The following is a 259,133-nucleotide window of genomic DNA, read 5'->3' as shown; positions in this document are numbered from 1 at the left end:
GTAAAACAGGGTAAGGCTGCGTACAACCCATGAGTTAAACAAGTTAAGCACAAACTTTCCTATTTATTAAGAAATCATGTTCAAGCTTTTAGTTAGACCGACTTAAAGAAATGAGTCAACTCTCACACAAACAGAACTCAAATTTTAAGGAGTATTCCTTTATATAGCAAAAGAAAGCGATGGAATTTCTGAGGTTCTAATTCGCTATAAATAGCATTTTTCAATTTTAAGTGTCCATTGCATCGACTCTCTTATGCTTCTAGTTGTGACTACTCTCATTTATCTATGTATTGCATTACAATAGTTTTAATAAATAAGGATTATATTAAATGAAAAAAAGAAATTGTTTCGAACGAGGTCTAGGTCTAGGTCCAATATGGAGTGTGCTTACACAAAGGCAATGTGCAGGGTCTTGCTCAAAGGCCCCGTCTAGCATGCCCCAACTAGAAAACATTGGATGATATGATTTGCGCAAATCACACCAAAAATATCACTCTGATTTCCTCAAGAGGATTCTCCTAAGTAACCCTAATCCTCCTCACTTACAAAAGTAACCACATCCTAGGTACACTCATTCGTTCTAATAACCTCTAACTCTATTCAATCACAGACTTGAGCCTTTTAGTGCTTAGTACATAAAAGTACCCGCATCCTAAGCATAAGGTACCCACATCCAATTTGGATTTGAGTTCCTCTCGTGCAATTTGTTAAAGCGCCATGTGGATGGCGAAGATATATAATGGCCGAGTTCATGCAAAGATGCATGCTTTGAAACTAAAGTCATTCAAATCACGGTCCTTTGTCATAACACTACTTAACAAATTAAATCATATCCATGTAAATTCTACTTCAGGTCATATTTACCTCTTCTTGACAAAAAAAAAAAAAACAAAGTTCTTATTTACTTCTAATAAAAAGTATACAAAATCAAATATACCAAAAAGCACGTTTATTAAATGATTTTCCAAGCATAACAATTTTGTGTCGGCTAACAAATATGCATGAATGTATAGAGGATTGGTGATAAAACATGGAATAATGGCAAGGGTGGTACAAATGGACAAGACATTCAAATGAACATCTACCAATAGTACAAAGCTAACAGGGGACATTAATAAGTGGTTCACTAATGCAATGAGGTTTTGTTTTGTTGCAATTGATCAAATCTTATAGGTATAGGTTGTCCAAGCTGGGACTAAAGTTTTTATGTTTTGAGATCTAAATGTGCATGAAAGTATAGGTGCTTGATGAGGGATAATGGCACTGGAGTAGTGGTGGTCCAATGAACACATTAAAAGTGAATATCTACCAATAGTATACAAAGCATATAAAGGGGATCTACATAAATGGTTCATTAATGCATTCAGGTTTCTCTGTGCATATGATCAAGTCTGTCTTTACTCACAAATCGATATGCCAACTTCTTGATACAGAGTAAGACTTTAATATGGCATAGATTTTGCAGCCACCACCCTATATGCTAGCTTTCCAATTCCACCACCCTACTATTGACAATAAGGCCAACAAGCCACCATATTTGACATTTACTAGATTGTGTTTCCATTGATGTATTAATTATCAGCACTATTTCAACTACCATATGGCCTCTAGACAGGGGCGGATCTCTTCAGAGACCCCCAGGTGCCACTGCACCCCCCAACATTTATATAAATAACATATTATCCATAACATTACATCAAATTATTGTTGTTCCAGCGGTCTTGTGGTCTTTAAAGCCTGTAAATGTCGCGAGTTCGATCCCCCTAATGGGACCAGTTTGCAATATTGATTAATTTTGAAACGTTTTAGTATATATTCTAAAACTATTTGGCACCCCCAAGAAATAAACTCAAGATCCGCCACTGCCTCTAGGATTGCTATAAATAAGGCCACTTCCTTCATGTATTACCACAATTTGAAATATATAAAACTTGAGTTTCTCATTTGAGAGTTAGAGAGTGGATTCTCTCTTGGTTTCTTAGCCACTTCTTTTCACTAAGATAGATTTATCCAATTCTCAGCAATAATTTCCAGGCCTAATAGGAATAAGAAGCACGAAAAAGCATTTGAACCATGTCCATGTGGAGATGACACATGCAGTTTATTGAAAGCTATTTTTAGTGAAACATATATTAGTGGTTTTATGAAGGTCTGAAACATATTCATGTGTTACAACAAACAAGGTATATAGTTGGGCTTGATGTCGCATGCAAACTCAGAAGAATTTTGATGGATAACACACCTATATATCCCCACAAACCAGTTATGAGTGTAAGTTTATATTTTGTTGGGCTGAAAATTGGTGCGAAAGCCAAAAAAAAATACACATTCTGTATGGTAGATTGGGCAAGTCTTTCCCACCCGATTAGTCGTTCACTGATGAGTATAACATCTTCATAATTGTAACATTTCCATGGCATATATGCTGCTAATATGTTTTTTCTCAAAGCAAGTTCACCGCAAACAGTGGCAACGTCATCCGCTAAAATTTGTCCCATTTTACGCATTTACCTTTATAAACCTGCGATTTATTATGCATGTGCATGTATTTTTTTTTAAATGTTAATATAATTAATGGAATACTCAGAGCATTCCATTTTCAAATAAAATGATATTGTCAATATTGTTTGTTATAAACGATCTTTCCCTCATGTTTGACAATAAGGATTTAACTCCAACTGGCACTTAATTAATGTTTTTGGATGAACTCATTCATGTGAGTAAAGACAAGAATTCATTATGTGTGTTGAATTATGAACTACTCCTCTGATACTGTTCATATATATAAATGTAATGTAGCGTACTAGCATGTGCTTGAAACAGATTTTGGATTCAAATTATCACTTCTTAGGTGTTTTTCACCATGAAAGTAGAAGCTCCTACCTAGCTTCTGTCAAAACATAATTTTAATAAATAAATAAAAGTTAAATATCTTTTTCTTGAGCTCGGTTGATAGCTGTCTGACCAATATTATATAGTGGTTGAGTTTCGAACCCTGGACTCTCCACCTCTTTACAATTAAAATGTGTGAGTTCAATTACTAGACTACTTGACCGACCAACAAAAAAATTATCTTTATCTTAATTAGTACACTAACTCCTTAGCTTTCTTGTAGAATAAAACTACAATTAACTCTGTCTTTGTTATTTAAATATAAAATAATTGATAAAAGTAAGAATATAGTATAGGCATGTAAGACATGCTCACAATTGTCTTCGTAAGCTGAGCTCAATTGGTTTGGATAATGCATAATATATGCAAGATTCAGGGTTCAAACCCCGACCACCACAAAAAGAAAGACATGCTCACAATTAGGTTCATGCTCCTCACTCTCGACCTTCTATATGCCTATCCTCCTTTCTTCTTAGTTCATGTATCACCCATTTGAATTTCATAGATTATTTTCTTAGGAGAACTTTTCCTTTTTTCATTAGTTTTCTCATACAGTCTTATAAAATATATAACAGTGAATAAGGTCAAATAACTAATCCAATCAAACCCCCTTGTCTCTTTTGACGTAGCAGATCAAGGTCCAAATATGAGAGACCTGACTTATATTTAGTGTCTAACCGTGTCATTGCCTTCCATGAAATGAAAAAAAAATCTGGCCTATTAATGTTAAACAAAGATTAACTAAAAGTTTCAAAATTTTAAGAGTGAAACTTGTAATCATACTACGTAATTTTAGTTGAGCACAGCTACGTTACACGAAAAAAATTCACGGGAACCACGAAAAAGCTGAGTTGTGTGCATATTAGTTCAGGATAATTCAATAACTGCTTTTTTGGCGGAAATCAGGGAGGGAGTGGATTGAAATCAACGGTCGTTATTGATTCGTTTATCAACTTTTCGTGGTTGATCATTTCCCATTTTAGTTTGTGCAAGGGTGCTCTATTTGTGAAGGCAGTGCACCTAAAATATTTATGGGAAAGAGGAAAAGTTGGCAAGACAATCACATTTGACTCCAAAACCAGTGTGTGTGTGTGTGTGTGTGTTATATAAACAAGCACTAGAAGCCATTATAAACACTTCAAAACCCTAAAAAAAAACAATGTCATATCATATTACCAAACTTTTTCTATCATCATTCATTCTTTGCAGTTTCTTGCTAGAACACACTGATGCCCTTAGAAAGGTAAGCATGTGCTCAATCCCTTCTTATTAAACTCATTCATACAGTTACCTCTATAGTCTTAATATCCAAATTCTTAGAATTCACATTTTGCTTTTAAATATAAACAGTATATATTTCATAATTGTTTTCTCTTTGTAGACATATATTGTATACTTGGGAGGACATTCTCATGGTCCAAATCCCTCCCTTGATGATCTTGACTCAGCCACAAATTCACATTATGATTTACTTGCTTCAATCTTAGGAAGGTACATAGTCTATTAATTTTATATTACATATTCTAAGACACTAGAGAAGTTGAGTAGTGCTAAAATAGTTGTGTTTTTGTAACAGCCATGAGAAGGCAAAGGAAACAGTGATGTACTCTTACAATAAGCATATAAATGGATTTGCTGCACTGCTTGAAGATGAAGAGGCATCAAAGATTGCAAGTAAGCAATAATTACTTTTTTTACCATGGATTTGTTGAGTATTTTTTAAGACACAAATTGACACTATTTATATATGTTTCTATGTTGGTGCAGATAATTCAAATGTAGTTTCTGTTTTCTTGAGCAAGGAATATAAATTGCACACTACAAGGTCATGGGACTTTCTTGGACTGGAAAAAGATGGAGGAATTTCTCTTGATTCTGGTTGGTGGAAGGCAAGATTTGGTGAAGATACAATCATGGCTAATTTAGATTCAGGTTAGTTTTTATAGATGAAAAAAAAAATTAAGTAAATATTTCCTATTATATTACATATCTAGATGTAAAATAGAAGAACTTGGTGAGTAAAATAATTTCACGTGTGCATCGAATTCAATGATATGTTGCACATCATGAGTTAAAAACACATTATTTATCATACTCTATGGTTCCACATTCCAAAATTAATTATAAACGTGTAAAATTGATTTTGACATGTTTGTTATTGAAACAGGCGTTTGGCCGGAACATGAAAGTTTCAGTGGCATTGGATATGGTCCAGTGCCATCAAAGTGGCATGGAAATGGGGTCTGTGAGATTGATCATTTAATTACACCTTCAAATACAACATTCTGCAACAGGTCATTTTATTGAGTTATTTCATTCCAGCCTTTATTTCTTACGCTAAAGTATCCCAACTTATCTTCATAAATAAAACTTTCTTTCAAAAAAAAATCTTCATAAATAAAACTGTTGTCCTTTTCTAATTAAAACATGTTTTGTTATTTTAGTGTCACGTCCCTTTCTCATTATTTAATGAAAATCATGTGTACCAAATATCAGTACTTTATTTCACTATATTCCTTCTTAGTTCTTATCCATAGAATCAATTTCATTTTTTTAAAAAAGAAAACTTAATTTCCCTTTTGATTATAGATATCACTCTTGTGAAATATTGAATCTCATACTTCAACTTTGGGAATAGATCCCAACTATACAATAGCAATGCTCTACGCAATACACAAAGATCTTAATTGTTTCAAAATAACAAGAGATGAGTCTTAACGTGCAACATGTTTCCAATAACTATATGTGTTTGATATCTTTTTTTAGCACATCACCATGTGATAATAACTTTATTTATGGTGTGTTTGGTTTCGCGTTTGCAACACATAAAAGTATGTTTGTACGCTTTCTGATGTGATTTTGCCGTGATTTCCAGAGCTCCTAATACTCTACGCTAACGTGGTTTTTTGCCGTAATTTCCATCAAACTCTGCTTTGCAAACGCGGTACAAAACATGCGCTTAGTGTTAATTTAGACTCACATTGAACACATACCCAATTTGTGTTTAAGATGAACATGTTTAATGATAGAGTGACATAAAATGTAAGGACCTAGATATAATATACTTTAGAAACTCGATTCACACAATAAATGAAGAAAAAAATAATTTGACATAAAAATTTTGACGTCAAATAATGTATTCTTTGATTTTTTTTTTTTTATGTATATTTTTAAAATATGTATACGTTATAGAAGATAAAAAGTAAGAAAGTTGTCAATAAACATCTACAGTGTCATTTTTGGATCAAAATAACATAAAATGTAAACAAAGAGGTGTAAAGAATGCTTCAGCTTTGTATTATCCAAAGTGTTTTTACATGATATATATGCAACGCTACATAACACATTCCTATGTTATGTGACAAATTATAGAAAGCTAATTGGAGCAAGAATATTTAGCAAAAACTACGAATCACAATTTGGAAAACTCAATCCCTCAAACCTGACAGCACGTGACTTTATTGGCCATGGCACACACACATTATCAACAGCAGCAGGTAACTTTTCACCTGATGTAACAATATTTGGCAACGGTAACGGTACAGCAAAAGGTGGTTCCCCTAGAGCACGTGTAGCATCCTACAAAGTGTGTTGGTCAAAAACAGATGCTGGTGGATGTCATGAAGCTGATATTCTAGCAGCATTTGATCAAGCTATATATGATGGTGTTGATGTGATTTCAAATTCTTTGGGTGGTTCTAGTCCATACATTGAAGCTTTGTTTACTGATGGAATTTCAATTGGGTCATTTCATGCTTTTGCTAAGAATATTGTGGTTGTTTGTTCTGCTGGGAATGATGGACCTGCTCCTAGGAGTGTTACAAATGTTGCACCTTGGTCTTTCACTGTTGCAGCTAGTACAATTGATAGGGAATTTGTTAGCCATATTTCTATTGGTAACAAAAATTACATAAAGGTATGAATAGAAATAAAGAGAGTTTAAGAAGCATTTATGCACACTCTCTTCACATTAAATTTTACATGTATTTCAGGGTGCCAGTCTTAGTAAAGGCTTACCATCAGGACCATCAAAGAAAATATATCAAATGATTCATTCTATCGATGCTAGACTTCTTAATGCCACAATTCAAGATGCGTAAGTATTAATTAATTCTCTAAACTTGCTTAAAAAATTTATAGCATTTGATTTTACATATATGTATGTGTTATTGCAGTCGTTTTTGCAAGCCTAGAACACTTGATCCTACCAAAGTAAAGGGAAAGATATTAGTTTGTACTCGACTTGAGGGAACAACGTCCGTTGCTCAAGGCTTTGAAGCTGCTCTTGCAGGAGCAGTAGGAGTTTTTGTGATCAATGATGAGAAAAGTGGAAGTTTACTTCTAGCCGAGCCCCATCCTTTACCTGGTGCGAGTATGAATGCCAATGAGGACGAGGATATCGATGAGCGTGAGTGGTTTGGAAAAGGTGGTACTGACGAAAACATTACTAGGTAAACTCATACAAGTTTAATGACTATGCACTAACGGTGTAAACAAACTTATACTGTCTTACTTTGTTGGATTATTTCTTAAATCATCTCAATAATTAATGTTTATTAAATTGTTTATTTATATTATACTGCAGGAAAATGGTTGCTTACATGTCTGATGCAAGAACATATACAGGATTAAAGCCATCTCCAATTATGGCTGGGTTTTCATCTAGGGGTCCTAGTGCAGTGCAACCATTAATACTCAAGGTATACAGACATTTTGTTTCATAATGTAATGAAAAAATTTCTAGTCGCGTCAACAGTAAGGAATGATATTTGAAAATCGTTCAAAACCCTAATATTAACAACGACTCATGCTGCTCCACATAAGTAGAAGTATATAGTATTACTCATACTTGTGAATGAGACGATGTCCCAATCGGCATCAATTTGATAAAAAAACAAGGAAAATGAATATTAATGCCTCAAAACTCAACTTATATTTCGTTTTCTCTTGTTTTTGTTAAAACGACACTGATGGATCATTGTCTCAGCCCTAAGGACGTGGAGGAACTTTTATTGTGGCAACATTAATCATCTTTGATATTTTGGTTGATTTTCAAGTATCAATCTAAAGTAGACTATATGTGACACTTCAATTCTCCACCCTAGTGGTCGCCTATTTTTCAATCCTACATTCAATGTCTACTATCCTTCATTCATTTCGTGAATGTGCTTTTGTTTTCTGTTTCAGCCTGACATAACTGCTCCTGGAGTGAATATATTAGCTGCTTACTCACTAGCCACCAGTCCATCTAATCTACCATCAGATACACGCCGCGTTCCTTACAATCTGCAACAAGGAACTTCAATGTCTTGTCCTCATGTTGCTGGCATTGTCGGTCTTCTCAAGACACTTCATCCTAGTTGGAGTCCAGCTGCCATCAAATCTGCCATCATGACTACCGGTATGTTAGCAAATCAATGTTTCAATATCGATACATGAAAATAAATTTATCATATAGATTATCCTTAATAAAAAAATTATGTTCTTGTTGCAGCTACCACACTAGATAACACCAATCAACCAATCAGAGATGCATTCGATAAGATAGCGACTCCATTTGAATATGGTTCCGGACATATTCAGCCTAACCTCGCAATGGATCCAGGACTCGTTTATGATATAAGCACAACCGATTACTTGAACTTCATTTGTGTTTTTGGTCACAATCACAATTTACTAAAGTTCTTTAATTACAACTCTTACATTTGTCCTGAGTTTTACAACATTGAAAATCTCAATTATCCTTCAATTACTGTGTATAATCGAGGACCGAACCTTATAAATGTTACTCGTACCGTCACAAATGTTGGGTCTCCTAGCACATATGTTGTGGAAATTCAACAACTTGAAGAATTTAAGGTTCATGTTCAACCAAGTTCATTGACTTTTAAGGAAATTGGAGAAAAGAAAACCTTTCAAGTAATTCTAGAGGCAATAGGTATGCCTCCTCATGGTTTTCCAGTATTTGGGAAATTGACTTGGACAAATGGCAACCATAGAGTAACTAGTCCTATTGTAGTTCTGTAAGCTCATAAATCTCTAAAGAATACTATGTTAGGAGTATCATTTATCAATTATAAGTATGTGTGTAATTGTGCTTATGGTTATTTAGCTGACATTGTAGTTTGTGTTTTTTACTAATGGAATGTCAATTGTATTGAACAATTGTAGTTTGTGTTTGTAATAATGTATTGAACTTATTACACTCTTTAGTATCTACTCACAGGTGATTCACATAATCTCTCTCATATGTTTGGGATTCTTATGCTCAAAACATATAATCATCTCTAGACTCAATTAGGTGTATAATATTTTCACTTCTTAGAGAGACAACATCTAAGTTTTGGGAACCAGGGCGGAAATGGGCATCTTGTTCTAATATTTCCATCCTAAATGCATAACCTTTTTTTTATGTAAACTTCCAAGATTAGAACTTTAACTTGCAAGTGAATGAAAGTCAGTTAACTAAAAATACTACAACATTTCTTAATCTAATCATTCATAGAACATTAAAAAGATGAACGAATGAAATAATGAATTTTTCACAAAAAGATGGAGAGTCGTTAGATGAAGCTTGAAAGCATTTCAATAAAACGATTAGGTTTTTCCCTCCCCGTGGGTTTGAAAAATGATTAATTAATCATTCATACCTTCTATAATGCGCTGTTTTACACGAATAGGGTGACGTTGGATGCATCCAAGTGACCCCTTGATGAACAAAAGCATATAAGATGTCTTCTCGCTCCTTGAAGATTTGGCGCAACACCGTTACCAATAGTCATGTAAAATCTCTCCTGCTGAAAATGGGGGGTGTATTGGATTAGAATTTTAAAAGATTATTTTAATAAAAAAAAGTCTTTAAGATTTTAAAATACTGTGGGAGATTGTATCGATTCTGGGAGATTTTAAAAGATTTTTTATGTAAAAGATTTTATACACTCAAGATTTTAAAGGATTTATCACACTGACTTTTAAGGATTTTATGTGATTTTAAAATTTCAAATGATTCAATGAATTTTAGGGAAAAAGAACAAACTTACAAGCGTGAATGATAAAAATAATGAAGAAATAAATTCTAGCGTTTGAATAAAGAAAAATAAAACCAATAAAAAATTCTTTTACTATTGATTTTCAAAAAAAAATTAAAAAATTAAAAATTTTATGGATTTTATAAGATTTTAAGGGACTAAAAAACACTATAACACATTATTCTCAATACACATTTTTTATTTGTTAAAAATGTTATTCCCACAAAATTCAATTGTACATATTTAAAATTATGCCAGCACTTACAAATCTTTCAAAAAAAAATATTGTGTCAACCATTACAAATCGGTCGAGTTACACGAGTTTACCGAGTGTTAACTCGGTCAAACTCGTTAAACCTTTCAATTTTACCAGAAACCGATTTTACCTCAGAGTTAACACGATTTTTGTACCTAAAAATGTAAACTCGGTAATCTCGGAGAGTTAACACTCGATTTGCGAAACATTGATTACGACATACTCTCTATCATAATATTCTCAATACAATTTTTATTTTTTTATGAGATAGAGAGAGAGAGAGAGAGAGAGAGAGAGAGAATGGAGAGATAGATAAACGAAGAGAGAGAGAGAGAGAGAGAGAGGAAATGGATAGTAACTTTTAAAAGAAAAACAATCTCAAGAAATCTCATCTTTTTATGAAAGACTTTTTCTTGTTAAAATTATACTACAAAATCCAATTTATTAAACAACCCTTCGAAATTTGAATGATTTTGAATACCGCAAGACTTTTTTTAAGTGATGAAAAGTCTTGATTGAATACCTCAAGACTTTTTAAAAATGACAAAGAGTCTTGATTGAATACCACAAGACTTTTTTTAAGTTGCAAAAAGTCTTGATTGAATACCACAAGACTTTTTCATAATTAAAAAGTCTTTTAAAATCTCATAGAATCATAATCCAATACATCCCTCTAAGATTTAAGCTTTATCTCAAAAACTTTAGAATTTTGCAAATGTTTTCGGATTTGAAAATCCAGAATAATGTTTTACTAGAACTTTTGCAATTTTAAACTTTACAATTCGTAAAATAAAATGCGAATAAAAAAAAACAGAATTAAAAAGACACAAACATAAAAACAACTCATTTTATTAAGCTTTATAAGCTTATTACATAAGATCCTAAATCTATTTCTAATCTCCTAAGAGCCTAACCACCGGTATGTGATAGGACATACCAGTAGTTTGCCTATTGGAGGAAAACCGAAGGAGGAGGGAAGAGGAGGGCGGGAATAAGAAAACAATGCCCCTGAGGGAGGTGAAGCTAAGAAACACACTAGCCCACATGACCCCCAGATGAACCACGCTTCTTTGCAGCGCGGTTCCATCCTCATTGTCCGTTCATACAAACCCTGAAAGTTTTCAACGAGGTCGTTATCTATGAAAGACCAACGATGGAAAACCATGGTTGTAGAAGAAAGAAGAGGAAGAGAGGGTGGGAGAAGATGGTGTGAGAAATGGTGGAGTTTGGGAGGCTATTTATTGGGAGGGGTGGGTAAAAAACAGTTGGGAGGCCATAAATGCAGTCAAAAAACGCGTTTTACCAAGTTTTTTTAGACTTGACCACCGACAAAAACGTGTGGTGCAGACCACCAGCCATGACTGATGCATTCCGGAATATAAAATTCGGAATTCACATCTGTTTTCCGGAATATATTTTTCGGATTAACGCGATATTGGTGGTGAACGAGGGAAAAGTTGGCACTTCCTATAGGGCTAAGGACACTCCGAAATGTAAAATCCGAAAAGATTCAGAGCCATTAATGTGGGTTTGGACGGTTACAACCACTAACACGTTTTCATTGACTGTATGAATGACCTAGAACTTGTTTTAGGCTATAAATAGGCTTCCATCTTCAACAAATACTTTCATTCTTCACTTCACCTCTTTTCTTCCATTTTCTTCAAATGTTTTTTAGTTTATTAGGGGTGTCGATGGTGTCATGGTCATTGTTGACCGTTCATAGAAACCCTGCAATTGCAATGCATTGTAGCTTGTGTGGGTATAACGGTGAACAGAGACCTTTGAAATCAAAGAAAGACACAGAAAAGTACATAACATCTGGTCCGGATTATGCAATCCGGACCAGGGGTATTTTAATAAATTTTGCAGGGCGCGCGAAAAGGCAGCAAGGTGAGAAAAATAATAGTCTACTTTTTTATGTTTCACTAATGGGTTAACTTTGTATGTCGGGCTGGAGCAGATCAGTTTATAAATAAATGTTCGACCCAATAAAAAAATATATGGAGAGAAGCCTATTTGCACTCTATTTGGTAAATATACACCCTATCTCCCTTTTTTCCATTTTTTTATATTAATATACCAACTTACAAAATATTGATTTTATTATATAGAGAGTTTTAAGGACACATGTCATCATTGTAAGACAATTGATAAACTAATGTTTGATTAGTTTTATTTTTTGGCATTTTACCTCACTTGTGTATGTGTATTTTAAATTTTACTGTGTGAAGGGAACAAAATAGAGAGTTCTTTTTAATTGTCAGTGTGAAATATGTTTACATTGAATGAGCTCTACCTTTAACTCAATATGAAAATATACGAGAAATAAATTTTTAAATTATAAAAATGGGTGGCTTACAGCGTAGATAATCTAATATGTACCTTATGGGTGTACCACAAGTATTAGTTCTTAGGTTTATTATTAAAATGTTTGAAAAATTCAGTTTAAAATTACGCAACAATTCAACATATAAACTAAAAATAAAACATATTTTGTTGTCCATATCTCTTTAACGCCATCCCACCACTGCTAAGAATAAGAGGAGGAGGAGAAGAAGACGACGACTTATCTTGTGTGGCAGAGGAACTCTTCTTATATATGCATAAATATATTTGTTTTTTTTTTTTTTGAATCGGCATATATTAATAAGGGCAAGCACCAGGGGTGCAAAAAAGTCAAGCTGTTACAAAGAAGCATAACAGGTCCTGCCTACTAACATAACAGCAAGGAACCTAGCAGAAAAATAAGTTCAGCAACAGGGGTGGGGCGCACAACTCCAAACACTAAAAAACTATACAATGGCCCTCCCTTAAAACCAAACTAACAATACAAAACCTGCTTTAACAGCTAAAGGAGCCGAAACCAACAACAACTCCCACGGCAGATTCTGTAACGTTCCTATTTCTATTAAAGCAATTAAACATGCGAATAATACATTTATTCAAGAAATAGAGATTACGTCTTATTCAAAATTCAAAAACCGATAGACATGTATGTAAACCTCAACAGTTACAGCGGAATATAAATCAGAGTGATCAAATATATACATGCGAAGAGCAAATAAATCATATCCAAAAGATAAATCTCAAAACCCAAACATCGGGTAGTCATCAACAAAATAATAATCCCAACGAAAATATAAATAACCTAATCTAGACCGACACGACAAGCCTAGATCAGAGCCGACACGACACCGATATCGGAGGAAGCTCCCGATATCCCAAGCAAAGACTCACCGAGACTACTCCTGCACAACGTCTACTCACCCATACAGGCAAGTAGGCGGTTAAAACCACTGGGGGTAAGCATTACATTATCATAATCCAGATAATAATCAAATCAAATAATATCATGTACTTGAATAATAATAGTCATACATAAATACTTATATCACAACTTGATAGTTCATATCCACAGATATCAATCACATGAATAATTATCCAATCATAAATGTTCATTCACAACATCAATCACGAACAATCATTATCAACTTTCATTCTTCTCTATTCATCACCAATCACATATTTCACATAGGACTCATGCTATGATATGCACTTATTGACACATAAATGCATGTGGTACCAAATCTCAACAAGGTCGTCACCTCCGATGGACAAGTCAACATCGCATGTAAAGCTCACCTCTGCCTTACAATAATCTCGAAGTAAAAGATTCATCCCTTTTACAGCAACAACGACTATGATGCATGGACATGTGTAAGGACTCGATAATGCGACAACAAATCACAATCTCAACTCAATATATAGGACAACACCCAATTATATTGATTATCTCCACAACATTGCATTATCAAGAAAACATGCCCACACAAATAAATCATAGTATTCGTCATCACACATCAACATATTATCAATAATCAACAATGTCACTCAACATCAACTATATCATATAGTTTCACCAATTCAAGCATTCTCATATTCCAAGTAAGATAGCAAAATAAATCTCATGATCATTATCACATCTCAATTACATATTTACACTAGGTATATAACCCGTGCGTTGCACGGGTTTGATCAAAATACTGCTTGCAATTTGCCCAAGAACCATACCCAAACAATATTTTTAATTGGATCTACCAATTTTCCTACATTATCCATCCCACCTTAAAATATAATATTGTTTCTAATATTTTAAATGCACCATATTGTTGCCAATCAAACTAATTGCTTAAATTTCTTTATATGACTTTGTTATAACAAAGCTCTAAAATGTTCTCTCGTATTGTTATGTATAGAACCTAAAAACAAAATTAAAAGAAAAACAACGTCAATCTTGTTAAAAATAATAATGTGCTCTCTCTAAAAATAAAACACAGCAACAATCTTGTTAAGAAAATAATGTGCTCTTTCAATATATAATGATACAAAATTGAAGAATATAATCCAAAAGTTGGTTGAAGAAAGTGATAATGGTGATCCAAAACCAAAACAATACCACCAAAATTTATACACAGAAGGATATGACAATAGCCCCTAATTAAAATTATAACCAACCTGTCATACCCCAAATTTTGACCTAAGGTCCCACTAACACACGTCTCCGAACTCGGACCAGACTCGCATTTCAGTGAAAAATTCGGCAGGGAGGTATTTTGAAATACCTCATAAAAATTCCGAATCGGGCCCTCTTCTCTCAGTCTTTAATTATTTATTTCCATCTTTTAATTTAGAACTCTAATTTTAATTTTAGTCCAAGATTAGATTAAATTTCTTTTATTCATTTTTCTTTTTTAAACATTATCCTTTTATTTTTATTTAATTTTTTTTCCTTTTAATTAAAATCCCAAAATTGTCCAAAATAAGTCCAAAAATAGTCCGAGTTCATCTCAATCCTTATACACGTTCTGTTCCTTTTCCATCCCAATCCAAAATCCAGTTCATGCCTCATCTGAAACAAATCCAGTAAAAAAACAGACGCATTTCCTTTTTCTCCTCCACAAGCCACTGATTTTTTGCTCATCAGTAACAAATTCTAGCCTCAAACTCACTATATAAATAGAGACCTGCACAACAAAGAAAACACAACAAAAAAGCAGCAGAACAAGAAAAACAGAGAAGCCACACACAACAGAATACGAACAGAAAAGCCCCACACGCGGCACACAACAACGCAGAACCGCAAACAACAACAACGCAGAACCGCAACAACACAACGCATCGCACAACACCACACGGCATCACAAACACGCAGAACCGCAACAACAACAACGGCAGAACCGCAACACAAGCACGCACGCCACAACTCAACGTGAACACAGAACACGGCAACGCACACACAAAGGAAATCGCGAACCAACACCATAACAAACCGGAACCACAAAAAACAAAAGGTATAAATTCTTTCTTTTTTAGATCTAGACGTTTAGGTAACGGTTTTGGGAATTTGAGGGTTAGAAGTGAACAGAGGGAGAGAAGTAGAGAGAAAGAGCAAAAAAAATTAAAAAAAATAAAGCTGTTAGGGTTCCGGCGCGGTGGCGCCGCGCACTAGCCGGCCAACCACCGCCGGAACCCCCATCCCCTTCGCCGGAGAAGAAGAGAGCTAGAGAGAGAACAGAGAAGAAGAGAGAGACCGGTGAGGAAGAGAGAGAAGAAAAGGAAAAATGAAAGAAAAAGGGCCCAACAGCCCTTATATACCCCCAAACGGGTCAACCATGACCGCGACCCACGACCCGGTTCGTTTCCTTAAGCCCAATTCTTTTTTTCTGCTTTCTGCACACCCCTGTTTGCTACTGCACCCACCTTGTGTTTGGACCTTTTTTATTTTTTTCCTTATTCCTTTCCGCATTTATTTATTTTTCTTAGCATTTTAATTCTTATTGCAGATCTTAGAATGTAAATAGGCTTTTATGTAATAGTCATAGATTTTATATTTCTAACTTAGGGTAGCCGCGCTTTTATTCTTTATGCTCCGTTAGTTTATATATTTATTCAAAAATCAAAAAAACATGCAAATAACCAAAAATCACAAAAACATTTTCATAACAAACCTTGATCCAAATCAAGTGATCGTCTTTATTTTATTTCTTTCATAAATCAAAATTGCAATCAACTTTAAATCTACTTTAAGTCATTTTCTTTTAAAAAAATACAAACCAATTCTTATTTCGCCACTTGGCTTTTCCTTTTAAACCTTTTTTCAAAACTAATAAAAAACACAAAACCAATCAAACGTTGTTTTCTACCCCGAACTACGAGGTTTTGATCCTTCACGGGTACGTAGGCAGAGGACACTCGTCCTCCCAAACAATAAAAAATGATGTAGATATTTAGGTCTTTATCTTTTTCACTTTAATTCTTTCTTTTCAAAAGCAAGCAAGTTATAGCACATTGAATTAAATAAAATCAAGAGGTTCCCGTAGAGTACTATGGACATAAAGGGTGCTAACACCTTCCCTTTGTGTAACTAACCCCGAACCCTAAATCTTTTCAATATGGGGTGTTTTTTTGAACTTTTTTCCCCTTTTTCTTAAAAATTAAATGTTCAGTCGTGAAATAAATTAGTGAGTCAAAAGCTAATCAAATAGCCTTGACGTCCGAAAAATGACGCGACAGAAATGGCGACTTCACTGGGGACTGACTCCTAAAGAGGGTTGAGCCTAACTTGACTTTATTTAATCCTTTGTGCTATAACTTGCTTAAAAAAAAAAAAAAAATATAATAAAGATGGAAATAAATTGTATATATCTTTTATTTTCTTTTCTCTCTTTCTTCTTTTATTCTTAAATATGAGTGGTGAGATAAAGCCTACACCGGGCTTGAGAGAAACATAAGATAGGACGGTGGTATAACCAAAGTGCCTTTCCGAGAGTCAAGTCTCGTGTTTAGGTTCATGTGGTACAACCCCACTCAATGGAGGGATCTTGAAAGTAATTTATGTTGGCATGAATAGTCGTGTTGGCATTATATTTTCAAGTTACCGTCGAAATTGAGGACTTTAGTTACCCTTAACCATCTTAGCCTTTTAGGACGTAGTGCGGTGGCTAATCAAGAGTAGTCTTGAATTAGTTGATACGCGATACTACACTCAAATGAAACTTTCCTACGCATCTTATTGGATCAAGAGTAGTCTTGTAACCTGATAACATTCGGAGGTGGTTAATGACTTTGGGAACTTGGTAGAACCGTGATACAGGTACAAATGAAACCATAGTCCTTACCAAATGGGGGTTACTACCTTTAAACTCCAACATGATAAGCCTAACCTACGCATAATCATGCATACATGCATTCATTCATAATTTTATCTTTTTTTCATCAAAAGTATCGAAGGGCTTATACTTGTTTTTGTAAATATCATAGGCATGGAAAGAAGAATACTAGAAAGTTTACATTCAGGAAATTGGATCTAGAGAAATTAAAGAAGCTTGCATTTGAAGTAACTAGCTTGGAGAATTTTGTGATCGTCATGGGAAATTGCTTGGTATCCTCTGGACAAATATCGAGAAGGGGTGCTTGGAGACCTTGGTCCAGTTCTATGACCCTGCTTACCACTGTTTCACCTTTCCCGACTACCAGCTTATGCCTACCCTCGAAGAATACTCTCACTTAATTGGCCTACCCGTACTTGATAAGGTACCTTTTACCGGTTTAGAACCTTTTCCCAAAGCCGCCACTATTGCAAATGCCCTCCATCTCAAAACCTCCCTCATAAAAGAAAAACTTACCCTAAAAGGGAACCTCCCAAGCTTACCTACTAAATTTCTTTACCAACAAGCCTCCGAGTTTTCCAAAACAAACAATGTTGAGGCCTTTTACTCTATCCTAGCTTTACTCATCTATGGCCTAGTATTGTTCCCAAATATTGATAACTATGTTGACATCCATGCCATTCAAATTTTCCTCACAAAGAACCCAGTCCCCACATTATTAGCTGACATATATCATTCCATTCACGATCGAACCCAAGTAGGTCGTGGAGCTATCCTTGGTTGCGCACCCTTACTATACAAATGGTTTACCTCTCACTTACCTCAGACCCACTCCTTTCAAGCCAACCCAGAAAATCACTCCTGGCCCAAAAGAATCATGTCCCTTACCCATCCGACATAACCTGGTACCGTGCCACTTGTAACTTCACGAACATCATTGTCAGTTGTGGAGAATACTCAAATGTACCCCTTCTCGGTACGCAAGGAGGAATCAGCTATAATCCTATCCTGGCCAAACGTCAGTTCGGATGCCCAATGGAAGCTAAGCCAGATAACATCTACCTACAGGGTGAATTCTACTTCAACCATGAAGATCCCTCAAACAAAAGAGGGAGATTTGTCCAAGCATGGCATGCCATTCGCACACTCAATAGAAGCCAATTGGCGAGGAGATCAGACTCTTTACAGGGGTCTTACACTCAATGGGTCATCAATAGGGCTTCCAATCTGGTCTTACCATATCATTTGCCGAGGTACCTATCTTCAACAACCCCAGCTCCGGCTTTACCCTTGGCCCCGCAACTGTGGAGGAATGTCAAGAGAAGTTGGCCCAATCGGAATGCGTGGGTGCTACTTGGAAGAGGAAGTATGATGAAGCTATGCTCAAGATGGAAACTATGAGTGGTGAGATAGAGCAACGAGAGCATGAGGTTCACAAGTTGAGACGACAAATAGTAAAAAAGAATGTTCAGATCCGAGCTCAGAGCACAAGGTTATCACAATTTATCAGCGCGGGGGAGCGTTGGGAGTTCTTCAAAGACGCACATTCCGATTCTGATGAATAGTCTACTTCAAAGAGCTTGAGAGTTCCCAGTTTTTCTTTCATTTTTGTTTTTAGCTTTAAGATTAGATGTTTATATTATTTTATTTTTTGCAAAGTCTATCCTTGGCTTCGTTGTTTAGAAAGGGAATTATCTCGTAATATGTAAGTTATTCAAATGGAACTCTCAACTATGATATTTACAAAAATACTTTCATAAGTCCTTCGATAAAAAAATACATCTATATTTTTGCATAAACATCATGCATCATCCTGCATTTCATAGTCTCAAATCAAAGTCTCACACAAATTTCCTTTTCCAGAAAAAGGGTCGACTCGTTTCATAAAGTGGCCCACGTATCATCTACAAGTCAACCCGTACTCACTACACTCGAGCAAACGTAAAGAAGAAAATGGATTATCTTGAGCAGGAAAATCGGGTACTTCGTGAAGAAATGACAGCCATGCAGACTAGGATGGACGAGATGGCTGAATTAATAAAAACAATGGCGGAAGCTCAGACTCAAGCTCAAGCACAGATTCAAGCACAAGCGCAAGCATTGGCACAAGCTCAAACTCAAGCTCAGACCCTAACAGAGGCGCAAGCCCGATCACAAGCACCTCCACCCCCTCCTCCTGTCAGAACTCAGGCCGAGGCATCTTCTTCTTGGACACTATGTGCTGACACTCCAACGCAGTCCGCTCCGCAACGTTCCACGCCTTGGTTTCCACCTTTCACTGCTGGGGAGATATTTCGTCCTATCACTTGTGAAGCTCAGATGCCCACTCACCAGTACACGGCTCAAACACCCCTACCTGCCATGAGGGTCACTCCAGCCACCATGACCTACTCAGCACCTGTGATACATACAATTCCGCAAACTGAAGAGCCTATCTTTCATTCAGGGAATGCAGAGGCTTACGAAGAAGTAAGCGACCTACGAGCAAAGTATGATGAACTACGCCGAGACATGAAAGCTCTCCATGAAAAAGGGAAATTCGGGAAGACTGCGTACGATCTCTGTTTGGTACCAAGTGTGCAGGTACCTCACAAATTCAAAATTCCAGATTTCGAGAAATACAAAGGGAGTTCTTGTCCTGAGGAACATCTAAAAATGTATGTGAGAAGGATGCCTGCGTACGCCCAAGATGATCAGATTCTTATTTACTACTTCCAAGAAAGCTTGACCGGCCCTGCTTCAAAGTGGTACACAAACCTAGACAAAACAAGAGTTCAAACTTTCCGTGACCTTTGTGAAGCTTTTGTGGAACAGTACAGTTACAATGTAGACATGACTCCGGACCGAAGTGACCTCCAAGCCATGACTCAGGGGGATAAGGAAACGTTCAAAGAGTACGCCCAACGGTGGAGAGACACCGCTGCCCAAGTCAGCCCACGCATTGAGGAGAAAGAGATGACCAAGCTCTTCCTAAAAACTCTAAATCATTTTTACTACAAAAAGATGGTCGGGAGTACACCAAAGAGCTTCGCAGAGATGGTTGGTATGGGAGTACAGTTAGAAGAAGGAGTCCGAGAAGGACGCTTAGTAAAGAATACAACTCCTGCCAGTGGGACCAAGAAGACCGGGAACCATTTCCCGAGGAAGAAAGAACAAGAAGTCGGTATGGTGACTCATGGAGGGCCTCAACAAACTTATCCAGCCTACCAACACATTGCTGCCATCACACCCACCTCTCACCCTTTTCAACAAACAAATAACCATCCTCAAATACCACAATATCCCCAAATGCCACAATATCCTCAAATACCACAATATCCTCAAATACCACAATATCCTCAATTCCCACAAAACCCTTCACCACAAAATACCCAACAACAAAACATCCAACAACAAAATTTCCAACAACAACCATACCAACAATACCCATACCAACAATACCCACAACAAAATTTCCAACAACAACCTTATCAACAACGCCCACAACAACCTCGACCACCAAGAATGCCGATTAACCCAATACCAGTCACCTATGCAGAATTACTTCCCGGCTTACTCAAGAAAAACCTTGTCCAAACTAGAACAGCTCCTCCTATCCCAGAAAAACTACCATCTTGGTATAGACTTGACCAAACTTGTGACTTCCATGAAGGGGGCCGTGGCCATAACATTGAAACTTGTTATGCCTTTAAAAGCGCAGTACAGAGGTTGATCAATGATGGAAAAATAACTTTCACAGACTCGGCGCCAAATGTTCAAACAAACCCATTGCCGAATCATGGTGCCGCAACAGTCAACATGATCGAAAATTGTCAAAAGACTCGTCCCATTCTGAATGTGCAACATATCAGAACACCTTTGGTCCCATTACATGCCAAGTTATGCAAAGTCGACCTCTTTGAGCATGATCATGACCTCTGTGAAATATGCCTTATGAACTCCGGAGGATGTCAGAAAGTAAGAAATGATATTCAAGGGCTTCTAGACCGAGGAGAGCTTGTGGTCGAAAGGAAGAGTGATGATGTGTGTGTAATAACTCCCGAAGGACCTTTGGAGGTATTTTACGACAGTCGAAAGTCAACTATCACCCCTCTGGTGATCTGCTTACCGGGCCCACTGCCATATGCTTCTGAAAAAGCCATTCCATACAAATACAATGCCACCATGATTGAAGAGGGTCGTGAGGTTCCGATACCGCCTTTATCTAGTGTGGATAATATTGTTGAAGACAGTAGAGTTCTGAGAAACGGGCGCGTTGTTCCCATAGTGTTCCCAAAGAGGATTGATGCTACAACAAACAAGGAGCTTCGGACTAAAGATGCTGATGTCGCCAAAGAAGTGGATCAACCCAAGAGGCTGGTACAAGTGCAGAGTTTGATGAGATTCTCAAGTTAATAAAGAAGAGCGAGTACAAGGTTGTTGACCAACTGATGCAGACTCCATCCAAGATATCCATAATGTCTTTATTACTAAATTCTGAGGCCCATAAAGATGCATTAATGAAGGTTTTAGAACAAGCTTTTGTGGATTATGATGTAACGGTGGGTCAGTTTGGCGGAATAGTGGGGAATATCACTGCATGCAACAACTTGAGTTTCAGTGATGAAGAGCTCCCAGCAGAAGGAAGGAACCACAATCGGGCGCTGCATATATCTGTGAACTGTAAAACCGATGCTTTGTCAAATGTGCTGGTAGACACTGGATCATCTTTGAACGTATTGTCTAAAACAACTTATACCCAGCTCGCTTACCAAGGCGCACCCTTGAGACGAAGTGGGGTAATGGTGAAAGCTTTTGATGGCTCGAGAAAGGATGTCCTCGGAGAGGTGATTCTACCTATCACAGTTGGGCCACAGGTTTTCCAAGTTAATTTTCAAGTCATGGACATTCAAGCTTCGTATAGTTGCCTACTGGGTCGACCCTGGATCCACGAGGCAGGGGCTGTCACATCCACGCTGCATCAAAAGTTGAAGTTTGTGAAGAATGGGAAGCTAGTAACTGTAAACGGTGAAGAGGCTTTATTGGTGAGTCATTTGTCATCTTTCTCTTTCATTGGGGCAGACGATGTCGAAGGGACACCTTTTCAAGGGTTTACTATAGAAGATAAGAATGCCAAGAGGAATGAAGCCTCTATCTCATCCCTAAGAGATGCTCAGAAGGTCATACAAGCAGGGGGTCCACAAGCTGGGGAAAGCTGATAGAGCTTCCAGAAAACAAGCACCGAGAAGGTTTGGGTTTCTTCCCATCTACTGGTTTGTCCACAGCAAAGAAAGGCACTTTCCACAGTTCGGGCTTTATCCATGCAATCATTGAAGATGATCCTGAAAGTGTGCCACGAGGTTTTATAACGCCAGGAGTATCCAGCCACAATTGGGTTGCCGTAGATGTTCCTTTTGTTGCTCACTTGTCCAAGTAATGCATTTGTCTAGTTTATGCTTTTCCTTTCAAAAAAAAAAACAAACAAAAATCCTTTCGCCCCGCCCCAAGCGAAAGTGAACTTATCTAGGGCTTTTTATTTCAGAAAATTATCATCAATAAAATAAAAATGTCGTTTTTTTCCCGATGTTTTGTCTCATTTTCTTTTATGCTTTTCTGAAAAGTGGTAATACAAAAACCCAGCATGAATTTTCAAAAAATCTGCATGTATCTTCTTTCTAAAAATCATCCATCACATGTGCAGATTAGAAATCGACGAACCCGTTGAACAACATAACCCTATGATCTCTCCCAACTTTGAGTTCCCTGTGTATAAAGCGGAGGAAGAAGAGAATGAAGAGATCCCTGACGAAATCTCTCGACTACTCGAACAAGAGAGGAAGACCATTCAGCCTTATGGGGACGAACTAGAAGTGATTAACTTGGGCACCAAAGAAGACAAGAAAGAAATCAAGGTTGGGGCATCGCTCGAAACAAGTGTTAAAAAGCAAGTGATAGAGCTCCTCAAAGAATATGTTGATGTGTTTGCCTGGTCCTACCGAGATATGCCGGGTCTAGACACTGATATTGTGGTGCACCACCTACCGTTAAAGCCTGAGTGTCCGCCAGTCAAACAAAAATTGAGAAGAACACGTCCTGACATGGCTCTCAAAATCAAAGAAGAAGTACAGAAACAGATCGACGCTGGTTTCCTCGTCACATCCAATTACCCCCAATGGTTAGCTAACATAGTGCCTGTTCCAAAGAAAGATGGTAAGGTCAGAATGTGTGTTGACTACCGTGATTTAAACAAAGCTAGCCCGAAAGACGACTTTCCTTTACCTCATATTGACGTGTTGGTTGACAGTACTGCAAAGTCTAAAGTCTTCTCATTCATGGATGGATTCTCCGGTTATAATCAAATCAAGATGGCACCCGAAGATAGAGAGAAAACGTCATTTATTACACCTTGGGGCACTTTCTGTTACAAAGTAATGCCGTTCGGTTTAATCAATGCAGGAGCTACTTATCAGAGGGGTATGACTACTCTCTTCCACGATATGATACATAAAGAGATTGAGGTCTATGTGGATGACATGATAGTCAAGTCGATTACTGAAGAAGACCATGTCAAGTATCTACAGAAGATGTTCCAGCGCCTGAGGAAGTACAGACTTCGTCTAAATCCCAACAAATGCACTTTTGGTGTCAGATCCGGAAAGCTTCTAGGCTTCATTGTCAGCCAGAAAGGCATCGAAGTAGATCCCGACAAAGTCAAAGCCATCAGAGAGATGCCTGCTCCGAGAACAGAAAAAGAAGTAAGAGGTTTTCTTGGACGACTAAATTACATCTCCCGGTTCATTTCTCATATGACTGCAACTTGTGGGCCGATATTCAAACTACTCCGCAAAGAACAAGGTATTGTGTGGACCGAAGATTGCCAGAAGGCTTTTGACAACATAAAGAAGTACTTGCTAGAACCACCGATTCTCATCCCTCCAATTGAAGGAAGACCTTTGATCATGTACCTAACAGTGTTAGAAAATTCCATGGGTTGTGTGCTCGGACAACAAGATGAAACCGGAAGAAAAGAACACGCCATTTATTATTTAAGCAAAAAGTTTACTGAATGTGAATCTCGATACTCCATACTCGAGAAGACATGTTGTGCTCTAGCCTGGGCTGCCAAACGCCTCCGTCATTATATGATCAATCACACTACTTGGCTGGTATCTAAAATGGATCCAATCAAATACATATTTGAGAAGCCCGCTTTGACAGGAAGGATTGCACGGTGGCAGATGCTACTATCTGAATATGATATCGAGTACCGTTCCCAGAAGGCAATTAAAGGCAGTATTCTTGCTGATCACTTAGCTCACCAACCACTCGAAGACTATCGACCTATCAAGTTCGACTTTCCTGATGAAGAGATTATGTATCTAAAGATGAAAGATTGTGACGAGCCACTATTCGGAGAAGGTCCTGATCCAGATTCAGTGTGGGGTTTGATATTTGATGGGGCTGTCAATGTATACGGCAACGGCATAGGAGCAGTACTCCTTACTCCTAAGGGTACTCACATCCCTTTCACAGCAAGACTCCGGTTTGACTGCACAAACAACATCGCTGAATATGAAGCCTGCATCATGGGTATTGAAGAAGCCATTGATCTGAGAATCAAGAACATCGAAATATATGGAGATTCAGCTCTCGTAATCAACCAGATCAAAGGAAAATGGGAAACTCTTCACGCAGGACTAATACCTTATCGAGACTATGCAAGACGTTTATTGACCTTCTTCAACAAAGTGGAATTACATCATATCCCTCGGGATGAGAATCAGATGGCTGATGCCTTGGCTACTTTGTCTTCAATGATCAAGGTGAATCATCACAATGACGTGCCACTAATCAGCGTCAAATTCCTTGATAGACCCGCTTATGTGTTTGCCGCTGAAGCAGTTTTCGACGATAAACCTTGGTTTCATGATATTAAAGTGTTTCTACAAACTCGAGAGTATCCTCCTGGAGCATCCAACAAAGATAAGAAGACTCTCAGAAGATTATCTAGTAATTTCTTCTTGAATGGAGATATCTTGTACAAAAGAAACTTTGACACGGTCTTGCTCAGATGTGTAGACAAATATGAAGCTGATTTATTGATACATGAAATACACGAAGGATCCTTCGGAATTCATCCTAATGGGCACACAATGGCTAAAAAGATATTGCGAGCAGGCTACTACTGGATGACAATGGAATCAGATTGCTACAAGCATACCAGAAAGTGTCACAAGTGTCAGATATACGCCGACAAGATTCATATGCCGCCGACTACACTCAATTTACTTTCCTCTCCGTGGCCTTTCTCTATGTGGGGCATTGACATGATCGGAAGGATTGAGCCCAAAGCTTCTAATGGACACCGTTTCATCTTAGTGGCTATTGACTACTTCACTAAGTGGGTTGAGGCCGCATCATATGCCAATGTGACCAAGCAAGTAGTGGTCAAATTTATCAAGAATCATATCATTTGTCGCTATGGCATCCCCAACCGGATCATCACCGACAACGGAACAAATCTAAACAACAAGATGATGAAAGAACTATGTGATGATTTCAAAATCGAGCACCATAACTCTTCACCTTACAGACCTCAAATGAATGGTGCCGTCGAAGCTGCAAATAAGAATATAAAGAGGATTGTCCAGAAGATGGTGGTGACTTATAAAGATTGGCATGAAATGCTTCCCTTTGCATTACATGGATATCGTACTTCCGTACGCACGTCAACAGGGGCAACCCCTTTCTCCCTGGTATATGGCATGGAGGCAGTACTTCCTGTAGAAGTCGAAATTCCATCATTGAGAGTCCTAATGGAGGCTGACTTATCAGAAGCTGAATGGGTTCAGAATAGATACGACCAGTTGAATCTAATCGAAGAAAAGCGCATGACAGCCCTATGTCACGGACAGTTATATCAAAAAAGGATGAAACAGGCTTTTGACAAGAAAGTTCGTCCCCGTGAGTTCAAAGAAGGTGATCTTGTGCTCAAAAAGATTTTCTCTTTCCAACCAGACTCCCGAGGCAAGTGGGCTCCTAATTACGAAGGACCGTATGTTGTTAAAAGAGCCTTCTCAGGTGGTGCCATGACTTTACAAACCATGGACGGTGAAGAACTTCCACGACCTGTGAACATAGATGCAGTCAAGAAATACTTTGTCTAAAAATTTTTTAAAGAACAGCTCGGTAAGTCGAAAACCCGAAAAGGGCGACTTAGGCAAAAATGAGCGTCTCGGTGGACTGAAAACCCGAAAGGGCGGTCCAGGAAAAAATTAGAGACAATAAACAGAGATCATTATCCTGATAGAGTGAAAACCCGAAAGGGCAGTCTATGCAAAAAAAAAAAAAAAAAAAAAAAAAAAAAAAAAAAAGACAAAGTAACTGCATCCAGTCGAATACAGATACACTTGGGGCATACATGATATCAAAAGTATTCGAGCCGCAAGATAACGGGATTTCAAAGTTGTTAGAGAAGGATAGGGTTATGAAGTTCAACGTACCTTTCCCTTTTAAATTACCATTACTTTTCAAACTTTGTAAAGAACTCCATGAAGTCATGCCATTGGCATAGCGTCATTCGATCAATAAACTTTGAGCCTTTACCTCTCTTTTGATTCCCATTTGTTTTGTTTCATGAATTTTTCCTCTTTTATTGATGATAATATTTTGAAACAGATTTCTAAAACATTATATAATAAAAAGCATAAACAAAATAGATACAGCTTGGCACTCAGGAGTAAAAGAGGCATATACCAACTCAAGAGAGGTTAGATCCTGCTGAAAGCGTGGCTCGACACTAAGGAAAATCTCTGAATAAACAAAATACAAAAAGCTCGCTAAGTTGAAAACCTGAAAAGGCAACTTAGGCAACAGAGAGCGTCCCGGTGGACTGAAAACCCGAAAGGGCGGTCCAGGCAAAAATTAGGGGCAAAACAAAAAAATATTCCCGGTGGACTGAAAACCCGAAAGGGCGGTCCAGGCAAAAATTAGGGATTTTTCAATAAAACAAAAGGCATGACTGCTGAAACATACCAATGGAAGGACACTCTGTGCCGGTTTACAAATGGCGACTTCTTCCAGACTTCTTTCATCGACAATGGGCTCACCCCCCAGGAGGCATCGGTGGCTACCCAGTGCCAGGTTCTTACACCATCAACGGCTCGATTTGCTCACAATAATATCATCTCCAAGGAAGGTTGCCGAATGTTTGTAATGCAATGTCGGTCCGACTCCCATCTTACCTGTCTTGTCTCAGTTCATCGATTCACGTGTCATGTACATTCATATATCCATACATTCATACAATCATGCATTCATCAATATTTTCACATAATCATACGTTTACGCGTACACGACATATGCATAACATCAATTCACACATAATTGCATCAGTCAAAGCTTACCATTGTGTCAAGCCGCAAGTTTCTACGAATGAATGTCAATCTCAATTTCAAATTCAAAAGTGTCATCCCCGGCGTAAAGCCGTGCTAGTTATGTCACTAATCAATGTCAATTTCAATTTTAGTTTCGAAGTGACATCCCCGGCAGAAGGCCGTACTAGTCATGACGCTAGTTGATCTCGATGTCAACTTCAAACTCCAGGTATCATCCCCAGCATAGCTGTTCTAGAGATGTCACCTATCCAAACTTTTCAAGCAACCAAGTTCCAACCAACGAACAGCTTGTGTCTTTATTTTAAGTAACCAGTTCCAACCAACGAACAACTTGTGTTTCAAGCGACCGATTCCAACAAACGAATAGCCTATGCCAATGTTTCTTACCTTCCGAGCAACTAGTTCCAACAAACGAACAACTCATGTCAATCTTTTATCTTTATGTTCAGCGACCAGTTCCAACCAACGAACAGCCTGTAACAAGTGGCCAATTTCAACCAACAAATAGCTTGCATCCTTCTATTATTTCATTTTTCAAAACCAAGTCCACAAATGGACATTGAAGTCTGAACCTTTGCACTTTGTTTCGAGATGTCGAGACAATGAGGAACAACCATCTTCCCCAGTGAAACCAGATTCCCCAGTAAAGTCGGATCCCTTTCTTCGAAGAATTTGGGTATCCTAGTGTCTTTCCATTCCAGTCGAGCCGTCACTGTCATCATGCATTCATAATTAAATCATGAGCATTCATAAACCTCTTAGGTCAAAATTGGTGCACTTTCGTATTTAAGTCTCTTCGGCTCGTCGAGTCAAAGATTTTACCTTCGAATCTCTGAGCGAAGAAACTTAAATAGGGGCATCTGTCATACCCCAAATTTTGACCTAAGGTCCCACTAACACACGTCTCCGAACTCGGACCAGACTCGCATTTCAGTGAAAAATTCGGCAGGGAGGTATTTTGAAATACCTCATAAAAATTCCGAATCGGGCCCTCTTCTCTCAGTCTTTAATTATTTATTTCCATCTTTTAATTTAGAACTCTAATTTTAATTTTAGTCCAAGATTAGATTAAATTTCTTTTATTCATTTTTCTTTTTTAAACATTATCCTTTTATTTTTATTTAATTTTTTTTCCTTTTAATTAAAATCCCAAAATTGTCCAAAATAAGTCCAAAAATAGTCCGAGTTCATCTCAATCCTTATACACGTTCTGTTCCTTTTCCATCCCAATCCAAAATCCAGTTCATGCCTCATCTGAAACAAATCCAGTAAAAAAACAGACGCATTTCCTTTTTTCTCCTCCACAAGCCACTGATTTTGTGCTCATCAGTAACAAATTCTAGCCTCAAACTCACTCTATAAATAGAGACCTGCACAACAAAGAAAAACACAACAAAAACGCAGCAGAACAAGAAAAACAGAGAAGCCACACACAACAGAATACGGGAACAAGAGAAGCCCCACACGCGGCATCACAACAACGGCAGAACCGCAACAACAACAACGGCAGAACCGCAACAACAACAACGGCATCGCACAAACACCCACACGCGGCATCACAACACGGCAGAACCGCAACAACAACAACGGCAGAACCGCAACACAAGCACGCACGCACACAACTCAACGTGAACACAGAACACGGCAACGCACACACAAAAGGAAATCGCGAACCAACACCATAACAAAACCGGAACCACAAAAAACAAAAAGGTATAAATTTCTTTCTTTTTTAGATCTAGACGTTTAGGTAACGGTTTTGGGAATTTGAGGGTTAGAAGTGAACAGAGGGAGAGAAGTAGAAGAGAAAGAGCAAAAAAAATTAAAAAAAATAAAGCTGTTAGGGTTCCGGCGCGGTGGCGCCGCCGCACTAGCCGGCCAACCACCGCCGGAACCCCCATCCCCTTCGCCGGAGAAGAAGAGAGCTAGAGAGAGAACAGAGAAGAAGAGAGAGACCGGTGAGGAAGAGAGAGAAAGAAAAGGAAAAATGAAAGAAAAAGGGCCCAACAGCCCTTATATACCCCCCAAACGGGTCAACCCATGACCCGCGACCCACGACCCGGTTCGTTTCCTTAAGCCCAATTCTTTTTTTTCTGCTTTCTGCACACCCCTGTTTGCTACTGCACCCCACCTTGTGTTTGGACCTTTTTTATTTTTTTCCTTATTCCTTTCCGCATTTATTTATTTTTCTTAGCATTTTAATTCTTATTGCAGATCTTAGAATGTAAATAGGCTTTTATGTAATAGTCATAGATTTTATATTTCTAACTTAGGGTAGCCGCGCTTTTATTCTTTATGCTCCGTTAGTTTATATATTTATTCAAAAAATCACAAAAAACATGCAAATAACCAAAAATCACAAAAACATTTTCATAAACAAACCTTGATCCAAATCAAGTGATCGTCTTTATTTTATTTCTTTCATAAATCAAAATTGCAATCAACTTTAAATCTACTTTAAGTCATTTTCTTTTAAAAAAATACAAACCAATTCTTATTTCGCCACTTGGCTTTTCCTTTTAAAACCTTTTTTCAAAACTAATAAAAAACACAAAACCAATCAAACGTTGTTTTCTACCCCGAACTACGAGGTTTTGATCCTTCACGGGTACGTAGGCAGAGGACACTCGTCCTCCCAAACAATAAAAAATGATGTAGATATTTAGGTCTTTATCTTTTTCACTTTAATTCTTTCTTTTCAAAAGCAAGCAAGTTATAGCACATTGAATTAAATAAAATCAAGAGGTTCCCGTAGAGTACTATGGACATAAAGGGTGCTAACACCTTCCCTTTGTGTAACTAACCCCCGAACCCTAAATCTTTTCAATATGGGGTGTTTTTTTGAACTTTTTTCCCCTTTTTCTTAAAAATTAAATGTTCAGTCGTGAAATAAATTAGTGAGTCAAAAGCTAATCAAATAGCCTTGACGTCCGAAAAATGACGCGACACAACCAATTTTCAACAAAAGTGTAAAGAAGTATTTGTTGTGAAATTGATATCCATAGAAGGCATGATGGAAACATCCCGGGATTGACTGAAAATGAATGTGGCATAAGTTGTGGTTATAAACGGTGAGTGGGAATTATAAAAAAAATACACTTTAAATTTTTCCATTTTGTAGGTTATAATTGAAGGAATGTTAAGATACATCCAATGATGATGGTGTAAGAAATTGCAGAACATTTGAATAGGTTGTAGGTGCATAAACCGTTACTATTAGATTCTTAAAACATGGCTATAGAAAAACAATGATGTTTATGCTCATTAACGTAACATCTTTGTTATTTTTTGTCTAGAGTGAGATCATAACCCATTGTATTCTAATGCATTGTATAATTGAATTAGCATTATTGTGAAGAAAAAAAATGTGAGAGGTTACGTATTAGATTAGTTTATTAGATAGAATGATTAGAGAATAGAAATTAAACCTTTTTTAGAGGTGTCACATAGGCACAATCCTAGCATTAGAGATAGTCAAGTTTAGTTTACAAAGAGAAGAAGATATAGATAGATAGATGCTCCAAAGATGCGACACCCATCTTGTTCCTCAGCTCCTTAAACTTGTCATGCTTCACAAATTTTGCTGGAACGTCTGCTTCATATATAGCAGTAGGACAATGTAACGGTTGTAGTCTCCTTTTATTTACTTGATCTCGTGATTCCTTGTCTCAATGTGTTTACGGTAAAATGTCACAATATTTTTTTAGATAGGTAAAGTTTCATATTGTTTAATTTAAGTTTAACAATTAGATTGGAGAAAAATATGACAACTTATAATTTTTTTCTTGATTTACATTGTATTTCAAATGGTTCAAGTAAAAAATAATAATTTATTTATGGGTTAATATGTCTTTACCCCCTGTAATATAGGTCATTTCCGGTTTTTCCCCCTGTAAAATAATATTTTTGATTTACCCCCTGTAATTTTTTTTTTTATTTACCCCCCTAATAGGCCAAACAAAAACGAATTTTTTTATTCCAGAATTTTTCATTTTTGTTTGGCATATTAGGGGGATAAATCAAAACAAAAAAAAATTACAGGGGGGTAAATAAAAAAAAATATTTTACAGGGGGAAAAAAACCTATTAACCCTTTATTTAATATGGTTTCTAATCTTCACACATTCTTTTCCCATAACTTATAATATATTAAAATAGACCTCGAAATTATTTGTTTACAACTCATCAATTATACGCTACATGATTACCTCACATTCTCATTCTCTTTTTCTTTTCTTTTTTTAACTCTTTCTCGTATTTTCTACTCTCTATGCCTTTTTTAATGGAGGATAAATAATAACTACAAATATATTAAGAAAGGATGATAAGTTTTGTAACTTAAACTTAGATAGATTAGATAGAATAAGAAAGGGTGAGAAATTATTATACTATATGGGAGAATGATTTTTTAGAGGTGACGCATATGCATAATCATAGCTTAAGAATAATGAGTCATATTTAATTTATGGGAATATCTTTGAGGTACCATATCATCACAATGCTAGATTAAGAGTAACTCAAACTTACTTTACAATATAAATATAGAACACAAATATATAATTGATATAAACACTTATACATTCAACCTTAACCTCATACTTTCAAATATATAAAATCCATATAAACTTTCTTAAATTAAATCTAAAAATATTGCTAATAAATTTATTAAACCTTAATTAAAAGAAAACAACTAAATGGCAATAATGCCATTTAATTATCCTTAAAATAAAGTAATAATAAAACTTCCCCAAAAGAATGTGAGTATAGTTAGACAATTTCATAAGATGCACCCAAATTTACTCTTATGGTAGGAAACTCAATTGATGGAAAGTATGAAGGTCAGCCAATTCCATGATCAAAGGTTAAATTTCCATGTAAATCATCAAAACATGATTTTGACTCTCCAATTTCATGAAGATCAAGAACATTCCATTAAAATTTTGAATAGATGAGTGCTTCTACAATTATTTACCTAGACCTTGAATAGATGTGTGTTTCTACAATTAGTTACCTAGGATACGTGATCTTATAAGAACCTATTCAATTAAAATTATAATAAGAGTATTTTCACTTATTACAAAGACACGGATACTTGATCAAATTAAACTAACACCTATGGATAAATATTCTTACTTTCTCTTATTCGACCTTTAGGATTTTTGGTGTTGAGAGTTTTGAGTTTCTTGTAAGATCCAACCAAATCCTCCTCCTTCTTATGGCAATTAGTTGAGAAGGAAAAATCTCTAATAGTTATAGCAACAACCACATGTTGGCTTGGAATAAAAATGAATAAAAAAATATTCATTTTTTATGCATTTTTAATATGTTTCCTTCCACATGTTTAGTGAACTCTTGATCTCATAACAATGTTAAATAAAAAATAATAATGAAAAAATACTTTAATTTCAATGAAAAAAATACAATCACCATTTCATATATGAAGTGTCCTTTCAACAAAACTCTCTCTTTTCCAAAACCTGTGTATTTGAAATCAAAGAAAAAATATCTATTAGAGAATACAAAAAATTATAGAAATAGAAACACACACACACACACACAAAGCTTAAAGAGAAAATCAAAACTATCAAAAAATGAAATGGAAGAAGAAATGAAAAGGATAACATAAGCAACATATATATAAGCTTAGAAAAAAATGAGGAGCTTTATAGTAATAAACTTGTGTGTGTAAGAGGATTGATTAAGAATATGAATAATTTTAAAATGTAACCCCTCAATATTAATAAAATAGATTATAATGCATTCATTGTGTAACTTGCATGAAGTGAAGTAAATGGAGAGTTTTTGTAACTGATGGAAAATGAAAGATAGATAGTAAATAAAATTCATATGAAGAAATAAGAATTATTGGTGAGGTGACACATAAGCAAAGTGTAGCTTAGAATGAGAGAGAATGCATATAAAGAGATAGTTAGAAAAATAGTTAGAAAGGGGGATGTTTGTGAGGTGACACATAGGAAAAATGTAGGTTAGAATACATGTATATAATATATAGATACTCAATTATTCCCTCTAAATACTTCATTAAGCCCAATATCAAGTTTGGAAAAGTTTCACGACTCATAGAAAAAGTTATGCTAAGTTTTCACAAAAATTCACATGACCCATGTGTAGTAATTTGATCATAACTCGAGTTCTAAAAATCATTTGGACCTGAAACCAACGCCATTAGAAAGCTAACAAAATTATCTAAAACTTTCATGTTTACACCAAAGGCCAATTCGAAACAGAAATAGGTGAAAAAGACGCAAGAACGCGAAACAGGAGATGCTGGAACTGGCCTGCTTCTGAAGTGTGCTTCTGAAGTATGCTTCTGAAGTGTGCTTCTGAAGTGTGCTTCTGAAGTTTGCTTCTGAAGTTTGCTTCTGAAGTATGCTTCTGAAGTATGCTTCTGAAGTGTGCTTCTGAAGTGTTCGCTTACAGCTTTTCCAAAAAGTGCGTTTTTCACTATTTCGCGCGTAAAATGCAAACCGTTAATCGGATTTTGATGCCGTTTTCACCTACACGATCCTGACACTTGACTCTAACATAATCTATAAAAAATTTCATGTTTCAACCATCCCAAAAGTCATTTTCCAAAACCTCACATAATCACTTATTGGCGAAAACGCTTAAACATCGACATTTCACACGAAAAACCCGTTTTCTCCCAAACGACTCAACTAACATAACCACAACATGAAAACAGAAATTCTCATAGGTTCAATTCATCCAAAAATAACAAAATTTCAGTCAACAACCATATATATATCAAAAAGTTCATTTTGGTCCTTCACATGAACACTTAACTCAACTTCACTAATTTCACAAAACCATCAACAACAATTTATTTCTCATCATCAATCCACAATTAAGTATACCCAAATCATAATTCACTTACAATAGCATCAGTTAACAATAACCACATTAATGGAATATGAATCACATCTCTTTTCAATCAAAGCATATCAAATTTCATCAATTAAGCATAATTTCATAACTTAACATTTATACATACTTTGAAACATGTAATTTCACCCATAAACATACCATAATCATCAATTCAAGCACAAGAAAATAGCATCACAGCTAGAGCACGAATTTAACAACAATTGTTCACCAACCCATTTTCATACAACATGAGAAATTGCAAAGATTGTACATGATTATGATAATAACTAACCCCCTTACCTTTGAAGTTGATTATCTCTAACCCTTGCTTCAATTCAGCTCCTAGGTCACCCAAATTGATTCCCCAAGCTTTCCCTTCAACACTCTTGTTCTTCTCTTCACCTCTTTCTCTCTCTATCTCCCTCTCTCTCTAGGAAAGTGTTTTGTGAAGTGAATGAAAGATATTTTCCTATGACAACCCTAATGTTATCTCCCTTAATGGGCTCAATTCCAAATTCTAATGGGCCTAACTCATCCTAACATAATTCCAAAAAGTTTCTATCCACTCAACGGTAATTACTAACAACGGTAAAATATAACGAACGGTCACTAACGATAAAAACTAATCATTACACTAGTAACTTGGTAAAATAAGGGTTCTCATTAAATATTAAAATGATTCTCACCAAAATTACCATTTTACCCTTACCCGTCAAATGACTAAAATACTCTTCTAATACGGTAATCCACGTAAATGCACCCGACGACAATTAAATACACACAAGCACAATTAATCACACACAAACACAATTAAAAGTAATTAAAATAAATCTAGCTAAAAATTGGGCTGTTACAGATTCAACGAAGACAGCGCCATTCATCTCCTTGTTAGACACTCTCTAGGATTCCACGTCCACTTATAGAAGAGGAAAGAAGCTATCTTCAACCTACTCAACAACCAAACCCAAGAAACCGCTTTGATTTCGTTCACTATTTCCTCCACATTCTTCCTTAGATTATTAAAAATCCTCGCATTTCTTTCCTTCCAAATCAACCAAATAGTAGCATGCCAAATCAACCAAAACCCTTTATTAAGCCTCTTCGGCATCACTTCACTATTCCAACAATCAAAATGGACAAAAAGGTTATGTGGAGTGATAAAATTAATCTCCAACCAATTCAAAATCCGGCGCCAAATCAAAGAGGAAATATCACAATGTAAAAATAAATGTGTAGATGTCTCCGGCTGCCTTCCACACATAACACAAAGGGGAGACACATCCGAAGGTAAGATGTGGCGAATAGCGAGATTATCTTTTGTAGGGATTCGATCAAGGAGTAAGGACCACGAGAACGCCACCACTTTCGATGGAGCCGGACTCTTCCAAATTAAAGAGAAAATCCCCTCCTCTAGAGGCTTCACACCAGCCTCCACAAGAAAAATGCTTTCCAAAATGGAATATGCAGATTTTACCGTAAACATCCCATCCTCCTCCTCAAGCCACTCCCACCTATCCTCCTCACCTCCCAACACGACATCCTCCACAAGAGCCAACATATTATTAATAAGATTAAGTTCCCACGAAAACGGTTGTCTCCTCCAAATTAAATTCATAGATCGCCCCCTTCTTGCCACAAAATCACATCCCTAATCTTAGCTTCCTTTTGATTTGAGATGGAGAATAGACGAGGGAACAAATTCAAAAGCGGCCATTTCCAATCTTCCTCGTCACCCTATTTGTGAACCAATTTACACCACAACTCTCCTCCAAATTCACTAAATTTCTCCACCAAAGAGATGTAAATCTAGGCCACCTAACTCCCTCACCTGGAGCTAGGCCTCTAACATGATCGCCATATTTATCCACCAACACCCTCTTCCAAAGCGGTTGATCCTCTTGGAGTAAACGCCATTTCCATTTTACCAAGAGGCTAATGTTCACCATCTTGACATCCCTAACTCCTAGGCCTCCCTTATTTCTAGGTTGGCAAACCTTCCTCCATTTCACCCAACAAACTTTCCGGCCTCCTCTAACACCACCTCAAAGAAACTCTCTTTGGATGCGGGTAACCCTCTTAAGGACCTTAACCGGAATCTTCATAAATGAAAGATAAAAAATAGGTATTGCATTTAAAACGGAGTTTAAAAGCACAATTCTACCTCCAAGACTCACATATTTATTTCCCCATGAATTTAGTTTATTCTTCAATTGATCCAACATAAGCTCCCAAGTAGACAACTTCCTAGAATTAGCTCCAACCGGCAAACCCAAGTATTTGAAAGGCAAAGCACCCTCCCTACAATGAAGAAAGCTACAAGCCGCCTCCATGAAGTCTCTTTGAACATTAACTCCAATGAGCGAACTTTTGTGATAGTTAACTTTCAACCCCGATGCTATCTCAAATCCTCTTAGAACGGCTTTCAAGAACCAAAGGTTCTCAATTGTTGGTTCTCCAATATAAATATTGAGATTGTAAATTAATCTATTAAGATTCTTTGATCTCTCAAACTGACTTTGTGACATATACATCAATGTGTTTTATATAGATAATAACTCTATTTTATTTCAAACACACTTGTATTAGTTTGATGGTATTAACTTGTGAGATCTGGAAATGCTCTCTGATGTTAGTTTAAGTGAGCTAATTTAACTTCTTAAAAAATCCTCTATTTTATTAATATTTTGTCTCTTTATTATTTTTGTTTAATTAAAAAAAAAGAGAAAAGAAGGTTATCTTTTTATTTTTTTGAGGGAAGAAAAGAAGGTTATCTAGTTGATTGAAAAACTCACACAAAATGCATCACACATTCACACATGTTCAACCCACTCCACAAGATCATTGAGAAACATCACATAAAATACCAATTCCCAGCAATCAAGTTGCTCTCAAACCGAGTCTTTTACAACACGAGGTGTGGTCCTATTATTACTCGTCCTTCTGTTTTTTTGTTACACAGTGGGTCCCACTTACAGGTCTTACCACCACACCACCTCCTCGTTCTCCTCAATCCATTAATCACAGATAAAATACACACACTTCACTCCCACTTGCTCAACAAAACAAACCCACATTCTCTTCATAACACAAACATTATCATTTTCATTTCCAAACCCTAAAATCCTCTGTTTCTCTTCCCAGAAACAGAGCCATGCATTACTTCTTCACTCTCTTCACCTTCTTCATCTTCCTCACCTTCATTGCTCTAACAAATGCCGGCAACATAGGCATAAACTACGGTCGCATAGCAAACAACCTACCCTCAGCAACCAAAGTAGTTCAACTCCTCAAATCACAAGGTATAACCCATGTCAAAATCTACGACACAGACCCATCAGTTCTACGTGCATTATCCGGTTCCAAAATCAAACTCACTGTCGATCTACCCAACCAACAACTCTTTGCTGCAGCAAAGTCTCAATCTTTTGCACTCTCATGGGTCGAAAGAAACATCGTTGCTTACCAACCAAACACCATTATAGAAGCCATTGCTGTTGGAAATGAAGTTTTTGTTGATCCAAACAACTCAACGAAATACCTCGTACCCGCCATGAAAAACATTTACAGATCACTACAAAAACATAATCTTCATAATGATATCAAGGTTTCTTCACCCATTGCTCTTTCTGCTCTTGGTAACTCTTACCCTTCTTCTTCCGGGTCATTCCGACCCGAGTTGATACAACCCGTTTTCAAACCCATGCTTGATTTTCTTCGTGAAACCGGATCTTATCTCATGGTTAACGTTTACCCGTTTTTCGCTTACGAATCAAACGCTGATGTTATCTCATTAGACTATGCTCTTTTTCGTGAAAACCCGGGTCAGGTGGATGCGGGTAACGGGTTGAGATACTTGAACCTTTTCGACGCTCAAATCGACGCTGTTTTTGCAGCACTATCTCGTTTAAAATACGACGATATAAACGTCGTCGTTTCGGAAACGGGTTGGCCTTCAAAAGGTGATGGTAATGAAGTGGGTGCGAGTGTAGAGAATGCAGCTGCATACAACGCAAATCTCGTCCGTAAGATCTTGACATCAAAAGGGACCCCACTCAGGCCCAAAGCAGATCTCACCGTTTTTTTATTCGCACTTTTTAATGAAAATCAAAAGCCCGGGCCTACTTCAGAAAGAAACTTTGGGCTTTTTTACCCTGATGAGAAGAAAGTTTACAACGTTCCTTTAACCGTGGAGGCTTTGAAAAATTACCATGATGACCCATCACCGGCTTCACCGGTTTCTGGTGGCGGTGGTAGTGGTGGTGGTGGTGTGTCAAAGAGTACCACCGGGAACACGTGGTGTGTTGCAAATCCTTATGCGGATAAAAATAAACTACAAGATGCTTTAGATTTTGCTTGTGGTGAGGGTGGTGCTGATTGCCGTCCGATTCAAAACAATGCCACGTGTTTCGATCCTAATACATTGGTTGCCCATGCTTCATTTGCGTTCAATAGTTATTATCAGAAACAAGCACGTGCTGGTGGTAGTTGCTATTTTGGTGGTACGTCGTACGTGGTCACTCAAGAGCCTAGTAAGTATTCTATAATTACCTTTTCTCATTGTCATTGTTATTTGTTAGATTCTTGTAACAAAGCGTAGTTTAGATTTGTTGTGCTAAAATGAGCTTGTAGTATATGGTAAGCACGTGATTTTAGGGTTAATTTTACTGGTGGGAATCTTTTATGAAATTGACATGGCGTAACTTTATTGGGTAGAGTGTATTATTTTAGGAGCATGTTGTATAATGTAGGGTCCTATAGTGTGTACATTGATAGCTGGAAATTGCTTTTATTATTGTTACTATGGACAAGAGTAATTGAAAGTGTTGGACGTACTAGTTCTAAATTAGTCAAAGATTGGGTTTTGTGTTAACATTGGATTCTGTTTGTTTTCATATTTTAACTTTAGTAGTACTGTTTATTTTTTTATTGATTTAATTTTTTTAATTAATGTTTGTTAATTTTGTGCAGAGTATGGTAAATGTGAATTTCCAACTGGATACTAATAAAATCTGAAGAAAGGACTGTGTAAAGGGTTATAAGAAGGTGTTGTAGTGTGTTGAAGGATGAAAGCTTGAAAGAATATAGCTATAGGTCATTTGGTTGTTGATCAATTTGAAGATTTTTTTGGGTTGTAGATTGCATTAAGTTTTTAGTAGTAGTATTTATAAATAAAATTTGACTTGTTATCGAGTTGGTGGAAGGTGGGTTAGCTAAGTTTACTTTAGAGACTAAATTAAATTGCATCTAAGTTTTTTGCTTTGCCTTGGACTTACTAGTGTTTTGCTTAGACTAACTAAGTTTTACTTTGTAGATGGAATCAAGTTTCGTTATATTTGAATCCAAATTTAAGTAAATATAATACTTTTCTAAAAGTAGTGAAATTAAGTTCTCATCAAGTAATTGAGTTGTTACAACACTTCTATTTATAGAACTAATAGACATCATAAATAACTACTACCATACCTAACCTTGCTATTCTATTTAATATTTTGATTTTGATACCCCCTCGCCAGCTGCAATGAATAGATCTATGGTTTGGAAGTGTAATCACGGAATGAGATTTGTGTATGTGTCAATGTTACGTAATGAAGAGTGCCAGCAATTGAACGCTGATGCAGTTATGCAGTGTATTCATGACATGTTTACTTTGGCTTGCAATACATAGAAAAAGTAACAAATCCCAACGAAAAAAAGAGAGAAATAATAAAAACTGGCCAAGTGATTATATCATGGATTTAGGAATATGCCAAGTATTAGAGACATTTACATTAGAATTATTTGTTTCCTTTCTATGTATTTAGCCAATTTATTATTGCCAATTTATTATTGATGTTGTTGACCATATATATAGGTATATATAGGTCACGCTCCCTTAGTGTATCAATCACAGTTATAATTTCATCAATGTCAGATTTTTTTCTATCATCAGAACAAGTTCTGTAATATGGTATCAGACGAAACCTAGGGTTTCGGTTATCCCTTCCGCTGCCAAATTTCTTCTTCAACCTTTCTCCGATCATCAAACACGATGAGCGAATCAAATTCAGATTTTGATCGCGATGTTAATCTGACCGGATCCAAAACAATCAAAGATCCATCGCAGGATCCAAGAAGTCCGTTCTTCCTTCATCCTAGCGAAAATCCCGGTGCGGTGTTGGTTTCTACTCCTCTCACCGATCACAACTATCACAACTGGAGTAGAGCAATGAAACGTGCTCTATCTTCCAAGAACAAAATCAGGTTTATCAATGGTACTCTCCCTAAACCTTCTTATCTTGATTCCACATATGATCTTTGGGATAGATGCGACAACATGGTGCTTTCTTGGATCACCAGAACCTTATCTCCTCATATTTTTCAAAGTACAATTTGCATTGAGTCTGCATTTGAACTTTGGAAAGATCTTGAGGACCGATTCTCAAAAGGAAATTTTTTTAGGGTTTCTGATCTCCTTCGTGATCTTCATTCCACTCAACAAGGAGATCGATCCCTCTCAAAATATTTTACTAATATGAAAATCCTTTGGGATGAATTGGAAGACCTTCGACCTACCCCTTCTTGCTCCTATGTAAACCCTTGTACTTGCTCTCTTTCAAATTCTGTTCGCAATTACAAGAATATGGAATATATCATCTGTTTTTTGAAAGGTCTTAATACAATTTACAGCAATGTTCGCACACAAAATCTCTTAATGGATCCTTTGCCTTCGATTTCAAAAGTGTATTCGTTAGTGTCTCAACAAGACTTTAACCATTATGATGATTCCACCACTGTTTCCAAATCTTCTTCTGAAGCCGAGTACCGTGCCATGGCTACAACTGTGTGTGAAATACAATGGCTGACTTACTTACTTCAAGATTTTAATCTGCAATTTCATACACCAGCCCTGCTGTATTGCGACAGTCAATCTGCTCGTCATATCGCTGCCAACACTTCATTCCATGAGCGAACGAAGCATATTGAATTGGACTGTCATATTGTCCGTGAAAAGTTACAACAAAAGCTTTTTCATCTGCTGCCTGTTTCATCTTCTCAACAACTAGCCGATGTCCTAACCAAACCTCTTGACCCTCTTCCTTTTTCCAATTTCATTTCCAAGCTGGGATTGAAGGATATTTATACTCCAGCTTGAGAGGGGCTATTAGAGACATTTACATTAGAATTATTTGTTTCCTTTCTATGTATTTAGCCAATTTATTATTGCCAATTTATTATTGATGTTGTTGACCATATATATAGGTATATATAGGTCACGCTCCCTCAGTGTATCAATCACAATTATAATTTCATCAATGTCAGATTTTTTCCTATCATCAGAACAAGTTCTGTAATACCAAGAACCACTACTTTAGAGAGAGTGATTTGGTTGTGAATTTGGAATATGCAAATTAGAAACACCATTAAAGAAGTAAATGTACCATCTACAATCAGTTTTATGGTAGACAATTAGATTAAGAGGACAATTGGTGCACATGGTTTTTGGTTAAAATGTGAGCCAATTCAATACTCCCTCCGTCCCTGAATAAGTGACCTATTTGACCATTTCACACAGATTAAGAAAAGTGTAAAGATGAAAGAAAAAGAGTGATACTTTTACTGAGTTGCCCTTGTCATTATTTTGAAACTTTTTCACTTTTAAGTAATGATTATTTTATTTGTTCCACTACAAACTTTAACATGGGGACCACAAAAAGTATTTATAAGGGGTAAATCTGTCAAATTTTGCCTAGAAATATGAGAAGGTCAAGTATTGTGGGACAAATATTTTTTACAAATAGGTCACTTATTCAGGGACGGAGGGAGTAATGTGTTAGTATCTTTTGTCGTCATTAGCCGACCCTTTGACATGTTTTTAGAGGACTGCGATTCCCGTAAAAAAAGCACGTTGTTTTATATCTCAATCGTTAATTACAGTTTAAATTAACTTAGTGGTCAAATCATTCTAAACAATCTCGACCACAACGACTTAGATTGGATGGTCAGTCGTTTGGACAGGTCCTGAACTGTTACGACATTATGATATAACAGCAGGAAATCCAGATCCGTTTTTAGGAGAGGGTAGTTTCTTTCTTTATAGACCAATGTTAACAAGTTGGTGACGTTTAATTTGGGAATGGACTCTTTTTTTCCACCATGGGAAAGTTGGGTTCTTAACCATAGATATATTAGTATTTAAATTAAATGGCTGAGATCAAATACTGGCTACCTAAAAGCAACTTTTTGGTCTTAAAGACATAAAAAAAGATACCCCACAATATTGTTTACAATTTAATTTATTAATATTTTTTCAAAGAGGAAGATGGAGAATGGTGTTAAAAAATTTCAGACACGCTACAATCTCTGGAAAGTAAAGTTTGCCAAAGCCAAGGTGCATATGGGTTGTTGACAGGTTCTGAAAGTGAGAGTAGGGAGTGCTGCAACGTTGTCAATCAATTAATTAATTGCAGCAGCTTCTTGATCTTCCGAAAATTTGTTCATAGATGCAAATATAGTTTTTTTTTTCATCAATTCTTTGATATTATTATTGCTTTTTTGAATCCTATCAATCGGTGATAGTCAAATGAAACAAAAAGATATGGGTGTTAGTTTTAAAGCAAAAAGATTACAAAAGAGGAATGTGGAGTTGTCATAATAATAATCCATCGTTGTTATACAAAGAGACTGAGTTAAACTTGAGTTATGAGAAGAATGATGATAGAAACAAGCGTACAGGAGTAGTATTCTTTGTGTTGATGGGGAAAGGGTACAAGAGTAAAGAGACAAGCGTGCGAATCAATTTTTTATTCCAGCAAGGAGATGAAATAGTAAAAAACATAAAACGGAATAAAATAAGTAATAAGATTTTTTATTTATTTTTAACTAACAGATTGAAACCGCCATCTGTCATTAATGATCCCACTTTTCCATGGTGGAAAAAAAGAGTCCGTTCCCAAATTAAACGCCACCTAACAATTTAGTGACACTGACCACGTAAATGTACAAAGTTTGAGTCTTGGACCTCTTACTTAAATCTTTTTTGATATCTCTTAGTTCATCAACCAAACAACTTATACCTGCCATAGGAGAGAGTAGTTATTTCTTTGATTTTGATGTCTTGCCTTTCTCCTTTGTTACAAACAAAATATCACATTGAGAAAGAAAGTGTCAAACGAACTAGAATTGAGAAACTATAACATTGATCACCTAACAATGAATATGTAACGTAAGGGTAAATTTTATGATTCTGCGATATAAGAAAATTGCAATTATTTTCCATAATTATTTTTCTATATGAAGAAATTTTATTATGAAACACTAAAATTAATGACAAAATTTCAAAAAATAATCGGCCAAATAGAAGCATTTAAAATTGAATCAACCTAATAGAAAATTGCAAACCAAATGGATAACAAAAAAAATCGTGTTTAGTTCAGATATACTCATGCCATTTTTTTTATTCAAATGGACGATTCAATTTGATTTATAGTTTTTATTTTATTAATCGAACCAAATCAAATCGCAACATAAAAAAAATTAAACGTATGTCACCCAACTCAGTGCTCATAGAAATTCAATGAGAATTTTTGCAGACCTGTTTATGTTAGAAATTCAATGAAAACTTTTAAAAAATGATAAAATCTTAGTGTTTTATATTTATGAAAGATGATTATTTTTGGTCCATATTTTTAATTTAATCTAGTTAATAGAAACATTGTTGGATGAAATTTGAAACATTATTGAAAATATTGTTAAATTCCAACAATCAAATCAATACAAACCAAATTGATTGTTTGTTCTGGTTTAGTTTTTATTTTCAAATACAATCGAACCAAACTGTATGTTTTTACCGATCAAATGACGTTTAACTTCAAAATCAAATGAAATCGCACCGTAAACACCCGCACAACCAAATATCTCTATGTAAATGATTGCGTATGTTCATTTTCAACAAATGCTGCTGGTGGTGGATCTCGAGTGAATCAATTTATTTTTTATTGTTTGTACCATGAACAATAGAATATGTTACCACAATTCCGTCCTCCGATGCAATTGACTGGTTAATAGTTCCACCATTTTTTCTTTAAGAAAGTTTATTCTCATTCTCATGAGAAAACAGTTCTTAAGTGACACATTAGGTGGGGGCAGGAATCCGCATATGCGGCCCGTTGCAGTAAGCTAAGCTATAGCAACTAGTTTCAAAGACAAAGATGCACAAAAGATGCTCATAAATTAGTACATGACATTCTCTACATCACAAAGCCAATTTGATAACTTAAAAGGGCACCTTCTTTACTATTTTTTTTATATTATGTTACTATAATAATGTATAAAAAGAATGATGCTCTTGCCTCTCAATCGGATGTAAGAATGTTGCTAGGATAAAAGAATGAATAAGAGACTGAATGAAAAGAAAAAGAGAAAGATGTAGTAAAAAAGGAGAAAAATATACAAATATTACTAATTTTTTTCTTGAATAAAAACTAATACTAAGAGAGACAGAATATTAAAAAAAAATCAGAAGTACTTTGTATAAATGTCTTTTGCCCTTTCTATCTATGGCGGGGTCCTGAAAGTAGAACCCATGTGACTAAAGGTGCAAACGGATTTGATTTATATTTACATAGTACGTTTTTTTTTTTTTTAATGAGCAAAATATTATTAAAAGTCAGGTCTCTGCACAAGACGAACAGAGACCGGTGTTAAAGAAAATATAAACTAAGGTGTCGTATATATGCGGAACGCCCGGAAACAAACACACTCCTGTGATCAACATCCATAAGGACAACTCCCATCAAAATAAACATCCCCCCCCACACACAAACTGACTCTTATACTTACCAACCACTGAAAAAACAACATCCAAAACACTGGTCGCCACTACTCACCTAACACCTGTAAAAGAGAACCTAGTCCTTATTACCAACACCAAGCCACATCCAAAGAACTCATTCTTTAATGATCATTCAGCTTCTCCCACCACGTAACATCCGTCCACCGAAGGGACACAAAAAAAACTCAAATCCAAACTGACTCCCGATCCCGAATCAAAAGTGGTCTTTAGATAAAAGTGTGTTATACCGACCAAATGAAAAGTGTGTGAATTTATAAAAATTACTTATACAACCAAACTAGTCATATGGCATTTTCAGATTTTTTTTTACAAGAAGAAACTTATTGCATTTCATTCATAATAATAGTAGAGATACAAGATGGAATCCTAATATAAATATGAAAACTAGCATGACGCGAAACCACTTAATTAACAAAGCTATGAGCGACTTCGAAAGATTATGAATATTTTAAATTGTCAAGTTAGTTCTTATATTTAATGTCTTATTATTAATTAGGTTTTTATATTTGGATGACTTATTAACGATTTAATTTATTTATTATTTACAATCAATATGGTATCTATCTTTAAAAATAAAAAAATTAATTTAGTCTTATAATCAGAAGATTTTTTTGACAAAATGAGAAGAATTAATATGCATAAAATCTAACAGAGTCATAGACTTCTTATAATATATACGATGTGTTTGTTTCAAGTTTATTAAATTTATTTATAGGAATAACATTCTTTAGAATATAAATATGAGAATTTTATTTTAAGGTATTTAAAAAAAAAACATGTTTAGTTAGCATTATAATATTCACAGGAGCCTGAAAAAATAGGGATTATAAAAGGTAGTTACATGTGATTTTATTCCCACCATTTTCTTTTCCTTCAAATATTTTATTCTGGGAATAAAATTTTGTAAGTTTGTAACAAACATAGACATATATATTTCTATCATTTTATTTTCAGAAATATACGAATGTAATTTGAAACAAACACACCTATAATGTCACAAATTCATTTGTTAGCCCTCCGCAAACTCAATGAAGAATTTTGTGGTGTACTCCAAAAATTTTTTTTTTTGGTGAAGGTACTCCAAAGCTATTTGGTTAAAAAGGATTTCAACATAAAATTGTTCGTGTTTGAATACAATCTTTTTCTTATAAATATTTGAATACATTTATAACAACAATGATATTTATTAATTTATATTTGAAGAGTTTGAATCACAGTTGCTTTAGGTAAAATTGATTTTGAGGCTAGAATATATTTTGAGGTTGGAAGGTAAAATTGTCTACTATACAAATTTGTGGTCAGGTCATATTTGATAACCAAAAGCGACTTTGACTCTTTATTTGGAACCATATTTAGTTTGGCATGAACTCACGTCGATCTAGGGTTTGTTTTAGATTTTTAAAAAGTGGATTTTTCTTTGTATTTTAAAAAATGGATTTTTTTTGAAATTTATTCAAAAATAGTAAAAGTTATTTCAAACTCATTTAATATAGTTAAAAAAGAGATTTTGACATTCACTAACTTAAATATTCATTGTTCGAGATTTTACATAGTAAAAATCACATATTTTTTCAAAATGACATCTTTCAAAAATGATTTTTAAGAAAAACTATTTGAAATAGCTTTTTTGTTTTGAGATTTTTTTCAAAATTTTAGTATAAAAAAAATTATAGCCAAATGATGAAATACTTAAAATGACATTTTAAAATAAACTATTCAAACATATTTTTCATTTGAAGTTTTCCTTAAAAAATTTCTTTGTTAAAAAATTATTACAAAAACACATTACACTACCCAAATCTATTTTAAACAAAGATATAACAAACGAGCCCCTGATAGCTGGTCTTTGTAGCTTCTGAAATCTGAACGACGAAGTAACATGAGAGAAACTTTTTTTTTGTTGTTGAAGGAAACAAGAGAGAAACTTGAATCTAATAACTCATGAAGAGGTCTAAATGTGGAAACATGCTCATTGAATTAAGGGTTAACTATGTTTTAACTTTCTATAAATATGTCAAATTTTTTATTTTAATCTCTCTAAAAAATTTCTTCAACTTTGAATCTTCCAAAAAAAATTCATCTTCACTTTTGGTCTCTGCTTTAAAGTAAACTCATATGTAGAATACATATTTTTAAATACAATTTTACAGAAAAACTTATAATATTATAAGGATCTCTCCCAAAAAAAAATATAAATTTTTACCAAAACATGAATTAAATATGAATTTTTATATAATTTTTTGTAAACAATTCATATTTAATTTATGTTTTGTTAAAAAATTCTAATTTTTTTGGGCAATGATTTTTACAATATTCCATGCATACATTTATGCACAATTTCATTAAAAAAATACAAAAATTTACTTAAAAATAGGGACCTAAAGTATTGGTTGAAAAATTTATAGGGACTAAAAGTTGAAGGAAAATTTTAAAACGCTAAAATGAAAAGTTAGTATATTTATAGAGATCAAAAACATATTTAACCCTTAAATTAAAGGAATAATTATCTTTTTTCACAGCTTAATTTAATTTTGAGGTTTAAATTGATCACATAAATGGTGTTGGTGATAGATGTGACGCTTCACATGACCTTCTCTAAAAACTAGTAGTTAGAATGAATCATGGAAACCTTATTTTTCTCCCAATCCTAGGGTTTTTTAATTGTTTTTCTTTAAATTTAAATCACAAGGTTTAAAATATAGTTATTCTTCATGTTATCGACCACATCCATCATTAATTGAATGAACCTAAAAAATTAAATTTGCTTATAATTAGAAATGTAGGGAGTATTATATATCATATATTTAAAATGTTTTCGTGCCATGACAACTCCATGTTAGAGCCACATATGTAGTTATATAATTCAATAGGTGGGAGAGTCTTGTGACTTAAATATCACATCAAACACTTTGATCTACTCGATGTGAGACTCCTAACATTGTCATGCCGTTTAAGATTCGACCACGACGACTTTCACTATATCGACACGATCCAATGGTAGCCCTTTCCTTTTTTATGGCTTCACTCACCTATCACGTATTCAGTGGAACACCTTAATCCAGCTTATAAGTAGTCCTTTTCATGGTCCAACTTTCAATGAAAGCAAAAATTGTTAGGATTTAAGCCCATGAGGAGAGCCTAACCCAAAAGACTAGTCCAACAGGTGGGAGAGCCTTATGACTTAAATACCACATCAAACACTTTGATCTACTCGATGTGGGACTCCTAACACTGTTATGCTCTTTAAGAGCCGACGTCCACGACGGTTTTCACTCTTCGACTCTGATTCGATGATAGTCCTTTTATTTTTGACGGCTTCACTCACCTATCAGGTATTTAATGGAACACCTTGATCCAGCTTATAAGTAGCCTTTTCTGAGGTCCAACTTTCAATGAAAGCACAAATTGTAAGGATATAAGCCCATGAAGAGACTCATAACATTGTCACGCCCTTTAAGAGCCAACTTTCACTCTTCGACACTGATCCGATGACAACCCTTTTCTTTTTTATGGCTACACTCACCTATCAGGTATTCAGTGGAACCCCTTAATCCAGCTTATAAGTAGCCCTTTCCGTGGTCCAACTTTCAATGAAAGAACAAATTGTTAGGATTTAAGCCCATGAAGAGACTCCTAACATTGTCACACCTTTAAGAGCCGACTTTCACTCTTCGACACTGATCCGATGACTACCCTTTTTTTTTGATGGCTCCACTCACCTATCAGGTATTCCGTGGAACACCTTAATCTAGGTTATAAGTAGCCCTTTCTGTGGTCCAGCTTTCAATCAAAGCACAAATTGTTGGGATTAAGCCCATGAAGAGAGCCCAACCCAAAAGACTAGTTCAATAGATGGGAGAGCCTTATGACTTAAATACTACATCAAACACTTTAATCTACTCGATGTGGGACTCCTAACACAATGACCAATATGAGGTAATTAAAAATGTTAAGTTAAAGTACCAAATGACCAAATATGAACAAAACTGAAACTGAATAATTTGTTGATATTTAATTTTTTCTTTATAAATATGTAATATTTTATTTGAAGAAGCATAAAATTATTAAACTAGAAACAAACTATTAGATTTAGACATGATGACATAATCTCTTGACAGTCATTACTAGTTCTAAAATCCTCTGATTATGTAAGACTTAAGAGCATTAATCATGTCTCCTTCCCAATCAAACAAGATGAATTTTATCATTCTCTCATTGATTTCTTTTTCACTCATATGGTATTGAGATTCTTCTAAGAAAAAATCAAAGCAATAGTCAATAGGATTATGTCACCCACGTCATAGTTCCATAGTTATATATTTTCATCATCAACTATATGAGGCAATTTGAAAATAAAAAACTTAACAAAAATAGGAAAAGCCACGTTCAAAAGTAAGTGTACAAATAGAAAAGGTGGTGTTCCACTTGGTGTGTCGGGTTAGGTTGAAGCTTCAAGCACGAGATGTGTTATAATTTAGTTAGATTCTCTCTGTATCCCTGCAACCCCAAATTGTCATTTAGCACTAAGTCACATGCTATATTGTTTGTCACATATAGTGATTCCAAAGTTCAAACATTCATTTATGGTCATAAGGTGTCATGCCACAGTTGCTGTGAATGATGACACAATAAGAGTAAGTATTTTTCAACATTATCATATTTGGAATTATATACTGGTATCCAGGCTTGCATTATTTTTTGGACAGAAACAATTAGATCTTAGATATTTCATATTATGGTTTCATGTTTTGCGGTTGTAAAAGATATATTAGACCATTCTTAATGGTGAAGTCTTTGCCATTTAAGACGTGATAATTTTTTTTTGGGAGTCTCCTAAGATCCGATGTCTCACTTAAGACCCCATTCTTAAGTGATCCCACACCACTTTTTATTAAAATAATAATTGTTGAGTTGCTTTTGTTGAAATGTAAATGATAAAGAGTTATTGGTGGAACCCATTAAAACCTTTTGTTAGAAGGTCTTCGAACACTGGTTAAGAAAACAAATGTAGTAAATATTGCATTAGAACTTGTGTTGTCAACTCTTCAAAAACATAAAATGTGTTATTTTCATTTTAAAATTTCCTTTTTTAAGTTTCTTATCCAGTGCCTCGGAGGCACCGGTTAATACGATCCTTAACTTTAAAGTGTTGAAAATAAAATGTTTCTAACATTCTTATTCTCAATTTTTTTGTTTTACATTCAAATTTACTATTCAATTCGTTTTTTCAGATGTGAATCTAATCATAAACCATATTACATTCCGCTCACTTTTAACAAAAATCAATTTATAAAAAAAATAATTTTATCACCAAAGAACCAAACACACACTCATCTTCAAAACAATTACTAATTTTCTGCCATTTTAAAATAAAACTTAAAACACACACTCATATTCACAGTATTAAATTCGTTTTGGGATTCATTGAACCCTTTGAAATTGGTACGGCTAAAATATGGTTTTGGTCCCTGGAAATATGTCTCGTTTTGATTTTAGTCCCTGTAAAAAAAATTTGTTGTTTTTGGTCCCTGCAAAATATTTTGTTTTTGAAAATAGTCCCTTATTTTCAAAAACAAAATATTTTGCAGTGACCTTTTTCAAAATCAAAAGATTTTGCAGGGACTATTTCTCTAATAAATGGATTCAGTCATCATGTGTCACGTGTGCAAATCATCACAAAAGTGGAGCTAGGGACCAAAATCAAAATGAGGCATATTTGCAGGGACCAAAAACAACAAATATTTTTTACATGAACTAAAACCAAAACGAGACATATTTGGAGAGACCAAAACCATATTTTAGCCAATTGGTATTGATTCGAAGGTGGTGGAGGAAGAGGAAGAGGTGGAGGAGGAGGGTGTGAAGAAATAAGTGTGGTGGAAGACACCATTAATCACAATATTGCACATGGGCAGACTTAACACATATATTTTCTGTTTCATAAATGGTATTTATGGTTTTTCCAGAATCTTTTTTATCCTACCGGAAAAGTTTTATCTAGTTTTGCGAAAAATAAATTGAATACCGGAAAAGTTAACTGAAGTTTTTGGGAAAAATTTAATAAACTGGAATGGAAGTAACATGTGAGGGTGAATTAGCGAAAAGGGTAAAATATTTTTAATGATTTCTAGGGGTGAAGATATAGGTGTAGGGGGAATACATACCCCAAAAACTTTTGTTCAACAAAATTGTGGAAATGTAGGATGATTGAATATTTATGCAAATAAAAAATACTGGATTAAAGAATGCTAAATGATTGAATCAAATTAAGTGATTGAATTAATAACTTAATTTCAACTTATTACAAGATAAGCTAAAATATGATAATCACTTATTTAGATAAGCAATGAACTTGTTAAAACCTAGTTTAAAACTAATTAAGTTGAATTATTAACAAGTAAATGGTAAAAATAAGAATTGATTCAATTGGGTGAGAAGAAATATGGATTCTTCGAATCCCTTGTTTGATGCATTTGAATATTTGTTAAGATTAAACCCTCAAATTAGGTTTTTAGAAAAATAATTTTCAACCCAAAATTGAATTAATCAACAAGTGAAATTAAAAGAGTTAAGGAATAAATAGTTAAGAAATTAAAAGAGTTGAGAATTCCAAAAACACAATGCAATGATTGTATGCACATTTCCAAAACATGCAAGATAGAAATTTCAACAAGGGTTGCGATCTTGAGATCATTAGAGTCACCTAGTTACATATATGCTAAACTTCAACTTTTGATATGTAATCAAAACCAAAATCAAAGCTAAATACTAAATACCTAAGACAAGGGTCTGTACACTCACATTAATCACTTTCGAGACCACCAATACTTCACAAAAAATACATAAGACCATCCACAATGATGAGTGCTTCACCTATTTAACACCGAGTTAAATAAACACCCCTATTATGTAGTGATATTTATTAGTGCTTATAGAGAAGGGTGCTTATATAGGGACCCTCTCTCTTCATTTTTTTTGTGTGAATTTCATTTAATATTATGAAATAAATGAGTGTTTTAGAAATGTAATAATAAAGTTATTAGTTGGACCTATTAGTAAAGTAAATTTTGTTGTGATACTGGGTTGTAGGAATTGGATGCTTATTAAGTATTGACATTAAAAATTTATAAAATGAATGATGTGTATATGTGTGATCCACTTAAGCATTCAAATAAGGGAGCTCCATTGTAAATGGTTGTCAAAGAAATAATCCTTATTTAGATAAGATTAAAATACCGTTAATTCTCATTTCCTTTTTGGCCAGTGACCATGCGAGGAAGATATTGGTTCATAGGTGTAGATTGTTGCTAAGTAAACTATATTTGCATATGACTTCTCTGTGTTTATCAGTGTCAAGTGCTTGGTAATTTATGTAGGTGTGTTTGTTTTAATCTGTGGACGGGAGGGAATGCCCATACACAAATGATAATAGAACTAATGGAACACCAAAACATGCTGCTACTGATGCAGTGATTATAAGTGTTGAAACCAATATCAGTGTCTCTACCATGTCTTTATATGTGTGGTCGGAATTTACCGCAACAATTCTTGGTAAATTGTCGATGGGGACTTTTTCTGTTCTGTCCTTGTATCTATTCAAGCCTTTTTCTTTACTCTGTTGGTGTAATTCTTTTTCATTGCTCTGTTGGGATTCTTCATGTTCCTGTTTATTGTCTTTATCTTGTTCTCTTTTTTCTGGTGATTTTGAATCACTTTGTATAAATTCAAAATCAATCCAGAATGCATTTCTTGGACCATTATTTGCACCAGCAGATTCAAGTGCCATACTTGTAAGACGCTGCAAACATTGTTACAATATTACATCTATGTGTCATGAAAGAAAGAAGATAAGTTATGTTGGGTAGGGATGGGAACCTAATGATCATCTACATTGCGTCAACAACAAATTACTCAAATGAATGAATTGGACACTACACATTGGATCATCTTATTTATAAAACTAGATCTTTTACCCGTGCTACCGCCCGGGATATTAAAAATGGAGAAGTTAAAAAAGTTCCAAATTTATTCATTACATAAAAAATAAAATAAATAAATATAAAATCGTAGTCCCATCGTCTACACAATTGCTTGCTTTTTTCATTACTAAATACTAACATTATTTAGTAATTTTTTTTATATGTTCATAGAATGATTCAACAGTTTTGAATTACGTTCTTCAATTGACTTCTTATAAAATCATAGATGATTGTTGATTGTAAAAAAACAGTATTGCAAACAAAATTTATTTTAGTTTTGAGCATATTATTTTAGTTGGACTTTCCAACATTAAAAGGTAGAGGAATGTAAGATGATATTTACTTCATAAAGGTATGATAAAGATTTAAGCTGAGCAAATATTAAAATAACGATTTATTTGATTAGAATTAATATAGCAACTTCTATCCATTCCATTTCATAAGTTCAAAGTAATATAATTCTATTAGCAGCTTATTTGTAAAACAATCCATCAAATGAGTTTGGGAATGAATGTCAAAATTGATATACTTTGCAAAACAAACATAACCAACATGTCCAATTAATTATTTGAATCCTTTGTAATATCATTAAGTTTAAATTTTAGTCTAAATCATATTATGTTTACGTAAAGGAGTTTTCCATTATCATCGGTGTATTCTTTTGTTTTTTAACACAGATTTACCATTAAGAAATATAACTAAAAAGACTTTATATCAGTTTTATCTTGGTGTTCAAGGAATTTTAGTCTATACAAATTATACTTCAATTAAAATGAACAAACACTAAACAATAATAATGGAAACATAATTATCTTAAACCAAAAGGATAAACATACATCCTGTAGGATTGTAGGTTGGACTCAAAGCAACAATACATAATAATAAGGAAAAGTAAACAACAAAACACCGACGAAAGACATAAAGGAAACAAACATAAAAATTCAAAAGACAGACACGATTACGGCAACGCATTAACAACAGAATGAAAGACATAAATTTTGAGATAGCAACACTGAGCACGTCCATATCAGGCGAAAATTCCCAATTCTCCATGATTTCTCACCCTTTAGAACCCATCAATCATGAAGCCAATGAAGAGAAACTCACCTGAAAATACAGAAAACAAACATGATTGATGCAAGAGATATGATATATGATATGATCTTCAAGGTGCATATTGCATAGTCGTTAAATATTAATTCACACAAATAACAAAATTCTAGTTAAATAAATAAACTATGTTCAAAATTGCATATCTTAATGATCAAATAACAACAATATATTATAGAAGCCAAATTAAAAAAAGCAACAATATATTTATGTCCAATCAAGCGTGAATTTTCATGTTGATAGGAACAATTAGGAAACGAATGCAAACATTCCAAACACAATATTATAAAAGGATTATTTTGCTTTGTGACTTACACCGTAGAGTGCAGTATTTGTTAGAGGATTCATCTTTGAAAGAAGGTTCTAGAGTGAGATTGTAACACTTATCCGCCTTGAGTTCTTTAAATTTGTGTGTAACTATTGAAGAAAAGTCTAGGAACTTGACACGGCCTGTTTGGATGAATTTTTATTAAACTCATTAGATTCAAAAATAAATGAACAGATAAAGATAAACCAAATCAACAAAGTACATATTGTATCCTCATCTATCCTTCTATCACACTCTAAACTCTCTTAAAAACTCCATAATCAACATAATTATAATAGAACCTGATAAAGGAATTCTGACTATTTTATTTTTACTTCTTTCAGCACCACCAAAACAATTTTATTGACTACATTATCAGATTGTATTATTCATTGCAGAAACAAATAAAATGAATCTGAAAATTCGAAAATGGCCATGGATGAATCCTTACCTCCGTCGAGGAAGTGTGTGCTGCTTCCGTATTCTTCTAGTCACATATTACATAAAAAAAGTGGATGAAATAGAAACCTGAAAATTTAGATGGAGGGGAAGATAAAGAACAGTGAGTGAGAGATTGAAAGGAATTCTTCAAATATATAGCAAAAAAAATCACAGAAACGCACAAAAGAAGATCAACAACACGAATCACAGAAACCAGAACAGTTATTATTGATTATTTGCGGCAACGATCGAAATTGTTCTGGTATAATTTAAATTATTTTAAGAAAAAACAAATATAAAACCACCGAAACAATAAATTAGACCTTCCTTCAGAAAAATAAAAAACATAAATCGAACCTTACATCTCCAAACAAAAAATAACGAACCCTCTGCACCTCTCAACACAGAATCAAACCTCACCTCTCAGAAAATCGTTTCCCTCACCAAATCGGCCCCACCTCACCTACTAATCTCAAACCCTTACGTTCAATCGAACTTCACCCTCACCTCCCTGAAAATCACAATCTAAAAAAAACCCTGATTTCACAATTCAGTTTTCTAAACCCTTTGTCGCCGTTAACACCATCTCTTTGCAATCTATTAAAAGGGGCACCTCCTTGAGGTATCACAAAACTCTACCAATCCTCTATTTCAATTTAAATTGTCTTAATTTTTGTTTAATTTTGTATAAAAGAGTACCTGTTGTTTATATTATCAGATTTCATATGGGTTTGTTTAATTATTAGTTAATTGAATATAAATTTCGTATTATAATTCTTTTTATTGGTTGCTAAGTTGTGGTTTTCTTATTATGGCTGGTTGTATGTGGAAATCATGTAGGTGATACCATTGTTGTGTTTTTATTTTGTATATGTGATGGGTGTGTTTTGTTTATGTGTTGGTATTTTGTATATGAATTAGGTGTCTGTCTCGTAGTCTGTTATATTAATTTGTTATTCATTCTCAAATTCATTAGCTTAATTTTATTCCATTCCATGTAACTGATATTATATTCCCCACTTAGCGATATGGCTTGGTTGTTGTTGTTGTAGCTGCTATTATATTATATATTATACGATTTCAAAGTTCTCTATGTATATCTTAGATGGTATTTCGTTATTTGACAGGATCGTTATGGCAATGAAAAATGGAGATCTAGATAGCAAACATATTGGGTAATCCATTTTTGGTTGCTAACTTGGATTTTGGAATCCCTTGGCTACACGATGCTTCTAAAATGTGTTATAGAACTTCCAGGTATCTATTCACTTTTGATAGATTTTTTTTGTTACATATGGATAATGCACTCTGTGATCTTCCTGAAATTGATTGCTTACTCATTACTAAAAGCCTTGATGATCAATGTCATTTAAAGACCTTACACCCTTTGTCAATTTAGTTGTAACCTTCTCTTTTGGGTTATTTGAATTTTTAGTTTTAACTTGTCTTCCTGCCACATCGTTTGCCCATGGTATTGCTATTGTGATGTTGGGACTTTGTCAATTTAGTTTATAATTGCGTATTGTATAACTTTATAGCAAATTCAAAGACATCTTTTAGGAGGAGCCTTGCATTAACAACTTGAACGCAATCAACAATATTGTAAGTTTGGGGAATGTTTCTTTGTTTTTTGTGTAAAAATTTTAAAAAAAAAAAAAAAAAAGGAATGATGGAGTGAATAGGAGAGAGTGATCCGAGTGATAGGAGAAAGTAGTTATCATTAATTTTCTTTCCTAATGCTAGAAAACTAAGGGAATTCATGGGTTATAGATAATAGATAATTCATCATAATTTGCTAGGTGGTTATTAAATTGTAAAACTGATGTGTATCATAAATCTCTCCATTACTCTGTCTCATCACTTCTTTTTTTCTTTTTGTAATTTTTAAATTTCCGGCACAATGAATAACTAGAGTAAGAAAAATAAAATAATCCTTGTATACAATGCCAATTTTCGAAAATCAGTGTCAGAATAAATCAAGCGGTAATTAAAAATCAAACCTATTGATTTTTTCAAATCAGATGACTTGGTCATACTCTAGTTTAGATACCTCCTAAAGTTTACTCCTACTACTTACTAAATACTTATATAGATTAAAAGGGAAAAAAAATAATGTAGTATGCAGTTGTTAGTGATTACCCTCCGGTGATGTTAATCTAATCCTGTTTCGTAACTAGCTTTTTAAGAGTATCTTAGCCACGCCTAGAGTTGGCTACTTTTGTTATTGTAGGCTGATTATTGTAATTCAAATGTCAAAATTCCCGGTCGAACGATGTATATTTTTGTCGGCGTAGGTTGGCTAATCCTTGTAATTAGAAGATGCTCTTCTCTTTAAGTCTGCTATGCACTTCTGGTACCAGTTGGATTTATTTTAATAAATTGATTTCTTTATAAAAAATAATGTTTTATTTTTATTATCTTTCTTGATCTGAAACCGTGTTATACTTTTCGCAGTTGTGCCATCTTGTATCCTATAACTTTGTTGCTGGCTTATTTGTGATCTTTATATTATATCCTCTAAGTAGGAATTCCATCTAGTTTATGAGAGCCTAAGCAAGGGTACTCCTAACATGGTGAAGTACCTGTACCGGGTACTCGTGCTGTACATACCGAATAAAATCTAATAACATATTTATCCATTTTGATCAAGCCCTTCATGTATGTCTTCTTTTTGTTGATAATCATTTGTATGTTCTTTTACATAATAGTGTCAAGTTGTCTTATTATTATTTATTCATTTGAAATTGGAGGCATTCCGTTCTTATTTTTTGTCTACTAACTTAAATAACCTTGTAGTTCATATATTCTTATTATTTTGATGCGTTAGATAAGGTTTTATGCTCTCTTTAGCCGGTTGTGTACAAATAAATTATCGTGTTTTCGTGTATATATAGTTTTTTGGTACAATTTTGATAGTTTTGTGTTGATTTTTCTTGTTGATTTCGAATCCTGGTTTGTTGCCCCTTTGTTGTGATCTTTGTTGGCCTTGTTCTTGTTCGATTTCTAGCAGATATTCAGGTTGTTTATAGTTTTAAAAAAAACATTCAAAAAACCCTTTGCATTTTTTGCTAGCTCAAGTTTTGTGTTTTTCTGCTACCCGTCAATTTTGCATAAGTTGTGTGGCTGTTTTTGTCCTGTTTTAGCGGCTAACATGCTTCTTTTCTGCATATATTCTTTCCCATATTAGTTTTTTTTAATCATGTTTTAGCCTTTTTGTGGAGCTTTTGTTGTTGTGTTTTATTAGCAATTTTTACATGTGTGTGTGGGGGGGATTTTGGATTGCTTTTAGCTTAATTTGTTACCTTGTGTATCTATCACCATGCCTCTATTGTTGACTAGTGTCTGTTTCACATGATATATTTATGTGTTGACAGCGTAATTATTGTGTCACAGTCATTCACAGTTTCTATTACTTCAACTCCACCTCTCTTTCGACCACAATATTTGTTGTAATTTCAGAGAATGTACACCGTAAAGAAAGAAGTTTTTGTGATGCAATTATTTGACATCCTTTCATTATGTATTGGTAATTGCAGGAAAATAAAGAGAAGTAATGGATGTGTTTGATATCCAAGCCAAGTCTGACGATGAATTACTTCAAAAGATGCATAAAGGTAGACCATTAGAAGCAACCATTGGCAATTGGAAATGTGATTAAAACACCTCAAAAAGCAAGAGCAATTGAAGTTGTCATTGAATAATATATAGCTGCAACCCAACAAATGAAACCTGTCGAACCGGATAAAGGGTTTGTTGCAAACAATAGTATTAAGACGCAATTGGAAGTAGAAGCATTTAAGAAAATTGTTGAGTCGGGTAAAGGCTTTTGTGAGAACAATAATATTAAGAAGAAATTGAATGTGAGAACAATAATATTAAGAAGAAATTGAAGTATTCAGTGGATCATCAAGTTGATTGTTCAATTGAATCACATGTCTCAAAATTAAAGCATCTAAGAAACATTTTATTTTGAACAGTAATTTTGATTTCTATTTAACAAAATATTTGATTTTGTTATATAATTGTTCAATTTGAGTTTGATTATTTTTCTATCAATTTGGATTATAATGATTAAAGAAAAAAAAATTCACAACACATGTTTAATATTAAACAATTGGTCAAAAAAAAATATATTTAAAAATAAACTTTCTTATTTGCAACAGTGAGAAATGTTGTGGTAGCTTATGAACATTTGTTTATGGGAACGGTTTGATAGCCTATGAACATATGTCTATGAGAACGTTTTTCTTGACCTCTACGGTGCACAAGCGTTGAAATAGCCATTGACAAACCGTTTTGCAAAACAGGGAAATTGCTACGGTTTTTAAATGGAAACGACATGAAAGCGTTGTCTTATACAACATTAAAAACCGTCTTACAAAGGTTCTTAAGCCTACGGTTTAATATATGCCGTTGCCGTTTGTGAAGAAAAGCGTAGCGATATGCAAGCACAACGCCTCGGTCTGCCACGCCAGTAAAACCGTTCTGGTCTCCAACTACAACGCTTTTATGGAATTTTAGTACGGTTTTTTGGCGTAGCTATAGGGCCAATATGTTGTAGTGATGGCCACCAGAAGATGCTAAATGAATTGGAAAAGAGCCATATATGTCATCACTTTGAATTGTGCAGCATTTGCATATGCCAAGTAATAATTCAACACCTTCAAGGTAACCTATAGATACTGCGTAATGAAGAGGAAGTCTTCCATGTTTGTCCCTTAAATGGATCCAAGTTCGTTTGTTTTCTAGTATGGTGCTCAGCATTTCTGACAAACAAACATACATATATATTAGTAATTTTCTTAAAATGAAAATTTTCAAATTAATTCAATCTGTATTTAGACAATATTAAGTGAAAGTTTTAGATATAACCTTGGAGGCATAATATAATGACAGTTTGCATGATATATTATGATCAACTTACATACCTTGATTTTGCTTCATGATACTCCGTCCGTTTTTAAATATAAGTAAAATTGAATTTTTTGATTCATTCAATTAGTGATGTATGTGGTCTATAATATGAACCACATACATCATTAATTGAATGAACCTAAAAAGTCAATTTTACTTATATTTTGATAGAGAGGGAGTAGCTTCTACAACAGGCGATAATCCCTCCGGCTTAGCATCATTCTTAGGGCAATTCTCCAAGATTAGTTTGACTGCATCCTTGTCCTTATTTTCAACCGCAAGGTAAATTACAGATTTCCTTGCAAGATTAGCAATATCTAATGCAAATCCATAACAACAATCTGATAATGAATTCCCGAACCGATCTATAGTCTTGTAAAGTTCACAAACTTTGAAAATCTTGTCCCCGCCAATTCTCTTAATCTCACCACAAAACATTGCCTCATGTAACATAGTGTTTCCTTGAGCATTCTCCTTGTTCACAAAACATAATAGGTCCTCCATATTTAACACCTCATCATAGTCTTCTAAATCATTCCTACTGTTAGTACTGTATTCTAACCATGCCATTTTTATATCACGCCGTTCAATATTAGTATAACTTGCTAATAGTGTTTTAACGGTTGAGATGTGTCCACCTCTTGCAGCAACATGTAAGGGGCTATCATTGTTTTTGTTGAATGTGAACAAAAGTTTTGGAGCATGTTCAATTACAAGATTCACAATGTCATCTTTACCATACGAAGCTGCAATATGTAGCACTGTATTTTGCATAGGGGTCTCAATTTTTGTTAAATTAGAGAAATCCAACAAATTCGTTGAACCTCCATACACCAAGTGATATGCTTCACTGAGCAAATTAACTTGATTGTCAAATACGCTAGGAGTGATCTCAGTGACTTCTGAGGGTTCAAATATATTATATTCCCTGGTAAGACTCCATCTTGCTATAGTTGGTCTAATATTTTTTTTTCATCCAGACGGTCTAATATTTTTTTTTCATCCAGACGAGGAGCCATATTATAATCTCAATGGTTGATGAAGGTTGTATATATCTTGAATAAATTATTGTTACAATGACAAATAGAATATCCGGCAACAAATAATCCTGGTCCAGCAAAAATTCGAAATGTGCATGTTCAAATTTATATTGTATAAATAGAGCAATAATATGCTAATCAACTTCAATATTGTGATTGTACGATTTTGATCCACTATTTTTTTCATTATAATTTGATTGTCTATCTACAAAGTTCCCCAAAATTCATATTAAAGTGTTATCGTTTGTTGACGTTTGCCATCCTTTAGTTAGATTTTTCTTTAAAATTAAAAATATAGAATCTGAAAGTGACATTTCTTTAAAAACAAAGATGATAAAATCACATACATATGTTACACATTTTGTACTAGCTATGGGATCAATTATGCTTGATATTGAATCACAATTGTCTTTACTAGATTTTCCATGCTTCAGCTGTTTTTCTTCCCTCCTTGCTGTTTTAGGAGGGCTTGTTTCTTTTTGTTTTTGTTTTTGAGACTTTTTGTATGATGTTCTGATAACATTTATTGAATTTTTAACTTTATAAAAAAAATCACAATCCTCCCTCATAGATAAATATTAATAGAATATGTGATAAGAGAAATAACATGTGCGAAAGTGTAAAATAAGATTAAAAAATCACCACTATATAATATACATGGGAAAATATAAGGTTTTGGTGACGGCTCCCAAGAGAGAGAAGGGGAAAGAGAGAAGATGTTTTTTAGTCACAATAGAAATATATATCCTCCCTTTCTTGATTAGGACGATTTAACAAGTCGTGAAACTCGTGGAGAAGTAGTGTCCGAAAAGATTCAGGTCTCATAATTTCCCCCTTTAATTTGTTAACATAAGACAAGGATTTTTATACACATGTTTAGGAATTAAAACCAAATTTGTTTAGGAAATGCCAAGCTTAAGCAAACTCCCCTAAGCTTGGATAGCTCATTTTCCAATCAAAGTTCCTCTTCCCAAAGCAAAAATACGCCTGTTAGATGGAGCAAGCCAAGAGCTGGAAGGTATAAGTGCAATGTTGATGCATCCTTTCCAAGTGATTCCAACAAGGTCGGCCTGGGAATTTGCATCCGGGACTCAGAAGGGAACCATGTACGCTCCAAAATTATGAGTTTTTCTCCAGTTTGCTCGGTAGACGTAGGAGAAGCTTTGGGTTTATACCAAGCAATAAGGTGGATACAAGAACTTCAATTAACAAATGTTGATTTCGAGGTTGACTCTAAAAGAGTAGCTGATTATTTCAACAAAGGCCATGGAGATATCACCGAATTCGGCTCCATTATGGATAAGAGTATCCAATGGTGTCACAGTTACTTAACAAACTCTCATGTTGAGTTTATTAGGAGGCAAGCAAATGAGGTTGCTCACACTCTAGCCAAGGCAGCCGCATCTAGTACTAGCTTCCAGATTTTTGATGATATTCCTACATGTATCGGCGATCTAATTTTTAATGAAATGATATAATTTTCTTTCTCTCAAAAAAAAAAAAAAACCAAATTTGTTAATGATTAATACCTTCACATTTTTGTCGGGTATTGGATGAAAAATCCAAATATTTTAGTAAATTATGCATCTCACTTAGTAGAGTATTTTGGAATTAATTTAATAATTCCTCAATATAAGACATTCTCAAAATAAAGATTAAACATATAATCATATTTTAGTTCTGAAACCAACTACACATATCAACATGCATATAAATTTGGATTGATCAATTTTCCCATATACTATTACAAATACCGTATGTAGTTTTTCCGTGGTCGGTAATGCAAAAAAAAACTGATACGACGGATGATGATACATCAATTTTAACAATCTTGAACTTCCCTTGAATCTATACCACTATGTAAAAATGATACATCAATTTGGACTGGTTTTTTTTATTTCCTTCCATTTTTACCATCCATTTAGACTATTTTATCCTTTTTGTAATATTATTTACATTATTAATTAAAAAATAGTTAAATTTCATTAAAATAAGAATAATTCAACTACACTAAAAAATATATATATATTGTTCGTTTATTTTAATCTTATTTGGCAAATTTCTTTTGATGCATATATCAAATTTGATATATCTTCCAAGTATACCTTAATTTTATTTTATTTCTTCAAAGAAAGCTTTTATGTTTTTAATAATCAAATAAATGTAAACTTTAATTATTTTAATTGATAAAGGCTAAAAGACAGACACGTACCATATCATCATTCCTTCCAAAATAGAGAGTAGTGTCCGTCTTGAGATTAATCAAGAAATAAAGAAAGTTTATATTTTGTAATGGTTCCTTCCAAAATAGAGTGCTGACTGAGACCTTTCTTCTCTTTCTCAAGCTATGACTCCAAATCATTCATCAGATACGAAAAACTTGTTCGCAACGGTAATAGCGATATATTTCACCAATTATTCCAATCATATTGAGGTAGTGCATGTAGCAAGCCGAAAACTTACAAAGTCAAGAGTTGGCGGTAGAATAGGGCCAGATGATTCACTAAGCGACCCAATAGTGAGGTAGTGGCGAACAAGTTAGTTGTTTGGGAAATCTACAAGAGAAATTCGCAAAGTGGGTAACGTTTTGCTTAGGAATTTATGACGGTTTAGTGACCTTTGAAGAAACGTAAACTCGCTAAGTGAGCATCAATTGGTTTAGCGAATTTCCACTTTCAAGAAATTTATTAATAGAGCTAAAATCACATTTTTTTGGGACCTTTTGCCATTTTCTAGGTTCTGAACCAGAGAGAGCGACCATAGAAAAGAAGAATTACGTTTTGAGAAACTTGAGGAATCAACATCAATTATCATTTCATCTCTTATTGTTATGTATCATAAGACTATTATGTTTAGGTAATTATCTCTATTATTGGGAATTAGTGTAGTTTTTATGATTGTGATGTTGATATTTGATATGGTTGGTAATACACTATCTTTGTTTTGTATATCGATGAATTTATTTTCACACTTAATGATTTTCCGACATCAAACTTTGAAACTATAGGCTCTGTTTGGTAAAAAGAAGCCATAAGCTAGCTGATAGTTGATAGTTGAAAAGCTAGCTGATAGTTGAAAAATTTATTTATTAAAAATAATGTGTTTGGTAAAATTAGCTGTTATAAATATAAAATGACCTAAAAGTACATGACAATTTAATTTAAAAAAAATCAAAATTATGTCCCAAAAATTAAAATTATGTTTAAAATGGCCTTATATATTGCTAAAAAACCAATAGAACTCGTAACTTGCTGCTATCAAGCTTACTCTAGCATAACACGTTCAATTCATCCACACACACACATGTGTAAACAACTTTCTTATATTTTCACTAGTTGCTGGTAACTATTAAGGTATGTCACTTGTTTTAAAAACACAACAAATATATATATGAATCAAGACATTTATCAACAAATAAAAAAACTACCATCATTAACATATTTTCTTCTAGTTCTTGTTTATGAATTTTTGAGGAAGAAACCCAATTCTTTTCCAATAAACTCAATTGAAAACTTAATGAAAAAAAGTGAAAACCTTCAAACAATTTTAAGAATTTATAAAGTGCTAAAGAAATAGTGGATGAAGCAATGAAATAGTACCAGAGAAGAGGAAAACAAAACGTGAGTGAGTGGGACGGTTGCTTTGTTTACAGAAGGGTAAAAAAGTAATAAAAATAAAATAATAAGGTTATTATTGGAAGAAAATGTAAAAAGCTATCAGTTATAAACTAAAAAGTTACTTGAAATAGCTTCTCAAAATAAATTATAAGCTCGTGAAAAAAACTTGTTACCAAACACATCATGATTTTGTAACAAAAAAAAAACACATCATGTTTTCATCCAACAAGCTTGTAAACTAGTTTAACAAGCTATAAGCTAGCTTTTTTGTGTTACCAAACACAACCTAAACTTTTGATTAAGAGAGTGTCAGAAATATAAAATAAGTTCATTTGTAGATCATAATTGATTGAGATATCAAAAATTTATAGGTACAAAAGATTTCATGTTGGCTGAAAGACATTGAAGATGTATGATGAACAACAAATGGTGGTATAATTTAAGGGTAATGTTAACCCGTATCTTCGAGGTTTAGTTAAGAAGCAAATATAGTAATGTATTGTATTAAAAATTATGTTTTCAATCCCTTAAAAGTTTATAAAATGTCTTTTTTAAATTAAAACTTTTTCTGTATGATTTTCTTAACCAGTGCCTCGAGGGTATGGATTAACATGACCCATAATTTAAATATACTAGGAGTAGGATCCTTTTAAAAAGAATAGTTAATGAAATATAATCTCAACAATTTTATGTCTTTGTTATTATTTCTCATTTAATGTCTAGATTGCTTAATGTACAATGAATCCAAATTCGTTACTTAAAACTATATTAATTGTTGAAAGACATTGATATCGCACAAATACGATAACTTTAAATTCTTATATTTTGTCTTGTTAAAATTGAAGCATCATATTGCGGCCTGGTCATTCCTCTCTTACGGCACTACTTAAGAGATCTCATTTCAATTATTGGGGTTGTATGTGGGTGCGAATTCAAGGTGTGAAACATGGAAAACTATATTTGAGGAAATAAGGGTCAAATACTTTGTGGTTTTTAAGTTAGATATTTATAATAAATTAATTCTTTACTTTTTTTTAGTAACAAATTAGTCTTTTTTTTTTTCCTTTTTTTTTATCCAATTGATCTTTTAAGTCATTAAATATTTGTGTTGTTACCCATTTTTCATTCAACTTCTTGAAAAAAAGATTACTCAACCATTTAACTTTGTGGTGGCAAGTCCAAAAAATGTCTGACACCAAATATAATTTATTTACACATATTTTCTCATTCTTGCTTCCAAATTTAAACATAATTTTACTGATAAATGTTTCATGAACATCTTTATAAATTAAGTAATCAATTGATTTCATTTCAAACCAAAAATGAATAATACACTTATGAATCCTTGTTTTGAGACAGTGAATTTGGACCCTTCAACTCAGCAGTGAACGTGCACATAAACATTTTTTAACGGAATTTAATGAAAGTGGTGAAATTATTTTATAACTTAAACGATTAGATTGTTACCAAAAACAACTTAAAACTAATTTGTTACAAACATCTAATTTAGAGGACTATGGGAGATATTTGAACTAAGAAGAGACATAAATTAACCCACTTGGGTTGATATGGTGGGATTGGCTTGAGATTTGGGAGTGTGTTCCTCATCGAAGTCTCAGGTTCGATTCTCTCTAATACTAATTTGGGTGGGTTAATTTACCTTCTTAAAAAAAAAAAAAAAAAAAAAAAGAGACATAAATTATCTTGAAGGAGCGGTCAACATTTATCAATTTGAGGTAGAGTAACTTTGATTAATTCGGTGCTATACAGTCTGCCATAGTATTTCTTTATTTTTACAAAGCTCCGTTCAAAATTGTAAATGATATTGGTGCGTGGAGGGTTGAAGGAAAAAAGTGTTGAGTAGGATGGGAGATAGTGTGTCTTCTTAAAGACAAAGAAGGGTTGTGAGTTAAAAATTTGGATCTATTTAATCATGCTTTACTATGTAAGTCGAAATGAATATGGAAGCAATTTGGTAAATAATTTAAACATAACCCGCGTTTTCTGCTTCAATGAAATGGAAAATATACATCACCTATTCTTCTCATGCCCTTTTGCACAAAAAAAGCTTGCAGCAAAATTTTAATTGGCTGGGAATTGACTATTACTTTCAAGATTCATGTTGGATTCATTTTGAGGAATTCAGCAATATAGGTGTTATAGAACATGAGAATTAACTTTGTGTTAAAAGGTGAGATTGCTAATGAAGTGATTTTGGTGGATCATGTTAAATATGTATCATGGTTGTGGTTCATAGGAAGAACTTAGAAGGGGGAAGCACTCTTATTATGTATTTTCTGATTGGTGGAGCAAGGGTGTTTCCAAAGTATATTTGAGACTTTGTTGTAAGGGTGGACTACCTCTTGTACTCCTAATAGTATATTTTGTTAATAAAAATAAAAGTAATTGTTGCTTTACTATTTTATGTTTTCTATTTCTCTTTTGGTGTGTGGTTGTTTAGTTTAGATCGTGTCAAGTTTATTTTTATTGTGTTTGTTAAAAGAGCTTTGCTAAATACTGCGACTAACACGAACATAAAACTAACCAATAAAAATTGCACATGGCCGGATTACATGGGAAGTGTTGGTAAAAGGTGGCGGTAAAAAAGGAAAACAACTTGGTGGAATAAAATAAAGGTCGGGATAAATTCGCGTATATGCATTCGCGTTATATAGTATTTTCCTTGTTAAAATTCCCCAAAGGTATTTGACCTTCTGAAATTGCACCTGAGGATATTGCTAATGCGAGATGTCTCCAACTTTGGCTTCTGTATATGAGTTTGGATAATTAGTTCTCACTAGTAGATAACCCGTAAAACTAGCGGGAGAGGAATAAAGTAATATTATTTGTTACAACGAAGAGATAATATGATTTATATGCACATAGTAAGGTATGATAAATTATGTGATATGAAGTGTTAATTATGTGATATTATTAATTATTATTCAATGCGGATTTTAAACGCGTGCTTTCCCAATTTTACTAGATAAGCATTGAGAAACACAAAAATTAAACAAACTGTTTTTTTTTTTAACAAGTATTATTATTCATAAATTAATATTTGTTGGCATTTTATTAGTCACACGATAAGAGAAACATACATATTGGTCAAAATAGACACACAATTACATCTCACACTTACATACACACAAAAAGGGATACATAAAGATAATTAAGTGGGGCTAACTTATTCAATGATCTAATGAATAACATCTTGATCAGGTTTACTTTCAGTTTGTGATGCCAAGAAAAGAAAAGGGTAGTGAGAAATGTACCGCAATGGCTTGCTAGTTGATGATGATGGAAGGAAAAGAAGCATATATAAAAAAATCACAACCGCAACAAAAATCAGAGCCATAACCAGAAACACATTTGCCAACCAATTAAGTTCACTAATAACAGTGTAGAGACCAGCAATGAAAGCAAAAGATAATGAAATGAGAGCGATTCCAAGAAGCGGCACAACAATTTTGAGAGTAAAAGTTACCAATTCAGTTAATCCAAGTGTTGCCCAAAAGAGTATGATGGTAGCACTAATTGAACTGAACAATGATATTGTGATGAAGATAATGAAAACATGGAACATTGCATGACATAGATTGTGTGCTTTTCCTTCTGCTTCACCTGGAACAGCTAAACATGCTGCTACTGATGCTGTGATTATAAGTGTTGAAACAATTGTGAGGTTTTCTATTCTGTCTTTATATCTTTCAGATACTTTTTCTTTTTCTTTTCCTTTTTCATTGTTTTTTTGTTTCTGTTCTGTTGTGGTTGACTTTTCATTTCTCTATTTTGTTTCACTTTGTTGAGATGCTTCAACATTGTCTTCATTTTGGTCTATATCTGATTCTATTTTTGATGAATTTGAATCGCTTGGTTTGGATTCAATATGAAGTGCTAGTACTTTTCTAGAACTTCGCTTTGCACCAGCAGATTTAAGTGCAGTCCATGTGAGAAGCTGCAAACATTAATACATCTATGTGTCATTAAAACTTGTTTGATGGACTTCTTTTCAAAATTTGTTTCCGAAAACTGTTCCAGTTTTATTATTTTAAAAACTGAAATATGAAAACTGCCAAAAGCTGTTTTAGCTTTTGTTTTCAAGTTTTTTTTCTCAAAATTTAAAAAGACACTGAAAATTCACTCTTTTCATTGAGTTTGGGTACGCTCCATTTAGGCTAAGCTCTATTTACTCTATTTAGGGTTTGGTTGCAAGACATGTGGCAAAAAAATATCTAACGGTTGCGATTTTAAATTAAAAAACAAATATCTCATTAATAAAAATACATAATAATAACAAACAAATCATGTTCCCTTCTTCTTTCATATGACTTTTATTGTTTTTAATTTAAAATCTCAAATGTTAATTTTTTTTTGTCACATGTCTTGCATCCAAACCCTAAATGGAGTAAATGAAGCTTAGCCTAAATGGAGCCTACCCGAACTCCTTTTCATTAATGGCAGTTTAGTAAATATGTTACAAAATTAAAATGTTGGAAATTGTTTTAAAACTAGGATAACCAAACACGTTTTTTTTAACTTTGTTCTTAAATAGAGTTTTGTAAAACTGATTTATAACATTGAATTTAAAAACTAAAAACCAAAAGCCAATCAAACAGGCCCATCTTGCCTTTTAGCCATTGATTTAGAGACCAACACTTACGTCTCTAAAATTGATCACAAAATGAGTTTATGATCGATTTAGTGACCAAATTACAAAATTTCTTTTTTTTTTACGACTCGTATCCGATCCAAGAATCGACTAATATGAGGGGACTAATCCCACAGTCCACTTGCGGGGGGCCCATTTAAAGCCAAAGCAAACTCTGTATGGACTTAGCACGCCGAAATTAGAACCAGAGGGAATCGAACCTGAGACCTCTAGAGGAGCAAACTCCAAGATCCCAAGGCAACCACTAGGCCAACCCCAAATGGGTAAATTACAAAAATTTCTAAATCACGATTTGCTATAATTTGTGATCAATTTAATGCTTGATTTGATATTTATGGTATCTAAACCGCTTTGCATATAGTATATTATATTTTAGGTTAAAATACACTTTTTGTCCCTTAAGTTTCAAAATGTTGCGATATCTATTAAAAAAAATGAAAATTTTGTCCTCTGTATTTAATGAAATATGCTCTTTTGACCATCTAACTTTATACGAGAATATGTTCTTTTAACCCTATATCTTTAAGGAAATATGCTCATTTTACCCTTTATCTTTACAAAAAGTTGCAATTTTGGTCACTGTTTTGGGACACGTGACCTCTTCTCATTAGCTTTGCAATGTTTTGTAAATTAAGGGGCAATTTTTTTTTTTCATAAGTGGGCAAAATCGCAACACTTCAAATTTAGGGGGCGAAAAGTGCACTTTAGCCTATTTTTTAGTAGGGGTATATCTATATCTATACTATATACAAAGAAAACAACTCATTTCAACACTTTTGGGCTGACTTTTTGTTGCCAAAAATGTCCTCAATTTTCAATACAAATAACACATGTAACAAATAGATAAGAATAAATTTAAATATTAAAAAAAATGTAACAAACACGTTAAGAATACATATATGTCTGATTTTTTTCCCTTTATCATTTAAAAAGAGTAACAAACTAGATGAGTATATTTATACTTACTTTTTCATTATCCCAATTATACTCTTAAACAACTTTTTAGTTTTTACATTGCATGAGTACCAGTCTTTTCGCTAATATACGATAATAACTATGCAACATACTTGTAAATTTGCAAGGGGATAGAACAACTTGCCTGTCTCAAAGATGATTTATCAAGCTCGAAAAGTGCACTAACAATGTCAAGAGCTGTTTCATTGTTTTGGTTAACCAAATTAAGTTTCACTCTTTCTTTGCTTTGGTTAACTAAGTAGTACACAGTTCTAGGATGACATGATCTTGCTGCCAAATGCAAAGGGGTATCTCCTTTATTATCTTTTTGATTTATCATCTTATAACGTTCACTACTTTGACTTTGTAGAATGTATTGCACCACCTCATATTTTCCATAGTTTGATGCAATGTGAAGAATATTACGCTCATGAGAAGTGTCAAGCATCTCTGTGGGATCAGGACAATATTCCAACAACTTCTTCACTACTTCCACATGGCCACCATACGATGCTAGATGAATTGGGAAATAACCATATTTGTCCCTTTGAATGGTGCAACATTTACACATTTCAATTAATTGAACAACGCCTTCAAGGTAACCTATAGTCGATGCGTAATGAAGAGGAAGCATTTCATGTTTGTCCATTGAATGGATCTAAGTTGGCTTGTTTTTTAGTATGGTGTTAAGCATTTCTGACAAATAAACATAAATATTACTCAAATAATGTCTAATAATTTCAATTTGCCTCGTAAATTTTCACCTTTATTTCTCAATAAAAGTGAGTTGCATGATCATGTATCAAAATTAAATGGCAGTTTATACGATTTTCCTCTATTCAATATAGAACAGTGCTATACATCGCTAGATTTTTCTCGCGAATGTATCCCGATCCACAAAAGGCTTTGATAACAAACAAAAAGAAACTGGTCCCACTTACCATTCAGGTGGTTGGCAAACAATAAAGCACTGTCAAGTGCTTTCGGGATCCTCTCGGGATTTCATTTCTCGCTGGATTGAGCATTTCCCTTCAATATATCTCTTACTTTTACACTTACTAACTTACCTTTAACATTTTGATCAACATCTTATACCTCTAAAGTGATATTGGCTATATACTATATAGGTATCATTCAGTCATTCAATATCATTTCATATTTTTATATTAATTTATTTTAAAATGAATTCAAATATTTGATAAATTATGCCTAATTTTTTATTTCAAGGAATAAGTTTTGCCTACATGTACTTGTAATCAACTAAACTCCAAATTACGTAAAAAATGAATTACATACCTTGATTCCGCTTCAAGATTGCTGCTACAACAGGTGATAACCCCTTTGGCTTGGCTTCATTGCTGTTGAGGCAATTCTCCAAGATTAGCTGGACTACATCCTCTTCCCCATTCTCGACCGCAAGATAAAGTACCGATTTCTTTGCATGATTAACAATTTCTAACGCATATTCATAACAACACTTTGCCAATGAGTTCCCCAAACAATCTTCATTTTCGTAAAGTTCACAAACTTCAAAAATATTATCCCCACTAATATTATTGCTCTTGTTACATAACATTGCCTCATGTAACATAGTGTTACCTTGAACGTTCTTCATCTTCACAAATTCTAACAAGTCCTCCATATTTGACTTTTCATCATACTCTTTTGGGTCATCCAAATTGTTAGTGTATTCTAACCATGCCATTTTTATATCATGCCGTTCAATATTAGCATAACTTGCTAATAGCTTTTTAACGGTTTGGATGTGTCCACCTCTTGCAGCAACATGTAAGGCACTATCATTGTTTTTGTTAAATGTGAACAAAAGTTTTGGAGCATGTTCAACTACAAGATTCACAATGGCATTATTACCATTCCAAGCTGCAATATGTAGCACGGTATTTTTCACAGGTGTCTCAATTTTATTTAAATTAGTGGAACCCAACAAATTCGTTGAAACCCCATAAACCAAGTTGTATGCTTCACTAATCAAATTAATTTGATTATCAAATTCGCAACAGTTTGGAAGGATCTCAGTTACTTCTAAGGGTTCAATTTCATATCCAGGTTCCTTATAACTACTAACATTCCTTGATAAGGCTGCATCTTGCTTTGGTTGGGCGGCCAGGCCAGGTCGATGAGGGTTCAAACTGGAGGAAAATGGCATATTTAATCCAGACTATATTATAATCTCAATAGTTGATGAAGGGGTATATTTAATCAATGATTATTGCAGTGACAATTGGAATATCTGGCAACAAATAATCCTGCTTAAACCATAATTCAAAATGTTATTGTATATTTTGTTACAATTTCAACTTTATATATGTATATTTTGATAGAATTTCAACTTTATATTGTATGGTTACTATTATTTTTTTTAGGTATACTGTTTGGTTACTTGATTAGCGCAATCATCATCTTCAACACTTCTATCAGTAAAAAAAGATATTCACACACACACACACACACTCATAAATAGTTTATTTAGCCAAATAAAAACATCCAAAATAACCTAAAAAACTATACACCAGTAGGAGGGAGCGGTTACAATATTAAGTAGTTTTTAGGTTTAAGTTTAGACTTTAATAGTTAAATAAATTAATATTAAATTCACCAAAAATAAATAAATTTGGTATCATATTATATAAATATATATATGCAGGTTGTGGGGCCGGACAGTATAGTACTCTTATCCGCACCTATACCCTTTAAATCTGCGAGTAATTACCCCAATCCATGAAAGTGGGGGCTTACCCTACCCACTGCATGTACCCATCGGTCTGGATCCAATTGTCATTCCTAACTTTTTTTAACGACATAAATGACAAATTTAAAATCATAAATATTAAAAAGACCAATTTGATACAAACTTAAATTTAAAAAGACTCCAAAATTCATTGGCCTATTTTTTAAGGATGTGTTGTTCTACAGAGATTGAACCACAATCTTCCCTCTCAATAGCCGCTCAACGCTACTTGAATAAATATACTATAATGTGATGGGTGACAATTAAAGTACCCATTAAAAATGATATGTAATTTACTTCTAACCAATAAACATATTCAAATAATAAAATGCAGAAAGTATGGGGATGCTGCACAAATTGCAAAAAAAAATTAATTTAAAAAATGCAGAAGATATAGAGCAATGACGAAGTAATATTTATAGTACAAGTCAACTAACCAAATTTTTCTGAATTCTTTCAAGCTCTCCTTCAGATATGTTATTCCCTTGGATTATTGGGTGTCAGTGACCCTGGAACATTTATCTATCTATTTATAGTATACTGTTATTGATTCTTTAAGGTTCTTTACGTGTGAGAGACGAAAAGGTAAAGAGCTACACTCTGTCGGGCCTTTTGTTCTATTTAATTAAGTTTTTCCTCTGAAAATGGATCATTACAATTAAAGAATAATTCGTTTCCCTAATCACAATTAAAGCATATATATCCTCCCCTTCTTGATTAGGACCATTAATCAAGTTATGAAACTCGTATATATATTTATCTCACAACCGTACTCCGGATTGTGAGAGACTCATTCTTCTTAAATGAAAATTAACAACAACAAAAAAAGAAATTAGGATTCCATAGTCCCCTTTTCGTTTAGATGATGTATCGTATCACAAATATTTTATTTGTATGTTTTTCTTTACAACTAAAAATAATTATTGTTATAATTTTAGATAGACAAATTTCCCTCAACAAAATTTTCCACTTTTGTTAGTGTTTTGGTTCTCCATCGTCGTTTTGTTGGATTAATTATTTAATTAATCAATTATGGATTGACAATAATCAATTATTATAAGTTAATGTCATAATATAAATTATGGTTTATTGTGTTAAGCACTAATTAGTTGATGAATATGTGTGATTGAGCTATTCTTTATAAATGGACCGTGATGGGTTGGACCATTTAGCTAAGCCCAATGAGAGGTCCCTGCCCTCAGCCGTTTAGCTATTTAAACGTCATCCCTGTTAAATTATTCTGAACATTATTCTGAACATTCTGGTGCTAGACGAAATGAGGGTAGTCATCCCTCTCATCCTTCTGACAGCTATCCTTCATGAATGAATCACAATCTCTTATTTCTAGACGAAATCGGAATAGTATCCGCTATACAAAGGTTCAAGTTGTAGGCGACACCTTTGTTTACTAGCAAATCGTTTGGAGATGTCTTTTACGTTATTTCTCGAAATCATTTTTTAAATTCAAGTGGGGGATTGTTGAAACATGTGTGAAAATTGAGTAATTAACTAAACACAAATTCTCATAATAGGCGGAACTAGTGTAGTGTGAATTGAAAAAAGTGGAAGTCCCACATCGGATGGATCCCACACATTAGAGGTACCTAATTATGGGAACGAAATAAGCACTAGAAAAAATATATTTTGATATATATTTTATTATTTGGAAATGATAAATTAAATAATTAATTTAATCGTTATTAGAAAGTGCTTTCTTAGTTCCCAAATTTTGCTAAAATATTTCGGATGCAATTTAGAATATTTTGGAACACAATCTGAAATATTTTTTGGTACATAATATAATATATTTTTGTACTCAATAAAATATATTTTGGTACTCAATTAAGATATTTTTGTACTAGATCTAATATGTGAATTACTTGTTCCCAAAGTTTCTCACTTATTAGTTATGAATTTTTTCTATAAATAGAGAGCTCACACAGTGCATTCAACACACCGAAAATCACAATTGATGTTTCCTGTGCTTTAGCTCTCTTCTCCCCCCTTCGATTTGTGTTGACGAGTCCTTCTTCCTTTCTTCTACTCCTTTTGCCCATTTGATTTCGAGTGGTCTTCGTACCATATAGAGTGGTTTAATCAAAAGATTAAACCATATTTGAGGGTGTTATTTCTCGAACGATTATTTACGGTGTAGCACGTAATTGAACATGTGAATTGAGTTGTTTTATCTTAGAGGCGTGCGGTTGTTAGTCTACCTTGCACAAACAAACTCCGGTAGTGCGATGCGACCTGGTCGTGACTCAATCCGATAATATCTTCGGTGGTGATTTCGATTTTATTAAAAAGTACTTTTCTGAACTTGAAAAACAACAATTGCTACACAAGAATTTTGAATTTTCACACTTCACTCATGTTTCCCAAAAAATCACCCCTCACAAGTTCACTCGTGTTTCCCTGTATGTGAACCCAAAGCTCTAGATGTCAATTATTAGCGCATCAATTGATTTCTTATTTTGCAAGCAATCCTAGTTTTAGAGATTAATGGAGGAAGAATAAGGTGAAGTTGGTTAGAGGTTGTTAAAGAGAGAGAATAAAAATATTGGAAAGTTGTTATTTTCATTGATTGTTGAACAGAAAAGTTACAAGAGTATATATACACATGACTAGAGTGCAAGTCACTTGTAACTAACTAACAAACTTATCCAAATGGTAAAGCTAAACAAACTTAACTCTAGGAAACATAATTATGGATTAATCACAAACTAATACGAGGAAGATATTGGTGGATAATTTACCCACCAACCAATGAAAATGAGCAATTTATTGGTAGGGTAAGATAGTTCATGGATATGTGCTTATGTGGCTAATGTGTATTGGTAGGGTAAATTACCCACCATTCTTGCATGAGTACCCTAGCTGTCATACCGAAGATATGACCAAGGATTAACACCATGATCAATTTTTGTTCTCTGCAATATCCATGCTAGAAAAAGAAAGGGGTAGTAGGAAATGTACCGCAATGGTATGCTAGTTGATGATGATGGAAGGAAAAGGAGCATATATAAAAGAATCTCAACCACAACAAAAATCAATGTCATAACCAGAAACACATTTGCCAACCAAGTAAGTTCACTGATAACAGTGTAGAGGCCAGCAATGAAAGCCAAAGACAGTGAGATGAGAGCGATTCCAAGAATTGGCATAACAATTTTCAGAGAGAATTTCACCAATTCAGTTAATCCAAGTGTTGCCCAAAAGAGTATGATAATAGAACTAATGGAACTGAATAATGATATTGTGATGAAGATAATGAATGCTTGAAACATTGCATGACATAGGTTGTTTGCTTTTCCATCTGCTTCACCTGGAACAGCAAAACATGCTGCTACTGATGCAGTGATTATAAGGGTTGAAACCAATATCAGTGTCTCTACCATGTCTTTAAATGTGGGGTTGGGGACTTCTGCCGATAAATATTGTGGTACAATGTTGTTGGGGACTTTTTCTGCTCTGTCCCTATATCTATCCAAACCTTTTTCCTTTTCTTTTTCTTTTTCCTTTCTCTGTTGGTGCAATTCTTTTCTTTTTATTTTTTGTTCTGTTTTGGTTGAATTTGCATTGCTCCTTTGGGATTCTTCATGCTCTTGTTCAATATAGACTAGTGCTGCTGATCTTCTTGGACTTCGCTTTGCACCAGCAGATTTAAGTGCAATACTTGTAAGACGCTGCAAACATTGTTACAATATTACATCTATGAGTCATGAATAAATAAAAGAAAGAAAGAAGACATGTTATGTTATATTATACGCTTCATTGCACTTTTTAATTTTTCTATTCTAAAGATAAATATGATAATAACTATAAAACAAACATACCTTTTTGAAACGTGAATTATTTGTGAGTGGACCAACAGTGTCAAGAGCCGTTTCGTTATTCTGGTTAACAATATCTAGATGCACTTTTTCCTTATTTTGGTTAACTATGTAGTACACAGTTGCGGGATGACAAAATGTTGAAGCCAAATGCAAAGGGGTGTTTCCATTCCTATCTTCTTGATTTATCATCTGACGGTGTTCACCAACTTGATTTTCAAGTATGTAGCGTATCACGTCATGTTTTCCATTGCTTGCTGCAATGTGAAGAATATTTTGTTGAAGAAAAGTGTCGAGCATCTCTCTGGGATCAGGACAATATTCCAACAACTTCTTCACTACTTCCACATGGCCACCATAAGATGCTAGATGAATTGGGAAATAACCATTATTGTCCCTTTGAATTGTGCAGCATTTGCATGTGCCAAGTAATAAATAAACACCTTCAAGGTAACCTATAGATGCTGCGTAATGAAGAGGAAGCCTTCCATCTTTGTCCCTTAAATGGATCCAAATTGGCTTGTTTTCTAGTATGATGCTTAGTATTTCTGACACAAAAAATTAAGTATTACTACCTAAATTATATATAGGTCTAGATATAATATCATCACCTAGCTATATATACCTTGATTCTGTTTCATGATTGCTGCTACAATGGGCGATAATCCCTTCGGCTTAGCATCATTCTTAGGGCAATTCTCTAAGATTAGTTTGACTGCATCCTCGTCCCCATTTTCAACCGCAAGGTAAAGTACTGATTTCTTTGCATAATTAACCATTTCTAACGCAAATTCATAACAACAACTTGCCAATGAATTCTTTAACCAGTCTTCAGTTTTGTAAAGTTCACAAACATTGAAAATCTCATGCCCACCATTGCTCTTGCCACGTAACATTGCCTCATGTAACATAGTGTTTCCTTGAGCATTCTCCTTGTTCACAAAACATAATAGGTCCTCCATATTTAACACCTCATCATAGTCTTCTAAATCATTCCTACTGTTAGTACTGTATTCTAACCATGCCATTTTTATATCACGCCGTTCAATATTAGTATAACTTGCTAATAGTGTTTTAACGGTTGAGATGTGTCCACCTCTTGCAGCAACATGTAAGGGGCTATCATTGTTTTTGTTGAATGTGAACAAAAGTTTTGGAGAATGTTCAATTACAAGATTCACAATGTCATTATTACCATACGAAGCTGCAATATGTAACACTGTATTTTTCGTAGGGGTCTCAATTTCTAATAAATTAGAGGAACCCAACAAATTCGTTGAACCTCCATACACCAAGTGATATGCTTCACTAAGCAAATTAACTTGATTGTCAACTTCCCAAGGAATGATCTCAGTGACTTCTGAGGGTTCAATATCAAGTTTAAGTTCCATATAAATACTAGGAAAATTCCTGGTCCAGCAAAAAATAGAAATGTACATGTTCAAATTTATATTATATGGCTAGAGCAATATTATACTCATCAATTTCAACGATAAAAAAAAAGTTTTTAAATTGTTATAAAAAAAAAAATCTTCAATCCATTTTGACCCTCAAATATTGTGATCAACTATTTTTTTCATTTATAATTTGATTGTTTACCAACAAAGTTTCCCAAAATTCATATTAGTGTCATCATTTGTACATTTGTCATCCTTTAGTTCGACTTTTCTTTAAAATTACAAATATAGAACCAACTGAAAATGACATTTCTTTTAAAACAGGAAGAAGACATCACATACACAAGTTACTAATTTTGTACTATAGCTATGGGATCAAATTATGTTTGAGAGAAATGCAGCAACACACATTTTAAAACACTTTCTTTGATTGGTTAATATTCACATGAAATCCACCAAATTTATATGAGACCTATATGATTTGGTGTGACTTGTGTGAAATTCAACCGATCAAAAAGAGTGTGTTGGTAAATGTGGTTTAGAATGTGTGTATTGCTGCTGGCATTCCTCTTATGCTTGATATTCAATTACAATCCTCATTCATGGGTAAATATTAATAGAATACGTGATGAGAGAAATAACATGTGCAAAAGTGTAAAATAATATTAAAAAAAAAAGTGTAAAATAATATTTTACTCTATAATAAATATGGGAAAATATAAAATGCAGAAAATATGGAGGTAAAACTTACAAGAAATTGATTGACAATCCAAAATTGTTTGAACTGCTTCAAGCTTTCTCAGCAAATATGCTTGCTTCCCTTGGTGTATTTGGTGCCAGAGACCTTCAAACATCTATATCTATATAAATAGTATTGTAATTCATTCTTTAAAGTTAATTCTTTACGTGTGCAATGTTAATTATCTACTCTTTCTAGTACGCCCTTTAATTTATTCTATTTAAGCTTTTCCTCTTTAATAAATCGATTACTACAATTAAAGAACAATACTTTTCTCTTGACAATAAAAATATATATCCTCCATTTCTTGATTAGGACGATTAAACAAGTTATGTAACTCGTTGGTGTATATATATATATTGTTTGCTAAAAGATTCAGATTCCATGGATTTTTAAGGATTAATAGCTTCACATATAAGACATTCTCAAAATAAAGATTAAACATATAATCATATTTTAGTACTGAAACCAACTATGAACATGCATATAAATTAGGATTGATCAAAGATATTAAAAATACCGTAGGTAGTTTTTCGGTGGTCTGAAACGCAAAGAAACTAAGGTAGATGATACATCAATTTTAACAATGTTATTTTGAACAAGTCAATTTTAACAATCTTAAACTTCCCTTGAATCAATATGTAAAAATGATACATCAATTTGGACTGATTTTTTTCAGTGAATTTTTACCCTTCATTTAAACTATTTTATATTCTTTTTTTTTTTTATAATATTATTTACATTATTAAATTAAAAAATAGTTAAATTTTATTAAAATTAGAATAATTCAACTACAATAGGAAAAAACATATAGTTCATTTATTTTAATCTTATTTGCCAAATTTCTTTTGATGCGCATATATCAAATTTGATATATCTTCTTTTTTCTTCCAAGTATACCCTTAGTTTTATTTCATTTTCTAAAAAAAAACTTTGTTTTTTTCAATAATCAAATAGATTTATAACTTCAATTATTTTAATTGATAAAAGCGAAAAGACAGACACATAACATATCATCCAACATGTATACATGTTGCAGACACTCTCTTAACCAAAAGTTTAGGTTGTGTTTGGTAACATAAAAAAGCTAGCTTATAGCTTGTTAGACTAACTTATAAGCTTGTTGGATGAAAACATGATATGTTTTAAATTAAATTGTCATGTACTTTGAGGTCATTTTATATTTATAACAGCTAATTTTATCAAACACATTATTTTTAATAAGTGAGCTTTTCAGCTATCAGCTAACTTTTCAACTATCAGCTAGCTTATGACTTCTTTTTACCAAACAGAGCCTTAGTTTCAAAGTTTCGTGTTGGAAAATCATCAAGCGTGAAAATAAATTCATCGATATAACAAAACAAAGATAGTGTATTACCAACCATATCAAATATCAACATCACAATCATAAAAACTACATTAATTCCCCACAATAGAGATAATTACCTAAACATAATAGTCTTATGATACATAACAATAAGAGATGAAATGATAATTGATGTTGATCCCTCAAGTTTCTCAAAACGTACTTCTTCTTTTCTATGGTCGCTCTCTGGTTCAGAACCTAGAAAATGGCAAAAGATCCCAAAAAATATGATTTTAGCTCTATTAATAGATTTCTTGAAAGTGTATATTCGCTAAACCAATCGATGCTCACTTAGCGAGTTTACGTTTCTTCAAAGGTCACTAAACCGTCATAAATTCCTAAGCAAAACGTTTACCTCAATCCATGAAAGCGGGGGCTTACCCTACCCATTGCAGGTACCCATCGGTCTGGATCCAATTGTCATCCCTAACTTTTTTTACCGACATAAATGACAAATTTAAAATCATAAATATTAAAAAGACCAATTTGATACAAACGTTAAATTTAAAAAGACTCCAGAATTCATTGGCCTATTTTTTAAGGATGTGTTGTTCTACAGAGATTGAACCACAATCTTCCCTCTCAATAGCCGCTCAACGCTACTTGAATAAATATACTATAATGTGATGGGTGACAATTAAAGTACCCATTAAAAATGATATGTAATTTACTTCTAACCAATAAACATATTCAAATAATAAAATGCAGAAAGTATGGGGATGCTGCACAAATTGCAAAAAAAAATTAATTTAAAAAATGCAGAAGATATAGAGCAATGACGAAGTAATATTTATAGTACAAGTCAACTAACCAAATTTTTCTGAATTCTTTCAAGCTCTCCTTCAGATATGTTATTCCCTTGGATTATTGGGTGTCAGTGACCCTGGAACATTTATCTATCTATTTATAGTATACTGTTATTGATTCTTTAAGGTTCTTTACGTGTGAGAGACGAAAAGGTAAAGAGCTACACTCTGTCGGGCCTTTTGTTCTATTTAATTAAGTTTTTCCTCTGAAAATGGATCATTACAATTAAAGAATAATTCGTTTCCCTAATCACAATTAAAGCATATATATCCTCCCCTTCTTGATTAGGACCATTAATCAAGTTATGAAACTCATATATATATTTATCTCACAACCGTACTCCGGATTGTGAGAGACTCATTTTTCTTAAATGAAAATTAACAACAACAAAAAAAGAAATTAAGATTCTATAATCCCCTTTTCGTTTAGATGATGTATCGTATCACAAATATTTTATTTGTATGTTTTTCTTTACAACTAAAAATAATTATTGTTATAATTTTAGATAGACAAATTTCCCTCAACAAAATTTTCCACTTTTGTTAGTGTTTTGGTTCTCCATCGTCGTTTGTCTTTCTCCCTCCCTAGTGGAGCTCAATTCGACTCCCATCTGGTGGGTGTGATGCTATTCCCTCTCCTTCTCGACATTTCTTCAACCCACACTTCCAATGGTGCTCCGATCCCATGAGTCGTGTTTCGGAAGCCACAGATTAAACACCACAATGCCCAGCGATCGCCATCACAAACAACAACCTCTCAACCACATATCCTCATTGAAAACATCCCTCTCTCCATTATCAAAGCTACACTCATGGGTCATGTTGTTTTTGGATTTCCAAATTCTATTATCTACCGAAGTTGTTACTAGGTTGAGTCACGACCAGGTCGCTCTCTTTAAGACGTTTCATGGCACTGCCCAAAATTGTGCAAGGCAGACTATCAACCACGCCGCCTCCAGGATAAAACAAGCCCAGCTACAACTGTTCGATTAACTACTGCACTGTAGAAAACCGTTCGAGAATTACACCTTCAATATGGTACTAAGACCAATCTTTTAATACTGAAACCAATATGGTATTGTAACCACTCAATTATGATGTTGAGACCACTCAAATATGGTGTTACCACCATTCTAATTTTTAACTTCTCCAAATATCAATAGGCATTTCAACCACTCAAATATGGTGCTACGACCATTCTAACATCTAACTTCTCCATGAGTTGAAGAAGAATATATATGTTTAAGATCATTCTTATTATATCGAAAAGGGACTATGATCTTAAAACATTATTTATTCCGAAGAGAATGAATTATCGAAGGGACTATGCTGTTAAGACCATTCTTAATTCCGAAGGGACATTAAACCGAAAAGGGACTATGATCTTAAGAACACTCTTAATTCCGAAGGGACAGAAAGGAGTAGAAAAAGGAGAAGAACTTGTCAACACAAGTCGAAGGAGGGAGAAGAGAGGAAAAACACAGGAAGCATCAACTGTGAATTTCGGTGTATGGAATGCACTGTGTGAGCTCTCTATTTATAGAGAAAGTTCACAACTAATAAGTGAGAAACTTTGGGAGCAAGTAATTCTCATATTAGATCTAGTACAAAAATATCTCAAATTGAGTCTCAAAATATATCATATTGAGTACAAAAATATATTATTCAATACATAAATATATTACTGAGTATCAAAATATATTTTAGATCATGTACTAAAATATATTAGATTGCCTTCCCAAATATTTCAGATTGTGTTCCAAAATATTCTAGATTGCGTTCCAAATTATTTTAGCAAAACTTGGGGACTAAGAAAACACTTTCTAATAATGATTAAATTAATTATTTAATTTATCATTTCCAAATAATAAAATATATATCAGTATATATTTTTTTTCTCAGTGCTTACTTCGTTCACATAACTATGTACCTCTTAGAGGTACACCCCCACTATATAAACACTACTAATGTGTGTGTTCCATCCGATGTGGGACTTCCACTTTTTCAATTCACAGAACACTAGTTCTACCCAACATGGGAATTTGTGTTTAGTCTGTTTAACTCAATTTCCACACATGTTCCAACAATCCCCCACTTGAATTTAAAAAATGGTTTCAAAAATAACGTCAAAGACGTCTCCATAAGATTTGCTAGTAAACAAAGGTGTCGCCTACAACTTGAACCTCTGCATAGCGAGTAAAATTCTGATTAACAAGAGTTGCTTACAGCATTGAACTCTATCTCAGACATAGAACCCACACACAAACCTTTTCATAAGGTGTATTCTAAAAACCCGTGCTTTTTATGGCCTTGCACGTCTATCCCGGTTTTAATGAACGCTCTAGGTATTTTGCCCCGAATACCATAGGAATCGGCTTAAGTTCCACATTCGTATAGGTGAGTCTATCAAGAGTACTCCTGTAGCTAGGTACTCCACTCCACATAGAGTATAGATCTCATTAAGAGTTTCTATTATCTCATCCTTCTGTCACTGCAGGAATCATGCTTTCTTACTTTTCTCATAGCATGTTCTATCACTCATGACTTGTTATCACCCATTGAACCTATTTCTTGGGATCTCCAATCATGTAGGTCGGGTTACCATCACTTGTGACCTTTGGGCATTAGTCCCATCCTGTTGGATGGGTTTAGGACTTTCTTTCTAGTAATTCCTTTCGTCAAAGGATTGACTAATTCTTTATCAATACGTGCACGATATACTTTAACCGTTTCTTTTAGAGCTCTCTAATCATTCTGTGTTCGTGCCTTAATTATCGTCTCTCACCATTGTGGTAACGATTCTCAATTTTGTAATAGCTGCAGACTATCACAATAAATTAACACTTCGGACAACGGTTTCACCCACTGAGGGTTCTTAACTAGCAAGCATCTTATCAACTTGCTTCTTCACTAGTTTTCTCTAGTGTTCTCATCTCAGATTCATTCCATAATATCATTTGTTTCAACAAATAACTCCTCAAGTGATGCTCAATGGGCAGTCACTGGTCGCTTTGAGACTCATCTGAAGGATGTTCAATTTTTTATCTTGTACCACTCATGTACAATATGATACTTCTCATTTGTATCTTGTACCATTCAAGTACAATAGGATACTTCTCATAATGTAATCCTAGAGTCATAATCTTCTTAAGGCACCTCATGACTCTTTCAATAGCATGTCAATGCTTCTTATCCGTCTACTAATAAACTTGAACAAAAATCTCACGACGTGGCCAACGTCGAGTCTAATACATTCAATGGCGTACCATCTCAAGTGTTCTTGAAAGGTTTTATACTTGCAAGTTTATAGTCAAATAATTACATTCCTTAAGATATTCTCAACTTTGTGAGATTCATCAGAAAAATTCTCTTTTCTGATCTAGTAATCTTGAAATCAAGAATTACTTCAACTTTGTCTAGGTCTTTCTTATCAATGTTATTGATAAACAATGATTTCATATAATTCATAACATAAATTTTTAAACCAAATATGAGCAAGTTGTCTTCATAGAGACATATGATCGTGTAAATATTATTTGTCACTTTCATTCACTTTATACTCATTCGATAGCATTAGAATGTCAACTTTTTCATGTCATTCCTTAAGAGTTTATTTTAGACCTCACAAAGAATTATCTAACTTACAGAACTTGTTTTCTAGTCCATGAATCACAAAACCTTCAGGTTGTTTAATATAGACTTCTTCTTCTAGTTCACCATAAAGAAGGCAACTTTCACATCCATTTGGAGTATTATCGAGTTATGAATGGCGGCTAAAGGGACTAGTACTCTTATGGATATGATTCTAGTGACTGGTGAATAAGTGTCGAAGAAGACTATATTTTTCTCTGTCTAAAACCTTTGACTACAAGGATAGCCTTGTATTCATCAACCGTACCATCAGGTTTTAGTTCTTTTTCCTAAAATCCAAAAACAACCGATTAGTTTGCAACTATGAGACAAGTCAACCAACTGTCTTGTTTTGTTAGACTCTAGAAAATCCATTTCATCGTTTATTGCTTCTTGCCATAATTCAGCATCCAATAAGGATATAACTTCTTTAAGGCTTAATGGATATTCTTCCAATGTATAAACCGAGTTCATACTCTTTAGCTATTCTAGCTTTCCTACCTCCTCGAGGTTCTATAACATCTGGTACGATGTTTTCATAACTATTTCTGATTACACGAATGTGATCAGATATAGTGCCCCCACTAGTTCTTAATTTTTAGAAGGGAATTTATTTTGCCCCCACTAATGTCGTGCTCCCACTAGTGCCCCCACTATTCTTTAGTTTCGAGGGGTAAATATTTACATAGAAATCGGCGTCTTTTAATTCTATAATCACTTTAACATTTAGGTCATAAAGCCTATATGTTTTGCTATTTATAGCATACCCAATGAATATACATTCATAGGCTCTACTAGTGAGTTCAACTCTCTTGGGGTCCAGAATCTAAATATAGTCCAGACAATCCCAAGTTCAAAAAATAAGACAAGTTGGATTGTCTTTTCTTCAAAAATTTCTTAATTAGAATTTTTGTTCTTAGACTTGGGTACTCTATCCAACATAAATTTCAATTTATAGAAATTGAACATATCAAGCGCATCAATTTTATTTTCCAAAATTCACAGTCATCGATAAGTATGATAAAAGATTATTTTATCATTTCTAATTTATGTGCTATCAAGTATGCACATTCAAATTCTCTAAACACTTGTTTATATGAACATTTGGTTCATATATCTTGACTGCAAAATATAAAATTGTTTAATCATATAACGTTGGAATTAAATCCAAGTTACTCAAATTTAAAATTAAACATGAGTTCGTGATCAATTTTGATATGTCAAATATTAAAATCACACAACTAATAAAATAGAAGGAGAATTTTAATTTTGAACATGTCATCAAAGTGAAGTCCTTTTCCGACAAGAGTGTATGACACACAAGTCTCTCTTTAAGTCTGAGTCAACCCAGTTTTATTCAATAGAAATCTGAAATTCAGATTCTTTCTTATTTTTAGAGTAACTAATACTCCCTTCCGAACTAAAATCACGCTTGTTCCTTTAACCGATTAACCGTGGGCACATATTAAGGAATTTGCGCATTTTTTCCGATGGTTATTCCGAGAGCAATTCACTAAGGTAACAACCGAATCCATCCACACTAATTGCATAAGAAATCAATTATACATTACCATCCATAGTAACCAATAAAAAGTTCTCTGCAAATGTTGACTTTGCAATAGCAGGGATAAAGTCATATCCAACTTTGATTTCATACTTTTATGTAATTGCATAAAAGTTCTTTAACGACTTCAGAAGTCATGTTCTTACTTAATATCAAAGGAAACAAGCCATGCCGAATGAAATATAGCAAGCGTGGCTTCTCATGTTAAGTAAGATAAACATTGCTTCTTCGGTGAATATTAATGTTGTTGTTTTAAACAACAAGCACTTCATCAAAAGATGTAATTCTATAGCTTGATTTATTCTTAATTTGTTTAGGGACAATTCAACCTCAATAAGTAACTTCTTCGATAGACATAGCAGATCGAAACGTCTTAAAATTGTTGTTTTTGGATTTCCAAATTCTATTATCTACCGAAGTTGTTATTAGGTTGAGTCACGACCAGGTCGCTCTCTTTAAGACGTTTCATGGCACTGCCCAAAATTGTGCAAGGCAGACTATCAACCACGCCGCCTCCAGGATAAAACAAGCCCAGCTACAACTGTTCGATTAACTACTGCACTGTAGAAAACCGTTCGAGAATTACACCTTCAATATGGTACTAAGACCAATCTTTTAATACTGAAACCAATATGGTATTGTAACCACTCAATTATGATGTTGAGACCACTCAAATATGGTGTTACCACCATTCTAATTTTTAACTTCTCCAAATATCAATAGGCATTTCAACCACTCAAATATGGTGCTACGACCATTCTAACATCTAACTTCTCCATGAGTTGAAGAAGAATATATATGTTTAAGATCATTCTTATTATATCGAAAAGGGACTATGATCTTAAAACATTATTTATTCCGAAGAGAATGAATTATCGAAGGGACTATGCTGTTAAGACCATTCTTAATTCCGAAGGGACATTAAACCGAAAAGGGACTATGGTCTTAAGATTACTCTTAATTCCGAAGGGACAGAAAGGAGTAGAAAAAGGAGAAGAACTTGTCAACACAAGTCGAAGGAGGGAGAAGAGAGGAAAAACACAGGAAGCATCAACTGTGAATTTCGGTGTGTGGAATGCACTGTGTGAGCTCTCTATTTATAGAGAAAGTTCACAACTAATAAGTGAGAAACTTTGGGAGCAAGTAATTCTCATATTAGATCTAGTACAAAAATATCTCAAATTGAGTCTCAAAATATATCATATTGAGTACAAAAATATATTATTCAATACATAAATATATTACTGAGTATCAAAATATATTTTAGATCATGTACTAAAATATATTAGATTGCCTTCCCAAATATTTCAGATTGTGTTCCAAAATATTCTAGATTGCGTTCCAAATTATTTTAGCAAAACTTGGGGACTAAGAAAACACTTTCTAATAATGATTAAATTAATTATTTAATTTATCATTTCCAAATAATAAAATATATATCAGTATATTTTTTTTTTCTCAGTGCTTACTTCGTTCACATAACTATGTACCTCTTAGAGGTACACCCCTACTATATAAACACTACTAATGTGTGTGTTCCATTCGATGTGAGACTTCCACTGTTTCAATTCACACAACACTAGTTCTACCCAACATGGGAATTTGTGTTTAGTCTGTTTAACTCAATTTCCACACATGTTCCAACAGGTCAGAATCCCAAATGCCCAACTCCTAGGAAAGATATACTTCTCCAGTCTAAATCCGGGTAGAAATGTCCTATCATGTTTCAACCTGACACTTTACTATTTTATCTGTTTTATTTCTCTTTTGGTGGTCTTTAGTTTAGACTATGTCGAGTTTGTTGTTATTGTGTTCAATTTGTCGAAAAACCCTAAATATGTTTGACCTTTTGGAATTGCATCCTGAGGACATTGCTAATGTGAGATGTCTCCAACCTCGATCTCTTCTAAAACCATCTAATGGTCACTTTCGAGACTACCTGTAGTCAATCTGAGCATACAAAAACCAAAGAAATAATTCATAACCGAGCAAGAATGCAAGATTAAACACCATGAATAGGAGTAGTCTATATTTATGAATAACTTCGCCATGATTTATACATAGGAAGGGATGTGGTATATTTGTGCCCAAAAAACATCATAAAATGGTTATGCATCGAGAAACGCAGAAATTAAACAAACTAGTAAATAACATTATTATACATCATGTCTAAAACTGGCATTATCCATAAATTAATATTGATTGCCATTTTATTGGTCATACAACAAGAAGAACATACATATTTAGTCAAAATAGGCAGGCACACAATTTAGGGGGGTTAACTTATTCAATGACCTAATGAATCCCCACTTAGCCATAATACATCACTTACACTAAGACCAAGGATTAACACGACCTTGATCAGGTTTACTTTCAGTTCGTGATGCCAAAAAAAGATATGGATAATGAGAAATGTACCGCAAGGGGTTGCTAGTTGATGGTGATGGAAGGAAAAGAAGCACATATAACAAAATCACAACGGCGACAAAAATCAGTGCCATAACCAGAAACACATTGGACAACCGACGTAGTTCACTGATAACAGTGTAGAGACCAGCCATGAAAGCCAAAGATAATGCAATAAGAGCGATTCCAAGAAGCGGCATAACGATTTTGAGAGGTAAAGTCAGCAATTCAGTTAACCCAAATGTTGCCCAAAAGAGTATGATGGTAGCACTAATGGAACTGAACAATGATACTGTGATGAAGATAATGAAAGCATGAAACATTGTATGACATAGATTGTGTGCTTTTCCTTCTGCTTCACATGGAACGGCTAAACATGCTGCTACTGAAGCAGTGATTATAAGTGTTGAAACAATTGTAAGGTTGTTTTCTATTCTGTCTTTATATCTTTCAGATACTTTTTCTTTGTTACTTTGTTTCTCACCTGTTTTGGTTGACTTTTCATTGCTTTGTTTTGTTTCACTTTGTTTAGATGCTTCAACATTGTCTAGTGTTTAATTGTCTTCATCTGGTTTTGTTTTTGGTGAATTTGAATCACTTACTTGGGAGTCAATATGGTGTGCTACTCTTCTAGCACTTTGTTCACTTACTTGGGAGTCATTGTACTCTAACCATGCCATTTTTATCTCACTCCGTTCAATATTAGCATAACTTGCTAATAGCTTTTCAACGGTTGAGATGTGTCCATATCTAGCAGCAACATGTAAGGCACTATCATTGTTTTCGTTAAACTTGAACAAAAGTTTTGGAGCATGTTCAATTACAAGATTCACAATGTCATTATTACCATACCAAACTGCAATATGTAGCACTGTATTTTCCATAGGAGTCTCAATTTTTGTTAATTTAGAGAAATCCAACAAGTTCGTTGAAACTCCATATACCAAGAGATATGCTTTACTAAGCAAATCAATTTGATTGTCAAATTTGCAACATTCTGGAAGGATCTCAATGACCTCTGAGGGTTGAATTTCAAGTTCAGGCTCCTTATCACTACTAACATTCCTTGATAAGGCTTCATCTTGCAATGGTTCTGCGAAAAATAATTTTCCCTCCGGACAAGGAGGCATATTATAATCTCTATCGTTGATGAAGGTTGTATGTTGTATCTTGAATCAATGATTGTTGCAGTGACAATTGGAATATATGGCTACAAATAATATTCAACACTGTCATCAGTAGGAAAGAAAACTTGATTAGCGCAATCATCAACTTCAATGTATACAAAAAATTTAGAATGATCAGGTTATACAACCGAGCCCTTGAATTTAATCCGATTTAGTAATGCGGTTTAATCAATGACTCAATGATTTTCGATAACAGTTCAATTTTTAAAACTATGATTTTGATTGATGTCAATTCAGCTTATCCATCTTTTTATTGATGAATAATATTTGTCAATTCTTTTAGAATGTTATCTATAGAGATTGAATGGTACACTCCCTCCCTCGTTAGCCAGTCAACACTACTTAATCAACTGAGCTACACCACTAAATAAATATATTAATATAAATACGTGATGAGAGAAATAAAATGTGTAAAAGAAGTGTAAAATAATACACAAAAGAAATCACCACTCGGAAGATATGGGGATGTTGCACAAATAGGAAAACAAATATTAATTTAAAAAATGCACAAAATTGAGCAATGAATTATAATTTATAGTGACAAGTCCATACCAAAATTGTCTGAACTCTGAAATGCTTCAATTCAAGCTCCCTCAGCAAATATGTTTTGCCCTTGAGTATTAGGTGCAATTATGATCTATATATAGTATATTGTAATTGATTCTTTAAGGTTCGTTACGTGTGAAATGATGATTAATATCTATTTCTTAACAGATGAAAAGGTAAAGGAGCTACACGATCTGTCGCACCTTTTGTTATATTTAAGCTTTTTCCTCTGCAAATCTATTACTACAATTAAAGAACAATTCTTTTCCCTATTCGCAATAAAAATATATATCCTCCCTTTCTTGATTAGGACGATTAAACTAGGTATGAAACTCGTATATATATTTTGTTTACTAAAAGATTCAGATCCCATAATTTGCTTGCAGTTGGTTGACTTAACCATATATTTTGTTATTATATTTCTTATACACATGTTTAAGGAATAAAATAAAACCAATAGCACAATATTAAAAGAGTGAATAATAAATTGGGACAATAGAATGTATCCTATGTTTTAGACTCGGAGGAGATCTCGGGTTTAAGGCCGGCCCAATACATTTATAGGCCTAAATTGAGTTTTAAATTGAGGCATCTAAGTGGAATTCTGCTCATTATTCAAATGGTTTCGCTTATTCTCAAAGTAAAAGACCTTTTTACTCTTACGCAACTTAACATGCGCTAGTGCAAATTGGTACGCGGCTTAAGACAGATAGCATGACTTAAGTCACGCTAGTTCTGTCTCTCGTAGTGTGCATTTTTCAAACAACTATGTCTCTCTTTGTCAATGGAGCATAAAAAATACATTTTTATTGCTGTCTTTCTCCCTCCTAACCCCCAACTTCCACCGAACAAACAATCGTACAAACTCAAATTCTACTCCGGCCTCCGCCGTCGTTCCAATCCCTTTCACCTCCTCTGTACGACTCTTTCCATGGCATTTTCAATCTCCCACCACCTTACCCTAACCCTTACCCCCACAATGATTCCCTCACCCCGACCGTCCTCCTCGATCCGACCCCTCCGCCCTTCCTTCTCCTTATTACACTCATGGCTACTAAGCTTTTTTGGTATTGTTCTATTCTTTTCGCTTTTCTTCCTTTCTTTATTCAGGTCTTATTTATTCTATTTGATTTTGTTTTGTAGCTTGAAAATGGAAAATCTGTAGATTAATATGATTTCTGTGATGGGCCATAATAATTTAGACATTTAATGAATTTGGGTTATAATTTCAATTTTTCAAGGGACAGGGGTTCAATGGATTACATGTTGTGAATTCGGACAAACTCACACCAATGTAAACAAAGATGTGTGGAGCAAAAGGAAGAGGTAATCAATGTGTAAAGTGTCTCCAAGCAACAACAACAAAAAACAGACCTAGTCTAGTGTAGAGCAACACCACAAGCATAAACAAAGAACAAAGATAAGCAATGAAAAAAGGAACAAACACACCAAAAGATTGTTGACCCAGTTCGGTCCAATATGACCTAATCTGGGGGAGAGAGCAGCTCTCCAATCCACTATGATGAAAGTGTTACAAAGAGTTACAAGAAAAATAGCTTGCAAGTTTACATAAGAACAAGACTTAATTTCTACCCATTTGTGTTTCCCACTCTCTCAATAATGAACCCTAAAACAGAAGACACAAGAGGAAGCTTTTGATCCTTCCAATGGTGAAATCTCACTACCCAAGGTGTTTACAATGTTTCCCAACCCAAGAGATCATCACTATAAAGACACTCAACCCTAAAGTTCCCTCCTTTGCAATCCAAGTTTCTCTCTCTTCAGCTCTCCTCCAAAAACTGCACAAGAACACTTAAATACCAGTCTTCAGCTGATAAAATCGTGCCACGATTTTCAAATTGTGTCACGATTGATACGTACGACCCAAGGTACGACCAACCTTATCCTGAAAACTTAACAAGCAAGTTTGAAAATCGTGTCACGATTTGGCACCCTGCAAACCAGCTCACGACATCACAAAATCGTGCCACGATGCCAAATTCGTGTCACGATTTCTCTGTTCTTCCAAACCACAAATTTGAAGCGAAATCTCAACATTACATGTAAATGTCATCTTTTGTCTGTGTGTATGCTACTATGAAGCTACTTCTTCTAGGTGTTCTGCCATATCACCGTGAAGCTACTTCTTCTTTGTTCGATTCATTCTTCTCACCACATCGGTGTTCTGCCATTTTCTTACATGATTTAGGTGATTTATGCTTTAGGTTGTTTTTTCTTTAGATGACTTCTTATCGTTTTTTCTTTAGATGATTTAGGTGTTCTGCCATTCTTTACATGATTTCTGCAAATGAAAAGAGTAACGTTATTGTCTTTTGCTTTAAAAAAATATAATGAGGGATGTAATTGTTATAATATAATTCTTGCATTTAAGTGTGAGATCCTTTACAATACATACAGTGAGTGACTCATACAACAGATAAGGAAGGAAATTTTTGGGATTTGATTTTGTTATATTACCTAGCTGATTGCGTCCATTTGCCTTACTCTTGCTTTATTCTGCTACCAATTCTAGATACAACTATTCTTTTTAATGCTAGCAATAACAAAAATAAACGTGTGTGACGCTGTGTAGAGGGAAGTTCATTTCTCTATCATGATGAGAAATTCATCACTCACAGTTTTATCTAATTTGTTTTTGATATCTTGCTTCATAATCATCCATCACATTAATTTAATGGATCTTTGTCTAATTTATCTTTTGTACTCTCTTTGTATCTAAGTACAATTTTTCCTTCCTTTTAGGTGGGCTATAATGTTTATAGGAAAAAAATTGGTTTTTATTTAGTGATTGAGACTTGAGTATTTCAGAGAAAGATTTGAAAAAGAGAGGTTAGTTTACTGACTGATAAGTATTAGAACGTTGGAGAATGATTTGAAAAACATGTCAGTTCATCACTTTAGTATTGGAAGAATATGTCAATGAATTATATTTTCATGCCTTTCATGCTATCACTTTCCAAATATTTTTTACCATTTTGTGCAAAAAAGTGTCAAATGTAGAAAATTTGGTTGGTTTTACATAGTTTTTTCTGAGTTAATTATTATATTTCATCTACATAACTTTCTTCTAATTTTTTCTTTGTTATAAAAGGTATAACATTGTTTTCTGTCAAGCTTCATTGATTATATAACAATGATTTAAACTAACTTCAATTGGATCATGTAAGGTTCATTCCATATGAGAGAAACTGAAAAGAATGGCCGGAAAAGCCGGGTCATTGATCTAGCCCTTAAAGACACAGAGTAATGTAATTTTTCAATTATCTTCTTTAGCTCTATTGCCTGTTTTGGCTGATTTTCTTATGTTGATCGTTTTTTATTTTTTAACTGCTGTTATTATTATGATCTTCGTATTTAATAGTAACATATACCAGTTTATTTTCATCTTCTATGTTATGTCTGTTTTTAAAATTGGTTTGTCAAGTTGCTCTAATAATATAAATTTTGTTTATTGCCTAGCGTTCCCATCATCAGCCGTGGATTATGCTATTTGTGTTAATGATTTAATTCTAAAGTTGAGCCATGCTATTTATCCCGAAGGATTTTATCCCGATAGTGTCCCGAATTGATTTTCACCATTAATTCTGCAATTAATACAATAAATGGATGGACAGGATACAAGGTGATTTGGTGATGCAGTTACTTTTACACCATCGTGATAATGTCGGGAACACATCTCTTGGGACAAATAGCATTAATCTTTTTTACAAATGAGGTAACAGGCTACACAATTGTCTAAATTAATGATAGTGCAATTGCTTATTAACAAACACTTGATAGATGTTGTAGCAGCATGGTGGGCGAAGTCATCAGAAAAACAAGCTACCCCAGGCTGCTATAAATGCAAAACCGCCAAATGGAGCCAAGGTTGAATATTTCCTATCTTCGAGAAATGCAACAGTATAACACCTATAAGTTCAAACATTTCTTCAATATCGTCAAAGATAAATGTAGTTTTAATCAAATTCTGTTTTTCACAAATATTTCATGGCAAAAAGCAGATAGCAATAGAAGAGCTCAAATCCTTGTTCTAGACTTAGTCTTGATAAAGGGTATACGGCAATAGCAAGTTAAGGTCGACTATGACCTAAGTGAATCGTTGAATCATCGGACAAAGACACTAGAAAATCAACCTAAATGTTTAACATGAAAAACAATTCCGTTGCAGATCAAGGATCTCTTTTGTTTACTACAAAAAATTTAAGCATGAAGTATCTTCTGGTTAACTAATCAAAAGGTTATAGTCCATTATCCATCCAATATGTTTACCATCAAGTGATCAAGTAAGAACACAATTATTGGTAACAACTCATTAAAATCAACTAAATAAAACCATGGGAAGTAAATTCTAAAACTTATCACTCATTTGTAGCATAAAGGTGAAGAAGCAATTCCATTGCAGATCTCCAAAATGTTACAGGTAATTGGATTACCTACCAAGAAGATATTGAATGTCAGATTTGAGGCTACTCTGATAATATTTTCCAAACTCCACTTTATCATAAATCCACCTTTGTCACATTGATCTGTGCTTTTCTTAGATGGTAGGACCCTCTGACCACAAATAGTGAAATAAGGGGTATCAAGAATCTCCTACAATGGTACCAAACAGCTGAATTCCAGGGAATGGGCGTCAATCCCAAGTTGTTAGGTTGTTTCCCCATTAAAAACTGAACAATTATAAACCGTATTCACATCACCCTTCTACTACCTATATGGAGACCTCATCTTCATTGAGTACTGTAGATTTCTTTAATACGAAGCACCGAAACATGTAGGCACCGTTAATAATGAGAAAATAGTTTGTTCAAAAATAATGAGAAAATAGAATAATTGAATGTAACCACACATGTTCGTGTCATGTAAATGTCGGACACCAACATGTGTAAGATACGCCTTCAATTTAAAGTGTTGATTCTACATAGTCTTTAAGTATGTACTCGCGTTCGCAAAATCTTGTGACATATCTCACTCTCAGATCATTGTTACCCATTATGTCACATGAGCATCGCCGCGAGTATCCGGCAGAGACTCTATATTTACTGATTTCATTCTAATAATAATTTGGATCTGGAACCTTAATTCAGTAAGAGCAGTTATATCTAGTTCCATCATCAACACAAATAATTCCTATTCCTAAGCAGTAGTGACATCTTTCAAATCCCACAGCGGTAGTGACATCTTTCACTATGCCTACTTTTGATTTCTCACACCCCTTCACCCCAAATATTATAGAGATAAATAAAGCAACTTGACAAACAATTATTCAGAAATCAGATATCAAATAAGAATCACAAATAGCTAGAAGTAAATTTTAAGAGAACTTACGTCCCAGAGAAAGCCAAGATTCCAGCTGTTAAAAGCCCTCCAAACTGCACAAAGAAAATGAGGAGTGAAAAAACATGATGATTTTCATTTCCCAGTAACCATATATGAAGACTGTGTTTGATTCTAGGGTGATTAAATATTAAAAATTGATTTTGTAAAATTGATTCTGAACAAAATTAGTTGAATGTAAAATGGTTTACATTTGGATATATTTATGTAGAAAAGGGTTGAACAATGAATAGTAGGCTAAAAATTCCAAATTCTAGCTTCAAGTTAGAGTCCATTCTAGACAAAAACGTTCAAGCATGTCAAAATCAATTTCACACTTCCAGAATTAAACATATACATAGTGTGTGTTTGGTTATGCTGTGACCAAAATTGATTAATCCAGACTAAAAGTGAGCTAAAACTGAAGTGATTTTTGTTTGGATACACATGTAAAAGTGAGTTGAAGTAAAAATCAATTTTAGAATAAAAAGCTTCAAGTTAGAGTCAATTCTACTTCAGAGCAACCAAATATGTCAAAATCAATTTTAGAATCAAAAACTCCAAAATCAAGCTTTAAGTTAGAATCAGTTCTATTACAGAGCAATCAAATATGTCAAAATCAATCTAAGAATCAAAAGCTCCAAATTCTAGCTTCAATATATAATCAATTCTACTAAGGAGAAACTAAATATGTCAAAATCAATTCCTAGAATCAAAAGCTCCAAATTTTAGCTTCAAGTTATGATCAATTGTACTCGAAGAGCAACCAAATATGTCAAAATCAATTTTAGAATTAAAAGCTCTAAATTCTAGCTTCAAGTTAGAATCATATCAACATCTCAAAAATCGATTTTGAGTTTTTGACTCACTTTTACAGGAATGTATCCAAACATAAATCACTTTACCATCATCTCTAATTCAGTCAGAATCAATTCAGTCAAAATCAATTTTTCTCAATGCAAAACCAAACATACACAATAGTAATTAAGAAATGGGAACTTACAACATTGGGATTTTTTGTAATTGGAGCTGAAACCAACGCAGCAGTGTGAACCAAATGGTAGAGAGAAGCTGTATGCCAAACCTATTCACAAATAACATTCAAAATTAGAAATTAATTAAATAAAAATTGAAGCTTTATGATGAAATAGAAGTGAAAATGAATTGGGGTAAAAGGAAGATACATCTTTGTAAGTGGGGTTTTGGGGTTTGAAAGCGTGTGCGCCATAGGTTCCTAATCCAAGTGCTGCTACACCTGAAATTGCAGCGACTTTGTGCCAAATTAGAGGATTCATTTTCTTCTATTTGATTTTCACTGTTTCTTCCTTTCTTCTCTCAATGCAGTAACATATTAGACTCTGTTTGTTGGTTCTTCTTGACTCTTGAGAACTTGGAAGTAGTAATAACTTTTTTCAATTGAAAAATGTATATTTTATGTCAAATTTTTTTTTTTAGTTTTTTACAAAAATATTTTTTTTTTTTTTGTTGATTTTGAAAACGTTAACTTCTTTTAGACACCGTGAGTATAATTAGGGACATATAATATACGTAGGGGTTACTTGCATTTTTCAATTATTCAACTACGCGAAACCTTAAATCGTTAGGTTGTTTGATAGAAAGAAAATAATAATAATAATAATCTCTTTGGACCAATCACGAAGTAAATTTTTTTATTTGATAATAAAATAATAATAATAATTGTGAGAATTGGTTTTTCTTTTTTCTTTTTTTCTTCTAGTGTTTATTGTCTTGATATTTGGAGGATAGGTTCATTAGTTTTAGTTATTGACCATTCTATAGTGCACAAAACCACTAGTCAACTCAATTTACGGTCCATTGATACATGGTATGCCTAAGTCTCAAATTGAGTACCTCAAGGTGTAAGAACAAACCAACCAAGTGCCTTCTGAGAGAGATAAACATCTACAATCAATTGATCAGTATAACAAAACTCAACTTTAATTGTCTAGAAGAATTGAGGTAGCCCCCTCCTCTAGATTGTGTGTTGATGAGTCCCATATAAGTCATTCTGGTAGCTTTGTATGTGGTGGTCTAGTTAGAGATTCACATGGCAAATTCATTTCAGGGTTTGTTTCTATAACAAGGTGGGATCCTATAATGTTGTTTGAGCCGATGTTTAATACCTCAATCTCACTTGTGTGGAATTTGAGATGGGCTGCAAAGTAGTTGTTGATATGGTTAACTCGAAACTCACTCATGTTGCTTTTCTTCAACCTCTCTTACACGAGATTGCACTTCTTCACAGCCCTTCATCAGAACTTCTATTCGTCACATAGTAATGATATTGATTTTATTGTTAACCCACAATTGATATACAAGGGTATTGATATATTAATAGTGGCATTCCTTCAAAGAAAAAGCCTCATTGATCTTGAAATATTATCATCAATAGTTAGAACTCAGGAGGGTGGAGAGAACCAGCTGTTATATGCAATGTGATGAATAATAATGTAGGAATATAGAATAATTTGTGTCATTAATGTGGAATCTGAATATTGGGCCATAGAGTTGAGTTTCATTTGTTACATTTGAGTTTTGACCGTATTTTCTTCACTAATGCAAACTGCTTGATTACCATTGGTACATGCACAAGAGTTTTGATCTTCTTGATTTTTTGCAACGGCAATGCATATCAACAGAACTGTTTACATGCATTGATATAAACAAATTATAAAATCATAATAAAATATGAAAGCTTAGAATTACTAAATTTTAATTTTGTTTCAATCAATAGCATAAATTCCTATCTTATCTTATAAAGTGTATCTATTACATTTAGGATATTTAATATCTTTATTTAGTGAATTCATTTAGCCTCCAAAACTTAATAAATTTGGCCATTTAAAATGCAATAAATACGAAAAATCCTCAAGAAGGATTTCTTGCAATAATGTGGTTGTATTGAAACTGACTACGTAGAGCAGACCATTTATAATCGACCTCAAATATTTGTTGCCGAGCTTTCATTTGATCTTCCACAATTTGATTTTTGTCTTTCCTCAAATTCTCCAGCTCAGTTTTGTAGCCTATAGTTTCTTGAATGCATTTATCCTTCTCCTCTTGAAGATGTATTATTTCTTTCTCCAATTGAATGATCTGTTCCTTTAAAGCCGCTTCCCTCTGTTGAGCATCATCCAAGGAACTGTTTGCTTTGGAAATTTTGGAAGAAAGAGTAATGGCTGCCTCATCGTGTTGAGCTTCGGTCACAGAAAATTTGTCTATGGTAATAAAGGCATGCTTGAAAGAGCATAGGATGCTTGGGAATTCTGTGTGCATAGTGTCTATTATAGCTTGAAGTCCATCTGATAGAGCTGCATCTTGTAAAGAAAGGTGGGACAAGAAGTTAAGCGCCGTTAGAAGGCAAAGGCTGTTAGCCTCTGAGCTAGCTATGTCCTTCAGAGGCATCCTCAAAGACTCTTCCAGGTCAGAAAGGGCCTTTGCAACTAAGTTATCTGCAGTCACTTCAGAAACACAAAGTGTGGTTATTTGGCCTTCATCATACTCTTCCATAGGATTGAGATCATTGGCCCCCAAGTCTTCTCCTATATATATAGGGTGGACTTCGTTTTCTTTATTTGTGTAAGTCTCAGTTTGGCTGAAGCTGATTTCATACTGGGAAGAATAAAAACAGAAAAGGCTTTACCAGTTAGCCATAACAGTTTCTTGGATGAAGAGTAAGTTAAAATGAGTATGATCACTGTGATAGTAACAAATTTGTGAAAGTTATAGTTTATGTTCCAATATTTAGTACTTCAGTTTCTTGATCCTACTTCTTCCAAATAATAAATCAGCACTATTTTGTCGGAAATGCCATCTGCATACAGGAAACTTACATGTGAATGCAGTCTACATTGAGATGTAGCTAATGAGCATGAATGTGAACTATCGGATTCAGAAAGAATTGACGAAGCTACTGTCTCCGCATTCATTGATTCTGTTCCCTCTTCAGTAACCCTCTGCACAAGAACAAATGATTTGTAAACTGTAACGTTGTAGTAGTAACTTTCCGTATTCAAAATAGCAATAAGCGTATTACATTTTTTAAGGACTTTCAACAGTACTTACAGATTCTCCAAGTGGCTTTTGTTGGTTCAAACACGGTTCAGCCATTGAATGTTCCTTAACCAACTCCTACACAGTGCAATGGACAAATTTATAAAGAATAACCTTAAGACATCTGTTTCCACCAACGCTGAGAAAAGGGTTATAGCAGATGAATATTCAAGAAAGAATATTCCATCTACAAGTTCTTTATATTCCTATACCTCCACAACTTCATTGTGTGGTAAATAGGGAAAAGAAAAAGTTGCAGGTGTATGGTGTGAAAATATCATAGTAAATATAAAAATTACTAGGAAATGGCCTTTCAACCGGTTCTGAATTTGTTAATTTAACTTCAATAACAAACAAATTTGATCATGTGCAGTTGCTTGAATCAACTCTTCTCCATCTAATATATCTGGTTTCTTAAAAGAGGAAAAAGTAATATCGTACCTCTGTCAAGTTTGGTAAAGGAATAGGGGACAGTTTCTGCTCCTGTGATTCTAAATCTTGTATCTCTTTGTTTTTGTTCTTCGATGTAAGAAACACGTGTCCGTTTGTTGTACAACTTATGTCGTGTAAGTGGGGACGGAGATAGAAATCAAATTCCTTGTCTAAAATAACATAGTGTACTAAGTTATAATCTTTGAGAAAACAAAAGCACATAATGAAACAAAGGGAGTATTATAGAGCATACCCCGATCAAAGCTTTGTAGCATGTCCTCAACAGTAGTTGTTGAAGTTATTGAGAATTTTGGACAATTGTGCACCAAAAGATTGGTCAGAGTCTGAAACTCAACAATCCCTTGACATATATTATTAAAGTTTGGCAGTTGCATTAGCATTACATGTTTCAGTTTCGGAAGCGAAACTTCCACTCTCCCATCTCTCGCACCAAGACCAACTTTAAACAAATGAACTAGACTAGAGTCTTGATTGAGGGTCAGATATTCCAGTTCTGGAAACACATGGGATGTGCGGATATAAAACAAATGCTTCAATTTGTTACAGTGTGTGACAAGAAGAAACTTTAGCTGTGAGAAGCAAACTTGAGGACTCTGGACATTTTCATTTTCTTCAGCGTCATCTTCAATGATTTGATCCAATTCATCACACTGTTCTACCACTAGGATCTTCAACAGAGGCAGGACTCTCAAGACAGAAATGGAGAAGATAGACTTTAGTTTTGGACAATTGCAAATGTTTATTTTGTGAAGATGTTGAAGGCTCAAACTATGTTTGGCACCCATCCATATATACATTAGCTTTGGCAAATTGACACACTTAAGGTCTTCTAACCAAGATATCACTTGTTGTCCATTCTCACTTGGGAATCCCTTCATTTGAAATATGCCTTCAATTTCTGATCCGTTCTCAATAATAAAAGACATTAACTTCTTCTCAATACTCATACTTGTTTCTCCTTCGTCCTGTAATAGCATACTTAACATTAAGTCTGATAGGAATGTTAACAATTTCTGATAGACATGTGGGAACAGTATAAAACAGAATATAATAGACACAAATGCATGTTATAAGAAAGACAATGAGAGGGAGAAAAGGAGTTTTACTGTTTTATCAGAACTAAGATCGGAGTGTGTGGCTACAGAATCAACCATCAAATTATTCATTGATAGACTAACATCGTTCATGACAAGAAGTTGCAAAGACGAGCATGTTGCATGGTAGTTTTCTGGACAAATGGCAATCATATTTGGTATATCGTAGAGTGCAACTTTTCCCAAAACCGGAAGCTCAATTTGGTACTTGTTTGGATATTGATGGGAACAATGGCCAAATATATATTTCAACTCAGGAGTGTCTGTGATTTCTATAGCTTCCAATTTTACCAGTCCTCTTGCAAATGAAATGGGTAATATACACTTGAGCAGATGACATCTCATAACACTAATCTTTTTCAAACTTTGGAACATTGATGTAAAACTCTGAAAGTCATGATCATCCTGAACTATTTCTCCCCGTCTATTTTTCTGATCTCTTCCATAAGTTACTAATTGCTTTAAACCATGGCAATCTTGTATTGTCAATTCTTCCAATGAAGTCAAGGTTTTAGCAGTGGACGCTATGAACAATGAACCCAGCATCGGACATGATATTAGTGTTAACCTTATAAGGCTGGGAAGACCAAATGATCCTGAAAAGTAGTAACACAGTAGCAACATCATGACCTTGTATATTAGAAATGATCTATAATTATTGTTGCATCTACAATTTATGGTCATCAAGCAAATTTCAAATCAATGACTTTGTTTTTCTTACCAATTTCATAAAAACGGGAAAATCACCATGAATTTTATATAGACAGAATACACACTTTGGAGTGGAAAATACATATCAATTCTTGAGCTGTTTTTGATAACTTTTAGAAACTACTAATACTTCATTGAATAGCACCAATTTAACATAAGAGTTACATCAAGAGTAAGTGGATGTTTGTGTACCTGAGGGAAATGCAGTGCCAATATCCTCAACGATTTGATCGAGCTGATTGCACTTTTCTATCTTTAGCGCTTTCAATTGAGGTAGCCCTCCTGCCATACAGGATGAGAAGATACATTTTAATCTTCTACATCCACTTATCTCCATTTGTTGAAGATTTTGGAATAGGAGGTTTGTTGATTCTACGCTACTCTTGCATAAATACCTGAGCTGAGGTAGATTCTCCAAATACAACATTTCCAAACACGATGTCAGTGGATCTTTTTCTCCATCATTGGTTAGTCCTACTAGCTGAAAGATACCTTCTAACTCACAGTTATTGACTCGAACTTCTGTTATATTTTGCAAAGTTTGGTGTGAAGCTTCATTGATTCTCGGATTGTTGTGTAAAGCCATGCAAGTATTGATAGACACCATGAAAAACTCTCCACAATTTTGCAAATTGAATTGAAGCAGGGATGGCCACATTAGATAACAATCTTCTGGACAAATGCTATTGATATTTGGCAAGTTAACAAGAGTAAGCTCTTCCAGGGCTGAAAGCTCGATGATCTTGAGTTCATTTTGATTCTGACCATCATTGTGTGTGCTTTGACCAAATACGTATTTCAAATTCTCATTACATACAATTTCCAAACACTCCAATTGTACAAGGCCTTGAGCCAAAGTGATTGGGATTATGTATTCCAGCACACCACACTCTCTAACATGGAACTTTTTTAATTTTGGAAACAACAGTAGTCTGTAATCATATGCACTTATCTCATCTCTATCATCATCGATTAGTATATGCTGAAGTTCAGGACAAGATAATACTTGTAATTTTTCCAGTTGCGCCAGATTTTGAGCAACTGCAAGTGTGAAGAGACGTGTTAGCTTTGGACAATGACTTATATATAGGTCTTCTAGATTCTCAAAATGACCACTAAGAGGCATTTGACCATTGTATAAAGCTCCCAAATGCTTCATGTGCTCAATCCTTAGCCAATGCAACTTGCAGAAGAAAAGAGTTCCTACCTCGATCAGACAAGTGTCAACCAAACATTCTATCCCCTTAGAATCACGTATCAGAAGCTCTTTTAAATGATTCATACTTTGAAATACGTCAGGGATAATATTTTTAGCACCTCCCTCAATACCTGCTATACACAAGACCTCTGCCTTTTCGGCCAAATCCTTGATCGCGGCATTAGATGTATCCAAATAACTCAGAAACAAAGTTCTGTGATGATTGAGAAACTCGTCCTGGAAACCGGAAAACATGCTTCCTAATTGTATTTGATACCTCTGTAACACTTGGGGGACACTAAACTCTTTTAAGAATTCAACTTCCCATTTCGATCTACAGTCAGCAAAGAACAGTTCTTCCAGCTCTGTGTGTCTCGCAATCACTTCAAACGGATTCCTTTCCATGCCACATTCTGACAAATCCAACAATCTTAAGTTTGTCAATTGTGTAACCACATCAGGTAATTCAACGAAGGAACAATCACACAATGTAATACTTTCAAGTTTCTTCATATCTCCCACAAATGAGATATCAACTAAATCCCACTTACTGAAGAGTATGCAACGAAGATTCGTCAATGATTTTAATGATGTAGTCAACAATGGCCTTCTCTCCCGACCCTTGTTGTAAAGAAACAAAACTCTAAGCATTCTCATTCCCTTGAAAATTTCATCTGATACCTGTGTATATGTGTGAATCTGTAAAAAGTCAAGATTGGAACAATCCAAACTATTTGGAAATTTCTCACACCATAGATATCTTAATGAAGTATGTTCCAAAGTCATAATATCCTTTTCTGAGGCACACTTGATCTCATTCTCCGCAATCCAATGGGCTACATTGCGAACTAAGTCATGCATTTTGACACATTTTCCTTCATTAACATCTAGCAACAAACAAGAACTTATGAGCTTATTTTTAGCCACAGTTACTTCGTTCCTTGCCCCTTCATATGAGTGAACTTCTCCAACTATGCCAAGCCCGATTGCAGACCTAGTTAAAAACTCCACAGGAATTTCACAATCTTCAGGAAATACAGAACACAACAAGAAAAGTGACTTGGCCTCTTCAGTGTCCAAATTATCATAGCTTAGTTGCAAGCACTTGTACGGGTTTTGCAAACCTTTTTCAATATTAACAGGTTTTGAACTTCTCAATCTATCCAATGCCACCTTCCATTCCACCTCAGCCTTGCCTTTCAAGCTGCTAGCCACTGCTACAGTGGCGACAGGCAAGCCTTTACATTCATTTGAAATTTCTCTAGCCATATTCTTTATAGAAATCCAAGTTCCTTCAGATATCAGTGCTTGCTTTTGGAAAAGATCCCACGTTTCATCGTTGGTTAGTGTTGATAACTGAATTTTTTTCTGGCAATCCATCAAAGTACAAACTGCTTCAGATCTACTGGTAATGAGAATCTTGCAACCTTTATGATGTTCAATAGAAGGAATCCCTATGGCATCAAAATCTAGCATTTGCCACACGTCGTCCAGAATCACAAGAACCCTATCTTCTTGTGTTAACCTCATGCATAAGCGTTTTGATCTGTCCATTTCGTCTTTTTCTTGGAATTCAAATTCGAGAGAGCCTGCAATTTTTTCTTGGATCCTTTCCACTTCTACAGTACTAGATATAGGCACAAAAAGCACTTGATCAAAAAGATTACCACACCTCTTGCCTACTTCCATTGCAAGCATTGTTTTACCACAACCCCCCATCCCATACAATCCAATCATAGTAACATCGTCATCTTTCAAAGCACACATAAGTTCTTCATAAGCAGGTTTTCTACTATCAAACTCCCAACATCTTTCAGCAGAAAAATAGCCTGCTGAAAGTGAAGCAGGGCGTTCGATCTCTATATACTGTCTACCTTCTTCAATGTACAATTTAAGGTTCCTTTTTTTCTTTGATAACTTCCTGCCTACGCTGTATCGCCAAATCCAATTTGGACAGTGCCCGAAACATGAGTTCTTCTCTGATTTTGCCATTTGTAGTAACTGATCAACATTGTCCATGGCAATGTTAGCATCCTTTAACCACTTCTCAACAACCTCAGCAGTCTTTCTAGTTTGCTTCTTGGCTCGTGTGACGCGGTCTTGGACACTATCTCTTATTGCAGCCAAATTACTTTCTTCTTTTGCAAGGTCTTGAACAAAATTGTTGAAGCAGCACGGATAACTTAATTGACCTATCACACCGCACACCAAATCTCTCGAAATAGCAGATGCAAATCCATAAAGGTATTCCATTAGTTTAATGCGACTTCTTACTTGGCCTAATGAAAAGAGCGACAAGCATGTTATAATTATGGATTAGAAATGCTACTGCTCCATATGGTCCGTATTATATTTAAAGATATGATAACAAATAATCAAGGTATGGATTAATTCTCTTTTTCTTCTTTTGAAGTTAAGGGACCCACTTACATCTCAATAAAGTTAAGGAAACAATTGTTAAAAACTGTGTCAGATTAGCTTTTTCACTTCTTAAACCTATTGAATAGCTCAAACTGTGAAACAAATTAACTTTTTCATTTCCTCTTTTAGTAACAATGAAAAACAATGTTTTGTCATTTTCAAAATTTCTAAAAATGCATGATCTATTTTAAAAAATTGTAAAAGAGAATGATGTTAGAACTATATTCTAATTTGTTTATTATTCCAAGTAAAAATATAAACAAGAAACATAAGAAGTAAACAGAGCCGATTTTTAAAGAATTAGAAAATAAAAATCTGAGGTTTAACTAGTAATCTGATATATGAATCAAAAAATTTTAACTGAGTTAGAAGTATATTACATTATTTCTACTTTAATTGCATACAAAATAGAAAAATTTCCAAAAACAAACCAGACAAGAAACTAATTTGCAACTCAGAACATTGGTTACTAAGAAACATCATGATGAAAAGAAAAAAAGGTGTTACAATTACCTTGTTTTGTAGACTTTCAGCACAAGCTTGGTACTAATTTGAAGGGTGTTCCAATTTCCAACCTGAATTTCTATTACTACAACTAAGAAGCAACAAAGACTTAGAAAAGTATGAAGTATCCCACATGCTAACAAGTTGACCTGTGAACGTTGACCCTTCATTCAAAAGTCTTTCTAGAGTGAGGAAGTGCATGGTTAGTATCACGGTGAATTCACAAATACTTTCATAAAAATTACATGTTTACGTTAATAAAATTTAAATTTGAATGAATTGATTATATAAAATCGACTTCAACTAATAATGTGTTAAAAATTGATTTACGTTTGAATACATTCACTGAAAATTGTGTTCAACAAGAGATTTGAGTGTAAAATTCAGTTTTATAATTAAAATCTCCAATTTATAGCTTCAGATTAAAAATCAATTTTATAATCAAAATGGAGGTTTGATAGTTCAACCGGTTTGAAATAAAGGATTAAAAGAGTCTAGGAGTTAAAATCCAAATTCAAGTCTTGACAATTTTGACTTCTTAAAAAGTGAAAATTCCAGCAACTCAATAAGTCGATGTGATTTCAATGAAACCTTGTGATACCAAACATACACTAAATGTTTTACGTGGTCCACGATTAATCAATTTTTTCAACCATTCAATCATTCTAATTCTTAAGATCATGTTATGGCTTATGTGGACTGTAGCTGTGCATATGCTATCTAGTTTAATCTCTATTGCACACAAGGTGTTCGAGAAAATACCACAGTGAAGGACTAAGCAGTTTGAGTGATTAGTTTGGTCTGGGCTGTGGAGGGAATTTGGAAAATGATGATGTGTGGTACTCCCTCCGTTTCAAAATACAAGCAAAATTCACTTTTTAGATTCAATTAAATGAATGAACCTAAAAAGTGAATTTTGCTTATACTTTAAAACGGAGGGAGTAGCTCTTAGATACATGGTATCATTGTATGGATGTGAGCAATCCAACGGTTAAAAATGGTGGTTTTCATTATTATATTTTAATTCCATTTATCTTTCTATGTGATGTGTTTTGAATATGAGGTGTTTTTATGTTTGTGAAAATTACTTGCTCAAAATGGATTACTTGCTCAAAATGCGACTTACTATCGGAAAAGTCTTTGAAAGAAATAATTTGTTAAAATAATCTTTAATCTGTAAGTACCAAAGTGATTGACTTACGATTTGATGACTCAATGATTAATTTGAGTTTTCACTTAAGTCAGAGACCAAAATGACAACACCATACACTTTGGATGACTAGATGGTGGTTTGTCCAAAAAAACAAGAGATATTGTTATTGAAGGACAAGGTTTCTACAAGCATTAGCTATTATTACTCTTTCTCTTGCATAAATGTGGGTCTATCGCATACTTTATTCAACTTCTTTCATCATATTTTTAAAAAATATTAATCATTGTTGAAATGTTTTTTTAAGAAGCATTGTTGTTTGGTTGCAATGAATTCGTGTTTATTAGACACTTACAATGAAAATGAAATAAAGATGTCATGTGACGTATGAAGATAATTTAGTCTATATTTAATATTACAGTGGATATATCATAATCACGACCGTAGTTTTTTTTTTAACTACACTTTGTAATTTCTATAAAATTATAGCGGATCATCGTAATTCTAACATACTCACCATCTAATATCAAAATACACTTACGTTGTTTCTTTATTAAAAGCATCATTGAAGTTGCTCTAACCTCTCCTTGGTTTATTTAAATATATACCACCTCCCCTCTATTTCATCAAAGAAAGAACAATGACTCCCCCTACTGTTATTCGTGTAATCCATTTTGTAATTATTTAAAAATGGGTTGTATTGAATTTGTGTTAATCACACATGAACAATACAAATGAAATGAATACATAATGTTTGACATCATAGTAGGTGCATAAAAATCACGACGGTCTACCGTGATTTTTTAAAACTACATTTTGTAACTTTTGTAAAATCACGAGCGAGTCAACGTGATTATAACATACCTACATGATTATAACATACCTTCGGTAATATCAAACATTCACTTAAGTTATTTCTTATCAAGAGGGTCATTCAAGATGCTATAACTTCTCCTAGGTTTATGTAAATATATCTCACCTCCCCTCTGTTTTATCAAACTACAATAACTCCCCTTTCTGTTATACTCCATCCACCTCAGTTAAGAAAACACTAGCTTTTTAGTTCAAGAATGAAAACGCATATTCCAAAAAAATAAACAGAGAAATTAATATATATGCCCTAGAAATCATAGACGCATGGCCACATCAACAAGCCCAATAATCATAATACCAGCAACTAATATAAACCTACAATGTACAAACTACATGAAAAAAATAAAAATAAGTAAACAGAAAAAAAAAAAAAAAAAACTTCAAAATCCCAACTACCTAATTAATCACTATCTGAAAATCTTCCTTTCTTCCCCAAATCAAATGTTGTTCTAGCTTGTTCATCAACACCACCATCAATGTCGTCAAGATCGAGATCTGATTCTTCGTTGCTTGATAATCCTTTTGGTACCATCAAATTAGAATTGTCATCCATGACATAGTCGCCACCACTATAGTTAACATCATGAGGGATGATGTCACTAATATAAGAAGAAGAAGATGCTCTCATCATATTATTATTTTCACTATTGGGATGATAATAATAATTAGGAACATCACCAACATTGTTATATATTGGGATATTTGGAATTTGAGAACTAGTATAAGGTAAGGAAGAATGAATATGTTGTTTTTGTTGTAAATCGTTACAATAAGCTAGTAACGTTTTTACATGATCTAACTCTTCCATAGACTGCTTTAACATACCTCCATAATCCATAATAACACCAAGACATCCATGAACGGGAAATTTTGCACGAATATCCGACTCAATAATTATGGATCTCATCGCAACATCTTTTTGATCATCATCCTTGATATCTTTTAGTATCCTTTGTATGTTGGAAACACCAAACAAACGATGAGCGTTGCTGAACATTTTTGGTTTATCGGCCGGGAAATAAGGAGCTAAAGGACACTCACTTGAACACTTTCTTCTTTGATACTTGCATGCTGCACAAGCCTTGTTTGGTTTGATGATATTCATTGGTAGGAGTGAATAGGTTTTCAAAACAAACAAAAAGGGGGAAAAGTGGGGTTTCTTATAGGGTTGAGAACAAATAAATTAGGTCTATAAATTAGGAATGAGGGGGAAGACAGCTTTTCAAATCGATAAAAATGACACGCAATTTTTTTTAAAATTTTGTTTTTTACGAACTTTTTTATTTTTAGAAAAGAAAAAAAAAAACTAAACGTCTACATTCACTCAACTAGCCGATAAATATCTCGATTCTCAACAGATAAACATAAAAGTAATTATTTATACTTTATACTATAACTAATTCTTTTTTTAATACTACATCCTTAAAAAAAAAAATATTCAAAAACAATTATCTTCTACAAACAATATACAAAAGTTGAAGTACAACAAAATTTCATAATTGTCATCTTTAAAAATCTTCTTAATTTTACATGGCATAGGTCATTTTGAAAAATTTAATTTAATTGCTTTTAATTTTTTTAAAATTAATTATGGATAATGGTCATCACAACTGTAACAAATAACTATGATATTAATTAATTTATTAAAAAAATTACGGGTAACGGTCATCACAAGTCTAAAAAATTTTCACGGAAAACTATAAAATCAATTTATTTGTTTTTTAAAAAATGACATTAAAACAAATACTATGGAATTATCCACGGATATAACAAATTTCCACGCAATATTGTTTTTTAGATTTAAAATTAATAAATCTTTGGAATACTTTAAAACATTATTTGTTTTTTAATTAAAAACAAAAAGGTGTAGCCATTTTTTTCTCTACAAACAAAATTGTAACTAATTTGCACATCCACGGATCAATAGTTGAAGTACAACAAAAGTTCATAATTGTCTTCTTTAAAACTCATGATCTCCTTAATTTTATGTGCATAATGGTCATTTTGCAAAATTTAATTTAATTGTTTTTTTTAAATTAATTATGAATATTGGTCACCACAACTGTAACAAATTTCCACAAATAACTATGAAATTAATTAATTTGTTATAAATAATTATGGATAATGGTCATCACAAGTCTAACAAATTTTCACAGATAACTATAAAATCAATTTATTTGTTTTTAAAAAAATGACTTTAAAACAAATACTATGGAAATATCCACCTGATATATAAAAAAAATCCATGCAATATTGTTTTTTAGGATTCAAAATTAATAAGTCTTTGAAATACTTTAAAACATTATTTGTTTTTTAAATAAAAACAAAAAGGTGTAGCCAATTTTTTCTCTACAAACAAAATTGTAACTAATTTTTACTTCCACGGATAGATGGATATAACAAAAAAAATTTGTTTTTTGGATGCAAAATTAATAAGTCTTTGAAATACTTTTAATTTTGATTTTTTTTTAATCTACTAATAATATTTAAAAAAATATTAAAAAAAACAATATATAAAAATCAAAACCAAACAAAATTTCATAGTCGTCCTTTTTGAAAATCAATATATTATCATGATAAATACGGACAACTATCTTTCCATTTGATTTTGGAGATATAAGAACGTAAATGATAACTACATACAACTATCTTTACATTTATCTAACAATTTGTGATATTAATAACACTAAATGTCAAATTTGTAATTTACACCAACTAAGCCGGTGTTTCAATATACTGCCTTCCATTGCACTCTCACCGCTAAAAACTAGAAGCTACTATACACAGCTTCTGCGTTGCCGTGATTTCAATCGTGATTTTGGGTAAATGAGACGCCAATCTAAACAAACTATAAATACCATCTTATGATAATAACGAAAAACAAATTACTGTATAAATTGTGTCAACAAGTCCTACTAGTAACATACATGCAACTACGTTATTGTAAACTAATGCTAACATTTAACAAGGTGTAGATTGTGGATGTTTCTAATAATTATCTGTTTATGAAATAGAAATTATCATGTTACATGTTGTCTCTTCGGTGGAATTTAGTATGGGAAATGCTATTTTTTCTCACCATGGAAAAGTTGTTTTTGAACCATTTGATTTAAGAGGAACATTGATCTTATGATAGTCTCTTCACACTTGATTTTTTTCTTCCCCAACCCTTCTCTCTCTCACATGTCTCTTCCACCCACTATCACTCTTCTCTCTCCTCTGTGCATTCTTCTTCATATTTTTCTACGTTTGTTAGTTGAAAACAAAATAATTCTTCCATCTCTTCTACTTTATATTTTTTGGTTGTGGGTTTAGAATTAAATTCCATTTTATGATTTACACAATTAGAAACTATGGACAGAAATTAAAGATTGAAAGTAAGTTGTGCAAATTGAACTAAAATAATTCTGGAAAAAAATGGCATTCATATCTTTTTCAAGAGGAATTTTTCAGATATGAACATTTGTTTGTGGTTGTGGTTTTCCAGACGAAATACATGGCAGATCTGATACGTTTCGGTTGATGCTATAGCAATCTTTAACCAAAATCAAAAAGCTTCTCATATGGGTTTCGCATCTGAAGCTTTCCTTGAAACTATAGTTGAAGAGTTTACTTCGGATCAAAAAGCTTCTTCCCTGGGTTTTGTTATGCTATGTTTCTTTATGTATTGGAAAAAAAGATGTACAAAAGTAAAAGTGCGGTTTAGTTTGTGATGTTGTGGGAGAAAAAAATCAAGTGTGAAGAGACTATCATAAGATCAATGTTCTTAAATCAAATGGTTCAAAAACAACTTTCCCATGGTGGGAAAAAATAGCCTTTCCCATGCTAAACCCCACCTGTCTCTTCTACTTAACAAACATTTTGTAGCATAAGATCTCTAGACCAATCACTGGTAAAAGGGGTACACAGAACCATTGCTAATCAGTCACATAAGTTCCTCACAGATCACAAATTTTCAAATCCTAAGATATTGCCAAATAGATGTGTTTCAAACTTCAAACAATAACATCCATATGAACTTTGAAGGAGAGAGAAAAAAAACACTGAACAACCAAATAGAAAAGGAAAGATAAAAAGAAACTAAGACCCAAATGTTCAAAGAGCAGGGACGCTTGTCGATGTTTTCTTAAAATCAATCTTGTCAACCTTAACCTCTCCATCAATAAGTTCATATACATAGACCACGACACGCAGAGCATCGATGTCCATGAGCACAAAACTTGGGTTCACGTCATAGGTCATGCTGCTGTAGGCACCAGATGCAGAACCTGGATTTATAACCACACCACCCTCATGTTTGTAAGCAGTAAACTGATGGGTGTGACCTGTGACAAGGATATCTACATCAAGCTGTCTCTGTAGCATCGCCAGCGAGTCCAGGTCTCCCCATGGAATAACCTTCACAACCATTGTATAGCAATGCATATCAGAAGTCAAAACACAGTTTTTTGGTTCATAATCATATGAATACCAAAACATCATTAAGGAAGATGGAAAAGAGAATATAATCAAACCTATACAAGTGCAATCAAAAGTAACATAATGGCATAATTATTCATCTCGGATTGATGATGTATCAAGGCAATCTATGGAGAGGAAATGCTAAAGTTGCCTAAAAACATAGACCTAGATCATGAAACCCCTAGTTGAAAGTGCAGAGGAAATCCTAAACTGGTACTCCCTCCGTTCCATTTTAGTTGTTGCTTTAGGGTTTTTATACCAAGACAACCAATAAATTTTGTTGCTTTCAATCTTTTATTTTATTTTATTTTTATTTTTATCTTTTTGTATAATACTTTCAATCATTTATCATCTCATTTCATTTACTTTTCTCTCTGCAATAATGAACTGAAGGTAATATTGACAAACAATAACTAATGTTGCATTAAACTTTGATAACAACAAATAAATAGGAACAAAAATTTCTGCAAATGCCACAATTAAAAAGGAGCAGAAAGAGTAATCGCTAAAATCAAAATAGGGAAAAAATATCAAAGTCAAAATAAAATCACACCTGATGACCATGGCACAGTCCCAACTTAAATTGGCCAATGGTTAGTGTCTTGGTCTCTGGATATCTTGAATCTTCATCATACTCACCACGAGTTATATGCAGGTCAGGACAAAGAGTCTTTAGGTAGTCATGGACTTCCTGAATTTAAATGCCATAAAACTTATCTTAGAAGTTCAATCCTAAAAATGTTCGACTTTCAAATCATCGTATTAGACAATGGAAATAGAAATAAATATCATATAAATATTAAAAATAAAACCATAACAAACGTACTGTACTATTGTTGATAGATGCAGAAAGATAATAGGTGTAATACAAAGGGAGTAAATAATGCATGGACTAAAGTTTTGCTACAATCCTACAGCAGTAGTAGTAGCCATGCTACGTAGGCAGGATAGTAAAATAACCTGCAATCATTATTCAACTACTTTCTTGTCATCAATAGCATAGTATCACTGATCTCAAGGGAGGTGGTCAACCAGTTTTATATGCATAAAATATGGTTAGAAAATCATAATATTGTATGAAAAAATTAACAAGAAAAGAAGGTAAAGGAGTCAATTATCAAAAGTTCAACACGCCCTTTCGAACTAGTGGGCACGGCATGTTAGAAAACCAAGGGGAAGCCTGTCAAGCTCCAAAATGGCTTCACCACCGGCCACAGGAGCTGTTATAAACTTTCCATAAGAGTACCCAGGATTACCCAATTTTATCAGTTGTTTAATAGTCACCAGTTTTCCACCTAACTAAGAAGCTTGGACAACGATACAGAAAACATACAAAATGTGACAACACAAAATTTGAGGTGTCCTACAGCTAAATGATCTAGTACACATACATTGTAATGAGTTAATGTTTCCTAATGAACTCGAATTCTACAACTACAAGATCTTATGAGAAAAATATGCATTTAACACACAAAAAACACAATTTAGTTATGATTCCATGATAAGCATTAAGATGTCCTTTGATTCATATGGTCAACCCCAAGAGGTAAAATATTCAGACCATTGCAAATATTGAATTAGAAAAGTATAAAGTAGATGCAACTGATTATGCAACTGTTAAACTGAATCAGTAATAGTTATATCGAATAAGATGGACATACTTTAATACACAAGTTTCCAGTACAAATGATGTGCTGGATCTTGCCAGGGACAAGCATGGATTTGAACTTCGCAGGAATATCAGGCGCCCTATGGGGTATGTGCATATCCCCTAGGGCCAAGACCAGCACCATCCTCAATAATCAAAAACTGAAAGTTGACTTAGAGAACCTGCACAAACAAAGTATTTCCTATAAACAAAAAGAACAGCGACTAAACTAGTAAATTTTGTAGAACTTTATTCATTGAAGACAAGAGAGGAACACATAGATAGCATAGCATATGAAGTTATAGCGGATAAGCTAGTGAATTGAATTTGAAGTGTTTGATAAAATTGGCGGTTGAACTAGCTGATAAATGTAAAAGTGAGACAAACAATAATTCACTATGATATAAACTCAGACACACTTCAAGTTGCGTCTGGAAAACGCTTTAAGCTAGTGAAACACACTATAAACTAGTGGGAAAAAGATGATTACCAAAACCTCTATATTGAATATTTGATTCTGTAAGTTTATCCGCTATAAGCTAGCAGTTTTGCCTTGCCAAACAGAGCCATACGAGAACCAAGGATAAGACATCTACTTGAAAGAGAACAAAAGCAAGCAAGCCTAAAATAACCCCAGCAAGCTAATTAAAAAAGAAAATTATACCAGTCTTCCTACAAATGTCCAAACAGGAACCCACTTTGGTAAAACCATTATCTGAATACCATAAGGTGGCTAAGAAGATTAATTTATCTTAAGAGTTAAGCTAACATCAAAGAATTATCTATGAAATTTATGACATTCCTCTCCAATCTCCATTCATAAATAAGCACCAAGTTAAAACACACATCGTGTTTGACAGGCCCCGAGAAGCGTCGGGAGCATCAACAAGCTAACGATCAGGGCCAACATGATTGGGACACCACATGATCTCCACTCAAAGTATTAAGGCATTGAGAATATGGGCCCCCTCTCTTATATATATCCTCCATTCAAATCATTCATAGTCAATGTCAGACTAACCCACTCACACTTGAACTCCAATAATCTCCCCCCAATTGTGAGTTTCCGGCATCACTATATGATAGCAAAGACCTTGCCAACAACAAAAATAATACTAGTCAACTATGAAGCACGGACACCAAACACCGACACATAGACACCAATAATAATTTGAGCAAATGACATAATCAAACACCGACACATAGACACCAATAATAATTTGAGCAAATGACATAATCACATGTGTCAGAAACCGGTCACACTTTCGATCAGAAGTGTTGACTCCAAAGATTGTGCATCCCTAAAGAGTTTTTCCTATCCTCATTACTAATCTCAAAACTTCTAAATTAATTTCAAATTCAATTCATAGAAATGTTAAGTTGTGACTATACATCTATCGGATCTAGAATATCAAGATTCTTGTATTTGTTATGTTAATCTTAACAATGATTTTAAACTTTTGAAGGGTATGATCTACAAAATAGAAATTTGTAATACAAACACAGACTTTCTGAGAAAATTGTCCAATCAAAAAATCATTCAGTGGTGTAATATTATTAAATTTGATTTTAACTAGTTTTAATTGATCACTTCTTTACAAATATATACAGTATAAAAAACAGGAATTGAAGAAGTAAGAGACGGAATCAATCGAGAGAGAGAGAGAGAGAGAGAGAGAGAGAGAGAGAACCTTGTTAATGGCGGAGAGGAGAGAGAGTTGGGGGAGTCACTCGACTGATCGGAAGGTGGGCGGTAGAATCAAAACTTAACACCTGGAGGAGAGTGGCACCAATTCCACGTCAGATCAATTTCACTAATTATTTAGGACAACCTCAATTAAAAGCATTTGGGCACATTTAAATCAAATGAAAAACAAGTAAAACAAAAATAATTTAATCACATCAATATCAAATTCTTTTTGCTAGTTAAAAGTTATTTATAATTTTCTTTTTTGAAACAAAACCTTGTATTAACAAGCTTTCAAGTAAGAAATGGTTCTTTAAAAAAAAAACGTAAGAAGTGGTTAATTAAATAACATAAAAAGATTTTAAAACACAAGAATACAATTCAATTCCCTTTATGTTTTCCACCACCTTCACAACTCCAACAATAGGAAACACTACAAAAATAGCTTATTTTTATATAACAACTACATAAACTAAAATTGATATGAACACATATTTCTTTTAATGGTTTTCTTTGAATTAAATAAAGAATAAAAAGATTTGATATAAAGAAGGGGAAACTCTTCTATAGACTCAACTCCAAGTATTTTACATTTAGATAACACTTAGAATAAAGAAAAAAAATTAAAATAAAATTATAAAAATAAAATTTAGTATTAAAAAAATGAATTGATTAAATAATTGAAAACTGATCAGGAGATTCGATGAAAAATAATTTATTCTTGAATCTTCATAATATTGCAAACCAAACTAAACATGATTATCTATTTCAATGACACCAACAATATAACAAAAAAAAAATAATATAACTTTTTTAATGATACCAGCAACAATCTTTATTATAGAAAAAATTGTTTAAACGAATAATTGGGATAATAAAAAAATTAAATATAAATATACTCATTTATTTTGTTAAACCTTTTAAATGAGAGGGAGGGACGATATTGTCAAGTCTAGTCCACTATATATAAAGTGATTTTTCCCTCTAACATAAGAAGGACTTCATCCACTATAATCCATGATTTCGGTACCCAAGGTTTACATCTCAAGATTTCACGAAGCATCAATATTTTTTAAGTCCATTATCCCATCTTTTACCCGGTTAGTCATCCATGATAAGGTACCTACCAACGATCCTGGCTTGTACTAGTCTATGAAACCCGAATGCATGGTATGGGTGTGGGTATAATATGATACGATAAGAATACTCGGATACACGAAATTTTAAAAATTTAGGACAATACGGCTAAGATACGTTAACAAATTTTTTATACTAAAATTTATATGCATGTAAAATTCTTGAAGAAAATAAGGATCAATTACTCTTCATTATTCTTTTTTTTTTTTTGGTCAAAATTACTCTTCATTATTCTATTATTATAAAAGTCACAATTTTTAAAAATAATATATATGATCAAAATAAAAAAAAATGTAAAGTTTTCATATAAAGCATATTATATTTTCATTCATTTGTTAGGATATCAACAAAAACATTATTAAAAGAACTCAACATAAATGATGTCTAATGTTTATTAATTGAATCTCATCTCTCTTGTTACCGATGTCGGATGCAGGGGGCCCTACATTTTCAATATTTTTTTTATATGCTAAACTAACTATGTTAAAATACTTGGTAAGATATATATTAGGCTATGGTCCCCCCAATTAATCTAATTATTATGTTTATTTGTTCTATCAAAAAATGTAACTTTTTTTACCATGTTACTAAATTTTTTTGATCAAAGCAAGAAAAATTAAAATGCAAATCATGAGGAGGATGAACCTTATTACAACATATATGTAGGCCAACTATGACCAATCTATACTAAAACAAAAATATGCTAATAAAAAGAGCACAACTCAGAAGAAAGCTCCTAAAGACTCAAACATTTATGTGGGCTAACCAAGCCCTCCATTTGTGTTAAATGACTCTGCCTAGAAACATAAAGTCATGTTTTCCAATGTCTATGAGGTTCCACACAAACGGTTTCATTAGGATGTGGTGATATTGAGATTTTTCTTGGATCTTGTATTTATTCTAGCAGAACTTGCTTCAGCCATAGACTTGGGGCTCTTCTGTTTTTAATTCTTCTTGCCACACTTGACTTTGCCAACTGTTTAAGTGTCACTCACCGAATACTGATCAACACCTGTTTGCATAATGGTGAGGTCTTCAGTGTCAGAGTCATCACCCTCCACATCTCCCCAAAATTGCTTCAAAATTTGGACACTCTTAAGTGCTGCAGCTGTTGGTGTCTTAGAGTTGTATGTTGTGGTAAAAGGTCTCTTATCAGTACTCAATTCAGCATACATAGTAGTATATGGAACAAGCATTAGGTGTGGTCTCAGTAAACAAGGATCACAAGCTGAAGAGATGTATGCAAAGGCAACACTAAGGAATGACGACCTCTCAGTTTCCCCTAAATCACCAGGCGTCGCAGTGATTTTATGAGGAACAGGGACACCATCCTTCTGAGGGATAATGAGAACAGGCTCCAAAATAGCATGCACCTGATTAGTAGCAGGTTGACATTGAATCTGATCCATTAGAGGGTTCTCCTCAAGATGAATTGCACTATCTTCCTGCAACCTGTTAAAAGGATTATGTAGAGTTAAAGCAGAGGGTGATTTTGAGTTCATCCCAAAAAGAGGATTTGAAATCACATCTTTCATGAAACCAGTGATGGCTACATCATCCTCATTTCCTTCCTCATGCAAGTTACCTGTGTTATGTAGGTCATTCAAGCTTCCAAGACGTAAATGAGAATCAGAGGAATTGGTTATGTTGTGTAGTTCAGTAGCAGCCTGTTTAGATTGTGCATTTTCAGTATTGGTGGTTTCAAGGTCGAAAATCTTAACAGGGGAGTTCACAAACTCAGCAATATCTTTATGCATCAAATCAGAGCCATCTAGATTCTTGGTAGGCAGAGAGTGTGAGTCTTTTCAAGCACCAGATACCTTGCCCAACATGACAGCATCAACCTGTTTCTTGCCATTCAAATCATTTCTGGTTTTCAATTTGACAGATCCTTCAGTGTTGTTTGATCCATTCAGTTTCCTACAATTTTGAAGATTGTGTCCCAGAACTTTACAATTGACTCAAAAAGGAGGTTACTTCTCATATTGGATATCAATGGATAGAATGTACCCTTCAATTTCAACAACCACTGACTCAAATAATTGTTCAGATAGATCAACATCTACAAGCACCCTTGCAAAGACCCCAAATCTTCTACTAAGAGTAGCATCATCAATAGCAAGAGGAGTGCCTAAACCGAAAGCAATCTCAAAAAGGGCCGTCTTCCTCCAATATTCTTGAGGCAAATGCATAAGTATAACCCAAATCTGAGCATGGGTTTGCACCTGAGCTTGGGGTTTGAAGCCCCTTGACCAACAAGAGAAACGAAGGATCCCTGGTTTCAGATTGACCACACCTAAAGCCCATGTTCTTCGCATATCTTCAAATGAACTCAAAGAAACCCTTTCCCAGAGGTGTAATGTACCAATTACGCAAAGAGGGCCACAACATAGATAGCTTCTGTTGCAAAGTTAAGGTTGTCAAAGGTTGATCACCCTTGTGCAGAGTAGCTCTGCCATGGAGGTTGAATTGACATTCAACCACACCTAATTCATACTCCGATTGAGACACTTTGACACGAACAGTGGTTCCCATCACAATTTTGGGGGGAAATTTAGTCAATTGGGGCTCATCGGAAGAAGACAAGGCTTGTACGAAGGACTTACCAGATTCTGGTGAATTCGTCGTCTTAGTCACCACCGGAGGTAACTAGCTGAGACGAATGTCATCAGAATCTGCGAGAGCTTGAGCAAAAGATTTTCCAGATTCCGGCGGCACCTCCCCGCCACCGCCGTGTCCAAAGCAGCAAGAAATGCCCAAGGGCAGACCATATCAACGAAAAAAGAAAATCTGACAGAGAAACAACATGTCCCAATCGAAAGAACAACAGAAAGGAATCTCCGGAGGAAAACGAACTAACCTTAGATTCACCCAATAGAGTCGGAAAACTTCAATTGCAGAGATGAAATGTTGGTGGAGAAGCATAAGATCGTGAAAATCGAAGAGAAAAGTGTGAAAAATGAAAGGGGAAAGCACACCGGAGTTACGTCGGAAGTGGTTGGGTCGCCGAAAAATGGCGTTTGAGGAGAGAGAAGAGAGAACACCGGCAAATCCTCATTGTGGAATTTGCTCCAGAGAAGAGAGAACACTTAGACAATTGCTGCAGGGGTAATTCACCATGTTACTAGATTAATTGCCAACTAATATCATATGTTTTTTTTTTGTAAGACTAATATCATATGTTTCATACTTTATATTTTTTAAATTATCTTATATTTTGTAAAATATATTGATATAGTCCTATCCATAACACATTTTAAATGGAATGAACAACAATGATATAACTTTGCAAAATGAAAGACTATTTTAGAACTCCCTCAAAAGAAAACAAATTAAAACCTAAATAAAAATAGGGGATAAAAATAGTATAAGTTGGTCGTTAATGTATTATCCTTTATATTCTCTTGTGACAAAAATCTAGTATAAGCTTAAATCAGTTACATAAAAGATATTATTACATTTCGAAGCATCATGTTTATATCAAAAGTTTATCTAGAAGTATGCCAAATGATCTCAACTTCAACACACATAACCAGCCAAAGAAGAAAAATAATTAAAAGCATTACATATTACAAATGAATATATCCAACACCACATTGATTATTCCAAATAGTGATATAGAGGTTCTTAAAAAATGTCAACGTCATCAATTGCCCTTGGTATCTTAGTGAAAATAGCTGTTAGAAGATAATGGTACAGAGGAATTTGCGCAGCACCATAGAAAACCACAGGCAAACAAGCTGCTGCAGAAATTGAGAACAAAATCAACTTAAATTTGTGGCTAAGCAGAAAAAAGTAGCCAGTGCAGAACGAAACAATCATAGAAGCAATCGACACAAAAAGTGAAATTAGCCCGATATAAAGTTTCAGTGGCAAATCCCTGCGAAAATCTTTTGCTCGTTTTTGAGATGTGAGAACAAAAAGGAACATGATGAGTGCGGTGAAAGAGAAACAAAGGCCACTAAGCGAAGCAAAGAGGAAGACATTGAATGCAGGATTGCCTTCTAATACTGGTCTACCCTCAGTTGTTCCGCCAGGTACTGCACTTGTTGTGGTGAAGGAAGCACCAGCGACAAGCGCGGCTACAACCGAGCAGGAATCTGCTGTGTTTTTTAGCCATTCATTGCTGTCTTTTATAAGACCTTCATGTGATTCCTTGAAGATATTTTCAGCTGTTTTGCCTTTGTTGTTGCTTGTCAAATGTAAGTGTTCTGGCACAAGGCTTTTGATATACTGCTCCGAGGTGGGAAAAAAAGCAAATGGATCAACATATACAAACATGTTCATTTGAAAGAGATTCTATTTTAGACTTAAATTATTTTTATTTTTATTTTATTTCGATCTCCTAAGTTATAAATGTCAGACACATTAATAAGAATTTTCAGTTCTGTTGTTTGGTCCCTTAGCTTACAAAAGCTAAACACTTTCATCATTTCTGTCATTTTTTGGCTTAAATTGGTAAATTTTCCCTATATATATTTCCATCTTTTTCTTATTGCTGAATAAGACTTTTAGTCACCAAAATATAATGGCGCTTACAAAACATTTTACGAACTTAAATGAAAAATTGAAAAAAGGGTCAAATGTTAGTAACTTAAAAGACCAAAATATAAATACTTAAGGAAGCAAAGTCAAACCTGAAAATAACTTAAACACCAAAAAGTGTAGTTAAGTCAAATTTATACTATAGCTTTTGCTTCAAGGAAATTTCTCAAAACAAGTTTTTGTCCTCCCAATTATAAACTCATGTTTAGAACTGGACAACTAAAACTGATACCTGAGTGGCCCAACTAATTTTGGTTAGACTTCGATACTTTCTTAGACTTAAATTCTAAGATCATGAATTATTTTTCACTTGCCAAAAAAAAATGCTTATAACCTTATCTAGATCTAGAATTTTATTGATAGGTAAAAGAGGGAGTTAGTGAAAAAATTGAAATAGAGAAACTAGTTTCAAAACAAGTAATATGTTAAAGAATAAAAGATTATACATATGGTTGTAAGTGTATGTACCTGAAACCATTTCATATCCCACATCATTTGTAATGCAGACCTAGCAATATTCTGTCCAGGTTTATCAACAGCTTGTGCCTCTGCTGCCAAATGCAATATTGTATTCTGCTTATCATCCTTTGCAAGAACCAAGCTATTCCAAAGTTTTTCTTTTTTTGAAGAGGCGCTATTCAAAATTTCTTCTCTTTTTGAAGAGGCGCTATTCCAAAGTTTTTCTTGTTTTGAAGAGGCGCTATTCCAATGTTTTGATTCCAGAATCTTTCTCAAAGTCTTAACAACTAGGATTTTCCTGTATTCTACTGCAACAAGCAATACATTTTGTTTGCTTGAGTTAGTACTACGGAGGGCAGTTGGTGCTTCGATTAGAATTTCTTTCACCATTTCATATATGCCATTTCTAGCTGCAACCAAAATTGGTGCCTTCTCCTTCACATATGCCATTTTGTCTCGTTCACTTTTTTCTTCAATCATCCTGCTTGTTCCAACTGTCACTGTCAATTCAAACTATGGAGGGTTAAAATGCCATTAATCTTCTTTGTATATATTACCATCCGTTTCAAAATAGCAATATTACCATAATATTTTCATGGATTAGAGAGAATGTACAGAGGAGAGATTAGATTCATCATGGAAAGTGTTAGATAATAAGATTTAGCTTATGTTATTAGGCCTTTTATCTTTATCAGTTAGTAGAATCCATTAGGTTTGTAATATTATTTTAGACACTAATTAAACAACAATATTAAAGATCTATTTACACTTGATTGTTAGATTAAATTTATGTTTGTTTTTGTTACTTGAGACTGTTTAGTTGCTGGTTGTTGTCCATACTTACTCCACATCTTTATTCTTATTGGTTTTTGACAACAATATTTATTAATTTTTTAGTAAATCAATTAGTAGCAAAAATTAATGAGTAAAATTTACACCATAGCACCGAAAATAATTAATGTTAATAGTACATACACATATATACAGGATCCAAATAGTTCCTCTTCGTTAATGCTGCATTCTTCAATAGTGCCTTCAACAGCTGACTACTCCATATGTGATTGTTCTTTGCAATCTTTATGTGCTTTAAATCTTATAAATAAAAGAAACATATAATTTATCTAGTCACATCCTAAAATGATTAAAAAATCCTTAAAATAAAATAAATGATATATTGTATTATTCAATAGTTTCGGTCTACGTAAACTCAATTTTAAACCGAGTTTACGTATAAGTACGTAAAACCCATATTACACACACCGCCATAAATTGAGTTTACATACACTAAACTATAAACAATTCGATTCACGTAAACCTCTACAAATCGAAGAAAAAAATGAAATCAAAGAGAATCAAATAATAATTTCAAATAGTGTAAATAAACTGAGTTTATATATGTCGTGTGAACTGAGTTTACAATCATGTATGTAAATTGGGTTTACATACGTCGTGTAAACTGAGTTTACATAAATGTATGGAAACTGAATTTGCACTATATCTCTAAAATCGAAGCAAAAAATAAAATGAATTTAAAGAGAATTGAAGAATAATTTCCAAACACAAAGCAATAAAAAGAAATTGAAGAAAAAACATAAAAACTCAAAAAAATCATCATTGAAGAATTTTATTGAAATTGATCACAAATGCATGAATGTTTGTGAGAGAGCAGATGAAAATTTATAAAGAGAAATAAACATACAAGTAGCCAGAAATTAATGTGGAGAAGACATACCTCCAAAAAGTCTAAGAGTGAGTTCAGATATACATCTGACAAATAGGCGAAAGGTTTTGTAATTTGGTGGCAAAACTCCTTCCAGATTATTCTCAGAATTAAAAGGACGACGATTGTCATTTGATGGGTCTTCTATGTCGTGTTGTTTCTTTTTTTTAAACCATTTTCCTACAAAATGAAAACAGTTGGTTTTAAAATATTGGAGTAAACTACAACTTCTTCCTCTGAAAAAAAATAAAATTGAATCACACTCTCCTTCTTTAAAAGTATTTAAAATAAATTATATTTTTCTCCCTTAAGAGATGATTGAATTACAATCTCAAGAGAGAGGATTATAATAAAATAGATCCGCACCCTTTTTCATTGTCTTGTATATGTTAGATTTTCTTTGATATACCATTAAACATTAAAAATTAAAAATAAATATTGAGGGTGGTGTAAATTTTAATATATTTTTTTTAACAAGCTTATCTCAAAAGAGAGGATTGTAATTTTTTTTTTTTTTAATATATTTTGCATAAGAAAAGAGATTGTCTATTTTAACATAAGAAGGTAGAGTAGTGTAATTTAAATGCATATCTTAAAAGATATGAGATGAGAATTTACTCCCCTTTAATAAGTAACATAAAAGCTACATAGGATTCAAATCTCTAACGAAATAAAAAGCCTATCAATAAAGGCTTGTAACCTTATTCTTACATGCTCAAGTTAAGTTATTATCCCATTTGGAGATGTCCATTTAAAAAAATATATGAAGAGGATCTCTACTCCTCTTTTGGAGGAACCAATATCTATGACGATGTATCCGTGAAGAGACATTTAAATAATGTTTCGGTAAGTTAAGTAGATCAATAAAGAATGAGAAATGATATTTATACAGTCATTTTTGTATAATTTTGTACAACCTTCTCTCTCATACTCACATTATCTTCTTATTCTCTCTCTTCCTTATTCTTTCTCTATTATTTTTGACTAATAAAAAGAGAACAAAACAAGATTGTTCCAAAAGTTGTACCAAAATAGTTGTTCAAATATCACTGCTAATAAAAAATTAAGCAAAAAAGTAAGAAAAAGTATTGATGGCATGAGAATCCATATATGACGACATACCAGATAGAATGACAATTAACCCTTGATAAAAATCACACAAAGTGATATAATTAGATGGGAATCCGAATGTTTGGATCCAGATCTGAGGAGCCTCCATCTCTCTCAATATTGACCACATTGTTCTTTCAGCATCCACTGGTTCCACATGTATGCCTTTGGCAACAAACACAAATTCATTACACACTTTTAATCATATAATTTTGGCTTATTTGGTTCAATGGTCATCTAACTAATTTCTAGTTTTCATTTTTGTCTCATAACTCAAAAAATCAACACTTTATCCCTCAACTTTTGCTCCAGTTTTAAAAAAGGTCTCTAAATGTTAACTTTAACCTCAAATATTTATGGTGGCCCAACCTTAAAAGTAGTCCACCATAGATTCTGTTAATTATTTTAGTTTAAACCCTTTGATTTTTTTTTCTTCTAAAAGATGACCATTGGATTACGCATGTCTATTTTATCTTACGATGTACCACCAACACCTAATTTTTTTTTCTTTTCTTCATCTTCATCAAAATCCAAAAAATTGTGAAAGAATATGTTTTTATACTAATTAAATTTGTGAACTGTATTCCTTCAAAAAAAAAAAAAAAGAGGTTTAACCGCAGATTTGACCCCCTAAGTATTAAAAAGTTGCGATTTTGGCCTCCCTAACAAAAATAATAACAACCGAGCCCCCTATGTTAAGCCCCTTCAATCTTCCTTCGCATCACCAATCTCCCTTCCCACAACCATCGAGCACCCAACCGTACGGTCACTCACTTGTAACGATGCAATCCTCTCTATACGGTCACCATCCTACACCACCGTCTCCTTCTTCCACCGGAAATGGAGGTGTGATTGTGCAGATTGGAGTTTGATTATGATACAAACGAATTTGTGTTGTGTTGTTTCTTAGTATTTTCAACAAAAAAAATTGGTACTTTTTGTGTTGTGTTGTTTCTTTGGATTTATGTTGTGTTGAGAGAAGAAGAGTGAATTAATTCTGGGCAGAAACTATGAAGAAGGGGTAAGGAAATCTGGAAAAAGATTGATACTTTTTGTGTTGTGTTTTATGGACTTGTGTTTTTTAAAAAAGAGAAAATCTGGAAAAATGTTGATATAGATTGAGGAAGAAGAGAGAAGATGATGAAAAGTGAAAAAAAGAAAAAAGAAAAAGCCGTTTATGGTTCCGTATTAAATACAATTGACATGCAATCAAATTGTTAAAATCAAATCGTTAAAATTTTAGTCATTAAAAAATTAAGGAAGAGAACCAAATTGAATAACGGATCAAAAGTTAAGGGACCAACATGTTGATTTTTCGAAGGACTAAAATAAAAATTGAAAATTAATTAGAGACCATTAGACCTAATATTTTTTTCTTGTGTGGAATATAATAATTAATATTAATTACTTGTCAAACATATATGCATCATTTGGTCTTTATTTTAAGCGGAAAAAAAAAAAATTAGATTCATTTAGTTAATGATGTATATGTGGTCTTTATTATAAACCACATACATCATTTATTTAATGAATTTAAAATGTAAATTTTTACTTATAATAGTAATCGGATGATGTAAATCCTATTTGACAAAAAAAAAAAAAATCATTACTTACTGTAGTATAGGATTCGTTTATACCATGGTAGGCTGCTAGAACTTTTGAAAGCTGAAGGCTTATTAGCAAGGAGATACAGAGGAGTGGATACCTCTTCGTTCTGATGTGTGCTAAGGAAAGCATAGTAATTTGCTATTATCACAGCTAAATCTGCTCCAAAACACACACACAAATAATTTATTAGCAAAAAAACAAAAAATACAATACTAACTAATTATTTCAGCTAAAAAGTAGTATTCATAACTATAAATTAATTCAAGCAAGGGCTTTTATATATATATATAGGGAAATGCTAACCGGTGCCCCGGGGCACTGGTTAACGTTGAAGAGTTGAACATCAAATTGGAAGCATTGAATAGATTTATGAAAGATGTCCGATATGTAGTTATGAAAGCACGGGCATATGCAGGAACACGTTGCAAGCTACGTTGTTGACGGAGGTTGATGAAGGATCGAGTTGAGGAATTCTAGCAGAGGAAGATGCAGAAGTGGTGATGGCGGTGGTGGTGCGGTTGGAAGAGTTGAATGGATGTTGTTGACCAAGGAAAGAGAGAGGTTCGTGATGTTGACTTGGAAGAAAAAGATGGAATAAAAAAATATTAATAACAAATTTTAAATGACATATTTGTCCTTCAGGTTTGACTTGTATCAAAAAGAAAAGTTGGAGGGTTTTGTCCAAATAAAGAATGTGTTTAATGCTAAAATACATCTTCACAAAAATGGAAGCTGCTAACTTACACCACCTAAAAACATAATTTGCAAGTTAGCAAGCTGCTCCCACTTATAATTTACTAAAACACCCTTTTGTTTATATTCTAATTAATTTAAAATAGAAGTGCAATTTTGTAACCAGCTTAAAAAAGATCCTTAAAAAAAGAAACAAAAAAGACAATAACATGCTTAAGATACAAAACATGTAATAAAGACAAACTTTTAAGAAAACAATATTTAGAATGATGAAAGTGGATGTAAATTAGTGAGGAGGGTGTAAACAATTTGATAAAATTTATAAAAATGAGTGTGTATTATCAAATGAGTGTAGGTTGCTAACATACACCTTAATGTTTTTAGGTGAGTGTAAATTAACGGCCATTAATTATATATAATTTCTAACACATATATAGATTATTAATTAATTTACCGAAATGTTCTCCCTGGATAGCAGTGTGAAGAACACTATCACCATCATTTCGCACAAGAAGTTCTTGCAAATTGACCATCCCTTTGGAAATATGAGCAAGATAAGCAAAAGCTTGTTTTCTCCAATTAACAGCAGCTTGAAAAAAAGGTGTCTCGCCATTTTTATTTTTACAACTCAACAAATATATCCTCTCATTCTCACTACCAATTATACACTTACATATTCTTGCAAAACCCCTTGATGCTGCAAAATGCAATGGTGTGTCTCCATGTTCATTCCCAATTTCCAATGCCTCCAAATTATTATGCATTAAAATTGCATGCACAAGCTTTTCGACAAAAAATTCTTCGTCTAAATCTATGGCTACATGTAATGCAGTGCCAGCTGAATCAGAGATAATTGCTGTGTGAGCTTGTTCTGGAAATTTATTGTACAACCTTATTACACTATCCCATTTACCTTCCAATGTGTACTCACTTATAAAATCGTTAATTTCATCGGATGAAATGTTGAGTAATATGTTATCACTATCAACAATAGCAGTCATGGTGGCAAAAATGAAATTGTTCTTGATGCTAATGTATCATTATTTATCAATTGCCGCTATATTTATACCGAAGAATCTAATACTTATATAAATAAATAAAACAACATCTCATGTGATGTAACTTTTTCTACATGACAAGGAAAGAATAAATTAATGGGTTATGTGAATTTGAAGAGTGAAAAATGTAGGACGACTTTATTCTTGCAATCCTTTTCCTTTTGGACAAACATGCCATTCTCGTGTTCTGATTTTTATTTATTTATTTATTAATTTTAAGGCCCTGTATTGCAGTCCCTGGGTTGATAGGAGTGCAACTAGCAAATTTTAAAAGAATTGTTGTTTTGGATCCGTTACTTTGTAAAAATATTATTATTATTTTTTTCTTTTTAAAACTCGGTATCCGATCCAAGAACCGACTAATTCGAGGAGAACAATCCCCCCGCCCACTTGCGGCGGCTACGTTCTAAGCCAGAGCAAAGCTTTGTATGGACTTGACCACCGAAATTGGTACCAGAGGGAATCGAACATGAAACCTTGAGAGGAGCACACTCCAAGATCCCAAGCTAATCACTACGTCAATCTCAAATGGGTTTGTAAAAATATTTTCTATTTTCATTTTTTAAAATTTGTACACCCTTCGGTCACTATTATAAATTAAAATACATATTTTAGATTCATTCAATAAATGATGTATGTAGTCTATTGGAGAAGTGTTATTTTCCACGAAGGATTTACCAACGAATTCTAAGAATGTAATGCGTTTCTGTTTTAAAGAGATGGAAAAGTATTAATTCCGGATTTAATGGAAATCATGGCCATGTGTTTTTGAAAATGAATGGCAGATATCAATTCGTGGTTTTCGTGGATAGCTGATTCATAGGAGCAAGCATTTTCCAGTCTATAGTAAAGACCACATATATCATTAATTAAATAAATTTAAAATGTAGAATTTTGTTTATAATAGTGATCGGAGGGTGTATTAATTTTACTTACTAGCCAAGAGATACTACATTTTGAAGTGGATACTTGTTTGCATTTATTAGAAAGGAATCTTTTCATTATTTCAAAAAATACATAATCTATAATCTGGGACAAACATTTCATCTTCTCTTCATCACAGTAATTTATTTGAAGTGTTTCACATCTTTTTGTTTTTTTTTTACATAAAGTATACTAGAACTTACTTTGATTGTTAATTTAATTTTCAAGTATGTCGTTGTGTAGAATACTTTTCCGTTGTCTTCTTCCTTTTGATGAACTACTGTTTTTTGTTATCGTAATGTTTTTCTAGCTTTCTCACTATGAACAAACGAGAGAATCAAGCCAAAAGAGATAAAGAGTGCAAAATATAGGATGATGTTATCCTTGTATTACTTATTACTTTTTTTTTGGTCAAGTAACTAGTGGTTAGAAATAACGCTTATCATCATTTGCTTTCTAGCTTGGAAGCAAAAAAATTGGAGAAAATAAATTGCGAGAAAAGTTGGAGAGAAATATGTCTAATCAGTTACAAGAGAAAAAAGAGTGAAACAAAAAATTAGTTGCTAGAGTTGTAAATTTTGGCTGGTCCAATGACCCGACATATAATCATTGTTTTAGGGTTTTTAACCATGTTATTGATCTAAGTATCTAACAACTTTGTTGATAACGACTCTCTGTTGGGAGGTCTCCCCTTTCAACCTTTTTTTTTTCTTTTCATAAGACTCTAACCTAAGACATTGCTTCAAATTTGAGTCAAGTTTTACATGAAACAATGTAATATTGATGATTGCAATTGATATATTACTAGTTGAGGAGTTGAACTTATGAACTCATTACCACTCCACCCTTTTGTTACTTCCCCATACCAACAAGCCACTCCTTAATTATATTCCTTGTTTTAATTAGGCTTTATAAGTACAGGCTCAAAAAATGAGTCATTAGATACAAATTTAACTTTAAAACCAACACAAAATTATATCAACTACTATACAAAAAAAATGCTAACAAAAAAAAAATACAAAGATTTGCCAAAACTCATAGATAATGTATTATTATTACATTCTCAAACTTCAAGCTTAAATCAATTACAATCTCTCGGTAACAAATGCATTACACTTTAAACACACAAAAATAATATATTATACAAAAATTTCAATCAAAACTTATTCTCGAAATTATACAAAAATTTCTCAACTTCAACACAACCATGACCACACAAACATAACCATCACAAGAAGAAAAAAATATCAAATCAAAAGCTTTACATATTACATATGAATCTATCCAACACCACAATATGGAAGCACTTAATTATAAATTGTCACCTTTATCGGTTGCCATTGGAACCTTGGTTAAAATAGCCGTAATAAGATCAAAGTAAAGAGGAAATTGTGCAACGGCATAGAAAGTCACAGGCAAACAAGTTGCTGCGTAAATTGGGAACAAAACCGACTTAAAATTATGGCTAAGCAGAAAAAAATGTCCAGTGCAGAATGAAACAAACATTGAAGCAATGGACACAAAAAGAGAACTTAACCCAAGAAGAAGTTTCAATGGCAAATCGCGACGAAAATCTTTGGCTTGTTTTCTAGAAGTGAGAATAGAAAGAAACATGATGAGTCCGGTTACGGAGAAGCAGAGACCGATAAGTGAAGAAATGGCAAAGACATCGAATGCAGGCTTGCCTTCTAATACCGGTCTACCTTGATCAGTTGTGCCGCCAGGTACAGCGCTTGCTGTGGCAAAGGAAACACCAGCTACAAGGGCAGATACAACAGAGCAGGATTCCGATGTGTCTTTTAGCCATTCGCTACTGTCTTTTATAAGACCTTTGTGTGTTTTCTTGAAAATTTCTCTTGATGTTTTGCCACTGCTGTTGTTTCTGAAAATGAAGTGTTGTGGCACAAGGCTTTTGATGTACTGCTCCAATTTAACATAAATAAAAAATAATCACATGGATCAACTTGTACAAACATTTTCACTTGGAAGAGATAAAGATTATACAATTTTATGTACCTGAAACCATTTTATATCCCACATCATTTGCAAGGCAGAACCAGCAATCTGCCAAGGTTTATCACCACCTAATGCCTCGGCTGCCAAATGCAATACTGTATTCTCATCCTCATCCATTGCAAGAATCAAATTATTCCAAAGTTCTGGTTTTGAATGCTTAATCATTCTCAAGGTCTCAACAATAAGAGGTTGCCTGTATTTGACTGCAACAAGCAATACATTTTCTTTTCTTGAGGTAGTGTTATGAATGGCACTTGGTACTTTTATTAGAATTTCGTTAACCATTTCAACTATTCCATTTTTTGCTGCAACCAAAAATGGTGTCATCTTTTTCTTGATTTCCTTTTCATTTTCCTTCTTTATTTCATTTGGACTTGATGTTATTTCCTTTACGACATCTTGCTCTGGTTCTTGTTCTTGTTCTTCTTCAAACCTACTGGCACCTGAAAAACATTATAAATGCAAGTTAAAGACAATAAATATTAGTTAATTAATCTTTGTATATAATAACTTTTACTTCAAATTGAACTGAACCACATTTTATTTTAATCATTGTATCGAATGCCTTGTACTTCAAAACCGATCCTAATTAAATTTCAAACAACCCTAGTTATAACATTATATAATATATATATATATATATATATATATATATATACCTTGTTTCCATTGGGGAAAAACATTATACATGTCAGAATCAATTTCCCTATCAGAAGGTCGACCACCACTTCCCGTGAATGCTGCATAAGGTCTTTTCATCAATGCCTTCAACAGCTGACTACTCCATAGGTGCTTCTTCTTTGCAATCTTTACATCCTTTAACTCTTATAAATTTAAGAAACATTCATTGAAAAAGGACCATTGTCCAATTAATTAGTTAATCGTGTTAAATTATCGTCACAACATACATATCTTATAGAGAAATAAGATTTTGTTTCTATACACTTTTACAGTAATATTTTTTTGACTCTATCAGTTGTTTAACGAAACGACATCATACTTTGTGTAAATAGAGTTTTATGATGTTAGTGCATAAAAATTAATCCCATGAAAATATATCACTTAGACAAATGTAGCCAACTAGTATGGAGAAGACATACCTACTCCTGAAAGGCCAAGAGTATGTACATATGCAGACTTGACAAATTGATGAAAGGTTTCATAATTTGGTGGCAAAAATCCAACCGGATATTTCTCTGTATCGTTTGATGGATCTTCTGTATCATGCTGTTTCTTTTTTGAGACCTTTTTTCCTAACAAAATTGAAACAAATTAAGATCTTTTTGCAATTACCTCCATAAATATATTTTAACCATTAATATTAAGTAATGTATTTGAAAACGGAAGAAGTAAGTTACAAACATTCATGCTTGTTTGGATCTTTTGCGACGATTGTGACATACTGCTAGAGTTGTTGGTTTTAAGAAAAATCTAATTAGAGTTTTCTTCTTTTAAATTCAACGACTCTGCAGTATGTTTTACGCAGCTGCAGAGACATGCAAATTTCATGTAATAACCTAAAGTTACAAAAAGGCTATATATATAAGCTTATGACATAAGCTAATTCCTTCTTTTTACATGCTCAAGTTAAGTTATTATCCCTTTTGGGGAACAAATATCTATGATGTTGTATCAGTGAAGACACATTAAATCATGTATCAGTTAGTTAAGCATCAATCAAAGGAATAAAGCAAAAAAATTAAACATAAAAAAGGAAGACCGATGGCATTAGAATCCATTTTTATCGCATACCGAATAGAGTGGCCATCAACCCTATAGAGAAGAAATAATATAAAGTGGTATAGTTATCTGGTAACTTCATCTTGTTAGAATCTGAACCAGCCTCCATCTTTCTCAAATTTGATCTCATTGTTTTTTCATGATCCAGTGGTTCCACGAGTATGCCTTAATTTGGCAACAAACAAATTAAAATACTCAAATCACATATATAGTACATTTTTATATGTCATAATATAAATGTTACATAATTCTCCAACACATGTATATGTACTTACAGTGGTATAGGATTCGCTTATACCATGAAAGGTTGCTTGCACTTTTGAAGGCTGAAGGTCTAGTGGCAAGGACTTTGAGAGGAGTTGATTCTTCTTTGTTCAGATGTGTGCTTAGGAAATCATAGTAATGTACTACTATCACAGCCAAATCTGTTTCATCACATAACACATATGTATAACCAATTATAGCACAATATATGTCAATATCTGTTTCTACCTAAAAAACAGAAGTAAAATATATGTGTCATCCGAAAAAGCTAGCGGCGCAGCTTGTTGCCTGCTTATCTTCCATGTGTATTAGTCATAGAAAAACATTTGTTATGTCAATGTTTTTCTCTTGATATATGTGTAAAAGAACAATATATTGCAAAAAAGAATAATACAACAGAAAAATGAATAGAGAGCAAAATGTAAGGATAAATAAAATTGAGCAAAATATAGGATAATGTTTCATGTACACACTTTTTTCCATACACACATTGTACCACTCGATGTGAGAGTGTATGAGAGACAATACATGTGAGTTTTTTTGTGTGTGGGGGACCACAAGGACACTTGTCAAAATTGTGTGTGGGTGTACAAGTGGTACATGCCACCTAAGGTGGTCTATGTATCACTACTCCAAAATATAAACGGAATAGCCATATCCAAGAGGTGTCCGTTCGGTGGTTCAAATTTCATCTGAGTTGTAATTTGATTATTTGTGTCACTCTTATTAATCAAATTTCCCCTCTCCATTTTTTTATAAAATAATTATAAATTACTTTCACAGTTATGTATGTTCTTATTTCATTTTTTTTTAATATCACTATATATTTTTGTTTTGGTACATTCATATCACTATTATTTCAGCTATAAATGTTTCATAAATTATATGTTTCTTTTTGTTAAGATTTTTCTTTTTAAAATTCATGTTAGGCCTATATACCATGCCAAAAAACTAATCATTCTAAAAGTATAAGCCATATTTTTGCATGATATATATTTCTAACACAAGTTATTTACACTTACCCAAAAAACAACTAAATAAGTTTGCTAGGTTTGATGGATTTTTTTTTTATAACATCCTTAATTATTTATTATCTCATTTCATATATTTATCTTTCACATATATAATCAAGGGTATCCTCGACAAAACAATAGTTAATGTTGCATTGAATTATAAAAACCGCAAATAAAAGGAACAATTTTTTTTATTTTTTTATTTTTTGTAGAAAATCAACAACTAAAAAGAAACATAGGAAATATAATTTACCAAAATATTCTCCTCGAATCGCGGTATGAAGAATACTGTCACCATCTTCTCTTACAAGATCTTGCAAAGTGACTATCTCTTTGGAAATATGAGCAAGATAAGCAAATGTTTGTTTTCTCCAATTAATAGCAGCTTGAAAAAGAGGTGTCTCACCATGCTTATTTTTACGACTCAACAAATATATCCTCTCATTGTTAATCCCAATAATACACTTACATATTCTTGCAAAACCTCTTGATGCTGCAAAATGCAATGGTGTGTCTCCACGTTCATTCTCCATTTCCAATGCTTCAACTCTTTCATCACTAACTTCCACATTATGTGTTAAAATTGCATTCACAAGCTCTTTAACAACAATTTCTTCGTCTAAATCAATGGCTACATGCAATGCAGTGCCAGCTGAATCAGAGATAATTGCTTTGTGGGCTTGTTCTGGAAATGCATAATAAATCATTATAACATTTTCCCATTTACCTTCCCATGTATACTCACCTAGAAAATCATTTACTTCATCGGGTGAAATGTTGAGTAATATGTTGTCACTATCACCAATCATTGCCATAGTATATGGCTAGATTAATTGAAGGTGTAATGTAACAATTTACTATATGGCTAGATTAATTTTGTTCGTGGTCATAATGTATCATGATTCATCAATTGCCGTTAATTTTATACTGAAGAATATTGCTTATTAAAAAAATATCTCATGTGAATCATGTGATTTAACTTTATCTAGATGACAAGGGAAGTATAAATTGAGTTAGTGCATAATTAACTAATATTATGTTATAGATGTGAACTTAATTGGAGGGGTGTAGCTAGCGAATAAAATATATGAGAGGGGGAAAAACTTTACTTTGGTTATTAATTTTCAATTTGCTATTATGCCTTGTAAATCATTTTTCAGTTGTCTTCTTCCTTTTTATGAACTACTGATTTGTAGTTATCGTTACTTTTTTTTAGCTTTTTCACTGTGTGGCTGAGAGAATCAGACAAAAAGAGAGTGTAAGTTATAGAACGACATTATTCTAGTATTCTTGTTTCTTTTGGACAAAATATTATTCTCGTTGTTGCTATTTTTTTGGGTTACTAAGTTTTTCGAAGGAAATTCAACAAAATATTATTCTCGTTGTTGCTATTTTAGACCAACGTGTAAATTATGTTGAGAATTGCTCTTTAGGCAACTTCAATTGTTCAACAGCAACTCAAAATGCCAAAAATACCCACATAGGGTCCTAATTCACGTTCGCTTGAGATTAGAGTTAACTCTTGATCATCCCCGTGAGCTTAGTTCAGTTGGTAGGGATATTGCATATTATATGCAGGAGTCGGGGTTCGAACCCCGGACACTCCACTTCTCCACAATTAAATTGTGTGAGCTCTAGCCACTAAGCTACTTGACAAAAAAAAAAAGAGTTAACTCTTGATCGCTACTTTTTAGATCGGTTATCTGTTTAACCGATTAACAAAGTATCTTTGTTTTTTGTCATACAAGTGGGACCTCGTTGTTTTAATTAGTGAAGTGTGATGCTTTAAAAGAGTTAAACATCGTCCCGTGAGCATATCTCAGTTGGTAGGACAATGCATTATTATATGCAGGGGCCGGGGTTGGAATCCTGGAGACCCCACTTATTCATCTTATAAGGTGAATTCAAGCCACCAGACTACCTGACCAAAAAAAAAAAAGAGTTAAACATGTAACCAATCTTAAAAACCTCAGCTGATGTGTCATACATCCATTGATATTATTATTTTGAAAACACATTAATTCATTTTATTTTTAATAAATTATAATTGAGATAGACAGAGAGAGGTTATACCACTAGATTCAGAGATGATCCTAAAATAATATGGCGATCAATAGAGAGTGTCATGGGGTTTGAATATAGCTCACCTGATTTGATGTAATGGTTAAAGAGTTGGAGGTCCTAGATCCAAACTCAAATTAAGAGTAAATACTTGTCATTCAAATAATAATAATAATAGAAAGGGACATAGAAAACCACCTTGTATGATAATGGTGGATGGAGGGGCTGCAGTCGTTGGAGTTGGAGTGGTGATTTGATTCCAATGAGGAAAAATTAAGGAGAAGTTGAAATTGTGGTTTATGGTAGAATATCATATGACATGGATGTTGGTGATGAAAATATGGAATGCCTAGATATCACTTCCCACCCTTTTCTCCGCCGTCCGCGGCTCGCCGTCATTGGGTCATATTCCCAACATGTCCTCCTATGGTTTTTTTTTTTTTTAATTATCTTTTTCTTTGAATGACTGAAATGCTCATGGTCATGAGAACAAACCAAAATCAAAATTAAAATAGAGAATAGGTATGGCTGATTAAGAAAATAAAACAAATATACTTTGAACTAGCTTCAATTATATTTTAGCTTAAACGTACTTTTTTCCTTAATTTTTTAAAAGTTACGATTTTGTTCCCTATTTGAAAAAAACAACACAACCCCTTGACTTTGCCCGTTTTTGCAAGTAGTCAATTTTGAGCCGGTCAACACATACGTGACACCTCACTTAAGTGAGTTGGATGCCACATGTGTAATTAAAAAATAAAAAAAAACACATTTATGAATGGAATTAAAAAAATAAAAAATGAAATAACACAAAAAATCATACCTTCACCATCTCCTTCAACATCATGTCATCATTCTTTAATATCGTATCCATCATCATCTATATACTAATAAGAAAAGAAATGTCCCTTGAATTTACCATTTTGCCCCTATAAGGGGCAATTTGGTAATCTACTTATTGATTGAGTTTTTTTTTTTTTTAACATTAACAATGGCCTATGAATTTCCATTTTTGCCCCTAACCAATTTTTTTTTAATTATTTTCTAATTTTTATATTTTTAATAACTTTTAATTATTTTCCAATTTTTATATTTTTAACTTTTTCAATTTTTTATCCCAAATTCAGTTGTTTCTACATTGCCGTTGTGGAAGATTAAGGTATCGTTTGACCCGACATTTTTCAAACTTCTCTACATTTTTAAAGAGAAGTTAGGTCAAACACACAATATCAATTAAGTACTTACTAAAAAAAGTACGTTTTTTGAACGCATAAAATTGAATGGAATGAGCTTTGACCAGAAGATGTTGAATGTTACTTTAAAAAACTACTTCTCGACAATTTATTTCACAAACACCTCTTTTCAACTTACACCGAGAACCTTTTCTTTATTTTTTAATATTTTATTTTTTTTTAACAATGGCCTATGAATTTTCATTTTTGCCCCTAACCAATTTTTTTTTAATTATTTTCTAATTTTTATATTTTTAATAACTTTTAATTATTTTCCAATTTTTATATTTTTAACTTTTTCAATTTTTTCTCCCAAATTCAGTTGCTTCTACATTGCCGTTGTGGAAGATTAAGGTATCGTTTGACTCGACATTTTTCAAACTTCTCTACATTTTTAAGGAGAAGTTAGGTCAAACACAATATCAATTAAGTACTTACTAAAAAAAGTACTTTTAGAACAAATAGGTTAAATCTAGGGCTAATATTGCATCACTGGTTAACATTTAGAAATAAGAGATGACATTTTGCATAAATTAAATATAGGGTTAATATAGTAAAGTCACACGAAAAAATTAGGTTAAATCTAGGGCTAATATTGCGTCACGGGTTAACATTTAAAAATAAGAGATGACATTTTGCATAAATTAAATCTAGGGTTAATATAATTTGTTTAGTAAAATTAAAGAGAAAAATTAGGGCTAATATAATCTAGGTTAAATCTAGGGCTAATATTGCGTCATGGGTTAACATTTAGAAATAAGAGATGTCATTTTGCATAAATTAAATCTAGGGTTAATATAATTTATTGAGTAAAATTAAAGAGAAAAATTAGGAGCGATTTATTTATTTTGATTTCCCTAACAATTAACATTAACATTTTGATCAAATTAAACATGGTTAATTAAATAGGGTTAATACAGTAAAATTAAGCAAAGAAGTTAGGTTAATTCTAGGGCAAAATTTTCCGGGTTAACTTTAAGAAATAAAATAAAATAGGTTAAGTATAGCAAGACGGGTTAACATTTATAAGTAAGAGATTAAGTTAAGTATAGCTAGACGAGTTAACAGTTATTCCTTTCCAAAAAACAGCATATAATTGGGAACATACTTTTATTTTACTTTAGATAAACATTAAATGCAAAAGTGTGGAGGGAAAAATTAGGTTAAAATTAGAGATGACATTTTGCATATATTAAATCTAGGGTTAATATAGTAAAGTCACGCGAAAAAATAGGTTAAATCTAGGGTTAATATTGCATCACGGGTTAACATTTAGAAATAAGAGATCACATTTTGCATAAATTAAATCTAGGATTAATATAGTAAAGTCACACGAAAAAATTAGGTGAAATATAGGGTTAATATTGCGTCACGGGTTAACATTTAAAAATAAGAGATAATAGATGACATTTTGCATGAATTAAATCTAGATTGAATATAGTAAAGTCACGAAAAAATTAGGTTAAATCTAGGGTTAATATTGCGTCACGGGTTAACGTTTATAAATAAGAGATGACATTTTGCATAAATTAAATCTAGGGTTAGTATAATTTGTTTAGTAAAATTAAGGAGAAAAATTAGAAGCGATTTGTTTATTTTGATTTCCCTAACAATTAACCTTAACATTTTGATTAAATTAAATAGGGTTAATACAGTAAAATTAAGCAAAGAAGTTAGGTTAAATCTTGGGCAAAATTTTGCGTTCGGGTTAACTTTAAGGAATAAGATATTATAATAGTTGTTATGTTATTTTTTATGTAGTGTTTTAGGCTCTGTGTTGCAAAATTTTGGTTTACGTAGCTTTGATTTTCACATTTATAAAGGACAACAATTTTCCGTAATTTATAAGATTTCTCCTTCGAAACTAAATTTTAAAAAAATACGTTATTCAACCCGTGTGAAGCACGGGTTTGTAACTAGTTCATCTTAAAAATTAGAAAATTTTAAACTAAAAAAATTCATAAATCATTTTGTATCTCTTCATTCTTCTCAAAAGTTGCCTAATTCAAAAACAAACATGCAACAAAATTCAAATCACAAATGAAACACCGTGCACGATCTCTTGATCAAATCATATCGCAAAAACCTAAATAGGTGTGAAGAAATTGTTAGTGAAAATATCTCTCTCTCTCTCTCCTCTGGTCTAAAGAAACCCCTTTTGATCATCATCTTCAATGATCTTCAAAATACTCAGAAAATCAATAAAATGCAATGTAAATCTTAAAAAAAACTATTTAGCCTTATATTTCTAAGGATTTGATTTTTGAAAATTTAGAGTTTTATTTAAGGATGATAGAGAAACCCTTGCAAGGTTTACATATGCTCTTTTTTTAATGGCTTGGCTTATGTTGTTGTGAAATAGGTGATGTTGCTGTGAAATGGTTGAAAAAAGATGAGAGAGAAGTTGTGGAGAAATATCCCTAACTGCTTAGTTGTAATCTTTAGGCTGGTCAAATGATCCTGCACAGATTAGTCCTTGTTTTATCGACTTTCGTAATAATTAGTTTTTGTCAAGGAACTTAACTGGCCATTTCTTTCAACCAATGTTTTTTCTTATATAACAAGCACTCCTTATGTTCATTATTTATAAAATCTGAGTCCAATTTAATCTCATTATCACTCCAACCAGTTTGTTTCTTACCACAAAGCAACAAGCACACCTTATGTTCCTAAAAAAATGAGTCATCACTAGACACGAATTGAAGGTACAAAACCAACACAAAACTATAAACAAGAAACAAATTAAATATAATGATTTGCAACTCATATATAATGTGATTATTATTCGATTATCAAGCATAAATCAGTTACATCCTCCTGGTAAAATAAAAATATAAATTATTACACACTTAAACATCATGTTTCTCAAAATTTTACAACAACTTAAACACAAACATAATCACACCAACATAACCAGCAAAACAAAAAATCAAATCAAAAGCATTACATATGAATATTTCCAACACCATACTATGGAAACACTTAATTATAAATTGTCACCTTTATCAGTTGCCGTTGGAACCTTAGTTAAAATAGACGTTATAAGATCAAAGTAAAGAGGAAATTGTGCAACGGCATAGAAAGTCACAGGCAAACAAGTTGCTGCATAAATTGGGAACAAAATCGACTTAAAATTATGGCTAAGCAGAAAAAAATGTCCAGTGCAGAATGAAATAAACATTGAAGCAATGGACACAAAGAGAGAACTTAGCCCAAGAAGAAGTTTCAGTGGCAAATCTCGACGAAAATCTTTGGCTTGTTTACGAGAAGTGAGAATTGAAAGGAACATGATGAGTCCGGTAACAGAGAAGCAAAGACCGATAAGTGAAGAAATGGCAAAGGCGTCAAATGCAGGCTTGCCTTCTAATACTGGACTGCCTTCATCGGTTGTGCCGCCAGGTACTTGGCTTGCTGTGGCAAAGGAAACACCGGCTACAAGGCCAGATACGACGGAGCAGGATTCTGACGTGTCTTTTAGCCAACTGCTGCTCTCTTGTATAAGATTTTCGTGTGTTGTCTTGAAAATTTCACTTGATGTTTTGCCCTTGTTGTTGCTTCTAAAGTAGAAGTGTTGTGGTACAAGGCTTTTGATATACTGCTCCAAGGTAAAAAAGAAAAAGCAAATGAACCAACATATATATTCAAACATTTTCATTGGAAGAGATAAAATTTGAGTAGTGCACAATACTCAAACTTTTATATACATGAACTTCATCTAATAGAGCGAAATAATAGCATTCCTCTAACATTTTAGTAAAACTTTTGCTTCATGGAAGTTTCTCAAATCATCTACATGCATATTCTTCACTTTACAAGTAATGGAGTAAATAGACATTTTAAATTTTTAATCTTTGAATTTTGTCCAAGCCCTGCAAACCCTCTCAAATCTTTGTTCAGTACAACTTTTAAGTTCTCCCAAATTAAGAAGATTTTGTATTATAAAGAAAAATAAATTCCCCAAAGCTCCCCCCTCCCAAAGTCCTCGATTTCTTCTACTTCATCCTTCCTTTTTTTAAAACCCTCCTCTCATAAACTCCCAAACATACCCCAAATAAATATTTTTATGAAAGAACCAAATTGATTGATGTACTTCAACTTAATGAGTAAATTGTTATTTGTCAAATTTGAGAGAGTAAATTGACCTACTATTTCAATGACTAAAATGTCATTTACTCCCAAAAATAATGTTTGTAAGCTTGTGGTTTGCTTTGATAACCAATTTAATACTTATGTATAAATTGTTGAAATTGGGGTCTAACTCATCCTTACAAAACCGGTTCATAAGGTGAGGAGTGGGATTTTCCCAATACCCCCCCGCACGCCCAACATTCTTTTTTGGGCTTGGTGCGTGGATATATAGGTGACCCTTGAATTTGATAAGTTCTGATACCATGTTGAAATTGGGGCCTAACTCATCATTACTAAACCGGTTCAGAAGGTGTGGAATGGGATTTTCCCAATATAAACAATATATATAACAAAATAAAATAATTAAATTGTTTTCATATATCTTAAAAGGTTTTTTTTTTGGGTAAGCTATTATGAAGATTTTATGGAAATAAGATGAAAATAGGTTATGAACATGTTATATGTTGTTTTCATAGGTTCTTGTAAAGAGTCTCACAAATGTTATGTCAATAGATAAACCTAAAATAAGTCAATCCAACATGCGCAAGAGGTTTAAGAAAAATTAAAGTTAAGAAACTAACTTCAAAATAAGTAAGCAATATTTTAAAAATGATTGTGAATATGGTTGTAATAATTGTATGTACCTGAAACCATTTTATATCCCACATCATTTGTAAGGCAGAACCAGCAATCTGCCAAGGTTTACCATCACCTAGTGCCTTTGCTGCCAAATGCAATATTGTATTCTCCTCCTTATCCATTGCAAGAATTAAGTTATTCCAAAGTTCTGGTTTTGAGTGCTTAATCATTCTCATTCTCAATGTCTCAACAATAACGGGTTGTCTTGACTTCACTGCAACATGCAATACATTTTCTTTCCTTGAGTTTGTGTCATGAATGGCACTTGGAATTTTGTCTAGAAATTCGTTAACCAGTTCAACTATTCCATTTTTCGCTGCAACCAAAAATGGTGTCTCCTTTTTGTCAACTTCTTCCTTTTCATTTTCAAGTTTTGTTTCCGTCTTTGTTTTATTTGGAGTTGATATGGTTTTCTGTATCTCATTTTCTTTAGGTTTTTGTTCTTGTTCATCGAACCTATTGGTTTCACCTGCCAGTGACAAATGCAATGGAAGGTGTAAAAATGTCATTCATATCTTCGCAAAATGCGCTCCTTTAACGATCAGATTTGTATGTGTTTGAGGACGATTAGGGTTTAGGGTTTCAAGAGGACTTTCCCTTGCAAGATGTGCTCATCTAACGGTCAGATTTGTATGTGTCCACGGAATATGTCTCAATAAATTTAAAATATGAAATTGTGTGTTTTGAGGACGTTATGGGCAAATTGTTCCTCGAAAATGCTTAACTTTTCCAAGGATTCAAAGTTCATGGGAAAATATGGTTGGAAAATCCATTTTTTTCAAGGGAACAATCAAACTATAAACCATGAAACTGATAGTGTTGATACAATTCATAAGTATAGTATAGTGGATGGTTCTCTAACCATACAAAAAAAAAGATGTTTTTGATATAATTTATTAAATTTTGTTGTTCCATAAAATATATATATATATATATATATATATATATATATATATTATGAGTACTAAAAATTCTGAAAAATTAAATTTTATTTCGTCGACGTTTTTGGTTAATAAGATTTAATTTTTATAGTTATAGGTGATGGAAAATAATTTTTCTCTTCAAAAAATAACACATTTAACTATTAATTTGTTGATTGGGTGTACCAATACATTTAAATTTTTGGATGTACCGGAAAAGTTGTCATATATATTGTTGTTATATGAGTCAAATGAATTTATTTTGATGGATTGTGGTAATTTATACACATTTTTTTTTTGTTATAAACTAGTTGCTTCTTTCTCAAATGAATTTACTTTTGATGGATTGTGGTAATATATATATATAAATGGTAGATATTTTGATTGTTGATCTCTTAACTATTTAGTTCAGGATATTCGATCTTTTACCTTAGTTTACCAAAAAAAAGTGCATGTATTTTTTTGAAACAAAAAAATAAATACATGTATATATACCTTGTTTGAAGTGGTGATCAAAAACATTAATAATGTTAGGATCAATTTCCGTATCAGGTGGTTGACCACCGGCACCGGTGAATGCTGCATAAGGTCTTTTCATCAATACCTTCAACAGCTGACTACTCCATGTGTGCTTCTTCTTTGCAATCTTTACATCCTTCAACTCTTTAAATAAATGGAGCATTAATTTAGAAATAAGCAATTAATTACTTGTGTCCTGAAATTAATGTTAGCCAATAAAATTTCAGTCTGGTCGGAAATTATGGGATGGTGGATGTTATGTATTTTTTTTTTTTTTTATGAAAGGTTAATAGATGAGACTGAAAATCTAAGGGTGATTATATATTGTGTCATGTCATTCTTGATATCTAGCATTTTCCTAATATTTTATGAGATTAATGGCGTAAAACAATTTTGCACATACAATCAATCAAAACATTTTAAATTGTCACATACATTAAATACATTAATTGATATGAAGATTCTAAATGTTTTGATTAGTTGTGTGTGTAAAATTGTTTTGGACCGTCAACCCGCCACATTAAACTCATATTTTATACTTTTACAGGATAAAACTCTTTTACACGTGCGCTTAATCACACTTTGTGTGTATATATATATATATATATATATTTTTTTTTTTTTTTTGAGAAATTATATCTAGATATTTGTTGAGATGTTTTTGAAACTAATTTAACAAAATAACATAAGATTAAGGTTTGATCAAATGCATGTATAGAAGTTATTTAACTATTAGTGCATAGAAATTAATTTCATAAGAATATCAATTATACAAAAGTAGGCACTAATTTGAATTTCGGTCCTCTTGTAATCCAAAATAAAAAATAAAAAAATAGACAGTAATTATTAATAGGGAGAAGATGTTCATACCTACTCCTGAAAGGCCAAGAGTGTGTACATACGCAGACTTGACAAATTCAAGAAAGGTTTCATAATTTTTTGGCAAAAATCCAACAGGATATTTCTCTGATTTGTTTGATGGATCTTCTTCTTTTTTTTTTTTGGATTTGTTTGATGGATCTTCTGGGTCTTCATCTTTCTTCTTTAAAAGGGTTTTTCCTGAAGAAAAAAAACAAATAAAGATGTTTTTGGGAATTTTTTTTTTTTTTTTAGATAAAATATAATAAATATAAAGAAAAAGATACAAAGACTGAGGACATGAGACCCCACCCAGGAATAACCCAAATATGAATACACTCGTGATAAATCGATCCAAGTGGATCAAGACTAATCTATCTTAACAAAAATTCACTAATCATAGGCGCAATCCAACGAATCCGCATACAGGCGTGAAACCAATTTACAAAAAAGAATGAAAAGTGAACATCCGCAAGAACAATTAGAGTATAAAAATGGTGAATTGATCGACCGCGCCAACACAACAACAAAATCCAATTGCCAATTATTTATCGATGAAAACATTTTAGCAATTTATAAGTAATGCAGTTTCACTTATTTAGATCTTCTGCGACGACCCTGACACACGTCATTAAAGTTGTTGGATTCTAGGATGTAAATTTCAAATTAGAGATTTTTTCTTCTTCAAAACATAGTATATAATAGAATATTATAGTGTGATTTGATTCTTGTAGCCGGTTCTAATTAGGGGATAAAGCTAGGTTGTTATTGTTGTTCTTAAATTCAATGACTTTGCATTATGGCCCTGTTTATTTTAGATTTTTTCAGAAAAAGATATATTTGTTTTTATAAAAACTTCACTTTTCTCATTTTTAATTGTTTATTTAAGATTTTTAGAAAATTATTTTATCAAAAACTCTATTGTGACTATAAAATATAAAGTTATTAGGATTAATTTTCTGAGAACTATTTTTTTAAAAAAAACAAGGTGGTAACACATAACCTAGTTAAAAATCATTGTTTTTGTTGAAATTTGAGGTCTAACTCATCCTTACAAAACCGGCTTGTGAAGCGAGCAGTGCCTCCCCTTTATACCCCTCACACCCAACACTCTTTTGGCTTGCCCAACATTCATTGGGCTTGGTGCGTGAATAGGTACGTGGCCCTTGAATTCGACAAGCTCTGATACCATGTTGAAATTTGAAGCCTAAATCATCCTTACAAAATTGGCTTGTAAGGTGAGGATTGTCTCCTGTTTATAAACTCTTATCAAAAGTCTTATCTATCTGATGTGGGACTTTGGTTTTTCCCAATAGTTTTGGAAGAAAAAAAAAATCACTATTTTGGGGTAATTATATAACAAACACAAATAACTTGAGTTTTTTTTTAATCTTCAAAAAAAAATCTCTAGACTGTTCTGACACAATCCGTACTGATGGCATATGACATACCAAATATAGAAACGAACTCATATAAAGTGGTATAGTTATCTGGTAACTTCATCTTGTTGGAATCTGAACCAGCCTCCATCTTTCTCAAATTTGACCTCATTGCTTTTTCATGATCCAGTGGTTCCACGAGTATGCCTTAATTTGTCAACAAACAAATTAAGACTCAAAACATATATATGTAGATTTTAATTATATAGTAATATCAATACATAATTTTCTAACACATATATATGTATTAATTAGTACTTACAGTGGTATAGGATTCGCTTATACCATGAAAGGTTGCTTGCACTTTTGAAGGCTGAAGGTCTAGCTGCAAGGACTTTGAGAGGAGTTGATCCTTCTTTGTTCAGATGTGTGCTGAGGTAATCATATTGATGTACTATTATCACAGCCAAATCTGTTCCATTCCATAACATTATTTTGCAGAATATATATGTTTAATTAGAGTGCAAGAAAATAAGAGTAAGTTATTTTTTATTCTACATAACAACATAATGAAAGAAATTAGTACATTAATATACAATATTTCTTTTTTTTGAAGGAATGATATACAATATTTCTAAACACAGGTTATATTATAGCATAATTTACCGAAATATTCTCCTCGGATAGCAGTGTGAAGAATACTATCACCATCATTTCGTACAAGTTCTTGCAAATTGACCATCCCTTTGGAAATATGAGCAAGATAAGCAAAAGCTTGTTTTCTCCAATTAACAGCAGCTTGAAAAAAAGGTGTCTCACCATTTTTATTTTTACAACTCAACAAATATATCCTCTCATTCTCACTACCAATTATACAGTTGCATATTCTTGCAAAACCCCTTGATGCTGCAAAATGCAATGGTGTGTCTCCACGTTCATTCACCATTTCCAATGCCTCAAAATTATTATGTGTTAAAATTGCATTCACAAGCTCATTGACAACATCTTCTTCGTCCAAATCTATGGCTACATGCAATGGAGTGCCAGCTGAATCAGAGATAATTGCTGTGTGAGCTTGTTCTGGAAATTTATTGTACAACCTTATTACACTATCCCATTTACCTTCCAATGTGTACTCACTTATAAAATCGTTAACTTCATCGGATGAAATGTTGAGTAATATGTTATCACTATCAACAATAGCAGTCATGGTGGCAATAATGAAATTGTTCTTGATGCTAATGTATCATTATTTATCAATTGCCGCTATATTTATACCGAAGAATCTAATACTTATATAAATAAATAAAACAACATCTCATGTGATGTAACTTTTTCTAGATCACAAGGAAAGAATAAATTAATGTGTTATGTGAACTTGAAGAGTGAAAAATGTAGGACGACTTTACTTTATTCTTGCATTCTTTTTCCTTTTGACAAAACATGTCACTCTCATGTCCTAATTTCTATTTTTTTTATTAATTTTTAAGTTCTTGTATTATAGTCCCTGGGTTAATAGATGTGAACTTAAATAGAGGTAGCAAATTTTGAAAAAAAGAAAGACATGATGGTGCTTTTGCATGAAGGGTTTACACAGGGATTACTTTTTTTTTCTTTTTTGAATTACACGTGATTGGATTATTATATGATCATTATTTATAATGTTCCGTTAATTTTCTTAAAATGTTAATTAAATATATATCAAAATATAGACTTTGCCCTCCTAAACTCTCCCAAAGAGACCCTTAGACTTGTTTACCTTATGAAAACATTTTCAATTTTTATGTCTTAAAATTTTTGCTAATTTAACTTACTAATAAGGAGATATTACAAGCCTGAAGTGAACAATTATTTACATTTTTAGTAAACAATGAAAATACTAAAAAAAACTCTTCATTATTTCCAAAAATACAAAAATCTCTAATTAGCATTTCATATTCTATTCGTCACAATGATCCAAAAAATACAATATTAATTCAAGGGTTAAATATGTTTTTGGTCCCTATAAAATTGGAAACTTCTAAGTTTAGTTCTTACTTAATTTTAATAGCATTTTGAGTCCCTACAAAAAATATTTACATGTAATTTTAGTCCCTGCTAAGACCAAATTTGTGTTATTATCCTCAAACTCTTAAATTTTTTAATGATTTTTTTAGACAAGTTTGGAACATTATTAAAGGTTTATTTACTAAAATTCAGAATTTTTTAACATGAAATAAATTAAATATAATCTTTTTAAACAAAAAAATTTAAGTTAAAAGTAACAAATATTTGGATGTAAAATCAAATTTTGAGATGATTTTTTGTGGTGGAACTTTTAGTAGTGTTCTTAACACATCTGCAAAAAAATTGTTCAAAAACTTAAGAGTTTAACCATAAACAAATTTGAATTTACTATGGACTAAAATTGAGTGCAAAAGTTTTTTATAAGGACTAAAAAGCCTATTAAAATTAAGTGAGGATTAACCTTAGAAAGTCATAATTTAATAGGGACCAAAAACATATTTAACCTTTAATTCAATGATACAATCTTGATTATTCAAAAAAAAAAAGTAATGATACATAGACACCCTTAGGTGGCAATACACCCTTTGACACCCACACAAAAATAGTCACGTGGATCCCGCACAAGCACACTTTCTCTTTTTTCTCCTCTTCTCTCTTCCTAATACATGGGGTGTACAAGGGTGGAAATAAATGGTGTCTATGTAACATTTAAAAAAAAAAAAATGATACAATCTTGTTAATTTCGTTTTCAATTTGCTATTAATGTATGTCGTGTAAAACATGTTTCCAGTTGTCTTCTTCCTTTTTTTATGAACTACAGTTGAGATTTGTAGTTATCGTTACATTTTTCCAGCTTTTTCACTGTGTGGCTGACATAATATTAAAGCAAATAGGGATAAAGAGTGCGAGGTATAGGACAACATTATTCTTGTATTCTTTTTTCTTTTGGACAAAACATTATTATCTTCTGTTTTGATTTCTATTTTCTTAGCAATTTTTGATGGTGGGACACTCCGGGTACTCTCCTCTTTGATTGAGAATGTATCCATCCTAAAATCACTCATTATTGTGTCATATTTTCATTCTTTTTTTAACCCGTAAATGTTAAAAATTAACTGTTATATTAATTTCCTCAAAAAAAAAAACTGTTATTATATTTACTTTTTTGTTTGGGTTTGAAACCAATCACTCCAACTCATTTAACTTTTCACTCAAATTATAGTTGAGATATCAACCCTCATGTTGTATTTTTTTATTAATTTATTTTAAAATAAATTTAAATTTTGAATGAATTTTATTTACAAGATAGTCATACTCAACCAACGTACCTAAGAATTTACCATTTTGAAGTTCATGTATTGTCTTTAGGTAAATTCTTAGTTGTCTTGGAGTTTGGATGGGTACGATACCGGTAATAAAAGTTCATTCAAAATTTGAATTTATTTTAAATTTAATATATTAGAAAATTTAAATATGTCAAAAAATTGCTCTTTAGCCTACACTGTTGGCTCTCGGACACCCTAAAATAACATTTTTACTTCCAATGGCAGTTAAATATAGTTGGTTGATCTACGATAAATGGTCTAATTTTGTATTTGTATATTAATGTTTAACTTTAACTTTTTAAATTTCAAGATAAACAAGTAGTATTAACAAGACGTATGAGAGAGAAAAAAACAATAGCACCTAATAAATTGCAGTGATTTATATCTGTGGACAAAAAGAAAAATCTTCAATCTTTAACCTAAATTTTTATTTTATAAAAAAATTAAAAATGAATGACCCAAATCATTTTAAGAATGAAATTTTTTTACTACTCCACCCCAAAAAATAGAAATAAAAGAAATTCAATGATGCATTTTTTTTGTTTTGGTAAATAGAGAAAACTTTCATTAACCAAAATAGTTATTACAAACTACATGGCAACAACAAACCACAAAGATAAAGAAGCAAAAGTTAATCTCAAACAACAACAAACAAAAGTAGCTTAACATTAGACTCTTCATCTTTTTAGAATTCAATGATGCATTTGATTGGCCTAAAATTCAAACTATCCTAAAATTTTTAATTACTTCATCCAAACACATTTTTGTTCATTGACATTTGACACCAAATGATCCTCTTACATGATTAATAAGCTTCACTTTCACAACCAATGAGCAAAACATATTTATGTTACAAAACTTAATAAATCTTCATTCTTCTGGTGTAAACTGTAAACACATCATGTGCAGTAAGAGATTTAGATTCGGTGTTTTGTATATTGTATTTCACATGCTAAACAAATACATCACATGTGCAACTCGGATAAGAAACACAAACAACATCATTAGAACAATCTATAAAAATAAAAACATCATTATTAGAACAAAGACTATTTTCCTTGACCAACTAAAATGGAATATATAAACTTTATTTTTATAAGTTTCAACCAATTAAGTAATTCCAAATCGAGCTTAAATATTAATCGAATTGAATATGCATATACCATATCAAGATACCATTAATGAGCATTTCATTTCACACCAATTCTTTAGAAGCTCAAGCCATTCCGTACAAGTAAGCATGTGAGTAATTAAGGTAAGACAAAACATAAATCATATGTCCCATATTCTCTCCAATGCACGGATGCTATTATTTTGGAAGTGCTAAGTCAAAAAAATAAAATAATAATAATAATGCATGGAGTTTTGCTATGTTCCTTCCTAGAAGTAACCTTTATAATGATATCATATGACCCCAAAATAAAAGTCACAACTCACTAGAGAAAAGTTAATTTGAGAATTGATAGATGGAGCTGGCAGCTTCTACTGCTTTGGTCAAATTTTCAAGAGAAGAAAAAGAAATCAGCCACCAAAGTGGGTCCAAAACTTGCACCAAGTGGATAGACAATTCAATTACGTAACCAAAAGAATTCATGGCTGTGATTTGTATTAAAAGTAAGATAAAAAGAAGGTTGTTTAAAGTAGGTAATTAAAATAAATTCATGCAAATATTAAACAAAGTTTATTTTTTGGTTAATGGTATTTTTCACCTTCATAATATATGTTATTTCCAGTTTTCGTCCTATAAAATTTTCGGTTTGATTTGCATCCTCGTAAAAAATTTATTTTTTGGAAAACATCCTTAATAGGTCATTCAAAAACTAAAATTTCTTGAAAAAAAAATCTGAAAATAGCCTATTAGGGGTGTTTTCCGGAAGAAAAAAAAAATTACGAGGATGCAAATCAAGCCGAAAATTTTATAGGAGCGAAAATCGGAAATGACATATATTACAAGGGTGAAAAATACTATTAACCCTTATTTTTTTTATTGGTTGGTCCTCAATCTATAGGTCTATAAATACCATGCTGCCAAACTCTAACATGCACAAAGAAGAAGATTAAGAGAAAGATAGAAATTAGAAAGAGAGTTACTTTGAGTTTAAAAGATGATGATGAACTTCCCAATTATTAGCTTGGAGAAACTCAATGGTGTTGAAAGAAAAGATACCATGGAGAAAATTAAGGATGCTTGTGAGAATTGGGGATTCTTTGAGGTACAACTTTAATTTCTACAATACATTACCCTTAAATATATTTTTATAATTTGTTAGATAATGTTACTTTCTTTGTATAACTTTTCTTCTTGTTTGATTTCAAAACTTTATAGCTGGTGAATCATGGTATACCCCATGACCTTATGGACACATTGGAGAGGTTGACCAAAGAGCACTATAGGAAATGCATGGAGCATAGGTTTAAGGAAGTCATATCAAGCAAAGGCTTAGATGTTGTCCAAACTGAGGTCAAAGATATGGATTGGGAAAGCACCTTCCATGTTCGTCACCTCCCTGAATCAAACATTTCAGAGATACCTGATCTCAGTGATGAATACAGGTTACACAAAACAAATATTAATAGGACATATATAACACATTGCATAACATAATATTTTTTTGTCACGTTTCTATGATTTTGTAGAAGCATATATATCTTCTTTTATCATGATTCTAAATCTCTTATGGAAACTGTGGTACAGGAAAGTAATGAAGGAATTTTCTCTGAGGTTAGAGAAACTAGCAGAAGAGCTTTTGGATTTGTTATGTGAGAATCTTGGACTAGAGAAAGGTTACCTTAAAAAGGCATTTTATGGATCAAGAGGACCAACTTTTGGCACCAAAGTAGCCAACTACCCTCAATGCCCAAATCCAGAGCTGGTGAAGGGTCTTCGTGCTCACACCGATGCCGGAGGAATCATCCTTCTCTTCCAGGATGATAAGGTCAGTGGCCTACAATTGCTCAAAGATGGCCAGTGGGTTGATGTTCCCCCAATGCGCCACTCCATCGTTGTCAACCTTGGTGACCAACTTGAGGTAAAAAAAATTCCTTTACCAAGTCAACTCTCATTTCAATTCTCAAACTTAAAAAAAAATCTATATTAAGTCCTTGAATCCTGCTGCTCTAAAGTGAGCAACAAACCATAAGTTGTTTAACAACCCTTGATTTTCTCACTTTACACTTTACTCATGTTAGAGGGTCTAAATCCCGATTATATTGACGGATTTGAATCCTCCTCCCTATGTTGTAGCCTGAAAGAAAAAAAATTAACAAATTTACGCAGTCAAATAACGGTAGTGTTGGATCAAAGATCCAAGTTTCAAACTTGAAATTTTTTATTTTAATATAAAAATCAAGTAATTTAAATCTAGACCGTCCAATCTCGATTCATCAACCACTGGTTTCATGAATACATGGTTGCAACCAAAATTTGACTGCAAGTAATTCAATTTGCCATTGCAAAGGATCCATACACAAGATTTGACATAAGTCATATATTCTAATCTGACCAAAAATATTCGACACTAATATGAAAAATCATCTTGGGATACGGTTACTATTTTTAGCATTTATATCTCTCAAGTGCAAAAAACAGGACACTTTATCTGACACTATTTTGTACAAACAGGTAATAACAAATGGCAAGTACAAGAGTGTGGAACACCGTGTGATAGCACAAACAAATGGAACAAGAATGTCCATAGCATCATTCTACAACCCTGGGAGTGATGCTGTCATTTACCCTGCTCCAGAATTGTTGGAAAAACAGACAGAGGAAAAACACAATGTGTACCCAAAATTTGTGTTTGAAGAGTACATGAAGATCTATGCTGCTTTAAAATTCCATGCTAAGGAACCAAGATTTGAAGCCCTGAAAGAATCAAATGTAAATTTGGGTCCAATTGCAATTGTTTAATGAAATTTAAACAAGTAAAATAAATATAGGGTTAAATATATCTGTAAATGTCTTATATTTTGCTTTTAGTCTATATACTCACATTTTAATCTCTGCAAAAAAGAAAAAACTCACATTTTATAGGCTCTAAAGAGAGAGACTAAAAGTATACAACTTTGTAAACTTTTTTTACGGGTGTACAACTTTGTAACTTGAAGGATTGAAAAGTGAGTACATGATTAAAAACGAAATTTTAGATATTTATAAGAAATAGAAACATATTTAATTTTAATTATTATTATAATACTTTCTACGATGTCTTTGAATTGATTCATTGTATTATGCAAAATTGCCAACATATATGATAAATATAGTTATTTATTAATATTTAGCAAAAATATGTACTCTATGTAGCTCATTTTCAGTGTTCAGTTTAATTTCTAAACTTTATTAATTTGATCCATTAAATTATGCAAGGAACTAGAATTATCAAATTCATCAATTTTAAAGTTAAGGTACCAAAATCAAACATTGAAAATACGTTATGGACCACTTTGATATATGAGATTCGAATTGTTTATGCTGTGTGGTGGACCACCAATGAACGATAACAAGTAGTTTGATGTAACTTGTTAGATGAAGGAGCATTTATAATGGCATGATAACCTGTTCATCCAAATAAGTAGGTCCAAGGATGTTGATTTCACAAATTGAAGTCATTCAATACCGATAATGTAGGACTAATTTACTACTAGCTAAGTCGACAGTGAGAAAATAATCTTGAGTTCAAACTTGTGAAATACTTGTATAGCTCCAAGTAATGTAGGTCCAAAGATGTTGATTTAATTAAACAATTAGAAAAATTTCAATGCCGATAAAGTAGAAACCAAAGTGGATTGGTTTGGTGGCTCTCTACTAGATTCACAACCAGGAAAGACAACAGCTCTTTTCACTTTTAATTTTTTTTTTTCAATTGTTATTGGTCCAACGTCAACCGGTCACTTTTAAAATCGGTTTAATCGACTTAAAAATGTCCAATAGCAGTAAAATGTCATTAACCCAGCAGCTGATGAAGAAAAGAGTAATCTAAAAGTGGAAAGAGCAATTTTCATAAGAAAATGTTGCACAATCAATGATAAATTGATAAACCCCTAAGTGGGGTGTCCGGGGTTCGAACACTGACCCCTGCATAACGATGCATGTCCCTGCCAATTGATTTATGCTCACGGGAACAAGGGCTTTTGTCATTTCTGTAGCGCAATTAATAAAACACGCTAACAAACACTCACGCGTACATGATACCACATCATACTTTTTTTAAATGAGTAAATAGGCAACCGATTCTCACTCTCCCTTTCTTTCTAAGCACAAACAATTGAACTCGTGCTCGTGTGTTTGGCTCACTTGTAGGGCCGGACTTTGGGGGTGCAAAGAGCTCAATGGAGTTGGGACTTCCCAAGGTATGAGTCTAAAAAAGAAAAATTATAACCTAGTAGTAGTACTCCACTAAAAAAAATATCTTTGAGAACTCTGATACCACTCGTGTTTCTTTCCTTATTGTCTGTCTCTCTTTTGATACTCATACGACGTGTTATATCACCACCACTCATCCATCAGACTTCCCTTTTCTTCTTCCCCGATTCGATTTCCGACCAGGCTACTACAGATTCTCAACACAAATTTAATAGATAACACAGATTCTCTGCTCTCTTTAATAGATAACACATATTCTCAACGTTTTCACTTCAAAATTCTCTTCTTTTTCCTCTCTTCAGGTATAAACCTTCATTCTTTGTTCTAACTTTCCACATTCTTGCACTCTTTTTCTTCATTTTTTGATTAATGTTGTTTAGGATTTTTGTTTTTATGTCAAAAAGTTCATTTTTTTGGTGATATAACCCTATGTTTATGAAATTATGATAATCATGAATGTTAGAATTGTTGAATTAGATGTTTATTTTCTTATTGTTGTGACTTCTATTGGATGATGTGCTTCCAGCTTTGTGGGCACATGGCTTTTGGTATTAGGTGGATGTTTTTTGGGGAGGGTGGTTTGAGATTCCTCATGTATACGGTAGTGATTTTCACATTTGGGTGTACCACATATATACGACACCTTGTATTTATCTTTTAAAAAAATTAAATAGAACATTGTTCTTTTAAAAAAAAAAAAAAAAGCATTTTTATTTTATTACGGGCATTTTTTTCACTTACTGAGTCGAGCCTCCGGAATCATAGGAACGACCCTCCTCACTTGACAGGACAATGCATAATATATACAAAGTTTGAGGTTCAAACCCCAACCATCACAAAAAAAAATTGAAATCACCAACGACCAATATCCCTCACCCTCTATTCGTAACATGTTCACTTTTTTTTTTTTTTATCAAAACACTAAAATATAAAAGATAGGAGAGGCCTGAACCAATACAACACAGTCACAATGTGTAAGACCTATGAAAAGAAAAATCGGATCTATCCCAAGAAAGGAAAAGACCTAAGAAAAAGGTGTCAAAGACCACCATGGAACACAGAAACCACCCACTACTACAAAACTACCCTCTCTATGAAAATTTGAACCAAAATGTTGATCTACGCAGTTATACTGTTGCCTTTGAACCAACTATTATGTATCTGTCAAGGTAGCTTTGGAGGAACCCTTTTGGACACGGGCCCTCATTCCGGCTGAGTTAAAGCTAGAAGGCTTCACTTTATTCACTTGCTTCTTCTTCTTTCTCTCCACCTTATTGCTCTCAGATTAACTTGGATAGTGCTACTCAGTCTCAATCGTGTGGTCTAGTCTTTCATCATGGATGAGAGTGTCCTCCAACACCTCTTTTGACTTGGAGTAAACATGTTCATTTTAAAGCATGTTTTATTAATTAAAGAAAAGATAAAAACAAAATTAATATATTATTAATTTTAAATTAAAAAATCAATTTTTAATATTAGATAAATCACGCATAACTATATGTATGAACATTATTTTTGGAGTCATGAATTTCAATATGCTCACAACACCATTAACTATATGTATGAAACACCAATATATCTTAAAAATAATACATATTTCACTCATTACTCATGTATTGAAAAGGAAAATTGAAGTCATGCATTTAAATCACAAACTAACAACATGCAAAAATAATTGATATATCATGCTAATAATAGACCATGTCGTAAAGAATGATTTTAATTGTCTTATATTAACCTCCACACAGTACCACAGTGGATGCAAAAAAAGACGATTTGCAGCCTTTCTTTCTTCAACCCTACAATCCACGCAAACTTTACCGAGTAATAAGGTTTGCAGAAACATCGAGTCTGTGACCTTCCAAACTGCTTTTAGATTTTCGTCTGTCGGACATACCTTTTTCCTTTCAAAGTATAAGGAAGTTTTGCATCATCATACTCACATCTTCATGAATATCACTTGTCAGCTACAAAGATAGCTGTTAATAAACTAAAATTATTAAATGAATCTTTGATGGAGAATAACTAAATATACAATTAAATCAAATTAGGGTCTACAAATAAGGTTTTGGATAAACAAGTGTACCAAAATCACCATCTACTAGCAATAAAACAAAAAATAATCTCGTATTCATGTCAATACCTGTTAATGTTCATTATAGAGCTGTCAAAACAGGCTACCCAGCCCGTTTTTGGGCCGGCCCGAATGGGCAACGGGCTTTTTAGGGTCGGACTGAAAAGCCCGATTTAAATACGGGTTGGAATAATTGAGCCCGAGCCCGGCCCTACCGGACTAACGGGTCAGCCCGCACGTACTTTTTTATTTTATTTTTTATAATCATTTAAGGACTTCGACGAGCTAATTAATTAGGGAGCTTCTACGGTGCAGTCAGAAAATTGACTTTTTTAAAAAAGTTAATTTTAATCTTAATGTTTAATTCATTTTTAAATTGTTGATTACTGATTCATGATTAATAGTAATTCATCCAGTAATGTTTGCAACATCTTGGACTTACAAATATTATTTTATCGTTGACATCTTTAACATACAAACATAGTTGATGATATTATGTGATAGTTTTAAGTGTTACACTTTGTGGGGTGTTACACTTAAAACAAGGTAGGATAAAATTAGATTAAATGTATTCTTGTTAGTCTGATGAATTGTTGATACTATCGGGACTGAACTTTTGATGCCATTGTACAAACAGTGGGGTGTTACTCACAATATTTTTGATATTATAGTGTTAACTTCACCAGAAAAATCATTTTCGTGACTTCACCATAGAATTTTCCAATTAATTAATAATAAGAAAAAACAAAAAATAAGTAAAACTGCATAGATCAATAATAAGCAAACACACAGATGGATGATTGCATATGGATGAATGAAGAATACATAACTCAATTATAGGAATACAATCGCTGTGTGTTTAGAAAGTTAATGTGTAGTAACTGATTATTGGCTTCCAAATCAATATTTATGTAGATTATAGCAATCACTCCAAAAGAGAGTACCAACGAGAAGAGAAATAAATCAATATTTATATAGACTTATAGCAATCATTCCAAAAGAGAGTACCAACGAGAAGAGAAATGCTAAGTTCCTGTAACATTTAATGAATTGGCAGTAGCTAACATTTGGCAAATTAATCAAACGAAAACAAAAAATTAAACAAAGAAAATGTGAAGAAAGATTAGATAGACACGACCCCAAAACAAAGAAACAAAGAAAATACCCAAAAATCAAAAGTGAATTTTTTTTTTCCCTCAAAAAAAAAAAGTTTTATGGTTAAAAAGTGTACATTCCCTTAGCTTATGCGGGCTAGCCCGAATGAGTTACGGGCTTTTACGGGTCGGGATAAAAAGCCCTGAAAAAATTCGGGCTGCACTTATTCGACCCAAACTCTACGTTTTATTCGAGCTTTCGATTCGGCCCGTTTTGACAGCTCTAGTTCATTATATACAATTAACTCAAATAGTATATATAAACCCTAATGATTGTATAATTTTTCATCGTAAATGCCACACACCAATACATGGTATTGCATAAAATGAAGGTCGTTATGACTACTGCAAGATGAAGGAATATTTAAGAACAGGAAAAAAAGGAAGAAATAAATAAATTTAAATAAAAGATAAATTGAAATAAAGTGGTGAAAAGATATATATGAGATATTAATATCAACAACAAACGTGATTTTCTCAAAAGAATTAACAACGATATAATAATAAAAATGGGTCAGCTGAGTTTCAAAAAGGGATGCTTTTTTGGCGTCGGATCTCAAATCTAGTTTCTCGAGGTTGATGAGAGAAACTCACAGTCAAGTGACATCTCGGAGACCGGCTCAAACAGGGATGCTTGATGCAATGCCAAATAAGTTTTTTAAAGTGACTCTCAACTACTCTAATATAAGCTCCTTATATGTGTTTTTCTTTGTTAAAGAAAAGTACCTTTTTATTCAAATAGCTTTTTTAAATGTTGTTTGGCAACATAAGTAAATAAAAAGGCATGCCAAACGGGGCATAGGTTGTGTTAACTTTTTTTTTTTTTTTTTTTGGGTTCGAACCCCCGACCTTATATATTATGTATTGTCCATACCAACTGATCTTGCATATAAGTTGTGTTAACTAACATAAGCGATAAAATTCACATATTTTAGAGTTAAGGAATCAAAATGAACAGTTAACATATATTAAGGACAAAGAATATATGTAAGCTTTATTTTATTTATTTACACTTGGGTCTCATTTGATGTGAAAGATAGGATAGAGACATAATATGATAAGGAGTATGATAAACATTGCTCTCATAAGAGTGTTAACTCGTAAAATAGTACGATTTCACGATTTTACATTGTAATTTTGAGTTAACTCGGTGATAGACTCAAAAATTGCTAAAAATTGGAATATTCGACGGAGTCGACTCAAATGAAAAGCGAGTTAACTTGTTGAACTCAGAAAAATCGTGTGAGTCCACTTGCTAAAATGTGGAAATATACCGGCAAAAAGTCACAAAAATAATTATTACTATACCAATAGAAGGGACTTCTCTATAATTTCACAGTTATGAAACAATGGGTCCCCACTTTCCACTGGTGAATTGATCGTTAACATACACACTCAAAGTACTGTTTGGTGTTGATCTTTAATGGTGTAACAAGAGGTATACTCTAATCTAAGACGATGAAGTGTTTGAGCATTAATGGTCTACAAAGGCTAGCGGTGTTTGTTTCCTGGTGTAAATATTTATCTTTAGGAATGTGGACGTTGCAATTATAGATTCCTTTGTTTGTTACCAAGTTAAAAAATTTCTAGGAAAATAGTAAGTTCCACTTATCTATGATTTTTTTTTTTTTTTTAAGGACTTATCCATGATTTTGTTCCCAAAGAAAGTGGATGGAAAAATAGTTCCTATTTACATAGTAACAAAATTGAAATAACTACCATATACCTACTATAACAAATTATACCTATGAATTTGACAATTACTCCCTCCGATCACTATTATAAATAAAAGTTCACTTTTTAGATTCATTCAATAAATGATATATGTATACACCATTTATTCAATGAACCTAAAAAATTAACTTTTACTTATAATAGTGATCGGAATGAGTATTTACCAAACACATTTTTTTTTTAAAAATACCTAGGAATAAGATTCATATTATTATTTTTCAAGAAAGATTATTCCCAAAAATGAAATTTTCAACCGTCAAACAAACGCCCTCTAGGAGGGCGCGGTTATGGTGTATAAGGAAATCCTTATGCACTCTGCATAAATTCAGAAATGATTTATGTGAGTTGTACTCCAAAATCATTAGATATACTTAATGGTTTCCAGCACCCTGCATAAGGATTTCCAGCACCCTGCATAAAATTATGCCAAAACTATTTTGCTGTGGAAATAGTTTCTGTGAGTTGTATTCCAAAACCATTTCTAGATTTATGCAGTGTGCATAAGAATTTCCTTATGCACCATAACCGCACCCACTCTGCGCTAGTCATCTCAACACTAATGAACTTTAAACCCATCTCCGTGATGTTAAAAGTTTAGGCCATTTTGTGTACTTGATGCCAATGGTTCCCACCACCATTTAATTTCTCCTTCACTTATCCACCAACTATTTTTTTTTTTTTTTCGGGTGGTAATTTTCCACCAACTATTGACGACCAAGTTGAGACACACATAGAAACATCATTACTTGGGTCAAATTCATCAATGGAGAAAACTTGGGTCAAACATCATTAATTTTCATCATTTGAAATGAAATATATTTATGGAAACCGTAGATGTATAAATACTCATAGCCAGCTATGAGAAAGAAAAAAAAAAAAAAAAAAAAGGATTTTGAAAACAACAACTCTTTGTTTTTGTTGCTATAGGATAGTCTTTGGCTTCCTTTCTCTCTTTTATGCAAACATGTTCAGGCCTTAATTTTGGTTTGCATTTTATTTCCATTGCTTTATTCAAGAAAACAACAACAGTTGCGTCAACCTCAGAGCTTTGAGTTAACACCACGTTGCTTGTATATTTCTCTTTCTCTCTCTCTAACTTCATTTATTGTTGAATAGAGGTTTTTCCCAATTCTTAAATCCTAACCCTAATCTTATTGATTCGAAATTGAGGGTTTTTCTTTTAAATCAAGTGATTTTCCAATTAGCTTTAAATGATGAAAACAATTTCAATCTTGCACTTAATTTCTGATTTTATTCATAGATTCAATTCATAATCTGAAAGTTAATAAACAAGTTTTTTTTTCCTCTTTGAATTAATCAATTCGAGTGTTTTAATTTTGATAATAATAATGGGTTTAATAATTATGATGATAATGAATTTGAAAAGAATTAATGTTTATTGTTCCAAAATCTAAAACCCTAAATTGTTGTTGTTGTTGAATGGACGTTTTTTCTGATTCTTAAACTCTAACCCTGATTTTATTGATTTGAATGGTGGTTTTGTTTTAAATGAACTGATAATTCAATTCACAGTTTTGTAATGTTGGAATGATGATGATGAATTGATGGAGGTTTTTTTTCCAATTCTTAAAGCCTAACCCTAATTTTATTGATTTGAATTTAGGGATTTTGTTTTAAAAGAAGTGATTATTCAATTAATCTTTCTGTAATAGATTTGTTATTTAACAACACTCTTCGATACTTTTTAATGTTCAAAGATTTTTCTTTCATGTTATGACCTAACTTTTAGCATTAATGATCTAAGGTTTAAGCTGGTTAAGTTTTTTTTCTAAGTGAAATTTAAATTGATTAAAAGATGTATAATGCTGAATGGCTCATAGGATTGTTAACAGTAAAATGGTCTATGGTTAATCAATACTCAATGCTTTAATAATCCATTTCATATTAGACTTCTTTAACTTTGTTTTTTTCGTGTTCATCCAATTTCTACTTAAACATTTCTTGATCATCTAATTTCTGATTGCTGTTCACAATGGTACTTATATATGCACTCTTAATTGTGAGCTTGTCTAAAATTTATGTTAATCATGTTATCCCTCTTTATAGTTTATGGCACATCAAGAACATTGTTGGAATTTCTCTAACTCATATTTGTTGATTATTTCTTATGGCTTCAGAATTCAAATAGCTTATGATAATGCGAGAAGATGCTTGTTAAGGGTTGTCATCTTGGTGGGAATACTTCGTCAGTTGTCTCAAACATTTTGTGAAAGAGATGTCTTGAGGAACTAAGAAATCAACTAGGATTTTCCATGGACTGGCGGTATCATCCTGGAATGGTATACAACCGTTGTTCAATAAGAAGAAAAATGTAACTGAAAGAGATTTAATTTTTTACAGAAATGTGGTTGCATTTACTTCAACTCTAGATTGTGATTGAATTGAGACGATACTAACCCTAAATTTTACTTGTGTTTAAATCATTCAGAATGAGAAATTTGCACCTATGCTGGAAATTTCGCTACTTACTGATGCTGCTTCAACGGTATGTTTCTTGAATTATGTCTGAGCATTGAATTACTATTTTTTTGCTAATATCAATAGCCAATAAGAGTATCAAATGCAAGTTGTACCTATATGATGTTAATTAAGCACAATTGTTTTTCTACATATTTGGCAGGAGGAATATACAAACCCAGAGACGTTGAATGTGCATGTGCAAGCTCTATTGGGTGTTTCGAAATCAACTTTTACGTTATCGAAAAAATTATATATTTTTTATGTTATAATATTTTTGATCTAGAAAACACGAAAATGAACCTAATTTTAACCTAGGTTAGCCTCTTATAAGAGTGGTCACGCACCATTTTGGCAAAAGTTGTGAGAACCAACGACGCTTTTATCAAAGTCACTTTATATGGCTGCATTTCATGCATTTGTATAGAGCGGACAATTTTCTCTACACAAATGCAAGAAATGCAGCGAGATAAAGTGACTTTGATAGAAGCGTTGTTGGTTCTTACAACTTTTGTCAAAATGGTGAGCGCAACCACTCTTATTAGGGACTAACCTAGGTTAAAGTTAGGTTAATTTTCTTGTTTTCTAGATCAAAAATATTATAATATAAAAAATATATATAATTTTGTCGAAAGCAAAATCACTTTTTAACCTTTTTTTTACTACATAATCACATTTTTATCATTCCTTTGAAAAATCACTTTACAAATATAAATAAAAAATTTGCACACAATTTTTAGTACTTCACACACACACATATTGATTTTGTAGGTTGAGAATTAAAAAGAAAGCTAAAAAGTGTTCGGCGAAAAAATGATATTTCTTCCACCCAAAGCGCCCACAAACCTGAATAACCACCGTCACCAACGTCATGAATCATGTGTTAATTCCTTCGGCTTGTCTTGAATCACAACCAAAAGAACAAATCATATCATTAATAAACATAGTCAAACTAAAAAATTTCCTCAAGCCTTGAATAATATCTGTGAGACACCGCTAAGTGAATCCCCTTTAGATGATTTTGTGTTTATCATGAACCAGCTGACAGATTGTATTTATATTTGTCAATATCTGCAAAAATACAAATAAATTATTTTTAGTTTGCAATTTTTATTAAAATTTCATTCTCTATTCCTTTAATTTAGATATATGCATAATTCTATTTGCTTTTGAATTTGTTTAACGCATTTAGATGTTAACAATTCTTTTAACACATGTTGCATCTGAGGCTGAAACAAGAATTGATACGCACACTTGCCATTTATGTGGGTGCTTCTACGGTGCAGTCAGAAAATTGACTTTTTTAAAAAAGTTAATTTTAATCTTAATGCTTGATTCATTTTTAAATTGTTGATTACTAATTCATGATTAATAGTAATTCATTTAGTAATGCTTGCAACATCTTGGACTTACAAATATTATTTTATCGTTGACATCTTTAACATACAAACATAGTTGATGATATTATGTGATAGTTTTAAGTGTTACACTTTGTGGGGTGTTACACTTAAAAAAAAGGTAGGATAAAATTAGATTAAATGTACTCTTGTTAGTATGATGAATTGTTGATACTATGGGGACTGAACTTTTGATGTCATTGTACAAACAGTGGGGTGTTACTCACAACATTTTTTATACTATAGTGTTAACTTCACCAGAAAAATCATTTTCGTGACTTCACCATAGAATTTTCCTTATGTATGTGAAAGGGAAAGACTTTACTTTGCACCAGTCCCACTTTTTGATTCACAGGCCGGTTGCATTTGTTGTGCATGTTAAAAGACTTCTAAAGGTGAGAAAATCACATTCAATGGGACATCTATTTCTAAGAAAAATCTTGAAAAAAGGAATAATGATGAAGTACTTGAAGAACCGGTAAGTTTTAAGATCCCATTACTATATAATTCAGCTTGATATATAGAAAAATTAAAACTAACTCTTTATGACTGTTGTTTCTTCTAGTAGGTTGAATGCAATAAATGCGAAAGATGGCAGCATCAAATATGTGCACTCTATAACAAGAAAGAAGACGTGGATTCTGGACTGCAGTGCTGAGTATATATGTCCTTTATGCCGCCTAAAAGAAATTGAAAATGGAATGCATGTTAGCTCATCGAATATCTTAACATTTTTTTTATTCTTATGAAAGCATGTAAATTGAAAATAGTAATAAATTAGTATCATGTCTTTTTCTTATTCTTATGCATGTAAATTTAAATTTGTTATTAAAACTATTGATCTTTTTCATCCAAATTTATACTGGTTTGAAAATTCTAGATTCTTTACATATGTGGCATGAATTGCTGCAAAATTGCAGGTTTTAGCAGAAGAAAATCTTTCAATTAGAGAAATGCTATCTGTCGACAACCATCCCGGAGGAGAATTACCCTACTGAATTATCTTATAGATCAAGAGTAAGTTCAATATATTATCAATTAATAAATAAATATACCACTATATTGTTTCTTCTGAACTAAATGTATCTTGATGTCTACTCTAAATCTAATATGTCTCGGAGGATTTAATAGAAGTTCCCTTGGTTTCATGTTATACTTCTGTTTCAGAAATTTGAAGGAGTAGATATGTAGATACTGGTATTTTTCTTTTAAACTTTATTTCTATGTCAAGAGAACTAATAAATAATCCTTCCATTCTTTCTATTTATGCTTCTTTTTTTTTCTTATCATCAGATTGGATACCTTGATTTTTGCAAGAAAGGTGGTTTCTCAACTTGCTACATATGGGCATGTGCTCCTTCAAAAAAAGGGGATGATTATATACTATATGAGGACTGCTATATGTCCCGAAAGAATTCTTCAAGAAAGAATCACGAAAAACCATTCTATCCAATTATAGTTTCTACTGGATGGCGGCATCCTTGGTGTTATTTTGTTTTTAATTAAATCTGATTGTTATTATTTTATGATGAAGCGGTGAATGTTTTGTTTTTTTGTTTTTTTTGATGAAGCGGTCAATCATATAAAACTTAAGATCCAATGGTTGTTAATCTGCCAATTCTCTTGGGATGATTTCGGGAACATGCCTGTCGGGACATCTAGCATTATTCATACTATATTGCCATCCCGAAGAGCAAAAAACTCCGAAGAGTGATAAGCTACGTCGTTGGTCAATCTTTCTTTCTTCTTATGTGTCTTTGTGTATTGAATTTTCATGAGCTAGTGTATACATTACATTGAGAATTTGAGAGTACAATTTTCCTTCTTTTATCATCTTTGTTTATATTATTTATTTGTGCAAGTATCTTTCAATGTTAAAAAAGGCTACCGAAGAAAATATTGTCGTTGGCTTAACCAACGTATATGATCGTTTCTTTCTTCCTACTGAAAAAGGGAAGTCCAAGGTGATAGCTTCTCGTTTGCCATGCTTTATGGGAGACTGCTGGTGCAGGAATGCTATGGTAGTAGCCGAGACCCTCGAAAAAGAGAGTAGTGGAGACTATGAAAAGTTGTTGAAACAAGTGTCAAATAAAACAATAAAGGGCATGGGACATGCCAAGCCTTCCAAAGACATTATGGTGATGCAAAAAGTATGTCTATCTTGTCATTTACTTTCATCCAATTTTTCCCTTTATGAAAATAGGAGAAATTCTAGAGTGATTAGGATGTGCAAAACATTTCTTTGGTACTAGATTATTAATAATATCGTTTGATTTTTTTTAAATGATAAATATTAATTTAATAAAAATTTACAAATATATCTAATATCGATTGTTATAATAAACATAATTATTGACCAAAGAAACTAAAAAAAAAAAATAGAATTTTAAAACCATAAATTCCTTTTATTGAATAATTTATTAAATAAAAACACAATCTCAATCCTAATTATAAAATTACACGTCACCGAAATACACATTATATAAGAACTGCCCCATCTCTTTCTATCTGTGTCTCCACCTCTCTCTCTCTCTCCTTCTCTCTCATTTTGGTTCTTGTGCAACCATGCGTCCAAAGAATATTAATTTGGACGCATGGTTGCATAAGAACCAAAATGAGAGAGAAGGAGAGAGAGAGAGAGAGAGAGAGAGAGAGAGGTGGAGTCACAAATAGAGAGAGATGGGACAGTTCTTATATAACGTGTATTCCAGTGACATGTAATTTTGTAATTAGGATTGAGATTGTGTTTTTATTTAATAAAATTATTAAATAAAAGGAATTTGTTGTTTTAAAATTCTAAAATAAAATTATTTTCTTAGTTTCTTTGGTTAATAATTATTTTTATTATAACAACCGATATTAGACATATTTAAATATTTGTAAATGTTTATTAATTTAAATCTTTATCATTTAAAAAAAATCAAACGATATATTAATAATCTAGTACTAGGGTAGATTGTTATTGACTTTCATATTTTAATTTACTCCATCCGTCCCAAAATGTAAGCAAAAATTGGTTAGTAAAAGTTAATATATTTGGTTCATTTTGACCAATTTTTGCTTACATTGTGGAACGGAAAGGGTATTTCAAATGTCATACCTCTGACGCACCCACTTCAATTAAAAATGAGGTACATCCACTTAAAGAGGTGACAGTCTAAACCTGAAGTTAAGTTCATATGGTTTTCTCATCATTAGTAGTTCTATGCAAATTAGTATGGTCTTTAAACTTTATGCCGTTTTCAAGTCTTTGTGGATGATATCCCCTTCAACACTAAACAGTATGAGATGATATCATCCCGTTACAAAATCCTACAAGACTTGCGGTTAGTAGAGGGGGTTTGGAGTGGGGAGGAGGAGGTGGTGTTCCGAAATCTTTGGAAAAGTAAGGCACCGTCAAAGGTGTTGGCATTCTCATCGACCTTGCTTCTTGGTCGCATTCCAACTAAGGTTAATCTTGAGAAGACATCTTTTGGCAGTTGATGACTCTAAGAGGTTTGTGTTTTGTGGGCTTGAAGATGAAACGCGGTGCATTTGTTTTTACATAGTAGAGTGACATCTAGAGTTTGGTTGGAGGTGATGAGGTGGTTTCAATTCATTTCAATTCAACGTCATCACACCGTCAAATTTATTTCTTCATATTAATGGTTGGTCTGGTGAGATGCATTTGAAGAAATTGAAGAGAGGGGCTTGGTTAATTTGGCTTTCGGCAATTTGGGTTATTTGGAAGTCGAGAAATGACTGGATCTTTAACAATAAGGTCAAGTAGAGGTTGATGAAATGGTGGAGGAAGTCAAGGTTCTCTCGTGGCAATGGAGTTTGAACCGGCTAAAAATTCCGTCTTGTTTGTTCTATAAATGGTGTTGGAATCCTAGAGAGTGTTTGGGTAGATAGCTCTTTTGGAAGTTTGGTTTTTTATGGTGTTTTTTGTATGTTTTCTTTGGGTGTGATCTCTGTTTTCTGTTTTCATCTTCTTAGGAGCCTGTTAGCTTTCCTATTTTGTGGTGGTCTTTGTTTTGCCATGCTGCTTGTGTTTTGGCCGGTTCTGTACTGTTTCAGCCGTGTCCATCTTTTCAGTTTGACACACCCCGCCACGCCAAGTATTCCTGAATGAGGATCCTCTATCATCTAAAGAATTCTATTCTGCTGGCAGTTTGAAAAGTATGTGATAATTGTTGTCCAGAATATAAGGAGCGAGATGCTGATTTCCATCAACACAAGTTGAATCAAGACGAGTTAAATCAGAAACCGGTGCTGGTAAGAACTGCTGAATGCATCTCAATGCCGCGCAACTAAGGCTGAACCATGCTCTCATCCATACTGTTCTCAAATCAAGAAGTTGTTCTCTCATGCTAGTAAATGCAAAATTCGAGTGAATTGGAGCTGCCAGCACTGAAAAAGATACTAACTGCTCACTCTACTCTGCTGTGAAGTGAATAACTATATTTATGCAAAGTTTAGCCAATGAACAAAATGACACCTGCACCATGGTACGCATATGCATATGCAGTGGCAATTCACATTCTAAATCTTTGCAATTCCTAGAGTGAGCAGTTAGTATCTTTTTCAGTGCTGGCAGCCCCAATTCACTATGTCGATTTTGCAGGGATCTGAAGAAGTATATAGAATCAAAAGTGGCAATGAAGTCGTTGATCAATGAATCTTCGTGAATATAAAGAGTTCACAGTAAACAACTATAAGCTACTATACAGCTTTCAAAATAGTTAGTGATTAAGCTTATCGAAATCAGTTTTTATCAGCTTTGATGAAGCGTATTAAATTTCGTTTAAGCTAAGTGTATGTAAAAAGTAGTTCTAAACATAAGTATTGAGATTCAATTTTGTATTGTTGTGAATATACATTCAATTTAGATTATGATTGCAATAGCCTAGTTTTTTTTTTTCTTTTCTCTTAAAACAAGATAATCAATTTTGTATTGTTGTTAATGTATATTCAATTTAACAAGTCTCTACTGTTCTACATCAATTTAAATTTTTGAAGTGCCACATTGATGGATCTCTAATTTAAATATAATTTTAAATGTACAAGTAACTTTTAAAGATTAAAGATATTGAGTGTTTTATTAAGTACTAATTTTCAAAAAATTAAAAAATGAGTAATGTGTATAAGATCCACTTAAATATCCAAATTAGGGGATCCTTTGTTGATGCTCTTTTAAGAACCAAGTTGGTTTAGATGCAACATCTATCTTTGGGAATTTAATTATAACCTATCAAGAAGAATAATTTGTTTGGTTCACGAGTTGTTGTTTGATTATAATACTAAACATATGTTGAGGTGGTTAATATACTTGTTACTTAGCTAGTTTGGTTATAATGGATTAAGTTCTTCGAGTGATGAAGAAGAAATCACACTTTCAGGAGACAGCTAGGTGTTGCAATATTGATTCTAAAGTAATATAAAAATACTTGTGTGTTCTTCTTTTCCCTTTTTTGTTTTTACGTTAATGTCTTAAAATGTTTTGAAACAAGCTTGCTTTAAGTGAAGGATTTTTAACTAATGTTTAAAAGATCATTTTTAAAAGCGATCAGCATAATTTAATTTCCTCTTTCTTGTGTTTTCTAGCGATTGAAACTCCTATGAAACACCAAAGCCCTAGGAAATCTGTCATTTGTGAGGAATTAGTAATTATCAGGGTTGTTTGGAGGCCTCGTAAATCTTGACAATTTTTCATTTAAAAATAATTGAAAAAAATCTAAAGACTTTTACCCACAGATAAATAAACATTTACCTATGAATAATGCATAATTGACAGCAAAATTGCTGTCTTTCAGACTTTTACCTACGGAAAAAGGACATTTAGTGACAGATTTTAGCCGTATGTACAGATTTTTTTATCATTTTTTCCAAATTTTGAGGCCCCTCTAAGTTTTATCCCCTGTGTCAAGGGCCTTGATGCACTTTCATAGGACCGGCCCCGGTAATTACCCTAGGACCAAACTCACGCAACATTTCTCTCTACCCCCAACCACGACCGAGTCATTCACTCTCTGTCGTAGCTCACAAACTGATATAAATGGGTTCCTCCGATGACGACCAACCTCATCCACCAAAACTCCATAAAGCCTTCAAACTCCACCATCCACCACCACCAAACCATTCCACGTCGAAGATGTCAAACTTTCAATTCCAACAATTCAATCTCACGCTCCAAAAAAAGTACATTGTGGCCATTCTCGTTCTCCTCGTCCTCTTTCTCCTCATCTCAATTCCCAATCTCCTCGTGCCACTTCTCCACCGCCTCATTCATCTTTGATGCAGATTTTAGATGGTGATCAAAATCCAATTTCAGGATTAAGTGGAAAAATGTTTTGAGTGGCGTTCAAGAGGAAAAATGTTTCGAGTGACATCTTACAAATATAGTTTTTGGAAAGGGGTTTGAGATGTGTGTTTAGCACATTTGGGTTTATGTGAGTGTTCAACTTTTCATATTTTCTCTATTTTTTTTTATGTTTTTTACTATTTCAGAAATAAATAAAAAAAGGTATTTGAATTGTATTGTTTAGTTTAAAATAGTCAAATTATTGCATGACTTTCACTTAAGCGTATTGTTAATGCTACATTGCTCAATTAGTTGTTACGTTATCAAAAGTGAGAGCTAAATTAATGGGAAGTATCAAATGTATGAATTTTTAAGAGTAAATTATACTCCCTTTTCTTGAAAGATGGTTGAATTAAACTTATCTCCCTCTTATGTTAAAATATACATTTTCCTCGCCTTTTATTCAAAATATATTATTAGAAAATATCTCACTCCCCTCCTCTGGTAGAAAAACTGGCAAAATGCCGAAATTGTTAGGCCGGATGCCATGACCGGGGTTCGAACCCCGGTACCTCCACTTGTGTGTGTGAGTTTATAATGGCTTTGCCATTTCGTCTATCTACCAAAAAAAAAAAAAAAAAAAAAGCTTGAGTTACATTCATCTCTCCTCTTATATTAAAATCTACACTTTAATCCCTTAATTTTTTTTATATTTCTAACAATCTAGCAAAAAATAATAATCTAACACACTTTAAAGAGAAATAGTATTGCAGGTCCATTTTAATATAATCAAAGTTTCAATGCAAATTTTTTGCTAGTTTTTATTCAAAATTTCATTAACATATAGTTTTAAACCCTATTATAAAACATGAAACAACACAAAAACAATTAAAATATGTGAGAAATGACAAAAGTCAATAAAGTATGCTCATTTTAAAGTGAACTTTATACTCTAAGTAATAAAATTAATAAAAAAATTATTTAAATTTAATTATCATTAAGTGTAGTGCATATTTAATTATTAAGGGAGTGACTTGTAATTCTAGCATCTTTTAGGGGAGGGAAGTATAAAGTTTAATTTTCAAGGGAGGGGAGTGTATATTTTAACATAAAAGTTTGTTTTGGCGGTGTTTCCTTGGTTTGGGCACCTTGATCTTGTATACACTCTTGGTTGGTTTGCTTCTTGCACACCTTGTGCGGGGGGTGAACCATTGTTGTTAATATAATATCCCATTTTAGTTTGTTCAAAAAAAAAAAATATTTTAACATAAGAGGGAAGTGGAGTGTAATTCAAACTTCTCTTGGAAGAGTGGAGTGTAATTTAAATTGAGGGAATGGAATTGCAAAATTTAAATTAGGGAAACTAAAATTGCGGATTTGTTAAAACAAAGAGACCAAAATTACATTTAAGTCTGATAATTATTGGCAACATTTTTGCTCACACTCTTGATCATGCTGCATTTACTCCACCATTTTTTTTATTTTGCATCTGTTGCTCTAAAAGATGGTGTTTTCACTCCCTCACTTTGCGCTAGTCTTGTAGCATTAGATATATTTGAGGGGTCGTCTCTACCCCTACATTAGGATTCTCATCGGAAGTAAGTAACTGATTAGTGCCATAAACATAGTAGCCACCCACGGGATTCAATTGTCATTGCTACTGATCTAAACATCCTGCAAAATCACATTACCAAGCAAATCTCCTACACTCCCCTACCATTTCCTCCTCTCAGTCCCACAATCGTTGCCGCCACTTCCACACTTCACCGCCTTCCTCCCACCCGTACACAAACATATCATACACCGAACATGACTTATTAACAGATAAATCATATAAACGCCTAAACCTCACCAACAAAGGAACCCCTCCCACCTAAGGTTAAAAAATACCCATATTTAATGATCAACACACCTTGAATATAATTATCAACAATAAATGAAACCTATATATTGGAACTTAGATAGAAACCATAAACACTCAAATTTCAAACAAGTTAAAAATCATTTTTAAGTGATTTGTATGATGTTGAACAAACCCAAAATAACTTTATATTTTTTTCATAAAATCTCTATAAAATAATCTCTAAGAGTTTTTGCTCAAAAAAAAAAAAAAAAATCTCTAAGAGTTTGTTTGTTACGTATTAAAAAAATAAAATTATTTGGATATATAATAATTTGGATATTATGTAAAAAAACCATAAATTATTTTGTGTTTGCAGTGATATTTATTTAACAAGAGATTTTTAGATACAAATATTTAAAAGTGATTTTTTTTCCTTAGATAAAAGTGATTTTTTTAAAAAAGAAAAGGTGATTTCTTTTTTAATCCCTAATTATGAGACCCAAAATTATTTACTACCTTTTCAATGTTTTTAAGGAGAATTCTTAACATTAAAATATGCTTAGTAAGATATATCAAGACATTGAAGAGTATTAGTTTAATTGGTAAATCAGTTATATTAATTTAGATAAAGTGACAGTAAAACCTTAAAACTGATCAATCACTAGGACCGGATTCTCCTCTAATAAACAACAACCGTTGGATCACACTTTAGATATATGATACTCATAGCCAGCTGAGAAAAAAAGGATTTTGCGTCAACGTCAGAGCGTTAAGTTAGCACCCACGTTACTCTGTATGTTTCTCTTTCTCTCTCTCTAACTTTATTTATTTATTGTTGAACCTTAATAAACAATTTGCGTCAACGTCAGATCTTTTTCCCAATTCTTAAACCCTAACCCTAATTTTATTGATTCGAAATTGGGGGTTTTATTTTAAACTAAGTGATTATTCAATTCACTTTAAATGATGATAACAATTTCAATATTGCTCTTAATTTCTGTTTTTATTCATAGATTCAATTCCTAATATGAACCTTAATAAACAAGTTTTAGTTTTTCCTCTGAATTAATGAATCCGAGTGTTTCTATGTTGATAATAATAATCGGTTTCATAATGATGATGATGATAATCAAATTGAGTATTAAATATGAACAGAATTAATGTTAATTGTTCCAAGAATCTAAAACCCTAACCCAAATTTTTTGCTGTTGTTGAATGGATGTTTTTTCCAATTCTAAAACCGTAGCCCTACTTTTATTCAGGGTATGGTTATGAATTGATCATAATAACTTCGATCTTTTTAATTAAATACTGTTTTCATTCAGAAAATTTATTCATATTATGAAATCAAATTAATGAGTTTTTTTTCTTTGAATTAATGAATTCGAATTTTGAATGTTGATAAATAATAGTTGGTTTAATAAACGTTGATAAAAGGCCATTGAATTTGAATGGAATTAATGAATGGTTCCAAGAATCTTTGAAAAGATTGCGAATTTTGCGGCTACTGCGACGCGCAGCGGAATTCGAATAACGCTTTAATTTCTATTTATCCATGATCCGCGATTGACAACACCGATTTGTTGAAATTCCACGGTGCAATAGTGCTATAGTTTCGCCTCTGTAACATCTATTTGACAATATTTTGTACTGAATAGCGTATGCAGTTTGTCTAAATTCTGCTACGATATAGTGCCGCTAGATTGGTTATTTAACAACACTGTTTGATACTTTTTAATGTTCAAAGATTTTGCTTTCATGTTATGACCTAACTTCTAGCATTGATGAGCTAAGGTTTAAGCTGGTTAAGTTTCTTTCTAAGTGAAATTTAAATTGATTAAAAGATGTATCATGCTGAATGGCTCTTAGGATTGTTAAATGGTCTATGGTTAATCAATACTCAATACTTTAATAATGCATTTCAGATTAGTCTTCTTTAATTTTTTTTTCTCGTGTTCATCCAATTTCTACTTAAACATTTCTTGATCATCCAATTTCCGATTGCTGTTCACATTGGTACTTATAGATGCACTCTTAATTGTGAGCTTGTTTAAAATTTATGTTAATCATGTTTTCCCTCTTTAAAGTTTATGGCACATCAAGAACATTGTTGGAATTTCTCTGACTTATATTTGTTGATTATTTCTTATGGCTTCAGAATTTAAATAGCTTCTGATAAAGCTAGAAGATGCTCGTTAAGGGTTGCCATCTTGCTGGGAATACTTCATCAGTTGTCTCAAACATTTCGCGAAAGAGATGTTTTGAAGAATTAAGTAATCAACTAGGATTCTCCACGGACTGGCGGTATCATCCTGAAATGGTATTCAACCGTTGTTCAATAAGAAGAAAAATGTAAGTCAAAGTGATTTAATTTTCACAGAAATGTGGTTGCATTTACTTAAACTCAAGATTGTGATTGAATTGAGACGATACTGACCATAAATTTTATTCAGTGTTGAAATCATTCAGAATGAGATATTTGCACCTATGCTGGAAATTTCGTTACTTACCAATGCTGCTTCAAAGGTATGTTTCTTGAATTGTGTCTGAGCATTGAAGTAGTATTTTTTTGCTAATAATAATAGCCAATAAGAGTATCAAATGAGAGTTGTACCTATATGATGTTAATTAAGCACAATTGTTTTTCTACATATTTGGCAGGAGGAATATATGAACCTGGAGACGTTGCATGAGCGTGTGCAAGCTCTATTGGGTGTTCCAAAGTCAACTTTTACATTCTCTCAATCTGCCTCGGTGAATACTTCAGAATTTTCCACTCATGATGGCAACACTGAAGAATTTGACGATAATTTTCCTGACGTCTGGTCTTGTATAGACTTCGGTGAACATCAACCACAGAAGTTAGATATCAACCACAAAAGACGGAAAATAATGGAGTATGGTGTTGATGTCTCTTTAGTTAACGATGCAAGTCACGATCAACCAATTCACGAGATGATTCCCTCGAAAGGCTTACAGGCTAGCCAAATATCAGTGGGAATCGACAGTATGCCTACTCTCGAGAAGGATGTTATTATTATTGATGCTGATGATGATGAAGAGGACATACAAGGCAGAACTGCATTCAACCAGAAGGGGGTAAATACTAACAGAGAACTTATTATTATTGATGATGATGGTGAAGAGGAGAAAGATCTTGGAAGACATGACATTGTAGACAACATTTCCATGGAAATGGACATTGGAGCAAATTCCAATATGCATGCTCCTATTGATGTAGAGGACAAACAAGAAGGAATTGGATTCAACCAGGAGGGGACAGATGCTCAAAAGGAAGTCAGTGAGCCAAAAGCTGAACAAGAGAAGCAAACAAAATCCACTAAGAGAATAAATGATGCTGTTTCCTTGATTGATTCATTCAGATGGAAGCAAATAACAGAACATGTTAGTAGTCTGAGAAAGGAATCTGTTCAGGTTAGTACACCTCCATTTAGTGTTTTCAATTACCTTGATGCGGTTAAGCTATTTAGAGTATTTTGTGTGTATCGTGAACCAGCTGACAGATTGTATTTATATTTGTCAGTATCTGCAAAAATACAAATAAATTGTTTTTAGTTTGTGATTTTTATTGAAATTTCATTTTCTATTCCTGCAATTTAGATATATGCGTAATAATTCTATTTGCTTTTGAATTTGTTTAACGCATTTAAAAGTTAACAATTCTTTTAACACAGATTACTTCTAAGGCTGAAGCACGAATTGATGCAAACACTTGCCAATTATGTGAAAAGGAAAGACTTTACTTTGCACCAGTCCCACTTTTTTGTTTACATTGTGGAAACCGCATCAAGAGAACATATTTCTGTACAAAAGAAGATGATTTTGATGCACATGGTTGCATTTGTTCTACGTGTTACAAAACTTCTAAAGGTGGGAAAATTGCATTCAATGGGACATCTATTTCCAAGAAAAATCTTGAAAAAAGGAATAATGATGAAGTACTTGAAGAACCGGTAAGTTTTAAGATCCATTACTATATAATTCAGCTTGATATAGAGAAATTAAAACTAACTCTTTATGACTGTTGTTTCTTCTAGTGGGTTGAATGCACTAAATGTGAAAGGTGGCAGCATCAAATATGTGCACTCTACAACAAGAAAGCAGATTTGGACTGCAGGGCTGAGTACATATGTCTTTTATGCCGCCTAAAAGAAATTGAAAATGGACGGCATGTTCCCTCAAAGGCTGCTAATTATTGTGCTAAGGACTTGACAAGAACTGTGCTAAGTGACCACTTAGAGAAAAGACTTTTCGAGCGTCTCCTGCAAGAGAGAGAGAACTGGGAAAAAGTTGAAGGGAATGAGAAACTTGATGAGGTAATACCTAGAAATCCACATGCATGCACATAAACTTCAAATATCTTAACATTTTCTTATTCTTATGCAAGCATGTAAATTGAAAATAGTAATGAATTAGTATCCTGTCTTTTTCTTATTCTTATGCATCCAAATTGATTATTTACTTGCGTGGCTTGAATTACTGCAAAATTGCAGGTTTTAGCAGCAGAAAATCTTTCAATTAGAGAAGTTCTATCTGTCGACAAGCAATTGAAAGTGAATAAGCAGTTTCTGGACATCATCCCAGAGGAGAATTACCCTACTGAATTCTCTTATAGATCAAGAGTAAGTCCAATGGTTTATCAATGAATAAATAAATATACCTCTAATTGTTTCTTCTGAACTAAATGTATCTTGATGTCTACTCTAATATGTCTCAGAGGATTTAATAAAAGTTCCCTTGGTTTCAGGTTATACTTCTGTTTCAGAAAATTGAAGGAGCAGATGTATGCATTTTTGGAATGTATGTCCAGGAATTTGGCTCTGAATGCAGCAATCCCAATCAGCATTGTGTATACATTTCATATCTTGATTCCGTCAAGTATTTTAGGCCTGAAAGAAGGACAAAGAGTGGGGAAGCCCTTCGTACCGTCGTTTACCATGAGATCCTGGTATTTTTCTTTTAAAGATTATTTCTATGTCAATAGAACTATAAAATGAACACTTAATCCTTCCATTCTTTCTATTTATGCTTTTTTTTCCTATCATCAGATTGGATACCTTGATTTTTGCAAGAAAAATGGTTTCTCAACTTGCTACATATGGTCCTGTGCTCCTTCAGAAAAAGGGGATGATTATATACTATATTGCCATCCCGAAGAGCAAAAAACTCCAAAGAATGATAAGCTACGCCGTTGGTCAGTCTTTTTTTCTTTTTATGAGTCTGTGTGTTGAATTTTCATGAGCTAATGTATACATTACATTGAAAATTTGAGGGTACAATTTTCCTTTCTTTTATCATCTTTGTTTATATTATTTATTTGTGCAGGTATCTTTCAATGCTAAAAAAGGCTAGCGAAGAGAATATTGTCGTTGGTTTAACTAACGTATATGATCGTTTCTTTCTTCCTACTGAAAAATGGAAGTCCAAGGTGACAGCTTCTCGTTTGCCATACTTTGACGGAGACTGCTGGTGCGGTAATGCTATGGTAGTAGCCAACACCCTCGAAAAAGAGAGTAGAGTAAACTATGAAAAGTTGTTGAAACAAGTGTCAAATAGAACAATAAAGGACATGGGACATGCCAAGCCTTCCAAAGACATTCTGGTGATGCAAAAAGTATGTCTATCTTCTCTTTTACTTTCATCCACTTTTTCCCTTTATAGTGTTCTACATCCTTTTTTATACTTGAGTAAATGACATGTTGCAATTTTCTTATCATATACCAGTTTAAGTTATTTTTATAATTTTGATTAGGTTGGCCAAAATATATTGCCTACAAAAGAAAACTTCCTCGTAGCTCACTTGCGATCTTCATGCATACACTGCCATGAAGTGATAGTGTCTGGGAAGCGATGGTTTTGCACTGAATGCAAGAAGTTTCAGGAGTGTGAAAGGTATGATAACTTGAATACATATTTGAACTGTTTTTACAATGGTTTAATATTGAATGAAAGGGATTTTGTCATTGATTTTCATTTTTCTCATATTTCAGATGCCATAGTTCTGAGGAACACACTTCAAAGAACGGCGAGGTGCATACACTTTGTCAGGTAACAACCTAAACCTGATGTTTTTTCATATAATTTTCTCATCATTAGTAACTTCATGCAAAACATTGAATTTTGTGCCATTTTCAGGCTTCTGTTGATGATATCCCCTCCGACACTAAACGTAATGATATCGTCCTTGAGAGTGAATTGTTTGAAAATAGGGATAACTTTTTGATCTTCTGCCAGAAGTCTCAGTTTCAGTTTGACACACTCCGTCGTGCCAAGTATTCCTCCATGATGATCCTCTACCATCTACACAATCCTACTGTGATGATGACTCAAAACGAACACCAGTTGAGTCAAAATTGTTCAACACCAGTATGTCAATCTGGGAATCAGGAGTCAAATGAGGAAATGGTATGAATTTAATTTTCTCGATTTATTGTTTTCTAGACTAGATTGTTGATCATACTTACTGACTTATACACAGAAGGTGAAACTGTTGAACATTTTGAAGCATGCATCTCAATGCCGGGCAACTAAGTCTGAACCATGCTCTCATCCAAACTGTTCTCAGATCAAGAAGCTATTCTCTCATGCCAGTAAGTGTGAAATTCGAGTGAATGGGGGCTGCCAGCATTGTAAGAAGATATGGTTTATACTAACTGCTCACTCCAGAAATTGCAAAGACTCGGAATGTAGAATACCACGTTGCAGGTGTGTTTCAATTAGGAATTCTAAACTGCCTAGAGAATTTTGATATTCTATTTTCTGAATCATTCTTTTACTAAACTATGCATACTTATTCTTTTATATTGATGTCGATTTTGCAGTGATTTGAAGAAGCATGTAGAACAGAAATCAATGCATTCTGAATCTTGACGTAGAGCTGAAGTTTTGGAAAGCGATGGAACAGTCGCTGGCCAATGAATCTTTGTGAATATATAGAGTACACAACAAGTCGTTATAAGCAGTCAACATGCAGCGATCACTTGACAAATTTTATTAGCTTTGATGAAGCATTTTAAATTTCATTGAAGCTAAGTGTAAACAGTTTAACGTAATTAGTGTTGTGATTTTCATCTTTCCTTTTGTGTATATAAATTTGATTATTATGTATATACATAGGTTAGGGGTTAGGAATAGCCTTATTATTCATTTCTCTTAAAATAAGAGATTCAATTTTGTGTTGTTGTGAATATATATTCAATGGTTGAGAGCCTAAGCTCCAACTATTCAATTTAAGTCTCATTTTTGAGAGGCTTGAAATTAGAAAATCAAGTTTGTATTGTTGTAAATGTATATTAAATGGTTGAGAGCTAAGCTCCAACTATTCAATTCAATTCAATTCTTTCTTTTTTCTCTTTCATTCATTGCTTCTAGTCGGACCATTTAATTTAAGGGTTAATAGTGTTTTTCACCTCTGTAATATGTCATTTCCGATTTTCGTCTCTATAAAATTTTCGGTTTGATTTACATCCTCATAAAAAAATTTAAAAAAAAAATCGAAAAACCAACCTCCCCTGTCCAACTCACCAAATTCTCTTACGTGACGGTGACTTGGCATTTTTTTTTAATTGGCCACATCATATTTTATTATTAAAATTTTTAAAAAAATCCAGAAAATATGTCAAGTGATCGATGTCCAACTCACCAAATTCTCTTACATGGCGGTGCTTTCTGGATTTTTTTAAAATTTTAATAATAAAATCTGATGTGGCCAATTAAAAAAATAAAAAAATGAAGAAAAATGTCAAGTCAGCGCCATGTAAGCGAATTTGGTGAGTTGGATAGGGGAGCGGGGTTTTCCGAAATTTTTTCTTTACAAGGACGCAAATCAAACCAAAAATGACATATATTACAGGATGAAAAACATTATTAATCCTTAATTTAATAAAGATCAAGATGCACGAGTACACATAGTTATAAAAGTTATAGGTTGCGATTATTCAAAATCACAATGTTGGTGCAACTTTAACATGTGGATGCAGGCATTTGGTACGGGAGTTTTGACACAAAATACACTAGCATAGGGCAGGGGTAGTTGTTGGTCTAAACCTTACCTGCCAACTTTTAAAATTTTAATAATCGCATTGTGATGTAGGCTAACCAGCTGCATATATCGAAGATGAAGTGGCACATAGAAAGATTCAATGGAAATAGTGCAGATTGGACATTCGGTGTCGAATTGACTTGAATTATAACTTTTCGAAAAGTCCCGGAGTTAACGAGCATAACACATAGTTTTGCTATGATGTAGGGGTGAATTTAATCACTCGAAATCATCTGAAGGCCCAAAATCGCATTTTTATTATTTAAGCAAATTTATTATTTTTTCTGTTTTATTTTAGTTCAGTATTTTCGGCCCATTAGGATTTATTATTTCCCTAGTATTTAAACTAAACTTTCGTCGTCTAAGAGGTTGTTTTTCATTTAATAAAATTATCGAGAACTTTCCTCTATTCCGCTGGATTCCGAAAACCCTTATTTGACAGGTTTGTCACTTACAATTTGTCTGATTATCTCTTAGGTTTAATGCTTCCTAATCTTTGCTTCCGTTCTGCGTCACTTGGCACAAAACAAAGCATCCCCACCTTTAATTGTGTATGCAAAGCAAATTGAATGTTGTCTCTAAACAAGATCTCAAACAGAATTTTTTTTAAATCAAATAAACAGTTGGATAATTAATTCAAACATGAAACCATTAATAGTTTTTAAATCAAATAAAAAGTGGGATGGTTAATTCTTTTTTAAACACGAGAATTTTTAAATCAAATAAACAGGACCTGAAATTGAATTTTGTCCCTAAATAAATTAGATCTAAAGTAAAAGTACCAAATGTAATGAACTTGAAATAACATAAATTGTCATATCCATTAAGTAATATGGCGGCACATTATTTTACACATACATGTATAGAAATTAACAATTTAAAGTTGTATTTGTAAAAATAAAGGTGGTAATAGGGAAAAAAAATCACAATATTGGGTTGTTTTCAATCTAAGGTGTGCTACATTATGGGCTTCTCTCTCAGTTACTTTTGTTTCTTTTTAAATCTAGTAGTGACCCCCTACCTAGTCTTCTTAGCCCCCCCCCCCCCCCATATAAAATTACCATAGTGTCCTTCAATTTATTTACAAAAAATTCAGGAACAAGATTATGTTTCAAAATATAATTCTGAAAAATTCATAATCCGAATTTTTCAGAAAATGGAGTGCACATAGCATAAACAAATTTTTACATATCGACTATAGCATAGGTTGAGCCAACGCTCTAAAACTAAAAACCAGTATAGGAAGGAGAAAGAAATTTATATTTGATTCTATCATTTTGTCTCAAATAGCTGATGAACCAATGACTTATCAAGTTTTAAAGAAAATGTTAGTAGATGATGATATGTTGTGTGATTATCTAGAGTTTAGATCTTCTTCTCAAACTCTTGCAGGGGTCACAACACATCCACTTCAATTTCACAAAACTTGTATTTGTATGTTGCTCCTTATTTGGTTTTCTTAGCCATAAATTATGTTTGTATCAACCATCTGAACTGAGACGTTATTTATAATTTAAACCATTAGGTTTAGCGTTAGTGGTTGAATGTTGATGCATAGCATGTTCAACTGTTGTAAATTTTGAAGTATCAAATTCGATTTATAATTATGAAAAGGATCTTGCTAACGAGTGGCTCAGGACATGACACTTTTTAAAACCTTTTAATAGTAATATTTTATAAAAATATGTGTATTTAATGCATTGAAAATCAAAACATTTGAATTTTATATAAAATGATTTCTTTCTTTAAAATCTTTAAAGTGTACCCCATAAATACTTGTTAACATTTCTCTAGTGCTTAGTTTAATAATCACACCATTCATAATACCAGGCTTAAACCAAATATGGATATTATATTTAGGAGCAATGAAAATATATTTGGCGATTAGAAAATGTATTATTGGATTCCATTTTTTTGGATTTCCACCACCAAAAAAATAAAGAAAATGTATTATTGGCATTTATTTGAAAGGGAAAGTTTTCTTCACATTGAAAAGGATATCCAAGCAACCTGTCCTTCAACTTTGAAAACATGACTGACTACACTGAAAAGCCAATGTAATTGTACAAGCATCCTACTTCACCAACCTTTGTTGTTCCAAAGCATTTCTTAGTTTTGATCCAATCTACAAAAATATCGATTCATTTGTCAAATAGAATAATAGTCCTAAACAAATTTAAATTTAAATTTGCCGTGGTTTAAATATTTTAGAGTGCATTTGAATTTATATTGAATAATATGTTTTGTTTGGATATGAATTTATTGAATTTTTCAAATAAGATTAATCATAAAAAAGAACTTTATAGATTTATTACAGGCTTGGTACATTGCTAATATCATATGACTAAAGCAGTTTGTCTTAAGAATAATTAAATTGAAGAGAGGAGAGAAGAATTAAATTGAAGAGAGGAGAGTGGTTGTTTAGGATTTAAATTGATAGTTTATTTGATTTTAAATTGTATATTTTATGCTATTTCTGGCCCCACTTATATTAATCAAATTAAGAAATAATTATCGTGATTTATCATTATTATTATTATTATTTACAAATAGAAAGTTCATCATTATTTCTAAAATTTAATTAACGTCTTTTTTGTACCAAAAAAAAATAAAAAATTAACGTCTTTTATCTATCAGAATCAGAATGGGGGTGATCCGTCGTGAGGAAAAAACGTATATCATTAAAGCGTTGATACGTCCTGATATTGAAAATTTTGATTAGGTACGTGGATTATATATGTACTTGATGGTTCAAATGAATAAAATATGATATCATATTGTGTATTTATATCGAGCTAAACTCGTCTTTAAAAAAATATTTCGAAAAAAGAGAAAGAGTTTACACATTCTTTTTAGACATTTTCTTTTCAACATGGGATTATGCTGTGATTTCATTGTCATTCTCACTAATACTGCTATTCTTCCTATCTTTCTTTTCAATATTGAATGATAGTGTATTTTTCTCATTCTTACTGCTACTTCCGTCCCTAATCATAAAGTCATCTTTGAATAATTTGAACAGAAAGAAAGAGTACTAAGTTATCTTGAAATTTAAAAAATTGAAGTTACACATTAATATACAAAGTGTATTTTTCTTAATATATGTGAAAAAAAGACAATGATGCTTATAATAAGGGATAGATGGAGTCTTTAACTTGTTTGTTAGTGACATATACATGGAGATGAAGGTCTGGTAGATGCAACATGGAAAGAATTTTTCACCACCACAAAAGTATTAGCTACTGAATAATGTGTCACAAATTGAAGTGAAAAATTGATAAGTTCTTAAAATTGATATGACATAGTATGACTCAAATAAATTGAGACCATCTCATAGTGTTACTGAAGATGTTGATATTACAACAAAATATAATAAAATTTGGCCACAATTGCAGTTGTGATGCTATCTATCACATAGATCTCCAAAATATTTATTTTTGTAGACCCCAATTTAATTATAATGCAGGAACTACCAAAACACTCCCACATTAAGTGACAATAATGATAAACCACGCTGAAATGGCCATTTATGAAGTCAAAATAATGAAAGCAAAAATATAATATAGCATATGAAATTTGAAATATTCTCTGCTGACAAAACAATGCTTTTTCAAGCTTTCTTGAATTTCTCTTAGCCTCAAGAAAAAAATCAAGACTAATCTACACTCATTGCTCATGAATAGGGAGCAGCAAAGAAAAACACAAAAGTAAAGAGAAAGTAAAATAGTTTGAAGAGACAGATACATCTTAATACTATATACTACTTGATGAATTTTCTTATCTTATTTCTAAAAAATGGGAGAAGAATATTTTTACTCCTTTGTTGCTGCAATGCCTTGAAGGAGTTCATCACCTTTTCCTATTTTATTATTCAAAAGGTAGAACCTTGGATTCACTTTCACAAGCTAAAGAAAGGAAAACCCAATTTAGCATAACTTTTTTTTGTGTTTGTTACCTTTTCAAATATGAAAATGGTATAGGCAAATGCTTCATGCTTGAAATATCAAACAACTCTACAAACCTCTGATCTGAAACTCGAGCTTTCGCTGCTGCAAAGCGCTGGTACTCGTCAAAAACAGACGACAAGCACCATTTTTGCAGTTTTCTATAGCATCCGACTAAACAGCCTGTTCGGTGCTGTAAACAACAAGAATGGAAGATATTACCTATTTTTACAAGAAAATACTCTTTCGGTTTATAATCTAATAGTTTTGAAAAAAAATTGTTTTTTCGTATCAAACTTGAATCAAATCTGTTCCTATCTAATAGAACCCTATTAACCCAAATTTGTCGGGAAAATATGGATTTTCCGAACGAGATGGTTGTTATCTATTCCTATATTGAATAATTGGTGAGTTAAAAATATCGAGCAAAATCTCACCTTTCCCCGCTTACAGTGAATTATAACTGGGTGGTTCCTTACATCTGCATTATTATTTAGATCACCAAAGGTTATTAATTGCAAAATGAGAAGTTGAAATTGCAAATAAGATTGAACTAAGTAAAGAACTTTAAGCATACCAAGAAGAACTTTTAGTGCTTCCCGGATGGTGTCTTCTGGGATGTTTACAAAAGGCTCCTGAATCCACAATTTCAAATGTGATTAGATATAATTTCATATTATTAAAAACTTGCAAGTTGCTATGTCAACAAGTTATATAAAAATTCAATAATCACTTTGTTATCAACTAAACTAAACTTATAATTGGTTAATGGTGGCTGGAGGGTGATAATACAATTTAAGGATTAATGATAAGCAATTTATCAACTGTTAGGAGGTCTTCAAGTCAAATTCAAATAAAAAGTTAAACAAAAATCAGAGATGGGCCAAAAGTCTTGAAAACAATTCAAAAATTTAGGAAATAAAACTAAGTTGGATATCATAATCAAGGGTGACTTAATGAAAGTATAACCTCTTCTTGTGTTCCTTGGCATATAGAAGAAGTATTAGTCCATAGTTCAATATCCAAAAATAAGCTTATGGAAAAGACAGACTCAAGAATCTAATAATTTTGCAAAAAGTGTAAAGTGCCTATAATTATGCCCTAATCCACCAAAAACACATGGGTTCCATTTCCAAATAAACTAGTGCAATAGTCTCTAACTTTTAACGATCGGACTAGCCACAGTCAATCAACACACTCAGACGATTCACACTTCAAATCTAGTAAATCGGTTTCAATATAAAATGTTGAACGCACGATCGAGAGGCAAGTTTGTGATTAAATTCCATGTTTTTCCTTAATAGTTTGCCTTCTTGGTGTTCCTAGGGTTGATCCCCTTTCTTTGTCATGATGGAAAATTTATGCTTATTGAACAAAATCGGTTTTTGACAAATTCGTAATGGGCCCATTATACAGACAGCAAGAATACTCTATGATCTCCTAGCCATTAAATATTCACAAAAAAACAAATTGATTGTGATTATAATTTGAGATAATCCTGGAAAAGACTTCACATGCCAGCTTAGATTCCATCAAACAGTGATTCCATATTATAAAGTTAGTACACTTTGGATATATGCACATACAGCTGAAGATTGTAGAGGATTTTCACACAGAAATGTCAAATATGCTCTCAAGAAAGAAAACAGTCTCCAATCAAGATCAATAATAGACCAAAAAATGACATGATAACATAATAATGATATCGAAAAAGCTACGATCGTAAAATTTAGCAAACAATGGTTTTAGTTTATTAAATAAAAAGCACTATATAAATTTGACACATTTCAAATTGTTACATAAGAAAGTACATGTTTTGATTGATGATGAGTTTAGCGAAATCACGGTCACATCGTGAATTTGATGAAACTTCAAAATGTAACTTCGTTAAAATCACAGTGAACGCTATGATTCTGTCAATTAGAATCATGGTTGCAAATCAATCTAAAATATATGACAAGTTGACAACAATCAGCTTTATGACCCCTTTTCCCTCATATAACCTTACCATAGCAATTCATTGGTTTTTAAACACTACAATTCATATAATGGTCCCATTTCAATAGGTCACAAATTATCCACCAAACCATACACCAACTTGAAGAAAATAATTGCAAACCACATAAGATGATAAGAGAGACATGTCAATTGGATTAGATAACCATTGATCTTTGCTCAACTTATCTCTTCAATTAGCCTTTATCACCTTTTTTTTTTTTGCTATCAATCCCTTTATCACCTTTTGCATTCATGTAATTAATCCTTCTTATAAATTATCAATCTATGAAGCACAGACACTCCTTGGATTAGGCGTGTCGGACACCAAACACGACACCGACACATATAATTACACTAAATTATGTAATTTTCTCAAATTATTAGCGGTGTGTCGTGTCTAGTGTCTCTGTCGGTATCCGTGCATCAATTAAACATAAAAACATAAATTAAAAATGGTTCATAAAACATATATACTTATAGATATACACACACCTTATGACCCTCAATCCCAAAGTGATAAAGCTTGATCCCATTTGACTTGAGAAACTCCAAGTTAGCTTCTGGATATGGTTCAGGACACAAATATCTACAAAAATGACCCATCAAACAAATAATCAATATCATCACAAAAAATATATAATTTACTGATAAATCATCAAATGGGTAGTTAAAACCAATCTCAAAACTCAAAAACACATGCAAACAAAAAAAAAAAGAGTTTGATCATAGTATATAGATAGATATATGAGTGTGTATATATACATGATGGAGCCAAGACCAAGGGTTTGAAGGAAAGAGAAGTTGGAAGGTTCAGGAAAACCAGAACGGAAAATGCCATTATCAACCATAGCAAAATTGAGAGGTGGAATGAAGAGATCCTCGCCGTCAATTTTGTCACAAACATCAACATCATCAACGGTTGTAGTTTGTTTGAGGTTGTTATGATCAGAGATATTCAGTTTGATTTTCCTACACATCTGTGTTTCTTGGTTCTTTTTCTTATGTTGGGTATGTTGAACTTCTGCTCCCACGTGTTGTTGCATATCAAAGTTTAAATATTTACTCTTTAGGATTATAGAGAGAGAAGATGAAAAAACAAGAAGTGTTTGTTTGAAGTGTGTGTATGAATGTATGGATATATAATATAATAATGATATTTATAATGATATAATAATTGTAATAAAAAGAGAAAGAAAATAGAGAAAGGGAAAGGGGGGAAGGTTTTGGGATCAAAGGGTATATTCCTTGTAGAGATTGTTAGTTGATTGATATTTGGAGGGAGAGAGTGGGAGAGAGAAAGAGAGAGTGTTTGAATGGTCTTTTGTTTTTTGAGAGGTGAAAGTTTGAAAGGAGAAGAAAAAAGGTGTTTGTTTCCTTTGAAGAGAGGAAAGAGTGTGGTAGTTGAACAATGAAGTGGAGGTGAGGAGGGGTTAAGTTGTTACCTATATATATATATACAAATTTGAGAGAGTGGTCATAAAAAAAATGTCAATAAGTGAGTGAGAGAGTATAATGTTTGGTTTTTCTTTTGATTTTTTGCTGTCTTTCTTTTGTTTGACAAATGAAAGGTGAAGTGGTATTAAAAAAAGTTAAAATGTTTCACTAGTGGATTTAATTTCATTTATTTTCTTAATAGTGTTTTCAATAACTTTTGGCAAAAGAAACGAGTGTTTAAGAGTGCTGCTTAAAAAGTCTTAAGAAACAAGTTTCTACATACCTTTTCAAAAAATTAAAAAATTTAAATTGTATTTTTATTTCCTTGAGAAGAGATGCACTTAATTTTTTTAATGATACTTTCCTTTGAAAACTTTAAACAAGTTTTTAAAACACTGATTAGTAAGACTCATTTTTGTTCTTTTACACCATAGGTGTGAAATATTATGATTATGTATTGGTGAATCTTATAGACCTTATTAAATATGCTTAAAATCAGTACTTTCTTCGGTCTCAAATATAAGAGAGAAAAAAAATGCACATATATTAAGAAAGTGGATTGACCATATTTAAGTCATTATAAAAAGTTCCTTCAAAAAAAGTCATTATAAAAAGTGATATTTTTTCAATTTTACCCTTGTCTTAGAGTAGTAAAGACATTAATGATGAAGTGGGTTTAGTGAGGGTAAACTTGGAATTGTGGCATTTAATAGGTTCATTTTACTATACATTTTCTTATATTTGAGACCACCAATTTTATTTTTTTATTTCTTACATTTGAGATAAAAACGTATATGATTTTTGAATAATAGTTTTAGTGCTCATACTCATAGGTTAACCTTGTATGTTTGTACAAGAAGAGGGCAAATAGATTGGAGGGGGGAGATGAAAGTACATACACTCATATTTCTAGGCATGTATATTTTATAAATATCATCAAACAGAATACTCTTAATACATAAAGGAGGCGTTTCTGAAATCAAAACACCTTTGCAAAAAAAAAAAAAAATCGATTATGATTTGTTAGCTATCCGCTTATGTTGCCTTCACGTCACATGTGTAGAAAATGAGCATGACAGCCCATGTTTATAAGCTCATGTATGCAACGGATTTTAATGGGTGGTCTCATTAAGGTTGCATCAGACCATATAAATTAATAATTTGGAGATATGATTAATTGATTTTTACCATCATATAGTCATGATTTCCATCTTTATTGGACCTATAAGAGCATCTTCAATGAAGATATACGAATGAGTTTCATAGAATGATGAACTATTCCTATTATTTTTTTCTTCGTTGGAGGAACCATTAGGTGACGGTGTGATTAATAAAGAAAGTTTTGAAGTCACTTAAATAAAACATTGCATCTCAAATCAAAATATCATTACAGGTATGAGTTTTATAAAAGTTGCTTAATTTTCATATTATGGTTGTACCTAAGCTACAAAACACGGTCTAAATGAATGATGATCTCCATCATTGTACATAGCAACCGTAAGGGAGAGAAACATAGAAAATGAAATAACCATGGATCCATGCTTTCAAGCAGCACTGTTGAAAACCTTAACAAAGCTAAAGAGACTGAATTTTAACTCATTTGATTGTTATGTTGATAAATATGCGATCAATTTCCGTATAAGCATTTTATATTTAAAATAAATTAAACTCATCTGAAATGGAGTCTCTTAAAATCTAAATCTAATACACCACTAAATGCATATTGGATCCATCCAACTACGGCTGCAACATGTGCACATATGCTGCATAGGATTCCTAGAGAGTAGAGAGTGCAAATTTATATCACATTTTCATCAAAGAAAGCTATAAAAATGAGTTTAGCTCCTTTAAAAAACAATAGTTTAGCTGTGGTATAGTTTTGAAATTAACAAGTTAAAATGATTGTTAATCTAAATACTTCATAATTATTATTACCATTATAGTAGTATTGAATAGGTTAATGATTACTCCATTATAGATTAAATGGAACATTCCCAGGAATATGCTGTGGAATCCCGGCCTTTTGTACTTTTTTAAAATTATTTTGAATGAAAAATTCCTTTTGTACTTTTGATTGATTGGAAAACGAAATAATTAAAATAAAATTATTGATGATGATGGTAAGTAACACGAGGGCTATGCGCCACATACATTAATGCTTTTACTACTTTCTTCGTTTTTCCTTCATCTCACTCTCACGCTAGAAAGTGCAACCAAAAGAAAGTGTAGCCAAAAGTGTACCATAACGATTCTCCTCTTTCCATTGTTTGGACTCGGATTCGGTTCATGGAGTAGGACCAACAAACACAACTTGATATTAATAAAGCAAGTACTAATAGCATTAAAATTTAAATTATGGTCGTGTCTAATATGAACCTCTTAAAAATAGTATGTCATCTAAAATAATTGATAAAAGTCGATAAATATGTAAAAATATTTTGCGGTTGAGAAAGATATCAGATCTCTAAAAAAACGATGTGAAAGGTAGAAACATAGTTTAGAAGAACAGGTGGGATATACAAATTTGTGTAAATTATAGACAGATTGAACTTATGAACTAAATATGAAGTTATGAAAAAGAGTGATTAATCAGAGGTCAGCTAAGAAAATAAACTTAAAGCATTGATAATCAATTTGGTTTTATGTCTAAGAGTTTGATTATATAAATGATTTACTTACTATGAAATGTGATGGAGAGATATCAAATAAATCAAAAAGGTTGGCACTTAGTTTCATTGATTTGGAGAAGGTTTATTTAGAGTGTTTAGAGAAATTTTGTGGAAAGCCCTAAAGAAAAATGCGGGTTAGAAATATTTCCTATATTCTAACTTACAAAGATATGTATGAGGGGGTCTCCACAAGTGTGAGTAGACGTGGTAAGGATACAAGATTTTCTGATACAATAGAACTACCAACCAATGATCAACTTCAAACCCTTATTTTTTAGTTTAGATTTGAAAATACTTACGAAACACATCCAAGAGTCGATTCGAGATGCATTTTTAATAGATGATATAGTTCTACGTGGAGAATCGAGAGAAGAATCAAATGGGAGGTTGGAGACAAGCCTTAGAAGCGTATGACTGACATCTGAGAAGAAGCAAGACACGTAGCATATAAAATACAATTTTACCAAAAAGAGAAGCATTTCTAGCTTAGAGATGGAAGTTGAAGATTGTGTCGTACCACAAATTGAAGGTTTAAAAATCATTGATCCATAGTACAAATCGGTTGAGAAATAGAAGATGTAAATGATCAAACTCAATCGTGGTGGTTGAAACGAGGGAGGGATCTTTAGTGTGTTATGCGATACAAATTTATTTCACATGTATAAAATTGGCAATAATGGTGTATGAACAAAGTGTTGAACGGTAAAAAACCAACACAAGAATAAAATAAATGACAAATATTACACATTTTAGTCCATCATGCCAACATCCAACATTGTAACTTAAGATATCAATATGTCTACCTTTGTAATTTAAGGGAACATATCGTCTAATATTTTAAATGAAAGGACCAAAAACTTAAGGATTCAAAGTATTAAACATTTCTATCTTAAGGGGACTAAAAAAAACTTAAGAGACCAAAATAAAACATAAAAATAAGTATTAAAAATGTGATCTAGCCTTGCTTATTCTTGTTTTAAAAATACATGTCAAAATATACTCTCTTTTTGTTTACAAGAGGTCAAAATATACTTCTTCTTTTTTTTAAATATTTTATCTTTTAGTATAAAAAACCGTAAACTTTCGATAAATATATAGTTGAAATTCTTGATATGCCTGTCTTAAAATCTAAAATAAGATAAATTCGTATCTTTCTAAACTTTTTGTTTGTGGAAAAGATGTCAAATTCAACGATCAATATTGTTTCAGCAAATTAATTAATGGTTGCAATTTTATATTCGATCTTGAATGTGTGGTTAGTGGTACTGCTATATATGCTCTCAATTTCAACGGTTGGTAACAAACATAGGTAAATATTTAATTTCTACTTCTTTTTGTTGCAAAAGTCATACAGAAACATGTCCTTGGTATTTGAGTGTTCTGTGGATTAACTAAAAAATTGGCACCCTAGTAGTGATTTGAATATCATATTTTCTGTAATTTTTTCTTGTAAAATTATTGATAATGAGTTCATAATTATGTTTTAAATCGTTGGAAGAGTGTCCCACCAAGTAAAGTCATGACAGTCGTGTCCCAGGATAGTAAGTTTGTCGGAATAAGTGTTACCTTCTCTGAAGACATGGGAGAAGAGGAGACGTAAAGGAGAGGCAAAGCAATTGTTCCAACAATTGGGAAGGTCCCAAGGAACCAAATCATGAGATTTTGAAATAGTTATCTACGAATCACTTTCAATTCAAAGGTGACTCCAACCTTTGATATGCGCAAATTCAATATCAATAATTATTTTGCACCCTTTGGTCCCATCACTATGAAGGGTTGACGTGGACACCCAATCATGCATGTCCTCTAGCTGCATGAAAAATGAGAGTTTATAGGATTTTCAGTATCACGTTACTAGTTTAGAGCATTTTTGTACTAAATTTGCTTATGAATTATGATCAAACCAAAGACCTTAGATGGCAACCTTTACCTATATGGAAATTCAAACCAAAGCTAAATGAAAACTACTTGTGTGGATAATTTGTATCCCCGTTCCACACTCCACCAACTTAGTTACATAGAAAAGTATGTATATTAATTAGTTGACGTGTCCAAAACATATAGTAGAATCTTACTAATGGTTTTTAATGCGTGCAAACAACATCAAGAAGCAAAACTAATAAGTCAGCCATTGTCGAAAACGAGATTCCCATTATTGTAAGTATTCATATTCTTGAGTACAAAGGTTCAAAGTCAAATGTTATTTATCGTTAAACTAAAGTTACCATGTTTATGCTCACGCACCTTAGCTTATAAAAGATAAATAAAACTCCTTCAAAAAAAAAGATAAATAAATTGAATTCAGATAAGGTAGATGGTGTTTTTTACACGATAAGGTATTGGGTAAGAACATAATATATATATTACTCCAATGATCTAAGTTTTCAATCTACATAGAAGATAATGATTGTGACTGTTTTCAATTTCCTTTTGCTTACAATATAGGGAGAAAGAAGGAAAGAAAAAGACACTATTTTGGCCAAATATTCTAGTTGTTAGAAATTCATCTTAAGGTAAATAAATGAGATATGTCTGACCTCGTCCATGCATAAAAAAAAAAAAATTATTGTAATAAAACGACAACAAAACTCTTGAAAAAAAAAGACAACAAAACTTAGCATGTAAGTTTAATTATTTATGCATTTTTTTTTTCTTAAAAGATATTCTTTTATTACTAAAAAATAGAATCAAAAACTAAAATTAGAGAAAATTAAATTAAATATATCACTAATTCATTCATTAATTTAACAATGAACTTTGAAGCTCCAAATGTTAGTATTCACTACTAAAAAAACAAAAATTAGTGAGGGAAATTTAGTGAGGGAAAATGTAAAATCCCTCTCTAATTCCATCACTAAATTTTGTGACCAAGGAATTTATGAGGAATTTCATTTTTTTCGTCCCTAATTTCCCTCACTAATTTTGCTTTTTCTAGTAGTGATTGTTGAAAAAAATAATTAGGGCTAGAAATACTATTATTTTTCCAACATTTACTTTTTGTTTTAATAAGTTAAATTAGCCCACCCAAATTAGCACCCAAATTCGAACTTGAGACCTTGATTCTCGGGTTCTAAGTCAATACCACCATACTAACCCTAGTGGGTTAACATTTGCTATTTTAAAAGGTGAAACTTGTATAATCTCATGCTTTACAAATGAGTCTCACATATCGTGGGATTCATACATTTATTCAACGAGAGGATGATTTTATTGAAAAGAGAATCATGTCTATCACATTTCTTAATTTTTTTATGCCGAAGATGTGGGTCGAACTCTCAACCTCTTTAACTCTCCCCATTCAGTCATCCTTGTATCCCCAAATTTTATATTTCATATTTCTTAACTTTATAGTTAATTAATTTTTTAGCAGTAATTATTAGTTTTATGGTCCAATATAATTTTAGTTGTTGGGCAATGCTGGTTCCCTTTCATGTTGGGCAAATTGCTTGGCTCAAAAACGAAGGACGGTTTCCGTCTATTTTTTATTTGGGGCCATTTATTTTTATTCAATATAAAATTTTATGGTTGGAAATCTCTTTTTTTTTCACAAGAAAGAATCCTATTTGCATTTTATTGTTAATTAACTTTTAAACTAAACCAAGTTGCTAAAGCAACGGTTTAGAATGAACTTTGTGGAATTTGACTTGTTATTATATATTGTCATTGGTCCCATCCAACGGTGTGTGTCAATATGAAGTCATAACCATTACTCATTGAGGACATTTTATACTCTTGATAGTTAGTTTCAAGCATTATTTAATAGTACACATATTCAAATTAAGCTTCGGTTAAGTTAAAGGGTCTTTTCGTATAAAAATAGAAAAAGTTAAAGGGTCTTTAATTGGCCAAAATTAGACCAACCCTCTCTATAATTGGCATGATTGATGTCACAACTAGGGTAACTGAAAGACAAAGTTCAACCAATGAAGGTGCATTTGGTATTGTATTTTTTTATAAAAGCGCTGGCTTTCGAATTATGCAATTAACGTTTTTATTTTGACCTAATTGATTCTACTTTTGATATAAAAATAAAGATGCTAGTAACATATTTTTTTGATAAACATTATCAACACACTTATTTGGTTGGTTAAAATTTGAAGGACTATAGTAAACTTATACATTCATATAATTTGGTGAGAATCATGTTAATTTTGATCAATAAAAGATAGTCTTTCAATACTGATTATGTCGTGTTTTTCCGCAATCCAGTCTTCAACATTATGATCACTTTTTAAGGGTTGTGGAGGGAGTTCTCTAATATAGCTAGGTACGTTTCTTAATTGGACATATAATTTCCTAGTGCTTGTGGTTAATTAGCGCAGAATACAATTATATTTTTTGTGCCAGTAGTTGATTACACAATAGTGCAAGCCAATTGATCAAAAAAGAAAATAGTGGAAGCCAACATGTTGAATCTCTATAATGGAGTAGGTTTAGTAATAAGGCAAAGTAGAGGTACTATTAGTCTATTGAGAAATGATAAACAGACATAGGTTTTTTGGCACAAAAAAGACACCAATGGCATTTTTTGTAATTTCTTTTAAAGTGCATGGATAATTTTATGAAATCATCCCTCTCTCTTGTGTTTGTGCGCCTCTTCTCCCTCCTCACCTCACTGATCTTCTTCTTATCTTGCTCTGTAATATACCTTACGACGACCCAGTATCACCGGAGAAGGAGGCATGGTGGTTGAGATCCGAGTGGAAGAAGCACGGTGGTGGTTGTGTAAGTTGGTCGGAGAAGAAGGATGTAGTGGTGGTGGTGGTGAGAAAAACGTTGGTGATGGCTAAGGATGGTGAGATCGGAGAGCCATGGTGGTATGTGAACAGCGACGCGGGATCTGAGAAGAAGACTAAGGGATGGCAGTGGTTCTTATGTGAACGGAGATTGGAGTGGATATGAGGAGAGGGATGGTGGTGGTGATGTTGTGATGGAAGAAGGCTGAGAGGTGGTGGTGGTGTTGGTGCAAACTGAGAAGGAGGAGGAGCGAAATGACGACGATTGTTGGTGGTCAATGGTCGGGGAGGAGCCATGGTTGGTGGTTGTAGTTATGGGTGGGACGAGAAAGAAGCAGTGGGGACTGGGGAGGAAGAGAAGAGAGAGAAAGAGGGAAAAGAAAAAAAATACTGTATTTTATACGGTGGTGTCTGTATTGTGTTTGATATTATGTGTTCAGTTATCATAACTCTTAGTCTATTAGATGATTTGTCCATTTTCTTCTTTAATTTTCTTCATCCTTTTTAACTTTTTGAAATTCTAAAATTATGATAATCAATTAAAATTTATAAATTGAATCTATAAAATGATTTAACACATTCATTTAATTCAAAAGTTGTTGGGATAAATATGAATCGAGAAAATAAATGAACATAATCACATCATAAGAAAATAATGTGAAAACTCTAAAATTAGAGGAAAGCCACGATTGTTGTCTAATAACGAGATAATAACATTATATAAAAAACTTTTACGACACGTAGACTACTCTCAAATAATTATTGGTCTCGATTCACCCCACCTTTCAAAGCAAATACCTAACTACATCTCCCAGTATCCTAAAACAAGAGTAAATGAAAAGAAAAAAAATCAGATACAAGCTTAAAGTGATTTCACTTTTACATCATATAATAAAGAACTAAAACTCTTATATGCAACATTGGTCTCCTTCATCCTTTACAATTATAAGCAATATAAAACATCTTCGACATGTAATTTTCAATCAATACTAAGAAAAGTCAAAACTCACAAATTAAAACATCATAACAAATATTGTTTTTTTTTCTCTAGAAAACCTAATATTTTGAAAAATGTTTTAGCAATTTATTATAATTGTCTTACTCAATGGGATTGCGATTTGTGCAATTACGTAATCAAAGTATCATAGAGATTTTTAATTCAAACATATATAATTTGAATCCGGGTGCTACAATTCAATTGCATCATTAATTAATCACTTGTACACGTGTTATGTCCAATTAAAACACAAGCTAGCATAAGTTACTAGTACTCCAGTTATATAATTAAAAGCTTGATGGCTTGCTTGCCTAACCCAGGCATGCTACGAGTTTGGATTTTTATGGAAGCTGCTTTAGTTTCCTACATGATTCAGACCTGCTTGAAAGTACATTTTCAAATGGAGAATAACACAACCATATGATTAGATGCAACAATTTTTAATTAAATTATATACTTAACTCACAACCAAATCCCGAATCACTAACGGTCTAAGAACCATATGTGAGCTATGTATGTGTCTTATGAAAAAAATTATATAAGCTATTTGAACTAACTTATAAAAAAAATGTTATATGATGGTAAAAATAAGATATAAGCCAAGCCAGGAAGAAAATGATAGTTATCAAAAATGTATATTTTTTTAGTCTTATGCGCTTATAAACAATTTCCTCAAAACTTGTTCAAAAAACAATTTCCTCAAAATTGTGTCTTACCAAGCAGAGCCTAGAACACTTTTTGATAAGTTAATTCAAGTAGTTTTATATGGTTTATCAGCTTTTATCTCAGTTTTACCTTTGTTATCTTAACTGGAAAACAAATTAAGAATTAATTAAACATATTTTATGTCGCTTCATATTTATAAGATAATTTAATCGTTAATTTTAGCGAATATATCAATTCAATAAGTTAGATTATCTGTTACCAACTATCAATTATCTTATCGATTACATCCTATAAGTTCATGTTATAAACTAACTTATCCATTATTGACAACTTTTTACCAAACAAAATCTTAGGAGATGAATATAACTTAACTCCGTGCGATGACATATCTCTTTTAATATAACCAAAGTTCTGAGTTTGAATTCAACATTGAGAATGCAACAGTGTTAAAACTCCTAGGAAGAACTTGTTATTCATTTGAGTCTCACAATGCTCAAAAGATTAATCTCTGCAATTATGTGCAAATGATACCCGATATATATATATATATATATACCCTATGACATTTGTTAACATAAACTAATGTATAAAAGTACACTAGCTAGATTAATAAAAACAAATGAAGTTAACCCATGAAGTCATGAGTTGTAATTTAGGTACGGAAACCAAGACTATGAGCATGCTTCAATAGTTCAAATGACCACGTAAAGTGCAAAGTACCTCTCCTTATCCAAATTGTTCAATAATAGAGAAAATGCATGTTGCACTATTCAATTATTGTTACGACATAGAGAAAATGTTGCACTATTCAATTATTGTTATGACAGTTGCATTGTTGTGTGGGTAAGAAACAAAATTATTCGGTTTCTTTCTCTCTAAAACATGTTCAGCCGCAAAAATTTTCATAAACTTAACTCAGTTGGTAACGATAATACATAATATATAAGGTCCGGATTCATACTTTCGTATCTCGGACACCATAAAAAAAATATTCAACTGCAAAATTTTAAGGAATTGATTTTTGATTGCATGGCCATTATCAAATGGCTTTCATTATGTGTCACATTATACTTAACTAATTTATCCATATTTTACTCTAATTAATAGTTGAAATTTTTTAAGTGATTGTACTCAACTTTTAAGTCGCTATCAAGTGGTCCTTATTAATCATACACGACAAATTACCTTTTTATATGTAAATAATACGATATTTTATTAAAATATCTATAAAGAATTTAGAAAACCCAAATAAACCCTTAGATTACTCTCTAATAGAAAGAAGAAGATCTCTAATATTTGATATATTAGAGCGTAAGTTCGAACCAATAACTCTATTTTTCAAAATTTAATGTGTCTAAATTTCGTTGTTAGACTCTTAAAACTAATAAAAAATCACCTTAATTTATAAGTGTATCAAAGAAGTTCTCAATTCGATTGTTGAACAAAATTATAAAATTTAAATATGAAACCCAATAGAGACGTTCCAATGGGAGAAACGGTGCAAGAAAGGCCGGTTAGTTTGACTTGAATTGTGAAGAGCGCATGCCTTCTAAATTATTCTGCATAAAACGTACCATTCAAGGCATCACAATGATTTGAGGATATGGATAGGTTTCTGATTAATATTTGTACTTTATGAGTTGGAATGCCTTCTTTGTCAAAGCTCCAACTCACCAACAATAATGGTGGTGAAATTTATAGGATTATGATTTGAGGAAGTAGAACAGTGATAGCAATTGGTAGAGAAGGAAAAATGTAAAATATTTTACAAATTGGTGATATTAGTCATTAGACATTTTACATCCAAAGATATCAATTCAATTTTAAAAATATAGAGAATCTCTTCTTGTTAGCAACACTCATTTTAATAGTATATTTTTTTTTTATCATTCTATCACTTATCGGATAAAAATCATGTGGATCACATTACTTTGTGTGAGACTAAATTTTAAAGTGATTGAATTGATATAATTTTTATTACTTAATAAAAGAATGAGTGTTGCAAAGAAATTGATGACAACACTCTTTACATTGGTGTGTATGTCACCTGTAGGTGTGCATGTATCACCACTCTTTACAAAACATGGTTTTTGATAATTGCTTATTGTGTGTTTACTTTCACCGGGCCAAAAACACTTGAATCCTCCTCTGAAAAAATAATTTGGTATTTTAGTAAAAAAAAAAATAACGGTGATAGTGACCACAAGGAGAAATCCTACATGTGGTCACATGATCATCATTATTTTGGTAACTTTAGTAAAAAAAAAAAAAAAAACGGTGATAGTGACACGTAGAAGTTGAACATTTTGGTCATATAAAAAAAGAGATGATTTGCCTTAAAAATCGAGATGATTTAGCAAAATAACATATTTTATTAAATATCAATTTAAAATTAATATATATATATATATATAATTAAATATCAATTTAAATCTACGAAAATGAGAAGGATGAAATTTTTATTAATTAAAATAATATTAATAGTCATTTTACAAAGGACTCCAAGGAGATTTAAATTACGTACCTTAAACTTGTCAAAAAATAATAATTACGTACCTTTAAATTATAAGGTTACACTTTAACCACTGAATTTGCATCTTAAGTGTGATGTCAGTTTAAAATAGATTATTCTCAATATCTATGTATATATCTCTTAAATCTTGAAAAGAAACTAAAAATATCTTAATTTTTCAAAAGGAATAAATATTTATTTTGTTAAAAAGCCTAATGACAAGAATCATAGAATATATACTACAAAAATATTTTAACTCATTTTTTTGAAAGAACGATATTTTAACTCTTGTCAATTGATTTATTAATAAATTAATTGTTTTTAATGAAAACTATGTGATAGGAGAAGAAATTTAGAATCGTCTTTTCCAAAAAGAAACGTAGAATCGTTCTTTTTGTAGTCAAAGTGTAGAATCGTTATAGGGTCAAAAAGTTTGAAGACTTAGAAAAAAAATTAATGGTAGTACAAAATTTCTGTATGTAAGGCACGTGATTTTTGAGCATGTAGACTTGGGATTATGTTGATTTCATGTGATTGTTCAATAGACATCTTAAATTGCTCACATCTTTTAAAAATGTTGATTGGTAGTTGTGTTCTAATTGGTTGAGGGCCACGTGAACAATCCAAATGGTTTATTGAGTAATCGTCTTAATTTTCAAGTTCAACTGAGTTAGAAACTAGTGATTATTTTTGTCATCCACTTGAGCCAAGTTTGGATACGGTTATTTTTTTGTTGTAGAGAGAGATGTGATAAGCTTAGGATACTTAGGGTTTTCTTAGTACTTAGTACAGCTTGATGTGATCATTCATGCCATAGTTTAAACTTTAATTGTAAAATTTTATCTAGAGCTAGTGATGTTGAAATATAGGTAGTCATACCGATTTTAGCTAGCTAGTATATAAGGTAGAAGGTTGATTTATGTATAACCAACTTGTTCACTTCATTTGAGTTTCTACCCTATGGTGGCTAAACATGTTTGCTAGATGGTTAAAGCTTTGTGCCTTAATTGGCTATGTTGATGTTAGATTTTGCCTTATGGCGGTTAAACATTGGATTGTTGTTTCCTTCAAGTGGTAAAACCTTGAGTTGTGATTTTGCTTGATGGTTCAATTTTTGTTGTTTATTTGACCATTTGGGTTGGTTACTCCTGAGAGTGGAGTATCTTAATTCTTTTGGAGTGAATATTGTGGAGATGCTCGAAGAAGCTTCAAGGGGTTCAAAAGTTGGTGAAAGACTTCTAGTTGCTATGCACCTCAATTGCTACCAATTTAAAGATTGTTTTCTTTTTTACTTTGATTATTTTTTCTATTGTTCGTCCCAAGTTAGAATTGTTGTGAACACCTTCAAGCTTGTGGGAGACTACTGAAATATAGGTAGTTATACGGATTTATTTATAACTAACTTGTTCACTTCTATCATTCTCATTGTTTCCAATACAACATTTCTTAAGCTTTTATAGTCTCCATTTGAGAAAGAAAGACGATTGAAATATCCACAATGTTATATGTCAATTATTCTTTTTTCTTTTTTTGGTGGTGCATATGTCAATTATTCAAAAAGTGAGTTTTTTTTGTGTCCGGAGTTCAAACTTTGGACCTTGCATATATTATGCATTAGCTGAGCTCACGGGACATTCAAAAAGTGAGTTAGTGCACCATAAAGTTTTTTATTGAAATAATATCCAATTAACTATAATTTTCATTTTGATCAAAAAATTTGTTCTAGTCAAAATTCACATCCTCATAACCATAAATCGATAAATCAGTCCATGAGTTAAACTAGAACAACAAAAATGAAGAGATCAAATAGTTAATAAACCCAATTGATTCATCCACATTGATGTAAATACACCAAAAAGAAATCAATATCAAGAAGAGATCAACAATTCTTGTTGTCAATACTCAAAGTTAAATACATCAGATGGAAAGAAGTCATATTCTTAATCCACATTGATGTAAATAAGTAAACTTCTTTTTCAGAATATAAACTATTCAGAAAATCAACCTCCTAAAAAAAATCACTTCTTTTTCTTGAGTTGTTTGACTTTGGCATTAGGTTGGTCTTTGGATTTGCGTTTCCTGGTGAGGGCGAACTCACCAAACTTATGACCCACTTTTCCCTCGGTGATCTTACAACGAATGAAGGTTTTCCCGTTGTAAATCTTGACATGGGAATCAACAAATTCCAGCAAGATAGTAGATCTCCGTGACCAAATGGATTTATTCTTCAGAAGTTCTGGATTCTTTTTCATCTTGTACAGGAATGCATCTATAAAAGCCGGTTTGTGCGACACAAGAGGAGGTGATGATGTCAGCTTCTTAGCAACAGCATTTACAGTGTCACCGGCGATTCCAATAAACTGCTTGTTGAGAACCCTAAGCATATATGTAGGCCTCATTCTTCCTATTCAAACACAATTCAATCAAAATGAGGTTACATATGGAGCATACGAGAAAAGAGATTGGAACATTTCATTTATGAATCACTACTTAGTGACATAACTAACACACGCGCGCGCACACACACACACAGAAACACTTCACTCATACAAAAACAGCAGCATAAAATTATAACTCTCACATCTAGAAAGACCCAAACACAAATTTGCAGCCACATGTATGAACACAATCTCTGAAACCTTATGAACATTCATACCAATTTTAATTCAAAATATAAACTAAAGCAACTCTATGTTGTGAATCACAGCGATTTAGCATGCAATTGTCAATCATGGTGTCGAGTGGAGCTGTGCTCTGCTGCGGCGTTGCCTTTTGCAGGGACGGCTATCGCAGCCACAAATCGTACTAGAATCACATTATATATGTAATAGTTCTACTCTTTTACCAACCTTAATGCAAAAATTTGTAAGATATGACATGAAACTATTTAAACCCAGACTTTTTTCTTAGATTAAATAAAGAGCAAGTGAATCCAACAAACTTAAAATCTGGAAGGAACAAGTGATTCCAACCCTTCAAAGATCCGAATAAACAAATTGATTTACAAGATAGAATGCTACCCCATGCTTCGACCATAACAGGGTAACACGTTACCCGCAAGCCCTTTTCCTCCAACCCAACCCGCTCCAACTGAGCCGCCAATAAAGCACACAAAAACACTAAAACTATCCAACACCAAACCCATAGTTCTATAGCCAACAGCATAGACGAAACCCAAAACCCAATGAAGCCAAACCCAATGTTAAAGCCTAACACTGATTTTAAAGCCAAATCAAGTAAATACGTATATGCAGCAGAACATAAAACAGAAATATATGGAATAAGTTGAGCAAGCTATAAACAAAACATAATAACATTGAAGAAATCACAATGGAAGCACTTACCTTTGTGGGGTTGCGCGACCCAGATTATGGAGATGACCAAACCTTTCTGGGTTTCATTGTAATTTCATTTTAATTTTTTGAGAGGATAAAGTAATTTAATATATTCAACAATTAAATTCTCCTTAATTCAATATCAATGATAGTACAAATTATAGAAACTATTAATATTGGATTAGATTAGATAATTAGACTGTCCTCGTGAGCTTAACTCAATTGGTAAGGACAATGCATTAATATATGCAAGGTCTGGAATTCAAACTCTGACAGCCACAAAAAAAAAAAAAAAAATTAGACTATAAATATTGTTCTCACCAACATGGCAACAATTCCAGAAAAAAAAAATATAATAAGACTATTTTTATATGTATTAGTCTCACGTAACTCAATTGTTTTCAGCACCAAAATAAATTACTTCGATTTTTAGTCCTCTAAAAAAATTTGATCATCACTTTTGATCTCTTCTTTTAACTCAATGCTTGTGTATCTTTTGAAATTTTGAAGTTTTTTTCATAATCATGTTTAAAATATTGTAAGAATCTCTCCAAAAAAAAATTGAATTTTTTAACAAAACAAAATTAAATATAAATTTCTATGTTTAATTCATGTTTTGTAAAAAAATCATTTTTTTTGAGAAATTTTTATAAATTCTAAACATTTCTGCAAAAATTAGAAGGGAACACATGACTTGATCTAATAATTAAACTCTTATGGAGAAACTTAACTCCTTTAAAAAGTTGTTTGGTGATTTAAAAACCTATTAATATAAGAAATTAATTAATATGCACAGTTGATGTAAAAAAAGTTCGCACCTGCATCTAATTAAATCATATCATAAATCATAATGCCATTTTTTTTAACTAGTTTATAAAATTCACATAAATTTTGAACATTCCTAATTAATTACACAATACATTTTATACTATTACTAGCGGAAAGACGACACATTGTTGTTTTGCAGTGCTTAATTGTGTATATATAGAGATATTATTTTGACATATACTATGATTAAATATTTTTGAGAAATAAGATTAAATTATGCTTCAATATTGTTTCTATTATAGTGGGGTTCATATTTTAATGGAATTTGACTATTTTTTATTAATAATTTAAATAATGTTATAAAAAAAGATAAAATAGTAAATAAAATAGTTCAAATCAAGGGTAAAAAGGAAACAAATGAAGGGTAAATAATATAGAAAATGTCGATATTGGTTTACTTTTTAAGGAATTGACACATATTCTACATAGACATAGATTCATCTTTCGGAGCCGTTGTGACTGTTTTCTTTGTGGAAGTATATTTGTCTATTTGTCTTGAAGTTTATCCTAACATCTAGTGAGTTTCATAATCCAACTCATATAAATATTTTATATCGTTTACCACACTTTGATCACACACACACACACACATATATATATATATATATATATATATATATATATATATATATATATATATATATATATATATATATGTCAATTTTAACATATACTATGATAAAAAAAAATTGACATATAAGATTAAAATAAGCTTTAATGTTGTTCATATTATAGTGGGGGTTCATGTAGTAATGGAATTTAATATATTTTTGTTTAATAAATTAAATAGTATTATAAAAAAGATAAAATAGTAAATAAAATAGTTTAAATAGAGCGTAAAAACGAAATGAATGATCGCCAACCTAAATTGATATATATCATCTTTACTACTGTTATAAACAATATAAAAAAATATCAATGTTGATTTACAGAATTAGCTCATATTCTTCATATACGTAGGTTGATCTTCCGTTGTCCATATTATAATATATAAAATTAAGATAATTGTATATCTTCAAGCAAATCTAAGAAAGGGGTAGAAAGTATTAAGCGGTCTAACAATTTCATTGCCCAAAAATAAATAAGTGATAATCATTACCCTTTTGTCAACAAAAAAAAAGGTGTATTGTACCCAAAAAAACAGAACAGTTGCAAAAATAATTCCACAGCCGGGAATCGAACCCGGAATTCATACTCATGAATTTACCTTGTGTGCTACTGTGGATGCTGTGATATGCTTTCGCCAAGCAATATTATATACTAATGTATGGCCATATAATTTTACTCTTTTAGCCATAATTGTTTTCCTTTTTAATTTATAAGATAAGATATATATAACCACTGATTTTTTTTGGTTTCTATATTTAAAGTAAACAGCTCCCTCTTTTTTTTTATTTTTTATAAGAAACAAATAAAAAACTAAGAACAACAAAGTAACTTATGATTCTAAGTTTGCAGTTAGTGAGACTTACCGGTGGAATTCACATATTAAAATAGATCAACTGCTTGACAAAACTAAACTCCAAACTTACGATTCTAAGTTTGCTGTTTTAATTTTTTTTTTTAACAAAACATAATTAAATACAAATTTTTATGTTTTTGGCACATAAAAGTTCATATTTTGTCCAAAAAAAAATTGGAGAGATTTTTATAATATTCTTTACATTTCTATAAAAATTTGAAAGGAACAGATGACTTAACTTTAAAGTAGAGAACAAAAGTGGTGATTGAAAACTTTTAGTGATTAAAAATCAAAGAAATTTTATAGAAGAACTAAAACCAAAAGTTGAAATAGTTATGAGGACCAAGAACACATTTAACCTAAAATTAAATTGGAGAGATGGCTTCAAAAATAAAATCCAGTTGGCTTACATATTTTTTAGTGATCCACCGATTTGGTAGTATGAACATTTTAGTGAGGAGGGATACATCGAACCCACGAGTAACTTTGCATATAGTTACTCCGTTCAATAATTCGTTATCGGCATTATATTTCTCCAATTTGACCGTTAAATTAAAAGTTCTCATTGAGAAGATCAATTATAAAAATGTTTATAGAATTTTAAAACTGTATGATTGTTTATTTGATGACTTCAATTGAACGTACGACAAACTTTTAAAAAAAACTATTGAATTTAAACGGTCTAATTACATAACTACAATTGTCGAATTTCTTTATAAAAAAAATTGTGGAGTTGATCTACTAAATGAGAACTTTTAATTTAACGATTGGCTTGAATATATTGTTGATAACAAATTATTAGACGAACCAATTTGGATTGATCTAGTGGTATTGACTTGAGACCTGAGAGTTCGCTCCTCTTCAAATTAATTTAGTTTCTTTAAAAAAAATGATAAGAGTTTTACTTTCTCTCTTAAAGGACAGACTAGAAAAAACAGTATAAATTCTAAATAAATTTAATTCTCGTAATCTAGTCAATAGAATTTTATGTTTAGCTAAGGAGATAGTAATGGTATGAATATTTCAATTTGGTCAGTCAATATTTTTAAATGTTTCCCATGTTTATTCTTCTTCTCACTAATACCACTAGAAAAATGAAAAGAGATTTCGTTAGTAAAGAACGCTACAGATCTCATTATTGTCTTCACAAAAGTAGGAGATGTTTTGGTACACAATGATGAAACTAGATTAAAGCACTAATTAAACACTTTATTTTGTTTCTTACAAAAATCTTCAACGAAAGAGTGACCACCATATCAATCAAACATGTTTTTTTTTTTTTGTGGTGGCTGGGTTCGAATCTCAGACTTTATATATATTATATATTGTCCATACCAACTGAGCTAAGCTCACGAAGACCAATCAAACATGTTTAAATAGGAATGATGAGCATTGGTATTTAAAAATAAATCTTCATTAAAATATAATGGAAGATGAAAACTGAACATGTACAAAAGAACGGTTATTTTTATCGTAGTGTCAACAAAGAAAAGGAAAGACACGCAAAGAAGAAACACAAGATAAAGTCTCCTCTATATTTTATATTTTGAATAAACCATGGTACCTAAATTATAATTTTCTTACTAATTTAGTTAATAAACTATAAAAATATACTAATAGTCTCTAAACTATTATTCATCCGTCAAGTTAGTACCTCATTTCCTTTAAAAATAAAAGAGAGAATTGCAGTCTTAACAAAAAAAAAAGGGCCAAAGCCCTTGCCTTATGGACTTGGGCCTTTTACCAATCATATTTTAATCGCTTTTTCCACTATATTGGCTTCTCACACGCCCTCTGCTTTGAATCAAAGGAAAACATATACAAATCGAGTAAGGAATGTTTTATAGTCAAACATTACCTTTGCACTCGAACGAAAATGTTGTGCATGAAGTCCTTTGATGCTTGAATTGTGCTTTGAAATCACGTTTTTGCCAAAAATGTGGTGTTTTTGGAGGTGTATAGAATGGAATGTGAGAAAGGGGGTGAGTTCCTATCATGTTTAGAGAAACACACACACAGATTTTGGATTATATAATCCGAAGGTGGGAAAATACGACACAAATTTTATAATTTGAACTACGATATTTGCAAAATAAATGGGTTGCCATGCCTAATTAGAGTTTTGAAATGAATAAATACCCATTTCATAATTCATAATTCAAAAATCGTTCAAATTATAAAATCTAAACTAGGTATTTTAGTCTAAACAAAGGGCGTGCGAGAAGTCTGAAGTGTGAAAAGAAATTCGCTAACCATAATAATTTTTTTAGTCAAATGAAAAATAATCATTGAAACTCACACACACAAATGGAGAGATCGGAGTTCAAACTCTGATCATAGCGTCCGACCTAACAATTAATCATAATTATAATCATCATAATGATTCTAATAATGAAAACTTAGACTAAAAATAAGTAATTTCTTAGCTCACGCAAGATACAAAAGATGAGTCATGTGTTTTACAATATGGTAGGTATATCATTTTCCTATTTCCCTATTGAATACACCACCACACATCTAGTGATCCAAATGCATCTTCTCATGCATCCCGCATTTGTTTTCTCTTGGTGATATTGATCATATTTTTTTGAAAGAAAGCGAAGATTACTATGAACAAATACTAGATTATATGTTTTAATGAATAACTTTTGTGTGTTGGAAACACATGAGAAGTGTCTTATTAAGAGAGAAGTCGACTCAGTCTCATTGTGCATGTCCAAGATAAACACATGAGAAGTCTAACAATGTTCACTACTATTTTTCGTACACAAATAAACACACATCTAAAACGTGAACGAGTGTCGGTGACAAAATTTAAAGAGGTATACGTGAGCTTAAAGACGGTCACGTTAATTGTACGTTTAGTTAAAATTACACTTGTTCCTTTTTTATCAAGTAGTTTAGTTAAGAATTTATTTTTTTTAAGGTGGATAAGTGGAGGTATTCACTACTATTATACAATGTCTCTATCAACTGAGGGAGACCATATATCGTCCTTTAACTTAATTTCAGACAATGATCCATTTTCATATGAATTTTCAAGTATCAAATATAAAATTCATATGAAAATGTGAGAGAAAGATCATAGATTTGAACACTAAATGTTCATATCGAAATAAAACCATAGTTTTGAATTTTGAAAATTCATATCCAAATTGATCAAAATGACGTGAAAGAAATAAAAGGTGAAATTGTATTTGAATATGATTTTTTTCTTGAATAATGCAAAATCAAAAAAAGATGGGTTAATTAAGTTTTTGGTCTCTATAAATATCGGCAGTTTTGTTTTTAATCCCTATAAAAATAAATCACACTTTTTAGTCCCTACAAAATTTTCCGTTAGTGTTTTTAGTCCCTGTTAAATTAAAATTTATTTAATTATGCTTAAACTTCTAAACTTTTGAGAGATATTTTACCGACATGTTCATAACATCGTAAGACGCTCTTTTATAAAATATTTTAGTTTTTTAACATGTAATGAATTAAATATGAATTTTTTTAAAAGCCAAATTTTCAAGAAATTATATTAATGAAAATTTGGACCTAATAATAAAATTTTGAGCTATCTTTTTGCGGAGGAACTTTGTATAATGTTCTAACTAAGTATGTAAAAAATATGTTGAAAATTTAAAAGTTTATACACAATTAAGTAAATTTTAATTTTAGAAGGACTAAAAGTATGTGTTGGTCCCTCTTAAATTAAAATTTGTTTAATTATACTTAAAATTTTATATTTTTAAATGATTTTTAACAGACATGTTGAGAACATTATAATAATCTCTTTCATAAAAAATTAGAATTTTTTAACATGTAATGAATTAAATATATATTTTTTTTAAACGCCAAAAATTCAAGATAAACCCAACGAAAATTTGGACTTAAAAATAAAATTTTGAGCTAACTTATTGCAGAGGAATGTTTTATAACGTTTTAAACAAGTATGTAAAAAATTATTAAAAAATTTAAAATTTTAAGCATAATTAAACAACATTTAATTTAACATGGACTAAAAACACTAACGAAAAATTTTGTAGGAACTAAAAAGTATGATTTGTTTTTATAAGGACTAAAAACAAAACTGCAGATATTTACAGGGACTAAAAACTTAATTAACCCAAAAAAGATTTGACTTATATTATTCTTATTGTAGTGGAATTGTTTCAATCATAATGAAAATGAATTGGTTTTTTAATTAACTTTTTGATAATATTATAAAAAAAATACAAAGTTGTTATTACAATAGTTCAAATAAAAAGTATAACATGTATCTCTCTTTATATATATATATATATATATATATATATATATATATATATATATATATATATATATATATATATATATATATATATATATATATATAGAGGTATAATAGTTATTAAGGTGATTTGAGAATTTTGGATACAAGTTTAATGAGTGTGATTATGTAGATGATCATTTGACAATGAAGTGCAACTTAGTTGGTAAGACGCTTCACCAACATCCAAAATGTCGTGAGTTTGAACCAGGAAAAGAGCCCCATAGTAATATTGTAGGTAAGCCCCACTGAATAATTCTTAGTAGATCACGACCACAATTTAAATTACTTACGCACACATAAAAAATTATACATCATTTACTTATTTTAATAAAACGAACAAATTATTTTTCTTACCAATCATTTGATTGAACTGTGCACACAACAAGGCCAAACAAGTGAACCGAATTGCAATACAAAACCTTTGGAGAGATTGAACTCCATATATACACACACACACATTAGAAAGTTATGTTCTATTGTATGCTTCGGGTCATTTTTATAATTTGAAAATGAATAGTGAATTTATTTCACTCATTAAATTTTTTTTACAAGCTAAAATTTAATTTTGTGTTGCATAGTATACAAGGAAAACTATCAAATTAAGCACCAAACAAAAATGAAATGACAGCATTAAATTGAGCATAGCATTCAAAATTGGTCATGAAAATGTGAAAAGTAGGTCACAACTTAAGAAACAAAGTAACTTTCTAATGTAAAAATGTAAAAATTTCTTGGTAACAACAGCAAGTACTTCTGTTTTCAGTAAAAATATAGTGACTGAGGGAACTTTCATGATCATTCTAATTGGAAAAAATGGAGGGACTAATTCTCTGGTTGCAAGTAAATAATGAAAAGTCTACGATCAAATTTGAGTTTTGATAAAAAAATCTCAGAGGGACTAATAAGCATTATACATATTCTGTTCTACTGGTCCTGCATATTCTGCCATATAATACGGGTCTGATATTTTAACCTATTGTTTTATGGCTTTTTTGCTTTTGGTTTGGACTATTGTTCATGTCATGTGTATACTAACTACTTTCTCCACTTTATATTTCTCTTGTCTCAATTTAATTAGTTTTTCAATTTTAATCTTTTCTCTTTTTGTTCATCTTAATGTAGCATATATTGCATATAATCATCAATCATGTTCTTTTATAAATTGGAACATATATATCCACCTTAATTATGTGTACAAGAAAAAAACATCCAAATCTTTTTTTTCTTAAAAAAAAAAAGAAAGAGAGCATAAAATTAGGGTTGACCTAGCATGACGTTAAAATTTCATGATGATCACTTCACGAGGATATGGAATCAGACATTAAAAGGTTGTCAGTTACAGCACTCAATTTGGGAAGTATAAATAGCAATTGCCCTCACCCCACCATACACTGTCCACAAATCCAAAATTGGTCAGTGTTTCAGTGTTACAGCCATGGTAAATATTTGATTTGCTCATGGTCCCAACCACCAAACAATACACTACTTTTATAATTTTATTTACTTCTTCAGTCTATATATTTTTGTAAAAAATATATATTTATTTTTTACAGTTCAAACCTATACTTTTTACCTTGACTTACTTTTTATGTTATAGTTTCCATTTTTGGTCATGTATCTTTGTAAGTTAATTTCTATTAAAAAAAATGTATTAGCACTTTATTAGTTACAATGTCATGTGTGACATTAAATAAGATACCCCATCTGAGATTGACCTTACACTGCAATGCAGACCAATATTAATTAAAAGAGGATATTATTATTACATAAGACATGAGAATTAGGGCTTTGGGTTTTGCTTTATGTGAATTTGGGATGTTACAGGCAAAGTGACAAAAACAACATTCAGTAAAGTAGGACTGGTGGGGAAGATCCCTTTGTAGCTAAGTTTATAGGGCTTTGTTTATGTTATTTCTTTTTCAAATCAGAATAATTTGTATGTACAATAAAGTTGTGGATTTTCTATTGTTTTAACATGTAATTAATGGCTTTACTTTTCAATTGGATGGGAATGACCAATTACATGAATGTGTGAGAATAAAAATTACCCTTGGTGTGGTCCTATTCTAATTCTTAAAGTGAGTGTTTGTATTTGAAGGATCTTCATGATAAAAATGATGAAAACAATAAACCTAGAAATGAAAATATATATGAAGAAAAATTCTCTAATTTCTTTTTGAGATGGATGTTATATTTTTTCTATCTAAAGTTTGAAAATGATGAAAACAATAAAAAATGAGATGTTGAATAAATATTGATAAATATCAAAGATCTATATATCATCGTTGTTATGCGTTTAGCGATTGACAACCACTACCGTAAATTTAAAGCTCTCCCAAAACTATATTTAAAAGTTTCAATGGTCTTATCTATTGTGATTTTCCACAGTGATTTTGGCATTTTACAAACACACATAAAAAGTTTTAGAATTTTGTTTCCCATTGATCAAACCTATATTATATTGGTAATATAGACTTTATCCACCATCACAAATAAAACGGTCTTACACCATGCACAAATATCTTTTACTCCATTAAATTGATAATTCACATCATATTTCATTTGATCAAATCGTAAAATTTATTTATTCAATACTGAAAATTAATTTATGTATAATACAAAACTTATCTCGTTCGTGCATGATAGAATTGATAAAGAATATGTATTATAACTTATAAATAATCAAGTTAGTTATTGCACCAAAAACTTGAAAAGAAAGAAAAACAAAGGTAAATCATAATAGGTGAAACTAAAGTAAAAGGCTATACCTGTGTTTTCCAAGCAGGGAAAAAAATCAGCAAATGGTAGAACATAGCATAAAAAGTGAATGGATTTTGGGTTGATCAGCAAAAGTCTGGTGAAACATGAGTGGGTGAAAACATTGCAGAGCAGAAATAAATTCAATATGGTCAAAAGTCAAAAGTACCTTAATTACTTAAATAATTAATCATATTTTTCTGTCACTATACCTAGCTAAAACCCTTGCAGTGGTGTGGCTATGACCTCAAAGCATATTTATAGGTATATGTTTGAAACTGCCTCTCATATCAAAACCATGTTTTTAAGACTTAATGGTTGTGATTTTGAAAGATGTTTCATTGCTTCTAAACATGCTTATTTTTATTTTTTAGAAGTGTTTTAAGAGATGAAAAATTGAAATAATAGATTTAGTAGATAGAAGCATCTCCATTTAATTTTTACGTTTAACTTCATATATACTTTTAACTAAATCAATTTATAAAATAAAGCTATAATTTAAATCTTATCTTACCTAACCACATATTTTGGTTATTAGGTGAACTTATTGCTTATGATATCATAATTTTTTTTATAGCTACGGAGAACAAACGTATTAACAGGACTAGCAAAACAGAATCACAAGATGTGGTATAGAGGTTAGTTTGTTTTTGGTAAAAATATCATGAGCAATTTAATGCACCATGTGCACATTTTTTTTTTGGTGGAGCCCATGTGCATGCAATAGCATTACATGTGCATATTGTTTAATATGAGTGAGTATGAAATAATCCTTATTTTGTTTGTGATCTCTGGAATATATATTAATTAAAGTTATTTTCATTTGAGTGAAAATGTTTATATCAAATTTGTACACTGGAAACAAAAGATACTATTGCCTTATTGATCATAGGTTTCCAAAACCCATGCATTAGTATCATGTAGAATCTTCAAAGATTATCATCAGATCAATGTCACCAAGAATTTTCTTTTTTATCATGAGAACAATGTAAGCACTTTCAATTAGCCTAAAATTAAACTGAGTACAGTTTAATAATGACATCAACAAATTACCATACCTACCAGGTAGACACATAAATTGTAATAGTACATAGTAGGATATTAGTACATGATGATTAAAGTGGATGAGAATATGCACAAAATTGTAGCAAGAGGAATATGGTACAATGGACTCAACCTTAGAGTACATAATTAATGAATCAAATAAGCAATTTATCATTGGAAATTAAACTATTTTTACTTTATCATCTCACAATAATAACTGTTGTATTTGAAAGAAAAACAACGACAAAACAGTATTCAAACATAAACTTTTTGTTTAACTCGTGTTTATATGAACGTATTCAAATATAAATCACTTTATTTTCAAATCACTTTCATGATCAATATTAGATAATCAATTTACTCAAAATCAATCTTTTTATCATTGTGGAGTCAAATACACACATAATTAGTATGTATAATGCTAAAAAAATCAGCTCAAACTAAGTTGAAAATTTGAAAGTAACACTTGTTTTTTTTTTTAGAAATTCATTTTCATGTAAAAGTTATTGAGTAAATAGTCAATTTTCCTCCTGAAATTGTAAGTTTCATCAATTACTCCCTGAAATTAACAAAACTTCAATTACCCCCCTAAAAATTCACAACGTTAGTCAATTTACCCCCTCCGTCAAATTTTTCTGTTAGTGAACATGACGTTTTGCAAATACCCCCCTGAAGTTTTGCACTTATGTGCAAAATTTCCCCCAAACTTAAAAATTTATATTTTTTTTTCTTAAAAACAAACAATTAATAGTTAAATATTAAAGCTAACTATTAATTTTGGAGTTTGGAAAAACTATCAAAATAGGGAAAAATGTGTATTTTTAAAGTGACAATAATAGTCATTTCTAATAGACAAATTATTATTTTTAGAGGTTTATAAACAAATTAATAATCAGATTTAAATTTATATTTTCTCCTTCACCATCTTAGTCTTTTAACTTCTCCAACTCCTTCAATAATTTGCTCAAACCATTTAAACTACACAACCCCCAATATTAATCCACAAATCATCCCATTATTGTCACTTTAAAAAATACATTTTTTTTCCCATTTTGGAGCCTATTTTGATGTATATATGCATGTAGTTTTCCCAAATTCCAAAATTAATAGTTAGTTTTAATATTTAACTATTAATTGTTTGTTTTTAAGAAAAAAATAATATAAATTTTTAAGTTTGGGGGGCATTTTGCACATAAGTGCAAAACTTCATGGAGGTATTTGCAAAACGTCATGTTCACTAACAGAAAAATTTGACGGATGGGGTAAATTGACTAACGTTGTGAAATTTCAGGAGAGTAATTGAAATTTTGTTAATTTCAATGGGGTAATTGATGAAACTTACAATTTCATGGAGGAAATTGACAATTTACTCAAAAGTTATTAATAGAGGGGAGGGAGTATTTTATTTTCTGTAGCTTGGTAGCAAGAATGTCAGCATGAGTAGGCCAAGAGCTTAGAGCCTGACATCAAAATTTATGACATAAAAATTGAAGAGGGTATGCAGAGGGTCCTAGCAGGAATAAAGGGATACTCATTTTTTGAATCCCAAGAAAAACAAACTCTCATTATCCTTTCTGTCTTACCCTAGCTAGAAAGCGACACATCAACCCTAATTTTATGTGCAGGTAATCATCACCTATATTCACTGCTTCTGTCTTTCATGTTATTTTTTCCATTTTTATTTCCACACCTTCCCTCTCATTTTTTACATCTCTCATATGGCTCACAAGAGTTCCTCACAATCTTCTTGAGTTTTCATTATATATATAGTTCCAATATTCTTCTACTCATTCCCACACATTTCATTCATTCATGCAACTATAACCCTCTCTCCCTCACTTAAACTTCCTCAACCAGTTTCTAGGATTTCACCATGCAGTACTGTTTCATACAAGAAATGGCCACAATGTTCTTCTCTATCATGGCACCTCAAGATGATGGTTACAATATTCAAGAACAAAGGGAAGTGTGGTGATTGTCATGGCGATATCTCTCCTGAGCTTATTCTTCTTATATCTTCTTTTTATTTTTTTCAACTTTATAAATTATTTTCAAATTTTCTTGACCTTGCAAGTCCAAGAAGTTAGACATTCTAGGTCAAGATTATTTGTAATAATTTTAGGAAAGTATACTATGTGATAATCTTATATATTAGTGTTTTTCAATGTCTTATTCTCTCATTTAAGTTCTATAGCTTATTTAGGTGCTTTTAATTATATATGCTTTCTTAATATTTAATGTCTCTTATACATCAAATGCATTTTTTGTATTGCTCCTATGTTTGAAGGAGTTATTGTAAGGAGTTCGTCATAATAAAAAAGCTGTTGTTTAAGGATTGATTATGTGTTATGTAATTGTTTCGTTTTGTAGCTTTGACCTTTATCCACTTATTTTGTTAACTAGTATTCAACTCTGATATATATATGCTATATAAAACCTTTGTAAACTTCCTGAATTTTGTTGTTATCTTTGGTTTTTATTCTACGTTGCAAGTTTTAATACCAAAGGACATTGGGAAGAAGAACAAAATAAAAAGTAAGGAAGAAGATTAAGTTTCAAGATTCAGAGATAGATTGTAAAAAAAATCCATGCAGATCTGATCTAGTGTCCATGAATGAGTTAAATAACTTGAAAGGATGAAAATTATCTTTGGAGGTGCTTCTGTATAGTGGAACTCCTCTGCCCAACCATTTGAAAATTCTAATTATGTCACTTTTTGTTTAAGTACGATGTTCATAGTTCATACCATCCTTTTATTATTATGGGAAATAAATAATTGTATATTTTCTCCATATTCACTAGTATATTGAGCGGCTAGTCTTTGAATATTGAGTTTTGATGGTTGTGTGTGGTGGCTCTGTGTAGATCAAATAGCTTTTTCCAAAGTTTAAAAGGTATTTTTTTTATTGAAAAAAGGCTTAAAAGGTATTGAATCCTTCAAAAAGAATAAATGTAAAAGGTACTCAATTTAAGTTACATATAGTTTGACATGTAAACCCTTTCTATATCTGATCTATTATTAGCAAAATGGGTTAAGAAAGCAAAAGCATTAATTTGACTTGTCATTACTTGGAGTATATGGAACATGAGAAATGCTATTATCATTAAGGGTGGAGATATATGGAGACATTCAAAAGGTTATGAATTGAATCAAAACTATGTCATGGTCTTGGTATATTTGTAAGGTGAATAGAAACTCTAGCATTATTTTTGCAAATTGGTGATGTGTTTATAAAGTGGTTAACTTTCTTGTACTATAATGAGTTTGAAGCACCCTTCGTGGCATTCTGCTTATAAAAAAAACCTATAATCATGAAACAAAAGCTTAACTTTACGATAGGGTGTAGAGCGAGATGCTTAGAAGGTATTAATACATTTTCTAAAGTTTAAAATGTAGTATTAATTTTGATTTTGATTAGGGCTTCTTCTCTCATGGTGCTCTTTCCCCTCTTCTATGGAAGCATTCTCCATTTCATCGGGGTTTTGACCCGCCATTCCTGCAAGCCATCCTCTCGCCAACTCTTTGTCACGGGCTTCCATCAATATCTACACCATGCATTCAACCAGCTACTGCCGAGAATCTATACAAATTACAAACAGTGCAAATCTGGTATCTTTCCGATGTTGTCTCCCCCTTCCTCTCACGGGGTGGAGTGTCCACCCCCGAAACTACAGCATCTATTCTTTACCTCCATGGATGCACACGCCCACCCCCATTTCCATGACCAAATCGTCTTCCCCCTAGCCAAAGTAACACGATTGCGGTTTGATCCTTTCAGATAGGCGTTCTGAATATAGTGCCTCTATCTCCTCTGTTTTGTTACTCATTTGGTGCATTTTTGTTAAATCTAGTTCTGGCCAAGTTTTGTTAAATCTATGTCCCAAAATTGTTTGTCATTTTGAATTGAAAATGGTGTACAAGGCTAATATGACGATCAAATCTAACCTGTATCCTCCTGAGTCAACATATGGCTTCTGATTATGTGATTTGGTTGGTCAAAACTGAGACCACCTATATCCAATTTGTACCTGTATAAGTCAAAATTATGATTTGTAACCTAGATTTAAGAAGACAGCCGTTGCTCATTTTCTCCTTAGCCACGAACCATGTGTGGAGTCATTTAACTTGGCTGCTTGGATTTAGATTTTGGCTTGGTATGGCCATAGTGATTTATGAACTCTCTGCATACTCTTAGCTAACTGTTGTGGTTGGGGAATCCCCGACACATCTTGTGTTTGTAGCAACCTTTATTTTATCTATTGAATAAAGTTGTTTAGCATAACAAAAAATACCAAATAAAAAACAGGACCCCCTTGCTCTCAATAACTAGCATGCGCCCGGCCACTCTCTCCCCACCAAGTTAGAGAATCCAACCCAACTTTTAGGGAAAATAAAAACAAATTATCCTTTTTTGATGTTTTGCTAATTCAATCTACTCCAATAAAAAGTCAGGGCTTCTTCAAATCCTGGTGTGTGGGCTAAGAGGGAGAGAAAAGGCAAATATTTAACGCATATTTTATTTTGTATCCAAGACAAATTCTTTATTTTGTATCCAAGACAGAAATTCAGATGACCTTTTTTGTACTCTTTAATATCGGGGGGGGGGGGGGGGGGGCAACAGTGGAGATGCGCAAGACCTACCTAAAAAATTACGATGGTTGCCAAAGATTCTGTGAAGGTTTGAGGGTTTGTTGTTAAGTATTGATGTATTATGATGGTATATGACTATGAGAGGAGAAGATCGGGGAAATATTTTCCGGTGATCGCGCCTAAGGCTCTACTACTCAAGCAAGCTTGAGAAATATAAATATAGAAGGGAGAATTAATTCAATACAGAGGGTGTATCTAAAGATCTCCATAATAGAGATTAATATAATGATTATATTAATAGTATATAATATGTAATACATGGAAATCACCTTAATGAAAATTTAAATAAAATTCTTCTGATACATGGAAATCACCTTAATGAAAATTTAAATAAAACTCTTCTGAAGAGAACAAATTAGGGCAGAGTTTCCTATGACAACCTTATCTTATCATAATAGACACTTACAAGAAAATTACTTGATACAAGTTAGTCCACCTACACAAAATAAAGTTACGACACCTAAACAAAATTACATAGTAATCCCTTTATCTCCGATTTTACCAATCCTCCACCACCTATTCCTCCTTCTTTCCTCTCTTCCTTGTCTCTCTCTCTTCGAGTTCCACCACCGCTTCCTTTCCTTTCTCGCTGTACCTCTCCAACTCCACTTCATCCCCATTTTCCAACCTTTAGTTCCTGTTGGCTTTGCTTAATCCTAAACTAATTATTTTAACAAATTTGAGGTCCTTAATTGGCAAAAGTTCAGTTTCTTAATTGGTTTATCATCATACAGTGTCCTCGGCTAACACCTCAATAAGATCCCTAAAATCTACCACAACAACAACAACAACCAAGCTTTATCCCACTTAGTGGGGTGTTGCCTAAAACCTACCATATACACTTAAATACTATGTACAATTTTAGTGGTACAACAATTTTAACATAGGAATAAACAATACCGATTCAGCATTCTGTTCATTTTTCCTTGTGTTTAAGCAGCAAGCACCAGCACTTTGATGGTGCCTTGACTATTTGCAGTTAGTATGGTGGGGCGATCACTCTTCCAGCATACAGCACTGATGAAGTAAGATCCAGCCTCATCCTCCGCATCATCCATGTCAGGGGAACTAAATCTATGCCAAGTCAAAGGCTTGGAGATTTCCTGCAAAGGGTGATTCAGCTCTTTAGTTATTTACAAGACAAACGTGAGGGAAACACTTCGAATAACTAAAGATCACAAACCTTGTGGTAGACAAATACTTCATTTGTTTCACTGCCACATGCAATGTATTCACTACTTACTGTAAGGCCAACAAAGTTTTTCTCATTTGCGTGGCCTCTGAAAGTGCGGACCTGTACACATTTGAATGAAAAGAAAATATTACAATTAAAAAAGTACAAAAATTTCCAATTTATATATTCTAAAAAATATTAGACATTGTTCAGTCCAATTTACACAATTCAAAACAATTTTTTTTAGTCAACTTTTATTGTTTGAAAACATTTTTGACAAGTTTCAGCCAAAAATTGAATAATAAAGTGATACCAACAAGTGTATCAGTTATCATACACAAATACACGGATATGAGTGCAACAAGAAACTAGAGAATTGGACTTATAAAACAAAAAACTAGAGAATTGGTGGTATTTATATTGTCACAATAAGCTATTGCTAGGCACATAACTTCCAGCAAGCAGACTGTTATTAGAGTAAGCAACAAAAGTCAACAGAAATCTACAAATTATGAAAGGATAAATTGGACAATAATCAAACCTAAGCAATAAACTATTTTGGTTAAGATTACTCACTGGTACGTTTTGCTTCACATCCCATAACCGCAGTGTACTATCTGTTGATGCTGATGCAAGTTCATCGTTGGACAAAAATTTCACGTATGAAACAGCCTTCTTGTGCCCACTGAAAACATGGACTGGACGGCTAATATTTCTCAAATCATAATAATGGATGTGATGGTCTGCTGACCCAACCTGTACAAAAATTTGACAGTATTAAACAAGCTAAAATCAAAACGGATAAGGAAGATAAAAACACACAGCACTATTACGGACAAGGAGCTGTAATTTCATTGCTGGTAGATTTTCTACATGCAGCCACTAGCCTAATAGTCTCTAGAGGTGTATCTTTAAACAAACTATCCAGAATACATATACAAGCAGACATATATGAGCAGGCAAGAAAGTCAATCATGTGGATATATACGACCATTCATATTAACTATTATTAACCACAATTACACGAGCTATTACAGAAGAACCATTTTTTTCAGAAAATGTTTATAATAATGTAATATAAAGCATATTGCTTTGAAATGCCTGCAAAGCCACGAGTTGGCAGATGACTGATAAATTACAAGATAATAAACAAATGGGATCAAATTTTAAGAGAACCAAGTCAAGATATTTTCTACTAAGTACCAACTGAAGGAAAAGGAACATACTGCAATGTAATTCCCCGATCCAGGATTATACTTCACGCAACATATGTTAGCTTTCATGTCTATATTTAGAACACTGGCCTCCTGATTCGTGCACCAAACTTTGACCTGCTCAAAGAATAGAAAGAAATACCGTTAGTTTAGTCACTTTCAATAATACAAATCAAAACAAAATTAGAAAAGGTTACTATTTCATTACTTATCTATAATTAATTCCATGTTGCAGGAAATGCTAAATTGTCATTTTTAAACAAAAAAGACATTACATATGTTCGTGGCAAAAATATCAGAAAGAAAGTACAGACGCATTCCAGTGAAATTGACGAAAAAACTTTTAAATAAATGTTATAGAATACCTTGCAATCATCACTACCAGATACAAGCATAGAGGGATCCGTTCTTGAAAAATCAACACTCCATGCACGCTTTTCATGCTCTTCATACTCCATTAAACTCTGCTAAAGGGAAGTGATAGTCATAAGCAAAAAAACTCTGAACAACATAGAGAGTATATATATAACAGTCAAAATAATTTCAGTGAAATAAGATACTCGAACAGATGATACAAGATATTTGAGTTCACAATTACCTTTCGAGTGGTCACATCCCAAACAGTCACAATTCCTTCATAATCACTACTAGCTATTTGATTCTTAGCATATTTGTTCCAACTCAAGCAACTAAGTTTTGAACGTGTGGTCATCTCCACAACAGGACAATGAGCATCTGTGGGTTCATTCACAACCTGCAAGGCAATAACATAGGGAATTGTCGTTTTATTTTTATTTCCGGGAACATTACAAGAGTGAACCTGGTAGGGAACTAAATGGCCAAAAATAAAATCAAAAACAGAATTCCAAAACGATAAACTAGAAGAACACCAGTCGGCATATTATTAAATACCCAAGGAATATTTCAGTCATTTGCAGAGCTTGGAGCTTCTAGAGAGAGGATTTTCCCCCTTTCGCGCAACCACATATTGACCAAAATCCGCTCATAGGTCTGTTAGTTATGAAACGTAGTTAGTTATGTTGAGATAGTTAGAAAAAACATTGCATGTGACCTATAAACAAGAAGAGGGGGTTGAGAAGGAGGTCAGTCAATTGGTGAGAATTAGGACGGGAACTAGGGAATGGCTTGGATCTCTTGATTACTTAAAGCAATACAACAATTGCATCCACTTAAGTACTACTCTCCATTATCTTCTTTTGATCTTTCAACCCCTAACCCAGCATTACATATTTTTCTGCATTAGACTCCATCAGACACCCTTATGGTATTACAACCATTCAGCCAATATTATGTAGTGATACAGATTACTCCCTATGTTTATATAGGTGCACTTATTGTTAAATAATTCCAAGGAGATGGAAGTAAATAATCTAGTATATGCTTCATTTTAAAGCAAGTGAATCTTTCTAACTCTTCACGTTTATCCCATAGTTCATTGTCTCTTGAAGGATTACTAATGTTCAGTCATATGTTGAGAATCCAATTTTGGTAGCTTAATTAAAGATGATATATATTGATGAAGTTAGGATGAAAGTAAGCACTTGTATATCAAGTGATAAGAACGACCTCCATTGCCACCACAGGAAAGTTGAAGCACGGAATGGATTCTCTTATATTAAGATTTCTCTTGATGTAAAAATTGTGTATCTATCTCTATTCATAAACTTCGACATATGTTGATAAGGTCACATCTATTTAATGTCTATAATTAAAGAGAAACACAAAATTTTATGTTTCAAATGACAAGGTGATGTAATATTTTAACATATGTGGATCTATCTCATTGAAGCATTTATCAACATAATGTATATACAGGGACAAATCTACAAATGTTACCTACCCATCAAAAGAAAAGAAAAGAAAAATGATATTTAAATTAAAAAAGTAAATGTCATCCATCTTACCGCAGAAAAATCAAAAACTTTAATACGTCGGGAAACTCCAGCTGTAGCAAACAAATCATCATCTCGGTCAAACTCTATGCTGCAATACACAAGGTGAATCCGTGTATTCAGTGAAAATAGTACTAATTAACAATTTAAATACTAACAATCTAGCACTCATCCAGACACCACAGTTCACCAATACATTCAAATTACTAGTACACAGGCAGGTAAGTCACAGTAGGAATATTGGTGCTGTTATCTACAAGAGTGTCTTAATTACAATAATGTTGGTTCTACTGCACTTCTAAGATGTCCTGTTATATCTATGTACATAATGATGTAAAATCGTTATCCATCCACAAATGTATAAGTGTGTGTGAACTCAATAGTGTACAGAAAAAAGAAATGCTAACTAAGAGATCTGATGACGAAGAATGATGACTCTTCAAGTTAAATGCATGTTCAGAGCAGTGATAATGAAGAACATAGTATGAAAACCTTACCAACATTCAATGAAAGGGAAAACAAAAAAAGAAAGAGAAAACCTTTTGTCTCAGCAATCAGAAAGAATCAAATGTATCTCTGATTATACACATTATTACAAAATAGTGAAGAAATAGAATATTAGAGACTAAATTAAGAACACAGCCATTGTTGACCAATAGCATGACTTTGAGGCCAACCATAATGCAGTAACCGACAATATGTTGCAATAAAAACATTGATTACTTTATTTCTGTAAAGTCATGACTGCAGAGGTAAATACCAGATGAATACAAAAAGTTGAATGAGCAATTTCATAAAATAACTCACCTTGAAACGATGTTGGCTGAATGAAATATATCCCCGTGTCTTATTTCTGCAATGACTCGCAATCGACTGTTTCAATAAAGCAAAAAGGATTAAGAGAACTCAATATTACTAACTCAAGTAACTAATTGGTAGGAATCTCAAATGGAAATTGAGAAAGGAAAAAAAATATTTTGTAGACAGATTGAAATTGAACATTATAAGAACTATCCTCCAATGGTTTTCCCTTCATAAAGCATGTTGAATTTATAGCTTTTATTTTTAAGATAAAGAAGGAATAGAAATAATGAAGACTTTGAATTATGAATATGGTTTGAAATGATCAATGACTATGATTTGATAAAAAAGAAATGTGATTTGATATCAAAAATTTGAAAATACTTACAATATTTTGATATTATCTTAAAATATCTTAGATTATTTCATAGTTTAGTTCCTTATCTTTGACTATCACTTGAGATTGGTTTCCATTTTTCTTTATCAAGAGTTGCTTCCATATTTAATGAAGAATGGATGTCTTGTGTATTAGACATTAAACATTATAGTACAAATAAGGGCAAGTATTTATTGTATTTTGTGTCAAACCATTATAACAACTAACCAGGTGGGGTTACCTATCAATCTTCATATTTCCTTGTTATTATCATGATTTGCATCCCTATTTAATTCAGATTTGGAGTCTTTTTATATCAAATCATTATATCAAACCATATTAAAAATTTGAAGTCTTTTGTTCATTCTATTCCCTTCTTAATTACCTAAAATCCGATAACTTCAACAAAGGGTTTTCCCTTATATAGTAGAGCATTTGCTCAACTCACAAAATGAAAATTTTATAATACATTCTTTATATGCCTATTTCCCACATTTATCAAATTGATACATCCCTCTAACTAACTAAATGCTCAAACTATTCACAACAACTTTCACTCCCTATATTCTTCCACAAAAATGACCCTTTTCCCTTCTATCCCAACAATATATGAATTGATATTTCAAATAACACAAAGACAGATAGTAATACCTGTAGCGTGTGAAAGTTGTTAAGACTGACTGAAAATCATCAAGACCACCACTATAACCTTCTCGACTTATGAAATTTGTATCTCTTTCTTGTTGGCCATGTGGCTTATCTGCAGCCTGCCGTCGTTTTTGTAGATAACATTCTTGTAGGTCATTGAACTGGACCAAGGGAAGGAAATCAGATGGGATTCGTAGAGGGAGAGAATAAACCAAGTATATAGATGTAAATCCGGTAACAGAAACAATAAAAGGTGCCATAAGCAAGAAGCAAAGAAACTCAAAAACAGAACAGGATTTTGAATTTGAAGTTGATACAGGTCCTTGCTCTTCATGAGCAATATGGGTGGGGGCGGCTGCCTCTACCTTTCCGGCCTGGATTCCTTGGTGTCTCCAAACTAGAGCAAGATTGTGCTGAGCTTCATTTGTGACTTCGAATCTCAAGAAGTTTTATGTTAAGAGTATCTTTTAGAATCACACTGTTATGTTAGAGTATCTTTTAGAATCGGCTTTTTCATATTTCTGGTTTTCATTATTTTTTCCTTATTTAATTAGGATTAAGAACATCGTATTAGTAAAAAAGGATGAGTACTACCTCTTATGTAATAATATCAGAAATATTATTCACATAATCAATGTTACTTTATTATTCTAAGAATTCCTTCTCCTCTATACATGAAAGACTGCACATAACTTCAAGAAAAGGCTATAATAAACTTGAAAAAACCAATATTTTCTACCTATTTTAATGACTACTAACTTATTTAAACCTTCACACGTCCTAAATTTGTTACCGCCTTCTAAGCTCTGTAAGTAAAACCAAACAGTTATGGAGTTAAATCTAAGGCTCTCCTAAGATGTGCTACAGCTACATCAATCCTCAAGCTTGTGGCAACATAAAAATAGAATTGACCACAACAAAATGTTTAGTTAACTAATAATATTGTAGATAGCAGAAATGCACATTTGAACATTTCAACGAGATTCATTCAAACCTCGAATTGCTGCCGAATTTTTTTTCAGATAAAATCAAAAGCTAGAATCTTATATTTCCCCAGAAATGTTATGTCCTGTCATGAAATACTTTTTTGCTGGCACAAAGCTTTTCTAAGCATCCATTAAAATTTCAAAAACCAATGCACATAAAAATAAAAAAATTCCAAGCACAGAAAATTAAACAAGAAATACCTGTGTATGCACCCTCTTCTTTCTAACTAGAGCAAGACCCGATTGATTTATATACTGAGAATCTGATCCACTGATGGGATCTCTTCTCTGGATTCCATGTCCATGAGAGCTGATTTGAGACTTTCCATCATTTTTCTTAGTATGGCTCCCTGAAGACAACCCTCCTCGAATATTTAAAGGGCTAGATGCAAGGCCACTGCTATTCTTGTCCATTGATGAATGCCATGATTTTCTTCCACCAGAATCATCAAGCATCCGCAACTTCACAGAGTACCGATCCCGAGCACGATATAAGTCCATTCTATGTTTCTCCACGGCCCCAATGTCCTCCTTTATGAACTGGAGATCAGTTTGCACCTACGTATGAAACACCAATTGATTGCAATAAGTAGCAATATATGTAACAAAGAAACATGCCTAGTACAATAAAGACCACCTCATACAAACAGGGCAAAGAAAAAATGGAAACACAAGGAGTAAGGACTTGTTTGGTTTGAGAAAATGTGTTATGTTTTCGTTCCTGATTCTATTAATAATTACAAAAACATTTACATATTTTTCAAAAATCAAATAGACTCTTAGTTACTGAATAGTAATTTAGTAATATATATATATATATATATATATATATATATATATAGATTGCATCCAGCGCACCTCCTTCAACTCATCAACTTTTTGCTTGCGTAAGCAATGCAAGAAATCTAACAATATCTGCATATTTCTCTCAGCTTCTTCTTGTTCCATTTTTCTTTTCTTCTCAGCAAGGAGTGACAAAAGGGTGTCGAGCTCCTTCATTGTCACTTCACAACCCTGTTTCAAGATTCAAAAAAATTTAAAAATATAATATATCACAGACCAACTGAAGCATCAACAAGGATCAATAGATTATGTGATACAGAAATATGTAAGTGTAAAAATAGAGTAATATTCAGTACAAAAGTTGTCTGAATTCAACAAAGCTAATAAACAGGTAAATCTGCAATATAATTAAAACCCTTTCATAAAATAAATTAGACAATGAAATATGACAAGAGTTAAAACTAGTAATTTTGTTCCTTGATCTAGGAGCATATAAACAATAAATTTCGAGAATCAAGTAAGAGGATTGTATTATTGTGAGAGATTAGGGGAATGAGCAATAGCCATTGGATTCTGATAGATTTTCGTTCAGAAAACTACACGGAGTTGTCAAAATGGTGGGTCTTGCACTGGTGTTCTACTTATTGTGGTTGGGTGAAGGTGGGTCTGGTTACATTCACAAATCAAGGCTATAGACTATAGTAGACCCACGACTCTGCTCCAATAACCCAACCAGATTCACAATCACGAGCACAGCCACCAAGAACTCACCACTCGCCCCATAACAAAATCCACTATACATTGTTTTTTTTTGTTTTTTTGTTTTTAATTTTTTTCCTTTAGGTTTGGTTCTGTACTGTCTCTGTCAAACATGAAAGAGGGTAAAGGAAAAATGATGCAAATTGTGGTATTATTGTTTATGAGGTGCACTTTTCCATTAGAACAGAGAATGATGGCCCTTGTTCTCCTCTCACATTAGGCTTCAAAATAAATTGTTTTCCTATTTATTGGCACGGACGGTCGGTTGATAGAAAAGGCAGGAGAGGAGGAGAAAAAAGTAGCATGGGAAACAGTGACTTGCAATTTAAAATAGTATTATTCTTAACCATCTACTTTGATCTAACGCCTACTGTTTTAATTAAGGCTTAATAGCAGTTTTAGCCCCCTAACTTTCTCAAAGTTGCGATTTTGGTCCCCTAAGAAAAAAAACTGCAAAACCGCCCCCTAAGTTTTGCAACTGTAGCAGTTTTGGCCCCCCAAAGCCAATTTTTTGTAATAAAAATAAAAATAACATGTGGCACCTCACTTAGAGTGCCACGTCAGTGTAGACCGAGTCAAATTGGTCTTGGGGGCCAAAACTGCCACAGATGCAAAACTTAGGGGGTGGTTTTGTAGTTTTTTTTTCTTAGGGGGCCAAAATTGCAACTTTGGAAAAGTTAAGGGTCTAAAACTGCTATTAAGCCTTTATTTAATCATCTCAACAAATGAATGACGTAAATTAATGAATCAGATTATATTTCCTCTTACAAGAAACTGGCACTGCAGGCAATACAGCATTCCTCCCTTAAACTTTAGATTAGAGGCCGAGAACAGGGGAACTATTAGTATCATTCTCTTTCGTTATCTTTTCTGGAACATCAAAACTTCTTGTAGAATTATATTCATAATTTAGTGGAACGTGAACTGCGCGATCAACGGCCTGCTATTGCTTTATCAAAAAACAGAAGAAGAAAAACAGCCTACTATTGCAACAAAAACCTCTCACTGTTGTACAATTAGTATGGTAAACAAAGGAATTACGACAGTTAAAAGTTAATCCAGTTTTGTTTAACCACCCCTGTTAAACCCATACATATCATGTCAAGTACAGTGAAGCACTAACACGGATACCGGATACGACAATGATACCGACACATAGACGCCGGTAATAATTTGAAAAATGGAATTGATACAGTGTAACCACATACATGTTGTATCAGTGTTGGATACAGACATGTGTCATACACTGGACTCCGAAATGCAGATGTTACATAGGTCATGTATTCCACATTGTACTCAAAACGAAATATTCATTGTTTGAAATAAAACTAGAAGCAAAAATGAATTATTAAGTAAAACAAGATCAACAACAACAAAGGTATAAGTCACCACAAAACAAACTGCAAACCAATACAGGTAGCAAGAGTACAACCAACCTTTTGTATCGCCTGCCGGAAATGCTCCACGGGGGAAGCAGTCTTCGATATTTGACGATCCGACGTCTTTTTTAGTAGCTACAAATTGGTACAGAAACCGTTAACAATGAGCTAGAAACCGAATTCATTCATAAAACAAGCAATTTCCTGGGTGTTAGGCTCTATTTGGGTAAACAGTTTATTTGCAACTTATAGCACAAGCACTTATCATTATAACTGCTTATGTATAAGCTTACATTAGCAAAAGATAAAATAAAGTTAAATTGTTTTTCTATATGCTATTTCCATAAGCTATATGGAGAACTTACTAAAATAAGCCGAAAAAAGCTTATGAAAATTGTCAGAAAGTTGTTTTTATAAGTTCTCCAAAACATTCTCATAAAACTAATACCAGTAGAGAAGCTCAGATAAGTCAATCCAAACAGGCATAAATCTAATCTCAAACACAATTCCAAAACCGAAATATCACAATTCAAAATGCAAAATATCAATTAATCTCTAGCAATTAAACAACAAGCATTGTGAAACCGAATTCATTCATATGTTTGGAAAACAACTTAACTTGTAGCTTATAGTATAAGTGATTATCATAATAAGTGCATATGTATAAGTTATTTCTGCAACAAAAAATAAAATAAGGTTAAATTATTTTCACATAAGCTATAAGCTGTTTTCATTTGCTATATTGGAAAACTTACAAAAATAAACTGAAAACAGCTTATGAACGTGTAGTAAACTGTTTCAAAAGTTTTTCCAAGCAGTCTCACAAGTGTTTATGTCATTAGATAAGCTCAAATAAGTCAATCCAAACAAGCCTCAAGTAGTTTCTAAATCTTAATCTAAACGCAATTCCAAAACCGAAACATCACAATTCAAAACGCAAATTATCAATTAAACACTAGCAGTTACTAAATTCATAGCGAAGAACACATGAACACGAATTGCGATTGTGATTACGATTGCGAACCTTATCGAGTAAGAAATTGGGAAACAAATTACTATTGGTAAGGTAATGACCACAGCAAGGACAATCACTTTTATTCCGAAGATGAGTAATAATGCACATGTAACAAAAGCTATGACCACAAGATGTAAGAAACGCGTCTTTGATAATCTGCATACAAATCGGACATAGAAAGTCTTTATCTAATTCCGTCATAGTTGCGATCGGGAAATTGTCTCCACCGGCGATGTCGCCGGTGACGGTTACGGTGGTGGAGAGGTTTTTGGATGGTTCGGGTTTGACGACGGCGGGAACGAGTGGTCCGACGGAGTGTTCTTCCATGGTGTGATGTGAGGTTTTTGAGATGAAATGGTTTTGATGCGTGTGGTGGTGATTTGAAGAGAAGCGGGTTTAGAGTGGAAGAAAGTGGGTCCAGGAATGTGATGTTTGTGAGGGTGAGATATTTCCACGTGATTGATTTGATGCTATAAGCTACATCACAAAATGCTGGCCTCTTATGAATTATTGTTAATTAATGATGGAGAAAATATGTCTTCTCTCCGTCCTAAAATGTAAGTAAAAATTAATCAATAGAAGTTAGTGTATTTTGTGGTGGTCGGGGTTAAAACCTCTTACATTATATATAGTATATATTGTCTTTATCAACTGAGCTAAGTTTACGTGATGACGTGATTTAATTCATGTTTTGGAATGACATCTGGTTGTCATTATTGTATAGGAGTAGATGAACATACATAACTTCACATGGTATAATGCATGACAATAGAATGTTGAGCAAGCACTTTTAGATATGTATGTGTGGACTGTGGTATGAATCTAACAAAGAAATTTGGTCAATGAGAAGATTTTACATCATCAAGATGCGAAGTGCAATACTCTCTAGAATACAGGTCAAGATCCTCTCCTTAAGGTAATCTAAAATGAGATCGTCTCCTATAATACATATCTACTTACATTGCATTCTTACTAATCTAAAATTATTGAGTTTCTACTTAAGGTAATCATGTGTTCATAGAAGGAAATTTGAAACCAGAATGGGTTGTTTGATTAGATAGGAATAAATATGGGAAGCGATGAATGAGAAGTATGGTTCTTCTACCTCTTATCCCATCCACCATTGGAATCTCTCATGCTTTCATTTAAACAAACACGTTCTTAACTCTTAAGAATTTCCCCACCAAATTACCTTAGCTTATGTCATTGCACTTAACGGCTTCCATGTTGATATCCATTTTTTAAATTCAACCATGTGTTTTCTCATGCATAACAAATTGATGAATATATTGATACATGTCTCATATACAGATTTCGTACCATATGGAGTACCACATGTTGAAAAAATGAAATATAATTATCATTAAGTAGTAAATCAAAGAGAAATATTAGCACAAGTAAATTGACTCTCAATAAAACAAAATAGAGTATAAGGAAAATAGTGATTGTGTCTTTCTAACCTCCATACCTACAATGTAGACTTGCTGCTTCAACTGTTGCAAACCATAAAATAATCCGAACAAAAGAAACGTGTCTAAAAAATTTTAGTAAAAACAATAATATAAAATAATTACAACTTTAAAATAAATTACAAAATAAAAGGTGTAACTACTAAAAATTTACAACATAAGAACACTTTTTTTTTAACATAAAAAAACACTTGTGACCACATACATAAGTGATGCTAGTTGTTTACCTCACTCCGACCGTACCAATTTAATATGTCCCCAAAGATGATGTTATCTAAGATAAGAGGAGTATCTCTTCGACAATGTGATTGGGTTTTTCCTAAGGTTGATAGCTTGTTTGGTTTTTCTCTCATTCTATTCGAGGGAAAAATACGCACCTTAGATTGTTTGTAATGACTTTAAACTTTCGAAAATACTTCTATTGAAAATTACGATTAGAACATAGCAATTGTAAATCATAACATTGAATTTCAATTTTAATCTTATGATATCGAATTTGTACGGTGATTATAATCAGAAGATCGGTTATGTTTTTAAAAGTGATGGTGATTGACGATTGTGTTGATGGGAATGCTTAAAAAGCATATTTCATGAGCTATTTTAAGCATATCAATAACTTCATCCAGGCATAACATAATTTACCTGCAAAGGTATATTGAAAACGGTTCCTAACTACCATTGACAAAATCTCGAACAATCCCTGGCTACCGTTCACAGGTGAACGGTTCGTAACTCCTAGTGATGATATTTTTGAAAGTTTTAGGTGTTTGTGAGTAATCCAAGGTGTTTAAAAGCAATTTTCATACGAGCGAAGGCTACATGCAGAAACTGGGCTGTTAAGGGAACACTTCGGTGGATAAGAGGGCCCATAAATGTTTTTTTTTTTCATTTATAATTTTTTTTTTGACAGGAGATGGTTTTTTCATTTATAAAATGTAAGTTATTTGTGTTAAAAAATGTCTCTCTTCATTTATATTCTTACTTCGGTGGATAAGAGGGCCCATAATTTTTTTTTTCATTTATAAATGTAAGTTATTTGTGTTAAAAAATGTCTCTCTTCATTTATATTCTTTACTATACTTAAAAATGACTAAAACAAAAACCCTCTCTAATAGATAAAAAAATATTTTGACAAAAAAATACATAAAAAATATTATATTCAATTTACTTGTTTTTTACTTAATTGTATAGCGTGGACAGGAGTATGATTTTTCACATGGTGCCTTTAAAAAAAGAGCGGGTCCTCTAAAAAAGTGATGTAAAATATATAAATTTCAAATGAAATGGCTTAAAGATTTTCACAATATAATTTGATTTTCACATTACAGTAAATATTACACTGTTTTTAAATATCATTTCCAACACAAAATGGAAAAGAAAAGTCAGCTTCAGGTCTTCATATTGAGTTTTGTTAAAATAAAATTTTAGTTTTGATGTCTAATGTTTTTATAAAAATAAAATAAAAATTTCACATTCATAAAGAAAGAAAACAATCATCACTTAATATTATATTACTATTGTACTGATATCTATATATGTTTATCATTAAAGTGAATTTTATAAATAAAAATTCGAATGATATCAAGTTTCTCTTTTTTAAAGGAAGTGAAATCAAGTTTCTCAAATTAGTTATGATATAAGTTTAAAATGAATTTTAGTCTCCATGTAGCTTTCATAGAGACTACATTGTTTATTACCTATTGGGTAAAGGGGGTAAAAACACAATTTTTTTATACAAAATTTGTAAAATAGAGATTAAAATTTTATTTTTTTTTTAAACAAGAGATTAAAATTAAATAAAAGTTAAGTAAATAATAAAATTAATAAAATAATATATATATATATATATATATATATATATATATATATATATATATATATATATATATATATATATAAACACACACAGCAAAAGCAAACAATTTCTATGCCCAAATCCGCCTTTGAACACAAAATCAGGACCATAAAAAACTTAAAGATTAATTTCTTAAACCCACTATCACATTGCTCATTGATAGCATTTGTTCCAAACAATTTTTGTGGTTTGTCATAACTCCATTGATATGAGTCTTTGAGACATGAGTGGAGCCACTTTCCATGAAACTGTAGCATTTCCCTTTCACTGGGATCAATTAAATAATGCTTTGACTTTGACCAAGTTGTTGATTCTGCTTTCCACTTAAATGTCAACTTTTTAGTTTGGGAGTATTCTACTTGGAGCAAATCTTACTTCCTCCGTTTTAAAATATAAGTAAATTTTACTTTTTAGATTCATTCAATTAACGATGTAAAATATAAATAAATTTTATTTTTTAAGTTCATTCAATTAACGATGTATGTAAAATTTCTTATATTTTAAAACGGATGGAGTATTTGATCACAAGTATAAATATTTTTTTAACAAGTATAAATAAAAGATATTTAAACACACATACAAATAATAAAAGTATTAGTCATATTATTTATTTATTATTATTTTTTCATTTGTGTATGTTTAAATATTTTTCATTTGATGTTGACAAAATAAGATTTACCTAGTACTATAGAAAAAGGGAAAAGGGTGAGAAAACTCAAAAGTTTTCAAAAGAATCGAGTAAATGCAATGGATGTCCCTAAAAAAATAGTAAATGCAATGGATCTGAAATAGGTGGTTAGCTTTGTGAAAATTCTAAGATGACTCCGTAAAAATGTGTGTATAATGGGCAATTTCTTGTCTGATGTTTATGCTTACGTTAGGTGTACTTGGATTAGGTTTTTTAGTTCTTTTTTTAAAATTCTAATTTAATGTTTTTTTGTTACAAAGCTAAAGAGAAAGAAGTAGAAAGAAAAAGAAAAAAAAGAAAAAAAAAAGAGAGAAATTTAGCTCTACATAACTAAGTTTCCATAGAGTCTGTAAAGAGGAGGTCTGAGATGCCGGTTGGATGGAAGAGATGGACCATAAGATCAATGCTAGAAGAAGCTTCAAGTTAAGGATGTTTACACAACTATTTTCTTAGAGAATATGAGTGATGCAAACATGTCAATATATATTAGTGAAGAAGATCTTAGTATACTTGTGAAGCCTTGGCGTTTGATCATGGAGTATATCGATGGAATGAAGAGAATCAATGAAACAAATAATGTCATGGTAATCCAATTGCTTAGTCAACAAAGTCTTTGATGAATAGCATGGAGCTAAGCATGAAGAATATTAAATTTCTGAAAGAAATCCCGAGAAACTAGAGATCCATATCACGGAAGGATGATGAAGCAAACCATAAAATCCAACTTTGACACGGTTGCCAAGACATGATGCAATCAACATTAAGAATGGTGCAAGAGGAATTGAAGGAATTCCATTTGATCCGTCTATGTTCTTGTCTCGTAGAGAACTAGAAATGCAAGAGATAAAGATAAGAGTTATATTACGAGCTTCCATGATAAGACGGTAATAAAAGATAAAAGCATTTGAGAAACAAAAAGAATTCTCATTTCGTCAAGACCACCAAACACCTGCAACAGATAAGTTAGAGCCGAGGGATAATGTGTTTTTTAATCACATGTTTGTATTATTTAATTTAATTTTATGGGATTCTATGATAAGACGGTAATAAGAGATAAAAAGCATTTGAGAAAGAAAAAAAAAAGGATTGCCATTTCGCCAAGACCACCAAACACCGGCAACAAATAAGTTAGAGCTGAGGGATAATGTGTTTTTTAATCACATGTTTGTATTAATTTTATGATGTTGAGTGGTTTTTTCCAATTGGAATGCACAAGTTAAAACAAATAAAATAAAGGGTAGTATTGGTACGAAAGAAGAGAATTGAATCCATCATCACAATTAGTGAGCCACACTAGCCTAAGTAGTAACAAATAAGGTATTCAATTTGTTCTCTGGAATTGGTTGCTTCTCTAGTATTTTTCTTAACGTGCATAAATATCCTCTTTAATTTTCTCCCCGTTTTTTATCCACTTGAAACAAAGATGTATATAAAAAAAATAACAAGTGGTTTCTTTTCATTCTCGTAACGGGAGTGAGTGCACCGCAAGATCAGACAAGTGACTCCCTCGCAGAGGTGGCATCTGTCTTTTAAGTTCAGTCATTTCCTAAGACGGCTCCTCTTATTATACGATAATCCAAGCAGATCCGGGAGCTGAAACATGAGTGTTTGTCTATTTTTCAACTTCAAGAGGAATGCATCAACAAAACAGCCCTTCCATATAGATCGTCGTGGCATGAACTTTGTCAAAAAAATGAATTTATAGCTAACTCCTCTTCCTATTGATCTTGATTAGTTCCAGCTTGTTGAGAGTTCTCTTTTATTTCTAGACCGGACCCTTAGACCGTCTCCTGAAAGACCTGCTTAATGCGCCTAAATATCCTTTTATTTTCTCCCGTTTTTTATCTATTTGAAACAAAGATATATATATAAAAAAATAACAAGTGGTTTCTTTTCCTCTTCTTCTTTAAGAATGATTATTCTTCATCAAATCAAATCAAATAGTAACAAATACTTTAATTTTACTGTTCTTTGTTTATGTTTCTCTTTTATTTCTCCCCACAAAACTAAAGATGGTGTGATAATATCTAGAAGTCCTAGCTTAACTGGCAAAAATGCCGAAATTATTAGGCCGGATGCTATGACCGGGGTTCGAACCCCGGTACCTCCACTTGTGTGTGTGAGTTTATAATGGCTTTGCCATTTCGTCTATCTACCAAAAAAAAAAAAAAAAGATGGTGCGATAATGTGATTATCTTGCGCCAAAGTTATTCCATGAGTAATGTAATTAGCTATCTTGGCTGTGAAAGTCAATGACTATTACTCATCATGGTGGCGGTCTTCAATTGTGGGAAGCCAAATCTGGTATTTCATTCAATGTTTATTGCATACAAGCTAACCTCTTTTGGGATTATTATATTGCAGATAAGGGGAATGGGGCCAAGGGGAAAAAATGGTTGTTTGGTATGGCTAGTTTTCAAGCAGCTGGGGTTGCATGTATATTGTGTAACTGTAGTTTTAATGATATTATTAGTTGTTATTTCCCTTGTAGCGTGAGGTCCACAAACTTTGGATGTGGTTAAATTGTTTCCATGGCATTTCCATTGTGAGAAATTATGTATATAAAAATGTTTCAGAAGGTCTAGCTAGAAATGTGTTTTTATAAAACTAGTAATTAATTAAATCGAATCTTTATACTAACAATTTAGAGTTCTTAGAAATAGCCTATTTCAAATTCCTTTCCTCTAAGGATGTCCACCTCATCAAAAGCCTACTTGGCATATGTTCCCAAAATTCCTCCTAATTTTTAATACAAGCTTAATAATTTTAATTATTATTAAAAATCGTTTTTTATTTAGCATTAAATTGTACATAAAGTAAATAGTTGGTTACAATCAGATAATGATTAATATAATTACTGTTTCGATTAAAATTTATATTTTACAATAAAAATTTGAATGTTACAAATCAAATAATTATTAATCTAATTAGTATTCAATTAACATTTATATGTAACATTCAAAATTAGTATAGTTACAAAATTATAATAAATAAACTGAATAAATTATATTTTGAATTTTGGGACGTTACACTAATGCATTAACCTACTAATCAAAAAAATTAATTGTATTAATTAGTTTTTAAGGTTATATAATTAATTTTTGTTTGTTACAAAACTATATTACATAATTATTTATAAGATATTATTAAATATTAAATTAAATTTCAAATGTTATGAAGTTAATTTTTTGTACGTTACATAAAATATAATTTAATCGTTTAATGCACGTTTTATAATATTAAAGACGTTGATAATATTAATTTTAAAACGGTCAAATTGATAATTAATTTTATATTAACCGTTATGGTACTATTTTTCTATATAAATAGTAGAGATTTTGGGTATGAGTATACAATAATCACAAAATATAGTTATTCGTTTTCTGTTCTTTGGTGCTCTGATATCTATATTCTAAACTATTTCTGTAATTTTTCTATTGCAAAGGAAAATGTCAACGAAACACAACTTCATCTCTAATGTTTCACCAAGAAAACAATCATGGACATTGGTTGTGAGGGTTGTTCCTGCTTGGTTTGGTAAAGACTACAAAAATAAAAAACTATCATTTTCCATGGATTTGGTTCTAATTGATCGAAAGGTACCTTTTTCATATCGTTTTTCTTTTTTGTTTTTTTTAGTATTTTTTTGTTTAAAGTATAGTGTTCTCATCTTTTTTATCTAGGGTGATCGAATTGGTGCGTCTATACGAAGAATATTGATCTACAAGTTCAAGGAGCAACTGCAAGAGGGAATGGTGTTCACGATTTCCTCATTTATTGTTGCTAGCAACAGTGGTTCGTATCGACCATCACGCAACGAATACAAACTGAATTTCACAATCAACACAAAAGTCAAACTATCTAAAACTGTTTTGGTCCCAACAAACGTGTATTCGTTTACACCTGCACCTGATGTTTTCAATGAATCTTACGACAACAACTGCTTAGTTGGTAAGTGACTATAATTTTCTTCATGTAGATTTTTTTAAATATTATCTTTGCTTACAAAAATAACACAATAATTTATATATTGAATTAATAAAATGTTTTGTTTAATATGATTCAATTGTACGTTATATTCTTTTAATAATAAATAGTAATTTGATCGATATTTTTATGTGTGTTATATATGCAGATGTAATTGGAGTCATGATTGGAGTTGGAGTTGAAAGAGAGTACGAAAGAGATAGTGTAAAAACTAAAATGAATGTCATTGAATTGGATTCAAATGAGTAGGTTTGATTTATTTTTTTTGTAATTATAATTTTTCAAAACCTGTATTATAGTATTTTTATTAATATTTGTATAATCTTTGATAATTTTAAATAGGTACGTACTGTTTTAAATGTACTCTTTTTGGAGAGTATGTTGAAGATATGAACTCTTTCCTATCTTCCGGTGAATCTCAAAATGTTGTTGTAGCCATTATGTTGACAAAAGTTAAATTGTTTCAAGGTAATAATTTATGACTAGCAATTGTGATTGTTTGTTTATACGAATATATATACTTCATTCATATACTTTTGAATCTTAATGATAGGAAAACCAACATTGCAAAATGCATTTTCTTCCACTAGAATCACATTCAATTCTAAAATTGGTGAAACAAAGGAATTAAGGAAAAGGTATATATATATTTTTTAATATAACATTTTTTTCTTCTTAAGTTATAATATTATTGATTGATACTTTTAACTATAGCTTTCTTAGTGCAAATACAAATTCTCCTGCATCGGGATTGATCCAGTTACCAAATTCATCTCGCATACGTGTAAATGAGGAGTTTCTCTTACTTACTCCTAGGACCACTATTGAGGAGTTGAAGAATGTTAATAAGGTCTTTTTTTATTTTTTATTACAGGTCTATTTTGGTAAAGTTTGTACACCTTTTGGTATAATGTTATTTTATATGGTGATGCAGGACACCTCTTTTATTGTCTTGGGAATTTCAATTTTCAATTGAACAAATCGTTTTTGTTGCATGTATTGACACTTCAATAAAAAAAAAAAAACCAGTTTCCGTATTTTCAATTTACAATTTACTTATGTCTTAAACTTTACACAAATTCTAAAGTAAATACAAAAATTAAGTTTCCCTAAGTGTGAATAATTAGCGATAATCTATTATTTTAAAAATATTGTTTTAGTGTTTTAAACTTATTTTTTGTTCACAAATATAAAACCAAACATGATTTGTTAATGTTTTTTTTATATTTAAAATTTAACATAAAAATTCATTTTTTTTTAATGAAATACAAAATATACATATATTTATGAGGTAAATTTTATTCAAAAATGTGCTTATTTTGATAAATTAAAAAAAATAATGTCAATTAGTATTATTTATGAAACCAATAAAAATAATAGATGTAACTAAAATTTTGAATTTAGGTTTTTTTTATTTATAATTGCGATCATAGAGATCGTTGTGATTAAGTTAAAAAATAATATTTTTATTAAGAGTGAAAAATTAAAACATAGGTAATCATATCCATTTGATATATTGAATGACTGACAAACCAAAGCTAATACAAACTCTTACTAATTAGTTAATTTTTTAGAAATATATTAATTATTTATAGTGTTTTTATCTCTTGGATTTAATTGTACTTTTGTTGATTATTTTATCACTCTCACAAAAATAGTCATCTATAAAATTTAATTTTTTGATCTCAATAAATGATTAGTTATTGTTCAATTTTAAATACGAAGATAAAATACCACATAACGCCAAAATTATGGATGAAAAGAAACAAAAACAATAATATTTAAAAAATCTGTTAAAATTTAAATCATATTAAAAAAATTTAAATAAAATATATCCCGTGCTTGGCACGGGGCGTTACACTAGTAAGTTAACATTAGTAAGTACCAATATAAAGTTTGTTGAGTTTGTAATATGACTCTCACTTAAGACAAGAACTTAGATTTAATTCCTAGAGTCGCTTAGATTATTGTCTAAAAAAATATATCTGCTTGCTAATTTGGAAATTTGTTTTTAATAAACCCGAAAACTCTAGTTTTATGCTGATGCTTACTTTTATAGGGAAAGGAACATAGTGGGAATTGATGAGTTCAAGGACCAATTTGGCTTGATGTGAGAGATATGACTCACATTAATTATTTTCCCTATTCTTGATGGAGGAATGATATTTGTCCAACCATTTTGCAATAATTTTTGGACAACTTTCTCTCTCATACTCACATGACATTTTTATCCTCTCTCTTTCTTTTTCTCTCTCTATTGTTTTTGACCAATAGAAAGAGAGAAAAGCAAAGTTGTCACAAAAGTTGTCATCACTTGAATGTACATATATCATTACTCTTCTTGATATTCATATCATGGGTCAAGCAATTCGGTTGTAGAGAATAGGGAAACTATGTTGTTATGCCCATTTGGATTTTATTTGGGAGTTTGGAGGAAAGAAAATAAATAGAGAAATTTTTCATATTTTTAAAAAGAGTATTTTTAAATTAATGCTTATATTAATATAATTTTAATTTTAAGCATATTGTAACAACATAGAATGGATTCAAAAAATTTATATAACCTTCTACAAATCCTCCTCTAATACAAATTTTGAGTTCCTTCAAATAAGGACGATTTTTTTTTTGTAAATCAAATGTATCCTTCACGCACAATTATGTAGATTAATCTTCCCGAAATAGTCAGGCTTATTTAAGGGATTGATCTCTCTCAACAAATGTTTTTTTCGTACACACCGATTAGAAATCAACCTCTTAAAAAGATTTTGTACTAAATAAAAATTGATTAAAAAACAATAAATTTAGCTGTATTGTTTAGTTTAATTCTGTGCAATTTCATTTTTTTTAACACTCTTGTTCTAGTGGAAAGGGTAGTATTAACCCGAAGTTCAACTATAAAATAAATATGAATGTTCATAATAACTTTACGAACACAAAATTTCTGATGTGTATTGATATTCATTTATATTTTTAACTTTTTCACTATGATTAAGTTTACTTCTTTTATTTGAAAAATATTGCAAGAAGATCTTGTTAGTCCTCTAAAAAGAAGAAGATCCGTTTAGTTTTTTTGTTTTGTTGCTATCTTTAAATATTGAAAGAAGTCATCTTTTTCTATGATAAAATAAACTTTATTCAAATGCTAAAATAAGAGTATAAGCAAATTGAATATGAGTTGAGAGATTCTCCATCCAGGTTTTGAATTACATATATGATAGTATATCTCAAAAAGAACACTACTTATTTCATTACATAAATTCAAAAAATAATAGAAACTTCATGTATTCAATGTATATCTGTTTTTCACCGTCTATCCCTCGAGTATTTCTGATGTATCTGAAAAGTATTGGACAATTATTTAAAAAATAAATAAATTTAATCTTCGAATACCCTCCTAATATATATCGAAGAATATCGGTGCATAATACATATCAGATACGGTACGTCATCTATTTTAAAGTATCCGTCTATTAAGATATTAAGCAATTTTTTTTTTTTTAAAGAGCACTTGTAATTTTATACTGCATAGTACTAAACTAAATCATATATTTATTGATGATGCAAAAAACACATGGTAGTAAATAAATGTCATAAATAAAATATAGTAAAAAAAAAAATTGCCGACAATAGAAAGCAATGACCCACCACAGACTTTTGCAATCAATATGGTTCGTTCTTTACCACGCGTCTTGTATCTAACCCCTATATCCTTCCCTTTAACGGCGGCGATTTTTCACAAAACTGATACGTCAATACTCTATCATGATTCTTTCGTCAGAACTTCTCAGTCTTCTGACACTAAACTAAAAGGACATTTTTGCCCTCATAACGACCATTCCTTCAAAACTTTCTTTCATTTTTTATGTCATAAATATATATTTTCTACTTTTGGTGTAGGACAGTTATTACTTATTATTTTAATTTTAGTAGGGTTTAGTGGGATGTATTGTAGGGTGGACGTGGTGGTCCATCAAGAGAGAGCATGTCACCTACTCGTTGCTAACATGGTAGTGTTGAGACTTTGGAGTTTAACCCAACACAATTCTTAAATGGTACCATTGCATTTGGAACAATCATAGTCAAAATTCCACAATAAATGGTTGTTATTTGTTAATCTTTTGCTGTTTATTACTAGCAAGTGGCTAAGGATTTTATATTTCTAATACCGGTTAAGGAAGAAAAAAGAAGAAAGTAAAAGTTAAAAAGGACACTTTTTAATCTTTTAATGTATTGATTACACAGCTTTCAATGCAAATATTATTATGTTTGCTTCCTTAACCAGTGCACACTTTATGAATTCAAAAGCATCGGACACTGGTTAACATGACCTTTTAGTTAAATTCTTATTGCCCCACCTCTCCTGCACACTTTATGAATTTTTTCATTTTGTTCGGTTCATATTATATAATTCGAAACTATAAAATACATTTTAGATTATAGAGGTCGAATCATGCCAATATACAAGATAAGTACAACCTCATTCTCTCGTTTATGCAATTTCATTTTTTTTTACCTAAATCCTCCCAAATCTAAATCTTGTTGTATTGTGTAATATTTCAAATCAAGTTGCTCAGTCTCATCACATTGATGAGACGTTTCAAACCACTAAATAAGATGTTAATTCACATTTGTTCAAATATTTGGTGTTTGATTTGTGTTTTTTCTTTAGAGATACATGGTTCGTTTGGATTCTAGAAGCCGTAAAGTGTTGTTTAACATTTTGGTTTCTAAAACCCGAATACGTTCACAATTGTAAAAATGTAAATTTCTCTCTGAATTTGTGAACAATTTATATGTGCTCGCATGCGGGTTACATGATTAGTAGTATGACTGCCTCGACTAGGCAGGAGCGCATGAGGCAACATAGAGATGTATTGTGATATCATATACTTCCTCCGTTTCAAAATGAGTATCGCTTTAGCCAATTGCACACAGATTAAGAGATGAAATGAAATAATCATTAGACATAACATTTTTACTAAATTGCCCTTACTTGTTATGAAAAAGACAAATTTAAAGTTGCATTGAAAATTGTGTGAGAGAAAAGTTGGAGAATTTACTAAGGGTAAAGTTAGAAGAAAAAAATTAGAGTTGTATTGGAAATGTAAAGTGACATTAATTTTTTTTTTTGGCTTTTGCACCGGTTTCCAACCCACCAATGGTGGACGACTAATCCGGCTCATGCGTATCCGGCACTGGTCAAACATCGTTTCCCCTAGGAATCGAACCTGATATTCCCCGAGTACATCCTTGGCAGGAGATCCTTGTCACTAGAGCCCAAACAACTTGGTGGCATTCATTTTGAAACAATTTTTTTTTTACTAAAGTGACACTCATTTTAAAACGGATGTAGTATCATTTAATGTGAGATCCTTAACTCACCCCTAACACCAATAATTAAACATATGAAAAGTAATCTGAATGTCATGATAGCGAAAACTTTATAGTAAATGGCTCGATAGACATTAAATAGACTCTGAGACCTTCACAACTTTGAAGTTGGGTCTAACTCAATCTTACAAAATTGACCTATAAACTAAATATTATCTTAATTTATAAACATATGACTAATTCTATAGTTAAATTGTGAAAAATAATGAACCGTTTAATTTTTTTTAGTAAAAGAATACATAAAATTTATGGAAAAATTACAAGTAGGTTTCCAAAAAATTTGTAATTAATATTTTAAACACTATTTAAGTAACACAAGTACGTTTCCATAGAAGTTAACTTAAAACATAGACAACTGATTGTAACTGAATCATAAGCGATTGAATTGTTAACAAGACTCTAGTATATTGTCATATCACACACATCCAATACAAGCCATTTAAAAAAAATCATATTTAAATAATAAAACCATCAATATAGATAAAGAATAGTGCAAAAGAATGACATGACAAGAATGCTGTTTTATTTGTAGAATATATCCAAATGCAAAACTTTAATAAAACAGTAAATAATGTAAAAGAATAAAAAAAACTATGCAAAAAATTAAAGTAAGTTTCTGAACAATTTTTAATTAATATTTTAAATACTATTTAAGTTAACAAATACGTTTTGAAGAAGGTTAACTTCAAATATATACAATTGAAGGTAACAAAACCATAAATTATTGAATCTTAGGAAAATCCTAAATATATTGTCATGTCATATCTCATCTAATACGATCCATTTAAAAAGTTATATTTATTTTTAAAAGAATGACTTATTTTTTAAGAAAAAAAGTCACTCTTTTGTACTATTCTATAGAAAATTACATACTTATGAACGTACAAAGGTTTGGATGAATATTTTGAATAGAATATCAACCTTTGAGTCGTGTGATAATATTATTTCTTAAAATTGGTAAAAAAAAATAGTTCTTAAAATATAGTCTGTATAAATATAAAATATTGATATTATGAGATATAGAATATTGATATGACTGTCCACAAATCTTATCATAACTGATAAAATATCGAAATCGTTAGCTTGGACGTTGTGATTGTGGTTTGATTCTCGGCTCCTCTACTTATGTATATGAGTTTTTAATAATTACTGTCATTTTATCCATCTACAACTTTTTTTTTATATATTTGTAAAAAAAAAAAGATCTCTTTGTGTGGATTTTCTTAACAGAATTGTATATAATAACTAAATAACTTAAACACAGTTTTGATCCAAATTTTTTTGGGTAGATTAATCCACTTATTTTAGTAAAACTATAGTTCCCTTATTTTAACTATGCACTTTTAGTTTTCAATTTCAGAAATTGACCATTCGATTTGATGACTTTGCAATATATTAGGCTACCTGACATGAGATCAAAGAGCATAATTGTGGAGTCTTAAAGAATAGAATGGCAAATTAGGTTTTGATCAAGCATACAAAGCCAAAAGAAAATAAGTTGAAATGATACAAAACGTGAATAATTTATTTAAATTGTCACGTCATCAAACTCGATGGTCAAAATCATGTATTGGTCAACTACATTAAAATGGAGGTCGTGACCAAAAAAAATATTAAAAATAGAGGACAAAAATTGTGCAATTAAAAGTAAAAGGATCAAATTGTGGTTTTACCAAAATTGAAGGACCAAAACTTAAGTCTAATTTAATTCAATCAGTAACCAGAAAACAAATCATACACTCACGATAGGATTAATGCCACAGCATAATCCGAATTTGTTGATCAGTGGATTTAGAGAGGCCGTCATGGATGTTGGTTTGATTGCTATTGTTTTGAAAGGCTACCCATTTAAAATTAGAGTGTTTGACACGTACTGCTCTTACCTCAAAAAAAAAAAAAAAAAACTATTGCTTTTGACCATTACCCTATGTGGTTAGTGTTGAGCCTACTTTTAAGGGTAGCACTCTTCTCGGATGTGTTTTTCTCATTTCCGTCAAAATAGTCGAGTGTCAGTTAATTCACGTAAATATATTCTCAGCGTGAGTTAATTCACGTATGTATATTTTTCAGCAGGAATAAGCAAAAATAGATAGGGAAGAATAATTCTCTACTTCTATCTAAAGGTCACAAGATCATAAACATTTGAAGTTAAAAAATGTTTGGTTAATGGATCCTGACTTTGATCAATTTGTTCAATAATGCTGGCAGAATGATAATGATGAGTAAATTGGCAGAAAGTTAGATAACTGTGGTCCATAATTACTTAAATGGAACAACAAAAGTTGTCACAATCTACGAAAACAAAATGAACAACAATGTAAGAAGAAATTGGAAAAAAGTAAGGCATCAAGTCAATGCATCAAATATTAATTACTTCAATGCATTGAGGAAGCATTTGAACACTCTTATGGTCAAAGATGGTATATTTTGGAAGCAAGTGGCAAAAGCATTATGGCTCAAAGATGATGATTTAAACACTCACTTCTTTCATGCTCTGGCAACTTCTATAAGGAAAGTGATTGTTGTATTTGTAATAATCAGGGCCAATTTATGTAAGTTAAAATAGAATGTGTCCAACCGATAGTATATGTTGATGTAGAAGAAGCTTTGAGTCTCCTTCTTGCACTAGAAGTTGCAACTGGTTAATGTGGATATTGAACTAGCCACTAGATTCTATATGTGGTAGATAAGTTCAAAAGTAGAGGGCTATACACCTCTAAATTAGGTGCTATTGTAAAATATTGTAGGTGCATTTACACTACTTATCTTAGAAACTTAAATGTTAAACTTATTAAGAGACAGATCAATAAAATCGTTCACACTCTTGCAAAAACAACCACATTTTTAAATAGTTTTCATATTTTCACCGATATACCTACATGTATCCATAACATTTTTTGAATGAAATGCTTTACGCCTTTATCATTAAAAAAAATGATGTTTCAAATGCACATTTTGTACCCTTATTTTAATTTTTATGAAGCTTTCACTACTCTATTTTAAAAATTCAACTTTTTAAAATTATAATATCGATGCTTTGATATTTTTCCTTCTTTACCATCTGCCTTCTATGCAAAAAGAGTTATTTTGTGACGATCATGTGGAGCTTGTGGAAGCGTAGGAATTTAAAATTGTGGCAACAAAAATATGAAGCATGTATGCAGGTTGTTGAACAGGCTCGACACCTTTTGTTGAACAGGCTACTGACAATCGTGCTCAGTCGAACAATGTTATTCATGGTCATGTCTTTGAGTGGACGAAGCCGACATATGATAGGTACAAATGTAATATTCATGGCTTTTTTTATGACTCTCTGAATATGGTAGGTATTGACATATGTATCCGTTATGATCAGGGTGAGTTTGTCATGGCTAAGGCGAACTGTTTCTCTCCTCTTTGTGATGATGATGTTGGTGAGACTGATGGACTTCACACGACGCTACAATGGATGGTTGATCTTCACTATAACCATGTTGATTTTATTTTGGATTCCAAGTCTATTGTTGAACGTTTTAATTCAAACCTAATTGAGAGTAGTGAACTAGGTTGTATTATTAAGGCTTGTAGGCAGTTGTTTGGTTGTAATTCAGAACTCTCATGTCGAGTACAATAGGAGGCAAGCCAATAGTGTCACTCATGGATTAGCTAGGGTAGTCCCATCTATGTTAGCTCCCACGTCTATGATGATGTATCGTCATGTATCTGAGATTTGATAGCTAATGAAAAACAATGAATTTCTTCCCTAAAAAAAAATACAACTTTTTGGTCTCATATTTCAATTGTTTATGGAGTAAATAGGCAATTACCCCCACTGAAATTGTAAGTTTCGTCAATTACCTCTTTGAAATTAACAAAACTTATATTACCCCCTGAAATTTCACAACGTTAATCAATTTACCCATCCGTCAAATTTTTCTGTTAGTGAACATGACGTTTTGCAAATACCCCCTAAAATTTTGCACTGATGTGCAAAATGCCCCCCAAACTTAAAAATTTATATTATTTTTTTTCTTAAAGGCAAACAATTAACAGTTAAATATTAAAGCTAACTATTAATTTTGGAGTTTGGTAAAACTACATGCATATATACATAAAAGTAGGCTTGTATCTGTTTGCTTTTTCCATAGTTTTTTTTTTTTAAAAAAAATTGGGGAAGGAAAATATGCGTATTTTTTAAAGTGACAATAATGGTTATTTTTACAACGGTCCTGAGAGAATTCACACTCATCACTTTGAGTTTACCAGACTTAGGCTTAGCATGAGAAGCAATAACGAGAAACAAAGTCACAATTAAGAAATGTGCACCACCTTCACAAGACTAATTTTCTTGTATAAAACAAGACAAAAGCCTTTTTTTTTTTTTTTTTTTTTTCATTTTTATACTAAAACAAGCCAAGAACCTTGGAGCATAACTCACACTTCATAGAATAATATAAAAATTTCCCAAATAGTTCACATAGTCTAAGATTTAAGGTCTATGCATTTTCCTCTAATATGACATGCAATGTGAAAAAGAAAAGACTAAACCTCAAATTAGTTCCTATTTTTAAGTTGGTATCATTCATTCACTTCTACAAATTAAATTTAATAAATCAATCATCAAGGAAATCACTATGCTACCTTTCTATCCTATTTCCCCCAAATAAATAAATAAAGAAGAACAACAATAATTCTCATTAGACATAAAAAAATATAAATTTTCAAGTTTGAGGGACATTTTGCATATAAGTGCAAAAATTCAGGGGGTATTTGCAAAACGTCATGTTCACTAACTGATTAACGTTGTGCAATTTCAAAAGGATAATTGAAGTTTTGTTAATTTCAAGGGTAATTGACGAAACTTAAAATTTCAAGGGAATAATTACCTATTTACTCATATGACTTTTAATCCCCTATCATATTTTAATGTTAGTTCCGATGATGTGTCCAAACCAATAATGACATCATTAATGACACGAACATGTTATCAAAGGTGACCTCATTAAATAGGATGAGATCAAAAGTTAAAAATTAAAGCAGAGACCAAAACTAAATTTTAAAATAAGGTAAACTTCATAAAAGTGAAAATAGAATACCAAAAATGAATTTAAAGAATAAAATAGAATAAATCACAGCTATTCAACACTATCTCATATAGTACCACCGTATCATATCTTTATGTAAAATATGTAAACAAATACTATATCACCTGAATGTTACAAAAACAAAAACTATCTACCTAATAAGATTTTTTATCCAAAATTAAACCAGATAAGATTTTGTTTCGATAAAATCTACCTAAAAGATATACTTGACTGATTATGTAAACATTTATTTTATAATCTTTTATTAGAGAGTCATGCCGTACCACCATGTAATTATTTCATATCCTTTTTGAAGGGGTAATTATTTCAATGTTGAACACAAGTTGAATTGTCAACTCCAAATCTTGTGACAACTATTCACAAAAAATACAATAAAATCCAAGTACATAGATCTCATAACCTGAGAATAAAATCTACGGTTGAATTGCTACCTAACATCATTGGCATCTACTTTTCAGGCCAATTAAATTTTCATAATCAGTCCAAAACATGTGAAATTAAAAATAATTTAATTGTATTAGGGAGAAGAAATCTTCTATCATGAATAACGAATCTCTTATAACTTAACCAAATCTTCTAAATTTAAATATCTTTTAAGAGAATTGAATTTAACTCTAAAATTTTATAACTTAATCAAATCTTCTAAACTTAAATATCTTTTAAAAGAATTGAATTTAACTCTAAAATTTTTGTGAAAATTTCACCGTCTATTATAATCATACTTAATTAATTCGATGAATTATTCTGGGTAGTTATAGAAAAAATAATACTCAGATAATAAATATTAGTGATTGCAACCCACGCGCCAAATATAACAGTAATAAATCTTGTCTCACGTAAACACACTGATGAGATGCCACGTGGAGGGTAAAAGCGGTACAAAAAATTTAATGTTCGTACACGCGCGTAAGAACCTTACTTTATTAATGTTTTTTGTTGTTGTTAATGTTATTGTCGGGTTTCACATTCAAAGATCCAAAATGTTGCAAAGTTTGCAGAATTTTCCATCCAATTGGAATATTATTATTATATAATCTTTTTCATAGATTTCACATTGAACAAAATTCTTCTCAATTTTATCTCTGATTCTCTCTCTTTTTTGTATTATTTATTTTCATTGGATTTTTTTTTTTTTTACCTTTTTAACATCTAGGTGAGTTAATTTCAGTGTTCTTAACTGATTTCATCCTAAAAGCTTAAAGGGTCATCAAGGTTTGATCGAAAACTATTTATTTTTTTATCTTTCTATTTCAACGCTATTCAGATGCCAGAAAATAGACAAGTTTTCAAGAATGCTGGTTCTAATCCATCTGGTGATAACATTGAAGGTAATTCAATGAATGATTGATTTTTCTTTGAATTCTTTATGTTTTGTGTTATGATTTGTTGTTTATGTTGTTTTTCTTGTTCTGATCATCATTGTTTTGGTTGGAAATATTTTGTTTTCATTGATGATGACGATGACGATGACGATGTGTTTCTATTTTTGGTAGAATGAATTTGATTTGAATGATTTCTATTTTTGTTTTGTTTATGATTATTGATTCATGCAATGTTGTATTGTGAGAGGTTTGATTTGATGATTATTTTGAAACTATGAGTTAACTTGTGTGAGTGAAAAAGGTTTCATGAATAGAAAATTATTATTATTATATTATGATTCCATGTTTACTTGCCTAGAATCAAGTGTTATTATACTTGATCGCACATGGTTTTACAAAATTTGTGTACTTTGCTTTATGATGCAATAAAGGGTCGTAATCGTAATCTGCATATTTTGATTTTAAATTCTTTACGATAGTTTTGTACTTCTGATCTTGTTTAATTGTATTGTACTGTGAGTGTGGTAATTTGAGTTATTACTGCTTGAATTTGTTGGAATGTTTGTTGAGAGATTGTGCAAAATTTGTCTGATTCCTTTGTGATTTGTATTGCAGAAGCTATTCGGCGTTTGAAAATCAATAGTACTCGAGACAGAGATGCTGTGCCTCAATCAATGCCTTATCCGGATCGACCTGGTGAACCTGACTGCGTATATTATTTGAGGACTGGAATGTGTGGTTACGGGAGTAACTGCCGCTATAATCACCCTGCTAACATTTCACCTGTAATGGACCTCTTTCTTTTGTTTCCTTTTCATGATTTTTCTTTCTGAATATATATGAAACAGTTTCCTAAGTCAAATATTTGATGAACATGTAGTTTGTGGAATTGTAACCTTGTTAAATTTTCTCATTGGTTTTATAATACGTAATTTAGGTAAAAGTTTCTCATACTTTATTAGATTTCAGGTTACTCAATATGGTGAAGAACTTCCTGAGAGAGTTGGGCAACCTGATTGTGAGGTATGCTTATTTTTGGTAACTACAAATGTATTTGTTGTCATTTTTCTTTCCCTCGTTTTGAACGGTGCTTCATGAAACCGAATGTGGACGTTGTTTGTGCAAGAACTTTAAGAGTGAATTCAAGAATAGGCCTTATTTTCCTTGAACAAATTCACTTTTTACCTATGATATTTTACTATTTTCCTCTGACAGAAGTCTTAGTTTCCTTTTACACTTAATTTTTGTCCTTTTGTGGTCTCTTATTTCCATTCAACCCCTTCAATAATAGGTTTCACCTGTTTGAAATACTTGCTAATGCTTGCATGAGCAGAAAATGTCTGTCGGCACTAGACTATGCTCATACAAGGGAATTGCTCTGAAATATTTAGCCTAGGGACATGTTCATTGTTAGAACACCAATAAATGAAAAGGGAAGAAACTAATGTAGGTCGTAGGATACGAAATGAGGACGAAAAAATTAATAAGTTATGCTGCCAATGTGGAAAATCATCTTTTGTTTCCTTCCAAACATTTATTAGATTACTGTTTTGATGGACATTATAGTGTTTGTCCTGAAGAATTTATTTACTAGATCTCTCTATGACAATAATGGCAAAGTTTCATTAGATGCTAGCCATGGCGTAATTTAAGAAGAGGAAATAATGATATGAACTTTGAGTTTCACATTTATTGTACCAGAAATATCAAGTTCAGGAAATGAATAAAATCTGTAGATTTTGTGCATTCTTAATGTTAAATATTAGATACTTCATTGTTATTCCAATACAATGAAAGTTGTTGGTAGCATATTACCTATAGACAACTTAATTAAGCGTTTATGGCTTAAGCGCTTATGATATAAGTACTTATGTATAAGCCATTTATATAACAAATAGATAAAACAAAGTCAAACTGTTTTTATAAGCTATCCTGGAGAGCTTATGGAAATAAGCTGAAACCATCTTTAGGACATGTCATAAGCCGTTTCCATAAGCTCTTCCAAACAGAATTTAATACTAGTAACTTGTGATCTTGTTTGAAATATGTGTTGCAGTATTTTCTTAAGACAGGAACATGTAAGTATGGATCGACATGTAAATATCATCATCCAAAAGACAGGCGAGGTGCTGCACCCGTTGTCTTCAATACTTTAGGTCTTCCCATGCGTCAGGTTTGTACATCCCTTTGAACCAAGTGCTTTATTTTTTCCACAAAGTTTACTCTTTTAATGGAAGATGTTGAAGCTATTGCATTTTTCAATAAATTGTTGCTTTTAGGAAGAAAAATCATGTCCCTATTACATGAGAACCGGGTCTTGCAAGTTTGGAGTTGCATGCAAGTTTCATCATCCACAACAGGCAGCTTCCTTTGGAGGAGCTTATCCAGTGGCTGCGTCCCCTCCCTCCACAACTGTTACTTCATCAGGTTTTCCATATGCTGGTGGTTTTCCTGCATGGTCAATGCCGAGAATGTCATATTTATCTGGACAGGCCATTCAATCTTATGTGCCTCCTTTTTTGCCTTCTTCACAAGGCATTATGCCTGCGCTCAGCTGGAGCAATTACATGGTTAGTTAAAAACTGTTGAATGTCATGTTTATATTTACGGTTACTGTGTTTTTGAATTCGCACACACATATACTGATTAACATGGTATGGTTTAAACAAATACATGAAGGTTAGAAAATCTTGTTACCATTTTTACTACTAGATGCACACACATTGCATGGAACACAAATGAAGTGATTTGTGTATGTCATGAATGACAATACTTATGTTTTATTGATTTTCAATCACATTCGGCGCTCAAATACTGATTAACATCCAAAACAGAACCAGCCTTGTCTTGTTTAGGAAATATTCCTAGACTTTTAGGATCTTTGGCTATGTTTGATTATGTTAGATTTCGTAACTACATGCATTCAATGGTTACTTACTTTTTGCTGATTCAACTAAGATGTTCTGTTTTTGACTGCTATTTTATTTGTCGAAAAAGGGAAGTATTAACCCTGCAATGCCTACTGGTTTTATTGGATCTAATCTTGTCTACGACTACATGAATCCGGCGGGAGAGACACTTTCTGGTGGACAGGCAATGAATTCATCTCTTCCAGATAGACCAGAGCAACCAGACTGTAAATACTTTATGAGCACCGGAACATGCAAATATGGATCTGATTGCAAGTTCCACCACCCTAAAGAAAGGATAGCACAAACATTATCAATTAATCCACTCGGTCTTCCTATGAGACCTGTAAGTGCATTTTCTTCTTAATGCTTAGGGTCCGTTTGTTCCAACTTTTTTATTGTGAAAAAATCATTTTTTTAAATAAACAATTTTAGGAGTTTTCATCCATTTGTTATTTAAACAAAATGAGAATCTGAGAAAAATATTTGTTAATATTATCCTCCCTAATATTTTATGATACTTTTATATTAAGTTATCAAATTAATTTGATTTTCTGATTCCTATGATGGGTCTGCAGGGGAATGCTATATGCTCTTATTACAGAATCTATGGAGTATGCAAGTTTGGTCCAACATGCAAATTTGATCATCCAGTTGTGGCTATCTCTCAGAACTACGGCTTGCCCTCGCCTACTCTATCAGTATTCGATGCATCTCTCCTTACTAATCCAAGAAGGCTTTCAACTGTCCAACCAGCCGAGACATCTCCATCGAAACAATCAACTGACAAGCTTCAACAATCTGATACAAAAGCTGCTACCGAAGATTCATCTAAACAAGCTGACAGTACATCAACTTCTCGCACACCTTCGACCGAGTCTTTACAGGAATAAACTGCTTGAAGTTTTATTTTTCTTTTGGACCTTTTTTTTTCTTTTTCGGAGAAATATATTATACATACCATCTATTCCCCCTTTTGATCTGCAATTCTGCAGGGTTGGATAGTTTGTTCAATGGTTGTTGTGACAATCATGAGCTTGTGGGGGATAGAGGGCATTTTTTTTGTGGTGAATAAAATGCAAGTAGAAAGTTTGTGACTTTCTTTTCCCCTTTTATCTCTTGGGGGTCAATTTGGTACATACACCTACAAATACTGAGTGAAATTCTCAAGTATGTAACAATTCTTGCATGAATAGAGTTTCTATTGGCTATAATCAATCAAAATATCAAGATACATTAAAATTAAAAAGCAATCAAAACTTGCACGAGTTTTTTTAGTATTATCATAAGCTTTTGCATGAATTATTTATTCTTCTATATATGTGTGGAAGAAAAACATAACACTGAATTTTGTACCCTATTTTTAAGGGCATGGCTAATTGACAAGCCAAATGTACACCAATACTTACATTTAAATTACAGGTTCAGCCAAGTAATGCTAAAACTAACGTAAGAAAAATAGTTATAGAGGAAAGCAAAATATAATATATACATGAGTTTATAGACATGATATACTCCCCATTTACAAAAAGCAAAGGAGTCCCAAAACAAAGCTACTAGAAAACTATGTTAGTTTCAAGAAGAATCCAAAACATCAAGGTTCAAGTTCTGCTACTGAAGTTGATAATGGTCTTGGAAATTTTTGTCCATTCAACTTCATCAAGGTTTAAGTTCTGATGCTAAAAGTTGTTTTAACGCTTTATTATAGCCAGCTTTGTACTGCAAAGAAATTTGATCTTTCAGTTCTTTAATTTCAGCCTTCAGTTGATTCTTTTCAAAGCTTGATTCCTTGAGAGTTTTCTTCAATTTATTCTGTTCATCTTTAAGACGAATCATCAACTTTTTCAACTCAGCAATCTCTCCAACCAAAGCTTTGTATTCCTTTTCAAAATCGCCAAACATTTGGCCAATGATACGAAGAAGCAACGTCGTGCGAATGCAATCCGCTAGGTTTGTTTGTAGTGCCCTTTGTAATCTCAGCTCCTTAGCTTTTTCATGATGCATTTCCTTACCGAAATGCTTATCAATAAGGTCTCCAAGTGGAAAACCGACATCCCAGATTAATGCGTCATCATCATCACCACTACCATTTATCTCGGTAAAAAGTGATGTCCACATTTCATACACATCTACACCTTTAGAAGAACTAGGCTGGCTCCTATTAGGAAATTGCACAGGAGATGCACTTGAAACCTTCAGTCGAATGCGTTTCTTGAGGGGTTTAATCGGGGAATTATTGGTTGTAGCTTCCTGTGCTGAGTTCCTTATACAATCATCCATTCTCTTACTTTCACAAACACCGTGGTTGTTCTTCCTGAAAACACAAATTGAAAGGCAAGGTAGAAGTACAAAGCAAAAGACATAAAATTAATGTAGGAATGTAAGAAGTACAAAGCAAAAACCATCAATGTTCAACAAACAAATTCTAACCATTTTCATGGTACGTTATGCATACCACTAACAAGGAATTAAAAGGGTACACAAAAATTAAAGATGGCTTTGAATTGAAAGCATATTTCCTCCTTGACTGAAGTATTCTTCATGATTCATTTGCAATATATAACACAAAGGAATTACTCACTACAAGATGATTTTAATTAAATTCCTCAACTGCTTATTAATAAAGGATTTAAACGTTATTAGAAATATTGAGTTAGTTAAAACTTAGTTAGCTAGAGTTTGTTATTAGGTAGTTAGTTAGTTGATTTCTCACAAGCTTTCTAATAGAACTTATAATTAAATTCTGTTACTGACAGAAGTCATAGCGATTCGCAGACAGTCCACAAAATGACACCACAGAAACTGTAATATCCCACAAAGCCACCTTTAAATAATCACCAGACCACTTAAAAAACAAGTTCAATGCAAACAATGTTCCTTACGATGTTAATTATATGCAGGGTCTGAAAATAGGTCCCACCATTTAGTGTATTGTATGCGGCTTACCTTGTTTTTTACATAAGAGGCTGTTATCAAAACTTGAACTCGTGGCTTACAATACATGTAAACTACAATACAACTATAAAAAAATCCTCAACTATAAAAAGTATCAATTAATACTCATATAATAACATAGATTATAATAGAAAGAAAAGAAAAAAGGCAACAATAAAGTAAAGGAAACAAATTCGACAACCAAGTGGATCCACTAATATATTATGCAGAAAACATAAATGTCTGAGCCTTAGCACTATACATTTGGTCTTGTGACCATATAAAACTTGCTATAACAAGTCTTACATGGTCACAAGACTAAACGTATACTGTTTAGGCACACAGAAATGTGTCTCTTTGTGTGTGCCTAAACACTATAAGTTTGGTCTTGTGACCATATAAGAATAACTCAATTCACACAATGGTCCATTTCATCTAACTACTCCCACACCTAATTTTACACTCACATATTAACCTCAATTTATTTAATAAATAAAAACGAGCAAGTCCTTTACTTGAATAAGAAATAAACCTCAGCTATTCATCTTTACTTACATGCATTGATTTTTTTGAAGGGATCTTACATGCATCCATTGATCTTTAGAGAATAAATGCATAATTTCATTAGTACACATGCATGCATATAAAGCTATCAACTCCAGAACAAGCACATGCAAGCACATAGCTCTAATTTGAGAAGATGTTCTCCCATCAAAACTAGAAATCTAAGACAAGACTAACCAAACTTGAGGGAGAAGATGATGATTTCAAAAAACTTCACCTTAGCCTCTTTGGTTTTCTGTCTCTCTCTAGTTCAAGCCGAGCATGAGGTTGTAGTGTGTATCTTTCTTTATCTTCCAGAGAGACATTGTAGTATAAAAGTGGAATATGTTAGCTGATATTTTTCCCTTTTTACCCTCAGAAGTATAATGCAATACCTACCCCTATCCTAAGGCTTCTAGTTCTAGTTAAGTCATGAATGGGATGTTTGTTGGATTCTCTATCACATCTGATTGTAGAGTAGTCTAGAAGAAAATTTATAGATTTTGAGTTCAAAATTTCAAATTCAATAAGTTATATTACAATCCTCAAAAAAAAAAAAATATTACATCCAAATGCTTCTTGATTGCCTAATTTTTTGTACATAAAAAGAGTGGAAGTTTGGGCAATAGTTAAAATATTGGCTTAATTTTACTTTTCATCCTATATTTTTTAAGCTTACAAAAATAGTCTCCTCTTTTTAAAATCGAATATTCCGGTCTTCAATTTTTTTAATCATTCGATTGTCAAATTTGTTGCAATTTTGGTTTTAACCCATATTTTTAGCTATCAAGAAATGTAGTATATGTGTGATATCACAATGTGTATGTTGTTGAAAATGAACCTAACTTATCATCACAAGACCGACTTCTGAAGTGAGGATAGCCCACACCTATAAATACATGTTTAAGCCATCTTTTATCCCATGCAAGGCTCTTTAACATATGTTAGAATTACGGTGATTTACAATGATTTAGGCATGTCAACCCAAATACCAAACATACATTTAAAATTGTACTAATTAACAAATTACGTCATAGGATAATTCCCACCTTGTACTGTGGCGGAGCTAGGATTATTATAAGGCAAAAAAAATTTGCAACACATTTATAGGGGTTTACATATGAAATTGCAAGCAAATAATCAAAAATCTAAAGAAATTGCCTAATTCATAGAGGTTTATATAAGAAATTCAGAGGAATTTACATAAGAAATTGCAAAAAATTTGGGCCGGAGTCCGGACAAGTGCCTGGGCTCACCGGACCTTATAACTGCCACTGACCTTATGGAATCACAAATTCTCCCTCATGAACGATTTTCTCCTTGATAAGCTACACTCTTATCAAGGCCAGTTTCTCCTTGTGGAATCATGAATTTTAGCATTTATATAATTGGTGGAATAATTTAAAATTGTACTCCCTCCGTCCCTGAATAAGTGACCTATTTTTTTAAAAAAATTGTCCCAAAATACTCGACCTTATCAAATTTTAAAGCAAAATTTGACAATTTTACCCCTTATAATTGCTTGTATGGTCTCCATGTAAAAAAAGTGTGTCGGTTACTGCTCCATTGAGTGTCAAGTATGCTTAAGTTACTACTTCACGTAGCTAATCCAATACTCCACAAGAACAACCAATAGAAGAGTATCACATAATTAAGCATTGTCTAGCATGGAAAATTGGCCAATAACGTGAACTGCAAAACGGCTTAGGAAATAGACAGTCACACAACATACGAAATAAATACACATCCCATCCATAACAACTTTGCAAAAAATACTCATCCCACAAAGTAAGAACTACTTATGTCAGCTCAACCAGAGATAGATAATACTGGAACTGAAGATCATGAAAACTTTGGAGAAGAATTGATAATATTTTCATTTAAATCTATTTCTCTCAAAGACATTTTCTAAAATGTTTTGCACATATGATATGTTTATCACCACTATTGCAAGTTTTTATAGAGTAAAGTTGGTGGGAAATTTAAAATAAGATTGAAATTTTGATTAATGTTTTGGTGGGAAATTTAAACTAAAAATGAAATTTTGGTTAAGCATTTTGAGAGTGCATTAGTGGTTAACGTAAAGCAATCAAACTTTGGCTAAGGATTTAGATTGATGCATTAAAGGTTGGTTTACACTACAACTAAGCCAATCAACATTTGGTTTATTGCTACAAGTTTCATGGCATAGGCATATTGGTATATGAGAGACGTAGCTTTGGCATGTAGAGCAAAGGTTATTCATTGGTTGCAGTAAAAATTTGTAGTGGAACAAAGAAAGTAATCATTATTTAAAAGTGAAGGTTTAAAAATAATAATAAGGGCAATTCAGTAAAAATATCACTCTCTTTCTTTCATCTTTACACTCTTTTTAATCTGTGTGAAGTGGTCAAATAGGTCACTTATTCAGGGAGGGACGGAGTACAATTAAACAATTCATCTTATGATATCAAACTAGGTAGTTTAAACTAGGAACTCCACACATGCTCCCTAAACCTCAGCTGTTCCAGCTAATGATGCTCGTGTCTCCAAACATGCGTGGAGTTCAAATTTTTCCATGTTGAATGTCAAAGATATTACATGACTAAAAACACCTTATAATCAATCAAAGTAAAGAGAAGATGGCATATCTAAACCAATACTAAAATTTAGAAAACTAGCTACAGAGGAAAGCAAAATATATTAATATATACAGGAGTTTACAAAAACATATATAATAGTTATGAATTTATACATGAGCAAAATATAATAATATACATGTTCAACGTAACTAGCAGAATAACTAAAACATAATATATACATGAGTTTACAAAAAGCCAAGGAGTCCCAAAACATCAAGGTTTAAGTCTGCTTGCTTAAACCCTCTGATTATCTTTGACATTACTTGCGGAACTTTCCACGCTTAATTCGTCCAAAGATTTCTTTAAATTATCCCGTTCATCTTTAAGACTGATCATCAAATTTTTCAACTCAGCAATCTCTTCAACAAAAGCTTTATTTTCCTTTTCAATATCGCTAAACTTTTTCCCAATGACACGAAGAAGAAAGGTCATTCGAATGCAATCCTCCAGGCTGGTTTGGAGTGCCTTTTCAAATCCCAACTCCTTTACTTTTTCATGATACTTTTCCACACTGAAATGCTTGTCAATAAGGTCTCCAAGTGGAAAATTGTCATGCCAGATTAACGATGCATCATCATCACCACTGCCACTGATCTCAGTAAAAAATGATGTCCACATATCATCCATGCCCACACCTCCAGAAGAACTAGGCAGATTCCTTCTAGAATATTGCACAGGAGGTGCAGTTGATGAACTCGAAATCTCTGGTCGATTACGCTTGAAGGGTGTGGCCTGGAAATGATTGGTTGGAGTTTCCTGTGGAGAGTTCCTTATAGGATCATCCATTCTCCTATTTTTTCCGTGATACACATGTAACTCTTTCCGAGACATCTTTCACAAACACCGTGGTTATTTCTTCCTGAAAAAACAAATTGAAAGCCAAGTTAGAAGTAAAAAGCAAAAGACATCGATGTCCATTGTCCAACACATAAATTCTAACCATTTCCATGATACGTTTTGCATACCACTAACTTTGAATTGAAAGCATACTTCTTCTTTTGACTGAAATATTCCTCATGATTCAATTGTTTTTCACAGCAAATTTTATTAGAACATTCAAACTTTGGTACAAGGAGTACCAAGTTAATGCACACAGAGAGCATACCACTAGGGAAAAAAGCTATAATAGAGAAGCTAAAAGACAACAGACCCCTACATATCGGACCCCTAAATTCAAAAAGCAGAGTCTCATAGACCATATCAGCCGAAAAACAAATGACCGTACACAATTACAATTCAAACCATGCCACTAGACACTTAAAACCCCCGAACCTATGTAGAAAATCGATCATAGCACAGCCACCGAATTGAGATCTCGCCAGTAAAATACATTACCTCCCCCATAAACTTATTGTATCCCATCACCATTCATAAAGTAAACACGGACTCTTAGCCATTCTTTCTAAAAACCATCGCCATGACTGACAAAACCTTGAATTTATCCACAACTTGATACGCCATAACGACACAATTATTAAACAATCTATCATTCCTAACTTTCCTTATCAATTAAATAGTTGCGTGGCAAATAATTTCTAAACACTTCTAGCTTTCTTGCCATTAAAAGTGCCGATTAGAATAGAATTAGAGAGAACAAGTTGGGAGGGGTTACCAAACCATCGGAAAACTGCAAAGCAAATTTCAAAAGCCACGTACAAGTGCATAGCCACACAAAATAATTACCAATATAATTCCTCATGATTCATTTTCCATATACAACACAAATGAATTACTCACTCCAAGATGATTTTAATTAAATTCCTCAATAGTTTATTAATAAAGGATTTAAAGCACTTGATAATCATCAATGGAAAACTAAAATCACCCATAAGACCATGACAACATTTAATACTCATTTAATAGCATAGATTATAATAGAAAGTAAAGAAAAAAGGTA

The 259,133-nt window shown here is 32.5% G+C and overlaps 20 protein-coding genes and 2 long non-coding RNA genes across 28 annotated transcripts in view; 9 read left to right on the top strand and 13 right to left on the bottom strand.

Annotated features, from left to right (window-relative positions):
• The first annotated feature begins 3,621 nt into the window (after window positions 1-3,621).
• On the top strand, window positions 3,622-9,057 carry LOC11431350 (subtilisin-like protease Glyma18g48580). The gene is made up of 11 exons (XM_003616866.3): window positions 3,622-4,135; window positions 4,274-4,383; window positions 4,469-4,566; window positions 4,660-4,824; window positions 5,060-5,186; window positions 6,265-6,808; window positions 6,885-6,988; window positions 7,068-7,343; window positions 7,478-7,592; window positions 8,080-8,293; window positions 8,387-9,057. The coding sequence occupies exons 1-11, from the start codon at window positions 4,052-4,054 to the stop codon at window positions 8,917-8,919; spliced, it is 2,370 nt and encodes a 789-aa protein (XP_003616914.1). The 5' UTR covers window positions 3,622-4,051; the 3' UTR covers window positions 8,920-9,057.
• A 10,244-nt stretch (window positions 9,058-19,301) lies between these two features.
• LOC120580693 (uncharacterized) lies at window positions 19,302-21,743 on the top strand. The gene has a single exon (XM_039834759.1). The coding sequence runs from the start codon at window positions 19,302-19,304 to the stop codon at window positions 21,741-21,743; it is 2,442 nt and encodes an 813-aa protein (XP_039690693.1).
• A 1,322-nt stretch (window positions 21,744-23,065) lies between these two features.
• LOC112422179 (uncharacterized) lies at window positions 23,066-27,950 on the top strand. Its single transcript, XM_039834758.1, has 3 exons — window positions 23,066-25,934; window positions 26,064-26,458; window positions 27,933-27,950. Exons 1-3 carry the CDS (start codon window positions 23,066-23,068, stop codon window positions 27,948-27,950), a joined length of 3,282 nt encoding a protein of 1,093 aa, XP_039690692.1.
• A 9,514-nt stretch (window positions 27,951-37,464) lies between these two features.
• LOC11421306 (glucan endo-1,3-beta-glucosidase 12) lies at window positions 37,465-39,980 on the top strand. The gene is made up of 2 exons (XM_003616858.4): window positions 37,465-39,140; window positions 39,580-39,980. Exons 1-2 carry the CDS (start codon window positions 37,763-37,765, stop codon window positions 39,612-39,614), a joined length of 1,413 nt encoding a protein of 470 aa, XP_003616906.1. The 5' UTR covers window positions 37,465-37,762; the 3' UTR covers window positions 39,615-39,980.
• A 659-nt stretch (window positions 39,981-40,639) lies between these two features.
• LOC112422178 (uncharacterized) lies at window positions 40,640-41,743 on the top strand. The gene has a single exon (XM_024784997.1). The coding sequence runs from the start codon at window positions 40,640-40,642 to the stop codon at window positions 41,741-41,743; it is 1,104 nt and encodes a 367-aa protein (XP_024640765.1).
• Window positions 41,744-54,183: 12,440 nt separating this feature from the next.
• Window positions 54,184-55,774, bottom strand: LOC11429824 (uncharacterized). Of its 3 annotated transcripts, none has more exons than XR_003012013.2 (4): window positions 55,642-55,774; window positions 55,290-55,366; window positions 54,847-54,981; window positions 54,184-54,528 (listed from the first exon to the last, which is right to left on the bottom strand). It is a non-coding gene; the product is annotated as an uncharacterized lncRNA (long non-coding RNA). The 3 variants fall into 3 exon arrangements; XR_003012012.1 differs by having other exon boundaries at window positions 55,637-55,768; XR_005646190.1 differs by lacking the exon at window positions 55,642-55,774 and having other exon boundaries at window positions 55,290-55,489.
• Window positions 55,767-59,259, top strand: LOC11423200 (uncharacterized). The gene is made up of 3 exons (XR_003012011.1): window positions 55,767-55,901; window positions 56,407-56,536; window positions 58,816-59,259. It is a non-coding gene; the product is annotated as an uncharacterized lncRNA (long non-coding RNA).
• An 8,674-nt stretch (window positions 59,260-67,933) lies between these two features.
• Window positions 67,934-79,813, bottom strand: LOC11431349 (uncharacterized). Its single transcript, XM_024784547.2, has 8 exons — window positions 79,207-79,813; window positions 77,684-78,468; window positions 77,062-77,606; window positions 76,100-76,911; window positions 71,773-72,626; window positions 70,622-70,989; window positions 68,755-68,808; window positions 67,934-68,637 (listed from the first exon to the last, which is right to left on the bottom strand). The coding sequence occupies exons 2-8, from the start codon at window positions 78,447-78,449 to the stop codon at window positions 68,050-68,052; spliced, it is 3,987 nt and encodes a 1,328-aa protein (XP_024640315.2). The 5' UTR covers window positions 78,450-78,468; window positions 79,207-79,813; the 3' UTR covers window positions 67,934-68,049.
• Window positions 79,814-94,273: 14,460 nt separating this feature from the next.
• LOC11434222 (transmembrane protein 256 homolog) lies at window positions 94,274-97,451 on the bottom strand. The gene is made up of 4 exons (XM_003616847.4): window positions 97,221-97,451; window positions 97,040-97,120; window positions 96,049-96,092; window positions 94,274-94,629 (listed from the first exon to the last, which is right to left on the bottom strand). Exons 1-4 carry the CDS (start codon window positions 97,329-97,331, stop codon window positions 94,530-94,532), a joined length of 336 nt encoding a protein of 111 aa, XP_003616895.1. The 5' UTR covers window positions 97,332-97,451; the 3' UTR covers window positions 94,274-94,529.
• A 1,308-nt stretch (window positions 97,452-98,759) lies between these two features.
• Window positions 98,760-106,790, bottom strand: LOC11432275 (uncharacterized). The gene is made up of 8 exons (XM_003616845.4): window positions 106,501-106,790; window positions 102,561-105,845; window positions 101,670-102,253; window positions 100,796-101,528; window positions 100,552-100,712; window positions 100,123-100,188; window positions 99,891-100,013; window positions 98,760-99,669 (listed from the first exon to the last, which is right to left on the bottom strand). Exons 2-8 carry the CDS (start codon window positions 105,817-105,819, stop codon window positions 98,926-98,928), a joined length of 5,670 nt encoding a protein of 1,889 aa, XP_003616893.2. The 5' UTR covers window positions 105,820-105,845; window positions 106,501-106,790; the 3' UTR covers window positions 98,760-98,925.
• Window positions 106,791-112,250: 5,460 nt separating this feature from the next.
• Window positions 112,251-116,467, bottom strand: LOC11429823 (vacuolar protein sorting-associated protein 29). 2 transcript variants are annotated; one of them, XM_039834477.1, is made up of 5 exons: window positions 116,315-116,440; window positions 115,114-115,716; window positions 114,637-114,805; window positions 113,529-113,666; window positions 112,251-112,912 (listed from the first exon to the last, which is right to left on the bottom strand). In XM_039834477.1, the coding sequence occupies exons 3-5, from the start codon at window positions 114,766-114,768 to the stop codon at window positions 112,610-112,612; spliced, it is 573 nt and encodes a 190-aa protein (XP_039690411.1). In that variant the 5' UTR covers window positions 114,769-114,805; window positions 115,114-115,716; window positions 116,315-116,440; the 3' UTR covers window positions 112,251-112,609. The 2 variants fall into 2 exon arrangements, with proteins under 2 accessions (XP_039690411.1, XP_003616891.1); XM_003616843.4 differs by lacking the exon at window positions 115,114-115,716 and having other exon boundaries at window positions 116,315-116,467.
• A 4,413-nt stretch (window positions 116,468-120,880) lies between these two features.
• Window positions 120,881-128,650, bottom strand: LOC11433362 (uncharacterized). Of its 3 annotated transcripts, none has more exons than XM_003616841.4 (7): window positions 128,037-128,650; window positions 126,896-127,045; window positions 125,294-125,446; window positions 124,184-124,351; window positions 123,427-123,543; window positions 122,461-122,951; window positions 120,881-121,680 (listed from the first exon to the last, which is right to left on the bottom strand). In XM_003616841.4, exons 1-7 carry the CDS (start codon window positions 128,581-128,583, stop codon window positions 121,075-121,077), a joined length of 2,232 nt encoding a protein of 743 aa, XP_003616889.1. In that variant the 5' UTR covers window positions 128,584-128,650; the 3' UTR covers window positions 120,881-121,074. The 3 variants fall into 3 exon arrangements, with proteins under 3 accessions (XP_003616889.1, XP_024640203.1, XP_024640204.1); XM_024784435.2 differs by having other exon boundaries at window positions 120,881-121,190; XM_024784436.2 differs by having other exon boundaries at window positions 120,881-121,187.
• Window positions 128,651-130,640: 1,990 nt separating this feature from the next.
• LOC11429822 (uncharacterized) lies at window positions 130,641-135,473 on the bottom strand. Its single transcript, XM_013598834.3, has 7 exons — window positions 134,851-135,473; window positions 133,596-133,745; window positions 133,333-133,485; window positions 132,681-132,833; window positions 132,240-132,404; window positions 131,581-132,023; window positions 130,641-131,484 (listed from the first exon to the last, which is right to left on the bottom strand). Exons 1-7 carry the CDS (start codon window positions 135,410-135,412, stop codon window positions 130,876-130,878), a joined length of 2,235 nt encoding a protein of 744 aa, XP_013454288.1. The 5' UTR covers window positions 135,413-135,473; the 3' UTR covers window positions 130,641-130,875.
• Window positions 135,474-140,660: 5,187 nt separating this feature from the next.
• Window positions 140,661-147,608, bottom strand: LOC11433361 (uncharacterized). Of its 2 annotated transcripts, none has more exons than XM_024783855.2 (7): window positions 147,000-147,608; window positions 146,656-146,805; window positions 146,406-146,540; window positions 144,967-145,155; window positions 144,073-144,240; window positions 142,663-142,871; window positions 140,661-141,485 (listed from the first exon to the last, which is right to left on the bottom strand). In XM_024783855.2, the coding sequence occupies exons 1-7, from the start codon at window positions 147,541-147,543 to the stop codon at window positions 140,877-140,879; spliced, it is 2,004 nt and encodes a 667-aa protein (XP_024639623.1). In that variant the 5' UTR covers window positions 147,544-147,608; the 3' UTR covers window positions 140,661-140,876. The 2 variants fall into 2 exon arrangements, with proteins under 2 accessions (XP_024639623.1, XP_003616887.1); XM_003616839.4 differs by having other exon boundaries at window positions 142,663-143,126; window positions 147,000-147,607.
• A 4,091-nt stretch (window positions 147,609-151,699) lies between these two features.
• Window positions 151,700-153,884, top strand: LOC11425703 (1-aminocyclopropane-1-carboxylate oxidase). The gene is made up of 4 exons (XM_003616836.4): window positions 151,700-151,878; window positions 151,992-152,218; window positions 152,361-152,694; window positions 153,288-153,884. Exons 1-4 carry the CDS (start codon window positions 151,771-151,773, stop codon window positions 153,573-153,575), a joined length of 957 nt encoding a protein of 318 aa, XP_003616884.1. The 5' UTR covers window positions 151,700-151,770; the 3' UTR covers window positions 153,576-153,884.
• Window positions 153,885-174,178: 20,294 nt separating this feature from the next.
• On the top strand, window positions 174,179-178,881 carry LOC11424409 (histone acetyltransferase HAC12). The gene is made up of 14 exons (XM_024784996.1): window positions 174,179-174,310; window positions 174,460-174,516; window positions 174,652-175,425; window positions 175,686-175,964; window positions 176,049-176,327; window positions 176,505-176,633; window positions 176,759-176,959; window positions 177,060-177,205; window positions 177,337-177,625; window positions 177,764-177,903; window positions 178,002-178,059; window positions 178,147-178,416; window positions 178,490-178,716; window positions 178,833-178,881. The coding sequence occupies exons 1-14, from the start codon at window positions 174,179-174,181 to the stop codon at window positions 178,879-178,881; spliced, it is 3,030 nt and encodes a 1,009-aa protein (XP_024640764.1).
• A 4,709-nt stretch (window positions 178,882-183,590) lies between these two features.
• Window positions 183,591-187,426, bottom strand: LOC11434679 (probable tyrosine-protein phosphatase DSP4). The gene is made up of 5 exons (XM_003616833.4): window positions 186,757-187,426; window positions 186,487-186,580; window positions 184,574-184,631; window positions 184,434-184,477; window positions 183,591-184,189 (listed from the first exon to the last, which is right to left on the bottom strand). The coding sequence occupies exons 1-5, from the start codon at window positions 187,035-187,037 to the stop codon at window positions 184,004-184,006; spliced, it is 663 nt and encodes a 220-aa protein (XP_003616881.1). The 5' UTR covers window positions 187,038-187,426; the 3' UTR covers window positions 183,591-184,003.
• Window positions 187,427-194,746: 7,320 nt separating this feature from the next.
• LOC120580692 (uncharacterized) lies at window positions 194,747-195,130 on the bottom strand. The gene has a single exon (XM_039834757.1). It carries the CDS (start codon window positions 195,128-195,130, stop codon window positions 194,747-194,749), a length of 384 nt encoding a protein of 127 aa, XP_039690691.1.
• A 5,685-nt stretch (window positions 195,131-200,815) lies between these two features.
• Window positions 200,816-202,379, bottom strand: LOC11431782 (ribosomal protein S19, mitochondrial). Its single transcript, XM_003616830.4, has 2 exons — window positions 202,353-202,379; window positions 200,816-201,412 (listed from the first exon to the last, which is right to left on the bottom strand). The coding sequence occupies exon 2, from the start codon at window positions 201,405-201,407 to the stop codon at window positions 201,027-201,029; it is 381 nt and encodes a 126-aa protein (XP_003616878.2). The 5' UTR covers window positions 201,408-201,412; window positions 202,353-202,379; the 3' UTR covers window positions 200,816-201,026.
• A 15,258-nt stretch (window positions 202,380-217,637) lies between these two features.
• LOC11420758 (E3 ubiquitin-protein ligase COP1) lies at window positions 217,638-228,884 on the bottom strand. The gene is made up of 13 exons (XM_003616828.4): window positions 228,443-228,884; window positions 227,476-227,553; window positions 225,356-225,511; window positions 224,699-225,055; window positions 223,515-223,672; window positions 222,494-222,559; window positions 221,699-221,777; window positions 220,372-220,527; window positions 220,139-220,237; window positions 219,786-219,890; window positions 219,136-219,315; window positions 218,569-218,679; window positions 217,638-218,488 (listed from the first exon to the last, which is right to left on the bottom strand). The coding sequence occupies exons 1-13, from the start codon at window positions 228,758-228,760 to the stop codon at window positions 218,318-218,320; spliced, it is 2,034 nt and encodes a 677-aa protein (XP_003616876.2). The 5' UTR covers window positions 228,761-228,884; the 3' UTR covers window positions 217,638-218,317.
• An 18,970-nt stretch (window positions 228,885-247,854) lies between these two features.
• LOC11435155 (zinc finger CCCH domain-containing protein 3) lies at window positions 247,855-252,352 on the top strand. The gene is made up of 8 exons (XM_003616823.4): window positions 247,855-248,060; window positions 248,172-248,235; window positions 248,845-249,014; window positions 249,199-249,252; window positions 250,286-250,402; window positions 250,509-250,799; window positions 251,227-251,484; window positions 251,717-252,352. The coding sequence occupies exons 2-8, from the start codon at window positions 248,172-248,174 to the stop codon at window positions 252,029-252,031; spliced, it is 1,269 nt and encodes a 422-aa protein (XP_003616871.1). The 5' UTR covers window positions 247,855-248,060; the 3' UTR covers window positions 252,032-252,352.
• Window positions 252,353-257,313: 4,961 nt separating this feature from the next.
• LOC120580508 (uncharacterized) overlaps window positions 257,314-259,133 on the bottom strand; it is a 2,751-nt gene continuing 931 nt past the window's right edge. The window contains exon 2 of the mRNA XM_039834175.1: window positions 257,314-258,095. Coding sequence (XP_039690109.1) covers window positions 257,471-258,067 — 597 coding nt within the window. The 5' untranslated portion in view covers window positions 258,068-258,095 and the 3' untranslated portion in view covers window positions 257,314-257,470. The remainder of the gene's footprint in view (window positions 258,096-259,133) is intronic.

This window comes from Medicago truncatula, chromosome 5 (genome assembly GCF_003473485.1).
Source record: "Medicago truncatula cultivar Jemalong A17 chromosome 5, MtrunA17r5.0-ANR, whole genome shotgun sequence".
Taxonomy (NCBI): Eukaryota; Viridiplantae; Streptophyta; class Magnoliopsida; order Fabales; family Fabaceae; genus Medicago; species Medicago truncatula.
This window is presented reverse-complemented; position numbering and strand designations above follow the sequence as displayed.

Excerpts from the sequence above, each read along its gene's own strand:
- LOC11433362 (XM_003616841.4), bottom strand. The coding sequence starts at position 128,583 with ATGACTGCTATTGTTGATAGTGATAACATATTACTCAACATTTCATCC. Across the intron at positions 127,046-128,036 it reads TATCCAGGGAGAACATTTCG|ATTTAGCTGTGATAATAGCA; the intron begins GTAAATTAATTA and ends GTTTTGGAGCAG. Across the intron at positions 125,447-126,895 it reads TAAACGAATCCTATACTACA|GCATACATGTGGAACCAGTG; the intron begins GTAAGTAATGAT and ends TTGTTGCCAAAG.
- LOC11431350 (XM_003616866.3), top strand. The coding sequence starts at position 4,052 with ATGTCATATCATATTACCAAACTTTTTCTATCATCATTCATTCTTTGC. Across the intron at positions 4,567-4,659 it reads AGAGGCATCAAAGATTGCAA|ATAATTCAAATGTAGTTTCT; the intron begins GTAAGCAATAAT and ends ATGTTGGTGCAG. Across the intron at positions 7,593-8,079 it reads TGCAACCATTAATACTCAAG|CCTGACATAACTGCTCCTGG; the intron begins GTATACAGACAT and ends TTTCTGTTTCAG.
- LOC11434679 (XM_003616833.4), bottom strand. The coding sequence starts at position 187,037 with ATGCAACAACACGTGGGAGCAGAAGTTCAACATACCCAACATAAGAAA. Across the intron at positions 184,632-186,486 it reads TTGGGATTGAGGGTCATAAG|GAGCCTTTTGTAAACATCCC; the intron begins GTGTGTGTATAT and ends TTGTGGATTCAG. Across the intron at positions 184,478-184,573 it reads AGCACTAAAAGTTCTTCTTG|ATGTAAGGAACCACCCAGTT; the intron begins GTATGCTTAAAG and ends ATAATAATGCAG.
- LOC11429822 (XM_013598834.3), bottom strand. The coding sequence starts at position 135,412 with ATGGCAATGATTGGTGATAGTGACAACATATTACTCAACATTTCACCC. Across the intron at positions 132,834-133,332 it reads GTTGATGGCCACTCTATTCG|GAAAAAAGGTCTCAAAAAAG; the intron begins GTATGCGATAAA and ends CAATTTTGTTAG. Across the intron at positions 131,485-131,580 it reads GGGATATAAAATGGTTTCAG|TACATCAAAAGCCTTGTGCC; the intron begins GTACATAAAATT and ends AAATTGGAGCAG.
- LOC11424409 (XM_024784996.1), top strand. The coding sequence starts at position 174,179 with ATGCTCGTTAAGGGTTGCCATCTTGCTGGGAATACTTCATCAGTTGTC. Across the intron at positions 174,311-174,459 it reads GGCGGTATCATCCTGAAATG|AATGAGATATTTGCACCTAT; the intron begins GTATTCAACCGT and ends GAAATCATTCAG. Across the intron at positions 177,206-177,336 it reads AATGATAAGCTACGCCGTTG|GTATCTTTCAATGCTAAAAA; the intron begins GTCAGTCTTTTT and ends TTATTTGTGCAG.
- LOC112422178 (XM_024784997.1), top strand. The coding sequence starts at position 40,640 with ATGAGCGAATCAAATTCAGATTTTGATCGCGATGTTAATCTGACCGGA.
- LOC120580693 (XM_039834759.1), top strand. The coding sequence starts at position 19,302 with ATGGATTATCTTGAGCAGGAAAATCGGGTACTTCGTGAAGAAATGACA.
- LOC11429823 (XM_003616843.4), bottom strand. The coding sequence starts at position 114,768 with ATGGTGCTGGTCTTGGCCCTAGGGGATATGCACATACCCCATAGGGCG. Across the intron at positions 113,667-114,636 it reads CTGGAAACTTGTGTATTAAA|GAAGTCCATGACTACCTAAA; the intron begins GTATGTCCATCT and ends ATTTAAATTCAG. Across the intron at positions 112,913-113,528 it reads GACTGTGCCATGGTCATCAG|GTTATTCCATGGGGAGACCT; the intron begins GTGTGATTTTAT and ends ATGGTTGTGAAG.
- LOC11432275 (XM_003616845.4), bottom strand. The coding sequence starts at position 105,819 with ATGGAATACCTTTATGGATTTGCATCTGCTATTTCGAGAGATTTGGTG. Across the intron at positions 102,254-102,560 it reads TGGCACTGCATTTCCCTCAG|GATCATTTGGTCTTCCCAGC; the intron begins GTACACAAACAT and ends ACTACTTTTCAG. Across the intron at positions 101,529-101,669 it reads ATCTTAGTTCTGATAAAACA|GACGAAGGAGAAACAAGTAT; the intron begins GTAAAACTCCTT and ends ATGCTATTACAG.
- LOC11425703 (XM_003616836.4), top strand. The coding sequence starts at position 151,771 with ATGATGATGAACTTCCCAATTATTAGCTTGGAGAAACTCAATGGTGTT. Across the intron at positions 151,879-151,991 it reads AGAATTGGGGATTCTTTGAG|CTGGTGAATCATGGTATACC; the intron begins GTACAACTTTAA and ends AAAACTTTATAG. Across the intron at positions 152,219-152,360 it reads GATCTCAGTGATGAATACAG|GAAAGTAATGAAGGAATTTT; the intron begins GTTACACAAAAC and ends ACTGTGGTACAG.
- LOC11420758 (XM_003616828.4), bottom strand. The coding sequence starts at position 228,760 with ATGGAAGAACACTCCGTCGGACCACTCGTTCCCGCCGTCGTCAAACCC. Across the intron at positions 222,560-223,514 it reads ACAACTTTCACACGCTACAG|TCGATTGCGAGTCATTGCAG; the intron begins GTATTACTATCT and ends TTATTGAAACAG. Across the intron at positions 221,778-222,493 it reads TCAGCCAACATCGTTTCAAG|CATAGAGTTTGACCGAGATG; the intron begins GTGAGTTATTTT and ends TGTGTATTGCAG.
- LOC11435155 (XM_003616823.4), top strand. The coding sequence starts at position 248,172 with ATGCCAGAAAATAGACAAGTTTTCAAGAATGCTGGTTCTAATCCATCT. Across the intron at positions 249,253-250,285 it reads TTGGGCAACCTGATTGTGAG|TATTTTCTTAAGACAGGAAC; the intron begins GTATGCTTATTT and ends TATGTGTTGCAG. Across the intron at positions 251,485-251,716 it reads TCGGTCTTCCTATGAGACCT|GGGAATGCTATATGCTCTTA; the intron begins GTAAGTGCATTT and ends ATGGGTCTGCAG.
- LOC120580692 (XM_039834757.1), bottom strand. The coding sequence starts at position 195,130 with ATGGCTCCTCCCCGACCATTGACCACCAACAATCGTCGTCATTTCGCT.
- LOC11431782 (XM_003616830.4), bottom strand. The coding sequence starts at position 201,407 with ATGAGGCCTACATATATGCTTAGGGTTCTCAACAAGCAGTTTATTGGA.
- LOC11431349 (XM_024784547.2), bottom strand. The coding sequence starts at position 78,449 with ATGGAACTTAAACTTGATATTGAACCCTCAGAAGTCACTGAGATCATT. Across the intron at positions 76,912-77,061 it reads ATAATTCACGTTTCAAAAAG|CGTCTTACAAGTATTGCACT; the intron begins GTATGTTTGTTT and ends CAATGTTTGCAG. Across the intron at positions 68,809-70,621 it reads ATAAATCATCTTTGAGACAG|CTTCTCACATGGACTGCACT; the intron begins GCAAGTTGTTCT and ends TAATGTTTGCAG.
- LOC11421306 (XM_003616858.4), top strand. The coding sequence starts at position 37,763 with ATGCATTACTTCTTCACTCTCTTCACCTTCTTCATCTTCCTCACCTTC. Across the intron at positions 39,141-39,579 it reads CGTGGTCACTCAAGAGCCTA|AGTATGGTAAATGTGAATTT; the intron begins GTAAGTATTCTA and ends AATTTTGTGCAG.
- LOC11434222 (XM_003616847.4), bottom strand. The coding sequence starts at position 97,331 with ATGAATCCTCTAATTTGGCACAAAGTCGCTGCAATTTCAGGTGTAGCA. Across the intron at positions 96,093-97,039 it reads TTACAAAAAATCCCAATGTT|TTTGGAGGGCTTTTAACAGC; the intron begins GTAAGTTCCCAT and ends TTCTTTGTGCAG. Across the intron at positions 94,630-96,048 it reads ATCTTGGCTTTCTCTGGGAC|GTGTTATACTGTTGCATTTC; the intron begins GTAAGTTCTCTT and ends TTGAACTTATAG.
- LOC11433361 (XM_003616839.4), bottom strand. The coding sequence starts at position 147,543 with ATGACTGCTATTGTTGATAGTGATAACATATTACTCAACATTTCATCC. Across the intron at positions 144,241-144,966 it reads TCTTGGCCTTTCAGGAGTAG|AGTTGAAGGATGTAAAGATT; the intron begins GTATGAACATCT and ends ATTTATTTAAAG. Across the intron at positions 143,127-144,072 it reads TGATCACCACTTCAAACAAG|GTGAAACCAATAGGTTCGAT; the intron begins GTATATATACAT and ends TGTCACTGGCAG.
- LOC112422179 (XM_039834758.1), top strand. The coding sequence starts at position 23,066 with ATGATCTCTCCCAACTTTGAGTTCCCTGTGTATAAAGCGGAGGAAGAA. Across the intron at positions 25,935-26,063 it reads TTACAGACCTCAAATGAATG|GGGCAACCCCTTTCTCCCTG; the intron begins GTGCCGTCGAAG and ends GCACGTCAACAG.